This window comes from Callithrix jacchus, chromosome 1, assembly GCF_049354715.1.
Source record: "Callithrix jacchus isolate 240 chromosome 1, calJac240_pri, whole genome shotgun sequence".
NCBI classification, from domain to species: Eukaryota; Metazoa; Chordata; class Mammalia; order Primates; family Cebidae; genus Callithrix; species Callithrix jacchus.
Genome location: NC_133502.1, coordinates 184,289,840 through 184,520,000, shown reverse-complemented (window position 1 = coordinate 184,520,000; position 230,161 = coordinate 184,289,840). Strand labels below are relative to the sequence as shown.

General features: G+C 51.0%; 3 protein-coding genes and 2 long non-coding RNA genes across 27 annotated transcripts in view; 4 read left to right on the top strand and 1 right to left on the bottom strand.

The window, feature by feature from the left end:
* NACC2 (NACC family member 2) overlaps positions 1–17,481 on the top strand; it is an 84,929-nt gene extending 67,448 nt beyond the window's left edge. For all 5 annotated transcript variants that reach the window (XM_054238000.2, XM_002743460.7, XM_035262722.3 and 2 more), the window contains exons 3-6: positions 7,505–7,669; positions 10,288–10,393; positions 10,907–11,004; positions 12,245–17,481. In XM_054238000.2, coding sequence (XP_054093975.1) covers positions 7,505–7,669; positions 10,288–10,393; positions 10,907–11,004; positions 12,245–12,756 — 881 coding nt within the window. In that variant the 3' untranslated portion in view covers positions 12,757–17,481. The remainder of the gene's footprint in view (positions 1–7,504; positions 7,670–10,287; positions 10,394–10,906; positions 11,005–12,244) is intronic.
* A 9,876-nt stretch (positions 17,482–27,357) lies between these two features.
* LOC103795589 (uncharacterized) lies at positions 27,358–28,944 on the top strand. Its single transcript, XR_623180.5, has 3 exons — positions 27,358–27,564; positions 27,650–27,732; positions 28,807–28,944. It is a non-coding gene; the product is annotated as an uncharacterized LOC103795589 (long non-coding RNA).
* A 29,875-nt stretch (positions 28,945–58,819) lies between these two features.
* UBAC1 (UBA domain containing 1) lies at positions 58,820–90,095 on the top strand. Of its 6 annotated transcripts, none has more exons than XM_035262686.3 (11): positions 58,820–59,148; positions 63,763–63,883; positions 65,455–65,528; positions 66,314–66,394; positions 72,518–72,625; positions 73,995–74,097; positions 74,325–74,433; positions 75,199–75,430; positions 79,726–79,812; positions 85,629–85,767; positions 89,546–90,095. In XM_035262686.3, the coding sequence occupies exons 1-11, from the start codon at positions 59,011–59,013 to the stop codon at positions 89,659–89,661; spliced, it is 1,308 nt and encodes a 435-aa protein (XP_035118577.1). In that variant the 5' UTR covers positions 58,820–59,010; the 3' UTR covers positions 89,662–90,095. The 6 variants fall into 6 exon arrangements, with proteins under 6 accessions (XP_035118577.1, XP_035118569.1, XP_035118593.1 ...); XM_035262678.3 differs by having other exon boundaries at positions 74,325–74,502; XM_035262706.3 differs by lacking the exon at positions 58,820–59,148 and adding an exon at positions 60,249–60,327 and having other exon boundaries at positions 74,325–74,502.
* Positions 90,096–112,128: 22,033 nt separating this feature from the next.
* Positions 112,129–123,137, bottom strand: LOC108593579 (uncharacterized). Its single transcript, XR_001914161.4, has 2 exons — positions 123,076–123,137; positions 112,129–115,194 (listed from the first exon to the last, which is right to left on the bottom strand). It is a non-coding gene; the product is annotated as an uncharacterized LOC108593579 (long non-coding RNA).
* CAMSAP1 (calmodulin regulated spectrin associated protein 1) lies at positions 122,704–222,122 on the top strand. 14 transcript variants are annotated; one of them, XM_035262609.3, is made up of 19 exons: positions 122,704–122,967; positions 123,754–123,913; positions 149,604–149,866; positions 150,882–151,043; positions 170,635–170,715; positions 173,326–173,385; positions 174,549–174,690; positions 188,649–188,788; positions 188,876–188,972; positions 202,101–202,278; positions 204,731–204,822; positions 205,310–205,394; positions 206,072–208,493; positions 210,107–210,243; positions 210,625–210,833; positions 211,133–211,235; positions 213,453–213,568; positions 214,214–214,332; positions 219,050–222,122. In XM_035262609.3, the coding sequence occupies exons 2-19, from the start codon at positions 123,754–123,756 to the stop codon at positions 219,350–219,352; spliced, it is 4,869 nt and encodes a 1,622-aa protein (XP_035118500.3). In that variant the 5' UTR covers positions 122,704–122,967; the 3' UTR covers positions 219,353–222,122. The 14 variants fall into 14 exon arrangements, with proteins under 14 accessions (XP_035118500.3, XP_035118508.3, XP_078187494.1 ...); XM_035262617.3 differs by lacking the exon at positions 173,326–173,385 and adding an exon at positions 171,815–171,847; XM_035262575.3 differs by lacking the exon at positions 122,704–122,967 and adding an exon at positions 123,337–123,604.
* The last annotated feature ends 8,039 nt before the right edge of the window (positions 222,123–230,161 follow it).

Below are 230,161 nucleotides of genomic sequence, written 5' to 3'. Positions count from 1 at the left end.
TGTCTTGAGGACACCCTTGGGTGAGTCTGAGCAATGTGTGGATGGATGTGGAGCAGGAGTGTGATGCAGTCAGATCAGCTTTAGTAAACATAACCACTGGGACTCCTGTGGAGGCTTGGACGACGTGGGGACTTCTCGAGTCTCCAGGACCAGGCTTGGTGCTGGCAGGAACAGGTGCTGAGATTTGTAGGAGATAAGACAACAGTACCTGCCAGGCCTGGAGGGAGCCTCAGCTCTAGGGAGGGCACTGGCCAGGTGTGTGGGTGGAGCAGAGTAGGAGCCAGGTTTGACGGGACTGTTGAGCTGGTTGAGCAGAAGCCCAGATGGTCCCAGTCGCTCAGGGATCACATGTGCTCTGAGAGCTGCCCAGTGGGGCCAGCTGAGCAGGCCCAGGCGCCCTGGCTGGCTGCAGGATTATGCTGGCCCCCTGGGGGTGCCAGGGAGGATTTCATCTCTTACTGTCCCCCACATCTTCCCCTGCAGCTGTACCCATGAGCGTGGGCACAGGGACTCGAGAGACCAGTGAGTACCTTTCTCCCCAGGTTCCCAGGAGACCAGAGAGGCCAGGATGTGTGCGCGGCTCCTCCCTCCCTGACTTGAATGCCCCTCTCTGCCTTCATTTTTCTTCTTCCTGGCATTCCCGGTTGGGCTTTTGTGCATTTCCCATGTCTCAGCATCCATGAAATGGGCCGTGTCTTACAGGCATGTCATGGTTGAATTTGTGATGGTTTTGCCTTCCCAGCTGTGGCATGGTGTGGTTAAATTGGTGGCACCTTTGCTCTGTGGCACATGAGAAAATGGCATGCCTTACAATTGTGGCCTCTGTGCTTCCAGCAAGTACATCGTTGAAGTCATTTCCAGTCTTTCTGGAGGGTGGCAGAGGCACTGCCCCAGCCAGCGCTGGTAGTGATGGGTACTGTGTGTTAGGCCATGCTGGGTGCCAGGCCCTGGGGACACTGACCAGCAGGGTGAGCCCCCCTCTCTGCCAGAAGCGCTGGGCCCAATAGTGACCCTGTTAGGGCACAGAACAGGAGGCCGCCCACAAACGGACCCATGTGGCCTCGCTCGATCAATTTTTGACAAAGGTGCACCAGCTGTTCCACGGAGGAGATGGCAGCCTTCACAAATGGGCTGAGCAACTGGCTGTCTACACACACGGCACCAAAACTCCCTCTGCCTCAGCCCTGCAGCCTACACAAAATCTGATCAGGGAGATAAGTGGAAAACCAGCAGCGCGTCCTGTGGATGGTTCCGGTGCCTTTGTCCACAGGCCCATGGCAGGACCTGCGGGCTTTGTCTAGCCTGGGCCATTCGTGAATAGAGCAGAGATGAGCGTTCCTGTGCAGACTGTCTTTGTAGCTAAGTTCCCACCTATCTTGGGCAAATACCTAGAAGTATAATTGCTGAGTCATAAGTGTATGTTGAACTTGATAAGAAACCACCAAGCAGTTCTGCAGACTGGTGGCCATGCCACTCTGCCCTCTCCCTGGTGACGCCAGGACATCCCAGCTGCCCCTAGTCCTTGCCGGCACTCGGGGGTGTCAGCGTTTTTACGTTTTGCCACACTGGGAGGTAGGACCACGTCATGTCTTGATTTGCCTCTGTCGGATGGCTGAGGACACCGTGTGCCTTTTCATCTGCTTATTTCCACCTGTGAATCCCCTGGGGGGGGGGGGGTCTGTGCAAATCTTTTGCCCATTCTTGAAACTGGATTGTTTGTTTTTAACTGTTGAGTTTTGAGATTTCTTTATATTTTTTCGATGCAAGTCCTTTGTCAGGTATGTGATTTGCAAGTATTTCCCTCCAGAATGTAGCAAACTTGTCCTATAGTGAGTGAAGATAGTCACTCCCAGATCATAAGTTCTTCATTTTGATGAATTCCCACTCATCGGTCATTTCCGTTGTGGATTGTACTTTGGGGGTCATGTCTAAGGCTTCAGCTTAACCTAAGATCAGAAAGACCTTCTGCCTGCTGTTTTCTTCTAAAAGATTTGTGTTTTCCACTTAGCTCCCTGATCAGTTTTTGCGTGGGGTGCGGACCTGAGACGGAGGGTGTTTTGGTGCCATGCATGTGGACAGCCAGTTGCTCGGCCCCATTTGTGAAGGCCTCCACCTCCCCCGCAGAATGGCTGGTGCACCTTTGTCAAAAACCAACCGAGTGTGGCCGTGTGGGTCTGTGTGTGGGTCTATGGCATGTGCCTCTGCGTGTGGGTCTGTGTGTGGGTCTGGCGTGTGGGTCTGTGTGTGGTTCTGTGGCGTGTGGGTCTTTGTGGGTCTGTGGCATGTGCGTATGTGTGTGGGTCTGTGGCGTGTGGGTCTGTGTGTGGTTCTGTGGCATGTATGTCTGTGGGTCTGCATGTGGGTCTGTGGTGTGTGGGTCTGTGGCATGTGGGTGGGTGTGTGGGTCTGTGGCAATATGGGTCTGTGTGTGGGTCTGTGGCATGTGTGCATGTGGGTCTGTGTGGGTCTGTGGTGTGTGCATGTGTGTGGGTCTTGGCATGTGGGTCTGTGTGTGGGTCTGGCATGTGGGTCTGTGGCGTGTGGGTCTGGCATGTGCATCTGCGGTGTGTGCGTCTGCATGTGGTTCTGTGGCGTGTATGTCTGCGTGTGGGTCTGTGGAGTGTGGGTCTGTGTGTGATTCTGTGGTGTGTGCATCTGCGTGTGGGTCTGCGGCATGTGTGTGTGTGTGTGGGTCTGTGGCGTGTGGCTCTGTGGTGTGTGGGTCTGTGGCATGTGGGTCTGTATGTGGGTCTCGCGTGTGGGTCTGTGGCGTGTGGGTTTGTGTGTGCATCTGCATGTGGGTCTGCTTGTGGGTCTGGTGTGTGGGTCTGTGGCTTGTGCGTCTGCGTGTGGGTCTGTGGCATGTGTGTCTGCGTGTGGGTCTGTGGCATGTGGGTCTGTGTGTGGGTCTGTGGCGTGTGGGTCTGCATGTGGGTTTGTGGCTTGTGGGTCTGCGTGTGGGTCTGTGGCATGTGGGTCTACGTGTGGGTCTGCATGTGGGTCTGCGGCGTGTGGGTCTGTGGCATGTGGGTCTGCGTGTGGGTCTATGTATGGGTCTGTGGCGTGTGGGTCTGTGTGCGGGTCTGTGGCATGCGTGTCTGTGTGTGGGCCTCCTGTTCTGTGCCACTGACCTGTCTGTCCACTTCCCTGAACCGAGCTTAATGACTGGAGCGTCACAGGAGGTCTTCAAATCAGTGTGATTCAGCACTTTTTCTGTCAGTTTGGATTTAAGTTGTACGTTTCTACATCGTCAAGGACTGGGGGTTCCTTTTCTTGTTCTGCATTTTAACAAATGGCATATACTTTTAGGAGTGGGCCTCCCCTCTTCCTCCCCTCTTCCTCCCACCCCCGCCGAGGCTCCACCAGGTGACCCTGCCACTCACTGGCCGCCACCCATGTCTGCAGGAACTCCCTTGGTGGGGCTGCCGGTGGGATCTCTGAGGGTGTCACCTGGGTGAGTCCTCAATGACACACTCCAAATTGGGGATGGGAACGGGGCTCGCCACCCAGGATGTGGTGCTGTCCCATGGGCAGGGTTCTCACGTGTTCTGCCTGGGGAGGATGTGGAACCTTCAGACCCCATTCAGTGACTGGGAAGTTGAGAAGGGTCAGGGCGAGGCCAGCGAGACCTGGTTTCCCTCCGGACCGCATGACCCCTCCTCCTGATGTTCGTGCGTTCTTTCTGAGCATTGTGACTGTGTAAAGTGCACAGAAGTTTGACCATCGCAGTGGCTTTTACATGCACAGTTTCAAGGTGCTGAGCATGTCCCACTGTTGTGTGAGCATCACTGTCATCAGTCCAGAACTTCCCATCTTCCCCAGATGAACCTCCCATCCCCATGAAACGGTCCCTCCTGTTCTCCTACACGGCCCCAGCACCCACCCTCTGTTTCCCACCTCTGTGGATCTGACGACTCCAGGGGCTGCCTGCAAGTAGAGCCCCAGGACGTGTCCCTTTGTGTCTGGCTGCTCCCCGAGCATGGCATCCTCCAGGCTCAGCCGCCCTCTGCCAGGTCCTCCTAGTGTCTCCAGGCTGGGAGCAGCAGGGCCTGGAAGGCACGCTGGGGGCTCCTCCTGGATCCCTGAAGGCCCCACTCCCACATCCCAGGCAACATTTGTCCTTGTGTTTGCTTTGCCCTGTGTGGTTCAGGGAGGCTGCCCACCCACCCGCCCGCCCTCGGTGGCTGGGCCCTGCTCCCCGGGCAGCTGCTGCTATGGGCCTTCCGTTGTGAGCCTGGTGCACCCTCCCCTTGGGGAGGGGCTGCTCACCTCCATGCAGTCGGCTCATTGCTCTTTATGAGCTGTTCGCAGGTGTCAGTGCACCAAGAGGTTTGGAAGGCACCATCCTGGCACCTGAGTTTCTTCACAGGGCTCTCGAGCGTGAAGGCGGCAGTTTTGCTATGGTGGCCAATCCTGGGGTGACAGGAGGCCATGGGCTCCCCCAATACCTGAGACCCAGGCTCAGGAGGGACCTTGATGTGACCAGCGGGGGCCTCTTCCCTGCTCACATGCCCATCAAGGGGCCTCCTGCCACTCTGGGAACCCAGCACTGGCCCTGACTCATGGGGCCTCTGAATGGCCCATCCAGGGGCCACCAGGGATGAGCCGTCCTGTCTCTGTGTGAATGAGTCTCTCTCTGGGTTTTCTTTCAAAACCCAGTTGTAACTTGGACCTTGAAGCTCAGTTCCTGTGGAGGGCGAGGTAGGGGCCGGGAGGGGTGGCTGTGGGGAGACATCTGAGGCACCTTCGCAGATGAGCCTTAATGGGGCACGGGTATGTATAGCCCACGACAGCCAGTGCACGGCAAGGCAGAAATAGAAAGGGTTTTTTGGCCGTCCTGATGCTGACAGTCTCTGGCTCTTGGGGAGCTCGGCAGGGGCTGGGCGGGGGGGCGGGCATGCCAAGCGCAAACAACTTCTGCTGTTTAGAAAAACATCTCGAGACGAGGTGGTTGTGGATGGGGAATTATTTCTGTTGGTGAACTCTTTATGTAAATGCCGCGCACTGCGCTGCTCCTCTGCGTGTGTAATCACAGCAGGCTGCCGGGGGTGGGGGTGCGTAATTATGTTTTAAAATATCACCCAGATTGTTTTGCTGTGTTCCCTGAGTGCTCGGGTAATTCTGGGCTTGTTCTTCATGCTCTGCCCGCCAGGAAATGCTGCCCGACCCCTGTAGTGGCCAGGCAGGGGCTGTGCGGCTGGGCAGGGGCTATACACCCAGCTTCCAGGGCCCCTTTCTGGCCTCTGCTTGGGTGTCTGTGGGCCTTGGGAAGCTCCCCCTCCTCCCTCGAGGGATTGACAGGCGCAGCGTGCACCACGCTCGTCCTGGGCAAGTGGGTACCTGGGGAGGGAGTATCGGGGCGACTCCAGGGTAGGTGATTTCAGACCCCACGTGGTTCTCAGGAGTGGAATCCACACGGCCTTCAGTGGCGCTCTTGCTGTGGATTCAGGATGTGGGGTCCTCAGTAACCTAGATGTTGGCCCCCCAGGGCCCGGTGGCCCTGCCCCTCCCTGACAGGGGCTTGGTGCAAAGGTGACTTCTGGTGACTCTGGGACCCTCCCTGCCTCCCGCCCTCCTGAGGCTGCTCCACAGCAGTCCCCTTGGCAGCCCCCATGCCCCAAGGCTCAGCTACCCCTTTGGAGTTTTTCTGTGACTCTCCAAGGTGGGGGTCATGGTTTGGAGGGATGGGGAATAGGGACAGCATGGTCAGGAGCACCTGCCTCTGAGCATTCTGGCACGGCCGAGGGCAGGATCTGCATGGAGCTGCCTGCCCTGAGCCTGCTGGATGCACCGGTTCCACCCCGCCCCTCCCTCTGCACATCTAGGACCAGCAGATCCTGCAAGCTGCCCCCCACCCCAGGACTTCCCATCACACTGGGCCTGCCGAGGGAACTGTCCTGCCCATGGCAAGCAAAGCCCAGCCCTGGGTGGCCCAAGGGCCTTTCCCACCAGCAGGCTGCCCTCGTGTGTTTGGGCAGGTAGAGGCTGGACCGTGGGGCCTTCCCTGCAGGCCTTGAGGCTCAGCAGGGTGGGCAGGGGCCCGGCCCGGGGCAGGGGGGATTCCCTTGTGAAGGCAGCAGACCAGGTGGTCCTCTTGGGGCCTTGCCTTTTGTGCTGGGACACGGGAATGAGGGAGGCAGCCCTCTGCCCTCACCTGGGCAGCGTGGCCGTTCGGGCAGCCTGTCAGGCTCGGGTGTGAGGCGCGCTGGACTAGTGTCCATGGTGGCATGTGAGCGCTGGGGGCCCACTCACGGGAGGCGATCTTTACCCTGGAGCCCTGCCAGGCTGTGAGGACCCCCGTGTGAGGGTGGGGTCTGCAAGGCTTCCTGGGATTCAGGGCAGCGAAGTCATGGCGGGAAACAGGGAAGTGGGGGGACTGTGGGAGTATGGGATACCAGATATTGCCAGGCAGGATTTGGGGACAGGGCTGTGTTTCCTTGGCTCCATGCACCTGGTGCGTGCTGGGTGTCCAGCAGGTGGTCGTCAGATGAGGGGTCTGGGCCCTGGCCCTCCATGAACACTCTGGGGGGGGCTCCTTGACCCTGACAGCAGAGTCCTGCCCGAGGACCCTGTGTGGCACCACTGGCTGTGTGGCACAGGAGCCTCCAAGGGGCCTATTTCTGATGCACCATCCCATTGGTGTGGCGCTGCGCAGCTGCAGGTCCTGCGGGTGCAGGGTTCCTGGCTGCTGTCTGTCCGCCATCGGGGCGCACTGTGAGTCTGCAGGTCTTGTGGGTACAGGGTCCCTGGTAGTTATCTCCCCCAGCTGTGGTTTGTCAGGAACATTCCTGGGGGCGGGGTACGGGGAGGCTGCCCCTGGTGGCAGTGGTGCAGCTGACGGCCTGGCTCTCGGTGAGTGTTCAGGGAGCTGCTTCTCCTCAGGCCAGCACTGTCCCGGGGCTGAGTTCTTGCACACATTGAGTCCTCATGTTCTTGCCTGTGAGTTGGGCAACCGTGTCTCACTGCCCGTTGCTGGGAGCTGCTGGGAGAAGAGTTGGGGGCCACAGTACCTGCCAAGCCCGTCCAGCTCCCGCCTCGCCTCCACCAGGCGGTTTTTGTGGCCCCACAGGTGGCCGCCTTGCTGGCTCCCAGGCCGCCCTCCATCCTGTCTCACACTGTACTCTCCTTTGGGGGCCCAAGTGCTGAGCTGTCACTCCTGCACAGCTGGCAATCTCTGCATACACCTCCCGGGAGCCAGCCCTCAGCAGCTCATTCCCTGGACCTGGCCGGACAACCTTCCCCTCACGTCTTCTGCTTGCTCGTTCACAGGGGCTTCCCTGTGAGGGCAGGACCAAGTGGGCAGGAGGGCACCAAGTTGGGAGGGGGCAGGCTGATGCCAGTCTGACCCGGGCCAGTAGGAGAGTAGCACAGTATGGCCTCACCTGGGTCCAGGTGGGCAGAGTGGGTCTAACCCAGGGCCTGGGGAGCATGGAGGGCAGGTGGGTAGGCACAGAGCAGTCTGGCCCCTGGTGCCCACCTGACCAGGCTGGTTCTGGGCCCACAGTGCAAGAGAAGCCTGAGCCAGTACCCCTGGAGAGCCGCTCCTGTGTCCTCATCCGCCGCGACCTCGTGGCCCTGCCTGCCAGCCTCATCAGCCAGATCGGATACCGCTGCCACCCCAAGCTCTACTCGGAGGGGGACCCCGGCGAGAAGCTGGAGCTGGTGGCAGGTGAGGCCGCCTCCCACCCATCTATTGTATGCAAATGTCCTCACTCATTTATTTTATTTTTATTTATTTTTTTTTTTTGCAGAGCTCTGAACAATGTACTCATCACCAATCAGTCAAAAAAAAAAATCTTAAATTTCCTGTAATTTCCCTTTAGAAGAATGTGTCATTAAGAGGAGTTATTAAATTGAATTAATTTAGCATTTTAATTGAATCCCCTGGGCTGGTCATGCTCCTGACTGGCAGGGGCTGCAATCACAATGTGTTTTAATGTAGGTCACAGATAAAACCGTGTTTGGTGTGGGTGCCAGCGCCCCCGCCCCTGAGTGTCCACTTGCATGCAGCCTTTGAGGGTAACAGCCAGGTTCCGAGTAGTTGCTGTGGTCAAGGCAGGTTCTTCTGGTGGAATAAACATGGCTGAGTCCAGAAGCCCATGGGGCCGGGCCTCACTCAGGAATATTTACCTTTCCTGTTGGATTCTTCTTGTTTTTTTTTTGAGGCAGAGTTTCACTCTTGTCACCCAGGCTGGAGTGCAATGGCACAATCTCAGCTCACTGCAGCCTCTGCCTCCTGGGTTCAAGTGAGTCTCCTGCCTCAGCCTCCCGAGTAGCTGGGATTACGGGTGCCTGCCACCATGCCCAGCTAATTTTTATATTTTTAGTAGAGATGGGGTTTTACCCTGTTGGCCAGGCTGGTCTCAAACTCCTGACCTCAAGTGATCCGCCCACCTCGGCCTCCCAAAGTGATGGGGTTACAGTGAGCCACTGTGCCTGGCCCCTCATGTTGGAGTCCTTTGGCCTCATAGCTCCTCGTAGATTTTTACGGCTCTTCAAGGAAAAGATGGCAGTGGTGCCACGGGCATCCTCTCCAGTGACTGTTGAGCCATTTTTCAGTGATTTCTTCCCAGTTTGCCAAGAAGTCCCAGGCTTGGGCCCTCAGGCGCTTTTCTTGGCCACAGACTGAGCAGTGCTGCCCCAGTCCTGCCCAGTCCCTGTCCACCCCCAAAGGCCACACCTTGGGCAGCGTCTCGGGGTCCTCCCTCCTAGCAGAACGAGTGCCCCATGTGTGAGCCATCGCCTGAGGGTTGCCAGTGGCCTGGGCTGCCCTCCCCTTCCAGCTGCCAGGGACTTCAGTCCTCATGGGAGAGTGGCCTAGTGGGCTATACCTGGCCCTGGCAAGGAGGGGTGGGTAGGGGCCCACCTGGCTGTGCCCTGAGCCCCCACCTTGCCCTAGCACTGCTTCTGGATGGGGAGCGCAATGCTGGGCTGCCAGGGCTGGGTGGGCTCTGGGGTTTGGCTCTGGGGCGCAGGTGCCATGTTGACCCCAGTGCTTGCCACATAGGTATGGTCCTGTGGTCCCGGGAAGACGCTCTCAGCCACCCCAGCCTCCAGCAGCCATAGCCTGTGTTTGGGGTATGGGGCTGATGGAGTTGGAGATGTGCTTCACATTTATGAGCTCCCCAGGAGAGTTCTTCCAGCCGGACCCTGGCAGGAAGGGCGTGTAGTGGGGACGGGGGGCGGGGGGCGGCGCAGGAGACAGGGACTGTGGCAGGGAGAGGCCACAGGCACCCAGGGCTCCTGGAAACGGGCACACCTAGACATCAGTGTCTTTCAGGACATGGCATCTCCGTGGTCATTGAGCCTGGCTGTCCCCAGAACGCAGTCCCTTCCCATTGTTCCTGGTTGGGTCAGTCCTGCTGCTGGTCCCAGCCCTCGCTCACCCATATCCTGGTGGGACAACTGGGGTATGGCCAAGTTTTCTAGGGTAAATAGCACAGCATGGACCTCCCTGGCCACACCTCTGCCCCAGCTGGTTTTCCCCTTCACATGCACCCAGAGGAGGTTAGTGCTGGCTCTGAAAGCTGCAGCCACACCCTCCGGCCAGGCATTTGCATCTCCCTCATGGTTGCTGAGGCCCTTGGGTATCTGGGAAGGAGCAGAAAGGCAAGACCTGAGTGTTTCCCTGACCCAGGGCCAGGGTCAGCCCTTCAAAGTGTTCCCATCGGCCAGGTGCTGTGCCCTACACCTGGAATCCCAGCACTTTGAGAGGCCGAAGTGGGAAGGCTGCTTGAGGCCAGGAGTTTAAGACCAGCCTCGGCAACGTTAGGGAGACTTCATCTCTTAAAAAAAAAAAGCTGGGCACGGTGGTGGCACCTGTTGTCCCAGCAACTCAGGAGGTTGAGTGTGGAGGATCACTGGAGCCCAGGAGGTGGAGGCTACAGTGAGCCATGTCTGCACCACTGCTCTCCAGCCTGGGCAACAGAGCGAGACTCCATCTCTAGACAACAACAAAGTGTGTTCCCAGGGAGGTGGCTGAGGCTGAGGCTGAGGCCTCCGTGTAGCAGGAAGAGCTTGGAGTTTGGGGCTCGTTGGGGAGTGTGGGCGCCGTGGCTTTCCCCATCCCCCGCTTAATTCCATGTGTGACTTGGGACCTGCTGGAGCTGGCCTTGATCATGGCCTCCCCTGGTGACCAGCAGATGGGACCTCAAATTGCTTCTGCCCAAGAAAAAGTTCTAAAGGCCTCCAGCTTCTCCTCCCCCTCCCCCTTGCCCCTCTCTGTGCCTCTTCGGGCCCTAGTGTCCCGGGAAGGCCACAAGCCCCTTTTCTGTGTGGCGGCTGCAGGCTCTGGGGTCTACATCACACGTGGCCAGCTGATGAACTGCCACCTCTGCGCGGGGGTGAAGCACAAGGTCTTGCTGCGGAGACTTCTGGCCACATTCTTTGACAGGTAGGTGGGGGCAGGGGTGCTGGAGGGCACGGTGGGGCTGCAGAGTGTTCTGGCTCCTGTAGCTGTGAGCTGTGTGATCGTCCAGGGTTTGGGCACTGAAAGCCCCCTCCAGTGGCCTTTCTCAAAGGGTTTTATGGACACAACCCCCCAAAAAAGAGTAAAGAGGTGGAGCCGCCCTTACTCTGTTGTGTGGATGGGCCAAGAACCCTTCTCCGGGACACAACCGCTTCCTCAGACGCCCCCAAGTCCCTTCGGACAAGGCTCGGGACTCACCCGGTCACCCTGCAGCTCCACCACCCGGTCACCTCCTCTGCCCTGATGCTTTTCCTTTGTCCCGTCCATCCCTTAGAGGGTGGTTGGGCCAGCTCCAGCCACTGGACCCTGACCTGGGGCACAGAAACCAGCCAAGGGTGAGGCCAGGTGGCTTCCCAGCAGGGCATTTGCACGGGCGGTCACCTCCAGGCTCCCTCCCTATCATCCTCACTGTGCCTGCCTTTCCCGTCCCTCCACCAGGAACACGCTGGCCAACAGCTGCGGGACGGGCATCCGCTCGTCCACCAGTGACCCCAGCCGGAAGCCACTGGACAGCCGGGTCCTGAACGCTGTGAAACGTAAGAGCCTGGGGTCTCCCGGGTGGGGACTGGGGCTGGGCTCGGATCCCAGCTGGAGGAAGACAGGGTGGGCCCTGAGGGGAGGTGGTCCTGGCCACCTGCAGCTTCCGCCTGGGTTTTATGGACACAACCCCCCAAAAAAGAGGGTTGTGGGGAAGATTGAGGATCAAGAAAAGAGCAGCTCTCAGAAGCCAGGTCTCGAGGTGTTAACGTTCTTGGTAGGTTTCCAAGCGTGATGAATTCAGCTGTGAAACTATTTTAATATGTGAAATAGATCTAATTTTCCTTTTTGAACAAAACCCCTTATTTACATTTTGCGGTTATTTTGAGCCTTTGCCATCTGTTCGGCCGGCTTCTGCCTCCCGCTCCTGGGCGTGTGGGGGCGGAGCTCGGTCCATCTCCGGGGCAGACCGCCGCCCCCAGCCCACACCCCAGATGTGGAAGAGGCTGCCTGCTGCCTGGCTCGCACCAGGTGGCCAGGAGCACAGCCTCCCGAGGCCCTCAGCACAAGAAGCACTATCTTGTTTTTTTCCTAAAAAAAAGAAAGAAAAAACCAAAAAATAAAATCCTTGTGAGGCAAATTCTGTTTTAGAGCAAAAAGGGCCCTTTGCAGCCAGCAATTACAGTCCCAAAGCGTGGGGTGGCAGCCGGGGCTCTGGGAAGATTCTGGGAAGGACCGAGGCGGACATGGCCCCTGGGACCTGCCTCTGGGTTTGATGCCATTGTGAGAATGGCCCACACTGGCCTGGGCTCCTGGTGGAGATGGAGAAAGAGGCGAGTGTCCCTGAAGTGGTGAAGGTGACGCCTTCTGTCGCTCCCCTCCTCCAGGCTGGGACTGGGACAGGGAGGGGTCTCCACAAGCCACCTAGTCACTTCTCATTGCTCCGGAGACGGAGATCCTCTGACCAGTTCCTATTTAGCAGGTGGGGCTGGAGAAGCCCGGAGAGGTTAAAAACGGGCCTGAGCCTCACAGCTGGCAGGCGGCCAAGGCTTCAGGGCCTGACCAGGCCAGAGACCATTCCAGTAGAATGGGGTGGGGAGGCCTCCCAGGCTGAGCAGTGAGAAAGGTGACCTCGGGTCTTCTGGCTGAGCCTGGGAGCCCCCAGGTGGTCACATGGTCCCCATGGGCCTCAGGAGTGGCTGAGGAGGCTCATCCAGGGTGCCATGGTCCTGTGGCCTTGGGGAGGGGTGGGCCACTCGGTGGGCAGGTGGCTGAGCTCATGCCACCCTGTCCTCACAGTGTACTGTCAGAACTTCGCCCCCAGCTTCAAGGAGAGCGAGATGAATGTGATCGCCGCGGACATGTGTACCAACGCCCGCCGCGTTCGCAAGCGCTGGCTGCCCAAGATCAAGTCCATGCTGCCAGAGGGCGTGGAGATGTACCGCACAGTCATGGGCTCCTCGACCGCCGGCGCGCCCCTTGACCCTGAGTTCCCGCCCGCCACTGCGGCACAGGTGTTCGAGCAGCGCATCTATGCCGAGCGGCGGAGTGACGCCGCCACCATCGTGGCTCTGAGAACTGACGCCGTGAATGTTGACCTGAGCGCTGCGGCCAACCCCGCCTTCGACACCAGTGAGGAGGTGGACGGGGCCGGCTCGGTCATTCAGGAGGTGGCTGCCCCCGAGCCACTGCCCACTGGCGGCCAGAGTCCCCCGCAGCCCTTCGAGCAGGGCGGGGGCAGCCCCAGCAGGCCCCAGACGCCGGCGGCCGTGGCCCGGAGGCCAGAGGGCACCTATGCAGGGACTCTGTAAGCGGAGCTGGGTGGCTGCGCAAGGGACCGAGTACTAGAGCTGCTTGCATGCGACACTAATACAAACAAATGTGATCAAGCCACTTACCTACTGAACTGCTACTGTTGCCTGAGAAAAATGTGATTTTTATTCTGCTTGTATTTAAAATTGATGAAGGAAACAAATGCATTCATTATACTGTAAACAATTAGGCCACTGGCAGCCTCCTTCATGGAAGGGCCGGGGCTCCTTTTGATATTCACAAGGTCAGTCTCCAAGTGTAGCTTCCCTCCCCCTTCTTGGGGAAGGCTAGAGGCCGCCAGGCCCCTAGTGCCCAGCCCTGCCCCTTGTCCCCGCCCTTCCTGCTCCTTCTGCCGGGAAGATGAAGCAGGGGCCGGTGGTGGCCTGTGGTGTGGGGTCTGGGCTCTGCCTCACTGACCCTTGCTTTCTGACCCATGGAACCCCTCTGGGGCAGCAGGGCAGGGCTCAGGCCCCAGGGCCCTAACTCCTCATTTTTCTTTCCTTCTGAGACTCGGGGCCAGGCCCACGGGGCCCTCCACCTGTGTTGGGTATGTGCACAAGTTAGTGCAGGGGGCGTGGTGAGGCGGCGGTGATGGCTGTGGCCACCCCTCAGAGGGGGAGAAAAGGGTACTTCATTCTGCCCCCACACCCCATCCTTGTTCTGCCCAATCCCTCTTGGCTCTGCAGCCCCTCGGTCCCCGGACCCCCAGGGCACCACTGACCCTGCCTGGCCTCCCACAGTCCCGCCCATGGGACGTACACAGCTGATGTAGCCCACGCTGCCCTCTGCCGCCTCAGCCACTTTGGGATTATGCTTGTCTTGTTTTTTTAGGTTTTGTTGTAACCTAGATCTATTTCACATATGGTTTAGAAACTTTCAGACTCAGTAGAGCAAAAACTTTGGGTGGGATGGGTGTCACTGTCCCCAGCCACCATGGCTTGGGGCGGATCATCTGTGGCAGTCAGGGCTCATCTCCCTGCCCACTGCCTGGGGCCTGGGACCACTTATCTCCCACTGAGGGGAAAAGGGGGTCCTGGATGGGCTACTAGTATGTGTGGAGCTGAGTTCAGGGCCAGGCCTGGGGAGGGGGTTCCAGTCGGGCAAGAGGCGGCAGCCAGGGTTAGGCCAGGGTGCAAGTGGTCCTCCTGGTGCTGGGCACCCCATCTGCCTTTCGGGGTGTTTGCCAATGGACGGTGCCTGAGGCTGCAGGCGGGGGTGACCAGGACAGGCCTGGGCTGGGGCAGTTGCAGGTGTGGGCACTGGTAGGAGACAGAGGGTTGGGACTGCATGCTGGGGGGCCAGGGACAGTGGAGGAAGGGCCCATAGAAGATGGGGCTGGTTGGTGTGAGGCTGGAGTGCTTCCTTTGAAATTTAATTATTGTTTTTTAAGCGGTGGAGGTCACAGCGTGTGTGAAGTCCTGTGTGAAGTGTTGATGTGGCCACCTGCCAGGTGCCTCTCCCTTTTGTTTTGTGGGCCCTGCCCTTGTCAGGGGCAGCCTTCCTTTCCAGGTGCAACCAGAGGAACCCCCCTATCCCAAAACTTGAAAGGTCTGTCACTCACCTCTGTCCCTCCAGAACTCAGCTTCCCCATCTGCTCATGCAAAACCAGCGCAGCCCTGTGCCTGGCAGCACCCCCCACACAGGCTGGTGAGTGGCGGCTGAGCCGCGAACCCCACTTCCCCACTGCTGCAACCCGTAAAGTGGAGGCCGCCCCCCAGGGGAGGAACATGTGCTGTGCCCTGGCCTGGGGACCCTCAGCCCTCAGGATGATGGTGAAGCGCATTCCCACTTGGCGGCTCCTTTCTGCCACGAAGCCCACCCCTATGGCTTGCCCTGGGGGACCTCGGTGGGGCTGCCTCTACAGACTGCACTTGGCCTCCAGGCTTTCTCCAGCCAGGCCCAGCACATGCCTGCCCTCCAGAAACATATGTTGCTTTCCAGAAGGAGGTAGGGGACCATGGGCAGGCACTGTGGATGCCAACCTCGGCCCTGACACCTGTTCCTCAGGGCCCACATCCAGTGGCACCATGGCCTGCGTTCCTAGGACTGGAGGTGGCTCAGCAGTGCAGAGCACCCAGGCCTTCTGCTGAACTCAGAACCACCCAGCCTGGAGGGAGCCTCTCTCTGCCTCTTCCTCCCCTGTCTTGGGCCCAGGTGGGGTTGGAGCCCCCATGGGGCCCCCTGGGAACCTGGGCCAGGCTTTCCTCAGCGCTGGGAGGAGGCCACAGGATGGTGCAGGGGCGGGTAGGTGTGGGTGAGCTGCCTTGAGTTCCCTCTGGAGTTTCATCTGCCCCACACCTAAATTTGCACTTTAATTTGACCATCTTGGGGGCCTGGCGCTGCTGAGAGAAGGGCTATCTCTGCCCTCCACTCCAAAGTGGGTGCCCCGCCCCCCTTGGCCAGGACAGGGAGGGAGCCGCTGGCCCCCGCCGGAGGACGCCTGACCTCAGCTCAGGCCTGCACAAGGCCCGTGGCCCCTGCCTCGCTCCTTTGTAATCGCCGTCTGCTTTGTTTTCTGGGTAAGGAAGGCAAGAGCTATAGGTAAAACGTAAATAATAATGATTTAATGTGAATGGGTTCTGAGCTCTCCCTGTGCCCCAGGCGGGTCAGGCTGAGCATTTTGCACTAATGTGTCCCACGGTGGACATGAGTCGGGAGTGTCTGCGGACGTGTGTGGCTGCTGAGCGGACCTGCCGTGCACTCCCTCCTCGTCCTGAATGTACCGTGGGGCGGGGGGCGGCGGCCCGGGCTCGGAGGGGCCTTCCAGAGTGCCTTAGCATCCTTTGATCATTTTTCCCAAGGAAACCAATTAAGAAAGCCGGACCCTTCCCTTCTTTGTTTACAAGATGACTAATTCCAGAATCTGGGGTTGTCCCGTCCTGTGAGTGTAACCCTGACTCATCCAGACCCTGTAGAGAGACGAGCCATCAGTATTTATGAGATGTCCTCACCTTTATCCCCAAGCCTGACTATTAGCAATACGCATATCCTATAGAGAATCTATTACAGAGCTACGTTATCCCTGCGCCTTCTGAGGACAGAGGGGACTGGACCATGTTGGGGCTGCCGTGTGGCAGGTGGTGGGCCTGGGATCCAGAGCCTCTTCCGCCCTGCCCGGCTCTCCCCTCCTCTCCCCAAGGGGACAGGCCTAGGAGGCAGCTGGATCGCGTGCAGAGGTCCAGGAGGGACCAGAGGTGTGACAGATACTGTGAGCCTGGCAGGCCATGCCTGGCTGGGCGCCTCGGTACTTGAATTCTGTCTCGTTTTCAGCACTGTGTCTGCCCACCCGAGTTCTCTGTTGTCACTTAACTTTGCATTAGATTTGGTTGTCGTACTTTGCCCCTGAATGTGGACGAAGCTGTGGGTGAGAGGCTGGCAGGACCCGCTTGGGTGTCCTGGTGTTCGTGGGTCGGGGCTCCTAGCAGGGAGGAGCCAGCTGGCTGGCCTCCTGTCTCCTCCAGGAAGAGTCACTCTGTGGCATTCATGTTTGGAGCCAGGAGGAAGGCGGAAGGTAGGGATGGAGAGCTGGTCGGCCCTCGGGGCTGGCTCCTCGGAGGGGAGGACGCTAGTGTGCCTGACGCTGACCTGTCCTCATTAGACAGCCAGAGCTATAAGCCCATCCCCTGCCCCACCCAGCCATGTGTACTGCCTGGGTTCCCCTCAGAAGGGTGGTTTTTATGGAAACATCTTGGCTGCAAGTGGAAAAAGGTCTATGGCCCTTGAACCAACTGAAAACTCCAAGAAACCTCTGTTTGCCTCTGCCAGCAGCCAGTCCTAAACTCAGAACTGAGAGCGCATAGCTGTCCTCAGCTGTAACTACTGTTTCAGAATGTTGCTGCTGCATACATTTGTCATTATGTCAGCCAGCCGGCTCCGTGTGTGAGCGTGAGTGCGTGTGTGCGCGTGTGTGAGCGTGCGTGCGTCACTGCACCGGAGCTCTTAGGGGTTGGTACTAGATGTTTCTAAAATGGCAAAGGTTTTTTGTTTGTTTGTTTGTTTTGTTTCTTTGGAAGAAGAAAAGGAAAGGAAAGTTATGCAGAATCTAAAGCATTCAGATTGGACGACCTGCTTGTGTTCTGATCAGTCGCTTCCCTTGTTAGCGTTTTGCACATGATTGTGATTTTTATGTCAAAAGAAGCCAAAACTCGCAATACTATTTTTAGCAGACAAAAAAAAAAAAAAAAAGAACTAAGTATAAAATGTATAAATATTTTTGACTTGAACATTTGGATGGCATGGGGTGCGAGTAGAATATCCATCCTTCGGACGGAATGTTTGGGAAAAGACTTTTAAAAAGGAGATGGTTGTTGTAAAGAGTCTGCTTAGGGGTTAAAGTACTGTAACTCATGACTGTTAAAAATAAATTTTCCTGTGCTGTCAAGGAAGGTTTCACAGTACCACTGAGTTAGATTTCAGCCGCAGAAGATGCTTCGCTTTTTTTTGTCTTTTTTTGAGGAGGAAGCCTGTGTTTCATTTTCCTGAGCCCTCACTCTTTTTTGTGCTGTTACTTGGTAGAATCAAGACTGTTACTTTTTAGCCATGGCTGACATTGTATCAATAACTAAAACAGAAACATCCAAAAGCGAAACCGAGGGCTTCAAGTGTGCTCAGAGCCGTTTCAGACAGTGGAAGTCCATGACAGGCAAACAAAAGGACGCGATCATTAATTGTAAAGCGCTTTGTAAAATTCACATTTACAGAATAATAAAGTCAGTTCAAACCTACGTTTCCTAGACTTGGCATGGCCCAGTGGGGTTTGGGGGAAGACGCAGAAGCCGAGGTTGGGCTGCAGAAGGCAGGCAGGGTGGTCAGCAGTTCCCTAGGGGACAACCTCAGGACCCCCGCCCCTGATGGTGGCATCCCCAGGCCAGCTGTCCACACAAAAGGGTAAGGATCTGGCTGTGGGGTTCAAGGCCCCTGACCCATCTCTTGTTCTCCCCAGTGTTTTACGAGGAAGGAGGCAGGTAGGCAGGGTGTCCTGTGGGTATTAGTGTTAGAGGGGGGGCCCCCTGTTAGAGGGGGGCCCTGTCCAGACCCCCAGGTGACCTGGCCAGGATAGGGGGTTCTCCTTTTCGGGGCCTTGGTTTTATTGTCTGAGAAGTGGGGCAGCCCCTTCATCTGTCTCACCTGCCACCCAAAAGCAAGGTGCCTCCCTCTTTCCCTTCCCCTCCCCCACCTCCTCCTGGGCCACCTCTGCCCCCAGATGAACAGAGGGACAAGTGCAGGTGGGCAGAGCCAGGCCCAGGGGGTCACCCTTCTGTCAGCTCTGGGGCTGATGTCTTGGGGTTCAGGGTGCATGGCCAGCCCCACTCCCCTTTGCTTCTGTACTGTATCCACAGGGACAGTCTGAGTGCTCTGTAATCTGTATCCCCTAGACCTGCGGTCCTGCCGGGCCCTTGATGGGTGCCTCCAATGTCTGGAAACCCTTTCCTCTGGATGCCCCCACGGTGGGCTCCTCACTTCCTGCAATCCTGTGAGGGTTAGGGGCCATCCCTGGTCACCTTATGGGCACCCCTCCCTGGCCTCCATTCCCCTTCTGCAGGGCTTATGGCACTTGCTTTTCCTGTGGGAAGTGGTAGGTTTATTGGTCAGGGCTTCATGGCCACGTTCCCAGAAGAGGATCCCCTGGCACCAGCATGGGGCAGCCTCTGGCATCTTAAATGGATGGATGTGGTTTCCAAATGGGTCCCCTGGATGGTAGGGTCCTTGTGGCAATGGGGATGCGGGCTTGGGATCACCCTGAGCCATTGCCTTCTGCAGGAGCCACATCACCACACTGTCCCCACCAGGAATGCCCAAGGGGTCTGTTCCCCGGTGGAGGCCAGGGAGCATGGAGCATTCTCGTTCCCATCCCACTGCCAAGCCCAGCCCCAGGCCTCCAGGGTAAGTACATCGGACCCAGCTTGCCTGGAGGAGGAGCAGAGCTCCCAGCTGTAGACGGCCCACACTCTCCGGTGGAGAGACCTGGCTTCCTGCACATACAGCACAGACTCAAGTGCAGAGAATGCAGGGACCCAGGTGTACACGGCCTCATGCAGCAATGGCACACTGGCCATGTCCGGCATTTGTGGTCTGCAGGCCTCAGCTGTTGCTGGCTGCCCAGCCCCACTCCACCAGGCCGACCCTGCCCTAGACAAGTGGCACGTGCCCTCCACACCTGGTCTGTTCGTCCACCTACACTCGGTGGACTCAAGTGTCCAGGTACCTGCCTGGCTGGTGGGGAGCTTGGTGAGGACAGACAGCTTGGATGCACACCTTCGATCCCAAATACCCCACCCAGGTGGGTCCCAGGCCTCCCCAGTAGCCAGGACTGCTGAGGCCTGGGCAGCCCAGTGAGGGCAGGGAGGGTTGTGGAGAGTGCCCCAGCTCACTGCAGGAATCCCGCCACTCTGGGAAGTGCTGAGTTAGCCCTGGTTTTCCAAAGAGGAGGGGGAGTCAGGCACTGGCTGCCGATGCCATCCCCTGTCCCCCTTCCCCCATGCCACATCCTTTGGGCTGGCCGCCTTGCCCTTGCAGCCCTGACAAACCAGCTGAGGCATCAGAAGCTTTGCCTCTTCAGTTCTGAATCCTCGGCCTCCCTCTCCCAGCACCCCTTTGTCAGTTTGGACAGGAGGGCGCTGAGTCAGCAGGACCAATGGCTTTGTCCCCGCCCTATGTGGTGTTTCACAAAAGTGTCAGGAGCCCTTGGTGGGGGCGGGGCCAGGGAGGGAGCTGAGCCCGGAGCCCAGGGGCTGGGTTGGAGCCCTGTGATCACCCTCCTCCTGAGCCACTTTGGGTCACTCGTGCCTTCTGGCACCCGTGGGATGGACAGACCCCACTCTGAAGAGGAGATGGAGGCTCCCTCGCTGCCTGTGAGAGAGTAGCCCTGCCTTCACCCACCACCCGGCCTGATTCTGCTGTTACAGAGGGCAGAAGGGCTGGGGGGCATCCAGCCCTGGCCTCATCCACTGCGTGATCTGACTCTGCTGTTACAGAAGGCAGAGGGGAAGGGGCATCCAGCCCTGCCCTTACCCACCGCCCAGTCTGATCCTGCTGTTACAGAGGGACTAGGGGGCATTCAGCCCTGCCCTGTGCATGTCCCACCAGGTGGCCTGTGAGGGGTAGGCTGGCTGGACACACTGTTTGGCAGTGGACACAGCCCTCATGGAGGGGCCATGGCAGGGGTGGGGGAGTTTGGGTTGGGTGCAGGGACCCCTCAGTAGGCAAACAGCCAGGCGAACCAGCAAGGGAACTGGGTCTCTGCCAGGTGCCATTCCCACCTGCCCTTGTGGCCCAGGATGCAGGGATGTCCAGACTGGGCAGAGCGGGCATCCTGAGCTGGGGGCAGGGGCTCTAGATGGGACAGAGCTTCTCACATTTACTGGGCATCTTGTTAGCTCGCAGATCTGGCTCTGGGGGTCTGGCTTGGCCCTGGACTCTGCATTCAACATCCTGGCCACACAGAGTGAGGTCGTAAGGGCATCCCTCCTGCCCAGAGAGGATGGCCCACACTCTCTGGTGAAAAAACTTGGCTTTTTCCTCTTATAGCACAGACTCTCATGCAGAGAATGCATGCACCCAGCTGCAGACAGACCCAGGTATGCACAGACCCAGCTGTAGATGGCCCACACTCTCCGGTGGAGAGACCTGGCTTCCTGCACGTACAGCACAGACTCATGTGCAGAGAATGCAGGGACCCAGGTGTGCACGGCCTCACGCAGCAATGGCACACTGGCTACGTCTGGCATTTGTGGTCTGCAGGCCTCATCCAGATCGGGGTGCTCTGGGCTTTCCTCAGCTTCCCTTTGCTGGGCTCATGGGAGCGCAGGGATGGGGGCATCCTCACCGCCCACCTGAGAGGCATCCATAGTCCTCGAGGGAGATGTGCCCACATGCCGCCCCCTTACCAACACCCGGGTTTTCAAATGGTTTCCCTTTTTGCCAGATGGATCCGTGTTAAAAAAAAGCTTCCTCTGACCTGCGTGGTAGCAAATCCCAGTCAGCCGTTGCACTCCCACGCCCACAGCCATCCTGCGCCTGCCACAGCCACAGCATGCCAACTTAGCCCAGGCGCTGGCCAGAGGGCAGGAAGCTGATGGCAGCATCCCTCCTCCACTGTAACAGTGGCTGTGACAGAAAGGTCCCCAGGCCTGAGCACAGAGGGGCTGGTGCCTGTGCCTCCCTAGAGCGGCAGGGCTGGTGGCCTTGGTTCTTGACAGTGCCAGGGGAACCTGTGGAGCTTCCTCCTGCTCCTCCTGGTTCTCTGTGTGCCCACCCCACCCAGCTCCAGCTCCTTGCACCCAGGGGAGGAGGAATGGGGGTCGCCTCTCATCGGAGTCCCTGGCTTGGGAGCCACTATGGTCAGTAGGGAAGCTTTGAGGGGATATTGCATTGGCGTTAAAACTCAGGGCTCCCTCTAATGGGACAGAGGAGGAGACACTCGGAGACCCCCATCACCCCACCCACAGGTGTGGTCACCCATGAATGCCTGGATAGTCCCGGGGGTCCCCCAGCTACACAGGCACCCCCAAGTTGCTGCAGCTTCTGGGAGCACTACCTGAGCGTGCAGGTGGTGGTGCCAGGCCTAGAGCTGAATGGCAGGGGTCTTGGGGTCTTGGGCAGGCCACCCCTCTCCTCACCCACCTGAAGTAGGCTGAATGTGAATGTCCCTGCCAGCCCTGAGGGGCTTCTGGTCTGTCCCTCCACACAAGCTCCAGGAACCACGGGGCCCAAGGCGATCACAGCCTCAGGATCAGCACCCCCGCCCCTTCCTGTGCCCCCGAGGCAGTGGTCCAAGCAGACCCAGAAACAGCATACATGGAGCAGACTCTTGGGTTGGCCATGTGGAAACTCCAACAGCCTTCAGCCCCAGGCTGGAGCATGCAGTAGGAGGTGGCCAGCCAGCTCCATGCTGGGCAGTAGGAAGTGGCCAGCCAGCTCCATGCTGGGCCACAGCCGAGGGGAGCAGCAGGGACTGCAGGAATGAAGGCAATGGCCGGGGACAGGCAAGGCTCTGGTGGGACTCGATGGGAAGGAAATCCCATCACTCTGACCCTCTCTGAATACGTACCAAGCCCCCCTGTCAGATGCAGATGAGCCAGGAGCGTACGCCGCTCCCGAGTGGGAATGCATCAGTGAGTGATGAGGCCTGAGCGCTCAGGCCATTTAGCTGTCACTGGGCGGCAGAGAGGCCGGCGGTGCGCTCTGTATTGTTCGGTTTGATGGTGCATTCATACCGAGCTCCGTCTGCTAAAACAGCATTCCTGGAATGGAGCGGAAGGCGGGACTCATTGGAATGGAAATCAATTTGATTAGAGAGCAGTCAGTTACCGCTAGGACCGCAGCTGTGATCCGGGCAGAGAACCAGCTCCGCAAAAATACATAGGACTTTCCGGGGAAATGCTGCAGAGAGGAGCCAGAGGGGGCCAGGAGGCTGCACAGCCATGCCCAGGGCGGTGCTGGGCCAGGCCTTGGCTGGGAGGCGTGGGGGTCCCTGGGATACTTGCTTCTCATTTGGCCTTGGCGTGAAGCTCAGCTCCCCTCAGCCTCAGTGTTCACCTCTGTAAAATGGGATGACACTGGTGCCCACCAGCAAGGTATGGGGGCTCAAAGTGGCCATTTTTACAAAGCTCACAGTAGAACACCCCAGGAAACGCCTGGCCAGGTGGGCTCTGCTCAGGCCCGGTAGAGGCTCAGCTGCCTGACACACGCTCGGCCCCAGGAAGGATTTCACTGGGGGACTCTGTGCCAAAAACCGAGAAAGAGCTAGATCCAAACAGCATAATTACCCAAGACGGGCAGGTTGAGCGGAGAGGATTGTGAAGGGCAATGGGCCTGGGCGTACATCCCAGCCACCCTGGGCCTCTGTGTCCTTCTCTGTGAGGCAACGACCAGGTCCCCGGTTGGCTAGGGAGGACTGATCACAGAAACTTCCCTTCTGTTCCTCCTGTGCGGAGACCCAGAACATGGAGGGTGGGAGGCCACAGCCTTTGCCCCACACGGAGGCTGGTACCGTTCTGTGCCACCTTTTCCCTCATGGGCTCTGGTCAGGGATGCAGGCCTCTCCCTGTCCCCTACTCCTGTCTTGCAACAGAGTCAAATAGTGCCCCAGGTGGTGCTGTGGAGAGGGAGGGTGAACTGCAGCACCTCGTGGGCCCCGGACCTTCCTCGGCCATCACAACAAGGGGCGCCTGGGCAGAGGCAGCACCTGACGTATGATGGTAGGGGCGAAGAAAGGATGGGGGACTAGAGATTCGCCCCTTCCTCCCCTTCAGCTGACTGCCCTTGTGCAGTGAGCAACCTGCACACATGTGCATGGTGGCCTAGCAGTAGGGAGCCAGGTGGGCCTGAGACCAGGTCCCAGCTCCATCTCCTGTCCGGGAGATTTCAGAGTCACTTAACTTATCTAAGATTTTGTAAAATAGGGTAACAATTGCCAACCTACAGCTATGTCACAGAAATTAGAAACCACTCATCCGTTCAGTATTTATTGAGAAGCTACTGTGTGAACCGAACTCAGTGGCTGATACATTGCAGATGTCCCACAGAACCTGCAATTTTCATGATTTTCATGGGCTGAGCCAAGAATGAAGTATCCACCTGGAGCATCAGGTCAGACCAGCTGCTGCTGCAAAGTCAAGACAGGCGTGACGGCCCAGCATGGGCTCGAACAGCTCAGCAGAGCCCTGGGGCTGGAAGTGCCCTCAGCCGTCCATCAGAGTCCCTTTGGCCCTGCTCACTGGGTGCCAGCACATGCAGGCGGCAGAGCAGGCTTGTGGGTCACCACAGTGACAGAGCCGGGACATGCCCTTGGCAAAGTGAACCCCATCCCTCCCTTGTGCTTCCTCTCATGCTGCAGACCAGAACATGTGTCTTCCAGAGACTCAAAAGCTCATGGTCAGTGAAGATGGCAAATGGTACACTCAGACCCAGTGGAAACAGGGCTCAAGAAGTTAAACACAGGGCCAGGTGCAGTGACTCACGCCTGTAAGCCCAGCACTTTGGGAGGCTGAGGCGGGCGGATCACGAGGTCAGGAGATCAAGACCAGCCTGACCAACATGGTGAAACTCTGTCTCTACTAAAAATACAAAAATCAGCTGGGCATGGTGCTATGCGCCTGTAATCCCAGCTACTCAGGAGGCTGAGGCAGGAGAATTGCTTGAATAGGGAGGTAGAAGTTGTAGTGAGCCGAGATCACGCCATTGCACTCCAGCCTGGGCGACAGAGCAAGACTCTGTCAAAAAAAAAACAAAAACAAAAACCTCCGGGCTGTGCACCTGAGACAGCCCAGAGACAGCCGAGATCGGAGAGTAATCCCAGCGTGTGCACGCATGTTGACAGCCACAGCGGAGACGACCCTTGGAAACATGCGGCTAAGTGAGGGGAAACCTCACAGAAGACAGGGCTGACTCCACTGATACGAGGCCCCGAGCAGACAACTCGGCAGAGACAGACGCTGGACGGGGCGGCCAGGACCTGGGGGCCTCGGCCAGGGAGCTGCGGGGGTAGCTGGAAAACGGATAGTGGGGAGGGCTTGCCAGGAGCAGGCAGAGGGCAGCAGGGAGGTGTGGGGGTGGCTGCTGAATGGGGTCAGGCTTTCCTTTTGGGGAGGATTCTGGAACTAGATAGTGGTGTACGTTGTACAATAATATTATGAATGTACTGAATGCCACTGGATTATACAGTTTGCAATGGTTACAATGATAAAGTGTATTTTGTGTATTTTACCACAATTTTTAAAAAGCTAAAAACACGGCTGGGCATGGTGGCTCTCGCCTGTAATCCCAGCACTTTGGGAGGCCGAGGCGGGTGGATCACAAGGTCAAGAGATCCAGACCATCCTGGTCAACATGGTGAAACCCTGTCTCTACTAAAAATACAAAAATTAGCTGGGCATGGTGGCGCGTGCCTGTAATCCCAGCTACTCGGGAGGCTGAGGCAGGAGAATTGCCTGAACCCAGGAGGCAGAGGTTGCGGTGAGCCGAGATGGCACCATTGCACTCCAGCCTGGGTAACAAGAGCGAAACTCCAACTCAAAAGAAAAAAAAAGCTAAAAACACACCTCACGGCTAGTGACTGGCAGAGCTGAGATGGAAAATGAATCAGGCCGCTGCAGCTGTGCCCCTCCCCCCACCCCATCCTGTGTCGGGACCTGGTGCTGGGAGGCTCAGCTGGGCCGGGTGCCCTCAGCAGGGCTGGCTTTGAGTGGGATCTGGCATGCCTGGGCTTGCACATGGGCAGGTGGGCGGTGGCCCCAGCACAGGGATGAGCCGTGGCTCTGCCCCAGCTCCGTTTACCTCCATGGTGAAGAGGCTCAGGGGCACCACCTCCCAGATCTTCAAATTCATCCTGCAGAGGATGGCATGGTGAGGGGTTAGCCTGGACTGAGAGTCCAGCCCACGGGACGTTATTGGTCACAGGGGGAGCCAGGGTGACAGGAACGTTGTTGGTCACAGGGAGGAGCTGGGGTGTCAGGAGCTGGCCCAAGGCCAAGGGCTCCCTGGTAGAGGAGTGGCTGTCCCTGGGTACTCTGGGCCCAGGCAGGGCCGCCTGCCCTCCCTCCCAGGTCAGGGGTGGTCTCAGCCAGGAGGGGCCACAGATGGTGGGGTTGGCAGCCAGCCAGCAGGCAGGGAGGAGAGCCCGAAGACCCCTGCCCTTTCAAGCTATCAGACAAAGATGCTGGGCTGACCCCTCCTGGGCCCTTGCAGCCCCGTGGCCCCTTTACAGAGAAGGCAAGGGAGCTGTCCCAGGCCGCAATGATGCTTGGGGAAGCATTTTGAGTCAGAGCATTTCTCTAAGCACCCAGGGCTGGTAGCTCAGAGTCCAGGGTGCAGGGTGAGGGTCCCTGCCGAAGCAGCCATAGGTACCAGTGAGTTCACAGGGAAGGAACTCCGGGGGTCACCTCTCAGCCCTGGCTCCTGTCAGATCAGGGAGGAGGCAGAGGGCGGTGGTTAGGATGTCAGGGGAAGTCTTCACACTGGAGATGCCGAGGAGCAGGCTCTGCAGGGTGTCCAGGACTCAGGAGGGAAGGGCGGGCAGGCGGAGGCATGGCCTGAACCCAGGTGGGATGCTCAGAGCCCCGGCCTGCTGCAGCCCCACCGAGGGGAGGAGGGCCAGGCCGACACGGAGCTCCTGCAGCCTCGAGTGCTGGGTCAGGAGCAGACTCGTCTCCCACCTAGCTCTGCAGTGTCTGGGAGCTGCCGCCCATAGAGAGCAGCCAGGCAAGCCGGACCTGCAGCCGCAGGAGTGGCACGCGCTTCTCCGCTGCCGCCCTGAGTTATGTGCTGGCTGCTTTTGCATTTAGAGAGCGGAGCAGATGGTGGGCACAGTAACACTTTAAATTAAGGATTCCAAATACACATTAAATTTAGATTTAATAAGACAGTTATTGTTTGGAAATCAGGCCCACTGATTATTTTTGAATACTGGAGTCTGATCACCTATAGCACCGATGGTGGGATATCCACGGACAACGTGGTGGGGGAGGTGGCAGCTTCTCCAGCAAAGCCCCCAAGGCCCACACCCTCCTGCTCCAAGGCCTGCTCCTCCGCTCCTTCCTCAGGGCCCAGGAGGCCAGCGAGGAGGGGAGCATCACCATGGCTGCTCAGGGCTGAGCCCCCACGGCCTGGAGCTGTCCTTGGTGGCCTGGCAGATGCCCCAGAACCCATCGGAAGCCTCCGGTTTTGTCTATTTTGCAGGAAAGGAAAGCAAAGCTCAGAGGGGAGGAGCCATGTGGCCCAGTCTGCTCTTTTTTTTTAATGAGACTTTAATACTGTATTAATTACTTAATACACAGTATTACTTTTATAAATAATATTGATTTTTAAAAAAATTTATTTATTTTACTTTAGGCGCATACTATATCTGGCATTTCTCCCCATGTTATCCCTCCCCACCTTCCGCTCCCTCCCCATCTCCCATTGTCTCTCCCCTACCCCCCCAAACTGTGTGTGATGCTCCTCTCCCTGAGTCTATTGGACTGGCTGGGAGAGGGACCCGGTTCTTCGAGGTCACACCCATCTGTAGGGTGGAGCCTGGGCCTGGGAGCGGAGCCTGCTGCCACTGGACACCCCGGGCCTCAGGGACAAGCTTGAGGCCTAAATCCCCAGCCTCTCCCAGCAGGTCCAGGTTGGGGCTTCTTCCATGTCTCACAAGAGAAAAGCCTCCGGGCGAGGGCAGTGGGGAAAGGGGGCGGGGTACTTCACAGCCACAGCCCCTCCCCCAGCAGCAGCCTCCTGGTGCTCCTGGTGGGTGGGGCAGCTCGGGAAGCGGGGATTCCGGGAGCTGGCCAGCCCCCACTTCCCGAAGGCCAGCTCCATTTCCCAGAGCCCAGCCCATCTCAGCCCCCACCACCCCAACTTCCCCTCAAACCAGGGGCTGGAAGCTGCTAAGTGTTCAAACCCTCTCTTATGGCCGTGATAAATCTGGTCTTTTTGTTCCTCCAGAAAAAGAAGGGCGGGGGCCGTCAAGTCTCCAGACCGGACGAAGCCCTCGCCCTCGCAGCTGCCAGCAGAGCCACGCCCGCCCTCCTGGCCGGCCGCAGTTCCTGTAACCCGCTGCGTTGTTCGTAATCGCTGCTTGGCAGACATTTATCACCCGATCCTGGGAGTGGAGAAGCCTCAGTGTGGCTGGTGGCCTGCCCGAGGGCTGGGCTGCCCCAGGAGCCGCACGGCTTCTCTGTGCCTGGCCCAAGGCCCTGCAGGTGCCCAGCAAGGCAAGGACACCCTAGCCTGGGCCGGAGGCTGGGGTGCTAGATGTGTCTGGGGCCTGTGGAGCGCCTCGCCAGGAGCCACCTGCCACCTGCAGAGGCCAGAGACCCCTCAACCAGGTAAAGCCCTGCTTTCCTCCCGGAAGGGGCACTGGCCTGGGGCCAGGCTCAGCGCTTTCCTCTGAACCTCTTTGTCACCTCCAAGACAGGACCTTGGGATGAAGGAGCCAAGAGAGCCCAGAGGGAGGTGCTGCCCTCTGTGAGAACATCAGGACCCCCAGGGCAGGGGTGAGCCGTGATGGGGGGTCTCCCCTGTGACCAGTTGAGCTCCAAGGGTCTGTCCCTCAGCCCCTGGCTAGGGAAGCTAGGGGGAACATATAAAAATACTTAACACCTAATGAAATTCACATTTCATATTAACCACAAATCAATTTCTAGTATATGTCCCATCCAATTTGGGGATATATTTGTATTTTAAAAACTGTTTATTTGAAATCAAAACTTAGGTGGGTGTTCTGTGCTTTTCTGGTGAGCTTCCCTTACCCCATGGGGTCTCCCCACCAGCTCTGCTCCCCTCCAGAACCACCCCCCATCCTGCCTGGTCCTCCCCCTGGTCTCTGCCTTGCAGCCTTGGCCACCCTGGTCCCTCTCCTGAGAACACCTTCCCTTTTGTCCTGGCCGCCCCAGGAAGGAGTCTCTTCGTACAGGATGTTGCTGGTGACGCTTATTCATGTGACAATGCACTCCCAACTCCAAAGACGTCCTCGTTGACAGCCCCCGTCCTGTTTTCCAAGAACTCCTGTTTGTTTGTCCTTTATTTATACTTTCGGACAGGGTCTTACTCTGTCGCCCAGGCTGGTGCAGTGGCTCCATCTCCCAGCTCGCCCCAGCCTCCGCCTCTGGAACTCAAGCGATTCTCCCAACTTAGCCTCCCAAGTAGCTGAGACCACAGGTGTGCTCTACCACACCCAGCTAATTTTTACAAATTTATTTGGTAGAGATGGGGGTCTCACTATGTTACCTGGCCTGGTCCCAAACTCCTGAGCTCAAGCAATCTGCCCACCTCAGCCTCCCAAAGTGCTGGAATTACAGGGGTGAGCCACGGTGGCCTGGACTCGTGTTTTGAGATGGGTGTCTTCCACTTGCTTTGCACACAGGGGCTCAGGACTGTGCCTGCCCTGCCGTCCTCCTGGGTTGGGCATCAAGCTGCCCCTGCATCCCTGCCCATCACGGCCCAAGAGCTGGATGTCACTGGCTCCCGGAGCCTCCATTTCCTGGTTTATAAAGGGAGAGGGCAGTGCTGGCCTGAAAACTTGTCTTCCAGTGACAGTGGCAGATGACACCTCTCCCTGCTTTTCTCAGGGAATGGTGGCAGCGCGTGGAGTCACGGGGAACACAGGAGAAGGAGGCCCAGAATGCCCAGAACAGAGGGACCTGCATGTCCAGACCCTACCAGAATCACAGGCACAGGCCACCAAAGAGGCTGGACGAAAACCCTGGGAGGTGGCAGTGGCCTGCCTCCACCCCAGGCGGATCCCAGGGCTGAGGTCTGTGCCCTGACATGGGAGCTTGGGGAAGCGGTGGGGGGGCCCCTGCCACCAGGCAGAGGCGCACAGCAGAGAGGGCCCCCCATACAGGGGCGCCCCGAAACTGGCAGGACGAGGGAGGAGGACAGGCCTCTGTATGCGGCATCTCTGGGTTCTTGGGGAGATCAAACAGGACAGGGTGATGATGACTGACCTCAAGGCAGGGGAGAAGAGAGGAGAGAGGGAAGGGAGAGGAGGGCAGGGCAGGAGGGGAGGGGCCAAAGAGGGGTGTGGAGAGGGGAGGGTGTGGAGAGGGCAGGCTGGGGAGCTGCTGCACCTGCAGGGGCCAGAGACTGAGAGGGTGGCTCTGGTGCTGGCTCTCTGCTCCCCATGCCACCCTCCGAGGTGACCGGCAGTGCCATCTGCACCACAAAACAGCTCCGTGCATGCTTTGTGGGTGTGTTTCCTGAATTAAAAAACAGTCACAGTTGACAAGTGGCACCAGCACCACAGTACCTGCCCCGTCTTTGCCTGCAGGTGCTCCCACAGCTCCTGGGGAAGGAATTTACCCTAAATGGGTAGGGGGTGTTCTTTGGCCTACCCCCGCTCTGCAGCCCACCTGGGATAACAAAGAAGGGCTTCTCATGAGAGGGGTCTGAGGCCCCCTCCCACAGAGCCCCGCCCCCCACATTCTCCCCTGGTGTCCATCACCACTGCCCCAGAGTCCGGAGTCCAGGAGCCTGAGGGTGTGAGGTGCTGGCTTGGATCCAGGGCCAAGGCCTGGCCTAGAGCGGGTGGGCAGGCCTCGGGGGAGGACCCAGAAGGGCCCAGCAGCCCCGCAGCCCCTCTGCCGCCTCTCGCCCCTCCGGGACCCGCCTGCAGGCACTGCTCACTTCTGCGTATTCTAAGCAGGGAGGTTTCAGCCGGGAAGCTGTCGGCGGCAGTCTGCAAACATCCCCTTCCCGCCGCCGCCTGCCAAGTGCCGCCAGCACTGACAGCTTGCTGCGCAGTCGGTCGCACAAGCTGCCTGGCCTGGCACCGGGCTGCTTGCTGGCCTCCCACAGGAGCCAGCCGGAGTCTATCCCTGGGCTGCACTCAGCCTTGCAGCCTTCCCCAGGGCTCCAGGCCCTGTCGTGTTCCCATTCTGTCCAGGGCTGTGTCCCCCATGCTGCCCCCCGCAGCTGCCTCTGCAGCCCCCAGTCTCCATGGACCATGAGGAAATCCAGAACCCCTGTGGCTAGAGATGAAAGAATGTTGGGAGATGGGAAATTTGGGAGGAGTTGAGGAGCCCTGGAAAGGAGCACAAGTGTCACTGAGCCTTGCGGACAGGCCACCCTGTCACCTTTCAAGGTCAGCCCTGCACCGGTGCCCGAGCTTTGCACCTTGAGCCTCCATACAGAAGCTGGTGCCTGCGTGTCTGGATTGTGGCTCTTCAGGGACCTGGCATCTGCTCTGCGTTTGGGGTCCCTGCAGTTCCTCTGAGGTGCCCTGCCCAGCAGACAGTGACCACCAGCACCTACTCTGGCTAGGAGAGTGGTCATGGGCTTGGGTCCCAGCCAGGCACAGAGTAAAGGCCCCCCGCACACTGCTTTGGGAAGCGTTAGGTCACCCCCACGTGGGCCCACTGTGTCGGAATTGGCCCCAGTGGCTGTGAGGAGAGGCACAGACACACCCACATCAGCCCTAGAGCATGCTGGCAGAGCAGCCTCAGGGGGGTCCACAGCCCTGGCCCCATGCACACCCCATCAGCCCACTGGAGATAGCCTGTAGCCCAGACCACGCCAGGCTCTGCAGACCTGTCTCCCTAAGCCTCTGCTGGGAGAGGGGAGGGTCCGGGCCACCCAAGAGTCCCCCAGCCTCAGGGTCCTGTGCCCCCAACGTCCAGTGCACAGCTGAGTCTCCAAGCCCCAGCCAGCCCTCTGGCTCCCCTGAGCCCCTGGGATACCCCTCCAGGCTCAGCCTTCAGGACTGGGCTCCACAATTTAAAATTAATAATCGTGCTGTCTTGTGGCCTCATAATTAAGTGTCTGTTCATACCCATTATTGTCAGAGAGTGATTTGTTGTTCTCTGGGCACTGAGAATCAACCTGCTGAAGCGAGGGGCCTGCAAGCAGCCGGGACAGAGCTGCCCAGGGAACCTACCTCCTGGCGCAGGGAGGTGCACCTACCTCCCCCAGGGACCTGGAGGAAGGGGCCCAGCTCCCACGCCTCGTGCTGGGGACCCTCAGCCTCCACTTTCTTACCACACACTATGGACGTGGAGGTGGCTCTGGGGTTCTCCCACTGCCTTGGGGGCTGCCAAGCAGAGCTCCAGGAAGGGCAGCTGCTTGGCCCAACCCGGGGCTTGTTTTACAGCAAGCCTGGCCCAACTGCCTTGGGCAGAGACTGAGCAGATTTGGAAGACTCTCAGGTGCCATGTTCACTCTTGTACCCTAACACACCTGCACACACACACACAGGGATACATGAAGACTGAAGGCGTCTCCAGGCACCTCCTCTTAGGAGTCCCGCTTGTGCCTCGGCTTGTCTATCAGGAGCGGGTGATGATCCCCTGCCTTCCCCTACCTCTTAGAGGCGAGGTTCTGTTGAATGGGCTAGAACCAGCAGCCTGCTAGCCTGTCTCCAGGAGCCCCTGCCCAAGCGAGCCCCACCAGGCCATGCACTATGGGGACAGGAACACCTTGACGGCCTCTGCAACGCCTCCTGACTGTCTGGGCCCCTGCCTGTTCCCGGGAAGCAGTGCCCCGGAGGCACCTTCCTGGACACCTGGTTTGTGAGCTAGATCTCTGGGGAGCAGCCCCTGAGGCTCTGAGGGACTCTGTGAATTCCAAAGCTGGCCACAGGCTTCCAACCCAGGGAGACTCCCCACTCAGGGAGGGGTGTGCTCATCATCTGGGAAAAATCTATCAGATGCTCAGGTCCTGGATGCTCTCCCCGGTGCTTTAGCCCTGATTTTAAAAATGCCAGAAGGGGCTGGGCGAGGTGGTTCACACCTGTAATCCCAGCACTTTGGGAGGCTCAGGCAGGGGGATCATCTGAGGTCAGGAGTTCGTGATCGGTCTGACCAACACGGTGAAACCCGGTCTCTATTAAAAATACACAAAATTAGCCTGGCGTAGTGGCGGGCCTCTGTAATCCCAGCTACTTGGGAGGCTGAGGCAGGAGAATCTCTTGAATTTGGGAGACAGAGGTTGCAGTGGGCCGAGATGGCACTCCAGCCCGGGCATCAAGAGCGACACTGTTTCCAAAAAAAAAAAAAAAAAAAAATTGGTCAAACGTGACCTTCTAATAAGAATCGGCATTAAAATTATGGTTATTATCCATATTTCCTCTCAGGAGCAGTTAAAGACGCTTTTGAAGGTGAGACAATTAATTTTTGAGTTTGTATTATGCATTATCATAGAGTGGGCTGTTAGCACGTCGGTGACATTAACAGTGATATACTGGGCAGAGGCAGTGGTGGACGCTGGACAGGCGGGATCCCAGCTTGCTGGGCCTGGACAGAGGGGCTCCACTGCCAGGTCTCCAGACAGGGGAGGAGCGGGGGCCCAGCTCCACCGGGGATGGCAGTGGAGGGTGGGACCACCAGAGGCCCCAGCCAGGTTGTCCGAAAGGGTGGCCTGCTCGGATCCTCCTGTGACTGCATGGCCAACAGCTTGACAGAGGCCAGCAAAAGTCCAGTCAAATGCAGGGCTTCATGCAGGCTGGGGTCAGGGGTCAGAAGTCAGAGATGAGGCCTGGGCCTCCGTGAAGCCTGGGTTGGTGACCCGGGAGCTCTGGGGAGTCCCTGGCTGCCTGGGAGCCAGTGCTGAGGGCTGAAGGCTAATGACAGACCCGGCACGGGTCCTGGAGGGCTGGAGGTTGATGGAGGACCCCACATGGCACCCCTGCACTGCTCCAAGCCTGTCAGAGCCAACAGCAGGAGGTGCCACCTGGGGCACAGCCACCCACAGACGGGCTGGCCTCCATTCTGGGATGTAGCACCGGGCTTCCCCTCGGGGCACTGAGGGGAGCCCCCACACAAATACAGGGACCACCCCAGGGCACCCCATCTAGGACAACCACCTCATGGACCTCAAGTGCCAGAGCAGGCTCCCCAGGCTTGGTCAAGCTCTCCCAACCCCCTCCCCAGCTGCCTGACACAGGTGAGACCAGTCTAATACCATGTATGCTAGGGCAGGCCTAGGGGGCTTCCTGGAGGAGGTGGGGCTAGAGCTGCAGGGTGGGAAAAGAGAACATTCATTCATTCATTCATTCCCTCCTTCAACAGGGATGCTCCTGGGGCCCCGTGAGGCCAGGCCTGTTAAGGGGCATGGGCATCCTGCCTGAAGAGGTGGGTGCTGCCTGGACCAGGCCCTGTGGGGTCTCTGTGCTCAAGTCCTGTCTCTGGGCCTTGGGCCACTCACCTAACTGCTTGGGCCTCTTCTTTCTCCCCTGAAAAGGGGGACAATCATACCCACGGCTGGGGGTGGCCGGGTTGGTTTTGGCAAAGGTGCGTCAGCGGCTGGCTGGGCTGGGCTAGCTTGAGGGTAACGGGCAGCGGTCCTGTTATGCCCATGTCCCCATCCTGTGGCTGCAGCAAGAAAGCCCACAGCCTTCAGGGCTTAACGCAACAGACACTTGTCTTCTCATTCTAGAGGCTGGACGCCCAAAATCAGGACCAGCCAATCTCCCTCTGAGGGCCCAAGGGGAGCCCCCCCACCCTCCTGATGCTGCCCACCCTCGGGTCCTAGGGTCTGGGGCTACAGGTCTCCCGTCCCCACCCCGAGTGCCCGCATCTCTAACTCCCCTTCCTGTAAGGATGGTTTGTGGGGGCACATTGGATGAGGGCCCCCCACTCCAGGATGGCCTCTACTAAACCAATTGCCTCTGCAATGTCTCCATTCCCAAATAAGGTACCCCATGGAGGTTTTAGGGGTTGGGACTTGTACACTTCTTTTTTGGAGGCTGCAGGTCAACCCGTGGCAGGCACCACACACTCGGGTCTCACCTGTTCTTGTCTGGCATCCACGGCTGGAGGCAGGGGGTTACGGATTAGAATGTTTCCTGAAACTTCACACCTTTAGATGCTAAAACTGGCCGGGCGCTGTGGCTCACACCTGTAATCCCGGCACTTTGGGAGGCCAAGGCGAGCAGATCACATGAGGTCAGGTGTTCGAGACCAGCCTGGCCAACATGGTAAAACCCCATCTCTACTAAAAATACAAAAATTAGTTGGATGTGGTGGTGAGCACATGAAATCCCAGCTCCTCAGGAGGCTAAGGCAGAAGAATCGCTTGAACCCAGGAGGTGAAGGTTGTAAGTGAGCTGAGATCACGCCACTGCACTCCAGCCTGGGTGACAGAGCAAGACTCTGTCTCAAAAATAACAAATAAATGCTAAAGCCTATTAAGCTATTTTTTGTTGGAAAGTCTAAAACTCACCTCCCAGTGCCCTGCCTTCTCTGGAAGAGCATGGGAGCGTGGTGGAAGCTGTGGTGGACGACTTGGGGCATCACCTGGAGGGCCATCGTGGGCAGCTGTGCGAGGGGCCGGTCTAGCTGCTCCGTTCCCTTGTTCCCTCCAGCCCCTCTCTGCTTTTCGGCCTCTGCCAGGCATGGGGGAGGTGGGTGCTTGAGCCTGGAGGTGCTAACAACAGTGAGGAGGACGTGCAGGATATGGTCCGCTATGCCATCCCGTTGCGGGGCACTCCCTGCCCACCCTGGAGCCCAGCAGAGTCTCCTCCTGCAGGTCCTGCCTCCTAGCTGCTTCCCGGCCCCTCCTGCCCTTAGGGTCGGGTTGGGGTTAGGGGTGCATCACCAAGGACCTGACTTGGCTGTTTCCCCTCCCCTGTCCTCCTCCGAGGACAGGAGGGCTGGCTGCAGCTGAGCAGGGGTGCAGGGGGAGGGGGCCCCTCCGGGACCCCCACATCTCACGTGGGCCCCCTCCAATGAGACTCAGATGGACTGTGAAGTCTTGTACCTATAACTTTAAATTTAAAAAGCCATGTGCTGCTTATGGGCTCTCCTGGCAGCTCGGAGCGGCAGCCCCATAAAGATCATATCAGAGTACAAGCCATTATGCGGCGAGTTTACTATATATACATCCCTAAATGGTTCAGCGAACAGCAGCCTACTTACGGGCAGGGAAGGAGAACTGCTTCATTTGGAGTAACAAATGATCCTTGATTTGATTTTAAATGCAATGACAGCCGAATTTATTTCTTATTTAATCACTTCCCTGTGCAGTTGAGAACAGGGTGATATTAAACTCCACAGTGCAGAGCCGGCTCTGGAATCAGCTGAAAGAGGCACGCGAATAGATTATGTTTATAGGGCGGCGCGGGCTTTAGCGCAAAGCACAGAACCGGAATGGGTATTTTTGTCATTTCTACAGTAGCTTATATCATTATTTCTTCCTGCTTCCAATTTTTCAGTAATAAAAATATAGGCAATGTGATTCTCTTTGCATTACAGATAAACCATCTTGATTCTTTATTAAATATTTTTATTAATCTGAAGCACCACAAAGCATCTGAGCAGATAAATCAGGCCGGGCGCAGTCATTTTCCCTCTGCTCGTGCTCCATAAAGCAGCTTCATTTATGAGTGAGCAATACCAGAAAAGAAGGTTTCCATATTCATTACCGAGCTCCCGTATGGCTCTGCTTTGCAGCCATGTGGATTCGGCAGAAGTGATGCTAACGGGATATTCGTTCTTCAAAATCCAGTCGGTTTGGCTAATGGCTAGACAAGCCCCTATTTTGTGTTCTATTTAATTAGGAATTACTACTCAGGCACCGCTCTTGGGCACCAGCTGTGAAACACGGCCCCCTCGGCTGCTGGGTAAGGAGGGTCCCCTGGAGCGCGGGAGAGTGGAGGGCTGGGCAGGACCCAGTGTGTGCCTGGGGTCTCAGAGGCCACAGAGCAGCAAGAGGCCACCAGGTGTGATGTGGGGTCAGCCTACAGCAGGGGGGGAGGGTCAGCTGGGACGGAGTCGGGGACAGGGTGGCAGAATACACCTGCTGTCCTTGCTGAGGTTGGGACAGGTAGGTGAGAGGGACAGGCTGAGGTTCCACTTCTTGCTGGAACATTCTTTCCTGCCCCTGCCATACACCACCTCAGCAAGAGGTGGCAGGCAGCTGTGCCCCCCAAATGTCTTCCCCTTCCCTCCCCCAGCTGCTCTGGGTCTGAGATGACAGCACAATAGTGTGGACCCAGGACTGCTCCTCCTGGCTGGCAGCCATCTGTGCTGGTTGCCCTAGGACATCCCCGGGTGGCTGATCACTTGTCAATAGCAGGAATGATGTAGAAACTTGGTCTGAGACCTAATGAGGCCCTGGAGAAGCTGCCCCGTTATCTGTGGGTCCCGTTAACCTCCAATACCCTGGCTTACCCCTTCCTGGCCAGCTCAGGCCAAGCTACCACTGACTCTCACAGCCCTCCAGTCTTCCCAATGACAAGGCCCCACTGTCCCCTCACTTCAGGAGGGGACAGCCTGGGGAGAAGCCCTGTTCTCCTGCTCCCCAAATCCTCACAGAGGTGTGGAACAGCTGAACTTATGGTCAGGCCCAGGCCTGGAGACCTGGGTCAGATCCTGACTCTGCTGTCCTAGGTCTGGTGAACCTGGACAAGCTCTGCCCCTCGTCCAACACCCTTCTCTCCTCCAAAGAATGGGGTCTCAATGTCCGCCTTGCTAACCTCTGGGAGGGGGTGTTGTCCTCCTGGCTGGACGCCATGTGGCCATGACCTCAGTTCTAGAAGGCCGATCTAGGTCCATCTCGGCCAGGTGATGCTAGAGGCGAGACGTGGTGAGGCTTCGTGGCAGGGCTGTGCGGTGGAAGGCCCGTGTTTCTCAGAGGAACCTCGTGAGCTAAGGTTGGGGAAGGAATAGGTTTGGGGAGTTCTCAAGGGAGGGTCGTGCCTGCAGCTCCTGGGGACGTGCGATGAGAGGAGCACCATCGGGACACTTCCCAGCGCCCCGGGCACGGCCACATGTCCCATGACAACCTGCAAGCTAGGGGAGGGTCCTGTCCTGATTTTCCAGCCTGGGGTCAGTGGGGTCCAGGCCCAGCCCCTGTGGGGTCCTTGTCCCCTTACCCAGGGCAGTGGGGCTCCCCCATCACCTTCCTCTCCTGTGTTACTGTCCCGTAGGCTGGCAGGTGGCACCCTCAAACCCTGGACTGCGGACAGTGTGTGTCTGGGAGTGGGCGGAGCCTGAGACTCCACTGCCACTGCTGAAAGTGACTGAGCAGAGGAGGGCAGGGGCCAGGCAGTCTGGCCAGGCACCAAGAGAACGCTGTGTTCCCTCTGCCTCCTCATCAGGGACCAGATCTGAATGCAGCTCGTGTGTCCAGGCCCAGCCGTGGTGCCCAGGCTGCTGATGCCAGCCTGGCCACTGGGGGAGGGGAGAGGCCAGAGGAGGAATGGGAGTGAGGCACGAGGCCCAGGGACCACCCCCAACCTGAGCCCCAAAACCTTGCTGGGGGTCCCTGCACGTTGAAGTCAGCTGACTGAGGGGGCGCCTCTCAGACCCTGCACCTCCTGAAAATTCTGGTCTTGAGGGAGGGATTGGGGTAGGGGTAGGGGTGGGAGCAGGGAGCTGATTAATTTCCAGGAAGCACCAGTGCAGCTAGTCATCAGCCTTCTCTGTGCCTCAGTTTCCCCATCTCTTAGTAGTGGGAGTGATGACCACCTGGAGCTCGTGCTGCCAGCCAGAGGTGGGGTCTCAGGAGCCAGCACAGCCAGGTGGGCGGGTGCTGCAGCCACTGTGGGATCAAAGCCACCCGCAGCTCTAGGGACCCACCCAGCATGCTCCCAGAGTCTGCAGTCCACTCCCCGCTTCAGCCCTGGGCCCCCCTCTTCCCAGCCCTGCTCAGTTCCCCCATGTGCTGTCTAAGGGTGCGGGACCCAGGCACACGTCCTGCCTGCATGACATGGGAGCTTCGTGAGCAGGACAGTCCTCACCCACAAACTCGGATGGAAATGCCCACCCTGGCCAGGCGAGGTGGCTCACCCCTATAATCCCAGCACTTTGGGAGACTGGGCAGGCGGATCACTTGAGGCCAGGAGTTTGAGACTTGCCTGGCTAGTAGTGAAACCCCATCTCTACTAAAAATAAAAAAAAATTACCTGGGTTTGGTGGCGGGCACCTGTAATCCCAGCTACTCTGGAGGCTGAGGTGGGAGAATTGCTTGAACCCAGGAGGCAGAGGTTGCAGTGAGCCGAGATCGTGCCACTGCACTCCAGCCTGGAGACAGAGCAAGACTCTGTCTCTCAATCTCTCTCTCTTTTTTTTTTTTTTTTTGGTTTTCATTATCGAAGCAGTGGTATTGCAAAGACTCTGTCTCAAAAAAAACAAAAAACAAAGGAAACGTTCACCCTCCTGGGCCATGCCTGTGGGCCCTTAGCACAGTGGCCAGCCGTGAAGACGGAGATGGGGATGGACCCCGTCCCTAGCCAGACTTTGGGGCGGGAGGAGGAGGCAGTGGGTGCTTGGAAGCTCCGGCCACGCTGGCTCAGCCATGGGTGTTTCCTGGAGGAAGGGCAGGTATATCTATCCCTGCCTGCCCGAGGTGGTCTGTAGACCCAGGACTGCCATCCACATGGCCCCAGGTTGGGACAGGGCATGCCTGCAGCTGAGTCCCTGCCAGCCCCCAGGGTCTGGGTTCTCCCAGCTGCCCTAGCAGGAGGCTCATGCCACAGCTGGGGTGGGGCTGGACGCTGTGTGCCTGGACCCTGAAGCCAGATTGAAACCCAGTGTCCTCGTGGCTCGTGGTCCACACTCCTGTTTCCACCAATGAAGGGGTGTTCTGGTGCCAGGCCAGCCTTCTGGTGGGAGAGAAGAGGGGACGGGGCCCAGGGGAAGTCAGGGGAGGCTCTGGCAGGGTCTGGCTGAGGATGTCCACCCTCTCTTTTCCCTGCAGCTGAGTCCCCTGGGGCAGTGGGGTGAGGGCCGTGGGAGGGGCCATGCTTTCTATCCGGCTGCTGCCCCGCCTGGTCCTGTTTCCTGGGCCTGGCTGGCTGCCTCCCTGGCCATGCTGCTGTTGCTGGTTCCCGGCAGCAAGACTCTGCCCCCATGTCTGGGGACTCAGTTTCCATCCCTGATTTTCTGGCCTTCTAAGGGCTCTGGGGTGGTTCTGGTGTCCCCTGGTAGAATTCCGTGACATGTGGCAGGGCCCCAGCTGCCACACCCTTCCCCAGGCACCTCTGCTGTCTGAGCTGCTGGTCACCCCTGACCCAGAGCCACCCGGGCCTCTGCCCTCAGGCTTGGAGTTGTCTGTCTTGATGGCTGCCAGCCAGTGCCAGGCTGGAGCTGGAAGCTGCAAAGGGCTAGTCCTGGTTTGCAGATAGGAGATGGAGTCCAGGTGGAGACTGAAGTTTGCCCCTGGAGCCCAGTGAGTCGGGATGGGGAACTGACTCCTGTCCCCTGTCCTTGCAGAGGGGCTGGTACCTAGAGAAGCACAGAGAGTGCCATAGACACCTGGGAGGCCCAGCCCCCGTACTTGCCCCAGGCCCTTACCTGGGGTTGCTGCAGTCTGAGAGGAGAGCCCCTGGGGAGGTAGAGAAGCTAGGGCCCTAACAGGTGTCCAGGGCTGCTGAGGCAAGGATGGGGTTTGTCCCAGGGCTGCTGAGGGGGCTATGGGGGGCTGTCTCAGGGCTGCTGAGGGGGGGATGGGGGTATCCCAGGGCTGCTGAGAGGGGATGGGGGTGTCCAGGGCTGCTGAAGGGGGATGGGGGTACCCAGGGCTGCTGAGGGGTGCGGGGTGTCCAGGGCTACTGAGGGGGATGGAGGTGTCAAGGGCTGCTGAGGGTGCAGAGTGTCCAGGGCTGCTGAGGGTCCAGGGCAGCTGAGGGGTGTGGGGTGTCCAGGGCTGCTGAGGGGGATGGAGGTGTCAAGGGCTGCTGAGGGTGCAGGGTGTCCAGGGCTGCTGAGGGTCCAGGGCTGCTGAGGGTGTGGGGTGTCCAGGGCTGCTGAGGGGGATGGAGGTGTCAAGGGCTGCTGAGGGTGTGGGGTGTCCAGGGCTGCTGAGGGGGATGGAGGTGTCAAGGGCTGCTGAGGGTGCAGGGTGTCCAGGGCTGCTGAGGGTCCAGGGCTGCTGAGGGTGTGGGGTGTCCAGGGCTGCTGAGGGGGATGGAGGTGTCAAGGGCTGCTGAGGGTGTGGGGTGTCCAGGGCTGCTGAGGGGGATGGAGGTGTCAAGGGCTGCTGAGGGTGCAGGGTGTCCAGGGCTGCTGAGGGTGCAGGGCTGCTGAGGGTGTGGGGTGTCCAGGGCTGCTGAGGGTCCAGTGCTGCTGAGGGTGCGGGGTGTCGAAGGCTGCTGAGGGGTGTGGGGTGTCCAGGGCTGCTGAGGGTGCGGGGTGTCCAGGGCTGCTGAGGGTGCGGGGTGTCTAGGGCTGCTGAGGGGTGCGGGGTGTCCAGGGCTGCTGAGGGGGATGGAGGTGTCCAGGGCTGCTGAGGGTGTGGGGTGTCCAGGGCTGCTGAGGGGGATGGAGGTGTCAAGGGCTGCTGAGGGTGCGGGGTGTCTAGGGCTGCTGAGGGTGCAGGGTGTCCAGGGCTGCTGAGGGTGCAGGGTGTCCAGGCTGCTGAGGGTCCAGGGCTGCTGAGGGTGCAGGGTGTCTAGGGCTGCTGAGGGTGTGGGGTGTCTAGGGCTGCTGAGGGGGATGGAGGTGTCAAGGGCTGCTGAGGGTGCAGGGTGTCTAGCGCTGCTGAGGGGTGCGGGGTGTCCAGGGCTGCTGAGGGTGTGGGGTGTCCAGGGCTGCTGAGGGTCCAGGGCTGCTGAGGGGGATGGAGGTGTCAAAAGCTGCTGAGGGTGCGGGGTGTCCAGGGCTGCTGAGGGGTGCGGGGTGTCCAGGGCTGCTGAGGGGTGCGGGGTGTCCAGGGCTGCTGAGGGTGTGGGGTGTCTAGGGCTGCTGAGGGGGATGGAGGTGTCAAGGGCTGCTGAGGGTGCGGGGTGTCTAGGGCTGCTGAGGGGGATGGAGGTGTCAAGGGCTGCTGAGGGTGTGGGGTGTCTAGGGCTGCTGAGGGGGATGGAGGTGTCAAGGGCTGCTGAGGGTGCGGGGTGTCTAGGGCTGCTGAGGGGGATGGAGGTGTCAAGGGCTGCTGAGGGTGCGGGGTGTCCAGGGCTGCTGAGGGGGATGGAGGTGTCAAGGGCTTCTGAGGGGTGCGGGGTGTCCAGGGCTGCTGAGGGGTGCGGGGTGTCCAGGGCTGCTGAGGGGTGCGGGGTGTCCAGGGCTGCTGAGGGGGATGGAGGTGTCAAGGGCTTCTGAGGGGTGCGGGGTGTCCAGGGCTGCTGAGGGGTGCGGGGTGTCCAGGGCTGCTGAGGGGGATGGAGGTGTCCAGGGCTGCTGAGGGTGTGGGGTGTCCAGGGCTGCTGAGGGTCCAGGGCTGCTGAGGGGGATGGAGGTGTCAAAAGCTGCTGAGGGTGCAGGGTGTCTAGGGCTGCTGAGGGGGATGGAGGTGTCCAGGGCTGCTGAGGGTGCGGGGTGTCCAGGGCTGCTGAGGGTGCGGGGTGTCCAGGGCTGCTGAGGGGGATGGAGGTGTCCAGGGCTGCTGAGGGGGATGGAGGTGCCCAGGGCTGCTGAGGGTGTGGGGTGTCTAGGGCTGCTGAGGGGGATGGAGGTGTCAAGGGCTGCTGAGGGTGCGGGGTGTCCAGGGCTGCTGAGGGTGCAGGGTGTCTAGGGCTGCTGAGGGGTGTGAGGTGTCCAGGGCTGCTGAGGGGGATGGAGGTGTCCAGGGCTGCTGAGGGTGTGGGGTGTCCAGGGCTGCTGAGGGTCCAGGGCTGCTGAGGGGGATGGAGGTGTCAAAAGCTGCTGAGGGTGCGGGGTGTCCAGGGCTGCTGAGGGTGTGGGGTGTCCAGGGCTGCTGAGGGTCCAGGGCTGCTGAGGTTGCGGGTGTCCAGGGCTGCTGAGGGGGATGGAGGTGTCCAGGGCTGCTGAGGGTGTGGGGTGTCCAGGGCTGCTGAGGGTCCAGGGCTGCTGAGGGGGATGGAGGTGTCAAAAACTGCTGAGGGTGCGGGGTGTCCAGGGCTGCTGAGGGGTGTGGGGTGTCCAGGGCTGCTGAGGGGTGCGGGGTGGCCAGGGCTGCTGAGGGGTGCGGGGTGTGCAGGGCTGCTCTCAGGGAGTCAGCAAATACTTTCCTAGAAGGGCCAGTGGCACAGGGAGGCCCCTCCAGAAAGGCCATGCATTCCACAAAGGGATGAATTCTGTGTTCTTCAAGCCCAGTCTGCACTGCACGTGCCGGCTTTTCTAAGAGGGTCTGGATAGTTCCGGTTTTTGTGATTTTACAACTTGAGTTCTGGAATATTCCGAGGCTCTAAGGCACCATGGGGCCAGAAGCCCACCCCTGCAGAGTGAGAGGCCCCGAGGCTGGGATGGAGGCCCCAGAGCTTGTGACCTGGGCCCTGGCTGGGTGGTTTCCCCACCTCCATGCCCCACCTTTGCCCACCACCCACACCCTGCACCAGGGAGAAGGTGTGAGACCTCTCTGCGACCCCTCCTCATCTCGAGGCTCAGGTCCTCCCAGTTCTCAGTGACATTGTAATGAGCTGGCGACAGCTGTGTGTGGAGAAACACTCCAGCCAAGGAGGACCTTGCCCTCTCGGCCTAGCTGGCTGCCCAGGGGAGTGGGGGTTGGGCAGGAAGCCCCTGGGCCACCAACTGCTGCCCTTCACCTCTTGAGTGGTAACTTCCCAGGAACCAGCAGGCTCTGGGGTAGTCAACAAAAGGACTTCGGGGGTGTTTGAACACCGCCACACCCTGACACCAAATGTGTGGATGTTCCATGCCAAGTGATTCTCCAGCTCTCTGTAGACACCAACCTGGTGTTCAACAACTCAGTTCAATGCCGACACCAACTGCCCAGAGTTAGCACAGACCTGGGAGGCAGGCTCAGTCCCACAAGACTGCCCCCATCGAAGCTGCCAGCCCCTCCTCGGGGCCACCCCTTCTACAGACCCACTGGCTATAAATCGAGGGTTCCCACAAGCTCCTCCTCTTTTGCTAGAATGACTCACAACTCTCAGGAAAAGTTTTCTTACTGCTACCAGTTTATTACAAAGGATCAGCTCCAGAAAAGCCAGAGAGAAGAGATGCTAGGGTGAGGTGTGGAGTGGGCAGGGCCTTCAGGTCCTCTCTGGGCACACATTCTTCACACCTGGATGTGCTCATCAGTCCAGAAGCTCCCTGGACCCCGTCGTTTAGGGGCCTTTATAGAGGTTCCATTACATAGGCATGATGGATGAAACCAACCATCCAGGACTGACTCAAGCTCCAACCCCTTCCCCTCCCCAGAGTCAGGGGCTGGGGTTAAAGATTCCAACCTTTTAATCAGCAGTTGGCCTTTTGGGGCACCACCCCCACCCTGAAGCTGTCTAGGGGCTCCCAGTCACCAGCCATCTCATCAGCATCCCAACGGCAAGCTCAGGGATTCCAAGGGTTTTGGGAGCCTGTGCCAGGAATCCTGAACAGAGACAGAATCAATATTTCTTTTCTTTTCTTTTTTTTCTTTTTCTTTTTTTTTTTTTTGAGATGGAGTTTCGCTCTCATTGCCCAGGCTAGAGGGCAATGGCTAGATCTCGGCTCACCGCAACCTCCATCTCCTGGGTTCAAGTGATTCTCCTGCCTCAGTATCCCAAGTAGCTGGGATTACAGGCGTGAGCCACCACGCCTGGCTAATTTTGTATGGAATAGATATTTCTTATGATCACACTATTTAGGAATTCACTGGGGCATTCAGCCTTAAAAAGGTAGGAAATTCTGGTACATACTCCAGCCTGGATACTCCAAGGTCCATGGATGAGCCTACAAGACAGTGTGCTAAGGGAAATAAGCCTGGCAAAAGGACACATACTGTATTTGAGGTCCCTAGGGTCATTGAGTCCATAGTGACAGAAAGTAGGATGCTGAGTGCTAGGGGAATGCCGGGTGCCAGGGGAATGCCAGGTGCCAGGGGAATGCCAGGTAAGTTCCAACAGGAAGTGAGTGTTTAATGGGAAAAGCGTTTTCATTTTGCAAGGTGGGACTTACTGGAGATGGATGGTGAGGATGGTTCTGGAGATGGCCGCTGAAATGTGTGCCTGAAAACGCTGCAGATGGGCGGGGTGCAGTGGTTCACACCTGGAATCCCAATGCTTTGGGAGGCTGAAGTGGGAGGATTGTGGCCTCCCAGGAGTTCAAGGCTTCAGTGAGCTATGATAGCATCGCTGCACTCCAGTCTCGGTGATAGAGGGAAACCCCGTCTCTAAAAAGAAATTAGCTGGGAGCGGTGGCTTAAGCCTATAATCCCAGCACTTTGGGAGGCTGAGGCAGGCAGATCACCTAAGGTCGGGAGTTCGAGACCAGCCTGGCCAACATGGTGAAACCCTGTCTCTACTAAAAATACAAAATCAGCCCGGCATGGTGGTACTCGGTAGACTGAGGCAGGAGAATTGCTTGAACTGGGAGGCAGGCATTGCAGTGAGCTGAGATCAAGCCACTGCACTCCAGCCTGGGTGACAGAGAGAAAGAAGGAAAACATGGTAAATTTCATGTTATGTTTTACCACAATTAAAAATGTTAGAAATATGTTTTTAAAATTTCTTGGAGGGAAAATCAGATGGGGATAAGGCGACCCAGGGGCCAACCTGAAAGAGCTTCTGGTGCCATGGCTGGGACAACGTGAGCGGCAAAATAAATCACTTAGTCCTAGGTCACAACTCACAGTGTGACACGGGGACACATGAGTCCGTTCTGCTATGAATTAAAGATTAAATCATCAAGTAGTGTGAGATAACAGATGCGTCTCTCATGAAGAAATCCAAATAGTTTATGTAGCTAACCCCTGCCAAGGAGGTGGCTCTAAGTCTCCACCCCTTAAGTGTGGGCTGTGCTCAGTGGCATCTTCCAGAGAAGACAGTGTGTGTGTGTGGGTCATGACAGAGCAAATAGCAGCAAACACTACGCGGCCAGGTGACTGAGGTCAACATCGGTGCGCAGGCTGCGCTGGTGGCGTCTCCCCACGTGGTGTGCTGGGAGGTGTGTCACCTCCATGCTCTGCCTGCCAAACCCGTCAACCAGTCCAACCGTGAGGAACACGAAGACAGAGCCCAGCTGAGGGACACCTGACAAACACCTGAGCGGCAATTCTCAAAACCGTCAAGGTCGGCTGGGCATGGTGGCTCATACCTATAATACTAGCACTTTGGGAGGCCAAGGTAGGTGGATTGCGTAAGGTCAGGAGTTCGAGACCAGCCTGGCCAACAAAGTGAAATCCAGTCTCTACTAAAAATGCAAATATTAGACTGAGCACGGTGGCTCACACTTGTAATCCCAGCACTTTGGGAGGCTGGTCAGATCACTTGAGTTCAGGAGTTCGAGACCACCCTGGCCAACATGGTGAAACCCATCTCTGCTAAAAATACAAAAATTAGCCAGGCATGGTGGTGTGCGCTTGTAGTCCCAGATACTTGGGAGGCCGAGGCAGGAGAATTGCTTTAGCCTGGGAGGCAGAGGTTGCAGTGAGCCGCGATCGTGCCATTGCACTCCAGCCTGGGCCACAGAGTAAGACTCTGTCTCAACAAACAAACAAACAAACAAACAAACAAACAAACAAACAAACAAACACCCGTCAAGGCATGAGGTGTGCAAGTCATGGGCTTCAAAAGCTGAGATATCTAGACCAGGGCTTGGGAGGGTCCCTCCAGCCCCAGACCCCAGGCCACTTTGCAGCTGGCTGGTGTGGCAGGTCCCTGGCCTTGGCCCTCCCTGGTGTCACGGAGCTGTCGCAAGTGCCTCCATCCCCATGTTCGAGCCCCCACTGCATGCCGGTGCCTGCTGCATGCACAGTTAACACCTATTCCAGACAAGGGAGCCTCATTTAGGAGGAGGTGGGCCCCTAGGGAGACAGGGCCAACAGGGTGACTGCAGGGACTGGCGTCGGGGGATGGTGTTTTACAGTGAGAGTGGGTAGAATAACCACATTTTAACCCATCATCATGTGGACAGTTTTGTTATGAAAAACACCAGAAAGCCATTAATGTAAATCATGAAATATTCAGCAAGGAAGTCACTTAAATGTCTCGTGTTCCCAGAAACGGTGCCGAATGCTTCCTGCATTGGGGGCGCCCAAACATCAGCTATTTTGTGCATCTTCAGAGGCCATTATCATAGAACTGGAAGCATTAGATCATCACCGCAGACGGTGGCCTCCTGTGGCTTAGCTGACAGGCGGGCGAGGGAAAGAGGAGCCTCTGAAGGCAGCAGCCGCCGCCTCCCCTGAGTGAGCCAGGTGGGACAGTTACCTGCGTGCACAGCCCTCCGAATTAAAGTCCTCCCTTCAACACGAAGTCCTGCCTGGCACGATGGCAATGAAAACAGCTGCCCCAAGTTTCCTCCTGCTCCACACCCCATGTGCACTTCCTCCTCCCCTCTGAGAACGGTCTCAGGTCATGAGTGGCTGAGCAGTGAGGCCAGGCTTGGGTCCAGCTCTGTTTGGCTCCAAAACTGTGTTCTCCACCATCATCCTGCCTGCCTCTAGCAGCTCCCACTGCAAAAACACAAAGCAGGCCGGGCGAGGTGGCTCATACCTGTAATCCCAGTACTTTGGGAGGCTAAGGAGGGCAGATCACAAGGTCAGGAGATCAAGACTAACCTGCCCAACATGGTAAAACCCCATCTCTACTAAAAAATACAAAAATTAGCTGGGCATGGTGGTGTGTGCCTGTAATCCCAGCTACTCAGGAGGCTGAGGCAGGAGAATTGCTTGAACCCAGGAGGCGGAGGTTGCAGTGAGCCGAGATGGCACCACTGCACTCCAGCCTGGCACCTGGCAACAGAGCAAGACTCTGTCTCAAAAACAAACAAAAAACAAAGCGAAGCAAAACGCAGTCAGAAAAGAAGGCGATGATGCATCAGTTAAGACGGTGCGCCACCCAAACCAGAAGCAGCAAGCCTTGGTGAGGATGTGGAAGGACGGGAACTTTGTGCTCTGTTGGTGGGAGTGTGAACTGGTTGTAAACAGTGCATTCAGTGGGAAAGTGTGGAAAACAGTGATGGTAGTTCTTCAATAAATTGAAGAATTGAGCCCAGGAAGTCCAGGCTGCAGTGAGCTGTGATTATGCCACTGCACTCCAGCCTGGGTGACAGCGAGACCCTATCTCAAGAAAACAAATTAAAGACAGGGTTATGGTATGGCCCAGCAATTCCACTGCTGGGTCTGCACATAAAAGAAATTAAACAGGTACATGCAGAAATATGTGCACGCTCATGTTTATAGCAGCAGCCACAATAGCCAAGAGGTGGAAGCAACCCAGCTGTCCGTCAATGAAGCAGTGGCTAGACAAGTGAGGTCCATTCATACAATGGAATACTACTCAGTCTTAAAAAGGAAGGAAATTCTGACACAGGCTACAATGTGGATGAATCTTGAGGACATTGTGCTAAGTGACATGAACCAGTTGCAAAAGAACAAACACTCTATGCTTCCAATTATGTAAGTGTGGAAAGTAGAAAAGTTCCTTTTTAAAGTTTCCTTTCTTGTTAAAGAATAAATGTGCTGATAATTTTGTTAAGCCCTATCCTACGTAGCTGTGAGACGTGCCATGCTTACAGGCATATAGTACATTCTACGTCCTTGTACTTTAACCAAGATATCTGTGCTGGACGTGCTCACAGGCATGTCCCAGCTCTCCACTGCTTTTACCTGTTTAGAAAAATTTTAAGTTGTTAGCCGATCGGGTTTTAGTTTAGATTGTGAGGTCTGGCTCCCGCCAACAGAGATCAGACACAGCAGTAAGGATGACCCCATATACATAAGGGATAAATTTGTGTGTTTTCCTTTGTTCATTGTATTCTCGTGGCATGATGGCTAGCAAGGTACCCTTCCTGCAGCCCAGGAAGTAAAAGTTGCTTTGCTGAAAGCTCCTTTGTCTCAGTGCTGGTTTTTCTTTGCAGCACCGAGCATCTGTTTCCAACATGAAGATGGATGAACAACAGTGGGAGTGTGTGTAACCCCACAGAACTGCACATGTAAGGCTGGACTTGGTGGCTCACCCTGTAATCCCAGCACTTTGGGAGGCTGATGCAGGAGGATCGCTTGAAGCCAGGAGTTTCAGACCAGCCTGGGCAACATAGCAAGACCTTGTCTCCACTAAAGAAAAAAGAAAGCCAGGTCTGATGGTCCCAGCTACTCAGGAGGCTGAGGCAGGAGGATTGCATGAACTTGGGAGGTCAAGGCTGCAGTCAGTTATGATTGTGTCGCTGCCCTCCAGTCTGGGCAACAGAGCAAGACCTTGTCTCAAAAATAAGCAGGTAAATAGGCTGGGCACAGTGGCTCACCCCTGCAATCCCAGGATATTGGGAGGCCAAGATGGGTGAATCACCTGAGGTCAGGAGTTTGAGACCAGCCTGACCAACATCAGGATTTCATCATGGTGAAGTCCTGTCTCTATAAAAATACAAAAGCTAGCCAGGCAGGTGGTGCCTGTAGTCCCAGCTACTCGGGAGGCCGAGGCAAGAGAATTGCTTGAACCTGGGAGGTGGATGTTGCAGTGAGCTGAGATCACACCACTGCACTCCAGGTTGGGTAACAGAGCGAGACTCGTCTGAAAAAAATAAAAGAGAAAAAGTAGGTAAATAAATGAACGGCACACTTAAAAATGTTAACTTTTATGTTATGTGTATTTTTCCTAGAATTTTTTAAATAAAAAGATAAGGATGGCAAGGCATGTTGGTGAGGGGGCCTTGCGTGTCTGTGGAGTGTTGGTGAGACAGGAATTCACAGCGGCCTGTGGCTGAAAGGACGCCAGCCAGGAGGGTGGCCAGGCAGGGGCGATTCAGCACCTTGGAGAGAGACATGGCCACACCTGGATGGCCTGGGAGGAGCCTCTGGACCTGGGTGCAGGAGCAGGAGGCACCAGGAGCCTTTGTGGGCTCTCGGCCTGCTCTTTTCCTCTGGCTGAAGCATGGAGGGTGCTTGGGGAGACTCCCCAGGACCCTGTGCCTCCAGGTTGCACTCCCCTGGCCAGGCGGATGTTCCTCCCCAAGGCCTTGCACCTGAGGGATGCCCGAGCCCAGAAGAGAGGGAGGGATGTAGTGAAAGGCCCCAGCAGGCAACAGCACCCCAGAAGGGGCTTCGGAGGCTGGGGTCCCACCCTGCTCTGCACTGCCTACCCCCACGGCCTTGAGAAAGTTCCTGCCCCCTCTAGGCCTCTTAATCCCACCCCACAAGGGCTTCCTGGGGCCCAGGGTTTCCCAACCCAGCCAGAGCAGGAAAGGCCCAGGCGAGGCTGGCACAGGGAGGAGGGAAGCTCTGGTTTCTTTTCTTGAGAGCCTCTGGCCTGTGACCTCCTGGCACCAAATTCTCAGATCGGTGCTGTTGCCACCTTCCCACAGGAGTCTGTTGTTGTTCCTGTCACAGGGAGGCCAGGAGTCATGGTACTGGTGTTTAGTACCCCGGTACCAGGACGCCTAACATTACTCGTGTGAGACAGCCCTGTCCCCCAGCATCGTCCACCCACCAGGCCCCTGTGACAAACTGCTGCAAGTTCCATGAATGCCATTTCAGCCCAGAGCAGGCAGCCTTCCGGAAAGTAGGCCCGCTCAGACTCTGACGGGATCCCGGGGTGGTAAAGACATCCGGTTACAGTAAAACCGTGGTCTGGAGTCAACAGCGTTCACCCAAGGGTTGCTGAGCTTTACACACACTGTGCTGTCAGTCAACTGCACACTGGAGGTTTGCCCCAGCCCTGCAGCTCCGCGTGACAACACCCTGGTTGCTGGAAGTGGCCGTGTGGATCCCCATTGGTCAAAGTCACATTTCTTACCATTGTTCTGAAAAGCCGGTTGTGACAAAGGTTGTGCAAATGAAAACATAATTCACGGGGCCATTCTGTGAGCGGTTCACACTCTGTAAACGCGCATTGTCTTCAGGGCTGCATTGCTGGCCCTCTGGCAGGAGTTCATTCATTCACTCAGAGCAATCTGTTACTTGCCCCCAGGCCAGTGCAGTGTGGGAACTGGTAAGACCTGGACTTGTTCTGTTAAGGGCAAGAAGGGGCGGAGGGAAACAAGGGGGGCTGGGGGGGCTCAATGCCCTGATCCCAGAGGACCTGCATGTGGGGGAACACAACACGGGGGTCCTAACTGAAGCCTGGAGGGGCTTCCCACTGAGTAAGGGGACAAGGGGAGAGGGCCAGGCTGGAGGGTCCGGGCTATAGATGCCAGGGGGAAGCTTCGTGGGGGCAAAGGGTGTGGAAGTCCAGGGTGGCCTGGAGCCAGTCTTCTTGGGGGCCAGCTGGGGAGGTGATCCCATCCTGAGGGGCCGACATGGTGGGAGCCGTTGGGGTTTCTGGAGGAAAGCTCCCTCTGGCAATAGCTGGGGTGCAGGGAGGCCAGCAATGGCGTTGGTGCCAAGTCCCAGAGGAGGGACGGTGTGAGGAGGGCCCTTCCTGCTTGCCACCACCCATCTCTGGAAAGGGGGCATCAGGAGGAGCCCTTCCTCACATGGGCAGTTACGGAAAGGAGTTGAAAAATCGGATTTTCCACTTAAACACGTAGGCAGTGAGCTGCTGCGGTATTCCGGGCCCTGGGAAGCACCTGTAATCGCGTTAATAGAAACCACCTGGGAAGCTGCTCCAGCAAGGCTGTGGCCGTTCTGTTCCTCAGTCCAGCCTTCGGTGCCATCATTTCTGCCCCGTTAACATAGAAGATCTAAACCTCAGGCCAGTGGGGCCTGGTCCTGGGTTCCTCTAGATCTGAGGCGGCAGAGGGGCAAAGAAACACCAACCCTGGCACTGGGTGAGCCTGGGGTCCAATCCTGGTTTGCAATTCCATTGTATAGATGAGGACATCAAGGCCCAGAGAAGTTAAGTGATTTGCCTAAGATCACACAGCCAGCCGACAGCAGTGTCAGGATTTGAACTTGGCATCTGTCTGACTCCATAGCTACATTCCCCAACGTCAGTTCACCTACAGCGAGACTACTGTGGCCCAATGCACAGAGTGGCTGCAAAGACATAGGAACTGGAGAGGGACCAGCTTATAAACTGTTAAGTGCCAAGGAGAGAGCCACCCATTAACTGCTGTTTCTGTGGGCTGACTGTAGTTGGGAACTGGTGGCAGGGTGGCCTGGCTTCCCCTCTCTCCCACATGGTGGGGACCAGCCCCGTTGTGTCAGTGAGTTCCCGGCTCCTGGCTGACCAGAATGGTCACCAATATTTTATTATTTAGGGGCTGAAAAATTACTATTCATGACAGCAAACTTAAAAATGAAATAATAAGTCTGTCCTTTTAAAAAGCAAATTGCATCGCTGGAATATTCATGAGCTGTGACTTCATGGGAAATGGCAGAAGCAGGGAGATTATCATTCGGTTAAGTCAGCAGCCAAGGAATTTAGGGAAATGCACTTGGCAGTCTGAGGAAATGGGTGATTAATACTTTCCTGTTTGCAGGCCCCTTACCCTGCGCATTTTTAATGTAATAATTAATTAACCTTGGGATCACTCACATCTCACAGGCTCCCAACACCTTGGCTCCTGGAGGGGGGAGGTGCAGCCACCTTCCTGCCCCCCAATCCCATCCCATTCTGCCTGCCGGCACACTAGGAACTGACCCCCCCTCTGAGGTCATGAGATCTGAGACCTTGGCTGAGGACAGAGCCAGAGCTCGTAGGAGACTTGTCTGGTGAAGATGGGTCGGGCCTGCCCTGGGCAAGGACAGGGCAGGGCTGTTGAGTCTGGGCGGGGATGCCGGGGCCACGCCCTGCCCTCTCAAATGCCCATAACCTCTCCGTTAGTGCAGTGAGTTGAGTAGGGGGCCCCAAAACTCCTGTCCACCTGCAGCCTCTGAATGTGGCTTTATCGGGAAACAGGGTCTTTGCAAATGTCATTAGTTAAAAATCTCAAGATAAGATCATCCTGGAATTAGAGTGGACCCTGAATTCAATGGCTGGTGTCTGTATCAGAAGAGAAGACGACACAGAGACGAGAACACATAGGACAGAGGCAGGGATCAGAGTGACGTGACCACAGGCCGGGGAGTGCCAGGGAAGCTGGGACCGACCCCCGCTCCAGAGCCTCAAAAGGAGCCAGGCCAGCCAGCGCCCTAGCTTAGGACTTCCGGCCTCCAGGCCAGGGAGAACACGTCTCTCTTGTTTTAAGAACCCTGGTTTGCAGGGTCTTGTTCCGGCAGCCCCAGGACCCTCCTCCAGCAGCTGCCCCTTTCCGGGGCTGCTGGAGAGCAATGGAGGGAGGCCTCGTGGGCAGGGTGGGGGACCATGTCCCGAGAACACTGGGAGGCCCCAGGGACAGACAATGCAGGGCCTCGTGTTGGCTTTTGCAGTGAGCAGGACAAGTGACTCGATGCTCATCTGCTCCTCTCTCTGTGGCTGAGTGTTTCCCACTGCAGAGGGTTGAACCAGAGCTGTGCTTTTCAAGCTGGGTTCCCCAGCACACCCATAGGGGCCTGGAACCCTGAATGCCTCAGTGCCGCCCTCCAACCTCCTCCCTCCTGCTGCCTGCAGAACTCTTGGTCATCCTTTACAACCCATTTCCAGTGCCCCTTCTCTGGGGGTGCTGGCCTGAGCCATCTGGGTCCTCAGAGCTCTGTGCACCCCCCACCCCTGCAGGCCAGCTCCTGCTCCCAGCACAGGCTCTGGCATGGGACCCTGCAGGGTTTGTGGATTAGAAGTGGCAATACCAGGCCTCAAGGTCCTGAATCACTCACACACACGGGCACATATGTACCCATACATACATGCAAAGTGACACCCACACACCGACACATGTGAACACAAACACATACGCATACATGGCATACATGGTACACACACATGCATGCACAGACACATGCACACATATACACACATGGCACATATTCACAGTACACACATGCACATGCACACAACACGCCCACACACAGGCACCCACATGCACACCCCAGCACACGCCGGCACACCCCCCCCCATCACCTCGCCCCTCCAGGCAGACTGACAGCTCACGTGCACCCTCTAGTGGCTGGTATGAGGCACCACGGCCAGGCTGCCGCTTGTCGAGTTTTGGGTTGGGTCCAGGCCACCTGGGGGTGCAGAGGACGAAAGCAGCACACCCCACCTCAGTCACACTTAGAGCCCCCTTTGCCAGTGGACCCTGCTTGGCCTGCCCATCCAGGTGCTGACACCATACTGGGGTTGGGGCTCTGGCCATGTCTGCCCAGCCAGCTAAGTCGAGGCAGGGGTCGGGGAGACCATGGGCAGGATGGCTGGGTCCTTAGCTGCCACCACCCAGGGTAGCTGGGTCTCCTCCAAGGAACTCTCAGCATCATGACAGGAGCCAGGCTGGGCTGGGGTGGCCTCACTCCAGACCTCAAGCCAGGACTGGCTCTGCCCCTGCACATGCAGGAAATCTGTTACCTGGACCCTCACTGATTCCCTGCAGGGCCTTGGGCAGCTATGCCCAGACCAAACGAGGCAGGGGGGCTGGGAGGCAGCTCCAGGAGGATGCACCTGGCCTGCCCCTTCCTGAGACCTGCAAGGAGTCCCAAGGGCTGACACCGCCGCCACCCAGCCTACCCCTGGAGCTGTGGTTGGGGCTGGGGTAGGGTGCCTGGCGTGGCCATGGTGGTGCGCTCTCCTGGAGACCCCTCTGCAGCATGGCTTTGGGGCCCAGCCACAGAAGGTTCTGAGAGCGCTCCAGAAAGCCCTCCATGAATTCCTTTTCTGCCTGAACTGGTCAGAGCTGGGGTCTGTTGCTGCAACTACAAGCCTCCTGGAACCCATCTGGGACACCGAAGTGGCCCCTCCCCCACCCTGAGAGCTTGGGGCTCACTCTCCACCACATGGGGACCTCGTCTGCCTTCTTCCTGCTGCATCCTAGGCCTAAAGTGGCACCCAGCACACAGCAGGCACTCAATAAATACACAATGGAACAATGCACTGAGGGAGGCCTGCCTGACAGGTGCCCTAGAAGCAGAGGCTGGGATGGAGTTTGGAGTGCCTGCTGTGCCTTGGGGACTACACCTGCTGGACTGGGCCAGGGAGGCAGCGTTGGGCAGAGGGAGAGGCCGAACCCTGATGCGGACCTTGGCCAGCTGGGGGGGCGGGAGCTCGGGGAGGGCTCCCTACTGGTGGGGCTTTCCATCCCACTCAGCTCCGCTGTGCAGGGAGGCGACCTCAAAGGTGGCCTCTGAGGCTGAGGCTGAGAGCTGGGGGCAGCAGGTCTTCTTTCAGAGGGCACTCTGGGTGTTGTCTCCATGTCCACATCAAAGCCTAACCTTCATAGAAAGAGAAATGGAAGCTCAGAAAGCCACTGTGGCCAGGGACGGTGGCTCATGCCTGAAATCCCAGCACTTTGGGAGGCCAAGGCAGGCAGATTACTTGAGATCAGGAGTTTGAGACCAACCTTGCCAACATGGGGAAACCCCGTCTCTATTAAAAATACAAAAACTAGCTGGGTGTGGGGGTGGTGCCTGTAATCACAGGTACCCAGGAGGCTGAGGCATGAAACTCACTCGAACCCAGGAGAGGGGGACGGGGGAGGGGAGAGGAGGAGGGGGAGGGAGGAGCTGGGGCAGGCACCCCATGAGCACCGCTAGGATCGCTAGGATCGGCCCAGCCTGCCTAGTCAGCAGCGCCATGCAGTCAGCTGTGGACTTGTGGGAAGTGACAGAGAGTTGTCGTTTGTTTTAACCCCTGAGTTTCAGGGTGGTTTTGTTATGCAGCATCACTGCTGCCTGCAGACACCAGATCCACAGCCAGGCAGGCACCAGATCCACAGCCAGGCAAGCACCAGATCCACAGCCAGGCAGGCACCAGATCCACAGCCAGGCAGGCACCAGATCCACAGCCAGGCAGGCACCAGATCCACAGCCAGGCAGGCACCAGATCCACAACCAGGTAGATAACAGACCCTCAGCCAGGCAGATAACAGATCTGCAGCCAGGCAGAAACCAGATCCTCAGCCAGGCAGATACCAGATCCTCAGCCAGGCAGGCACCAGATCAGCAGCTAGGCAGGCACCAGATCTGCAGCCAGGCAGGCACCAGATCCACAGCCAGGTAGATAACAGACCCTCAGCCAGGCAGATAACAGATCTGCAGCCAGGCAGAAACCAGATCCTCAGCCAGGCAGATACCAGATCCTCAGCCAGGCAGGCACCAGATCAGCAGCTAGGCAGGCACCAGATCTGCAGCCAGGCAGGCACCAGATCCGCAGCCAGGTAGATAACAGACCCTCAGCCAGGCAGATAACAGATCTGCAGCCAGGCAGAAACCAGATCCTCAGCCAGGCAGATAACAGATCTGCAGCCAGGCAGGCACCAGATCCTCAGCCAGGCAGGCACCAGATCCGCAGCCAGGTAGATAACAGACCCTCAGCCAGGCAGATAACAGATCCGCAGCCAGGCAGAAACCAGATCCTCAGCCAGGCAGATACCAGATCCTCAGCCAGGCAGGCACCAGATCCTCAGCCAGGCAGATACCAGATCCTCAGCCAGGCAGGCACCAGATCCGCAGCCAGGCAGGCACCAGATCCTCAGCCAGGCAGGCACCAGATCCTCAGCCAGGCAGATACCAGATCCTCAGCCAGGCAGGCACCAGATCCGCAGCCAGGCAGGCACCAGATCCTCAGCCAGGCAGGCACCAGATCCTCAGCCAGGCAGGCATCAGATCCATAGCCAGGCAGGCACCAGATCCTCAGCCAGGCAGAAACCAGATCCTCAGCCAGGCAGAAACCAGATCCTCAGCCAGGCAGAAACCAGATCCTCAGCCAGGCAGGCACCAGATCCTCAGCCAGGCAGAAACCAGATCTGCAGCCAGGCAGATACCAGATCCTCAGCCAGGTAGATACCAGATCCTCAGCCAGGCAGGCACCAGATCCTCAGCCAGGCAGGCACCAGATCCTCAGCCAGGCAGAAACCAGATCCTCAGCCAGGCAGAAACCAGATCCTCAGCCAGGCAGGCACCAGATCCTCAGCCAGGCAGAAACCAGATCTGCAGCCAGGCAGATACCAGATCCTCAGCCAGGCAGGCACCAGATCCTCAGCCAGGCAGGCACCAGATCCTCAGCCAGGCAGGCACCAGATCCTCAGCCAGGCAGAAACCAGATCTGCAGCCAGGCAGATACCAGATCCTCAGCCAGGCAGAAACCAGATCCGCAGCCAGGCAGATACCAGATCCTCAGCCAGGCAGGCACCAGATCCTCAGCCAGGCAGGCACCAGATCCTCAGCCAGGCAGATACCAGATCCTCAGCCAGGCAGAAACCAGATCCTCAGCCAGGCAGATACCAGATCCTCAGCCAGGCAGGCACCAGATCCTCAGCCAGGCAGAAACCAGTTCCTCAGCCAGGCAGAAACCAGATCTGCAGCCAGGCAGATACCAGATCCTCAGCCAGGCAGAAACCAGATCCTCAGCCAGCAGGCTTGAACCCTAGCCCCTTTCCGGTCCCTGGAGACGCTCACTGAGATGACACGATAGTTCTGGGTCTTCTTCCATGGGCCTTATTTTCTCCTCGATATCTTACCCTGCTTGGGTTTGACAGCCACACTTTGGAACTATCCTAGTGCCATATTTTTCTGTTTTCTTCATGGGCTCCTCTGCATGTGAAGGGGGTTGGGCAGCCCCTTAGTTCCAGCTGCCACCGATGTGCTCATGACTGGCTAGTCTTTTTGTGTTTGTTTGCTTGTTTTGAGACAGGGTCTTGTTCTGCTGCCCAGGCAGGAGTGCAGTGGTGCCATCATGGCTCACTGCAGCCTGGACCTCCCGGGCTCAGGTGATCCTCCCACCTTGACCTTCTGAGTAGCTGGGACCACAGGTGTGTACTACCACACCCAGCTAATTTATTTTTTACTTTTTGTAGAGGGTCTTGCTATGTGGGCCAGGCTGACTGCCCCGTCTTTGTCTCTAACCCAGGCCTCTCTCCTGAACTTCAGTCCTGTAGGTCCAGCATGCCACCTCCACATGAATGCCTCTTCCGCATGAATGCCCCTGCCACATCCATCCCTGAGTCCAAAGCTTCTCAACACCTTCCTGGTCAGTGGCTCCTCCTCCTCCTGCCTCCTACTTCAAAGGGTGGCATTGCTCTGCCCTCTGCCACCCATGCTGGAAGTCTTTAAGTCATCCTTGATTTCACTCTTGTGTCCACACCCTCCAATTCTGCTGGCCTCCCCTCCCACAGGCCATTGGAAGCCCCTTGTCCTCTTCCCCTTGTTCCCCATCACTCCCCTGGAAGGACACCCTGCCCTCTTCCCTGTCCCCTCCACAATCACCACCATTCATTCTGCCACCTGGTCACCCCTTCTGTGGCTCTCACAGCAAAGTTCGAATGCTCTGACCTGGCTCCCCAAGCCCTCTGGCTTCCCCTACTCACCTCTCTCCACCTTGGTGTTTCTCCCCACCCACCACCAGCTTCCATGATACTACCACCACCTCCACCAGGGTCTCTGCTCCCTGTGTTAAAAATGCCCCATTCCAGGACTGTATCCTGGTCTCTGATCTTAATCACTACCATATTTTCACTGAGTAGCAGAGGCTCCCACTCATGGCAGGCAATTAGTAAGTGCTGAGCTGGACACATGGAATCTGGACAAGGCTGAAATTATCACAGGAGAAAAGTGAGGACATGTGTGCAGAATGGTGTGGAGAGCATAGAAGCCTGCAGTCAAGAGTCAGAGATGCCTCCGCAGTTAGACTGTTGACCTCTGAGAACGGGAAACGTGCCTTATTCGTCTCTGCGAAGTAAAGGTTTTATAAATGAATGGGGTGAATGAGTACAGATCAGTCAATGCTCGTCGTCTAACCTGAACTGAAAAATACATATTTAGAAACAGGGTAAGAAAGATATGCTATTCGGGACTGTTGAGACAGGTACTGAGATCATTGCCATGGGGGGTTGCAGGGGGGGCAGAGATCAGGCTCAACTCTGAATACCACAAGGGCAAGTGGAAATGTATAGCCAAGGAGCAGTGTGGGGTCAGTGAATGGAAGATTAATAGGAGAAAACAGCAGGGATGAGGGTGGTGCTGGCTAAACCGACCTGACAGGGTTCTTGCTGAGAGGCTGGAGTGATCAGACTCTGGAGTGATCACCCGGGAGATGGTGGAGGACGAGGAACCTGATCAGACATCGAGGTTCTTGCTAAACTCACTTATCAAGGGTCTTTGCTAAAACTGGATTTTACAAGCAAGTGCGCAGATGGTCTAGAAGGTTCTGCCTAAGTTTCGCCAAGCGAAGATTCTTTGTCACACTCCACAGAAAATGAGCCCTCCTGGCATCACCTGCACTACAGAGCGGCTTCCCTCCCCTCTGGGTGCTCCAAAAACCTAGGCTTCGCGGGAACAGTGGCTCTCTGACCTGCATGTGTATCAGAGAGACCTAGACTTGTTAAAGCCAAGTTCTTTGGAAGCCTCCGTTCTACAGCAGTGGAGTCCAAAAGAAACATCACAGCAGCCATGTAGGCAATTTAAAACTTTCTGTCTTAAATAGGTTAAAAGAAACAGGTGAAATTAATTTTAATGACTTTTTTTACTTAATAGATCCAAAATATTATTTCGACATGTAATCAATATGAAAAAATTACCGAGATATCTTACATTCTTTTTTACCTTTACTTCTTTGGGATCTAGGGTGTATTTTACCTTTAGAGTCCATGCGGTCCCACGTGGTTAGTGTTCCAGGTGGGAAGCTCCTGCAGGTGCGGGAGGAACCAAGCGGCCAGAGAACTACAACTCCCGGCATGTTCCGGGCGCGCCCCGTGACGCACTTCCTTTGCGGTGGCCACAGCGCGCCCCCAGGGGAGGGAGAGAGGCGCCTGCCAGAGAACCACATCTCCCGGCATGCGCCAGGCACGCGCCCGTGACGCACATCCGGTGCGGCGTCGGCGGCGACAGCGCGCCCCCGGCGGCTGCGGCGGCTGGAGCGAGGCGACCGCTGGGACCGAGGCGAGTGACTGCGTCCCGGCCGACGGGAGCCGGGGCGGGGCGGCGGCGGCCCAGCCAAGGAGCGCGCGGGCGGCCTGGCCCCGCCCCCGCCCCGCCCGCCCACCCGGTGACCTTCAGGGGCTCGGGCGGCGGCCGCAGGCCCCTGCGGTGGCGGCGCGATGTTCGTGCAGGAGGAGAAGATCTTCGCGGGCAAGGTGCTGCGGCTGCACATCTGCGCGGCCGACGGCGCCGAGTGGCAGGAGGAGGCCACCGAGGACACCTCGGTGGAGAAGCTTAAGGAGCGCTGCCTGAAGCACGTAAGGCCGCGCCCGGCCGGGGCCCTCCCCCGCCGCCAGCACTCGCTCCGGACCCCTCAGACTGCGGACCCCACCCCAGTCCCCGACCCGGGGTCCGACGCCCAGTCCGCAGCTCCCAGGCCCTCTTCCCCGGGTGTGGAGGCATCGCCTCCTGCCCGTTTGCCCAGCTCTCCCTCTTCCGGATCCCACACCTCTGGACGCTCGTCCCCGGGCCTGGCCGGCCGGCGGGCACCAGTCACTAAGCACTGGCCCGGTGCCAGCCGCCCGGCCGAGCCCTCTGCACGCCAGCCTCTCAGTTAACTCTGTAGCTCTGCAGGGAGGTAGGGACAGATTGGGAAACTGAGGCCTGGAGAGTGAAGTCGCCGACGGGAGCAGGGCTTCAGGATTTTCCAGCCGTTGTGCCTTTTTGCTGTTGGGTGTGAGTTTTTTTTCAGCAGCTCCTCTGAGAGCTGAGAAATAACGCAGGCCCCTTCATTAAGAGGCCCCTTCTCCTCTCCTCTTCCCCTTTCCCGCAGAGCCGGCTGCTTGGAGCGCTTTTCCTGGCTGGCGCAGCCGGCCTTGGCTGCGGCCACTGTGCCTCTTAGCTGGAGTCACTGAAATAGTGCCGCTGCGGGACAAGGCTCTGCGCCCTGCTTTTCTGCAGAGGTAAAATTGGTCAAGAGGGAAGGTCCAGGAAAAGGGTCTCCTCACTGAGACACTTCTTAGAGTTTATTCAGCTGAACTATCCTGTGTATTTAGTTCCTTACGTTGCTGATTTTGGGAACTAGTTCTCAAGTCTCTAAAGGACTGAGGTCAGCTAAGAAGCCTGTCCGTGTGTCAGACTGGCCTCCTGTCTCTATTTGACATGATCTGAGGGTTGGCAGAATTTAGGTTGAAGGAGGGGGCAGGTTTCTAGTGCTGGCTCCGTGCGATAAGTTACATATCTATGCGTTGACAGATTGGCTGCGTTAGACGTTAGCTAACTGTGGCCTCTCAGGATAAGCTTCACTTCTTACCATGGCAACCGCTCACATGGAGGACTTTCGCGTTGCTTTGGTGAGCGTGGCTCTGTGGGGTTCTGGAACTGTTGGAGGCAGGCTTGGCAAGCCCCCTTCTGGAACAGTGGCTGTGAGCAACTGAGAGGTGTTGGCCTCAGGGTTCACACCAAGGAGCGGCCGCGCCTCCCACGCTCAAGGGCAGGTATGTTTTGGCTGCTTTCTTGTTTTTCTTCCGGCCCAGTCTGTGTGGTTTTCCTTTGGGACAGCACTAAGCTCAAGCGCCGGGACCTCCATGGGCATCCAGGCGGTTGGACCAGGCGTTGTTGCTTGTCTAGCGCATGTGTTTTTAAAAATCTTCTCCAAGGTGCTGTGTCCTCCCTGAGCCAGTCCAGAAGCTCCTTGGGGGCTTGGTTGATATCCCCAAGTCCAGGACCAGGCTCAGAGTAGCCCCAAAACAAACTGTGGGTTAGTGGAATACACAAAAATGTCCACTGCGTGGACGTGGGATGTCACCTGCGTTGGTGCAGCATTCATCTGACTCACTCAGGGTACGATGTACATGGCCATCATGACATTCTTTTATGAAAGGGAATGGGAAATGACAACTGTTTGATCCACAGATACTCATGAATTCAGGAGCACTTGGGGCCAGTGAGGCAGCCAGTTCCGTTATGACGCTAACTGTTCTGTTCCTGGTACTTGTTACTGCATTTGGTGTTGAGATGTACCATTTGGGGTTTTTCGTCATGATCCTACTTTAAGTTGAGATTGTATTCCACTCTGCGGTGTCCACAGGCGTGGAGGGTTTTCACACCACAGGAGCCAACATAAATGACAGGACTCCAGAGCTGAGCATCAGAAAGGCTCCCCACCACCACATCCCAGCATGCACTGCAGGTGGGGCCGGAATGCATTAGTCAGAAAAGAGGATCCTCAAGTTGTGTCTTTGAATGTCTCTCTGGAAGCCGGTCCCTGGATGTCATCCTGCTGCAGGCAGGGAGGCCTGGTGTCTGTCTTAGCTGCATTCCTCCTCAGTTCGTGCCGATGCCCGCATGATTTTGTCCCTCCTCTCTCCTCTCTACCTGGAGGGGAATGGCGTCGGCTCCCGCCTCTGTGCTCCTGACTGTGCCTGCTGAAAGGAGGGTTTATGATCACAACTCTTGCTGTCACCTTTCCCTGTACTGTTTAGTGCAAATCGGGATCACTGTGATGGACTCTAGCTTCCATTGCCCTTGCGTGGAGAAGGGGGGCAGGATAACCCATCTTGTACAACAGGTGGCTAATGAGTAAGAAAATTAAACCTGTGGTGCAGTAGAGGTTTCGGTGTGTGTCATAAACATTCGTGAAATTCCAGCCTGGCCAAGATGGTGAAACCCCCGTCTCTACTAAAAATGCAAAAATTAGCTGGGTGTGCTGGCGGGCTCCTGTAATCCCAGCTACTTGGGAGGCTGAGGCACGAGAATCACTTGAACCTGCGAAGGGGAGGTTGCAATGAGCGGAGATTGCACCATTGCACTCCAGCCTGGGTGATAGTAAGACTCTGTCTCAAAAAACAAAAAATTTTTTTCATGAAATTGCCAAAATAGAATACAATACTTGCTAGTATGGCTGTTAAATTTTTGCTTTCCTAGATCACATGCAGACGGGTCTTCAAATGACAGATTGTGTTAGGTACAAGCAGAAATGAAGGCACCGTTCTTCCGGGAAGGAGCGGGATGTAGTGGGGTGGGGTGTGGGAGCCTCCTGCCCTAGCAGCCTGCGTTGGGGTTCTTTTGCCGCTGTACCCCAGCTTCTGCCAAGAACAAAGAAACAGAGTGACTTAGTCGTATTGCTGCTGGGGGCACGTAGCATACCGTATTTTCAGAAATCAGTATGAGAGTGATTTTGGAAAATTGCATTCTGTAGTCTGTATTCTGAACTGGACAGATGATCCAGCGAGCACCCCAGTATGTCAGGGAGCAGGACCATTGTCAAACTCAGAGGCAGTTGAGGGATTGTCCGCCCTGTTGTAAATGGCAGGAGCGGTCTTGCCAGTAGCTGGTCACCCTCATGTCCCCTTGGCCTTGCCAGCTTTGTGTGAAGGGATGATAGCCTCTGAATGATGCCATAATCCCTTTTGCAAAACTGTTTTCTGTCTTGAGAGTAACAGAAAATTCAGTTACTCCTAAAATGCCTGTGTTGAGAGGTGACGTGTGCGCTTAGATTTTCTTTTCCGGCAAGCAATTGTGTTGTGTGTGCTGGGTGTTTCTGAGCCCCTGTGGCAGCAGAGGGAGGTGGAAAGCCAGCTGCCAGCAGATCTGCCTGGCCACCTGAGACGTCCGAGGACGGCCTGTCCTGGGATGGTGCCCCGGCCCCTCTCCAGGCTGGGCCACGCTCCTGACCCATGGGCTGAGCCTGCTGCCAGGTTTAGAAAGTGCCCAGTGAGGGTTTCATCCTTTCCTGATCTTCAGGGAATTCTAGCATCTAGCCTCAGGGATCTGTAAGAGCAAGAAAATAGCCTTCCCTCTGCTCAGGCTCTGAGTTCTGAAGGGTTTTCAGGCCAGGCTATGGAAACTGGGTATTTTCTGAAACATAAAAGCGCAGCCCCACTCCTCCCACTCCAGGATTCCGGCTGCTGGGGAGGCGCCATAGTTGCGAGGGTGGGCACTGTTGTCTGGTGTGGTGTGGTGTGGCGTGGTGTGGTGTGGCGTGGTGTGGTGTGCCGTGTCAGGCCGTGCTGTGTCGGGCCGTGTGGTGCTGAGGCAGACAATAGGGTGGAGTTGTGGAGCTCTGGACTGACTTGGGCACAAACACGCAGGCACACGTGCTGACCTTGGTCTTCATTACACGGGACCAAGCAGTGCTTGCCTGGTCTTCACAAAATGGTGAGCAGACATGTGTAACCCATGTCCCAAGGAAAGCAGAACACCTGCAATGCAGTGCCATGTAGCTGAGGGGAGGAGCAGGGTCCACCCCTGCCAGCAGCTGTGAGGTCTTCGTAATGGCAGGGCTGGAGGGATCATGGCCGTCCGTTCCAGCTTCCTCCTGGAGTTTAGAGTCAGTGGCTGTCAAGTTGTCTTCCCAGGTCACCCATGAGTGCTGGTCAGAGATGGCTGTGGTGTGTGAGGAGGGGGGTCTCCTCACTGCTGCCTGGCTGTTGCAGGGTTTCCAGGGCCCAGGTGACTGTGTGCCCATCAGTCCCCTCCAGCTGCCCAGGCCACAGCATGGCTGTTGCTTAGTGAGCCGGAGCATGCTGAGAGCAGCCATGCTGAGCGCTCCTCTTACCCTGATTTCGTACTCTCTGTGAACCAGCCTTCTTTCTGGGCTGCCTTTCTGGCCCCTTTCATGTGTCTGTGGAAGAAAGAAGCGATTCTGGTGGCCACGAATTGTCAGTAGGGTGTGGTGTGTTGAGCTGTGAGCTTGCTTCAGGAGTACTCCATGGGCTGGGGATCAGCCCGCTGGCCCAGGGGATCTGGTGCCATGATGCTTCATTTGGCAATCTGCCGTTATCGGGAATTCTTGAATTTCATCCACGCTGTAATTTCTTAGCTCTTAAGAAAACCCAGTAAATTCCTGGTGTGGCTTAGGATGCCAGGTCTTTTGTTATCAGATTTCCGATTTACTTATTTTCTATCTTGAAATGTCTATTTTTCCCCAGTGTGCACATGGGAGCTTAGAAGATCCCAAAAGTGTAACCCATCATAAATTAATCCACGCTGCCTCAGAGAGGGTGCTGAGTGATGCCAGGACCATCCTGGAGGAGAACATCCAGGACCAAGGTAAGGCTGCAGTGGGTGGGTGGGTGTGGCGTCAGGCGCCAGGCCCTGGTGTGGGGACCAGAGCGGGGAGGGGGCACTGCACCCATGGGAGTCAGTATTCTGAGCCGGACAGGAGCACAAAACAAGAGCTACTGAAAGCTTTCTGTTCTTCCTTTATCAAAGAGTTCTGTTATTGACTGTTTGTGAAAAGCAGCAGAAATTGAAATTGAACAAGCAGCAGACATTTGAGAAGCCAAATGTGAATTTTGTTTTTGGTTCTGTTTCAAAGCAAAGCCGGAGTCTGGAGACTCCAGGGGCTCTGCAGGTGTTACTCTTGAATTGGACGTGGCTGCTGTGGTGATGGTCGCAGGCATCTTAGTGCAGTGTGCGGTGTTAGATGCACACCTCCGTGTAATCACTTACGGTTTTGTGTCTGCAGGCACTCGAAGAGCAAACCTCAGTTTTGTCTGTGTCATTCAAATAATGCCTTTAATTATGGAATTTCTTGAAGTAAGCTATTTTGAAAATCCTGAAGGTATTGCTAACAGATATCCACTGAGATGACCATCAAGCTCAAAGCCAGTATGGGACGGCCACCACCGTGGGCTGAGGATGAGCCTCGTCTCAGGTTTTGACTCATGAGGGTTAAGACAAACTCTCCAGCCTCACGGACTTTTTCAGAACTGAGGCGGTTAAAATGAGAGCCCTTTGTAGGACCGTGGCCAATTCTTTGCGCTATTACTGGGGCCGTGCACACCTTCCGGACTACGGGTCACCTGGGGTTCTTGCCAGGCCTGGGAGCTTGTACCTCAGTCAGGGCCATGCCAACACCATGAAAAAGTGAGGGAAGGCTGGTGTAGATGCTTGGTTTGGGGGGCCCAGAGGAATCCCTGCTCTTTTGAGACAGGGTCTCACTCTGTTGCCCAGGCTGGAGTGCAGAGGCATAGTCAGGCTTACTGCTGCCTTGACGTGGGCTCAAGCAGTCCTCCCACCTCAGTCTCCCAAGTAGGTGGGACGACAGGCACGTGCCACCATGTGCAACTATTTTGTGTACTTTCATAGAGACGGGGTCTTACCATGTTGTTCAGGCTGGCCTTGAACTCCTGGGCTCAAGTGATTTGCCTATCTCATCCCCTCAGAGTGCTGGGGTTGCAGGAGTGAGCCACTATACCCAGCTGAACTCCTGCTGCTCTTCTTTTTTTTTTTTTTTTTTAAGACAAAGTCTTGCTCTGTTGCCCAGGCTGGAGTGCAGTGGTGCAATCCCAGCTCACTGTAACGTCTGCCACCCAGGTTCAAGTGATTCTCCTGCCTCTGCCTCCTGAGTAGCTGGGCTTACAGGTGTGCGCCACCATGCCCAATTGATTTTAGTATTTTAGACGGGGTTTCACCATGTTGGCCAGGCTGGTCTTGAACTCATGACCTCAGATGATTTGCCCACCTCGGCCTCCTAAAGTGTGGGGATTACAGGCAGGAGCCGCTGCGCCTGGCCGAAACACGTGCTTTCTGTTCTCAGGGCATCCAGCACCCTTTATGCTATTCTGTGGCTATGAAACAGTAACCAGTGTGATGGATATGCATGTTATTTTTTCTAGATGTCCTATTATTGATAAAAAAGCGTGCTCCAGCACCACTTCCCAAGATGGCTGATGTCACAGCAGAAGAAAAGGTAAATTTCAAAGTTTGCAAAAGGGGAGCTTGATTGGTAGAAGTCTATGTTTAAGAATTATAAAGAAGTTCTCTATGCTCGTTGTTCACCAGCCCACACATTCGCCATTTACAGTAGATGTGGATATTGGGGTTTTCACTCCTGGCAGAGCCTGTTTAATCCACGTCAGTCCTTGTCCCTGCTCATGGGACCAGCACAGAAAACCTGCCTCTGAGTTTTCTGAGACAGAGAGGAGAGTGGGGGCATGTCCTGCATGACAGTTCTTTCCCTTGCTGCCGTCCGCCTTCACCTGTGTGTGCTCCTGTCCCTCCTGAAGCAGCCCAATCAATCCTGACAGAAGAACTAGGAAAGTTGGTAACCAACCACCATACAGAATAAGGGCTGCACGTGCAGAGAGCGGCGGGCAAGGGAGCGCTCTCACAAGCTTTGCCTGCACCACACAGGCTCAGCATCCCCATCCGAAAACCCAAATGCGGAAATGCACCACAGTCTGGAACTTTTTGAGTACCGAAATGACACTCAATGGAAATGCTTGTGTGTGCTTTTGGGTTTATTATTTGGAATGCAAATATTCCCAAATCTGAAAAAACCCGAATTCTGAAATAGTTCGGGTCCCCAGCATTTCAGATGGGGGATACTCAGCCTGTACTCATAATACTAAGAGATGCTGAGTTTTGCCTGTCTTCTCTGTTTCTTGCAAAACAACTGGATGTCCTTGGAGTTTACATTAACTCCCACATTACTGATTCACAGTCTGTGCCTTCCACGTATCGCATGTGCTTTAGGAAACCGTGAAGCGTGTTGCTTGCTGCCTGCCCAGAAGCCCATGCTTTGGAAAGCTCCCTGAGCAGAGGAAGACGTGTCCTGTAAGTGGCGTCTTCTATTCACCGGCAGGTGCCGAGCCCATGCCGAGCATGGAGCCTGCCATTTAGAAGGGCAGCCGCTTTCCTCTGCTGCCTTTTCATTACTCATCCCAAGGGTAGAGTTTCTTATTCGTGCTTTGAGAGGCTAAGGAGAGTGTTCACCCCAGTGAAAGAGTGGGCCAAACTCTTCTGGGCAGGGCCCAACCTGGTAGTGCATAAGCTATTTTCGGGTTTCATCTGGGCCATGGGTCCCCAGGAAGAGTGCCCCGGGCTTGGGTCCCCACCTTATCTTCAGCCACACCTGGCACATGTGAGTGACACACAAGCTGCCGCTCCACCCATCTGCATGGACAGATCTGGGCTGCCTCCGCCTGCTGTCCCGAGTCAGGCCTGTTTCTGGGAACTGCCGCAGGCAGCATTCACAGTTCTCAGATTACAGTTTGACGGTTGGTGTTCAGACTCCAGGCTCGTAACTCATAAACGGCAGGTCTGACCATCCAGCTGTTGCCCTGCAGCCTCCTGAATGGGTAGCTTGGAGCTAACTTGAGGAGCTTACCTTTTCAAATATTTGCAGGCTGAAACATTATAAGAGGTTAATTCATATTTTTTGAATTAATTTTTAATTTTGTTTTTGTTTTAGCGACAGGATCTCACTCTGTTGCCCAGGCTACAGTGCAGTGGTGCAGTCACGACTCATTGCAGCCTTGACCTCCTGGTCCAAGCAGTCCTACCTTAGCCTCCCGAGTAGCTGGGACCACAGGTGTGTGCCACCACACCCAGCTCATTTTTGTATTTATGAATTAATTTTTAAGTCAGAGTTACATGTCTTTAAAAGATCAAATAATCTTTTAATAAATCTTTCAATAAAAAGGTGGCCCACGCCTGTAGTCCCATCACTTTGGGAGGCTGAGGTGGGAGGATCATGTTGAGCCCAGGAATTTGAGACCAGCCTGGGAAGCATGATGAAACCCTGTCTCTACAAAAAATATAAAATATAAAAAATTAGCTGGGCATGGTGGCAAAGCCAGGCAGTGCAAACCAGACTGGAGTGCAGCAGTGTGATCTCACCTCACTTTAGCCTCTGCCTCCCGGCTTAAGCCATCCTTCTGCCTCAGCCCCAGGAGTAGAATAGCTGACACTATAAGTGTGCACCACCATGCCTGACTAATTTTTGTATTTATTCTAGACGTGGGGTCTTGCCATGTTGCCCAGGCTGGTCTTGAACTCCTGGGCTCAGATGATCTGCTCACCTTGGCATCCCAAAGTGTTGGGATTGCAGGCATGAGCCAGCATGCCTGGCCCAACCAATCATAACTCTTGTTATCTTTAACGGTTCTCAGCTGGACACCGTAGCTCACGCCTGTAATCCCAGCACCTTGGGAGGCTGAGGCAGGCAGATCATGAGGTCAGGAGATCGAGACCATCCTGGCCAACATGGCGAAACCCTGTCTCTACTAAACTACAAAAAATTAGCGAGCAGGGCATGGTGGTGCATGCCTTGTAGTTGCAGCTACTTGGGAGGCTGAGGTGGGGAATCACTTGAACCTGGGAGGCAGAGGTTGCAGTAAGCTGAGATCGCCCACTGCACTCCAGCCTGGCGACAGAGCAAGACTCCATATCAAAACAACAACAACAAAACCAATTCTCTTCCTGATTTGTAAATAGTATGTGTATATTGTCATTCCTTGAATCAACTTTAGTCTCTATTGACGTCTTAATGGAGAGGATACAGTGCCTACCTCCCTCCTCCCTTGAAGGTTAGATGGGAATTTTGGTTGAAGAGCTCAGGGTTTTCGTTACTATTATAACTGAAGTGTAGCTTTCAGCTGTGAGCAAAACATGTTGAGATTATCCATCCAGCTTACACAGCTCTGTTTGTCCTGGAATTCATACTTGCCTCATCTTTTCTCTTGCTTGTTGAATTTCTCATAGGCTTATTGCTGATTTTTTCATGCTCTTCCACAGAGCTGATAAAGCTTCTGGAAACATGGTCACAGATGTGAGGTTGCCGGGACGCTCCCTTTCTTGGGGCGCTGTCCCTCCCACAATCTGTCTGAGTCGCTGCCTTTCAGGCAGCCTGGCTTTCCTGCCTCTCTCCTAGGTTAGAATTTGCTGAGTCTATATAAGTTTTCTGTTGCCATCTAACAAATCGCCAGAAACCTATCTCCTTAAAACAGCACTTGTTGGCTGGGCACGGTGGCTCACTTTTGTAATCCCAGCAGTTTGGGAGGCTGAGGCGGGCGGATCATGTGGTCAGGAGTCAAAGACCAGACTGGCCAACATGGTGAAACCCCATCTCCACTAAAAAAATACAAAAATTAGCTGGGCGTGGTGGCTCATGCCTGTAATCCCAGCTACTTATGAGTCTGAGGTAGGAGAATTGCTTGAACCGTGACCTGGGAGGCAGAGGATGCAGTGAGCCAAGACGGCACCACGGCGTCCCAGCCTGGGATACAGAGCGAGGCCCCATCTCAAAAAACAACAACAACAACAACACAAAAGCAGCACTTGTTTTGTAGCCGGTGGTTCTGTAGGGCAGAAGTCTGCGGGGTGAGCTCAGCTGGTTTCTGTGCTTAGGGTGTTGAAGGGCTGCGTTCCTTTCCGAGACTCTGGGAAAGAGTCTGCTTCTGAGGTTTTCTGGCGGTCGGGAGAGTCCAGTTCCAACCCATTTTCTTCTCAGGGCCTGGGTGCAGCCCGCATTCCTTCCCACATGGCCTCCTCCTCCTTCAGAGCCAGCAACAGGATTTCTTAAGTGTTGAATTTCTTTCCAGAAAGAGACCCATCCCTTTTAAGGGCCTGCCTGATTAGGTGAGGCCCACTAAGCATCATGCTCTTTCCCCAAAGTCGACTGTGCTGTGTGACATAACCTGATCCCATGGTGGACCGTGTCCTGCTCACGCTTTGTGGTCATGTACGGGTGAGTGCCGGGCCTGCCATAGGACCAGGTGTCTTGTTCTCGACCTGTCCCTTGGTGTGGTGGAGCCTGACTCCCTCTAGTGCCCAGGAGAACCAGCTGGAGGCCTTGCATTCCAGTGCAGGAGCTGTGGAGGCAGTGCCAGGCATGTGCAGTACTTGAGGCTCTCTGAGCCGCTCCTCCCTACGCCAGCCGCCTCCCTTTCTCTGCTCCTTCTGGAACCTTGTGCCAGCTGTAAAGCTTGTGCCATGCTTTAGTGTTCTGGAATAGTCTATGGTGTCCTGCTGCAGGTCTTTTTCTCTTCGCTGTGCCCGGCACGTTGACTGGAGATTCAGATGTCTGAGTTCTGGCAAATTTTGTTCTGGAAAAGTTCTGAATTGATTTTTTCATCTCCTCGTTTTCTTTTCTCTTTCTGTAACTCTTATGGGTTGGCTGGTGGGCCTGCTTCTGAGGGATTCCTTGACTTTATCTTCCAAGCATTCTGTAGCCTTTTTGACCTGGCTGTAACGTATTTAAATTTCTCAGCAGCTTCTCCTCGGATCATGTCTTCTAGCGTTCAGGTGTGTTCCTCGTTGCCTGCGGCCATGTGTCCTGGCTCATAGACACTGTCCTCTTCCCTGCTGGCTCCTCCCTTTGTGCTCCTTTTTGTTCCTGATTTTTGTTTGTTTGTTTGAGAGTGGCACCCCCAGCACCATCGACAGCAGCAGGGGCATGGGGGCAGGAACAGGGAAACCCAGCAGCAGGGGTGCAGGGCACTCTGTCACTCACCCAGGCTTTAGTGCAGGCAGTGGCACCATCTCAGCTCACTACAACCTCCGCCTCCCAGGTTCAAGCGATTCTCCTGCCTCAGCCTCCCAGGTAACTGGTGGCCATCGTGGGGCTCCTCTCAGTACCTGGGCGCAGCCCGCATTCCTTCCCACATAGCCTCCTCCTTCTTCAGAGCCAGCAACAGGATTTCTTAACTGCTGAATCTCTCTCTCCAGAAAGAGACCCATCCCTTTTAAGGGATTACAGGTGTGCATTGCCACACCTGGCTTATTTTATATTTTTAGTAGAGATATGGTTTCACCATGTTGGCCAGGCTGGTCTGGAACTCTTGACCTCAAGTGATTCAGCCACCTTGGCCTCCCAAAGTGCTGGGATTACAGGCGTGTGCCATTGTGCCCAGCCTGTTCCTGTTCTTATTTGGGCTTTTGTCTTTCATGCTGGAAGCTTTCATTAAACATCTGGCTGACTGTCCATGGCTGAATGCCACCTTCCAGAGGAACTGGGTCTTGTTAGCGGCGCTCTGGAACTGGGCGCTGCCCTGGGGGTGCAGATCCTGCCATTTTGCCCCCTCCCACCTCATGACTGTGTCTGCCCTGTGCCCCTGCTGCTGGGCCTCCCTGTCCCTGCCCCTCACCCCTGCTGCTGGTCTCCCTGTCCCTCACCCCTGCTGCTGGGCCTCCCTGTCCCTGCCCCTCACCTCTGCTGTTGGTCTCCCTGTCCTTCACCCCTGCTGCTGGTCTCCCTGTCCCTCACCCCTGCTGCTGGGCCTCCCTGTCCCTGCCCCTCACCCCTGCTGCTGGTCTCCCTGTCCTTCACCTATGCTACTGGTTTCCCTGCCCCTAACCCCTGCTGCTGGTCTCCCTGTCCCTCACCCCTGCTGCTGGTCTCCCTGTCCCTCACCCTTGCTGCTGGTCTCTCTGTCCTTCACCCCTGCTGCTGGGCCTCCCTGTCCCTGCCCCTCACCCCTGCTGCTGGTCTCCCTGTCCCTCACCCCTGCTGCTGGTCTACCTGTCCCTCACCCCTGCTGCTGGGCCTCCCTGTCCCTGCCCCTCACCCCTGCTGCTGGTCTCCCTGTCCCTCACCCCTGCTGCTGGTCTCCCTGTCCTTCACCTATGCTACTGGTTTCCCTGCCCCTCACCCATGCTGCTGGTCTCCCTGTCCCTCACCCATGCTGCTGGTCTCCCTGCCCCTCACCCATGCTGCTGGTCTCCCTGTCCCTCACCCATGCTGCTGGTCTCCCTGTCCCTCACCCATGCTGCTGGGCCTCCCTGTCCCTCACCCATGCTGCTGGTCTCCCTGTCCCTCACCCATGCTGCTGGTCTCCCTGTCCCTCACCCATGCTGCTGGGCCTCCCTGTCCCTCACCCATGCTGCTGGTCTCCCTGTCCCTCACCCATGCTGCTGGTCTCCCTGTCCCTCACCCATGCTGCTGGTCTCCCTGTCCCTCACCCATGCTGCTGGTCTCCCTGTCCCTCACCCATGCTGCTGGTCTCCCTGTCCCTCACCCATGCTGCTGGTCTCCCTGTCCCTCACCCATGCTGCTGGTCTCCCTGTCCCTCACCCATGCTGCTGGGCCTCCCTGTCCCTCACCCATGCTGCTGGTCTCCCTGTCCCTTACCCATGCTGCTGGGCCTCCCTGTCCAAGCCCCTCACCCCTGCTGCTGTTCTCCCTGCCCCTCACCCATGCTGCTGGGCCTCCCTGTCCCTGTCCCATGCCCTGGCTGTTGTCGATGGTGCTGAGGGTGCCACTTTCCCTCTCATGAGCCTAGGGCTCTTGGCTTGGGGTCTCAAGCCCAGCTCTCTGGGAGTTGCCGGCAGGGCTGGGTGGCAGGGAATGGAGCACTAGCTCCTGAGGCTCGCTCCCTGTCCCTTGCCACCAATGCAGTTCTAGGAGGCTGGAACCGTCTTGTGTCCATGCCTTGCTCTTGACCTGAGCCTTTGCAGCTCTGCTGGTCCCTCCGTCCTTGGCCATCTTGTGAAAACGTGCTGTCACTCTGCCAGCTCTGTTCCTCTCCCATCGTTTTTGTTCTTGTGAGTTTCTGTCGCCATTACTGTGCATCAGGAGCTTCCAGAAGGAGCAGAGATGAGTTCACGGTTTTGGCCTCAACACTCAGTTGCAGGCCTGGTGGTTCTCTGGAGTTGCCTCCCTCGCTGCAGCCCCGTGTGACGGTTGTTCTTCGGCCTTTGCTCCCGCTCTGCCCCTCACCCACCGCTTCACTTTCATTTACCACAGAGCAGTTGCGTCCTTGGCATCGCAGCTCGCCTGCTCTCCCGGGGCCTTGCCCAGAACTCTCTGGGCTCCCCCAGCTCATCAAGGAGTTTACATCTCTGCTCCTAAAGGAGACGGAGTCTTTCCTGGGCAGAACTCTGCTGACTCAGTCTTCATCGTCTTGCCTTTTCTGCTTTTACATTTATCTCTGACTTTCCGGTTACTTTTTGATGTAGAAAAAACAAGACCAGAAAGCTCCAGATAAAGATGCCATCTTCCGGGCCACTGCCAACCTGCCCTCCCACAACATGGACCGAGCGGTGGTCCAGACCAACATGAGAGATGTGAGTGTCGGCCCAGAGCGGCATGGGGTCCCCACGGGGCAGGGCAGCAAGAGCCAATTCCCTAGCAGTCTTTGGGGAAGCCGGTGAGGGCTCTACAGGACTGTACTACTTTGCAGGTTTTCTGTAAACCAAAAGTGATTTCTAAGTAAGAAGTTGGAAAGCCGTCTGAAGGCAGGACCAAAAAGATAGATGCCCCTGGGAAAACCTCAGTCCGGCCCTGAGTTTGGCAAAACTCTTAGAAATCTGAACCCGTGAGTTATTTTGGATCAGAACATTCTAAGTTAAAAAAGTGTAGGCCGGGCGCGGTGGCTCAAGCCTGTAATCCCAGCACTTTGGGAGGCCGAGGCGGGTGGATCACGAGGTCAACAGATCGAGACCATCCTGGTCAACATGGTGAAACCCCGTCTCTACTAAAAATACAGAAAATTAGCTGGGCATGGTGGCGCGTGCCTGTAATCCCAGCTACTCCGGAGGCTGAGGCAGGAGAATTGCCTGAACCCAGGAGGCGGAGGTTGCGGTGAGCCGAGATTGCGCCATTGCACTCCGGCCTGGGTTACAAGAGCGAAACTCCGTCTCAAAAAAAAAAGAAAAGTGTTTGCAGTGCTCACATGGACGCCCCAGTAGGCAGGGCAGGCGCAAGCTGTGCCAGGGTGGGAGGACTACTGGCTTCTAACATCATCTGATGCCAGTCCAACCTAAGGGCACTGTCCTGAGCACTGGTTTGTTTAGGAGTGAACTTCTTGGGATCTCTTCCAGAGAGTTCCATGCTGACCAGGGCACTGGCCGGCGTGTGTTTCTCCCATCTTGTGTGTGTCCAGCTCAGAGGTATTTCTCTAGTGTGGTGTCCACACCAACGCTCACGCTTGTGTAAGAGAAGGGATGGCTGGCCCCCGACCTCTAGGCCCCATAGCCAGGAGCTGTCCTGGAGGGTGTCTGTGGTCCGTCCCAGTACTCCTTCTGCGGCGGGGAGGACAGTGGCTCTCCGCCGGGGGCTGGCAGACTCGTGGCTGTGGAGCCTCAGATGAGTCTGTGTTCTTCAGTGAAGCCGAGAAGGGGCTTGAGCTTGCCCTGCACCTGTGCCAGCTGGGCCGGTGGTTTCCTCACTGGCCCAGGCTGAGCATCAGGCCAGCGCTGAGTGACCATCACCAGGTGTTCCTGTCCCTTTCTGCTGGCTTCATTCCCACCTTCGGGGAGGCTCTTGGCCCTGCTGACTCCCCTCGTTGTCCTCAGCTGATCCTGCTGTCTTGCAGGAAGGCAGTGTCATCTCTGCTCTCAGAATCAGTTCCAGGGCAGGGGAGCAAGTCATGCATCCAATACATTCAAGCAGGTTTGCTGCACAGTTAGAGAATTGATGTTTTTTTCACCACAGTTCCAGACAGAACTCCGGAAGATACTGGTGTCCCTCATCGACGTGGCGCAGAAGCTGTTAGCGCTGAACCCGGATGCGGTGGAATTGTTTAAGAAGGCGAATGGTACGAGCCAACCCTGGTGACAGCAGGTGCTGCATTCTTGCCCTGTGGAGCCTCCGTGCTGATGAGGGCCTGGGGGCTGCCTCAGTCCTGTCTGTATGCCTGAGGGTGGGCGGGCAGGTGGAGCTCAGGTACTGGGAGGCCTCAGATAATTGCTGAAAATGTTTGTGCTCAGATAAGGCCCCTGAGCCCAAGACTGGAGCCCTCATGACCCTGTCATCTCCCCTCAGCGATGCTGGACGAGGATGAGGATGAGCGTGTGGATGAGGCCGCCCTGCGGCAGCTCACGGAGATGGGCTTTCCTGAGACCAGAGCCACCAAGGCCCTTCAACTGAACCAGTGCGTGGGAGTCACCCCTGCCCTTGCCGGAGACACATGGGGCCTGATCTTGTGGGGCTCCCCCTGCGGGTGACGTCCTCCCACCTTAAACTCTATTTGGCGAATCATTTCTAATATGTATGGGGTTTTGAAGACATTCCTTAAATGTGTGCCTCCAAAGCATTTTTGGGGTGCATGTGAGAGAACAGTCGTTCTGTGAATTCTCTTTGGGCCGTTGTATGAGAACTCCAGGTGAAGCCTCTAACAGTGAGTTACCTGCCCTGCCTCTGTGTTCAGATCTAAAATGAGTCATCTGTAAGCGTGGGGCAGCCATACCTAAGCTCTCAGCAGAGACCTCTGGGTCCGCTTGCCTCTCCTTAGAAATGGGCTTCTGTTTCTGCCCAGGGTCTCAAGGTAGTTTCAGGCAAGGACCCGAGCTTCAGCTGCACCTGTGTTCGTTCAGGTTCTCACTATAAGGTCAGCAGCTGATGCTGAAGAAGTCACTTCCATGGCAGAGGCTCTTCCTGGGAGCAGACGGGAGGCAGAGGCCCTGCTCGGCTGCAGAGGCGCTTCCTGGGAGCGGACGGGAGGCAGAGGCCCTGCTCCGCTGCAGAGGCTCTTCCTGGGAGTGGACGGGAGGCAAGGGCCTGCTCCGTTAGGCTGGGGGTGTTGGAAAGAAATCAGGCGGGGCAGGAGGCAAAGAAGGTCCTATCCACTTCCTGGGAGTGGACAGGAGGGGAAGGTCCATTAGGCTGGGGGTGTTGGAAAGAGTCTCTTGCCTTGCAGCATGTCAGTGCCTCAGGCCATGGAGTGGCTCATCGAACATGCAGAAGACCCGAGCATAGACATGCCTCTTCCAGGCCAAGCTCCCTCAGGGGCTGAGGGGGCCGCAGCAGCCGAAGCAGCCACCTCCGAGGCCACCGCAGGCGCCAGCAGCACCGACGAGGAGGCCAGAGATGAGCTCACAGAAATCTTCAAGAAGATCCGGAGGAAAAGGGAGTTTCGGGCTGACGCTCGGGTATGTGTTACTAGACCTGTCACCAGGCAGAGTCGCTGTGTCTTCCCTTGATGTCGCACCATGTAAAGGAGACTGGGGCTGCGAGGCTGATCTTGGGCTGAGCTGGCTCTTGTTGCAGGAGAGAGAGAAGCTGGGGAAGGCGTTTATAGGCAGGCCTGGGAAGAGGCGAGCCTGGGGTCTGTGGCCCGAGTTCCTCAGCATGCCTGTGTGTTATCCTTGCTTGAATCCAGGCGGCCCCGGTCCAGTGTCCTCTGCGTCGCCACATTTGTCACCTTTTGAAAACCTTGCCATTTTACAGTTCCTGTGGACCACAGGCTGCATCTATTCGGCAGCCTCTCTATCGGGGGAGGCCCTGCCCAGAGACCAGAGGCTCATTTGCCATGGGGTTGCCCGTGAGCGAGGGGCAGCTCAAGCTGGCCAGCCGCTTCTGTGGCGCCATCTGCAGAGGGCTGAAGGGTCCCTGCGCCCGTGGGTGTGGTCCTTCCTCGCTGGCACCTCGTGATTGATGTCACCGAGTCTCCCTGTTCTTCCTTCACTCTCCTGTTCTTTGATGCGAGTTTACTTCCTCCTTTGAGGTTCTGTCCCACGTGCTTAGGTAGATCTGCTCCCTAGGTGTTTCCATCTGTGTGCTCTCCTCATCTCACGTGTGGCCTCGATTGTTTCCTTTGGGTGTGTGACATTGCATTGTGGCCCCACCTTTGGTGCTCGTGTTTTCCATGGAGTTCCATGTGGCCAGGCTGTAGACATTTACCTGGGGTGATTCCAAGTTTGTTTCTGCTGGTTTTGAGTGGGGCCCCTTCCCACCATGCCCTGCAGTGTAACCCCTGGCTTCCCAGCTCAGGTCTTCCCTGCACAGGGTCCGTGGAGAAATGGTTTTCTCGCTTTCTTTTAAAATGTAATTTAATTTAAGTTCCGGGATACACAGGATGTGCAGGTTTGTTACACAGGTAAGCATGTGCCATGGTGGTTTGCTGCACCTGTCAACCCATCACCTAGGTATCAAGACCAGGATGCATTAGCTATTCACCCTGATCCCCTCCCTCCCCGACCGCTGACAGGCTCCACTGTGTGCTGTTCCCCTCCCTGCATTCTCATTTTTCAGCTCCACCTGAATACGTGAGGTGTTTGGTTTTCTGTTCCTCTGTTAGTTTGCTGAGGATGGCTCTTGTTCCTTTTTATGGCTGCATAGCGTTCCATGGTGTCTGTGTCCCACATTTTCTTGATCCTGTCTGTCTGGTTTCTTTCCTTATCCATGGGCACTTAGGTTGATTCCATGTCTTTGCTGTTGTGACTAGTGCTGCAGTGAACATACGTGTGCATGAATCTTTATAATAGAATGATTTTTATTCCTGTGGGTTTATACCCAGTAATGGACTTGCAGGGTCAAGTGGCATTTCTGTTTCTATGTCTCTGAGGAATCACCACATGCCACACTGTCTTCCATAGTGGTTGAACTAATTTGCATTCCCACCAACTGTGTAAAAGAGTGCCTGTTTCTCCACAGCCTCACCAGCATCTGTTGCTTCCTGACTTTTTAATCACCATTCTGACTGGCATGAGATGGTATCTCATTGTGGTTTTGATTTGCATTTCTCTGATGATCAGTGATGTTGAATTTTGCTCTGTCGCCCAGGCTGGAGTGCAGTGGCGCGGGCTCACTGCCACCTCCACCTCCCAGGTTCAGTTGATTCTCCTGCCTCAGCCTCCCAAGTACCTGGGACTACAGGCACATACCACCATGCCCAGCTAATTTTTGTGTTTTTAGTAGAGACATGGTTTCCCCATGTTGGCCAGGCTGCTCTCAAACTCCGGACCTCAAGTGATCTGCCTGCGTCCGTCTCCCAAAGTGCAGGGATTATAGGCGTAAGCCACTGTGCCCAGCAGGATGTCTTCTTTTGAGAAGTGTCTGAAATGTCCTTTGCCCACTTTTTATTGGGGTTGGTTGTTTCTTGTAAACGTGTTTATTCCATGTAGAATCTGGATATTAGCCCTTTGTCAGGTGGCTGGATTGCAGAAATGTTCTCCCATTCCGCAGGTTGTCTGCTAGTTTTTTCTGCTGTGCAGAAGCTCTTCAGTTCAGTTAGATCCCATTGAGACAAATGCTTTTCTAGTCCATCTTCTCATGTTTTCAGCGTCCTGGTTTTGAGTGAGGGTCTCAGATCCCACTCCCTAACTCCTATGGGCCCCAGGTGCACGTTCTGTGTGTGTGTGGACATCAGACCCTCCCCTCCCAGGGTAGCCCTGCTCACCCTCTCACGGGGCTAGCTTTCTGTCTGTTCCTTCTTGGTTTTTATTACTTGTGGACATCCCTTTCTTGTGAGTTTAGTTACACATTTAAAAGTTTCGTTTCATCTTTTTTTTCTTTTGAGATAGAGTTTCACTCTGTCACCCAGGCCAGAGTGCAGTGGCACAGTCATGGCTCACCGCAGCCGTGACCTCTTCAGCTCAAATGATCCTCATAGCTAGCTCAGTCTCCTGAGTAGCTCTCGCAGGTAGGCACCACCACACCAGGCTAATTTGTTAATTTTAAAAATTGTGTACTGATAGGGATCTCCCCGTGTTGCCCAGGCTGGTCCTGAACTCCTAGCCTCAAGTGGTCCTCCTGCCTCGGGCTCCCAAAGTGCTAGAATTCCAGGCATAAGCCCAGTGTGCCCTGCCTAAAAGCATTTTTGCTTTATTTTCATCTAGCATTTCTAGGTGTAGCAGAAAGTTTGTCTCGCTGTCCTTGACTCCCAGGGAGCCAAGTTCACATGTGATCTGGAAGCCTGTTCGGGTGGAGCAGCCGCCCTCCAGCTGGTCCTTCATGCTCTGAAGTTGGACTTGGCGTGCTCCTGTGTTGTGGTTATGCACGGGCTCTGAGAGGTTGTTACCCATATTCTTTCTTGGCATCTTAAGCCTTTTTGTTAAATATAGATGCTCATTCTTAACAATTTTAATGTGCTCATTTTCCCAAGATCCTCCCCATTGCCATTCCTTCTGGCCGTCTCTCTGTGTCAGAACGTTCCATAAAATGTCTTCTTTGATGACAGTCATTCAAGGTGGTCCGGGCTTGAGGGGCCAGCATGTCAGCCCTTCTACCCTTCAGCTTCTTTCCAAGTTGTGAGATCAGGCAGTGGTCTGGTAGGGATCGAGATACTAGCTTAGTTACTGGGAAAGGGTTGGAGAGCTCTGACTTGGGGCCAGACAGCCTTCCCGCTGGCACTCCCCTCCCAGTGGTGGACAGGGTGCGTACCTGTTGTCCAGGGGCAGAGCTGGCAGGGCCGGAGAGTGCAAGGCCCCTCTCCCAAAGCTGCCCAAGTCTTTGCCCCCATGTGCTGGGAGGCAGGGTAGGGCTGCCAGGGGTTGCCTCTGTAGTACTGGGGATCGTTTCCTGGGCTGAGGTAGAAACGAGGGCGAGTGCTTCCTGATTTTGAAGTCAGTAGATTCCAGGCTATTTTGTATGGCTTTGATATCAAAATATTATATGGCGGGTTCTTCTTTCAGAGTTCATTCATTGTTGTAGCTCCTGGACTTAGGATGTGGCTCAGGAAGGCAAGTGCGATGGGCCATAAATAGAAGATGCAGACTTCTTTTTTTGTGTGATGGAGTCTTGCTCTGTCGCCCAGGCAGCAGTGCAGTGGTGCTGTCTCAGCTCACTGCATCCTCCAACTGCTGGGTTCCAGCAGTTCTCCTGCCTCAGTCTCCCAAGTAGCTGGGATTACAGGTGTGTGCCACCACACCCAGCAAATTTTTGTATTTTCAGTAGAGATAGGGTTTCCCCACTTTGGCCAGGTAGGTCTCGAATTCCTGACCTCAAGTGATCCACTTGCCTCAGCCTCCCAAGGTGCTGGCATTGCACGCATGAGCCACTGCACCTGGCTGGGACTTTTTAACTGACCATGCACAAATTTATCTCCAGCCAGCATCCTTCCTGAGCTCTGCCCATAGCTGAAGTCTTGTTCTACCTGGTTCTCTTTAAAGCATCTGACAGTGCAGTTCAGACTGGCTGTGGACAAACCTGAAAGAGTCTGAGGTTGGCCTGACTGCCTCGTGTCCACATGAGCAATGCGTTTCTGCCCGCCACAGCCTGCGGCTCTGCTGACTACAGTCAGACCCGCACTTCCTGGGCTTTAGGATGCCTCAAACCAAGATGTGTTTCAGTAGAGCTGTGGGGGGAGAAACTGGACAGAGAACGTCTGCTGCTGTTTGGAGCCCCTCCACTAGGGTGCCATGGAGCAGGGCGGCCTCCCTGCATGTGGGCGCTGGTTCATCAGCCTCCTGTCATGTAGTGAGCTCATGGCTGTGCTGTCCTCTAGGCTGTCATTTCCCTGATGGAAATGGGGTTCGACGAGAAGGAGGTGATAGACGCCCTCAGAGTGAACAACAACCAGCAGAACGCTGCGGTGAGTGTCGGGCAGCAGCGAGTGAGTGCTGGGCTGGGTGAGTGAGTGCTGGGCTGGGTGAGTGAGTGCTGGGCTGTGGTGAGTGAGTCCTGGGCCATGTGAGTGAGTGCTGGGCCGTGGTGAGTGAGTGCTGGGCCGTGGTGAGTGAGTGCTGGGCCCTGTGAGTGAGTGCTGGGCTGTGGTGAGTGAGTGTTGGGCCGAGTGAGTGAGTGCTGGGCCGTGGTGAGTGAGTGCTGGGCCCTGTGAGTGAGTGCTGGGCTGTGGTGAGTGAGTGTTGGGCCGAGTGAGTGAGTACTGGGCCGTGGTGAGTGAGTGCTGGGCTGTGGTGAGTACTGGGCTCAGTGAATGCTGGGCTCTGGTGAGTGAGTGTTGGGCTGTGTTGAGTGAGTGCTCTGCTGGGTGAATGAGTGCTGGGCTGTGTTGAGTGAGTGCTGGGCTGTGGTGAGTGAGTGATGGGCTGTGGTGAGTGCTGGGCTGGGTGAGTGCTGGACTGTAGTGAGTGACTGCTGGGCTACAGTGAGTGAGTGCTACATGAGTGAGTGTTGGGCTGTGGTGAGTGAGTCCCTGGCTGGGTGAGTGAGTCCTGGGCTGGGTGAGTGTTGCGCTGTGGCGAGTCAGTGCTGGGCTGTGGAGAGTCTGTGCTGGGCTGTGGTGAGTGAGTGCTGGGCTGTGGTGAGTGAGTACTGGACTGGGTGAGTCAGTGCTGGGCTGGGTGAGTCAGTGTCGGGCTGGGGTGAGCCAGTGTCAGGCTGGGGTGAGCCAGTGTCAGGCTGTGCTGAGTGAGTGCTGGGCTGGGTGAGTGCTAGGCTGTGGTGAATGAGTGCTGGGCTGGGTGAGTGCTGTGCTGGGTGAGTGAGTGCTGGGCTGTGGTGAGTGAGTGCTGGGCAGGGTGAGTGCTGTGCTGGGTGAGTGAGTGCTGGGCTGTGGTGAGTGAGTGCTGGGCTGTGGTGAGTGAGTGCTTGGCTGGGTGAATGCTGGGCTCTGGTGAGTGAGTGTTAGGCTGTGTTGAGTGACTGCTGCACTGACTGAGTGAGTGCTGGGTTGTGGTGAGGGCTGGGCTGTGTTGAGTGAGTGCTGGGCTGTTGTGACTGAGTGCTGGGCTGGGTGAGTGAGTGTGTCAGGCAGCAGTGAGTTAGTGCTGGGCTGGGTGAGTGCTGAACTGTGGTGAGTGAGTGCTGGGCTGTGGTGAGTGAGTGCTAGGCTGGGTGAGTGCTGGGCTGTGGTGAGTGAGTGCTGGGCTGGTTGAATGCTGGGCTCTGCTGAGTGAGTGTCAGGCTGTGTTGAGTGAGTGCTGCACTGGATGAGTGAGTGCTGGGCTGCAGTGAGTGAGTGTTGGGCTGTGGTGAGTGAGTGCTGGGTTGAGTGAGTGTTGGGCTGTGGTGAGTGAGTGCTGGGCTGGGTAAGTGCTAGGCTGGGTCAGTGAGTGCTGAGTGAGCGAGTGCTGGGCTGTGGTAACTGAGTGCTAGGCTGTGGTGAGCAAGTGCTGGGCTGTGGTGAGTTGAGTGCTGGCTGTGTGACTGAGTGCTGGGGTGGGTGAGTCCTGGGCTGTGGTGACTGAGTGCTGGGCTGTGGTGAGTGAGTGTTGGGCTGGATGAGTCCTGGACTGTGGTGACTGAGTGCTAGGCTATGGTGAATGAGTGCTGGGCTGTGGTGAGTGAGTGCTGGGCTGGGTGGTAGGCTGTGGTGAGTGAGTGCTGGGCTGGATGAGTCCTGGTCTGGGTGAGTGCTGGACTGGGTGAGTGAGTCCTGGGCTGGCTGAATGCTGGGCTGGGTGAGTGAGTGCTGAGCTGAGTGAGTGAGTGTCAGGCTGTGGTGAGTGAGTGCTCGGCTGAGTGAGTGCTGGGTGAGAGAGTGAGTGCTGAGCTGAGTGAGTGAGTGTCGCTGTGGTGAGGGAGTGCTTGGCTGGGTGAGTGCTGGCTGAATGAGTGAGTGCTTGGCTGCAGTGAGTGAGTGCTGGGCTGTGGTGAGTGAGTGCTGGGCTGGGTGAGTGAGTGCTGGGCTATGGTTAGTGAGTGCTGGGTGAGTGAGTGCTGGGCAGCAGTTAGTGAGTGCTGGGTGAGCGAGTGCTGGGCTGTAGTGAGTGAGTGTTGGGCTGTGGTGAGTTAGCACTGGGCTGGGTGAGTGCTGGGCTGTGGTGAGTGAGTGCTGGGCTGTGGTGAGTGAGTGCTGGGCTGGAGTGAGTGAGTGCTGGGCTGTGGTGAGTGAGTGCTGGGCTGTGGTGAGTGAGTGCTGGGCTGGAGTGAGTGAGTGCTGGGCTGTGATGAGTGAGTGCTGGGCTGGTTGAGTGAGTGTCGGGCTGTGGTGAGTGAATACTGGGCTGGGTGAGTCCTGGGCTGTGGCGAGTAAGTGCTGTGCTGTGGAGAGTGCTGGGCTGGGTGAGTGAGTGCTGGTTTGGGTCCTGGGCTGTGGTGAATGAATGCTGGGCTGGGTGAGTGAGTGCTGGGCTGGGTGAGTGAGTGCTGGACTGTGGTGAGTGAGTGCTGGGCTGGAGTGAGTGAGTGCTGGGCTGTGGTGAGTGAGTGCTGGGCTGGTTGAGTGAGTGTCGGGCTGTGGTGAGTGAGTACTAGGCTGGGTGAGTCCTGGGCTGTGGTGAGTGAGTGCTGTGCTGTGGATAATGCTGGGCTGGGTGAGTGAGTGCTGGTCTGGGTCCTGGGCTGTGGTGAGTGAGTGCTGGGCTGCATGAATGAGTATCACGTGGTGAATGAATGCTGGGCTGGGTGAATGAGTGCTGGGCTGTGGTGAGTGAATGCTGGGCCGGGTGAGTGAGTCCTGGGCTGGATGAGTGCTGGACTGGGTGAATGAGTCCTGAGCTGGGTCAGTGCTGGGCTGAGTGAGTGAGTGCTGGGCTGGGTGAGTGAGTGTTGGGCTGTGGTGAGTGTGGGGCTGTGCTAGGTGAGTGCTGGGCTGGTGAGTGGGTGCTGGGCTGGGTGAGTGAGTGCTGGGCTGTGGTCAGTGCTGGGCTGTGGGGGGTGAGTGCTGGGCTGTGGTGAGTCAGGGCTGGGCTGTGGTGAGTGAATGCTGGATTGGGTGTGTGAATGCTGGGCTAGGTCAGTGAGTCCTGGGCTGGGTGAGTGCTGGACTGTGGTGAGTTGAGTGCTCGGCTGGGTGAGTCAGTGCTGGGCTGTGGTGAGTTCTGGGCTGTGGTGAGTGAGTGCTGGACTGTGGTGAGTGAGTGCTCATCTGGGTGAGTGAGTGCTGGGCTGGGTGAGTGATTCCTGGGCTGGCTGAGTGCTGGGCTGGGTGAATGAGTGAGTGCTGAGCTGTGGTGAGTGAGTCCCTGGCTGGGTGAGTGAGTGGTAGGCTGGGTGAGTGAGTCCTGGGCTGGGTGAGTGTTGGTCTGTGGTGAGTGAGTGCTGGACTGTGTGAATGAGTGCTCGGCTGGGTGAGTGAGTGCTGGGCTGGGTGAGTGAGTGCTAGGCTGGGTGAGTGAGTGCTGGGCTGTGGTGAGTGAGTGCTGGGCTGGGTAAGTGCTGGGCTCTGGTGAGTGAATGCTGGGCTGGGTGAGTGAATCCTGGGCTGGGTAAGTGCTGGGCTCCGTGAGTGAGTCCTGGGCTGGGTGAGTGCTGGGCTCCGTGAGTGAGTCCTGGGCTGGGTGAGTGCTGAGTGCTCAGCTGGGCAAGTAAGTCCTGGGCTGGGTGAGTGCTGGGCTGTGGTGAGTGATGGGCTGGGGTGAGTGAGTGCTGGGCTGGGATGAGTTCTGGGCTGTGATGAGTGAGTGCTGGGCTGGGTGAGTCAGTGCTGGGCTGTGGTGAGTGAATGCTGGGCTGGGTGAGTGAGTCCTGGGCTGGGTGAGTGCTGGACTGGATGAGTGAGTGCTAGGCTGGGTCAGTTAGTCCTGGGCTGGGTGAGTGCTAGGCTGGGTGAGTAAGTGCCAGGCTGTGGTGAGTGAGTGCCAGGCTGGTTGAGTGAGTGCCAGACTGGGTGAGTGAGTGCCGGGCTGTGGTGAGTGGGTCCCTGGCTGGGTGAGTGAGTGGTAGGCTGGGTGAGTGAGTCCTGGGCTGGGTGAGTGTTGGGCTGTGGTGAGTGAGTGCTGAGCTGTGTGAGTGCTGGGCTGTGGTGAGTGAGTGCTGGGCTATGGTGAGTGCTGGGCTATGGTGAGTGAGTGCTGGGCTGTGGTAAGTGAGTGCTGTACTGTGGTGAGTGCTGGGCTGTGGTGAGTGAGTGCTGGGTTATGGTGAGTGAGTGCTGGGCTGTGGTGAGTGTGTGCTGGGCTGGGTGAGTGAGTGCTGGGCTCAGTTAGTGTGTGCTGGGCTGGGTAAGTGAGTGCTGGGCTGTGGTGAGTGAGTATCTGGCTGTGGTGAGTCAGTACTGGGCTGTGGTGAGTTCTGGGCTGGGTGAGTGAGTTCTGGGCTGTGGTGAGCGAGTTCTGGGCTGTGGTGAGCGAGTTCTGGGCTGTGGTGAGTGAGTGCTGGGCTGGATGAGTGAGTGGTGGGCTGGGTGGGTGCTGGGAGCGTCACTCCTGACTGCCTGTTTGTTCACGGTGGAGGCTGTATGTTTGCTTGCTTTCACGTGCAGTGAAGTGTGTGGCTGTTTAAGTGAGATAATAGGGTAGCCGTCTCAAAGAATACAAAAATTTAAAAATACAAAATTCTAGTCTTTTTTTTTTTGAGATGGAGTCTTTCTCTTGTTGCCCAGGTTGGAGTACAGTGGCGTGATGTTGGCTCACCGCAACCTCTGCCTCTCGGGTTCAGGCAGTTCCCCTGTCTCAGCCTTCCAGGTAGCTGGGATTACAGTCATGCACCACCATGCCCAGCTAATTTTTTTGTATTTTTAGTAGACACGGGGTTTCACCATGTTGGTCAGGCTAGTATTGAACTCCTGACCTCGTGATCTGCCTGTCTCCCAAAGTGCTGGGATTACAGGCGTGTGCCACTGCGCCCGGCCTAGGCTTTGTCTTTCTAAAACAGTGCCTTGTGTGTACATACTCTATGGATAGGTAATTTGTACATTTATCTTTTTTTTTTTTAATTGATTTTGGAGTCAGGGTCTCACTCTGTCCCCCAGCCTGGAGTGCAGTTGTGTGATCATGCTCACTGCAGCCTCGACCTCCTGGGCCCAAGCGATCCTCCCGCCTCAGCCTCCTGAGTAGCTGGGACCACAGGCATGCACAACCACACTCAGCTAATTGATTTTAGTTTTTTAGAGATGAGATCTCCCTTTGTTGCTCAGGCTGGTCTTGAACTCCTGGCTTTAATTGATCCTCCTGCTTTGGTTTCTGAAGTGCTGGGATTACATGCATGAGCCACCACACCCAGCCCATTTATATTAAACTGACTCAGAATGATTCCCACCCTGTGCATGTGTGCCAGCTGGGCTAATGGAGCTCTGCCTGGCGAGGGCCCCGTGGTGGCTGACCCCACCCCCCACTAACCAGTGGAGCTGGCAGCTCACAACTCCGAGATGGAGATAAGGAGCCTGTATCCTAATGTCTCCAGCCCTACTAACTGCCCGTAACAGGACCACAGGCAAGCTGGGTGCTTGGTACATTTGTTAATTATCTTCCCAACACTCCTGGGTGGACCATGCTGGCCCAGGTAACTGGGGAAGCAGCAGCAGTCAGTGATCTCTTCAATGCCGGGGTCTGCAAAGAAAAGCAGACTGGCTCTTCCTTCTCTCTCTGGCCTGGTCTGACATGCACAGCAGTGAATCTGGGCTGGGTTTGTCTTCATGGTAGGGTCCCTTCCAGTGAGAGCAGCCTCGGGGCCTCAACAGGAACTCACAGCAGGGTGCCGGAGCAGCTGTAGTCCTTGCTGCTGGTGGTGTCTTGCAGAGGCACTGAAGGGCTAATGGTGGTATTGGTGCTCTTGGCTTTGCAGTGCGAGTGGCTGCTGGGGGACCGGAAGCCGTCCCCGGAGGAGCTGGACAAGGGCATCGACCCCGACAGTCCTCTCTTTCAGGCCATCCTGGATAACCCAGTGGTGCAGCTGGGCCTGACCAACCCAAAAACTTTGCTAGGTATGTACACCTTCTTCACACTCACTTGCTGTGGGGGAGGCTGACTGTTCCCTTGCAGGACACGCAGGTGCCATGGAGGCAACACAGAGGATCCCGTGCTGAGGGTTGCTGTGCCCTGGTGGCATGTCCTGCCATGCACCTTGGCATCCCACAGGTGTAGCTCTGCTGTGTCACTGTGGGGCCTGCAGGTCATGTTCTGATTGCATTGTGACTGTCTCCTGCACGATAACTCTGATACAGGCTTCAGAAAACTGGTGCCAGTGGCTTTCCAAGGGCCAGCAGGGTGGAGACTGCACCAGCAGCTTAGGAACTCACGTGAGGACAAGGCATGGTTTGGACTTTTGGTCTTACTCTTTGTCAGGGACTTCACTGGTAATTGTTTATTTTTATTGTGAGATACCTACATACAAAAGTATATACGATGCTATAACTTTAAGGAATAAAACTAACAGCCACATATCTATCATTCAGCTCCAGGCCTGGGGTGCCCCTTCCCCCCACACCTTATCCCTCCCTCCAGTGTGGTCATCACTGTTGCCACGGCTTACTTCTGCTTCCCTGTAGAGTTTTCTCGTATTTGTGTCTCCTCAAACAATCTCTCATTTGTTGCTGCCTTTGTGTAAGTAGAATCACGTTTCAAACAGGCCTCTGTGACTGACTGACTGCATTTTTTGTGGGAATTGTGGAGTAGTTCGTTGATGGAAGGCACCGGGGATCTCATGGTCCTTGGGTTGTCTGCATGTGGTGCTGCTCTTAGTGTTCCCATTGCCAGGGAGCTGGGATGAGGGTTTCTCTAGGCCAAATACCTAGGGCTAGGATCGCAGGGTTCCTGCGGACCCCAGGAGCCAAGGCCCTGGATGTTGGGAGGGCCTTTGCTACCTGAGTAGGCTGGAGGTGTCTCTGGTACTGTGACAGCCATGCCCTGATCTTGATTAAAGGCTGGCCTTCTTTCAGAAGCGTATTGGCCACCTGTAGGACCTCGGCCATGAGAGGGCTTCCACTCAGCATTTGGCCTGCTTTTCTCTTGGATTGTTTTCTTATTCATTCAGAAAGGTCCTCACCTCCTAGATCCTGACCCTTTCCCTATTAATTGTGCTGCAGATGCTGTTGTTTAGTTTCTGACTTATTTACTCATGCTGATGGGCAGAATTCTGTGTCTTAATGTCCTTAAATGTGTCTGTGTTTTCTTTTAGAATGTGAATCTTTAAAGAAAACCCTCCTATCCCAAAGTCAGAAATACATTTTCCTTTATTTTTTTCCCAAAAACGTTGAAGTTTCTCTCATTTAAGTCTATAATCTACCCAGAAGTATGTGTGTGGTGTGAGGTAGGGATCTTCTTTGTACCCAAATTCTAAAACCTGAGAATGGTCTTTTGTGAATTTATTTTTATTCTTAGTGATTCCTTTCACACTGAAAGCATATTCCTCCTAGCTCTCCTGCTGTTTGTATACCTTAGGATATTAGTGTGTGCTGCCTTGGGGTCTGTCAAAAAACCTTTTTCTTTTTCTAATAGAAACATGATCTTGCTCTGTCACCCAGGCTAGAGTGCAGTGATGGCGCCACTGCCCATGCAAAATCTGCCCCCAGCACACACACTCACCTACCTCCATATCATAGACAAGACCCCCATTGTTTTAATTTGTATTCCTTTTAGTTATTGGCAGTGTTGGATATTTTGTTAGCCATTGCATTTCTTCTTTTACGTATTGCCTGTCATCTGTTTTTTATCCTTTCCTTTTTTTGGAGACAGGGTATTGCCCCATCACCCAGGCTGGAGTGCAGTGGTACAGTCACAGCTCACTGCAGCCCTGACATCCTGGGCTCAAGTTGTCATCCTCCCGGGTAGTTGTGACTATAGGCACACACCACCATGCCCAGCCAATTTTGTTGTTGTTGAGATGGGATCTCATGTTTTTTGCTCAGGTTGGTCTTGATCTTCTGGCTTCAAGCGAGCCTCCCACCTCTGCCTGCCAGAGTGCTGGGATTATAGATGTAAGCCATTGCGCCTGGCCCATCTGTTTCTCAATTACAATATTAATCTTAGAGCTTTCTTAATAGCTTCTTGTATGTTAGGGACATCTACTTTTGTTGCCTTTTGTAAACTGTTTTTGCCCTCTAATTTTGTGTGGCATTCTCTGACATACAAAAGTTAAGATATACAAGATAAAGTCTTTCCTCAGGTTAGGCATTGTGGCTCCTGCCTGTAATTTAGCACTTTGGGAGGCTGAGGTGAGAGGATTGCTTGAGCTCAGGAGTTTAGGATCAGCCTGAGTAACATAGCAGGACCTTCTCTCTACTAAAAAAAAGCAAAAACAAAAAACAGGTCGGGCGCTGTGGCTCACACTTGTAATCCCAGCACTTTGGGAGACTGAGGCGGGCAGATCACAAGGTCAGGAGTTCGAGACCAACCTGGCCAATATAGTAAAATCCCATCTGTACTAAAAATACAAAAATTAGCTGGGCGTGGTGGTGTGCACCTGTAGTCCCAGCTACTCAGAAGGCTGAGGCAGGAGAATTACTTGAACCTGGGAGACAAAGGTTACAGTGATCCTAGATGGGCCACTACATTCCAGCCAGGGCGATAGAGCAAGACTCCATCTAAAAGAAAAGAAAAAGAAAAAACAATCAACCAGGCATGGTGGCATGCCTGCTACTCAGGAGACTGAGGCGGGGAGATCACTTGAGCCTGGGAGTTCAAGGCTGCAGTGAGCCATGATGACTCTATTGCACTCTAGCCTGGGCAACAAAGCAAGACTGTGTCTCAGAAAAAATTAGGAAAGTCCTTCCTCAGATAAATAATCATCTGTGTGGTTTTTCATATTTAACTCCCTTTCTTCGTCTTTTTGTTCATCTCTTTGATCCTTCCAGAATTCATTTTGCTGTTTGTTGAGAGGAGATTAAGTTCCCCGCCCTGTGTGGGGAACAGCTGCTTTGTACCTTATAGTTTGTTCTCAGAGACACCAGGTTGGCATTATCTTTCTTGGTCTCTTTCTGAGATTTGAAGTGGTTTTCAGGGACTTTTAATGGGAACACCAAGGGATTGTTTTAGGACCTGGGGGTTGTCCAGTCATGAACAGAGCCAAGTCAGGTTCACTCTGAGCTCTGCTCAGCCACTGGCTCCTGGGCCGTGAATGGCTGTGAATTCCTGTAGTGAGCACTTTGCCTGGAGCCTGTAAGTGCTCCCATGGGTGTCAGGTCAGAGTGGAGCCATCAATCAGGCAGAGGGGCCAGCAGCCAGCAGACCGTGTGCTCCTTCACAGTGTGGGGAACGGAGAGCTGTTTGCTAAAAGGCAGCTGCTCAGGGAAGCAGTTGTATAAAGCTGTTCAGAAGACCCACGTTTTCATTTGGAGGAAGTGCTGTGCTGCATTTTTAAAGTGCTGGTTTTTTAAAGAAGTCATTTTTCTAAGGCTGAGCATTATGGTTTTCCAATTTATTGTTAACTTTGCAACAGTGCCTTTGTATGTCCTTTCTGCATCTGCTGACCTTCTCGGGGTGGGATTGGAAGTTGAGTTGCTGAGGGAGATGATTTTTGAGCCCTGGCGGCTGCCCGCCAGAATTGAGTGCGTGATTGTGATCGGATCTCCTGATTTGATCGGTGCATCTGACGAAGCTGGGTGGGTTTCAGGCTGAGAGTGCACAGTTGGCAGGGCTCTGTGTGGCCTTTGCACTGGAGACACACCCTCTCCATTAGGAAGCTGTGGAAGAGGAAAGTCACGCTGGGGCCTGTGGGCTGAGTTGGGGGCGTGGGCACTCAGGCTGGCTCTTTTTCTCCTGCAGCATTTGAAGACATGCTGGAGAACCCGCTGAACAGCACCCAGTGGATGAACGATCCAGAAACGGGTCCTGTCATGCTGCAGATCTCTAGAATCTTCCAGACACTAAATCGCACGTAGGTGGCGCTGCTCCACTCGGCTGTCCAGCCACAGCAGCCCCCAGCGCAGCCCAGGGCAGAGCGGACATCGCCTGGAAACTCACTTCAGCTCCTCGGTCCTGGACTGTTGGTGGCGCCGCGGCTGCTCCTGCACTGTGATCTGATTGCTTATAAACTCTGGTGACGGTAGTGTGTAAGGCCGTATTTTTAGCATCTGACAGGTGTTTACAAAAAAGTGCTTGTGGCACTAGGAAGTGAAGTGACTGCTTCTTCCCGTGCTCCTCTGGGCTCTTGAGTTGCTGCTTGAACTGCCCCTAGACGTTTGCTTGGAGAGCCCACGTGTTATTTGTTATTTGACGGAGGCAGGTTTCAACCCAGAGTGTTAATGTCAGGCATGCTAATTTAACTAGTCACTCACAGATGACTTTTCTTTAATAAATAAAGTCCCTTTTCCTATTTCCTGTCTTGGTCTTGGTGCTGTGGAAGAAGCCCGTGCCTCCCTGGGAGGCTGCATCGTGTGACTCCGTGCTCTCTGCTCTGACCCGGGGCGGGCGCTGGGGCCACCGCAGCACGTGGGCGGTCTTGTGGCCATGTTTGGTTGGCAAAGCCTTGTGTTGTATTGGGTTTAAGGGACTGGAGCTGAACCCGTCTTCCCGGGACACAGGAGCTGGGCCTGAGCGCGGGAGCTCCTGCCTGCTCTGGCCTCCTCTTTTTTCCATTTCTTTTTTAAAAACATTACCTGTGTCTTAAAATGAGAAACTGAGTTTTGTGTTTTGTGAACTCTGCTCATGATTCTTGTTGGGGGCAGTCAGTTCCGAGCTGTTTGTTTTCAGCTCCTCTTCTGAAACGGCCCCCTCCCCTGCCCTGCCCTGCCCACCTGTGTGGGAACCTCAGCTGAGCTCTGGGTGCACAGTAGCTAAGAATGTTTTCGGAAAATGTTTCTTTTCACTCATCTAGGTCTTTTCATTGTTTTTGAAATTTAGATTTAAAACTAAATTTAGTTTAAACCATTTGAGCAGAAATATTAAAAATGATTTTTAAAAGTAGCAAATCTCACATCTTAGTCTATGTTAAGATAGGCTCACTATCTTAACATGTAGTCGCACTGAGGTGAGAGGCTCTCTAGAGCCCAGGAGCTTGAGGCTTCAGTGAGCTGTGATCGCACCACTGCTCTCTAGCCTGAGTGACAGAACAAGACCCTGTCTCTGAGAAGCAGTTATAGCCCTGCAGCAGCAGAAAGCATTTTCAGCATTTGTGCTACACTCTTTTACTATTATTTTGCCTGTGTTTCTTTTTTTTTTTTTTTTTTTTTTGAGACAGAATCTCACTCTGTTGCCCAGGCTGGAGTGTAGTAACTTGATCTCGGCTCACTGAAGCTGCCACCTCTCGGGTTCAAGTGATTTTTGAGCCTCAGCCTCCCAAGTAGCTGGGATTACAGGCACATGCCACAACACCTGGCTAGTTTTTTGTTTGTTTTTGAGATGGTGTCTCACTCTGTCACCCAGGCTGGAGTGAAGTGGTACAATCTGGGCTTACTGCAACCTCCATCCCTGGGTTCAAGCTATTCTCCTGCCTCAGCCTCCCCAGTAGCTGGGATTACAGGTGTCTGCCACCATGCCCGACTAATTTTTGTATTTTTACTAGAGACGGGGTTTTGCCTCGTTGGCCAGGCTGGTCTCAAACTCCTGACCTCAGGTGATCCACCTGCCTCGGCCTCCCAAAGTGTTAGGATTACAGGTGTGAGCCACCATGCCTGGCCAATTTTTATATGTTTAGTAGAGATGAGTTTCTCCATGTTGGTCAGGCTGATCTCGAACTCCCAACCTCAAGTGATCCAGCCGCCTTGGCCTCCCAAGGTGGTGGGGTTACAGGCGTGAGCCACTGCCCCAACTCTGTGTTTTGTTTTTTAAATGGCAACTAAATCTTTTATTCTGCGGGTTCAAAGTACATGGTTTGTGGGCCTCATACCTGTTTCCTTTCCTGTGCTGCTGGGTGTGAAATTGTCCTTCCTGAAGCTGTGGGCTGGGCCCTGTAGCCTTTCCGCGCACCTTCAGCTGAAAGTGCAGCCCTGGACAGGGCGCTCAGGGCTCTGTGTTTCCATTTTCATCCTCTAGGGAGAAGGAAAGTCCCCAGCTGAGAATGTTTCAGGGGGGCTGGGCTGATCCTGGTACATCCCAGCCCTGGGCAGGTGTGGGTGCAGGTAAGGGGGTCGCCCTGGTGGCAGGCCTCACATGAGCTCATGCGTCTTTCCTGTTAAGATGTCTCAGAAGGCTGGGCGCATGGTGGCTAACACCTAGAGTCCCAGCACTTTGGGAGGCCGAGGATCAATGGGAGGATCACTTGAGCCCAGGGGTTCGAGACTAGCCTGGGCAACAGTGAGACCCTGTTTCTATAAAAAAAAAATACAAAAATCAGCAGGGCAAGGTGGCATGCAGCTGTAGTCTCAGCTACTCGGGAGGCTGAGGCAGGGATCACTGGAGCCTAGGTGGTCAAGGCTGCAGTAAACCATGATCCAGGTGCTGCACTAAACCATGATCCAGGTGCTGCACTCCAGCCTGGGCGACAGAGCAAGACCCTGTCTCAGGAGATCCCTGAGAAAAGAAAAGCCTACTGGGGCCAGGTGTGGTGGTGCACACCTGTAATCCCAGAACTTTGGGAGACCAAGGTGGGTGGATTGCTTGAGCTCAGGAGTTTGAGACCAGGCTGGGCAACATAGTGAGACCTCTCTCTACAAAAAATACAAAAAATTAGTCCCATGTGGTGGTGCATGCCTGTAGTCTTAGCTACTCAGGAGGCTGAGATGGGTGGATTGCTCACGCCTGGGAGATCGAGGCTGCAGTGAGTTGAGATTGTGCCACTGCACTCCAGCCTGGGTGACAGAGCAAGACCCTATCTCAAAAAAAGAAAAGCCTCTTGGTACCTGTCAGCACAGCCATGTTCATTTTGGTTATGGTCCTGTGCCTTTGCCATGCCTGGAAAGGGGGCAGGAGTCGGTGGCCTCGAGGGCCTTCCTCCATGCCTGACCTGCTTCCTGTGTTGCTCTTGGGTTTGAGGGCAGGGACAGGATGGCCCCCACATGCTCAGCCATGTGGGGCTTCTGCTCCTGAGAGGTTGATTTCCTTGCCCGTCTGGGGACCCAAAGCTGTGACCGCCCCGGAGGGGGTTGGGGGTCTGCTGAGCGGGTGATAGCACAGCTGCCTGTCTGGTGATTAGGACCCGAGGTGAAGTTGGCTTCGTGGACCTCCCTCGGATTCGTCTGCGGTGCAGGTTCCCTGCTGTTGACAGCATTTGGCAGCTTCCAGTGCCCACCCTGTGGATCGCGGCCCCCCATCCACAGTGGCTTCTGCTGTGGGACCTCTGCTTCGTGGCAGCCTCACTCGGGTTCAGGTGGAGCTGGTGGTATCAAGAATGGCCCCAGTGACGCCTCAGGTGCTGGGGCCCGCGGTTCTGGAGTGTCTGGTGTGGGCGGCTCTTGTCCCAGGTAGAAGTGCATGTTGGGCTTCTGTTGCCAGGCTGCCCGCCCAGGGCGTTGCTGGTGCGGTGAGTCTGTGCAGCCATGCTGCACCGAGCCTGGCACAGGGCCTGGGTGGGGCCAGGCATTTCAGCCCTCTGTTTATAACAGAGCTCCTCTAAATCCTTCCTTTGCTTTCTTGCAATGAAATTTAGAGAAAATACAACCTGTATACGTGCCTAGCTTTAGAAACCCATTTACCGGCCAGGTGTAGTGGCTCACGCCTGTAATCCCAGCACTTTGAGAAGCCGATGTAGGCAGATCACCTGAGGTCAGGAGTTTGAGATCAGCCTGGCCAACGTGGTGAAACCCCGTCTCTACTAAAAATACAGAAATTATCTGGGCGTGGTGGCAGGTGCCTGTAATCCCAGCTACTTGGGAAGCTGAGGGAGGAGAATGGCTTGAACCTGGGAGGTGAAAGTTGCAGTGAGCCGAGATTGCCCACTGCGCTCCAGCGCTGAGTCTCTGGGTGACAGAGAGACTCCAGCTCAAAAAAAAAAAAAACCCTGCTTGTTTCAAGTCCCAGACAGGCCCATTCTTGGTCTCAGCTGTGGAGGGCTGGGCAGGCCCTGGGAAAGCTGGGCAGGATGAGGCCGTCCCATGCCAGCCGCTTGGGCCCAGCTTACCCCTTGGGGCAGAGCTAGGCTTGCTGAGGGTCCTGGTGACAGGAGAAACAAGAACGAGCAGGGCAGCAGCTCCGACGCATCCGCAGACCCTGCTCTGCGTACCCCTTGCCCTCGCGGGCGTGCACAGGCCAGGTGTGTGTGGCCTCATGGGGATTGTCAGGAGGCACAGTTGATGACAGGTGGTTACCCTGAATTTTCTGATTATGAGGCTGGGCAGTTACCTGTAGAAATGTACCCGGTGAAAAGCTTTTTCCCTTAAAGCTTCACATGTAACCCAGCTTGATGGGTGTTAGTTTCAACAAAATGAAGCCAGTGTGGAAACCCAGTGGTGTTTCCAACCAAACGCTGGTGGCCCAGTTTTCTCGGCATGTTTGGTGTCAGGGAGGCAGCAGAGGTGAGGAAGCACCTGGAGACCCTCATCCATGGTCAGCCCATCTGGTCGGCTCTGCCTGTCCTGGGTGCTGCTCTGGAGAAGTGAGCAGGGCTGCAGGCCTACGAGGCCTGGGCCTCCTGCACCAGGACCTGGGTCCAGGGATGCCTGTCCCCTACCCTGCTACCAGGTCCCCACGCCAGCAGGGTCTGGCCAGCCATAGTGCCCCCCTTGCCCACCGTCCTCTTTCAGCAAACTTGTGAGTCAGAAGAGAATGCTCTCCTCATTGAGGTTATCAAGGTTGGGAAATTCCTTCCAAGGAGCCTCCAGACAGGTGCATCCTCAGGACGGCTCCTGGTAACGTGGGCTGCGGAGCGCATTTTCCAGTTCACTGACTGCCCAGCTCATCTTGCTGTGGCCTGAGCACCCACAAGGTGGACAGGGCATCACACCCACACCCACCTGATGTGGCAGCCATGAGGAGGGAAGTGTGTGCCAGCCTTTCCTTGCAGATGATGAGTCTGCTCCCATCCCTTGTCCCTGCACACGCAGCTTCCCCAGCGCCTCCTCCACTGGCCCTGTGTTTTTCCACACCCACCTTTCAGCCCTGGGGTCAGAGGCCCTGGGCTTGGGGATTTGCGTTCTCACCAAGCCCTGTCCTCTGGTGAGATGGACCCACATTTTAACCTGGTTGTGTTTGCATGCAGTTGTGGAGTTCAGGGAAGAGCTACAGCGGGGTGGGGGGTAAATGCCAGGGGCCGTCAATGCCTTCGCAGGGGCTGTGGGCTGCGCAGGTGGGTTCCAGAAGGCGTGTCGCAGCTGCTCTGGTGAATGTGGTTTCCGCTCCTGCACTGCTGCAGGGGGCACACTGGGCCTGGTCACGGTCCTGCTGCTTCCCTGGGGCCAGGCCATCAGCGCACACATGGGTAAGGCACCGCGCCTGTGGACACAGCCTGTGTCAGGCATGCATATTTTAGGGCTTAGGTTGTATCTTAGAGAATGAGATGCAATGACCAGCAAACTCTAGAAATGCTTCCTTTACGTGGACTTCGGTTCCACCACCAGCAGTGCCACTCTCTGAGTGTGCCGTGGTGCCCCAGCCTGGCTCCGAGCGCAATTGTGTTCCAGCTGCTGAGGCCAAGTGGCTTTTCAGCCTGGCTCCGGGCCACTGCACTGGGGCGCATGGGGACTGGGCCAGGGACACTGGCTCTATACAGCTGTGCCAGTGCACATGGTTCTGTTGAGGTAAAGGCCGTCTGTGTCACTTTGAGCTTCTGCGAATTCAGGGGCCTGTGGAGCAGGACCCCTGAGCAGGCCCCTGGGCCCCGTGCAGGGCTCTAGACCAAGGTGTGTCGCTGAGGCAGGGTGCATGTGCGCCAGTGAAGGTGGAGGGAGTCAGAGCACTCACCCAGCCAGTGTTCCCTCCTGCTCAGGTGGCCGAGCTCAGCGATGACACAGGTGTTTCCTGGTAGAGTGGGATCACACTGAGGCTCCACAGCAGATTGGATCCACCCCCGGACGGGTGACTTTCCTTGACGGCCTGTGCTCAAGACATTGCCACACCCACTGTGGGTGCCATCCACCCAAGCAGGGGCATCCTCACCCTGGGCACAGAGAGAGGTAGCCGAGCCACTTGGGCCACTACAGCCAGGTGGCATGACAGCGGGAACCCGGATGAGTCTGAAGGTGGGGGTGGGGTTCACTGTCAGCTGGTGGGGACTAGGGGAGCTCCCCAGGAAGGACCAGATATTGGAGAGGCTGGGGGAGTCCACCAGCCCGCGGTCTTCTCAAGGTCAGGGCCCTGCTCTGTCCCCAGGTCCAGGGCTGGCTGGTCATGGAGGAACTTGGAAAATGCTTGATGGAGCAGGCAGGTGGGAGGTGGGGCCGGGATGGGGAGGGAGCATAGGAGCTGCAGATCACAGGAGCCCGACTCTCAGAGGAGTCCTGCTGGGGGTGTGGGGGCAGCACCATCAGAGGACAGTCCTGCTGGGGGCGTGGGGACAGCGCCATCAGAGGATAGTCCTGCTGGGGGCGTGGGGACAGTGCCATCAGAGGACAGTCCTGCTGGGGACATGGGGACAGCGCCATCAGATGACAATCCTGCTGGGGGATGTGGGGAAGTGCCATCAGAGGACAGTCCTGCTGGGGGAGGGGGGACAGCGCCATCTGGGGCCTCAGTGCATTCACGGAGCAGGTGGGGCCTGGCTGGGTCAGCCTCAGCCCAGCCGTGTGGTTCACTCCTGTGCCCTGCACTTTCCTTGGAGGTGTGCTTGGTCCCACGGGAAGGCAGGAGGATGATCTGACGTGTGTGAGGTGTTGGGTGGGCAGAGCATGCATGTGTTGGGCATAGCCTTAGCCAGAGCAGGGGCACGGTCAGTGTAGTGGGCCCAGTGCAGGCTAGTGAGAAGGAACTCCATGTGCAGAGCTGCAGTGAGCCTCCTAACCTTGAGAGCTTACTGCCCAGAGAAAGCGTGTGCCCGGCGGTGCCCCTGTCCACCCAGGGGCTCTTTCCTGGGGTTAGGGCCAGGGGTCAGGCGTGGCACCTGCAAGCAACTTTCTGTGCTCAGCGGAGGCTGGGGAGGTGCAGCTGCCTCCAGGTGAAGATGCCTGGTACCTGGCTGGGGACTGACTCCCAGCAAAGAACCCAGCCCTGTGGCTCTGGGGGACTAGGGCCTTTGGGTGCTGCAGACTGGGCAGGGCTAGGGCAGGGGTGCCTCCCAGTCCTCAGATGTCTGAGCCAGTGAGTGGCTCTTCCAGGGCTCTCAGAGCTTGTCCTGCTTTCCGGCCTCACCATCTCCACTTGCACAGTCACACTTGAGTGGGATCCGGCCTTGCCCCACTCCCAGGCGGGCTGGCTGGCCTGGCACACTGGGAGTCTGTGAGAGCCCCTGCAGGGTGGTGGGCAGTGGTACCTGCATTCTGGGCTCCCGAGAGCCGGCCCCTGCAGGGGAACCTGCCGGTGCACCCCCTGGCAATTTGCTGGGATCCAGTCTCTGCCAGCGGTGTCTCCTAGCTGGGTTCTCAAGGGCCTGCCAGCCTCATACCCTGCAGGGCATGTGGGCTCTGAGGTTTTGCCCAGTTGAGCCTAAGCCCAGGGCTGGTAGGGCCAGAGCCTGCAGGCGGGCTGCTCAGCACCCTGGTGGCAGTTGCCGGGGGAAATGGCTGAGTGCCCCGTCCCCTCCTGTCATCACTCACTACTGGGAGTGGGCCCAGGGCATTCTTTGGCCAGCAGTTGCCCCCGTTTCTTCTCCATGTTCCCAAGAGGGGGCTCTGTTTACCCACAACCTGTCCTTAGGGGCTCAAAATGAGCCCCAGCCTGTGTGGGGCCCCATGTGTGGTCCTCCCATGCCTCCCGAGGCAGCACTCAGGCTGTGGGCAGCTCTGGCATCAGTGGAGCATGAGCCTGGCTCTCCCGCAGCAGCAGGGTCTCCGTCCTGGCTTGTGTCATGCCCAGCCTCCCCCAGGTGACTGTGCTCTGCTTCCCAGCTACCAAGCCCTGATGGGCCATGTGGCCCCACCCCTGCCCTGCGGTTGGCCCTTCTGTGTGGTGGGCAGGGATGACAGTGGTGTCTGCCACCCTCTCAGTGCCGCCTCCTGGGCTCCTGAGAGCTGTGAGCCCCGTCTTGGCCCCTGCTTCACCCAGAGGCTGTGGACTACACAGCCCAGGCACGTCCCCAAGGGAACTCTAGGGACCTGGCTGGCCCCTTGTGGGCTCCTGAATGACAGGAGCCTGGATTCCCAGACTGGTGAGGATGGACCCCACCCACCCCCAAGAGCACACTCCTTCCCCGATGTGAGCCTCAGGCACCAGGGCCACGGCCAGGGGTCAGGGCCACTGCTGAGGGCTGTGGCGGAGCAGGCACTGGGCTGTGAGCCCTGTGGCCACAGCGGCTCGGCAATCTGGCAGAGTCCTGACGAAAGTGCTGGGATCTGTGCCCCTGTCCCTGACTGGAGATGGAGACAGGCAGCCTGGCGAGGTGCTAAGTGCCCCAGAGCCCGCGTCCTGACTCTGCCACCCCAGGCTCTGCTGTGGGGTCGGAGTGAGCCTGACTTCCAGGGCCCAGCCTCAGAGTCTAGAGAAATGATTTTACTTGGGCTGAGGGGTGGGGGGACACAGGTGCCACAGAGCAGGTGTGGTCAGACCGGGTGTGGTCAGCAGGAGGTATGGTCAGGTGGGTGTGGTCAGAAGGAGGTGTGGTCAGGTGGGTGTGGTCAGCAGGAGGTGTGGTCAGGTGGGGTGTGGTCAGCAGGAGGTGTGGTCAGGTGGGGTATGGTCAGCAGGAGGTGTGGGCCTTCCCGCCCACAGCACTGGCTCTGTTACTGGAAAGATCCTTCCTCCTTACTGTGGCTGAAGTGAGCTGGAAGCGGGCTTGGGTTGTGGGCTCTGGGGCTGTGGTGCACTCTGCTTGCAGCATCGCCTGTATGTGGTCTGTAAGATGTGTGCATGGTGTTGTGTGCATGTGTGCTGTGTGTTTATGCACAGGCATGTGTGTGTGCATGTGTGTGCACATGTGTTGTCCAGGGGAACATCACGGGGAGGCCAGGTATATGCCAGTTTCCCCTCCGGCTGCCCCATGACTCCCATGTGACGGAGCCTCTGGTGTGGAACGGCAGTTCTTGGACCCTGGTGTGGATGGAGTAGCTCCAGGGGGCCTGGAACTGGGCTGGCCCCACTGGCGCAGGCAGTAGGATGGGCGAGGCCCCTGGGGACAAGGACAGAAGCGAGGCTACAGACACCTCCAGGACAGACCAGGACAACTTCTTGGCTTCCACTCAGGCTTTCAGAGAAGCGCCACAATGCTGCCTCTGTTCCAGGCTTTGGAATGTCCTACAGGTGCTTCTCAGGTGGCCAGCCCTACATCCTACGCTGGAACCCGGAGAGGCAGGACATGTCCCCAAGGCCACATCGCCGTGGTCACAGTGCAGGTCAGGGCAGGTGGGGCATGGCTCTGGCTGGGTTTCTGTCCCTCCAGGGGAGCACTGGGGGAATCTCTGCCCGACTTGGCCGGGAGAGAAAGGGCTCTCCGTGTGGCCTGGTGCCAGTGTCCTGGAGGAGCCTGTGGCCGCAGGTTCTCAGATCTCCTTCTGTCAGATGAAGTCTCTGGCATCTCTGCCTCTGATTCACTGGCCACCAATGGTGTCAGCAGAGGGAGCGGGAGTCCCTGGCTTCCCCAGTAAGGCCCTGTGGTGCCTGCCCGGCTGCCCCAGCAAGGCCCTGTGGTGCCCGCCTGGCTCTTGGGGCCTCTCGTTTTTGTTGTCCTGAGTCAGCACCATACAGGAAGTTACATTGCCCTGGGGCAACTGCATTGCCAGGAAGCCCGGGCCACTTGGAGAGGCCACTCTGAGAGACCACATGGATGTACTCAAAGTGACAGCCAGAATCCACTGCCACATGTGGAAGTGAAGAAAACACTAAAGATCCCCACTGTGGTCAGGTCACCAGGCTCTTCTCTCCACGGCAAAGTGGAGGCCACCATTGCCATGGGGCCCGCCTGGCTTCCCTTCCTGCAGCCCTTGAGTGTGGCGTGATAAAGTTTGTGTAAAGTTGCCATACCCACTGTCACTGGTCACTTGGAGTCACCGCAGTACCGGCTGAAGGAGATAGGGTTTGGCTCACTGGATGGGAAGCCACTTCCCATCCAGCGGCTGGAGGCAACTTTGTTGGAGAGTTTTTCAGCCTGGGATGGATGCAGGGGATTGCGGAGACTGGTCCCAGCTGGGGTGAATCCAGGGCATGGGAGCTGCCAAGTCAGCACATCCCACGGTTCCTGGCACCCTCTGGCCACTGAATCCCTCTGAGGCTGGTCTAAGGAGGGGCCAGAAGGGCTCTCATTGCTTTTTCCCCCCAAGATGGAGTCTGGCTCTGTCACCCAGTCTGGAGTGCAATGGCACAATCTTGGCTCACTGCAACCTCTGCCTCCCAGGTTCAAGCAATTCTTATTTTCTCTGAGTAGCTGGGATTACAAGTGCTCACCACTGCACCCAGCTAATTTTTTTTGTATTTTAGTAGAGATGAGGTTTCACCATGTTGGTCAGGATGGTCTCAAACTCCTGACCTTGTGATCCACCTGCCTCAGCCTCCCAAAGTGCTAAGATTACAGGCTTGAGCCACCGCGCCTGACTGCTTTCTTTAGGTTCTATGTACTCACTTTAGAGACGAGGTCTCGCTCTGTCACCCAGGCTGGGGTGCAGTGGAGCCATCACAGCTCATTGTAGCCCAGAACTCCTGGGCTCAAGCCATCCTCCCGCCTCAGCCTCCAAGGTAGCTGGGACTTCAGGTGAGTGCCACTGTGCTCAGCTAGTTTCAAAATTTTCTCTGGAGACGGGACCTTGCTGTGTTGCCCAGGTTGGTCTTGAACTTCTGGCTTCAAGCAATCCTGCCTCAGGGTCTGGCCTCTTACTGCTTTTTGAGAATGAGCTGCTTTTTTCCTCCTACCAAAACCTGAACCTTAACGCTCCTGGAAACGCCCACACACTTGCATTCTGAGGCTGAATTAATCACCGCGTGATTTATTGAGACCTCCAGACTCAGTCCCAGGATAGAGGTGGTCAGACCATGTGCTTTCCTGGATCTCGCTGTGGGAGGGACTCTGACCCCACAGGCCCTGCCCAGGAGTGAGCCCAGGGCCAAGGGGACCCTTCCAGACAGCAGGACGCTCTTGCTGTCTCCTCCTATCCATGCTGGCCCTGCCACATCTACAATGCGCTGCCCTCACACCACTGCCAGCCCCAGGGCTGTCTGCTGTGGTCCCTGGCCCCTCAGAGTCTGGGGAGCAGGTGGTGTGTGGTGGGGAGGGGCTGCCACTGGTTTGCAGCCCCCAGGGGTAGGAAGGGGTTCAGGCTGGTGGGTTTGAGCAGGACCCTGTGAAGGTGGTGAGGACGGGGACAGGGCAGGGGCGCCTCAGTGTGTGCCACTTACGCCTGGGGATTTTCTTGAAAAATGTGCACAGAATAGAGAAAAAAGGATAAAAAGGAATGAGCAAAGTCTCCAAGAAATATGGGACTATGTGAAAAGACCTAATTTACGTTTGATAGGTGTACCCGAATACGACGAAGAGAACGAATCCAAGCTGGAAAATACTCTTCAGGATATTATTCAGGAAAACTTTCTGAATCTAGCAAAGCAGCACATTATTCAACCCCAGGTAATACAGAGAACACCACAAAGATATTCCTCAAGAAGAGCAACCCCAAGGCACATAATCGTTAGATTCACCAGGGTTGAAACGAAGGAGAAAATACTAAGGGCAGCCAGAGAGAAAGGTCAGGTTACTCACAAAGGGAAGCCTATTAGACTTACAGCAGGTCTCTCAGCAGAAACCCTACAAGCTAGAAGAGAGTGGGGGCCGATATTCAACATCCTTAAAGAACAGAACTTTCAGCCCAGAATTTCATATCCTGCCAAATTAAGCTTCACAACTGAAGGAAAAATAAAATCTTTTATGAACAAGCAAGTACTCAGAGATTTTATTACCACCAGGCCAGCTTTACAAGAGCTTCTGAAAGAAGCATTATACATAGAAAGGAACAACCAGTATTAGCCTTTCTAAAAATATATCAAAAAGTAAAGAGCATCGACATAAAGAAGAATTTACATCAACAAATGGATAAAATAGCCAGTTAACATCAAATGGCAGTAACTCTAAATTTAAATCGACTAAATCCCCCAATCAAAAGATACAGCCAAAACCTAACGGTATGCTGCATCCAGACCCATTTCACATCCAAAGTTACATAAAGACTTAAAAGAAAGGGATGGAGAAAGATTTACCAACCAAATGGAGAGCAAAAATAAATAAATAAATAAAAAGCAGGAGTTGCAATTCTTGCATCTGATAAAATAGATTTCAAAGCAACAAAGATATAGTGGTAAAAGGATCAATGCAACAATAAGAGCTAATGATCCTAACACCCAGATACATAAGACTCATAAAGAGATTTAGACTCAACGAGACAGAAAATTAATAAGGATATCCAGGACTTGAATTCAGATCCGGAACAAGTAAACTCAATAAATGTTTATAGAGCTCTCCATTTTAAATACACAAAATATACATTCTCCACCTTAAATACACAAAATATTGATCGGCCATTATTAATACCCATTTTTAGAGTAAAGCTACATTCCCGTTTTCTCTCCCTCTTTTTCTTCAAAAAAAAAAAAAAAAAAAAGTGTGCACAGCCCTGAGCTACAGGCGTGGGTGCTCCTGCTGGAGGCACTCACTGCAGAGGGGGTTAGTGCCACCCACCTGAAGGGATGACTGTGCTCTCCTCACCTGGCCTTTCTCCCCAGCCATCAGTGCAGACACTGGCTGTCCAGCCTGCGTCCTGTGATGCACTGCATAAGGGTGCCCCGGTGTAAACCCCATGAAAATGGCTCTCAGATTCCCACTCCACTCTACTCAGAGCAGAACTAAACCTCGCTGCCCCCAGCTCTTGGCTTCTTGAGATGCCCTCATGAGCACACTGCCTCCGCTTGCACTGGGTCATCGTGGGAAGGATGGCGCTGTCCTTTGTCAGAGTATCCACCTCCTGAAAGCATGCAATTATGTCCCCAGACACATGCACCCACACCCACACGCATGCACATGTATGCACACCTACATGCATGCTCACACACCACACACCTACATTCATGCACGTGTGCAGGCCTACATGCATATGCATGCATTCCTACACACATGCACACACATGCATACATGCATGCTCACACACCTACACTCATGCATGTGCATGCACACCTAGATAGCTGTGCACACACACACATGCACACACACCTACATATATTTACATGCACAAGCATGCACATTCACTCACACCTACATGCATGCACTCAGACATGCATGTATATGCACATGTACATGCGTGCACTTGCACTCATGCACTTGTACGTGTATACACACAGGTACACACAGTGCACACATACGAATTCCCTCTTTTTGCTCCAAGGCCCAGCAGTGCTGTCCAGTTGAAATTCCTCGTGGAGGGAAGCGCTCCACGGTGCCCTGCCCTGTACCATCATACAGGCTGCATAAGACTTCTGAGCACTGGAGGAGCTGAATTCTTACTTAAGTGGAATGGCTAGTGTGGCTGGTGGTGTCTGTAGTCTGTGGCTGGTGCGGGCCAGGATCTGGAATTTAGATTCGTGGTTTTTCCTGGCACCTGCATTCAGAACACTTGAGGTGCTGCTGGTTGGCACGTAAACAGAACCAAAGACCTGCGAAAGGCTCAGCCTGACACCCACCATCCCGGCAGGGCAGGGAGCTCAGCGGGCAGGAGTTGGTGGCACCACACAGTGGCTGTGGCCAGCACAGGGTAAAGGAAGCTCCAGGCACTGTGGCCATAACTGAGGACCACAGATTGGGTGCCCCACAGCAAGGAAGTGGGCTATCTCCCAGCTCTGGAGGACGCAAGTCTCAAGTTCAGGTGTTACAGGGCTGTGCTCCCTCGCAGCCTCTAGGGGAGGCTCCCTCCTGCCTCCTCCAGCTTCTGGTGGCTCCAGCTGCTCCTTGTCTCGTGGCCACGTGGCTCCAGCCTCTGCCTCCCAACTTCCCACGACCTCTCCTCTGTTCCCTGGGCATTTTTAAGAACACTTGTCATTGGATTTAAGGCCACCTGGATGACCCAGGGCAATCTCATTTCAAGATCCTTAACCACATCTGAAAGAGCTATTTCACAGGCATGAATGGGGGACATGAACTTAGAGGGCCACCATTTACCCAATTATGCACAGCCGAATCTCGGTAGAGCTCCCAGTAACCATGTGGACTTTTTTTTTGCCTAGGAATCGCCTGGGGGGTTGGTGGTCTCTGGTTGACAAGAGCTCCCCCACCCCCAGATCCAGCCAGTTCTTTTTCAAGGCACCAGCCTGGGCTGGGCGACAGGCCCAAGGCCACAGCCACCACTGGGTTTCTGGGCTTCTGACCGAGGGAGGGGTGGGGGCTGGAGCTTTGCTGCTTCAAGTGGGAGAGCATGTTCACTCCATGGTGGGCTCTCCTGCAAAGGCAAGGGGCTGTGCCAGGACCCCCATGCTTTTGTGCAGAGGTGCCTGGGGGTGTGAGCACATATTCTCAGCACTGCCCTCCTCTTTCAGAGAGGGCCACTTATTTACCTGCTAAGCCCCCAGAGAGCTGGTGGTCCCCGGAAGGGCTGTGGAACCCCACCCCTGAGGTCACCAGCTCTATTCAACACAGAGGGTGTGGTTCCAGCCTACCAGTTTCCCTCTGTGGATTCTCAGGTGCCCTTTGTGCTCACAGGGAGCCCAGCATGCCCCGCGAGCATGTAGCTTAACATTGTCTCCCGTGTGGGCACCAGGACTGACTGGAGGGCTCATTATCCCATCCTTTGTGTAAGAACAGCTTGATCAGGCTCAGTGGCTCATGCCTGTAATCCCAGCACTTTGGGAGGCTGAGGCGGGTGGATCACCTGAGGTCAGGAGTTCGAGGCCAGCTTGCCCAACATGGAGAAACCCCCTCTCTACTAAAAATATAAAAATTAGCTGGGCATGGGGGCACATGCCTGTAATCCTAGCTACTCAGAAGGCTTTGGCAAGAGAATCGCTTGAACCTGGGAGGTGGAGGTTGTGGTGAGCTGAGATGGTGCCATTGCACCCTGGACAACAAGATTGAAACTCTATCTCAAAAAAAAAAAAAAAAAAACCAACTCTACTGGGCTGTACCTGACATGCAACAAGCTGTGTGTTTGAAGTCTACAGGTTAGAGCTCCTGACACAAGTGTGCACCTGGGAGACCATCACAGTCAAGGCCCCCAGCATGGGGACCTGCAGCCGCCAGGTCACTGGGCTCACAACTCCTGACACTGCAGGTTTTTCACCCTCCGCAGACTCAACATGTCTTGGTGTTTCACACCTTGAAACTACAAGGGTGAATCTGAAAGTCAGTTTGAAAAGTCAAAGGGGTTCACAGCAGCCAAGAGGTGGAGAGGACATGAAGCCCACCAGTGGAGGAGTGGGCGGGCAGCATGTGGTCGCCCAGAGGATGGGATGTTCTGCACGCGAGGACACGAGTCCTGATGGCAGCGATGTGCCTGAACCTTGAAGGCATCACGCTGAGCAGGACACGCAGAGGTCCATGTGTTGCCTGATTCCATGTCTATGAAATGTCCACAACAGGCTGATCCACAGAGACACACAGATTGGGGGAGGGAGGAATGGGGAGTGAGTGCAGATCCGGGGAGGGCAGTTCCTTCGGGGGCCATGACTGCTCTGGAACTACATGCGAGTGGTGGTTGGGATGCATCAGAATAGATCAAATGCCACTGAACTGTCCACCTTAACGTGGCTGAGTTTATGTCATGTGAATTTCACCTCAATATGAAAAACTTTAACACTTGCTTCCAACTTTCTTTCTGCCTTGTAACTTTTGTTTTTCTTTTTGAGATGGGGTCTCACTCTGCCTGTATCCCAGGCTGGAGCGCAGTGGCGCAACCTCCGCCTCCTGGGTTCCAGTTCAAGCCATTCTCCTACCTCAGCCTCCCAAGTAGCTGGGATTACAGGCACGAGCCACCATGACCAGCTAATTTTTGTATTTTTTAGTAGAGACGGGGTTTTGCCACGTAGGCTTGTCTGGTCTTGAACTCCTGATCTCATGATCCGCCTGCCTCGGCCTCTCAAAGTGCTGGGATTTCAGGCGTGAACCACCACACCCTGCCTCCAGCTTGTAACTTTTATGATATTTAAGGCGTTGAACCCAAACCCTTTGTTTTACACCCTCTATGAACTACTAAATTTCATTTCCTAGAAAGTTAATGAAAAACCAGGACTCCAAGGAAGAAAAACTTGAGGCCCAAGCCCCTTGGAGGGGGCGTGACCAGAACACAGCATCTGGAGATCTCGCCTTGAAAACATCACGGCACCACCCAGATGTTTACACATGCTGCCAGCCCTGCGGTATCTGTCATGAGGAGTGGGTAGGAACCTGCGTCCGGAGCAGAGGACGCTGGACAGAGAGGGTCAGGGAGAGCCACATAGTTCAGGGCAGACAACTTCTCCCGTGGGAGGACAGAGTGGAGCTGCTCTTGGGGACAGAATGTGCATGAGGCTGAAACTTGGGCATTCACGAGGTCCTAGGTGGCACAGACATCTTAGCTATAGCAATGGTATGGCAATTCAAAGCTCACCCCTACCTGGCAAAATCGCATTCCTTAGTACTTAATTTCTCTCACAAGGGAGAAATTGAATTTCATTCATTTAATTAAGTTTAAATTAAATTAGCATTTCTTCCTAGGGAGAGTGATAATGGGGTAAGGCCAGGAAGCCCTGCTTTAAGTGCCTGGCTCAGCGCCACCTATGCCAGCCTGGAGTGACCTGGCTGGAGTGTTAGGAACTGTGGCATCAGGTGGGTGTCCAGGTCTGATGGGAGATGGTCCGACTCCCTTGCATGCTTGTAGACAGCAGCATTTTTGAGTGGAGGTATCCACAGGTTTCCTCCCCAGCAGTGGGTTAGCTGTGGGACAGGTGGTCTGTGAGCACCCCTGTGGAGTTCTCCCAGGGCTGGGCCCGCACCCAGCAGACAGTGCCAAGCCTGGTTCAGGCCACAGGAGAAGCAGCCCTGAGATTCACAGAGGCCGATGTCCCTGAGTCTCTGAGACTCAGTTTCCACATTTGCAGGAACATCCTAGGGCCTGGGTGCAGCTGCCAGTCCTAGGTCAGCACACAGCAAGTGCCCAGGAGCAGCTGGCGATCTCTGTGTGCCAGGATCTGAGCCAGCTCTGAGGGACTGGGGATGGTGTCCCCAGCCTCCAAGGCTCCCAGTGAAGTGGGGACCCATCCTTAGGGTCCATAGACATTGTGTGTGTCCAGAGAGAAATGCAGCAGTCACAGGGCCACCTCCCAGGTCCCTGGGATAGCTCAGCTTTCAGTGTTCATGGAGCACACCCCAACCCCGGCCCCCTCATTGTTCCTGCTCACAGTGCTCATTGCTGTGGCTTACAGGCTCTAAACTACCCCCTCCTGGCAGAACATTCCCGTGGGCCAAAGCAATCCTCCTGCCTCGGCCTCCTGGGTAGCTGGGACCACAGGCACATGCCACCACACCCGGCTTATTTTTTTTTTTAGAGGTGGGATCTTGCTAGGTTGCCCAGGCTGGTCTTGAGCTCCTAGGTTCAAGTGATCCTCCTGCCTTGGCCTCCCAAAGTGCTGGGATTACAGGGGTGTGCCATGGCCTTAGCTCCTGTTTTTATTTAACAGGTGGGGTTTTGCAGTGGCTCTGATAGAGGCCAGAAACCTGCCTCTGAGCTACCCTTCCCACGTCACTCCTGGACTGGGGGCTTCTGGGGTGCCTCTTGCAAATCAGCATGAGAGTCCTCCCTCCCGTGGAAGAGTCCACAGGGGCTCTGCTGACATCCTTCCTGCTCTCTCATCTTCTGCCAAGGGTGTTTTTTGGTAGGTTCAAGATGCCTGGTGAGCTGGGATTTCCTGGGTTCCAGCAGCTCCTGCCACCTCCCCAGGAGATGGGACTGCAGGTGTGCCCACTATATTAGCTCTATTTTTCTTGGGGAAGGAGGCGGGCAGAACCTGGGAAAGAAGGGCACAGACAGTGTAGGTGGAGCAAGGAAGGGCACATGGGGGAGAGAGGCGGGGAGGTGTGCATGGTATGGTGGGGAGCAGGTGCAGGGCCCTGGCCTGAGCTGAAGCTCCAACCCCCAGCAGATCTGATCCTGGCAACTTCAAGAGGCTGCTGTGCTGTGCATCCCAAGATGAGAGGGGCCTGGCACCATGGAGGTACCCACTAGAGGGCAGAGATTGACCATTGCAGGTGCACAGGTCAGTGGCACTAAGCACAGTCACAGCAATGCGGGACCATCATCTCCCTCCATCCACAGAGCTCTCCATCTGCCCGGATACTCTGTCCCAAAGAAATACACTTCCATCCCCTCCCCAGCATGGCATCCACCTTTCTACTTCCTGTCTCTATGAACCTGATGACTTTGGGGACCACCTATGAGTGGAACCACAGGATGTGCCCTTTTGTGACTGGCTCATTTCACTCTGCATAATGTTCTCAAGGCTCACCTGTATTGTAGGTTGGGTCAGAGTTTTCTTCTTTTTTGGGTTGAGTAGTAGTCTCTTGTGTGTGGCGAGGCCCCATTTTCCTTATCAATCATCTCCGCACAGACATGTTGGAAATAAGACCTCAGAGTCTCAAATAAAATGAGCACTGAAAGGATTTCACAGCAAGGCAAATTTACTTCTGCAGGAGGGTGCTGCTCACACTTCTGGCTGTTGTAAGAGCACACTGAACAAAGGAGGGAAGGGGCTTTATCCCTAATGCAGTCAGTCCTTGCTACTGTGTCTGGTCCCCTTTGGCTGGATTTAGGCTGCACAATCTAAGCTGATTGGCTACTTCAGTTGGAGCAGGGGTGGGGTCTACAGCAGCCAAATAGGAACAGATGTGGGTTACAGATTGGGAACAGATATGGGACTGGTGGGAAGGCTGATGACTGTAACTAGGGGCCAGGAGGAAAATAGAACCTTTGAAGTGGATCTTACTGTATCTAACAATTTCCCCCCTTGATTTTCATAATTTGTTCTCATCAAAATTTTTTAGCATGTCTTGACTCTGCTGTTTTGCTTGGTTTTCTAAAAGTAATAAGGCGGGGGAGAATTAAAGGGTTTGGTGAGAGCTGTTTCTAGGTGTCTGCACTCATCCACGAATACAGAGTATGATGCAGCATCCTACAAGAGTAAGTACACCTGGTACAATTGCAAGAGAAGTAAACATTGACGTCATTGGCCCTTTCTATTTACCAAACCACTTTTCCATGAGACTTGTAAAGGAGCCGTTTATTCCAGATAAAAGTACAACACTGGGTTCCAATCATGACATGAACTCCACGCTTTTCCTGCTAATATCATGTCTAATGCTATCCTATTCTCCCAGATTTAGGGCTAGTAGTCCCTAATTGCTCAGCTATAAGAGATGGCCAATTGAATCAGAGCACAAGTGCTGCTCCAGTTACTCAGCAGAGTATCCAGTAAGGGTCCACTACAATATCACCATGCCTTTGCTCGGGGATGTCTGGTTGGTAAGCTCTTGGAAGGGCTGAAGCTCGCTGCATCCTGTTAGGTCTCCAAAGAATGCCAAGTTTTCCCCCTGTCATGAGAAACATGAGGTAAAATTGGCATTGGGAGACAGAGGCTGTATGGCCCTCAGGGACTGATCCACAGATGTCAGACTTCAGAGAATAGCAGAGAGGGCTCGGCAGAGTTCATTACCCCATGATATGGGGTCTTGGAAAAGAGGCATCATACAGCTCATGCCTAGTCTTCTGGAAGACCATCTGAGTGGAAAGAGGACAACCTGGCCCTCTGGCCTACTATGCATACAAGCATAATAATCACTTTTGTTTAGGGTGTGGACAGAATATTTAATCAATTCCATCCAGGCATTTGCATCTTGGTATCCTGTCTGAATTGCTAGAGTCTGCTTTAAATCTTTTTACTTTTGACTGGCCACTTCGATTTTGTAAAGAACATTGGGTAAAGAACAGCTGTAGCAGGTGATAACAGGTTGAGGGAAACAGAGGAGCGGGTTGCTCCTGAGCCTACTAAAAAGGTTACAAACTCATATTTGGGTCCCACCTCTAAATTTACCAAGGGCTCTTGGTGGGACTTGATGTAAAAGAGACAGAGTCTCTGACCTCCCAATTCTTCTTCGAAGGCCATAAACGGGATGACTTCCTTCTCTTTTTCCCATTCAGGGCACTCCCTCTTAAAGTGACCTACTTTTCCACATTTGAAACATTTATTCCATCTTTTCTCCCTTCCTGTTCTGAGGTTCCTTGGCTTTGCCTCCCTTTGTTCCTTATATGGCTTGGCAAGCGAGGGCTTGGATCCTTTATAGGTTCTGGCCCCCTGAACACTTTGTCTAGGGGCCTTATCTTTTGGAACGCCCTACTGGAAGGTGAATAACATAATCTTTGCTTTTTGCTTTTGCTTTTCTTCATTGCTCCTTATGTATACTTTCTGAGCTTCTCTAAGGAGTTCATTCATGGGATGGTATTTCCCATTCTCTATCTTTTGTAATTCCTTTGAGATGTCTGGCCAACTATTAGTGACAAAATGAAGCTTTAGCATTCCCTGGCCAAGGGAATCTTTGAAATCTAGGCCTGCATATTTTCTCATTTGCCCTTTTAGTCTAAGAATTCCACAGGTCCTTCGTCTTTCCCTTGTTGCACGTCAAATGCTCGGGAAAGATTTTGGGTTTGGGGTACTGATTCCCGAATTCCTTTTATTATCATTTCCCTAAGGTCTTGCATATTTTCTGTGAGCTGTGTCTCACCAGGGGTCTTGGGCAGGGCATCTTCAGTCTGTGGTGGGAATGTTTTGACCAGGAGGATGTTCACATTCCCAAATTACCACAGTAGCCCTATAGATCATGTTCCTTTCTTCTCCTGATGCCCAGGATGGACATTAACTTGGCCCAAGTATATAACTGGGGTCCTAAAAATTGGTCAATTTGATCTGCCACTCCATAAGGGTCATCTAACAGTGGCTTGAGTTCTTTTTTCAAATTTCAAACTTCTGAGCTGATTAAGGGGAATTCATTAAGCCAATGGCTCCCTGCCCTAGGGACACCACTCTTAAGGGGAAGAGGGTTGGAGGTGATTCCTTAGAGGTAACGGGGAAAGGGAAGTTCTGAATATCCTTTTTAATTACATTGTTCTACCTCACATTTAAGTCTTTTTAGGGAATAGTACTTAGAGCGGGCTCTTGGGATGATAATTCCTAAAAGTCAGGGTGATAAGGATGAGGAGGATCAGCGGCATTAAATGGGGGAAGGTAGTCTAGGGGATCCCATATGCTGGCGGACTGTTTGGGGGTAAGGATCCTATTCTTCTCCAAGGACTTACTTTCTTTAGTTTTTAGGGGGTAAGGGAGGACAGGCCCCTGCCACCAAATCAGGGCATAATCTATTTCTTCCTGAGACTGGACTCATTATTAATATATTCTATTAAAAGATGACAAACCCAATCCTCATTTGACCCAAACTTTGGCCAGAAAACTGAGGGTTTGAGGACTGGTTCTTGAGTCCAAATGAAACAACAATATTTTATCATCTGTTTTTTGTGTGTGTGTTTAGTCCTCTCATTATCTTCCCAATATTTTAACATGAGACCTAAGGGCCTACCAGGAAGAATATTATTGTTATTAGCTTTATCTTTTTCATTTTTTTTTTGAGATGGAGTTTTGCTCTTGTTACCCAGGCTGGAGTGCAATGGCACGATCTCGGCTCACTGCAACCTCCGCCTCCTGGGTTCAGGCAATTCTCCTGCCTCAGACTCCTGAGTAGCTGGGACTACAGGTGCGCGCCACCATGCCCAGCTAATGTTTGTATTTTTAGTAGAGATGGGGTTTCACCATGTTGACCAGGATGGTCTCGATCTCTTGACCTCGTGATCCACCAGCCTCCGCCTCCCAAAGTGCTGGGATTACAGGCATGAGCCACTGCACCTGGCTATCCTTTTCATTTTCTATCTCACTTGGGGCATTTCCCATCCTGGAGATTTGACCTGAGGCTCAATTCCTTATCCTAGAGATTTCTTGCTTTTCTTTTCTCTAAAGGTTCAAACCTCCCCTGCCTTATTGGAGGTTTCTTGCCTTTCCTTTGTTTAGAGGCTCAGTTGTGCATCTCATTCATGCATTCTCAGCCTCCAAGGTATCCCGACCAACAACGAAATACTTTGTCGCCCCTGCAACATTTCTTACCTTGGTCTCTGCACAGACTTACCTGGTTGACACAGTGAGGACCCTTTCTGCCCACATTGCTGAGTGTCCAGGGTCATTTGTCATGCCATGTCATCCCTTTCCTGAGGCCACCACAAGGCAGTTGTGAGGGATGCATCTCCTCACAAGAGATGATTGGGGACCTCTCCCCAGGGGAGAAAGGAAATCCCAGACGGGCCCCCAGGTTGTTAGAAATAAAGAGGTTGGAGTCACAAAGAAAAAAAGCACTCAAAGGATTTCTCAGCAAGGTAAATTTACTTCTGCAGAAGGGTGCTGCTCACTTTTCTGGCCACTGTGAGAACACACTGAACAAAGGAGGAAAGGGGTTTTTAACCCTGCTGCAGTCAGTCCCTGCTACTGTGTCTGGTCCTCATTGGCTGAAGTCAAACCACACAATCTAAGCTGATCCTGATGGGCTACTTCAAATGGAACAGGGGTGGGGTCTATTGCAGCAAAATAAGAAACAGATGTGGGTTACAGGTTACAGATTGGGAACAGATGTGGGACTAGTGGGAAGGTTGTTAACTGTAACTAGGGGCAAAGAGGAAAATAGAACCTCCAAAGAGGAACTCACTGTATCTAACAGACACTTCAGCTGTTTCCACCCAAGTGGAATAAGCTGCCATGAACAGGGCATACAAACACCCCTTGGAGACCCTGCTTTCGATTATAGGGTCCCATGGTAATTCTGTTTAATTTTCTGAGGAACATCCATGCTGCTTTTCACAGTGGCTGCACCATTTCACATTCCCAGCAACAGTGCACAGAGCTGCTCGTTTTTCCACATCCTCCCCGGTACTTGCTATTTTCTAGTTTTACGGCAGCTGCCATTCTAGCGGCTGGTAGGTGGTCTCTTGTGGTTTTGGTTTGCATTTCCCTACAGACTAGTGATGCTGAGCATCTTTTCATGTGCTTCTTGGCCATCTGTGTGTCTTTTTTGGAAAAGTGTCTCTTCAAGTCTGTTGCTAATTTTTTAACCATGTTGTTTGGATTCCTATTGTTAAGTTTTAGGAGTTCTCCACATGTTTCCTGGATATTAATCCCTTTTCAGATACGTGATTCGCAAATATTTTCTCCTTTTGTGGGTTGCCTTGTTACGTTTTTTTTTTTTAAACAGTGTCAGGCTGTCACCCAGGCTGGAGTGCAGTGGCACAATCTCCATTCATGGCAACCTCTGCCTCCTGGGATCAAATGATCCTCTTGCCTCAGCCCCCACCCCCAAGCAGCTGGGACTACAGGAATGAGCCACCACGCCTGGCTAATCTTTTGTGTTTTTTGTAGAGACGAGGTTTCACCATGTTGCCGAGGTTGGTATCCAACTCCTGAGGTCAAGTGATCCACCAGCCTTGGCCTCCAAAAGTGCTAGGATTACAGGCATGAGCCACCATGTCCACCCCCTGCTGATAGTATCTTTTTGATTTTCATGATGTCAATTTATCTTTTCTTTTGTTGCCTGGGCCTCTGGTGTCATATCCAAGAAATGATTGCCAAATTCAATATTATGAAGCTTTTATCCTGTATTTTCTCTTTTTTCTTTTCTATAGGGTCTTTCTCTGTCACCCAGGCTGTAGTGAAGTGGCACAACCATGGCTCACTGCAGCCTCAAATTCCTGGGCTCATGATCCTCCCACCTCAGCCTCCTGAGTAGCTGGGATTACAGGCGTGCACCACCACACTTGGCTAATTTTTAAATTTATTGTAGAGACAGGGTCTCTCTCTGTTGCCCAGGTTGGTTTTGAACTCCTGGGCTCAAGGGGTCCTCCTTTCTCAGCCTCCCAAACTGCTGGCATTACAGGCATGAGCCACTGTGCCTGGCTTTGCCCTTTAATTTGTTCTTAGAGTTTTATAGTTTGGGATCTTACATTTAGGTCTTGGATCCATTCTGAGTCTTTCTATCTGGGTAAGCACCAAACTTTATTTTTCTGTGTGTGAATATCTAGTATTCCCAGCACCATTTGCTGAAAAGACTGTGCTTTCCCCACTGAATGGTCTTGGCACTCTTGTTAAAAACCATTTAGCCATGTATGAAGGGTTTGTTTCTGAGTTGCTATTCTATTCCACTGGTTTATATGTCTGTCTTTATGCCAGTGCCACACTGCTTACTGTAGCTGTGTAGAAAGTTTTGAAATCAGGAAGTGAAAGTCCTTCAACTTTGTTCTTTTTCAGACTGTTTTGGCTAGTCAGGGTCCCTTGAGATTCCATATGAATCTTAAGATGTTTTTCTATTTCTGCAAAAAATGTCATTGGGATTTTATAGGGATTACATTAAATCTGTAGATTCCTTTGGGTAGTACTGACATCTTAACCATATTAAGTCTTCCACCCATGAACACAAAGTATCTTTCCATTTATCTGTCTTCTTTAATTCCTTTCAGCAATGTTCTGTAGCTTTCATTGTACCAGTCCTTCACCTCCTTAATTCTTGTTTTATTCTTTTTATGCTATTGTATATGGAATTTTCATAATTTTCTTTTCCGATTGTTAACATACAGAAATGCAACTGATTTTTGCATGTTGACTTTGTATCCTACTGCTTTGCTCAATTCATTCATTAGTTCCAACAGGTCTTTTGTGGAATCTTCAGGATTTTCTTCATAAAGGATCATATAATCTGTAAACAGAGATAATTTTACTTCTCCCTTTTCCATTTGGATGTCTTTTATTTTTCTTGTCTAATTGCCGTGGCTAAATCGTAATAGAAAAGGCAAAAGTGGACATTTTTGCCTTATTCCTGATTTTAGAGGAAAAGCTTTCAGCCTTTCATCACTGAGCATAGTGTCAGATGTGGGCTTTGCATAAATGGCTTTTATTATGTTGAGGTAGTTCCCTTCCATTCCTAATCTGTTGAGTGGTTTTATTATGAAATGGTGTTTTGGCAAATGCTTTTTCTGCATCAGTTGGGATGACCATGTGGTTTTTTCCTTCATTGTGTTAGTATAGTGTATTACATTGATTTTTTTTTTTTAATATGCTGAGCCATCCTTGCGTTCCAGAAATAAATGCGCTTGGTCATAGTGTATAATCCTTTTAACATGCTGCTGACGTTTGTTTGCCAGTACTTTGTTGAGGTTTTTTGCATCAGTGTTCCTAAGGAATATTGGCCTGTCGTTTTCTTATGTGTGGCTTTAGAAACAGGGTAATACTGGCCTTACAGGATGAGTTAAGAAGTGTTCCCTTCTCTTCAGTCTTTTGGAAATGTTTGAGAAGGGCTGGTATTAGTTCTTCTTTACGTTTGGTAGAATTCACCAGGAAGCCATCAGATCTTGGACTTTTCTTTAAGATTCAGATAATGCTTTTAATGCCTATAAAGATTAAAAATGAAATTAAAATACTTTCATAAAAAATTTCGAATGGTGGCACAGTACTGCATATGCTGCTTTTTTTTTTAAGATGGGAGTTTTGCTCTTGTTGCCCAGGCTGGAGTGCAATGGCACGATCTCAGCTCACCACAACCTCTCCCTCCTGGGTTCAAGTGATTCTCTTGCCTCAACCTCCTGAGTAGCTGAGATTACAGGCATGTGCCACCACACCTGGCTAATTTTGTATTTTTAGTAGAGACAGCATTTCTCCATGTTAGGCAGGCTGGTCTTGAACTCCCAACCTCAGGTGATTTGCTTGCCTCAGCCTCCCAAAGTGTTGGGATTACAGGTGTGACCCGCCATATCTGTCTGCATGTGCTTATGAATGTGTTAAATAATGTAATTGAGCAGCTAGGCTAGTAGTTATGGTAATTTTGAAGCAATGATGAGCAGAATGGTATTCTGTGATATTGGCAGAAATGGTGATGTGAGACATCCATGACTTCTGTAGCAGGTGGAGTCCTGGACACTGCTGATGCCACTGCCACAGCTGGTTGTCTAGATTCATAATTCAGGAAAATGTTAAATTTTGATTAAAAGCCAGTGACGATAAAGATGGTATTTTTTCCTGTCCTGGTTCCCAGTATCAACCTTCTTGGCCTACTGGGTATGGTGACTATCCCAAACACCTCCATGGGCCCATGTCACACATGAACATCTTCTTTCACATCTTTCCAGAAAAGAAAAATGCTGAGAATCACCACACTAAGGGATGTTCTACTTTGAAACATTTGCTGGTGTACCCAGCCCTGACCAAGGGCCATGAAGAGGCCGGAGTGGGCAGGTGCAAGGAGTGGTACCCTGTGCAGGAGGGTGGCCTTGGCTCCTGGGGTGCACAGGTGTGGCCTCTCTGCAGGACCTGTGCTTCCACTAGGAGGCTGGGGTGGTTACATGCTCCTGAGTGTATCTGGGGAAGGAACTCTGTAATTAGTCACCATGTGTATGCATTTCCTGCAGCTGCTGTGGCAAATTACCACAAATTCAGTGGCCAAAACACAAGCATTTATTCTTCTACTGTTCTGAGGTCAGAGTCTACATTATCTCACTGTGGTAAAGTCAAGGTGTTGGCATGGCTGGTTCCTTCTGGAGGCTCTGTGGGGGAATCTGTCCCTGCCTCTTCCAGCTTTGAGGAAGCCAACCTTGGGCCAGTGTCACTGCAGGTTGCCGTCACTGCACTATTTCACTAGCGAGGAGTCCAGGGGCCTCATCCTGTTGCTTGTAGAATAAGCCACATTCCTTGGTTAGTGGCCCCTTCTTCTGCCCTCAAAGCCAGCAGGCTAAGACACCAGATAAGGTCACACATTCACAGGTTCCAGGAATTAAGATGTGGACATCTTTGGGAGGGGGCGGCTTTGCTGTCACTACACTATTTCACTATCGAGGAATCCAGGGGCCTAATCCTGTTGATTGTAGAATAAGCCAACTTCCTTGGCTTGTGGCCCCTTCCTCTGCCTTCAAAGCCAGCATCTTTTCTCCTCTAACCCTTGCTTCTGTGGTGACATCTCCTGTCCAACTCTGAAGCTTCTGCTTCCCTCCCATGATCGTGATTACATGGGACCTACCTGGATAATGCAGGATAGCCCCCATCTCAAGGACCTTCACTTAATCCCATCCACAAAGTCCCTTTTGCCAGGTATGATGATTTAAAAGATGTCATTCCCTCCAAAATTCATATGGAAACTGAAAGTTGTCAGGATCAAAACAGAGTGACCAATGTTAAGAAAACTCTAACAAATAGAGCTAGGGAAGGCCATGAAGAGAGGGTTTGCATGCCTGATAACAAAAACTATCACAAAAGACTGTAAAAACCACAGCCTTGTACAAAGGCCATTGAAACCTTATTTTTTTTATTTGAGACCGAGTCTCCCTCTGTTGCCCAGGCTGGATTGCAGTGGTGCAATCTCAGCTCACTGCAACCTCCGCCTCCTGGGTTCAAGTGATTCTCCTGCCTCAGCTTTCCAAGTAGCTGGGATTACAGGCATGCACCACTACACCCAGCTAATTTTTGTATTTTTAGTGAAGATGGAGTTTCACCACGTTGGCCTGGCTGGTCTTGCTCCTGATCTCAAGTGATTGGCCCACCTCAGCCTCCCAGAGTACTGGGATTACAGGTGTGACCCACCGTGTCTGACCAAGGCCATTGAAATGTTACACAAGAAAATTCTTCTGCAAGGACACCTGCCCAGCAGCTACCTTCCAACCTTGGGCCAGTATCACCCTTGATATTAATCTCTGTAGTCAATGGCAATCATTTCAAAATGATTATGTAATTCTTCTGCTTCTTTTCTTTAAAATCTTTGTCTTCCTTGAACATGCACATAGTTACTATAATATGTGTGCTCACATTGAAAGGCTCTATTCCTGAATAAATATCTTTTTAGAGTGCCTGTGTGTTATTTAGGTTGAATATTAACAAACTTGGTCCCCACTGTGGTGATAGAAGAGGTGGTGCCATTTAAAACTAGGTCACGAGGGCTCCTCTTATAAAAGTGGAGTTTGGCCTTTTCTTGCCCCTCTGCCTATCCTACCTTGTGAGGACACAGCATTCTTCCCTCTAGAGGAAACAGCAACAAAGTGCCCTTACCAGACATGGGACCTGCCAGCGCCTTGATCTTGGACTTCCCAGCCTCCAGAACCATGAGAAACAAATTTATATTGTTTATAAATTACCCAGTCTGTGGTATTTTGCTATAACGGCACAAATGAACCAAGACACCAGGTAAGGTCACACATTCACAGGTTCCAGGAATTAAGATGTGGACATATTTGGGTGGGGGGGGTGGTGGCTTTGCTGTCACTGCACTACTTCACTAGCGAGAAGTCCAGGGGCCTCACCCTGTAGAATAAGTCAACGTGCACTTAGTGGGACCCTCAGGATGTGTCTAGGAACAAGAGGGGGTCGGCAGAGCAAACAGGATGGGCTCTCCTCTTGTGCTCTCCATGGGCAGGCGGGAGCCCCTGAAGGAATGTGCCTGCCAACTCCTCCCCATAGGCTGGGCCCTGGTTACTGGAGCTGTGCCTGAGCAGCTTCTCTACTTGTAGCTTTCGGAGCACCTTCCCGCTACCTTCATTATGTCTAATGATACTGTAACCTAGTGTCAACATTAAAAAAGAAAAGAAGGTCAGCCTCTTTTGCCCTCGACAAAATAGTTTTTTCTTTTTCTGTTTTTTTGAGACAGGGGTCTTGCTTTGTTGCCCAGGCTGTAGTACAGTGGCACAATCTCAGCTCACTGCCGCCTTTACCTCCTGGGCTCTAGTGATCCTCCTACTTTAGTCTCCCGAGTACCTGGGAGCACAGGTGCACACTATTGCTTCCTGCATTTTTTCTTTTTTGAGTTTCGCTTGTTACCCAGGCTGGAGTGCAATGGTGCGATCTCGGCTCACCACAACCTCCGCCTCCTGGGTTCAGGCAATTCTCCTGCCTCAGCCTCCTGAGTAGCTGGGATTATAAGAATGCACCACCATGCCCAACTAATTTTTTGTATTTTTAGTAGAGATGGGGTTTCACCATGTTGACCAGGATGGTCTTGATCTCTTGACCTTGTGATCCACCCATCTCGGCCTCCCAAAGTGCTGGGATTACAGGCGTGAGCCACTGTACCCGGCTTCCTGCTATTTAAAAAAAAATTTTTGTAAAGGTGGGGTCTTACTTTGTTGCCCAGAATGGTCTTGAACTCCTGGGCTCAAGTGATCCTTCTGCCTTGGCCTCCCAAAGTGCTGGGATTACAGGTGTGAACCACTGTATTGGGACAGAATTAGATTTTTTTTTTTTTTGAGATGGACTCTCCTTCTGTCTCCCAGGCTAGAGTGCAGTGGCACAATCTCGGCTCACTGCAACCTCTGCCTCCCATGTTCAAGTAATTCTCCCGCCTCAGCCTCCTAAGTAGCCTGGGTGGCACATGCCACCACGCCCAGCTAATTTTTGTGTTTTGTCCCCACCCAAATCTCATCTTGAGTTCCCACATGTTGTGGGAGGTAACTGAATCATGGGGGCAGGTCTTTCCCATGCTGTTCTTGATAGCGAGTGAGTCTCGCTAGATGTGACAGTATTATATAAGGGGGAGTTTCCCTGCCCAAGCTCCCTCTTTGCCTGCTGCCATCCATATAAGATGTGACTTGCTCCTCCTTGCCTTCTGCCACGATTGTGAGGCCTCCCCAGCCATGTGGAACTGTTAAGTCATTAAAACTCTTTTGTAAATTGCCCAGTCTTGGGTATCTATCTCTTTATCAGTAGCGTGAAAACGGACTAATACACCACTGTTCCGCAAAATCCGCACTCGCCAAATCTGAGTCAGCCCCCAGGCCTTAAGAAGGCGACCCCTATTCTGGCCTCTCACCTCTCAGGTTGGCTCCTCCCAAGTGCTGCCCCCAGGCCCAAGCACCATGCCTCGACTTCCCCTCCACCTGAGCAATGGCTCCTTGGCCCCTCTTCTTGCCTCACAGCTCTAAAGGCTCTGTCTGTGGTGATACCTCCAAGCCTCCAACCTGGGCCATGCCGCTGAGTCACTCATCCAACTGCCCACCAGCGTTTCCATGAGGGGGCCCAGCAGGCATCTGAGATGCAACACATCCAAACTCTGACCCCTCCCACCACCCTGCCCTGGCCTTTTCCATCTTGGCTAGGGATACCTTTGTCCTTAAAATTGCTTACGCCCAAAACACTGGAACTTAGACAAAAACAGACAAATTCCTCTAAAGACACAAATAGACGATCTGAATAGACCTATAACAAGTAAAGAGATTGATCAAAATAAGTAATCAAGATCCCCAGACACAAATGGCTTCAATGATGAATCCCATCAAACACTTAAAGAATTAAAGCTGGGCCCAGTGGCTTGTGCCTGGGATCCCCCCTACTCAGGAGGCTTGAGGTGGGAAGATCAGTTGAGGGCAGGAATTGGAGACCAGCCTGGATGATACGGTGAACCCCTATCTTCAAGAAAAAAAAAAAAACCAATTATTCACAAACTCTTTCAAAAAATAAAAAAAAACATAGAAGAGGAAGGAATACTTCCAATTCATTTGATGAGGCCAGTAGGACCCTGATACCAAAACCAGACACAAACACCACAAAACTTTAGACTAGTATCTATGATGAATATGGATAAAAAAATCACTCAGCCAAATGGTATTAAACTGAATCCAGGAAGAGAGATACTCCATGAGTATTTATCTTCTGACTGCAGGGGATACATATCTTTTCAATATCTGAAAGTCAATTAATGCAATACACCACATTACCAGAACAAGGAAAAAAACCCCATGATCATCTCAATGGATGCAGAAAAATCATTTGACCAAATCCCACACCTTTTCATGATAAACACACTCAACAAAGTAGGAATAGAAGGGTACTTCCTCAGCCAGGCACAGTGGCTCATGCCTGCAATTCCAGCACTTTGGGAGGCCGAGGCAGGTGGATTACTAGAGTTCAGGAGTTCAAGACCAGCCTGACCAACACAGTAAAACCCTGTCTCTACTAAAAATACATAATTAGCTGGGCATGGTGGCGTGCACCTGCAATCCCAGCTACTTGGGAGGCTGAGGCAGGAGAATCGCTTGAATCTGAGAGGCAGAGGTTGCAGTAAGCCAAGATCATGCCACTGCACTCCAGCCTGGGCAAAAAGAGCAAAACTGTCTTTTTTTTTTTTTCTTTGAGACGGAGTTTCGCTCTTGTTACCCAGGCTGGAGTGCAATGGCATGATCTTGGCTCACCGCAACCTCCGCCTCCTGGGTTCAGGCAATTGTCTTGCCTCAGCCTCCTGAGTAGCTGGGATTACAGGCATGTGCCACCATGCCCAGCTAATTTTTTGTATTTTTAGTAGATACAGGGTTTCACCATGTTGACCAGGATGGTCTCCATCTCTTGACCTCGTGATCCACCCGCCTTGGCCTCCCAAAGTGCTGGGATTACAGGCGTGAGCCACTACACCCAGCCCGAGTAAAACTGTCTTAAAAAAAAAAAGGTACTTCCTCAATCTGATAAAACCTATTTTTTTTTTTTTTGAGACAGTGTCTCACTCTGTCACCCAGGCTGGAGTGCAGTGGCACAATCTTGGCTCACTACAACCTCTGCCTCATGAGTTCAAGTAATTCTCCTGTCTCAGCCTCTTGAGTAACTGGGATTACAGGCACCCACCACTATGCCTGGCTAATTCTTTGTATTTTTAGTAAAGATGGGGTTTCTCCATGTTGGCCAGGCTGATCTCCAACTCCTGACCTCAAGAGATCTGTCTGCCTCAGCCTCCCAAAGTGCTGGGATTACAGGTGTGAGCCACTGTGCCCAGCTTGATAAAACCTATTTTTGAAGCACCCACAGCTATTATACCCAATGGTGAAAGACTGGATGCCTTCTCCCTGATATCAGGAGCAAGACGAGGAGGTCCACTCTTGCTGCTTCTATTCAATATTTCACTGGAGGTTCTAGCCAGGGCAAGGAGGAGAAATAAAAGACATCCAGATTAGAAAGGAGGAGGTAAGATGATCTCTAATCACAGATGACATGCTTTTGTATAGAGAAAATCCCAAAGAATCCACTAAAAGACTAGAAGAACTGATAAATGTGTTTAGCAAGGTTGCAGGATACAAGATCAGTATACGAAAAGCCCTTGAAGTCACTCTTGACCCTTCTGGGTCACACTCCATATCCCATCTGTCACTGGATGGCCTTCTGCCTCCTTCCCCACACTTCCTAGTCTGTTCTTCACTCAGGAATCAGAATGATCCTTTTAAAGGTTCAGTCACATCCTTCCCTGTGCTCAAAGTCTTCCGATGGCCACCCATTTCCTGCAGAGAAGGGGCCCCAGTTCTAATTGTGTAGGACCTGCCGCATCCCTGCATGCCCCTACCTCCCATTTCCCACCAGTCCCTCCTGCTCCTGGGTTCTCGACTTAGGGGTCTTTGCCCTGTTTCTTACACACCAGGCTCTCGCCCCCTGCCCAAGATGCTACTTCTGCAGATATCCTCACCCTTGACGCTGACCTCCCACTGCCCTTTGCTTAAATAAGTGTCCTCTTCCAATGGCTTTGCTTGACCACCCTGCCTGCCCACTCCGTGTTCTTTTTAGATGGCAATCCCAAAAAGAGACAGACAATCAGAACAGACCTATAACAAGTAAATACAATTAGTAACCAAAAAACTACGCATCAAATCAGTCATCGAAAAAGCCCAGCCCCAAATGGCCTCAACGCTGAATTGAAGCCTGCACGTGAGCTGGTGTGTGAATGACTGCCTGGGTCCTCTGGGCCCCTGGCATTTCACACATGCTCCACCTCTGGCACAGGGTGGTTCGTCCAGGGACAGACAGGCTGGGAGCCCCGCGCCGGGCGCCTGCTCCCAGGAAGCTCGGCCTCTCCCGGCGGCACGTGGGCAGGCTCTCCTGGGGGCAGTTCTCTCCGGCGGTGAGGTTCTCAGACGAAATCCTCGGAATGCAAATTCTCACACGTTCCCGTCATTCTCAGCTCAGTGCGGAACCCCGACGCAGGCTCCAGGGAAACGCAGTCAGCGCCCCTTCCGGGGGCTGCACCTACTTGGGCCTCAGGGGTCCAAACGCCCACCTTCCCTGGACCGGGATGGGGCCTGGAGACAGTAGCAGGTCCACCTGGTGCCAGTCCGCCGGAATGTCGCCTGCCGAGGTCGCCGCCGGCCACACCCACGCGGTCCCCAGGGTGCTGGTGAGGAGACCTCTGTCGGCCAGGAGGCTCCGCTGTGGCTGAGGTGGGGACCAGCCAGGCCAGAAGAGGAGGCAAGGCGCGGACAGAGGGCTGCTGCGGGCTCTGCCGGGTCCCCGCCGCGAACCCACTCCGCCCACCCCGCCCCGCCTACCTCGTGCCCCGCGCGGAGGCCTCAGAGCCGCAGAGCAGGCAGACAGGGCCGGGTCCTACTGCGCCTGCGGAAGGGGGCGGGGCGGGGCTGGGCGACACTCACTGCGCCTGCGGAAAGGGGCGGGACGGGCACAGGCCGGCTGTTGCTACCTACTGCGCTTGCGGAAAGGGGCGGGTCTGGCGCGAGCTGGGAGCGGAGCTTGGGGCGGGGCCGAGGGCGGGGTGGCGGGCGGTGCCTATTGCGCCTGTGCGAGGCCCCGGCGGTAAGCGCGCTCCCGCTTCTTGGCCGCCGCCTCAGCTGCCGCTGTCGTCGCCACCGCTCACCCGGGGCTGCGCACGCGCCGCCGCCGCCCCCGGCCCGCGCCCGCCCCCGCCCCCGCCCCCGCCCCCGCCCCCGTCCTCGTCCGGGTCCTCTGCCCGCGCCCTCCTTTGGCCGCCTCGCTGGGCCGCGGGCTCCGCGCCTCCTCCGCCCGGGCTCGGCGCCCGCAGCATGCAGCCATCGCGGGGGCGGCGACGGCGGCGGCTGTGAGGTGAGGCGGGGGCAGCGCTCGGGCGCCCCTCCCAGCGGGCCGGCTGCGGGGCTGGGTGGGGGCTCGGGGCGCACCGGGCCCGGCGCAGCGAGGGGCGGCGGCGCCGCCTTTGTTGCGGCCGGGCCGCCGCCTCAGCCCTTTGTCTGCAGATGGTGGACGCGGGCGGCCGCGCCGCTGCCGAGGGCTGGAGGAAGATGGAGGCCCCGCCGGACGGCGCCGCCGACCTCGTGCCCCTGGACCGCTACGACGCGGCGCGCGCCAAGATCGCCGCCAACCTGCAGTGGATCTGCGCCAAGGCCTACGGCCGAGGTGGGCCGGGCGGAGGACGCGGGGCGGGGGCGGGGGCGGGGGCCGGGGCTGGGGCCGGGGACGCGGTCGGGGTCGGGGTCCGCGCGCCGCGCCTTTGTGCCGCGTCCGCGCACGGTAGGGGCTGGGCCGCCTCCGAGGTCCCGGCGGCGCCCGGGCAACGGGGAGCGTGGGGACGCGGTCACCTGGCGAGTGGGCGTCCCCGCGGCGGAGGGCGGCATGGGTCGTGGTTTCCGCTCCTGTTCGGGAGTGCCCCGAGCCTCCTGTTGGCGGTGGAGAGGAGCTGCCCGGTCCTGGGCGCAGGGAGGGACCGCGGGGACCCCGGGCCGCCGTCTGAGGCGCCGCTTCCCAGCGCGCCGGCACCGTCCAGTGCTGGACCTGTGATTCCAAGCCTTTTGCTTGTTATGAGTTTTGATACTTAAAGTCATCAGCTGTTGAATTCCCCAACTCGAAATTGGGTATTATTCCGCGGATAGTGCTTAATCATAATGATCCCCTTCGGTTAATTCCTGTTTGGAAGAACTAGGTAACCTTGTTACTGAGTCCAATTTGTTAGGCCCTAATGTGCTTAGTGGATTAAGACGCTCCTGTTTGGTGCCCTGGGAACAGGACAGACGTAGTGTTGCTCTTAAGTGGCTGACTCCTCTGCTAATTTCAGGTGCTTTGTTTCAGGTACAAAATTAAGGTAACCCTTGTGTAATCCTCTTTTCATTTGAAGCATTCTAAAAAAAATTGCCTTTATTCTGGTGAAAAATTACCGTTTTTAGAGTAAGACTAAAGGAGACAGAACCCTTCCAGAGAAGAGTTCAGGTGACCAGTTTGGAAAACGCTGAGCAGGCGTTGCCCTTTTTGACAGTGGCCTGTGCCTCAGCTAGACTCCAGTTAGTCATAAGGACAAACACGTTTTGTCAGTTTTAGGGATTAAATGCATAGCCTTATTTTGAGCTGGTGTTTGTACTGTGTAGGTAGTCACTGGGAAAGAGTTTTTCCTTTAACAGTTTTCAGTTTTACAGTGCTTGTTTGCTGGCTCAATGGAACCTTACTTTGTGTGTTGTGATGATGGAGAAACACTGCCACATCCGTGACTTCACATGATTTTTTGAGAACGGAATTGGTAAGATGTATATATAAAATTTGAGTCAGGTGTCAAGAATCGCCCGATCTCATGGTCGTTGCTGCCTGCCTGGGCTCACCTGCCTCACACCTCGTGTTGGTCACTGTTTTGCTTTTATTTGTATTTTGCCGTATGTGCTCACACCGCTAACTCTACTTTATTTACACCTTTAACAGTGATGTTTCTTTCTGAGACTGGCTTTTGTAATTCTGTTATTCCACGTTAGGTTCTTACGTTCTTCCCGACTTCATCTTCACTTCTCTGCATTCTTTTCCACTGCTGGGGAGCGTCTCACCGAGGCCTGTCCACCGCAGCTGCTCGTGGGTGCTGGCTGGGCTCCCGTAGTTGTTGGGGAGCCCAGTGCCTTCTTGGCCATGGCTCCTGGGGTCCATGCACAAGGTTTTACTCCTGCGTGTGTTTTTAAGATTTTCTATGTGGAGAGGGCTGAGGGCTCAGGTATTGGGTTGTTAAACTAATTGCTATAAAAAGAACTTTCATGGTTTGCTTTCCAATTTCTTTAGCAAGGTGCCTGCATTTTTATTTCCTTGCATTTAGCTTTGGCATTCGGCATGGGATTTGTCAGCTATCCAGAAATAAATATGTGTCCCTCTGTGGTAGTATTGGCTTCGTCTGGTTTCAGCTCCAGTACCAGATCACTTTTTAATACTTGTTGACTCATCAGATGAATTCAGAATCTGATACTAAAATGGGCTTTCAGGTTTTGGAATTATTAAAAAGCTGGGCCATTTAAAGAAAAACAGGAGCAGGAGCTGGAGAAGACTGGATACCATCTTAGGGTCTGAGACCGGAGTGCTCCTTACTGGTGGGCGACAGTGCCTTCGTACATCAGACCTCGATTTGAGGCGGTCTGGTTTCTACTTATTTTTGCCAGACAGAGGGCATTTACGTTCTATACCTTGCTTCACAAGGGAGCATATGTAATTACAAAAAAGAAGTTTTAAGCATGTGTGGTGGTTTATACTTGTTTTATTTTTTGAGATGGAGCCTTGCTCTGTTGCCCAGGCTGGAGTGCAGTGGCACTATCTTGGCTCACTGCAGCCTCTGTCTCCTGGGTTCCAGTGATTCTCCTGTCTCAGCCTCCTGAGTAGCTGGGATTACAGGTGCGTGCCACCACGCCAGGCTAATTTTTGTATTTTCAGTAGAGACAGGGTTTCACCGTGTTGGCCAGGCTGCTCTTGAACTCCTTACCTCAGGCGATCCATCCGCCTCGGCCTCCCAAAGTGTTGGGATTACAGGCGTGAGCCACTGCACCCAGCCGGTGGTTTATGCTTGTAATTCCAGTGACTTGGAGGCAAAGGTGGGAAGGTCACTTGAGTCCAGGAGGTTGAGATGGGGTCTGCCTATGTTTCTCAGGCTGATCTCCAACTCCTGGGCTCCAGTGATCCTCCTGCTTCAGCTTCCTGTGTAATTTTTCTTTTTACTTTTCTTTCTTTTTTTTTTTTTTAAGAGATGGAGACTCGCTGTGTCGCTCAGGCTGGAGTGCAGTGGCTCAGTCTCAGCTCACCACAGCCTTCCTTTTCTAGGTTCAAGTGATTCTCCTGTCTCAGCCTCCCAAGTAGCTGGGATTACAGGCATGCTCCACCATGCCCTGCTCATTTTTGTATTTTTAGTAGAGATGGGGTTTCAGCATGTTGGTTAGGCTGGTCTCGAACCATTGACCTTGTGATCCGCCCACCTCAGTGTCTCAGAGTGCTGGGATTATAGGTGTGAGCTACTGCACCCAGCTGTAATTTTCTTTTTTTGTGGGGGGCAGAGCTTCGCTCTGTTGGCCAGGCTGGAGTGCAGTGGTGTAACCTCAGCTCACTACAACCTCTGCTTCCCAGGCTTAAGTGATCTTCCTGCCTCACCATCCTGAGTAGTTGGGACTACAGGCATACCACCATTCCTGGCTAATTTTTGTATTTTTTTGTATAGATGGGATTTTTCTTTAAAAAATTTTTATTTTTGTAAAAATGGGGTCTTACTGTTTGCTCAGGCTAGTTTCGAACTCCTGGGCTCAGGTGGTCTGCTCGCCTTGGCCTACCAAAGTGCTTGGATTACAGGTGTGAGGCACCATGCTTGGCCTTCCTGTGTAAAACCGTAAAAATGGAGAATCTTAGATTTACAGATTTGAGAGATCCCAATTTAGATGACCAAAAGACTTGCTTCACCTCTGCTAAAGTGGTTTATGTTGTAAGGAGGCACAGCCTGGGTGTGAGATTCACTGCTACCTAGTGTGGTTGTGTCTTGTAAGAGACTGAGTGGGGGAGGGGTTTTGGTAGGATAGTGTGGGTGTCCCCCCACCACAGTTCTTCTAATCTAGGAGCATTTGTTTCTTTTGAATGTCTCCAAGTACTTCTCCAGCTTAGTTTTCAGTTAATCAGACATGGTTCTTTCAATATGGATGCTTTAATCGGAAATCACTTTTGGGGGTATGATGGTGAAAGTGGCTTAAATATTTAACTTGTTGTAGGATTGCTCATTAGATGCTAAATCAAGCCCATCTTCCATTTGTATAAAGATTGAAAGCATGCTGAAACTCCCAGGGCTGCCTGCTGTCTTGCTTTGCATTTGCCTTTGGAGATTCTTGGTGTCTCTGGAGCCAATAGGCTGCCATTGTAGTAAGTGGGTAGGCTCAGGAGAGCTTGCCCTTGGCGAGGCCTTGTGGCATATGGCTGTGCAGAAACACTTCCTCCAGTTTCATTCTTCTCTGGGGCCACAGCCAAGAATTGTGGGCTGTCTTGGGCTTTTATTTTTAGATCCCCCTGCCTTTCTTTTGGTAACTCTCTTGTTTCATTGACAGTGTTTTCATTATTATTTTAGGAATAATATATTGGACATGTTGAAAATTGTTCACTTAAAAATGTGTATAAGAAGGCACAGAACCTGCTTAGTCACTATGTTTTGTGGTGACGTTTGAGTGAAATTTGTAATAAATTGGTAAGAAAAGATTAGAGGGGTGGCTTAAGTTCCATTTATTTTACAATGTAGCATGCTGGTCTACAGAAGTGCAGTCCTGGCTTTGATCTTGTCCACTGTGCATTTTATATGTGCCCTTAGGAAACTCGGAGGTATCTAGGCCTTGGTTTCAGGGGACAGCGTGGAGAGCAAGCTTTTATTAGCTCTCATGGACATTGTTAAAAAACAACCCAGGGAAAGTACTAGCATACACTCAGCTATTTGCAAGGATGTTGCCATGTAGCTCATTGGACGCCAAGTTTTCTCTTTGTGCAGAGCTGAGCTGCCCTGAACTCTAGGGCACTGGATGGGAGCTCAGGGTTCAGGAGTTCATCCCGTGGCTTTACTGACAGCACATGGACACATGGCCTACCCAGAGGCACACTGTTGGGAGGAATGGTCAGGTCCCTCCTCCTTGTTCTTTCACTCTTGCTAGAGTAATTTAAACTATTGCTTTGGAAACCATGTTACGGAATAAGAAGTCAGTGTGAGGATGCTGTGGCCTGTGAAGCCTGGGTTTTAGTCCCCATCTCAGGGACCAGCTGTTTCATTATATACAGAACAGGAAGAGTTGCAGTTTGCTTACTTGATCATATGAGCAAAACCCTTTTATAATTAAGTCGAGAGGATCACCATATTGTTTAATTGTAGTGACTTTTGGTTAAAATGAAATCTGTGCTCAGAGCCCCTTTCCAGCTCCAGACTGGCTATGAAACCATGGTGTCTCTTCCTCCCTGAGGAGGGCAGCAGTGGCTGGAGTCTTGGTGTAAAGAGCCTGCTCTTGATGGCAGCACACTTGTAAGCACATTGCCACATTTCTGAAAGTGATGACTTGTTCAGATTATTGGTTTATGAGTTTAGATTGTATATTCATATCGTCTTTGGTTGTTCTTGACAAGGGATTTGGGTGTTTTTTAGTTGGGGGTTACAGAGTGTCTTCAAATGCGTCTGAGCACCTGCTAGGTGGTACTGGATATTGTGGGAGTTGCTGGTTGGTCCAGCTAGCATGACCTATCCTCTGCAGAGGTGTCCTGAGAACCACCTGCTGCCTAGTTATGTGTGTGTCTCTGTGAGGCCAGGGATTATGGTTGTCCCACTTACTGCTGTGTCCACAGTACAGAGTGCTCAAATACTTGTTGAATGGTTAGCCCCCAAGAGCAGAGGGAGGGCGGCTGGCTGCAGCCCTGTGCAGAGGAGAGGTGTCTTTGGGTATACTGAGTAGATTAACCTTGTTGAGGCAGAGGATTAGTGGACTGAAATAGTAAGTGATTAGTTTGGAAAATAGTCTGGGCCGGATTGTTTACAGTGCTCAGGTTGGCTGGGGATTTCTTTGATGATGTGTTCCTGGGAGGGTTTTTAAGTAGGGGGAGAGCAAGCCTGGGCAGATGTTTTTAGCAGGTCAGAGTGGGTAGAGGCCATAGACAGGTGTACTGTCTGAGAGCTGATGTCATTAAGCTTGAAATGCCGAAGACTTGCCTGTTCATCTTTTCATGTTTTTGAGACATGGTCTTGCTCTGTTGCCCAGGCTGAAGTGCAGTGACATGATCACAGCTTACCTGTAGCTTTAACCTCAAGTGATTATTCCACCTCAGCCTCCAAAGTAGCTAGGACCACAGCTAGGACCATAGGCCTGCATCTCCAGGTCCGGTTATTTAATTGTTAGTTTTTGTAGGGGTGGAGTTTCCCTGTGTTGCCCAGGCTGGTCTCAAACTCCTGGGCTCAAGCAATGCTCCCACCTTGACCTCCCAGAGTGAGTGAGTGAGTCAATTTACTATGCCCCATGGACTTGCCTGTCTGTCTGGAGATAGGAAGGGTAGATGGAGCCAACAGATGTAAAAGCTGAATCCATGGAGCTGGACTGGCTGACAGTGGGTGTGGGAAGTGGCCAAGGGTGAGTTATGATTAGCTGGACTGTCATGGGGAGCCCAGATATGGGAACAGTGGTGTCCTTGACAGAAATATTTACAGTCATTATATCGTAACATTTTTCTACTTTCATAACTTTGTTATCACTGTAGAAAAGATCTTTAATGAGCCGGGTGCGGTGGCTCACGCCTGTAATCCCAGCACTTTGGGAGGCCAAAGCGGGTGGATCATGAGGTCAGGAGATCAAGACCATCCTGGCCAACATAGCGAAACCCCGTCTCTACTAAATACAAAAAAAATTAGCCGGGCATGGTGGCACATGCCTGTAATCCCAGCTATTTGGGAGGCTGAGACAGGAGAATCGTTTGAACCCAGGAGGCGGAGGTTGCGGTGAGCCGAGAACGCGCCATTGCACTCCAGCCTGGGTAACAAGAGTGAAACTCCATCTCAAAAAAAAAAAAAAAAAGAAAAGATCTTTAATGCTGAGCACGATGGCTCACACCTGTAATCCCTGCACTTTGGGAGGCTGAGTGGGGTGGATCACCTGAGGTCAGGAGATTGAGACCAGCTTGGCCAACATATAGAGAAACCCTGTCTCTACTAAAAATACAAAAATTAGCTGGGCATGGTGGTGTGTGCTTGTAATTCCAGCTACTCAGGAGGCTGAGGTAGAAGAATCGCTTAAACCCGGGAGTGAGATTACACCACAGCAATTCAGTCTGGGCAACAAAGTGAGACCCTCTCTCTTGGGGGCTGAGTGTGGTGGCTCACACCTGAAATCTCAGCACTTCGGGAGTCTGAGGTGGGAGGATTGTTTGAGCCCAGGAGATTGAGACCAGCCTGGGCAACAGAGTGAGACTGTCTCTACAAAGAATGTAAAAATTAACTGGGCATGGTGGTGCATGCCTGTGGTCCCAGTTGCTTGGGAGGCTGAGGTGGGAGGATCACTTGAGTCCAGGAGATTGAGGCTACAGTGAGCCATAATTGTGACACTGCCCTTCAGCCTGGGTGACAGAGCAAGATCCTGTCTCAAAATTAAACTCACATGAGTTCAGTTGGGCATTACATTGTGAACTATGGTGCCCTTAGTATCCTCTTCAGGCCTCCTGTAGCGATGGAAGTGTCTGCATATACAGAGACCCATAATGACAGGCTGAGGAGCCTGGCACTGTAAAGGGCAGATGCTACTGGCAGAACAGGGGAGGGGTACAGTAAGGGATACTCCCCTGAGGGAACCTGGGTTGTTCCATTAGAGTGAAAACTGCCTGAGAACCAGATGGAGGTAAGGGAATGAATTAAGAGAAGCAAGGACAATAGGGGGAAGTGGAGGGGAGTGTGTGATGTTCACACGTTGTGGGAAAGGCTGGTGGCCTCATGGTGGTAGTGGCCGCAGAGTTGGAAGGTGAAATTAGACTGGAAAAAGTGCCGAGGCCAGAGCTTAGAATGCTTTAGGTGACTGACTGACTGGGGATTTGCTTTGTGGGAATTGAGGAACCACTGAAGGTTTCTGAGGAGGGGAGAGAGGTATGAAATCTGAGCTTTTCAGAGAAGTCCCTACTAGGGTACAATGGTTAATGCCCATTGTAAGGTATGAAGCAAAGACTTTTGTTTTAGACTCTTTTTTTTTTTTTTTTTTTAAATAGAGACAAGTTCTTCCAGGGCTGGTCTTGAATTCCTGGGCTCAAGATATCCTCCTGCCTTGGCCTCCCAAAGTGCTGGGTTACAGATGTGAGCCACCTTTGAGAGAACCATTTTTATCAAGGTGTGATTTGTATGTGGTAAAGCACACAGATTTTTAAGAGTTTTGTTTGAAGAATCTAAACCATTGTGACCACAACCACAATTAAGACAAAGAGCACTAATTTACACTCCCACCAACAGCGTAAAAGTGTTTCTGTTTCACCACATCCTCTCCAGCATCTGTTGTCTCCAGATTTTTTAATGATCGCCATTCTAACTGGTGTGAGATGGTATCTCAGTGTAGTTTTGATTTGCATTTTTCTAATGGCCAGTGATGAGCATTTTTCGTATGTTCGTTGGCCTCATGTATGTCTTCTTTTGTAAAATGTCTGCTGATATCCTTTGCCCACTTTTGAATGGACTTGTTTTTTTTTTTTTCTTGTATATCTGTTTTAGTTCTTTGTAGATTCTGGATGTTAATCCTTTATCAGATGGGTAGATTGCAAAAATTTTTTCCCATTCTCTTGGTTGCCAGTTCACTCTAGACTGGACAGGGAAAATGTGGCTCATAAAAACCATGGAATACTATGCAGCCATAAAAAACGATGAGTTCGTGTCCTTTGTAAGGACATGGATGAACCTGGAAACCATCATGGTCAGCAAACTGACACAAGAACAGAATATCAAAAACTGCATTTTCTCACTCATAGGTGGGTGTTGAACACTGAGAACATACGGACACAGGGAGGGGAGCAACACACACCAGGGTCTGTGGGGTGGGGGGAATAGGGGAGGGACAGTGGAGGGTGGGGAGTTGGGGGGAGAGAGCATGGGGAGAAATGCCAGATATAGGTGATGGGGAGGAAGGCAGCAAATCACCCTGCCATGTGTGTATGTATGCAGCAGTCTTGCATGTTCTTCACATGTAGCCCAAAACCTAAAGTGCAATTAAAAAAACAAGATAAAGAGCATTCTCATTACCTCCCGAGTTTCCCTCATGCCCCTCCCCAGTGGGACCCACCCAGTGCTTCACTGCCCTGCTCTGTTACTGCAGATGAGTTTCCTGTGTGCGTCTAATCTGACTTCTTTGACTTAGCATAGTATTTTTGAAATTTATTCATGTTCTGTAGATCTTTTTTGCTTAGTAGTAATATTCCATGGTATGGCTAGCTCACGTTTTATATCTCCGTTCATCTGTTAGTGATTATTTGGGGGCATTTCCAGCTTTTGGCTATTAGGAATAAAGCTTCTGTGAATATTATGTGGACAGATGTTTTCATTTATCTTAAACAGCTGTGCTTGGGATTACTGGGTAATAATAAGATACATATGTGTAACTTTCTAAGAAAGTGCCCAGTTGTTTTCCAAAGGGACTTATTTATTTTGGCCAGCAGTGTACGTGAGTTCCAGTTGCTTTAGGTCCTTGCCAACACTCGATGATGTCAGTCTTCTTGATTTTAGTTATTTAAGTGGGTGGGTTATATCTCACCATGGTTTTAGTATTCATTTCTCTGATGACTAATGATAAGCATTTTTATATGCTTATTGGCCATTTGAGTATCTTTTTCTATGAGGTATCTTAAAATCCTAGGCTAATTAAAAAAAATTTGGTTTTGAGATAATTGGTGTATATATCTTTTTTGTTTAAACAATTTTTAATTTTGTAGAAATGGGATCCACTAGCCTGTGGCCCAGGCTATTTTTGAACTCCTGGACTGAAGTGATTCTTCCACCTCAGCCTCCCAAGGTGTTAGGATGACAGGCAGGAGCCACCATGCCTGGCCAGTTGGAGACAATTGTATATTAGCATGCATTTTAAAGAAATGCTATACAGAGATCCTTGGTTCCCTTTACTCAGTTTCCCTGATGGCTACTTCTTCTAAAACTATAGCATAATATTACAGTACAATATTGACATTTATCTAATCCGGGTACAGATCATTCCATCCCACAAGGACCTCCTCTGTTGCCCTTTTCTAGCCATGCCTGCCTTGCTCCCTTCTGCTTCCTTTGGGTTTATTTTGCTCTTCTTTTTCTAGTTTCTTGAGCTGGGAACTCTTATTGGTTTAAGACCTTTCCTCTTTTCTATAAGCCTCTAGTGCTATAAATTTCCCACTTAGTAGTGCCATAGCTGCATCTCACATATATGTGGTATTTTCATTTTCATTCGGTTCTAGGTATTTTTTAAACAATTCCCTTTGATAACTACTTTGACTCAATGTCTTAGTCCATTTGGGCTGCTATAATAAAATTTAGTATTCTCCTCATACCAATAACCTTTTGTCAACTGTGGCCTGAATATGTTACATGGAAAATTCTGGAAATAATTCATGCGTTTTAAATCTCATGCTGTTCTGAGTAGCATGATGAAGTCTCATGCCATCTTGCCTGGTACCATGACTCATCCCTTTGTCCAGCGTGTCCACACTGTATATGCTGTGCTCATAAGTCATTGGTATCTTCTGTTCCAGACATCCCACCATGGACAGTGTCATGGCTTGATGATATAGGATCTTCCCAAGCAGATAGTCCTCTGTCTAACTGGTTGTCAGAAGGTTGGGAGTAGCCTAAGGCTAGGTCACCACTACACCTGTGTCCTCCACCTGCTTCATCTCATCATGTAGGCATTTTCTCATCTCACATCCTCATAAGAAGTGTGTTTTGAGGGCCAGACGTGGTGGCTCACACTTGTAATCCAGGCACTTGGGGAGGCTGAGGTGGGAGGATTGCATGAGTTTAGGAATTTGAGACCATCTGGGCAACACAGCAAGACCTAGTCTCTACATTAAGAATTGGCTGGGCGTGGTGGCTGTGTGCCTGTAGTCTCAGCTACTCAGGAGGCTGAGGTAGGAGGATCGTTTGAGAATTTGAGGTTACAGTGAGCTATAATTGTACCACTCTACTCTACTCCAGCCTGGGCAACAGAGTGAGACCTTGCCTCAAAAAAAATTTTGTGTTTTGAAAAGTATAGTACTCAGCCCTATATAAATATATTTTATTTCAGGAATCCACTGAGGGTCTTGCAGCTTATCCCTCGGGGATAAGAAGGGACTGCTGTACCTTTGAGTAATTTATAAATGACAAATTTATTGTTCACAGTTCTGGAGGCTAAGAATTCCAAGATTAAGGTGCTGACAGATTTAGTGTCTGGTGAGGGCCTGTTCCTCATAGATTGCACATTCTGGGTGTCCTCATATAGCAGAAGCGGGGGGGCTCCCCCAGCCTCCTTAGTCTCGTTCATGAGGGTGGAGCTCTCATGACCTAATCACCTCCAAAAGGCCCCATCTCTTAACACTACCACAATGGGGATTAGGTTTCAGCTTGAATTTTGGAGGGATACAAAGCATTCAGACCACAGCACTCCTCAGTGATTTCAAACTATAGTTTTCAAGTGTTCACAGAGATTTTCCCATTTTGTCTTATTTCCCGTATGATTTCATTAAGGTAAGCTAACATAGTTTGGTTTCTATTCTTTTTTTCCTTTTTGCCGTCTAAGATGCATGACACATGTATTACATGATTTCTTTTCTTTTATACTTGTTAAAATTTTTTTATGGCCTAGGATATGGTCTATTTTAGTGAATGCTTCATGGGCATTTGGAAAAAAATGAGTATTCCGCTGTTATTTGGTGGAGTGTTCTATCAGTTGCATTCTGCTGGTTGTGTTCTGATTTATGTCTTGGTTGATTTTATGTCTGGTGATTCTGTCTAGGGGGTGTTGTAGTCTCCAACTACACTTGTAGATTTGTCTGTCTCTTTTTAGCTATGTCAACATTTTTCATGTACTTTGAGGCTCTTACAGTTAGGTGCGTAAACTTAGCATTTTAAAGTCTTTCTGGTAGATTGATCCTTTTATCATTATATAATGTCCCTTTTTGCCTCTCATAATTTTTTTACTTTATTAATGTAGTTGTGCTTTATTTTTTAAAAAGTGTTGCTGGGCGGGGGTGGGGGGTGGGAATAAAAAAAGAAAAAAGTATGTTGGTGGGATATCTTTTTCCCTCCTTTTAGTTTTTGATCTTAAGTTGTTGAATTTGGAGTGTATTTCTGGTAAAGAGCATGTAATGATGTCATGTTTCTTAATCTACTCTATCCCAGTCTGTTTTGATTGGAGTAAAGTATTTACATTTATTAATAACATTATACTGTTAACAACTACCACTGGTATATTAGGAGTTGAGTCTGACATTTTATTGTTTTCTGTTTTCTCTGTTTCTTGCTCCTGTTTCTCTCTTCTTGACTTAACTGGCTACTTGACTATTTTAAAGGATCTTATCTAGATATATTTATATTGTTTTTGGGTATATCTCTTTGTATAATTTCTTAGTGATTGCTCTGGGTATCACAGTATACTTATGTGACTTAGAATAGTTTACTGATATTTGTTTTACTGTTTTGAGTGAGATGTAGAAATCTTTTTTCCATTTAGCTGCCCTTACTCTCCCCACTTTTAAATATCACTGTCTTGATTATCTGACGGTGTTACAATTTTTGTCATCATATATCATTTAAAAAACTCATAAGGAGGTAGTCATTACTTACATCTCTCCATTATTTTTTCTTCCTGATCCTCCAAGAGTCCTTCTTTTGTTATTTTCTTGCTGTTTGGACAGCTTCCTTTAGCTATTCTTTAAGGTTTGACAAATTTTATTTTCTTTCACCAGAGAATGTCTTGATTTTCCTCTTCATTTTTTTAAGGATAGTCTTACTGGATATGGAATTTATGGTTGAGTGACAGTTCTTTTCCTTCAGCACTTGAAAAATGTGTGCCACTTTCCTCTGGCCTCCATAGCTTCAGATGAGAAGACACTGTCATTGGAGTTGGTGTTCCCCTGTATGTATCATGCCATTCCCCTCTGGCTGCTTCAAAATATTTTGTCTTTAGTTTAAGAAGTTTAGTCATGATGTGTCCTGGTGTGGATTTCTTTAGGTTTAGCTTATTTGGAGTTCACTCAGTTTCTTAAAACATTTCATTCATTTGTATCATTCAGCATGTTTGGGAAGATTTTATCTCTTTCAGTTACTCTTTCTGCTCTTCCATCTGCTCCAGTGATAGAACCCTTGGATCTTTAGTTCCTCTTCTCCCATAGGTCTCAAAGGCCCTGTTCTTCTTTTCTCCTTTGTATTTTCTGCCTGTTGTTCAGATTGGGTAAATTCTGTTGCTCTGACCTCAAGTTCAATGATTCTGTCTTCCGTCACCTCAACTCTTGCTGAGCCCATTCAGTGAGTTTTAAAATGTCTGTAACTATATTTTTGAGTTCTTTATTTGGCTGTCTTTACTGAAATTTTCTAGTTTTGTTTCAGGAGAATTTGTGATTACTTGGGAGTGATTTCATGCTAGTTGCTTTAAAATCCTTCTCAGATAGTTCCAGCATTTGATTTATATTGGTGTTTGTGCTGATTCATTGTCTTCTGATTAAAGTAGTCGTTTCCGATGGCTTCCTGATCATTTTGGCTGTTTTGTTAGGAAACTCTGGATATTGTTTTATTTTAGCAGTAGTCACCCTGTTGAGGTGTAGCATTCAGGCCTGTCCTACTTCTGTGACTGTGGTTCTGGTGATAGTCTGACCTTCCTAGCCTCTGTGGTGCTATTTCAGTTGCTTGACTTACCTCCTCCCCTGGAGCTCCCATGGGTTCCTGCTGATGTTGCTCGAGAGCAGAAGGAGCTTCCCAGCCTGGGCAGCATGCTGCCTCTGGATGGACAGAAGAGTGTCTGTGCACAGGACCAAGAGCTTCCCAGGCTGGTTGGTTGGTTTGTCAGACTACCCCTGCCTCTGAGGGGTGGAACGTTTCACCTTCACTGCTGGGTGCATGGAGTATGGCTCCCTGTGCTGGTGTCCACCACTCCCCTCAGCTGCGTGGCTTCCCTCAGTGGGCAGAGGAGTCTTATGACAGTGGGGAAAGAGAGTTTGCTGGTGATGGTGGTCACACTGCAGGATTTCCTGGGTACAGGGTGTGTCTGGTCTGTGGGAGTGGCTGGTGTCTCAGGCCCACCCGTTGGGGAAGGAGTGCTTCTGGGCTGGGTGATCTCTTGCTGATGTCCCTACCTTGTTAGTGGGGCTTGGGCTGGCCTTGCAAAGTAGGTGGGACTCCTGCTCCATCCAGGACAGAATGAATGTACCTAGGTTGTGTCTGTTGCTAGGCAGGGAGTCAGGAAGCATTGGGCCTGAGTCACCTCCTGCTGGGTGGGTGGTCATAAGAATACCCTGTTGCTGTGTTGGTCCACCAGTCCTGGGGCCACAAGCCCCAGTTTACCTTCCTCTTCCATCTCTCAGAGTCCTCCTTTCCCTTTTGGGTTCTTTCCCGGGTTTATGGTTGTGTTTAGAGGAGAGGAGCAGGGAGAGACAAGTCTGTGCCATTTTCTCCTGGCCAGAAATTCCTTCTGGCTCCTTGAAAAATCTTCCCTTTGTCTTTGGATTTCATCAGTATTACTGTGAATTCTTTGGTCTGTGGATGTCTTTTTTTTTGAATCTTGCTGGCATTTTCTGGTGTTTCTTGAGATTATGGTTTCATGAATTTTACAAGTATTGCAAGATTCTCATCCATTACGTATTTAACTACTGTTTTTGCCCGTTTTTTTCTCTCCTTGGGCCTCCAGTTACATTTCAGTGGCACAGTGTCTATTATTTATCTTCTCTATTATAATTTCCATTCTTGTGTCTCATTGTTCTTCATTCAAGATGCTTTAATTCTCTCATCTGTATCTAATCTGTTGTTCTTTGGTCCATTGTATAAAGTTAAATTTAATATGTTTTTGTGTTCTGTAATCTTTGTTTCTTCAATTTTCCTTTTCTTTTTTCTCCCCTCCCCCTCTCCTTCTTTCCCCTTTCCCTGCTCTCCCCTGCCTTCCTCTCCTCCCCCCTCCTTTCCCCTCCCCTCCCTTTCTTCCCTTCACTCCTTTTCTCTCTTCCCCTCCCCCTTTTCTTCTTTCAACCATATCTCATTCTGTCTCCCAGGCTGAAGTGCAGTGGCAGAATCATGGCTCACTGTAGAACTCCTGGGCTCAAGTGATCCTCTAGCCTCGACTTCCTGAGGGGCAGGGACAATAGGCAGGTTCTACTTTGTCCACCTAATTTTTAAAACTTTTTTGTAGAGACAGGGTCTCACTGTGTTGCCTAGGCTGGTCTTAAACTCCTGAACTCAAAAGATCCTCCTACGCTGGCCTCTCAAAGTTTTGAGATTATAGATGTGAGCCACTGTGCCCAGCCTAGAATTTCTGATTTGTTCTTTTGAAAAATTTACTTATAGAAATTGGGTCTTGCTACATTGCCTGGTCTCCTGGGCTCAAATGGTCTGCCTACCTTAGCTTTCCAAAGTGCTGGGATTCAGGTGTGAGCCACCACACCCAGCCTATTTTGTTCTTTATCTATAATCTGTCAAATTCTTTTTTCTTCTTTTGATTTTTTGTAATTTCCACTTTTCTGCCAAAAATTTCAGTTGTTTGAAGCATGGTAACTTAAAGTCTATGGCTGGTACCTTAAGTTGTAGGGTCCTGTGGGCCTGTGTTGTGACATTTGGTTTTTAGCAGTTTCTTATGAAGTGTCTGCACATGGTTTTCTTTGAGTTTATTCTGTTTGGGGTTTTCTAGGCTTCCTGAGCCTGTAAATTGGTGTCTTCCACCAGATTTGGGTCATATTTATTCATACACTTTTTGGCACCAGTCTTTTCTCTACTGATACAAGTGTTGGAACTTTTGATGGTGTCTTATACTCCTGAACACTTGTCATTGTATCACATCAGTTTCTTCTCTCTGTTCTTCAGATTGGATTGTTTCTGTTGATCTACTTTCAGATTCACTGACTTCCTCTATCATCGCCATTCTTCTATTGAGCCCATCCAGTGAATTTTTTTTTGTAGTCAGCTATTTAATTAGGTTCTTAAGACATTTAGAACACCAATTCGTGAGGATAAATTCCATTTGTCAGGGCAAACACAAATGGCAGGTAGCCCTGGAGCTGAGGAATAGCTTTGATTTTTGGTAAGATTTGAGTCCACAGCTTTCTGATCAATCTTGCTCTGCTTTGTGAGCTTATATTTCTCTTTTCCTGTGTTGAAGATCTCACCTTCCTGGTGTCTGGGCTTCCGCAGCTGCGGCTGCTTGAAGTAAGCATCAGTAAGATGTTTCGGGATTTTTACATTGCTGATAATCAATTTTGGTTGAGGTGTCAATGACCGATTTCTGGTGTGTTCTTTGTAGAGGAATTTGATTGAGGACCAGAGGCGGAGTCACAAGTAACAACGCATTAGCCAGCTGCTTTAGGAAAACTGCCCTGTTGCCCCCGTGGAGTCCATTGAGGATGATCAGAGTGTCCCCGGGAGTAATGCTGGCTCGAAGTTTTCTCACGTGCTGACTGAAGGGTTTTTTGCCGTGGCTCAACAGCTTTTGAGGCACATCTTCAGTAGGATGATAGCTAGACATTTTGCGAAGTTTAACCACCCAGGGACTGCCGTTCCTGTCACCACCAACTGGTTTTGTCACAGTTGCAAGAACCTTCTCCTTTTTCTTTTCAACCTAGGATTTAGTGGCTGGGTACTTTTTCTTTTACATGGCCTTTCTGAAATACGTGGAATCGAGAATACTTGCCAATTCCTCTGACAAGGACAGGATTGCGGCTGCAATGGGCCTTCCCCTTCCTGGGCTTTTTAGCTTTGAGGTTACCCTTTGTCATCTTGCCACCAGCATCAGCCTTCTTGGCTTTGGGTTTCTTCTCTTTAGTATCGGGCTTCTTAGCTTCTTGACCTGCCATCTTGCAAGATGGGAAAGAGCCATCCAGTGAATTTTATGTTGTTGTTGTACTTTTTAGTTCTGAAATTTTCGTTCTAGTTTTTAATTTCTCTGCTGAGAACTTCTGTCTTCTCATGTATTTTAAGAGTGTGTAGCTTTACCTCATGGAACTTATAATAGCTGTTTTAAAGTCTTTGATAACTAACATCTGGGTCATTTGGGGGTTGGCCTCTGTTGGTTGTCTTTTCCTTTGAAAATTGGTCACATTTTCCTGGTTCTTTGTTGAATAATTATGGATTGGGCTCTGGACATTTTGAACATCATGCTGTGAGACTGGTTTCTGGGTCCTGTTAAAGTTCTTTGGATAATGTTGATTTTGTTTTGCAGCTGGGTTGCAATAAACCCCATTGGTTTCAGCCCAGGATGTCTGTTTTGCCGTCACGGGTGATGGCTACAGTGTTGATTTGGCTCTCACAGCCTTTGCCTATGGGCCCGGGCCTGCCCAAGGCACCCACAGCTCAGGAGTAGGCCTGGATCGTGCAGGCTCATGCTCGTCTCTGGAGATCCCTCTCCAAGTCTCCTTTTGTGGATTCCCTCCACACTTTCTGGCTCCCAGGAACCTTATTCCTCAGCCTCTGCCCAGAAAGATGGGGCTTCCCTGTTTCCACTGCTGTGCCATCACCACACGGCCCTGTGACTGTGGGAGCCTGGTCAGGCCAGGAGAGAGAAGTGGGAGCCCTCAGGATTTCCCCTCCAGCTTCGAGGAGCCCCTTCTCCTGGTCCTCTGGCCAGAGAAAGATGGTGTTTCTCTCAGAGCCTGGCTGTCTGTACCTGCTGCCCGGTTCTGTGACTGGGGCTGCCCTCAGGTCCAGCCAGGACAGCAAAGAGAAAACAAACCTGAGGAGTCCCCTGTTTAGGATTCCTCCTTCAGAATGTACCCTCCTCCCCAGTGTGCCTGCTGCAGCTGACTTTCCAGAGTCCTTAGGTAGGTTTGTTTTTTTTAAAATTGTTACAGGAAAGGTCCCAATCCAGACCCCAAGAGAGGGTTCTTGGAGCTCACGAAGGAAAGAATTCAGGGCGAGTCCATAAAGTGAAAGCAAGTTTTTTTTTTTAAATTGTATTTTAGGTTTTGGGGTTAGCTGTAGTCTGCAGGAGAGAGGGGCTGTCCTGGACTGACTTCATCTTCGTAGGCCTCGAAAGTCTGGGAGCCTGCTTCTGTTGTTTGTCGTTTCTGCTGGCTTTTGCTGATGATGTCTTGTCATTTTGCTTATCTGACCACTGTATGTGAAAGATTTTGGAAATAATCTGAGGCCTAAGATGTCATATCTTCCCACGGCAAGTGTCTGTTGGCTTTCAGCAGTCCCTTGGAGACAGGAACAGATGGGGTCACCCTACCTGAGGCCCTGGTGGAGGTGCTTCACACATGCAGTCCACACCTGTGGGAGGCCTCACACACCACAACTCACACATACAGAGGCGCCACACACACTCCACACCTGTGGGAGACTCCACACACACAACTCACATACACACAGGCTCCACACACAGCTCACATCTGCAGAATCTCACACACAGAGGCCATGTTTTAGTCTCCCTGAGGCTTGGCTGCTTCAAGTTAGCTCCTGTGCCTGGGGGCAGCCCTTCAGGTTTCCTACCCAGAGTGTATGGTAGGCACAGTTGGGCAGGCCCTGGAGTCCGGTTTTTGTTCTTAGAAAAGGTGTGGTGCCAGAAACTCAGCCTGCCATGGTTACCACCTCTTCTGACACAGACAGCTAGTCCCAGATGCCCTTGGGGAAAGTGCTGTCACGGGCGGGTTCTCTAGATTTCGTCTTCTCCCTGAACTTGCCCTGGTCCCTGAATTTGCCCTGGTGATTCTTCACCACCCGGTTGGCTGGCCAGAGCCTCCCACAGGTGTGGATTGTGTGTGCAGAGCCTCCGGGTGTGTGCTGTGTGTGTGGACCCTCTGTGGGTGTGAGTTGTATATGTGGAGCCTCTGTGGGTGTGAGGTGTGTGGAGCCTCTGTGTGTGTGAGTTGTGTGTGTGGAGTTTCCCGCAGGTGTGGATTGTGTGTGTGGAGCCTCTGTGGATGTGAGTTGTGTGTGTGGAGCCTCTGTGGGTGTGAGATGTGTGTGGAGCCTCTGTGTGTGTGAGTTGTGTGTGTGGAGCCTCTGAGGGTGTGCGCTGTGTGTGTGGAGCCTCTGTGGATGTGAGTTGTGTGTGTGGAGCCTCTGTGGGTGTGAGATGTGTGTGGAGCTTGTGTGTGTGTAGTCTCCTGCAGGTGTGGGTTGTGTGTGTGGAGCCTCGGGTGTGCGCTGTGTGTGTGTAGCCTCTGTGGATGTTAGTTGTGTGTGTGGAGCCTCCCGCAGGTCTGGAGTGTGTGCCGGGCTGCTGTGTGTGTGTACTGTGTGTGTGGTGCCTCTGTGTGTGTGCACTGTGTGTGTGGTGTCTCTGTGTGTGAGATGTGTGTGTGGAGCCTCCTGCAGGTATGGATTGTGTGTGTGGAGGCTCTGTAGGTATGAGCTGTGTGTGGTGTGTCTGTGTGTGTGAGTTGTCTGTGTGGAGCCTTCCTCAGGTATGGATCGTGTGTGTGGAGGCTCTGTGGGTGTGAGCTGTGTGTGGAGGGTCCTGCAGGTGTGAGTTGTGTGTGCAGAGCCTCCATGGTTGGGGGTTGTATGTGCAGAGCCTATGTGGGTGTGAGCTGTGTGCACTGCCCTGCTGTGTCTGCCATGGGGCTTGTTGGCCTAGGAGGGATCCACTGTGCCTGGAAGGAGGCTCCCTCCCACCTGGCCCCAGGGGCCTCCCTTCTCCTTTGCTCGCGTTTGCTTTGTGCTCCCTTTCCAGGCTCAGGCTGTGTGGTCTGTGTTTCGGTTGCAGTGGCTGTGCACTTTGGGGACCTTGAGATTTCTTCGTGAGCTCGGGGGAGTGAGCTGAGGGTGGGAGCTTATGGGGAGAAGGCCTGGTGCCAGTGCCCCTCCTGCTGGGTTTCTGAGGTGTGAATAAGGATGGCTGGGCGTTAGGTGCAGAGCCTCTGGCCTTATAGTTTGTGCTCTGCTCTTCCCATCCCTTGCCCTCCCATGGCCTCTCAGAAGGCTCAGGGGAAGGAGGAAGAGGGGGCTACGACTGTGACCCCTGCTGGCGCAGTGGGGTCACAGTCACTGTGCTCATGAGATGGTCCAGGGCGGCTGTGGGCAGGTGGGCTCTGTGGCCCCTACAGCCTTTCCTCACCAGCATGTGGCCTCTGCTCTGGGCTTGGCCTTTCTCCGCACTGGGGCTTGTCTTTCCTGGGAGTTCTCTGAGTTTCTGGGAGTGTTTTCCTTTCCTTCGGGCTTCTGTTTGTGCTTCTTGGAGCATTGTTCCATGGTTGCTTTGAATTCTTGTCTGCGGTCCCAACCTTGGGAGCGTCAGGTCGACATCTGTTGGTTGCCTTTTCTCCTGGGAATTGCAGGTTTTCCTGGGGGTCTTTCTTTTTTGTTAAGGAGCTTTGGGTTGTGTGTTGGGCATTTGGAATATTGTATTTGGAGGCCTTGGGTCCTGTTGGAAGCCTGGAGGATATTGATTTTGGTTCGTTCTACCAGGTAGTCCACCCAGTTACCTTGAGACCACAGGCCCTCGCCTGCCTTCTCGGGGTTGAGTTGCGTGTGTGTTTCGTTTTGGGTCTTTGTCCTGCTACCCTGGCAGGACTGTGGGCTGTGGTTCTCACAGTGCTTGCTGTGCCGTTCGTTGTAGTTGCTTCAGGAGCAGCTAGGATGTGACACAGGTTAATAGGGTCTCTGTCCAGCCCCAGTTTTGGAACCCTTTCCCCTCTTGAGGGTTCTCGAGGGTCTCCCTTCCTTGCCTTCTGGGTGGAAGCTGAATCTGCACCTGAGCCTGCCCTGGCATGGCCGGGCCAGCGCCCTGTGGAGTGCCCGCTTGTCTGTGTGCCTGGCGCTCTGCTGTTGAGGTGCAGTTTGTTTTCAGTGGTCCCTGGGTGGGGGTCAGGTGGATTTGGCCCTGCGGGAACCATCACATCAGCTTTTCTTACCCTTGTGTCTGGCCTCTCCAGGTTGGAGCTGGGGCATGGGATGTAGTGGTTTAGAATTGGGAGACCGCTAGCCACTTTTACCTCAAGTTGGAATTATTTCTGTTAGCTCCTTATGTCTGAACAGGAAGAGTATCCACATCTTCCAGGTGGAGACTTTCACAGCTGCGTTTGGGGCCTCTGCAGAGGTGACTCTCACTCAGTGTCAAATGCTGATAGCCAGGCCGCCTACAGGGACATTCTGGGTTAGTTGGGCTTAGCTCCAGGTGGCTCGGATGAGCAGTAGGGCAGAGAGTCACTGTCCTTTGCATCTCCGAGCTGGGCCTGGCACTGCAGTGGCTTGGTGTCTTTTTCTGGGACTAAGTTGGAGGCTGTGCAAGTAGCTGGCTTTAGGTTGGGCAGTGACCGCAGTTGTGGCACCTGCCAGAGGGGTCTCTGCCTTGTGCCACCATGGAAGAGCCGGTGGTTGGTGTGGATGCCTCCCCCCATCCCCCAGCCCTGCGCAGGTGCTGCGGGAGGGCTGCAGTTGACACATGGCTACTTCCTCACCAGCCCTTTCATCCTCCTCATAGTAATAGCAACAGAAGGAATAACTGCTGAAACTCCTGTGTGCATCCATGGAGCTTAGGCTCAGCAGGCACAGGGCAGGAGGTGGACCCTTCCATTGTTTGTAATGGACAGATAGCGGCCAAGGTTCAGAGACGCCCAGTAAGAGGCTGAGCTGGGACTCTGGGCCAGGTGGCTGTGCTGGGCCCTGCCCTTGGGAGACCCCAGTGCTCTGACTGCTGCTCACTGTCAGCTGCCACCCCTCTGAGTTCCTCCTGCACTTAATGTTGACCCCACTTCCACTGCAGACTGCTCAGAGTCTTCTGACTCCTTCCCAGGGCCTTTCTGTGCGGCCCCTGCTGAGGCCTGCAGCCACTGCACATGCGCTGCTCATGGCTCTTCCTTACTTCTGTGCCTGTGGCCATCTCTTAGTCAGTCCTCAGAATGCTCTTCCCAAGTCTGCCAGCTGAGTCTGGCAGGCTCTGTGGTCTTCGTGCATGCATCCTTCTCAGCCTTCCTTGGTGCTTGCTCCCTCTTTGAAACCTTCTCCTCCTCTGGCCTCGTTAGCACAATGTTCGTGCCCCGCCCTGCTCTCTGCTCACTTGTCTGTTTCCTTGGCTTCTTTCCCGGTATGTCCTGTGGGCTTGCTGTCCTCAGGGTGCCTTGATCAGCTTCTGCTCCCACCGCACCCGGCTTTCGCTGGATGACTGGTTCCCTGGGCATTGATGGCTGTGTATATGTAATGGGTTCCAAACCACGTCTCTAGCTGGTCCCTTTACTCTTGCGCCTCCAGTCTCTACACCTCCGCATTGGAAAGCTCCCCTTGGGTCCCACAGGCTCATCTCCTGTCCCCGACTGCCCTCCTTCTCCACGTTGCTGCTTTCCTGTATTGGGAAAAGGGACTATCCTGCACCAGACTGGCAGGAATTATAAGTTTGGTGTCTTTGCCGTATTGCATCAGGCACAGGCCTGCTGCTCACGCCTTCCGGGTGGTGGCGCCCCTTCCCAGGGCTGGCTGGCTGCCTGCCTCTGTCAGCTTCCATTGTCTCTCCTGGCAGTGACCACAGCAGCCTCCTGGGTTCAGGCTCATCCTCCACTCTTGCTTACAGGGAGCTCTAGTAGATAGAGTCTCTTTGTCCCTCGAGCTTCTCTGACTGCCTTACTTGACGTGGTCTCATTCCATTCCTTGTGTGCCCGCCTAAGCCTGTCTCGCTCCCCTGTGTCCAGTTCCTCAGAGTGCAGGCGTGCCTCAGGTGCATAAGAACCTGCTGAGCGAATGCATTACACATCCGTTTGCCTCTCCTATGCAGTTCTGAACTGCTGTCATTTGCCAACATTCCCTTAACAGGGTCATTTTCATGTTTTCCTCTCTCTGCCCTCCAACCACGGGCCCCACTGGCTGCTTTCTTCCCTTCAGAAACCTTTTCATCGTCATATCCCACTGCCCCACCCTCAGTGGGGTTCTCCTGAACCCCAATCCCCAGCTCTTACCCTGTGTGACACCCTCCACATTGTGTAGAAATTACTTGTTGACTTTTCAGTTGTCTTATGAGGCTTAATCTGAGAACAGTCTTTCTCTCTTCCTGTTTGACTCCCTGACATTTTTGCACATTTTTGGACTAACATGGGTACTTAATAATTGTTGAATGAATGTGTATTAATAAGTCTAACAGTCTTACTAGTTTGTAGAAAAAAATGAAAAAGAAAAACTAGAAATACATTGAAGGCATTACAAAGTTTTTTTTTTTTTTAAATAGCTATTGATTTTGATAGAACATTAGAGGTTTTAGGACTGTGCACATACAGCTCTTGCAGAAGTTGACTTCATTGACGCTGGCTACTCATGGACTGAGTTCAGTGTTCAGTGTCTGAGGGCAGCACTGCCATGGGACGGCCATGGAGGAGTGGCCCCTGTCACGCAGTGGGGGCTCTGGCCAGGGTCTTCCTTAGGTCAGATGGGAAGGAGTCACACAGTGATGAGTGCTTCACCACTGTCTCGTATCTTTAGTAAGTGCATCATTTTCCCTTAACTCTCCTTTTCCTTCATCTGAAACTTATGTGAATTAGTAGTGTTATTCATATTCACATATGATTCAAAAAGGTGATTACATAAATCACTTTATATTAATTTTTAAAATGGGCTACCCTATGAGAAACGTTTCTACTTGGTAGATTGCAAAAGAGAAACTTAAATCAGAGCCATGGTTGCTTTTCCTAGCCTGGCCAGGTTTCTGCGTATGTGGTGTGGGCTCCGCCATTCTTCCTGGGGCTTACCCTGCTTCCATCTAAGGCCAGCCCTCACCTTACGTACATGTCCCATCACTCCCTCTGCACAGAGCCATCACCCTGAGGGGTCCCCAGGGGCCTTTCTCCTCAGCTGTGACAGTTTCTGCCTCTAGGAGGACTGCAGTTGTCCCAATGAGAGGAGACAGTAGCTTGGGCCAGGTCGGTTAGGGTCAAGGTACCCCCAGACATCTACATGGAGATGTCAGATAGGCAGTTCAGGGAAGTGACCAGGGCCAGAAATGTACATTTGGAGATTACTGTGTGTCTGTGACATTTCCAGCCATGAGAGTGAATTAGGTCACCTGGGAGGAGTAAGATAGGAAGTGTCCATTCCAATATTTGGAGAAGTGAGGGGCAGCTGGCATAGGAGACGGAGCAGGCAGTGAGATGGGAGGACAGAGGCCAGGAGCCCTGACTTGGTGGGCTGCTGCTTTGGTCAGTTGAGTAAGAGGAAGGCTGAGAGTGACTGTCGCATCTTTCCCCTAGTGCCAGTGCGAACCTGGTCAGGTTATGGGATCCCTTGCTCAGTGCCCTCCCCTGACTTCCCTCCATGTCCATGGGTGCACAGTCTGTAGGTCCCCTGTCTGTCTCTGGCCACCTTGCTCTTGTTTCCTGGGATGTCTCAGTCTGGTGTATGTGGGGTGACTCTGTGCACACCTCGGCTTTCCTCGAGCAGTTCATGAGGAAAGCAGAAGTCTTCCCGCTGTGCTTGGTGTTGGGGCCTGTTCCTTGGGTTACTGCTGTGCTCTGTTGTATTTCAGAACTTCAGGTGATTTCAGAATAGAGTGCTACCCGATGTGGTCAGCAAGTATAGGATTTGAATCTGTTAATGTCTGCTAAGGCAGCCTTCCAGAGCTGGAGCCCTGGCCGCCCCTAGGTCGCCGTGGTGACCTAGTCATTGTGTACAGTGGGGCTTTTTTAAAACAAAAGTGCTGTGTGAATGATGGCTGCTGCCGTTTAGAAATAAACCAGTTGTGAGGTACTCAGATTGTGGGAAAATGACCAGACTCCACGGGGCCATAATGAAGTGACTCAGGGCTCAGGAAAATAGTGAGGGAAGCCAGAAGAGATGCCAACAGAGAGAGAGAAGGCTGCTGTGAGGAACTGTCGCCACAGCTGGTTCTTCCCCTGGGGTAGAGCTTAGGAGAGCTTGGGTCCGAGCACAAGGTTTGTTCGTGTCCCTGTGAGTATCTCCAGTGTTACCGGTTGTCTCAACGCTAGGTGTCGGTAGGGTTTCTTCATGAGCTGTTCTGTGGAGATGGTAGTCCTTTCTAAACTTTTCTGGAGATGGGAGTGCTCCTGTCTGCACCTCCTGGCAGAGCTTTGGGCATGGAGCGTGTTAAAGGCCTGGGAGGTCCGTGTTTCCCAAATGCATCTGACTGCCGAGATGCCTCTCATCCTCCGTCTTCGGTCGGAAAGCCGTTGACATTTTGAGACAGTGTGAGGAGCACAGTGGCAGGTCTAGCAAAGTGGGTGAGGCCAGCCGTGACACATTTAGTGTCCCATGTGTATGTTGCTCCTGGTGCTGTTTGTATGGGAGGCAGCGTGTATTGCAGCCGGAGGTATACAGTAGGCTCTCCAGATCAGATCGTGTGGGTTCAGGCTGGTCTCTGTCTCCTGTGGCCTTGGGCAGGTCACTTACTTTCTCTGTGCCTCAGTTTCTTGTTTGTAATATGGGGATGGTAGTCCTCATTTGAGAGAACTGCAGTGCAAGATTAGATAGCATGGTTCATGTCAAGAGTTTGATGCTGCCTGGTCCAAAAATGGATAAAGGCTGATTGCCACTGCTGTGTTGTTGTCATGGTTACAGTGGCACCACGCCTGCCTGACTCCCTCTTCAGTAAAGACCATGGGTGTTCAGCCTCTGTTGTCACCCCGTTTTCATGTCAGAAAGAGGACACTGGGCTCCCTCCCCAGGCTGATGCCGACCGTGCCCACATGCCCTCTCTGCTGGTGTCACCAGGCACTGCCCTCAGCCCCACTCAAACTCTCAGGTCTTCCATGCCTACCATCTTACTGCTGTTAGGACAGTCATCCTTTGAGGTCACAGTGGTGGATGTCACAAAATGATTTGAGTTGTCTTTGTTCACATAGTAGTAATCTGAGATGCTACATTTGCCTTTGTTAGTACAGAAGATGACAGAATTACTGAAGAACCCAGAGCCTTTTCATGTTGTTAGTTGCCCATTTAATCAATTAATTAATTAATTTTTTGAGACTTGGTCTCACTGTGATACCCAGGCTGGAGTACAGTGGCACAGTCGTAGTTCACTGCAGCCTTGAACTCTTGGTCTCAATCGATCCTCCTGCCTCAGCCTCCCAGAGTGGTGGGACTATAGTCATGCACCACTGTACCCAGCCATGTGCCTTTTATTGGTTGTGCCTTTTTTCTGAGGTTGCACTGGAAGGGGCTCCCACGTGCACCCCTGCCCTGGTGTTGCTCAGGACATGTTTGAGTCTCGTGTGTCACGCTCACCTGGTCCTCCCCTCCCTGTCTTAGATAACATCCCTGAGGACCTCAGAGACCCATTCTACGTGGACCAGTATGAACAGGAGCACATTAAACCGCCTGTTATCAAGCTTCTCCTGTCCAGCGAGCTGTACTGCCGTGTCTGCAGCCTCATCCTGAAAGGGGACCAGGTGGCCGCCTTACAGGGACACCAGTCTGTCATCCAGGCCCTGTCCCGGAAAGGGATCTATGTGATGGAGAGCGATGACACCCCCGTGACAGAGTCTGACCTCAGTCGCGCACCCATAAAGATGGTGAGTGGTCTGCGGTGGCTGCCCCCACGGGCCAGACTCTGGAGCCATGGGCTCTCGTGTGGCACACCTGGCATGGATGATGTGAACATGGTGTGCAGCGAGGTGGTGGAGACCCGGGCTGTTGCACACTGGCGATCCTTAGGAAACTGCGTCTCTTTTAAAGCACATGACTGTTGTGGAGAATGGGGAAAAGAGGGCTTCCATCGAGCTCTTTTTCTCATTGGGAATGTTCTCTGAATGCTGATTGGAGTGAGGCCTATTAATATTTGAGGCAGACTTTTTACAGATGATGAGAAATATAATTGTGCCCGTTCTGTTAGGTTGTTTCATGCATACTTTGTGCTAAAATAACTGTCTGCCTTTTCCTCCCTCAAGTATCCCACCCTCATCTTTCTCTAAAGGCTTGCTACTGATGTGCCTTTTCCAGAGAGTTCTGGGTCAGGGCCATTCTCAGTGCCTCCTGACTGCCTTTGTTTGGTGATTCCGATGGCGCTGCCGAGACTGCGGGTGCCATGTGGTGGGTGAAGAGAGTGTTACTTGTGTTGTCTGAGGAAGCTGCACTAAGGCACAGTGCAGCTGTAGCAGGCAGAGCTCTGGACGAGGAGCCATAGCCTTTTGGGTGGGTGGTTGGCCTGGGGCAGGTCTTCTGTCTCTGTCTTCCCACAGCCATGATGTAGGAGTAGTAGTACTGCCTTTCCTGGGAGTCCCACAGGGCTGTTGAGGAAATAAGAAATGACAATGTGAGACAGTGCACCACAGGCTGCAGGGCTGGCCTGCCTGCCTGAGAATGGACTCCTGGTTCCTGATGGGCTTGAGGTTCATTGGCCAGAAATGCCAGGCTTGAAATAGTGATGGTGAGGGGGAGGGCAGGTCTCAGATCTGAGTATCTCTTGAGACAGAAAGGATGAGGGGTGAAGAAATTAGGCCAGGATTCTGAGTATGAACAGGTTCCCTGTATCAGAACCTGGTAAGAGGGGTGGGTTTGAGGGGTTACAGCTGCTGCCTCTGCCCCTAGAGTGCCCACATGGCGATGGTGGATGCCCTGATGATGGCCTACACCGTGGAGATGATCAGCATTGAGAAAGTGGTGGCCAGTGTCAAGCGCTTCTCAACATTCAGTGCCTCGAAAGAACTTCCATATGACCTCGAGGATGCCATGGTGTTCTGGATCAACAAGGTGAGTGCCCTACCTAGACGTGGCATGTGACTCTGCCCCTGTGGCTGGTCCCCTTTTCGCTTGAGAACAGCACACTTTGTCTGTCATGCTGAGACCCAGCCCTTCATTTGGGATGAGTCATATTTTGTGTCCAGGAATGTGTTTGCTGTAGTTAAAAAGAAGCAGAGCCAACATGCATTGCTCCCACAGGCTGAGAGTAGAGAGTGATGAATTTATACTTGAAAACGCAGCACATATCGATGCTTTAAGTGCCTTTTTAAATTTTTTTTTTTTGAGACGGGGTTTCACTCTGTCCTCCAGGCTGGAGTGCAGTGGCACAGTCATGGCTCACTGCATCCTTGACCTCCCAGGCTCCAAGTAATCCTCCTGCTTTAGCTTCCTGAGTAGCTGGGATCACAGGCACATGCTACTATACTTGGCTAATTAAAAAAAAATTTTTTATTTTTCATAGAGACGAAGTCTCGCTATGTTGCCCAGGCTGGTCTTGAACTCCTGGGCTTAAGCAGTCCTCCCTCCTTGGGCTCCTGAAGTGCTGGGATTACAGGAATGAGCCACTACACCCAACCAGTGAATAATTTCTTTTTATTTTCATCGTATGCACACCTGTATGCTTAAAAAAAAAAGGAAAAAAATGGCATCTTCCCAAATGCTATTTTCTCCTTTTACATTTAGAAGCTCATAGTATAATTTTTAGTATAGTATATGTAAATAATGTTTATTTTTAGTAGTGTCTGCTTATTTATAGTGTTACCTTGCTAGAGCCTTTGGTTAGTAAGCATACTGATTTGCAAAAAGGTGTTTAAGTTTGTGCATTAATGCAGCAAAGGAACTAGGAGATTGTGTGACTCTGTGTGAGGCTGTATTGGTGGACCTGAATAAGAAGCTTACACAGGATAGCTCTTTGGAGTTATTGATGTTCTAGCTTGCACACTTAGAGTCAGGCTGGTGCTCCATCTGCTGGCTCCCTGGAAGGCCCCTCCATCACTGTGACAAGCGGGTCTTTGTCAGGAGTTGGCAGAGTTTTGTGCTTTGACTTTTTCTAAGACAGTTGCCCAGCTCTTTAGCTGTTTTCCTATCCAGGCTCGGGGTTGGGGAACTGGGCGGATGGGCAGACTCTGTATCTTTCCTTACCCTGCGTCCAGGTAGGGTCAGAAAGCCACAGGGTTTTCTAGGGCTCACTGGAGCCTCCGGGCCCTACTTCAGACTTGGGGTGCCAGCCAGTGCCATCTCTGCCCTACTCTACCTGTCCAGGAGGACACCTCCCTGTGGTGAGCGCCGTGTCTCACTCGCCCCTGGCTCTCATCTGACAGCACGCACGTGGGAACTGCTTGCAAGAATTCTGTGAAAAATGGTGTTCAGGACTAGTGCTTGTTTCCACAGGAGCCTGAGCATTCCTGTAATCCTAGCAGAAGCTTCCTGTGATCAGAAGTCAAATTTTAGCTTTTATTTAGTATCTTCTGTTGATTTTTCCTCAGTTACCCATCATCTCATCTGTGAAAATGGTTCATATTCTCTGATAGTTTTTCTTTATTCATATGTGTTAAATAGGCCTGCAACTTGTCAGCCACATTTCTGCTTGGTACGAGTTTCTGCCCAATGGTCAGATACTCGATGGCAGCTGTTCCCGTGACTGCCTGTGGCCCCTCTGGGGTCTCGGTGTTGTTGGAGGTCAGGTGGTCTCTCAGTCTATGCAGTGGCCTCTGTCCAGCTGCGATGATTCCCTTCAGACCACATCCCTGTGAGGGGAGGTTGTTCATAGTTAAGGACTTTTTTTTGTTTGCTTCTTTTCTTTTTTCGCCTAATCTGATTCTAAAGATTGTAATATTTTCCTTTCTATTAGTCTGTGTAGGTGTCTTTTCCCATGTCTTCCCTATCTTGGTCATTATTAAAAATTACTTGCCGATTTGAAAGGTGAAAATAGTGTCTTTTTCTATGGTAAAGACATAGAAAAACTTAATTCTTGGTAGAGTTGCAGTGTAGAAGATAGAGCATCTGTATGACTCTTTACCCTCTTTCTCTGGTGAATCATTGTTATCTTTGCCAGTATTTCTTTGGGCAGGAGGGTATGTTTTTTTTTCCCCTGCTTGAATCCACTTCTCATATTTGCTGTGCATTTATAAATGATTTCCCAAGCTGCTGTTGGCCTGTGTGTGTGTGGACTCGGCAGATAAATAGAAGGTGGCCTCCTTGTAGCCCAGAGGCATCATTTTGCTATTCTCGTTTCTACCTCCATATTTTAAATAAATACACTGTTTCTGGCTCCTGACTCGTTGGTTGTAGACACAATTTACTGACTTAGGATTGTGACAGATGGAGTTCCCATGGCCCTCTGCTCCCCATCCTCCTCATTTCCCCGTGGTTGCATGGACAGCTTTGGGCACATTCTTGATCAGACTTGATGCTCCTGTGGTCAGGCTTCCATTTTCACAGTTCACGTTCCTTTCTTTGTACCATGCTTTTGTTTTTCCTGGAGTTAATACTTGCATTAGTTTTCATGATCCTTTTTCTCCTGCGTTATTTGTATTTGTATTCAGTGTTTTCCATGTTTTACTGTTTTCCTGGCATTTCCGTATGAATTTAAGTTCCTTACGTTAGTGGTTTCTCCTTATGTGACCTTCTCCCGGAGTGAGTCCTTGATGCGGGATACGATGCCAACTGAATGCTTCCAAAGCACCTTTTGGTTGGTGTGAATGGTCGGATGTGTAGGAAGCTTGAGCTCCCTTAGCAGCCCCTCTCACCCGTGTTGCGTTTCTCAGCCCTCTCCAGTGTGGGTTTTCAGATGCTTCACTGGCTTTGAGCTGTGCCCCAAAGCTTTTGCTATACAGGTGAGTTTTCTCCCCACTGGAAATTAATAAGCTTTGGGCTCTTGGTATGATTTACATAAGGGTAAGTTTTTTTCTCCGGCATCAATTCTTTGATACATAAGGTCTGAATTCTCTTTGGGCATGCGTACCATGTTTCCAAGATGCCTGCTGTGCAGGTGCATTTGAGGGCAGATTTTAGCTTTTCACACCCGCATCTGGGTCCCTCCCTCCTTGGGTTTGGCTCTGTGTCGTCCCATGCAGCAGGTGTGTGGGGGAATGGCCACGTCCTGAGTTCCTCCTCCTCTGTGGCATCGTGCTGGGACTCTGGCCTGCCCCTGCCTGTATGGTTGCTGCCCCGGCCATCTGTGTGTCTGCCTCCTGGACTTTCTTCCCTTCACCTCTGCTCTAGGCCGCTCACCCGCCGCCTCTGTGTCTGAGGAAAGGCTGGCGCTGTGCATTTCCAAGACCATTTCTGAGACAACTTCTGCAGGAGCCTTCCTCCACCTTGCGTTGGTGATCGCGTAGCTAGATGGAAGCACTTTCCCCAGCCTAGAGGGGTTGCCTAGCTCTCTTCTCTCTTCCAGGCTGAAGAATCTGCTGGCATGCGGGTTCCCCATCCTGCGTGTGACCCAGATGATCTCACTCAGGTTCTCCTCCTTCCTGGGTCCTCTGAAGTTTCACCATGAACCACCTTGCTGGGGCTCTTTTTATTTTTTATTGATGCCCAGCCAGTGGTTGTTGTCTTTTTCTTTTGGAGACAGTCTCATTCTGTGGCCCAGACTGGAATGCAGTTGTGTCCTTGAGGCTCACTGCAGCCTGACCTCCCAGGCTCAAGCGATTCTCCCATGCCAGCCTTCTGAGTAGCTGGGACTACATGCATGCACCACCATGCCTAGTTGATTAAAAAAAATTTATTCGTAGAGATGGGATCTTGCCACATTTTCTAGACTAGTTTTGAACTACTGGGCTCAAGCCATTCTCCTGCCTTGGCCTCCCAGAATGGTGAGATTACAGGTGTGAGCCACCGCTCCTGGCATGTTTTTGTCTTTTCTACCGAGATATATTTTATATGAAGTCAGTGGATCTTTTTCCTTGAGTTTTGATAAGCAGTCATTTGTTTAGCATTTACCACAATCAAGGTAATGTTTCCATCTCCCTAAGAAAGGTCTTTCATGATCCTTTTCAGTTAATCTTCACTCATTGGCTTTCTTCAATGCGGATTAGTTTTGCTTTTTTTTTTTTTTCCAGGTTTTGATAAAAGTAAAGTTGTGTGGTATGTGCTCTTCCTCAGTTTGGCTTCTTCCAGTGAAGAGTGTTTTTGAGATTGACCCATGACATTGCATCTATCAGAAGTTCTGTTGGTGCTTGGTAGAGTTCCATTGTATGAATATAGCATTATTTGTTTCTCTCTCCATCTGTTGATGGACATTTGAGTTGTTTTCAGTTTTTGCCTATTTTGAATAAAGCTACTAGGGACATTTGTGTACAGATATATTTTTCTTTTCTTTTCTTTTTTTTTAAAGATAGTCTCACTGTGTCACTGAGAGGGTAGTGGTGTGGTCTCAACTCACTGCAGCCTTTGCTTCCGGGGTTCAAGCGATTCTCCTGCCTCAGCCTTCCGAGTAGCTGAGATTACAGATGCCGGCCACCATGCCTGGCTGATTTTTATATTTTTAGTAGAGAAGGGATTTCACCATGTTGGCCAGGGTAGTCTTGAACTCCTGACCTCAGATGATCCACCCATCTCAGCTTCCCAAAGTGCTGGGATTACAGGGGTGAGCTACCACACCTGGCCGTAGTTTTATTTCTTGTAAAATGTAGAAATAGAATGTAGAAGTTGAATTTCTTATAAAATGTAGAAGTAGAACTGCTGGGTCATGTGCTAAGTTTATATAACTTAATATAAGTCTGTGTAAGTTCAGTCTTTAGAATAAACTGCCAAAATGTTTTCCAATGAGTGTACCATTTAGAACTCCCACTAGCAAGATAGAATTCCAGTTGCTCTGTACTTTTGTCAACACTTGTTATAGTCCTTCTTTTTGCTTTAGCTATTTGAGTGGATGTGTAACTGTTTCTCATTGTTGTTTTAATGCGTGTTTTCCTAATGGGTAAAGATGCTTGTCTATATCCTTTTGTGAGGCTCTTTTTCAGATGTTTTGCCCAATTTTTAATTGTGTTGTCTTACCAAGTTACAAGAGTTTTTAGAAACAGATTTTGGAATCAAGTGCCTTGTCAGATGTGTATACGTGAAGATCTTCTCCCAGGTTGGCCACCTCTTTATTTTCTTAACAGTGTCTGTCAAAAAGCAAAGTTTGGCTGGGTGCAGTGGCTCATGCCTATAATCACAGCACTTTGGGAGGCCAAGGGCAGGCAGATCACCTGAGATCAGGAATTCAAGACCAGCCTGGCCAAAAGTGGTGAAACCCGTCTCTACTAAAAATACAAAAATCAGCCAGGCATGGTGGTAGGCGCCTGTAATCTCAGCTACTCAGGAGGCTGAGGCAGGAGAATCACTTGAACCTGGGAAGTGGAGGTTGCAGTGAGCTGAGATCACACCACTGCACTTCAGTCTGGGTGACAGCGGAAGACTATGTTTCAAAAAAAAGCAAAGGCTTTTAAAGTTTACTTTGTGGCTCCGTTTATCACTGTTTCCTTTTATGGTTTGTCCTTTTGTGTCTTAGGAAGAAATCTTGACCTACTCCGAGGTTGTGAGGAGTTTCTCCTGTGTTTTCTTCTGGAAGTTTTATTATTTTAGCTGTTATATTTGCCTCTGTGACCCACTTGGAGTTCATTTTTATGAATGATGTGAGGGAAGGGTGGCGGTTCATTTTTTTCTTCATATAGGTAGCAGTTCTGAAGCCATTTATGGAAGAGCCTTTCCTGATTGAATTACTTTGACAGCTTTGTTGAAAATCAGTATATGTGAGTCTGTTTCTGGATTCTGTTCTGTTCCACTGATTTTTGTGTCTGGTTTATAGGAATACTTGAAATTCGACAATGTTAAGTCTTCCAGCCATATCCTTTGTATTAAAAAATAATTGTTTTCTTCTGGGCGTGATGACTCATGCCTGTAATTCCAGCACTTTGGGAGGCCTAGGCAGGTGGGTCACTTGAGGTCAGGTGTTGGAGACCAGCCTGCCCAACATGGTGAAACCTCATCTCTACTTAAAATACAAAAAATTAGATAGGCGTGGTGGTGCATGCCTATGATCCCAGCTACTTGGGAGGCTGAGACAGGAGAATCACTTGAACCTGGGAAGCGGAGGTTGCAGTGAGCCGAGATCATGCCACTGTACTCCAGCCTGGGAGACAAGAGTGAAACTCCATTTTGGAAAAAATAAAGAAGTTTTCACTATTGTAGGTCCTTTGCATGCCTACTCTGAATTTTAGAATCGGTTTGTCAGTTTCTTTAAGAACACTTACTGGGATTTTGATTGGGAATGTATTGAAGCTAGATGAATTTAGGGAGAATTAATATTGCATATGCCAGCCCACAGACATGCTATATCTCTTTATTTTGTGTAGACTTAACAGCTTCACAGCTTTTCTCAGCCATGTTTTATAGTTTTTCGGGGTTAGGTTTTATATATAGTTTAACTTTATTCTGTATCTTTTATGTTTTGGATTCTATTTTAAATGATGTTCTTCTAATTTTGTTTTCCAATTACTAGTCTGTAGAAATGTAATTAATAATTTGTATATTGACTTTATATTTTGTGACCTTGCTAAACTTATTTATTCTGGTGGCATTTTGAGGAAATTCCTTAAGATTTTCTGTATAGAAGATCATGTTGTCTGTGTATAAAGTCATTTGTATTACTATTTAATATGTATGCTCTTTTTAAATTATAATTTTTTTGGGGGTTATTGCACTGTTAGGACCTCTGGTAGAATATTGAATAGAATTGGTGAAGGAAGGCATTTTTGCTTATACTTAATCTTAGGGAATACACATTTACTGTTTTAACCATTGAAATAATGAATGTTGGTTGTAAACTTTTTTCATAGATGCCCTTTATTAGGAGTTCTGTGCCCCTGTGCCCCACCCCCCTTTTTTGGAGACAGGGTCTCACCCTGTGGACCAGGCTGGAGCACAGTGTACCATCATTGCTCACTGTAGCTTAGTCCTCCTGGGCCCAAGCAATCCTCCTGCCTCTGCCTCCTGAGTAGCTAGGACTACAGGCACACACCACCATGCATAGCTAATTTTTTAAAAAAATTTTGTAATTTTTGTAGAGGGATTTTGCCATGTTGCCCAGGCTGGTCTTGAACTCCTGAGCTCGAAGGATCCACCTGCTTCAGCCTCTGTCACCTGGCCAGGAGTTCCCTTCTATTCTAAGTTTGCTTAGGGTATTTTTTTCATGAATACATATTGAATTTTGTCAGGTGCTTTTTCTGTATTTATTGAGATGATTATATGGCTTTCTTTTTTAGTCTGTTGATACAATGAATTAAGTTAATTGATTTTTCAAATGTTGAACCAGCCCTTCCATTCCCAGGACAAATAGAAGTTGGTTGTGTTTATTATTTGTTTTATATATTGATGGATTTGATTTGCTGATATATTGTTGATGATTTTTGTGTCAATGTTCTTGGCAGATATTGGTCAGTAGTTTTTTTTTTTCTTATAATGTATTTATGTTGTTTTGGTGTCATGGTAATGTTGGGCTCAAAAAGTGAGTTGGGAAGTATTAATAAGGTAAAAGGAAATTAATATTAAATTCTCTGATAAAGCAATACGGGACTGGAGTTTTCTTAGAAGATTTTAATTATGAATTTAATTTCTTTAATATACATATAATAAATTTTCCATTTAGCATTGTGTCAGCTTTGGTAATTTATGACTTTCAAGGGATTTGTCAATTTTAAGTAATTGAATGTATTGGCATAAGGTTTGTATTTCTTTATTTTCCTTTTAATATATCTCCTGTGATCTGTAGTGATAATGTCCTGTTTGTTTCCTGATGTTGGCAGTTTCTATTTTTCTTTCCCTTGATTAGTCTGATTTACCAACTTTATTTATCTTTTTTTTTTTTTTTTTTTGAAAGAAAGAAAGAGAAAGCAGGGGGGAGAGAACGAGTCTTGCTCTATTGCCCAGGTTGGAATGCAGTCTAAAAATAGATATTAAAAACCTCTTTTATGCCGATAATTGTGATTGACAGCGGAGACAGGTAGGAATAAGGGAAGAAAATAACAAATAAACAGCCAACCAATATTTCATTTAAGTCTGTGAAATGCTATGCAAATACTGAAGAGTGATTTACTTCCAATTATGTGGTCACTTTCAAAATAGGTGTAATGTGATAACTGAGAAAAATGTATGTTCTGTGGACCTGGGGTGAAGAATTCTATAATATTCACTGAGTTTACTTGTTCTAGGTCTGAGTTAAAATCATAGATGTCCCTGTTAATTTTCTATCTCGTTGATCCGTCAAATATCAACAATGTGGTGTCAAAGTCTTCCGCTATTATTGTGCGGGAGTTCAAATCTCTTTATAAGTTATTAAGAACTTGTCTTATGTATCTGGGTGTTCCTATATTGGGTGCATACATATTTATGATCATTGACTCCTGTTGTTGCATTGATCCTTTTACCATTATGTAATGTCTTTGTTTGTTTCTTTTTTTTTGTTGTTGTTGTATAGTTTTAGTCTCTTTTAATCTAGAACAGTCCTTGTTTTTATTACATTGATATTTTCGAACAGTTCAGGAGATTCTTCTTTTTTTATTTTTTTAGAGAGAAAAAGAAAAAGAAGGGGAAAAAAGAAAAAGAGGGAAAAAGGAATATTACTTCATTCCTAAAATGGGTTTCAATAATGGCCGATCAATATTTTGAGTGTTTAAAGTGGTTAATGCATATTTTATGTGTTTAAAATGGAGACCTCTATTGTGTTTATTTGTTCTGGCTCTGAGTTCAAGTCCTGGATATCGTTATCAATTTGTTGTCGCGTTGAATCTAAATCTCATTATGTGTCTTATGTATCTGGGTGTTAAGATCTCTTATTGTTACATTAATCCTTTTACCCTTGCATCCTTGTAGCTTTGAAATCTATTAAGTGTGAGAATTGCAACTCCTGCTTTTTATTTATTTATTTTTGCTCTCCATTTGGTTGGTGAGTTTTTTTCCTTCCCCTTGTTTTGAGTCTTTGTATATCTTCAGATATATCGTTAGATTTTGTGGATAATGTATATTTTGTGTGTTTAAAATGGAGAGCTCTATTGAGTTTATTTGTTCTGGATCTTAGTTCCAGTCCCGGGTATCGTTATCAATTTGTTGTCTCGTTGAATCTAAATCTCATTATGGGTCTTATGTATCTGGGTGTTAAGATCTCTTATTATTACATTATTCCTTTTACCCTTGTATCCTTGTAGCTTTGAAATCTATTTTGTCAAATGTGAAAATTGCAACTCCTGCTTCTTATTTATTTATTTTTGCTCTCCATTTGGTTGGTACGTTTTTTTTTTTTTTTTTTTTCCAACCCTTTATTTTGAGTCTATGTATATCTTTGGATATACCGTTAGATTTTGTCTGTATCTTTTGATTGGGAGATTTGGTCGATTTAAATTTAGGGTTGCTGCCATTTGTTATTAACTGGCTATTTTGTCCTTTCGTTGATAAAAATTCTTCTTTATGTTAATGCTCTTTACTTTTTGGTGTATTTTTAGAAAGGGTCATACTGGTTGTTCCTTTCTGTGTATAATGCTTCTTTTAGAAGTTCTTGTAAAGCAGGCCTGGTGGTAATAAAATCTCTGAGTACTTGCTTGTTCCTAAAAGATTTTATTTTTCCTTCAGATGTAAAGCTTAAATTGGCAGGATATGAAATTCTGGGCTGAAAGTTCTGTTGATTAAGTATATTGAATATTGGCCCCCACTCTCTTCTAGCTTGTAGGGTTTCCGTTGAGAGATCTGCTGTAAGCCTAATAGGCTTACCTTTATGGGTGACTTGATCTTTCTCTCTGGCTGCCCTTAATATTTTCTCCTTTGTTTCGATCTTGGTGAATCTAATGATTATGTGCCTTGGGGTTGGTCTTCTTGAGGAATATCTTCGTGGTGTTCTCTGTATTGCCTGGGGTTGAATAGTGCCCTGCTTTGCTAAATTAGGAAAATTTTCCTGGATAATGTCCTGGAGAGTATTTTCCAGCTTGACTTCATTCTCTCCGTCACATTCAGGTACACCAATCAAGCGTATATTAGGTCTTTTCACATAGTCCCATATTTCTTGGAGACTTTGCTCATTCCTTTTTATCCTTTTTTCTCTATTCTTGTCTTGTCGTTTTGTTTCATTAAGTTGGTCTTCTACCTCTGATACCCTTTCTTCTGCTTGATCCATTCGGCTGTTTAAGCTTGTACATATTTCACTAAGTTCTCGTGTTGTATTTTTCAACTCCATAAGTTCATTTGTATTCCTCTCTATATTGTCTATTCTTTTCAACATTTCATCTAACCTTTTTTCCAAGTTCTTAGTTTCTTTACATTGGGTTAGAACAAGTTCCTTTAACTCCCAGAAGTTTCTTATCATCCACCTTTTAAAGCCTACTTCAGATAATGGAACACAGTCCTTTTCCATCAGGGCTTGTTCCATTACTGATGAGTCCTCTTCCATCAGGGCTTGTTCGGTTGCTGATGAGTCCTTTTCCATCAGGGCTTGTTCGGTTGCTGATGGGTTCTGATTTTGAGTATACTCGGCCTTCTTAGGCTGTTTTTTTCCCTTCATTGTAGATGAACCGCCTTTCTAATTAGTTTTCTGAGTCGACGTCCGACTTACTGATTCCCAGTGCTGGGATCCGAGCAACCCACTGTGGCAGCCTAAATAGCGATAAGACTGATGGTGCTCTTCTGCCCGGGAATCTCTGGTCTGGCTTCCCTCTTGAGTCCGCAACAAGCGGCTCTGACTTCCTGGAGCTCCAAACTCCGGTCAGTAGGGGAAGCAGTCCCGTTGGCTCTGCAGGAAGAGCTGCTGTGCCGAGACGCCGGCAAAACCGCTGCGGCGGCCACAAGAGTCGCGCTGGCGACCCGTGGGGCTCCTCCACTGGGAATCGGCTGATCGGTGAGTGATGAAAATTCGTCTAATGATGTGGTGTCGTCTCGTTCTCTGAGCTTTCACTGGGAGCTACAATCCTGAGCTGTTAGTGGTCGGCCATCTTGGATTGATCTCTGTATCTTTTAGTCTTTGTTACTATTAAAGTCTATTTTGTCAGAGATGAGAAAGTTACAACTCCCGTTTTTTTTTTTTCCCTCTCCATTTGATTGATAAGTAGTCTTCCACCAACCCTTTGTTTTGAGTCTTTGTGTGTCTTTGCTTATAAGATGGATCTGGATACAGCATACTGATGGGTTTTGACTTTTTATTCAATTTGCCTGTCTGTGTCTTTGATTGGGGCATTTAATCCATTTAAATTTAGGATTAATATTGATATTTGTGAGTTTAATATTGTTGTTTAATGCTGGCTAGCTATTGTGCCCATTAGTTGATATAGATTCTTCATTATGGAGATGCTCTTTACCTTTTGGTAAGTTTTTGGGATGACTGATACTGGTTGTTCCTTTCTGTGTATAGTGCTTCTTTCAGAAGCTCCTGCAAAGCAGGCCTGGTGGTGATGAAATCTCTTACTGCTTGTTTGTGAAAAATTTCATTTTTCCTTCATTTATGAAGCTTAGTTAGGCTGGATATGAGATTCTGGGTTGAAAATTCTTTTCTTTGAGGATATTGAATATTGACCCCCACTCTCTTCTAGTTTGTAGGGTCTCTGCTGAGAGATCTGCTGTGAGTCTGATAGGCTTCCCTTTATGGATAAACAGACCTTTCTCTCTAGCTGCTCTTAGAATTTTCTCCTTCATGTTAACCCTGGTGAATCTAACGTTTATGTGTCTTGGGGTTGCTCTACTTGAGGAATATCTCTGTGGTGTTCTCTGTATTACCTGGGTTGAGTATTGTCCTGCCTTACTAGGTTAGGAAAGTTTTCCTGAATAATATCCTGAAGAATATTTTCCAGCTTGGATTCATTCTCTCCATGACATTCAGGTACACCTATCAAATGTAAATTAGGTCTTTTCACATAGTCCCATGTTTCTTGGAGACTTTGCTCATTTCTTGTTACTCTTTCTTCTCTAATCTTGTCTTCTTGTTTCATGTCATTAAGTTGGTCTTCGACCTCTGATATCCTTTCTTCTGCTTGATCAATTCGACTGTTAAAACCTGTGCATACTTTGCGGCGTTCTCGTACTGTATTCTTCAGATCCATTAATTTGCTTATATTCCTCTCTAAATTGTCTATTCTCATTAGGATTTCGTCAAACCCTTTTTCAAGGCTCTTAGTTTCTTTATGTTGGGCTAGAACATGTTCTTTTAACTCATAGAAGTTTCTTATTATCCACTTTCTGAAGCCTAATTCTGTTAATGGAACACACTCATTCTCCGTCAGGCCTTGTTCCCTTGTTGATGAGGAACTGTGATCCCCTGTAGAGGGAGAGGCTTTCTGATTTTGGGTATTCTCAGCCTTTTTACGCTGGTTTCTTCCCATCATTGTAAATTTATCCACCTGCCATCTTTGTAATTACCGACTTTCAAATTAGGTCTCTGAGTGGACGTCCAACTTGTTGATTCCCAGCGCCGGAATCTGTGCAACCCACTGTGCCAGCTAAAACAGTTGCATTAAGATTCATGGTGCTTTTCTGCCCAGGAATCTCTGGTCTGACTTCCTTCTTGAGTCCCTTTTTCAATAAGCTGAATAGGTGACTCTGCCTTCCCGGAGCTCCAAATGACCAAAAGGGGACCCAGTCCCGTTTACTCTGCACCAAGAACCGCCGGGCTGGCCAGAAGAGTCGCGCTGGCTACCCGTGGGACTCTTCCGCTGAGAATCTCCTGGTCCGTGAGGAACAAAAATTCGTCTGAAAGTGTGGCATCCTCTCATTCTTTGTGCTTTCACTGGGAGCTACAATCCTGAGCTGCTAGTCATCAGCCATCTTGGATCTCTCTCCCAACTTTATTAACCTTCTAAAAAATCTGCTTTTAGTTTTTATTTTCTCTATTACTTAATTTCCTTTTACCTTTATTATTATTTCATATTTATTTTGGGCTTAATTTGTTCTCCTTATCTAGTTTTTTAAGGGGGGGAGTTAGTAATTGAAGCCTTTTTTCATTTTTAACACAGGCATTTAAAGCTGTGGATTTCTCGCTAAGCAACACTTTAGCTGTGTGTTATATGTTTTTGTAGGCATGTTTTTAATGATTCGCTTTAAAATATTTTGTTTCCCCTGGGGATTCTTGTTTTATCACTTTGTTATCTAGAAGTCAGATGTTTAATTTCTAAATACTTAAAGAGAGGTTCTAGATAGCTTTTTGTGTTGTGATTTCTGGTTTAATTCTGTTGCCAGGGAATATACTCTGTGTGATTTTCATCCTTCTAAGTTCATTGGGACTTAGGGTCTGCCATGTACCTTACATTGCAGAATGTTTAATATACATTTGAAAAGAATATGTATTCTGGCCAGGCATGATGGCTCATGCCTGTAATCCCAGCACTTTGGGAGGCTGAGGCAGGTAGATCACAAGGTCAGAAGTTCAAGACCAGCCTGGCCAAGATGGTGAAACTCTGTCTCTACTAAAAATACAAAAAAAATTAGCCAGGCATGGTGGCAATCACTTGTAATCCCAGCTATCTGGTAGGCTAAGGCAGAGAATTGCTTGAACTTGGGAGGCAGAGGTTGTAGTGAACCGAGATTGCACCACTGCACTCCAGCCTGGGCAACAGAGCTAGACTCTGTCTCAAAAAAAAAAGAATGTGTATTCTGCTGTTTGAAGGCAGAGTGTTTTCAGTGTTGGTTCAGATTGATTGGTGGTGGTGTTTGTGTCTCCTTCCTTCAATGTTTTCCTGTCTTTGGTCCTATTAGTAGGTTGATCTGAAAAGAGGGTGGAAGTCCTGAGCTGTATGCTTGTAACCCACCTTTGGGTTCTGTCAGTTTTTGCTCTGTGTATTTTCAGTCTGTTATGTTTACACATATCCAGGTTTTGGATATTAATTGATGAATTAACCCTCCTATCATTATGAGATGTTTTTCTCTCTTTATCGCTAGTGATAGTCCTTGCCCCAAAAGTCTACTTCCTTTAATGTGGATATGTCTGTTCACGACTGCTTGTGGATAGTGGCTGCATGGTGAATCTGTTTCATTCCTTTCACTTTTAACCTCTTGTTGTCTTTCTCTTTAAAGTGAATTTCTTGTAGATGCCCTATAGTTGCTCTTGCTTTTTTATTCGTCTGACAGTCTCTGCCTGATTGTTGGAGTATTTAGACCAATTACATTTAATGTGATTATCCCTAAGGCTTGGTTTTACCATCTAGTTTGTTTCTGTTTATCTCTTTTCTTTTTTTTTTTCCTCTTTTAAGGTTTATTTTGGATATTTTCTAGTACTCCCTTTTACTCTCCGGCATTTTATAGGGGGTTGCTTTAGGGTTACTGTCTGCATCTTTAAACCGTCACAGGCTGCCTGCAAGTCAGAGTGATGCACAGATAGCAGAAGACACACCTTTTCCTGACTGACCTTTGTGTCACTGTTGTCATTCATTTTACTGCAACCCCAGCTGTGCTGTTTTGGCTTTCCTTTATCATTTAGAGTATTTAAAAATTGGGGAGAAATGCCAGATATAGGTGATGGGGAAGAAGGCAGCAAACCACGTTGCCATGTGTGTACCTATGCAGCAATCTTGCATGTTCTTCACATGTACCCCAAAACCTAAAATGCAATTTTATATATATATATTTATATTTAAAAATTGCGAACAAAAGTCATTAATATTTTTCCACATAATTTTTATTTTTGTTCTGAATTCCTTTGCATACATCAAGAGTTTTACACATTTTGGTGTCAGGACCTCTTTGTACTCTTAAAAATTGCTGTGGACCTCAGATGACTTACCTTTTTTTTTTGGTAGAGATGGGGTCTTGCTGTGTTGGCTAGGCTGTTCTTCTCAAACACCTGGCCTTAAGCAAGCTTTTTGCCTTGGCCTCCCAAAGTGCTGGGATTGCAGGTGTGAGCCAGTGCATCCTGCCGAACTTCTGAGGAAAATTTTAATCTATCAACGTTTGCAATAAACTTCACTATTGTTAAAGTGTACTAGTCAGTGAATTTTTTTTTTTTTTTTTTAAGAGACAGACTCTGGTCCTAACACCTAGGCTGGAGTGCAGTGGCACGACCTTGGCTTACTGCCACCTCTGCCTCCTGGGTTCAGTTCAAAGGATTCTCCTGCCGTAGCCTCCCGAGTAACTGGGATTACAAGTGTGTGCTACTGTGCCTGGGTAGTTTTAAATTTTTTTGTAGAGACTGGGTTTTGCCATGTTGACCAGGCTTGTCTTGGTACTTGGCCTCAAATAATCCACCTGCCTCAGCCTCCCAAAGTACTGGTATTACAGATGTGAGCCACTGTGTCTAGCCTAGTCAGTGGTTTTTAATATATCCATCAGGATGTTGTATTAGTCTGTTTTCACACTGCTTAACAAACTGCCCAAGACTGGGTAATCTATAAAGAAAAGAGGTTGAATTGACTCAGTTCTACATGACTGGGTATTCCTCAGGAAACTTACAATCATGATGGAAGGGGAAGAGGCACATCTTACATGGCGGCAGGCATGAGAGAGCGAGCAGGAAAAGGGAAAACTGCCTTATAAACCGTCAGATCTCATGAGTCCTCACTCACTATCACGAGAACAACATGGGGAAAACTTCCCCATGGTCTAGTCAACTCGCATCTCATTCCTCCCTCAACATGTGGGTATTATGGGGATTACAGTTTGAGATAAGATTTGAATGGGGACACAGCCAAACCATATCAGCTTAATAGTCATCATAGTCATCATCACTGGCTAATTCCAGAACTTTTTTTTTTTTTTTTTTTTTGAGATGGAGTCTCGCTCTGTTGCCCAGGCTGAAGTACAGTGGTACAGTCTTGGCTCACTGAAGCCTCTGCCTCCCAGGTTCAAGCAGTTCTCCTGCCTCAGCCTCCCAAGTAGCTAGGATTACAGGTGCCTGCTACCATGCCTGGCTAATTATTGTATTTTTAGTAGAGACAGGGTTTCACCATATTGGCCAGGCTGGTCTCGAACACCTGACCTTGTGATCTGCCTTTGGCCTCCCAACAGAACATTTTTATCACTCCAAAAAAACTCTATGTACCTATTAGCAACTGGCCCTAATTCCCTCCTCAGCCCCTGGCAACCACCATCTGCTCTGTATCTGTGTGTTTGCTCAGTCTGGACAGTTTTGATGAATGGTATTATACAGTATGTGATTTTTAGTGCCTGGCGACTTTCATGGAGCATGTTTCCAGGGTTCGTCCATGTTGTAGCAGTGCCAGCGTTTCGTTCCTCTTTATCTCTGAGTAACGTTCCACTGTGTGCTTACACCTCATTTTGTTTGCTCGTGCATTAATTCATGGGCATTTGTGGTGTTTCTGCATCTTGGCTATTGTGGATAATGTTGCTATTCGTGCACAAGTTTCCTGTGTGAACATATGTTTTCATTTTTCTTGGGTGTGTACGTGGGGTAGAATTCCTGGGTCATGTGTTAATTCTGTGTTAGCTTTTTGAGGAACTTCCAGACTGTCCTCCATAGCAGCTGTGCCATTTTACATTCCCTTTAGCTGCATCTGAGGGTTCTAGTTTTCCCCATCCTTGCTAACCATCCTTACTAACATTTGTTATTTTCTGACTTTTTTTTTTGGAGACGGACTCTTGCTCTGTCGTCCAGGCTGGAGTGCAATGGGGCGATCTTGGCTCACTGCAACCTCTGCTTCCTGGGTTCAAGCGATTCTCCTGCCTCGGCCTCTCAAGTAGCTGGAATTACAGGCGACCACCACGCCTGGCTAATTTTTGTAGTTTTAGTAGATATGGAGTTTCACCATGTTTGCCTGACTGGTCTCAAACTCCTGACTTAAAGAAATCCACCTGCCTTGGCCTTCTGAAGTGCTGAGATTACAGGCGTGAGCCACCACACCTGGCCGCCCCCCCTTTTTTTAAAATAGCTATCCAAGAGGATATGAAGTGGCATCTCATTGTGGTTTTGATTTGCATTTCCCTAATGAGCTTCTTTTTATGTGCTCATGGACCATTTATGTGTGTGTGTGTGTGTGTGTGTGTAAATATATATGTATGTGTGTGTGTGTAAATATATATGTATGTGTGTGTGTGTGTGTATATATATATATATTTTTTTTTTGAGACACAGTCTTATTCTGTCACCCAGGCTGGAGTCAGTGGTATGGACAGGCTCACTACAGCCTTGACCTCCTGGGCTCAAGTGATTCTCCTGCCTCAGCCACCCAAGGAGCTGGGACTGCAGGCATTTGCCACCATGCCTGGCTAATTTTTGTATTTTTTTGTAGAGATGAGACTTCATCATGTTGCCCAGGCTGGTCTTGAACTCCTGAGCTCAAGTGATCCACTTGCTTTGACCTCCCAAAGTGCTGGGATTACAAGTGTGAGCCACCGTGCCTGGCTGTATATCTTTGGAGGAATATTTATTCATACCCTTTGCCCATTTAAAAATTGGATTGTCTTTTTTTTGTTCTTTTATAGATTCTGGGTACTAGATCAGTGAGCTTTCATGGACCTTTTACCCACGCAGGGTTTTGCAACTTCATACTTTGGTCATTTGGAGAATTGTTTCACTGAGATATGTTGATCTTCCAAATGTTGTCACATTTCATGATACAGCATCAAAAGTTATATTCATTAATATCACCAATCTCATCAGAAAAACCTTTACATATTAGGAAGTTATCCAGCTTTTGGTGGCAGAAACAAGTTGTCCAAAATTTAAATTTTTTCTGAAATTCAAATTTTACCACTGGAAACAAGTGGGTTATCCTTAAGTGACAGGCATTCATTTAAAAAGACACATCAACACTTCTTTGGTTTTGAGATGATGTCTTAATATGTTTGAAAATGTGAATGACTGGTTTGTTAGTGGTTCAGCTTGTAACTCAGCTGCACAGGTACATGTGCCAAGGTCACTGCTGTCATTTGGTCCACAAGAAAGGTGCTCTGTGCCTGCTGACCTTGTGGTCACAGAACACAAAAGAAGTTGTACTATAGAGTAGAGATTTGATAAAATTATTTTCCATCTGTATTGTTTCCTTCAGCCTAAACAACTTCTTTTAGCATTTTTTACAGGCAATTCTGCTGAAGTCTCTCAGCTTTTGCTTTTCTGAAAAAGACATTATTTTGCTTTCATTTTCCAAAGATATGGCTAGATATAAAATTCTAGATTGACAGAATTTTCTTTCAGATGGAAATACGGCTCCATTCTGTTGTGCTGCTGGGGTGCCTCTGTGGGGTGAGGTGGGACTGGGCTGACAGTTCTTGCTCCAGCTTTTTTAGACACTGACTTTGAGCCGTTGTCTTGCCTGCAGCCTTGTCTCTCTGCTCTGAGGCTGGGAGGCGTCTTGGGGTGTTTGCAGGCCCTGCCTGGCATCTCTTCCCCAGCACTGGAGCTGCACTGGCTCTGTTCTGTGCAGCTTTCCCTTGCCTTGTCCTGTGCATTTTCAGCTTTTAAATTCTGTTTTCCGTGTAATTTTCATAGGGATCAGAGTCACAAGCAGATGTTTGATTTACCATGTTTAGTCTTCTTGATTTTTTTTTGGTAATTTGTAATTATATATTTTTTTGAAATATTTGTTTTATTAAAAATATCAAATTAATTTATATTTTAAGAAGAATGTGTTTTTACACAGTGCTTTTTTAGTGGTTTTGACTTTCCTCCAAAAATATGACTATTTGTTTGATGTTATGTATTGTATTATCATTCATCTTCTTGGTTAGATTTTCCAAAGAACTTTTTTTTTTTAAGAGACAGGGTCTTGCTGTGTTGCCCAGGCTGGTCGCCAGTTTTTGGGCTCAAGTGATCCTCATGCCTCAGCCTTGCAAGTAGCTGGGATTATAGGTATGAGCTGCCACACTCGTCCTTTGCAAAGGACTCTTAATCATGCATACAAAACTTGGTTGTGGATTAAATATCCTTTTTTTCTACCTTCTCACTGATTGAATTTGACATTATCTGTATTGATTTTTTTTTCTTCATCTATTTTTTAGTTTAAAAACACTTTTTTGTTCTACTGATTTGATACGCATGATGGACTCTGCGGTCTGTATCTTTTGATGACGAAGCGTTCAGCTCCGTTCCTTTTCGTTTGGTGGCTTCTACCAGATCCCCTGAAGCACTGCTGTGTGTTTTTCTCCATGAGATTTTATAATTGCAGTTTTGATATTGAGTTAATAATTATAGAAGAGAATACTTCAATTTCTAAGAAGTTGTATTTTTAAGGGGTGTATAGTTAAACTTTTATAATTAAATTTTATTTGGTCTGATTTTGTATGGTCAGGGATTTTTTTTTGTGACCTATTCTGTCACAAGTTAGGCTCTTTAGTGAGGTGTCTCAACCAGACTGTTTTGTAAGTGGCATTTGCTGTTGGTGTTGGAGAAACTTATCTGTTTAACAGTAGTTTGGTGAGTCACCACTACCAAGATGTAGTGACTCCGTCCCGCAGTGGTAGGTGGTGGGGGCACTGCACTGGCATTGGGGTGGGTGTGGGGGTGGCGGCATGTGCTTTCCTGGTGGTGGCAGGCGGACCTTGTGGATCATGTGGAATCCATGTAACTGGCTTAAACAATACCTATGTCTAGGAGTCAGAGGCAAATCAGGTGAAGTGGGGGTCTCTTGGTGATAATTGTGGAGATACGGAGGCCTGTGCAGGACAGCGATTACCTTTTTAATGCCTTTCTCTTCTACTTTAGGTAAATCTTAAAATGAGAGAGATAACAGAGAAAGAAGTTAAATTAAAACAACAATTATTGGAAAGTCCAGCTCATCAAAAGGTAAAGGGTAAATTTAATTCTTCCAGAATGCAATAAGTTAATGTTGGTCCAATTCTAAAGAATTCTGTTCCTACTGTTTGCTTATTCTCTTTTTTTTTACTTACCAAAGAAGCAGCTAGTCTCTTGGATTCACCTGGTAGGCTGATTCTCCACACCTCAGTGAGAGATGACCACGGCAGCCTGTCTCCCATCTCTCCCTGGGAAGGGGTGTTTTGTATTGCACTTTATGGTGGGTGAGGGCATTTTGGGGGAATTAGGAATCTCAGGAATCTCAGGGAATTAGTACATAGGTTCCACCTGGGTGCTAGCTTCCACAAGTCAACAAACAAGGGGAAAGTTGCCTATTGCTAAAGATGTCCTTGAAAAGTCCTTAAATGGCCCATGAGGTGCAGTGTAGCTGGTGGTGTATCTATGTCCCTGTGCCGTGATTCTGGTGGACGGACCCTACATGTCTACTGAAGTGGCATGATGGCTGTGCTGCACCTTCCAGCCATGAGTCATTTTCTTCCTCTGACATTATTTTCTTTTTTGTAAGCACATGTGTGACTGAATTCACTCAGTTCAGTGCACGCAAGATGCAGTCCGACCATCTCTAAGGTCTTACCATTGGAGGGCAGTGTGCCGCCTTCCCCTGATCTGTCTTCTCCCTCCAGCGGCACTGGCCCCTGGCCATGCATTTGTTAGCTGGGTGGGCGGTGAGTCAGGCCACCTGCTATGGCTCCCTCATCTGGATCTTAAGCATTGAGCTTCCTCCCTGTTCCTCAGATGGTCACGTTTAACACATGGATACAGACTAAGCACTGGGCTTCCCTGTGTCGGAGCTGACTTTTGCCTTTGGTACCCAGCCCATACCAAGTTTTCCAAGCATTCTTTGCTACTGCAAAGAATAGTGTTGTGGAGGTGACTCGTGATCTTCCACTTTAATCATCTGCTAATGCACCATGCCTATGGTCACATACACTTGGAAGACTTTGCTTACCAGAGGCTCTCCCACCTCTGCCATGTAAACGCCGTGGGGAAGTGTGTGTTACCTCGTCCACACGTGGACCTGCTCTGCTGATGCTCCTCTCCTGCCTTCCTTTTCTCGCTTCCTGAGCAGTCTCCCTCCAAGTGGTATTGGAAGTTAGTGCCTGTAAGTGAACCTCCAGCCTCCAGCTGCCATCTACAGAGCCATTCTGTCACAGTCACTTGCTTCCATTAAAAATTGCTCGCACCCAAAACTGTTTTTTTGTTTGTTTGTTTAAATGTCCACCTTGGGATTATTTATATAGTACAAGCGTTGGCCGGATTCTGAGCCAAATAGGCCGTATAATATGGCACTTTGGAACTCTACGTTACATTTTGCCCAGTTTCCTAGTTACTTTAAGTGATCAACATGCACATAATGAGAGAGGGCGTTCTCTTTTGTGGCGGATCCAGAGAGACTGAAAAGTGGTCTAGTTGCCCAAGTTACTCTGTATATTTTGTTCCTTCTGATGTTGCCTTGCCTGACTGTGGTATTTAACATGACATCTGTTAGGAGCCATCAGCTGAGTGGTCCAGGTATGCGGATGATACACCTGGTGGGCCGGGGCTGGAGGGCTGCGGAGAGGGGCTCTTACCAATGTTTCAGATTCATCTCTTCTCCTCGGGTGTTGGAGCCACTCCTGCTGCCTTGGCCTGCACGGAGGGGGAAGGGGCATTTTCTTATTCCGAGGCAATGGTCTGAGTTAGATCAGCCTGGCCACAGGCTTTCTGGAGTGAAATGGGAATTTTCACATAGAAAGGTGAAACAGTATTTCGTTTTCCAGACCTAGTTGTGCCCCACCTGGTGGCCCATTCTGGAAGCAGAGCCAGTTTGTTAGCTGGCCCCGGGGGAGAGTTTGTGGCACCAGCGGTGCCTTTCTCCAGAACTTTTAGACACAGAACTTGCAGACGGCTTTATGCATACTTTACTACCTGCCTGCGTCCTTCAGTGTCCTTATTGGGCCCTGATTTTCCTTTGAAGTCTGTCCTTGAGATGATAGCAGTGGGAGTAAGCTGGGAGGCAGGGCTTGTTTGAACAGTGGTAGATTCTGCTGCGGAGCTCACAGGTCATTTTGCTTCTCTTGAAATATATTAATAAGAAAGAAGAAGAAAGCATTTTAAATCAATATAGAGCTTTTAACTTTTTGAATCCTGAAGATTGAAGAGCTCAATATTAAATGAGCACTTACGTGATTTAGTCAAGGGCTCCCAGACTTCAGCTGTCCTATAGGAAGTGAGGTTTCACATGAGAATTTTATAAAAACAGAAACATGTTACCAAGAGTGGTGGGTCCCTTAATGTTTTTTGTTAGATAGTTCATAACCCTAACTGTCTGACCACAGTATTGAGTAAATAGGCCAGTGAGGAGAAGTGTGGAAAAGCCTGGTAAAGACGGACAGGTTTAGAGGTTTTACCTCAGCCATTTACAGCCTAGAGGTTCAAAACACCTGATTTGCAAGGCAACTATACAAGTTCCCTGGACTCTTGTAGTTCAGGAATGTTTCACCTGCCCATAAGCCCACCCCATCCATCTTTAATCAAGAAACCATGTGCTTTCCCGCATGCCTGTGGCCACCCCTCACGTGTCTGCTGTCTGTGTGGAAGCCTGGCCTGGCGCATGCTGTGGTGCACTGCATGCTGGAACCCGTGGAGTTTGCACGCGTGGTACAGTATGAGGCGGGTCACGTTTTATAGAGTGTGCCGTGGGCTCCGAGAAACAAGTTAAAGTGTGTGCTGAAACATATTTCATCGACATAAAATAAGCCTTATTGCTAAATTTAAGAGACTGTGTTACAAATGGTTTTTGCTAAGCATCAGTATTGATTATTCTACACGATGTACTTACTGACATACCAACTTGAAATTCTTGATTTTAGACAATTTTTCCTCAAGTTGATTCAGCTGCATGACTCTCAGAAATCAGTCATTTTTGTCGATTGCTGGTTTTCTTCCTCTAGTTTGTATCGTATATTTTCCTCCTGTGGAGAAAATGTGGTTGGCAAGAAATGCCATATTTTAAAGCTGTAATGTGGGTGTTAATGCAGAAAACACTAGTGTACTGCAGGCTGTTTGGCAGTGGGGCTGGGGCTGACCGTCCTGCCCTCGGCGGCCTGTGTGTCTGTGCTCTTGTCAGCTGACTCGCAGTTACGGGGGTAGACCTGAGGGTTTGGTGGAGCGCAGAATGCCACACACGTGGCTTCCTCTAAATGCAGAAGCATGGAAGCCTTGAGCAGATACTTGTCTTCTGGAGCACCTTGCATGGATTTAGTCTCCTGATGCTTCATTGCAGTTAATAGAATGTGGTGGTTGTGCTGTGTTGGCTTCTGAAATTTCTCAGACTAAATATTAAAGCTGTTTTGTACTTTTCATCATGGCTGAGGCTAGTGATGATATTGCTTAGGAAAGTCATAGTAACTTGGGACTTCCAAGCATCAGGATGGTCACCATTTAACTTGTTTCTCGCTAGTGTCTAGTGCTTTCGGTAGCGTAGGTGTGTGTTCTGTCTCCTTTCCTGTGTGTGCCTGCACTAGCAGCAGCCTCTGCCTTCAGGTCAGTTTAGGGGAGACTGGCCCTGGTATTGCTAGCAAGTAGCTGCTGTTACCCAGTGTAGCTGGATAACTACAAGCCCAGCTCCCTGGATCTTGACATATATGTTCCAGGCAAAGTGCATAATCCATATGTTTTTAACTTTTTCTAGATGGTTGCAATTGTTCTCCATGTTGTCTAGTAGGCCTTATGTTAATTCCTGATCTAACAGTGTGCCTGTAACATATATGGTAGTGAAGAGACATCACATGCAGAGACCGTTTTCCTTTTATCAACTACAGGTCCGCTATCGACGAGAGCACCTTTCTGCTAGGCAGTCACCCTACTTCCCGTTGTTGGAGGATTTGATGAGAGACGGCAGTGATGGTGCTGCTCTCTTAGCTGTGATTCACTATTATTGCCCAGAGCAGATGAAACTGGATGGTGAGTGGAGAATGCTTCCCCTAAACAGACCCAAAAAGCTTGAAAGAAGTGTAGTGTACATTGATTCACATAAAAAAAAAAGAACACTGAATCCCTAATATTAATTGGGATATTAGCCTGTAGATGAAAAAATTGGGGGACGATGTGTTCATACTTAACCTGCATTTTATCTGATGATGAAACTGCCCTTTGAAATTAGGTGGGTGTGGTGGTGCACGCCTGTGGTCCCAGCTACTTGGGAGGCTAAGGTGGGAGGATCACTTGAGCCCAGGGTGGGGACAGAGGGAGAGAGAAATTGTACTTGAAAGTATTTGGGTCATGTGTGAAAGTTTTTGTGACTTTACCTATGTTTCAGAATGGGTAGCTTTTGTAAACCCTTCCTCAATTGATTTAAATCATCTAGAACTTAGTTCGAGGATGGGAAAATTAATGCAAAATTGAGTCTGTTTATGAACCATTTATGAACAGCTGCCACATGCTTGGTGCTGGGGATGTTCCGATGACAGCGAATCTTCCTCCAGGTGTTCACAGCCTAACAATGAGGAAAGAGAAAGTGAATGACTGTCACCAGCATGGCAGTGGGTATCTGGACAGGGACGGGGGCGGGGAAGCATGAATTCTGGTTCAGGTTTTGCTAAGCAGCAAAACCTGAACCAGAATTGGCCTCGTATTCTGAAGTAGGCAGATACGAGGCCAAGAGGTGCCCCCAAACTAATATCCCACGTGGGAAACATTTGTGTCAGGCTCTGGGTGGATTGAGCTGACATCGATCTTGTTCCTACTGAGCATAAAAGTGCTAGATAATACGGTTTTTGTAGACAAAACAGTTTCACAAATAGCTGCACTTGAAGAGGCTGGGCAGGATGACTCATGCCTGTAATCCTAGCATTTTGGAAGGCTGAGTTGGGTGCATCACCTGAGGTCAGGAGTTTGAGACCAGCCTGACCAACATGGCGAAACCCTGTCTCTACTTAAAATATAAAAATTAGCCAGGTGTGGTGGCCTGTGCCTATAATCCCAGCTACCTGCGCTCAACTGAGGAGGCTGAGATAAGAGAATTGCTTGAACCCGGGAGACAGACATTGCAGTGAGCCAAGATTGCACCACTGCACTCCAGCCTGGGCAACAGAGCAAGACTCGATCTCCAAAAAAAAAAAAGAAGAGAAAAGAAAGGGAGAGCTTCAGGTACCAGGAGATAGTTTCTGTCATTGAGTGAAAACCATGAGTGGACAGGTAGGTGCCCTGGGGCCTTTTGGGCCTGAGTTTCCATGTTCATTTGGCCCTGGGCCTGTGTGCTGTCAGCAGCTGTGACTGGCACCTTTGGGAAACAGGACTAGGAAACTCCACCTACTGCCCAGGAGCTAACGGAGGAGGCTTGACAGATGCCTTTGGCTCTGGGGATGTGGAGGGGAAGCTCTTTAAGGAGACAGTGCAGCTGTTGGGTACACTATGGGTCGGAGGGAGGTTGAGATGTGTGTTACCCGTACGGCGTGGGAATGCCGGTCGAAAGTCAGTGCAACAAGTAGTCTAGAGGTAGTGAAGCTCACGGAGCCTGGCAGGGCTAAAGCACAACTTGGCTGTGCAGGAATGTTTCCATGAGCCAGAGCATGCTGGCTGCCTGCTGAGGAGAAGAGCCCTTGCTGGAGGACAAACTTGAAAAATCAGAAACCACGCAAGGAAAGCAGGGCACTGCAGCTGATTTGGCACCAAGACATGGGTGAAAGATAATAGGGTGTCTAAAATGATCAAGTACACAAAAAGAGAACTAGACACCTTGAAGAAGGCGGGGGATGGAGTCTTCAGCTGTGCTGCGACTTTCTTCATCCTCCAGGTCTTGTCTTGGCACTGTTTTTGTTTGTTTGAGACAGAGTCTTGCTCTGTTGCCCAGGCTGAAATGCAATGGCGTGATCTTGGCTCACTGCAACCTCCGCCTCCCAGGTTCACGTGATTTTCCCACCTCAGCCTCCTGAGTAGCTGGGATTACAAGTGTGTGCCACCACACCTGGCTAAGTTTTTCGTATTTTTAGTAGAGACAGGGTTTCACCTTGTTGGCCAGGCTGATCTTGAACTCCTGACCTCAGGTGATCCAACTGCTTTGGCCTCCCAGCGTGCTGGGATAACAGGAGTGCCATTGCACCCAGCCATGGCACCTCGTTTTGTGTGTTCATCTCTTCTGTTCTCCGTGCTGAGTTCTGGATGTTTTTTCTTTGTTTTTTGAGACAGAGTCTCACTCACTCTGTCACCCAGGCTGGAGTGTAATGGTGTGATCATGGCTTACTACAGCCTGGACTTCTCAGGCTCAGTTGATTATACCACCTCAGCCTCCTGATTAGCTGGGACTACAAGCACGTACCACCATGCCTGGCTCACTTGTTGTAATTTTTTTGTGTATGTATGTGGAGATGGAGTTTTGCCATGTTGCCCGGGCTGGTCTTGAACTCCTGGGCTCAAGTGATTGGCTTGTTTGGCCTCCCAAAGTGCTGGGATTACATATGTGAGCCACTGCACTTGGCCCTGGGTCTTTCTGACGTCTACTTTCTGGTTCATAAATTTGACTTTTCCTTCATTGTATGTAGCCTGCCCTGTATGTCTGTTGGGGATCTTAAGACAGCGAATTGCTAAGGATAGAGAGTCGTTACCAATTATGATCACATGAACAGCTTACAGGAAGGTGTGACTGTACTGAAGCTCATTGTACCTAAGAGCAGAACATCAAAATGGATTTTAAAAAATGCAGAGTTACAGAGAGAAGTGCACAGAGCCACACTGCTGACTTACATAACAGAAACTGATTGATAAAGCAGATAATTTAGTAAGGCCATAGAGGACTTGAACACAGAATTAACAGGCTTCATCCAGTGTACCAGCCCCTATGGAATGTGCTCACTTAAAGACAGTAAAGACAAGCATAGAAGTTTTTATAAAACGTGTAGTCTATGAAGGCCACAGGTGAAATCGCAACAGATCAATTCTTCACAGTACGGTAAAGTGACAATTCACCTACTAGAAGATGCAGCCTCTTTCCCTGCCTGTGAATTAATGATGGTTAATTTTAGGTGTGAGTTTGACGGGATTGAGAGATGCCTAGGTGACTGGTGAAGCATTATTTCTGGGTCTGTCTGTGAGGGTGTTTCCAAGGGAGATGGGTGTTCGCCAGTGGCTTGAGAAAGAAAGACCTGCCCTCAGCGTGGACGGAAGAGGGGGATTCTCCCTTTCTCCTCTCCCTCCCTTCCTGAGTGGGGCACTTTCTCTCCTCCTGTCCTTGGACATCAGACTTTAGGGTTTTTGGCTTTTAGACTCTGGGACTTGTACCATGGCCTCCTGGGGGGTTTTAGGCCTTTGGCCTTGGCCAAGGGGCTGCACCATCAGCGTTGCTGACTCTGAGGCTTTCAGACTTTGAGCCACGCTGCCACCTTCTCTGATTCTCCAGCTTGCAGACAGCCTGTCTTGAGATTTCTCTTTGTGATCATATGAGCAAATTTCTTTGATTAAATTCCCTCTCGTATGTCCTACTGGTTCTCTCTGTCTGGAGAACACTGACAAATGCACAGTTCCTCTAAAATCTTAAAGATTAAATGCCCGGAAGCCAAAGAAGGTATTTAAATATTTCATGGATCATAGGGGAAAGAATAGTGGGACTTGCTAGTGTGAGTTCAGCAGGGGAGCAGGGGCAGGGATACTGATGCATCCCAGTTACCTGAAGTAGTGTCTGGGACCAGTTGGTGTTGAGTAGGTGTTTGTTATTAGAAAAAGAACATAGAAGTAAACCCAAAGAAAGTTGAAGGAAGGAGAAATGAAGGGCAGTTTTCTGTCCATTTCTGTTAGTCAGAAGACACTCCCAAACAAGGAGAATAAGGAACTGAATTGCAGATGCCATTTTGGATGAAGCTAGGATATATCTGGACTCTGAGCAAGTCCACTAATGGAGAAGTAATAAAAAAAAAAAAGAGCAAAGTGGAGGACAGGTGGCTGTCAAGCTGGGGAAGCAAAGAGGCTCATCCTATAGGCACATTGGTGCCTGGGGGTGGGGGTGGATTCCTTGAAAGTTGGTCTCCAGTGGTGAGAGTGCAGGTTTGTCTTGCTTCTGATGCCTTTTACCTCATGTCCTCAGTACATGGGGAACACTCTGAGGGAAACTGAGCCAGATAGGCTCTAGCCTTAGACTCCAGGTGCAGGAAGAGATGAGGTGACACTGAAATCAGGGCTTTCGTGTAAAATTTTTTATACCCAAAGGTGAGGCCAGTTCTCCTCCCTTTGCATCCTGCCCCAGAAGTCTCCATCTCTCTTGCTTCACTCCACGATGCCAGTCTGTCCCACATGCAACACAGGGAATGATTCTTCTCTGCAGAAATTGGCCTCAGGAAGAAGCCCCACAGTGGCTCACTTTTTACTAGGAGCGGCAGCCAAAGATTGCTGACGTATGAGGAAAGCCACTGACCTGAATGAAAACCTAAATCAACAGACGGTGCAGATGAGCAGGAGAAAGTGTCAGAGGTGAACCAACAAAAGGGCTCCGGGAAACGCTGCCTGCAAGATAGTGGCACCTAAGTATGTACAGAATCATCAGGCTTAGATCAACTCTTGGAGTGCTACAGCTTATTTAGAATTTGTCTAGCAAATTCTGAAGAGGTGACAAAAACCAGTTCTTGGGAAGGAAAGGTTTTTTTTTTTTGCTAAGGTGGGAGATTCACTGAAGTGCTGGAGGACAGAGTTGAAGAAATCTGCCAGAAAGTAGAACCAGAAAGGCAAAGAGATGGGAAATAAGGGGAAAAAGTTAGAAAAATCAGAATCAGTCTAAGAAGAAAGAGAACAGAAAATAGGAGAAAATAACTTAGTCAACACGAAATATAGGAAAATGTCCCAAGTGCATGAGTGGTAAGTAGGAAGGACCCACTGGGTGGCCAGCAGGGTTCCTGAAGAAGGTCCATGGCAAAGCGTACTGTGATGAGCTCCGGAATACCTGGGAAAGAGAAGATCCCCAGACAGGCAGCCCCGATGACACCGGATTCCTCAGCCACAGTCCTGAAAGGAAGATGACTGGACAGGCCTTCCCAGTGCAGGGGAGCGTGTGCAAGCCATCCTGAAGGAGGAGGTGGAGGGAGGCTCAGGCCAAAATGCACAGTGCCAGCCTTTCCACGAATGGGCCAGGAACTTGGGACAAAGGCATAGACCAGGAGGGGGCAGTTGGCCTGCCCGGCTCAGAGGCATGCATGAAATACTGAGCCAAGTATTAAATCCAGGAAGAACAAAGAGTTGTGCAGAGTGTAAGTAGAGATACTGTGTAGCCCATCTGTGGACGATGGTTACATAGTTATAGTGTACAAAGACTCAGTCCATATCCTGCTGTGTGGCCTCTGGGGAGAGAGGCTGGAGAGGCACTCGGAGGACCACCTGCACTGTGGTTGTCTGCTGTGACAGTTGGCTGTAGCCTCTCAGTGATAGGGCAGGGGATGGGGCTGTGTGTTCTCTTACCAAGGCCACAGACGGAAGGAGTGGAATGGGCAGTGATATGGTTTGGCTCTGTGTCCCCACCTAAATCTCTTCTTGAACTATACTCCCATAATTCCCATGTTTTGTGGGAAGGACCCAGTGGGAGATAATTGAATCACGGGGGCAATTTCCCTCATACTGTTGTCATGGTGGTGAATATGTCTCATGAGATTGGATGCCTTGGTAAAGGGAAACCTGTTTCGCTTGGCACTCATTCTCTCTCTTGCTGCTGCCATGTGAGACGTGCCTTTCATCTTCCATCATGATGGGGAGGCCTCCCCACCCATGTGGAACTGTAAGTCCAACCAACCTCTTTTCTTTTGCAAATTTCCCAGTCTCGGTTATGACTTTATACAGCGTGAAAACAGGAAAAATATGGTACATTGGTACTAGTGGAGTGGAGAATTGCTGAAAAGATACCCAGAAATATGGAAGAGACTTTGGAACTGGGTAACAGGCAGAGGTCGGAACAGTTGTGTGGGACTCAGAAGAAGACAGAAGAATGTGGGAAAGTTCGGAACTTGTAGAGACTTTTGAATGGCTTTGCCCAAAATGCTGATAGCGATATGGACAATAAAGTCCAGCCTGAGGTGGTCTCAGATGGAGGCGAGAAACTTGTTGGGAACTGAAGCAAAGGTGACTCTTGTTATGTTTTAACAAAGAGACTGGTGGCATTTTGTTCCTGCCCTAGAGATATGTGGATCTTTTAATTTGAGAGAGATGATTTAGGGTATCTGGCAGAAGAAATTTCTAAGCAGCAAAGCATTTAAGAGGTGACTTGGGTGCTGTTAAAGGCATTCAGTTTTATAAGGGAAACAGAGCATAAAAGTTTGGAAAATTTATAGCCTGATAATGTGATAGAAAAGAAAAACCTGGCTGTGTGTGGTATCTCACGCCTGTACCCCAGCATTTTGGGAGACCGAGGTGGGTGGATCACATGAGGTCAGGAGTTTGAGACCAGCTTGGCCAACATGTTGAAACCCCGTCTCTAATAAAAACAGAAAAATTAGCTGGACGTGGTGATAGGCGCCTTGTAATCTCAGCTACTCTGGAGGCTGAGGCAGAAGAATCACTTGAAACAAGAGACGGAAGTTGCAGTGAGCTGAGATTGCACCATTGTACTCCTTCAGCCTGGGCGACAGGAGCGAAACTCTGCCTAAAAAAAAAAAAAAAAAAAGGAAAAAAGAAAAGAAAAGAAAAGAAAAACTCATTTTCTGAGGAGAAATTCAAGCTGGCTGCATAAATTTGCGTAAGTAAGGAGGAGAGGAATGTTACTTTTCCTCAGGACAATGGGGGAAAATGTCTCCAGGGCATGTCAGAAGATGTTTCCAGGGCACCATCATACACCTGAAGGCCTAGGAGAAAATGGTTTCCTGGGCTGGGGCCCTGTGTCTCTGTCCTGTGTGCAGCCTAGGGACTTGGTGCACTGTGTCCCAGCTCCTCTAGTTGTGACTGAAAGGGGCCAATGTAGAACTCAGGCTGTGGCTTCAGAGGGTGCAAGGCCCAAGCCTTGATAGCTTCCGTGTCATGTTGATTCAGTGAGTGTACAGGAGTCAAGAATTGGGGTTTGGGTAGGCTGGGCACGGTGGCTCACTGTAATCCTAGTACTTTGGAAATCCGAGGCAGGTGGACCATGAGGTCAGGAGATTGCGACCACCCTGGCCAACATGGTGAAACCCTGTCTCTACTAAAAATATGAAAAATTAGCTGGGTGTGGTGGTGTGTGCCTATAGTCTCACCTACTTGGGAGATTGAAATGGGAATCTCTTGAACCTAGGAGGTGGAGGTTGTGGTGAGCCGAGGTTGCACCGTTGCACTCCAGCCTGGGCAACAAGAGTGAAACTCTGTCTCAAAAAAAAAAAAGAATTGGGGTTTGGGAACCTCCACCTAGATTTCAGAAGATGTATGGAAACGCCTGGATGCCCGGGCAGAAGTTTACTGCAGGGGTGGGGCACTCATGGAGAACCTCTGCTAGGGCACTGTGGAAGGGAAATGTGGAGTGGGAGCTCCCACACAGAGTCCATATTGGGGCACTGTCTAGTAGTGGAGCTGTGAGAAGAGGGTCACTGTCCTCCAGACCCCAGAATGGTAGATCCACTGACAGCTTGCGCCGTGTGCATGGAAAAGCCACAGGCACTCAATGCCAGCCTATGAAGCAGCCAGGAGGGAGGCTTTACCCTTCAAAGCTATAGGGGCGGAGCTGCCCAAGACCATGGGAACTCACTTCTTGCAACAGCGTGACCTGGATGTGAGACAAGGAGTCAAAGGAGATTTGGAGCTTTAAGATTTGACTGCCCTGTTGGATTTCAGACTTGCCTGGGGCCTGTAGCCTCTTTGTTTTGGCCAATTTCTCCCATTTGGAATGGCTGTATTTCCCAATTACCTGTACCCCCATTATATCTAGGAAGTAACTAACTTGCTTTTGGTTTTACAGGCTCATAGGCAGAAGGGACTTGCCTTGTCTCAGCTGAGACTTTGGACTGTGGACTTTTGAGTTAATGCTGAAATGAGTTAAGACTTCGGGGAACTGTTGGGAAGGCATAATTTTGAAATGTGAGGCCATGAGATTTGGGAGGGGTCAGAGGCAGAATGATGTGGTTTGACTCTGTGTTCCCACCCAAATCTCCTTTTGAATTGTACTTTCATAATTCCCAGGTGCTGTGGGAGGGACTCAGTTGGAGATAATTGAATCATGGGGGTGGTTTTCCCCATATTGTTTTTATGGTAGTGAGTCTCACAAGATCTGATGGTTTGATAAGGGGAAACCCATTTTGCTTGATTTGTGCTCTTTCCTTTTGCCACTGCCATGTGAGACCTGCCTTTCATCTTCCTCCATGATTCTGAGGTCTCAGCCATGTGGAACTGTAAGTCTATTAAACCTCTTTCTTTTGTAATTGCCCAGTCTCAGGTATGTCTTTATCAGCAGTGTGAAAATTGACTAATATAGGCAGAGATCTGTTTCTCTTAAGCTTTTTAAAACAAATACACTTTGGCTTCTTTAAAAAACATTTTTTTTTTTTAATTATCGAGAGGAAGTCTTCCTCTGTTGCCCAGGCTGGAGTGCAGTGGTGTGATCTTGGCTCACTGCAACCTCCGCCACCTGGGTTCAAGAGATTCTTGTGTCTCAGCCTCCCAAGTAGCTGGGACTACAGGTGTGCACCACCACACCCGGCCAATTTTTTAATATTTTTAATAGAGACAGGATTTCACCATGTTGGGCAGGCTGTTCTCGAACTCCTGACCTCAGGTGATCCACCTGTCTCAGCCTCCCGAAGTGCTTGGATTAGAGGCATGAGCCTGACTGGCTTCTTAAAGTCTTTATATGCTTTGTTAAAATAAAAACTTAAAAATTTTGGCATGTAGCCATCAAAAAGAACATGATCATGTATTTTGCAGGAATGTGGATGGAGCTGGAAGCTTTTATCCTTAGCGAATTAACACAGGAACAGAAAACCAAATACTGGGTGTTCTCACTTAATAAGTGGGAGCTAAGGCCAGGCGCAGTGGCTCACACCTGTAATCCTAGCACTGTGGGAGGCCGAGGCAGGAGGATCATCAGAGGTCAGGAGTTCGAGACCAGCCTGGCCAATATCGTGAAACCCCATCTCTACTAAAAACACAAAAATTAGCCAGGTGTGGTGGTGGGGGCCTGTATTCCTAGCTACTCAGGAGGCTGAGGCAGGAGAATTGCTTGAATCTGAGAAGCGGAGGTTGCAGTGAGCTGAGATCACCTCACTGTACTCCAGCCTGGGTGACAGAGTGAGTCTCTGTCTCAAAAGAAAAAAAAAAGTGGGAGCTAAATGATAAGAATTTAAGAACACAAAGGAGACACAAACACCAGGTTCTCCTTGAGGGTGGGGGTGTGGGAGGAGCAGAAAAGATAATTCTTGGGTACTAGACTTAATTCCTGGGTGATGAAATAATCTGTACAACAAACCCTTATGACATGAGGTTACCTATGTAACAAGCCTTCACTTGTACCTCCCAAACCTAAAATAAAAGTTTAAAAAATTTGGCAAATTTGCTGCATACAGTAGCTCATGCTTGTACTTGTACCTCTTTGGGAGGCTGAGGTGGGAGAATCATTTGAGCCCAGAGTTGGAGCCCACTGACAGCTTGACCAGCCTGAACAACATAATGAGACTCCAAGCTAGGAATTGTGATGTGCAACTTTAGTCCCACCTACTTAGGAGGCTGAGGCCATAGCGAGCTGTGATTGTGTCACTGTACTCCAGATGACAGAGTGAGACCTGCTCTCAAAAAAGAGAAAAAGAATTTTGGCAAATTTAACAGTAAAAAATGAATAGATAGAAAAAAATTCGAAGTTTGAGAGAATATGTAAAACTAAAAGCTTATTTATTTTTGGATGGAGTCTCACTCTGTCGCCAGGCTGGAGTGCAGTGGCGCAATCTTGGCTTGCTGCATCCTCTGCCTCCCGGCTTCGAGCAGTTCACTTGCCTCAGCCTCCTGAGTAGCTGGGACTACAGCGTGCCACCAAGCCTGGCTAATTTTTTGTATTTTAGTAGAGACAGGGTTTCACCATGTTGGCCAGGATGATCTCGATCTCCTGACCTTGTGATCCACCTGCCTTGGCATCTCAAAGTTCTGGGATTACAGGCATGAGCCACTGCACCTGGCCAAAAAGCTTATTCTTTTAAGAAATTAATAAAATAGATAATATGAAAAGATTAAGAATGTAGGTATAGCAGCTACTAAAATAAAAATACTGAGAATATTTATGTGCCATATGTGTTTGAAATGTTAAAATGGGCAGTCTTCTTCGAAGCCAAAAGAGGCAGGCAATCTAAGTAGACTCGTAACTACAAAGGAAACTGACTCGGGAGTCAGCAGACCACACCCACCCACAGGGACTGACTTATGTCTGGGGTATTTCACCAGACTCTCAAGGAATTGTCAGCTCCTGTGTTATGTTAAGGGTCCCAGAGAATAGGAAAGGATGGAGTGGCCCTGAAAAGGGAATTGTTTTCTGACACTGAGTAGAGTATGAGAGGAAAATTCTAGGCTGGCTTTCCATGTTAAACGTAGATTGAAAATTGTATGTAAAGTATTAGAAAGCAGAACTTGAACAGATTGTCTATGATCATCTCAGTAGGGGCAGAGAATTATTTGTGGACAGTCACTGCCTGCTTCTGATGGTGGCTCTGGGCCTCATAGGGACTTGATTGGACCTTGAGGCTGTTGACCCCACCTGTGGCAGGCGCAGTTCCCAGTGAAGACCCAGGAGCAGTGGCGCCTTTGTGTCTTGATGGAGCAGGTTCTCAGCCTGGCAGGAGGAAGGAAGCAGGAGCCATAGCCAGGGCTGCCCGTGCCCTTGCCCTGCGCTACAGTGCCCACTCCCTGTGAGCATCCTCATGTCATGTGAGAACTGGGAGGCACTTGGGAGTAAGTACAGCAGAAAAGAGGTGAGGAAAAACCATACACTTTTCTTTTTCTCTTGGGAGACAACTTAAACAGTGTTCTTAGATGCCCAGTCAGTAATGCCCAAACTTGTGATTTCTCCAGATTGTTCTGAATTTTGTTGCCAGTCCAGTAAATACTTTTGTCTTTAGTTATTGACAAGGCAATGCAGAAATTCTCCTGGATTGTGTTATTCTCTCTCTCTCTCAACCATTTGAGAATAACACAGCAAAAGTTGGGAAAGCTAACATCGGCACACAGATCCCTGGCCTGGTCCATCCCCACTCAGCTACCCAGGAGCACCTGCCTGGCCCAGCGTCCCCTTGTAGTTTCCTTTCATCTGGAGTCGTTTCCCAGCTCTTTACCTCCCCTGACCCTTGACGTTTTTGAAGAGTAAGGTCGTGAGTAGTGGCCCTTGATGGGTTTGTCTGGAGTTTCCTTGCGGTGTGTCCTCCAAGCGTGTCACCTTGGGCATGGTACTGGGACATCTCAGTGTTGGTGACTCCAGCTTCGCCCTTGGTGCAGGTGGCATGGGCTAGCCTTCTCCACTTCTAAGCTTGCTGTTTTTGCTTTAGAATGCATTAGTATTTTGTGGGGAGAGGCTTTGGACTGTGAATACCACATTTCTCATGAGACTTTCACCTACGGGTGTCTACACCCACAAGGGCTTCCAGCCTCAGTGCATCTTCCCGTCTCCCCAGCGTTTGCCCCACTTCTTCATTCATGTGTTTGTTTATATCTGGATGGGCTCATGGATCTTGTTTTGTTTAATAGGTCATAATTTATTACTTTCTTTATTTTGTTGCTTAAATTGCCCCAGATTTTAGCTGAGTAGTTTTGAAAAATAAGAAGGTGTGGGGTATGTGCCCTACAAATACCAAGTCTTACTTAACTTTGCATGACCAAAAATAGTGTTTTGGTTCAGGGACAGTCACATGGATCAGATGAATGAACCACATGTAGAACCAAGAAAAGAGATGCTTTGCAGGGAACCTGGCACCTTTGAGGTGGCCTCACTGCCCAGTGGGGAGCCGTGCTGGCAGATAAGAACATGGCGGCATTGACATCTCTTTGGGAAAGTGCTGTAAAACGCCACCCCACCTGAACCAGAAACACCCCTGCCTTGGAGTAAAGATGTGGACCTGAAAAGCAAAATTGAAGAATTTTGAGGAGAATATGTAGGAAAATATTTTTATGGTATTTGTGTAGAGATGGATTGCCAAAATTATAAAAAGCACAAATAATAGAAAAGATGGTTAAATGTAACCATATTAAAATGTAAAACTTTTCTGTGACAAAAGCACATCATAAACAAAACCAAATGATAAACTAGCCATTGAAAATATTTGCAGCACACATGACCTGATGAAGGACTGTCATCCAGTCCTTTTGTAACCACAATACAGAAATAATTCTAGAATCAGTTAGAAAAAGATGCACAGCCCAAGGCAGACGTGAACAGGGTCCACAGGAGAGGACCCTTTATGGCCAGTAACCACGAAAAAAATGAAACCACATCAGTCATCAGAGGCGGGCTCTTTCAGAAGGAGGTGTTCACACCCTTCCACCTGGCAGACAGGGACAGGTCATAATGCTCAGGTACAGGTGGGAAGGAACAAGCTCTGGAGGTGATGTGGGAGGGTGCGTGTAGCTCATGGCCCAGCAAGGTCCCCTTTCGGAGGATGCCTGGGCAACACTGTCTGTGCACGCACAGAGAGAGAGCATGTGCAAACTTTGTGATGGGAGCATTTGTCATAATTATGAGAAACCACATAATGGTCAAGATGAGTGACAGAAATCTCTCCTTATCAACATACATCTATTTGGGAACATCATACTGAGTCTTGGGTGGGGGGAACTGCTGTTAAAATAAGATATCGCTTGATACCATTAATGTAAGTTTCGCAAGGCTAAGACAACACTGTTTGTGTTACTTGTGGATGCAGACAGTGTGTAAAATAGGAAGAGTTGGGGGGATTCCCTTTGGAGACGGAGATGACTTGGGCTGTTTTATTTCTAAAAGAAAACAAGATGTGAAACCCATTAGACATTAATATTTCATAGCCAGAACTGTACGGTCGTTAACATCGTTAGCAGTGTAAATGTGTGCAGTTCCTCAGCTTTAACAGGCTTCTTTTGTGAATGAATGCTGCTGAGGTGACTGAGGAGGACAGAATTCATTAACAACTTTGGATGCTGTGGGTCCAGTTTGTACATGCTTCTAAACCCTTGAAAATTGGTTTTTCTGTAGAAATAAAATTTATATAAGAAGTTATTTCTGAAATTACTTTGTTTCACTAGGTATATATTTACAGGCAGAATAAAGTCACTTCTCTCAGAGCTCGTGTCTGAGGACTGCCCCACTCCACACCAGGGTGTCCAGACTTGGGAGTGGCATGCTCTTTGGTCTGTGACTTGTTGCCCATACTGGCGCTTACTCTGTTGAGGGTCCGCAAAGTCATGTGACATGGAAGGTTGCCCTGCTGCAGATGCTCCTAGCCACCAGTCTCCCAGCTCTTCATGGAAGACTTGGGCTCTGCATTGTTACTTGGTCTTTGTGATTAGTCACATTCCTGTGTTATTACTGAGTGGGTGTGGATGAGCCTGATGCTTTACATTTTATTCATTTTCCTCCCCTCTGCCCTTCACACATACGGAAACAACCTTGTGCAGAGGGTTTCCAATGGGCCAAATAAACTTGGCTCCACCTTGACTTGCTACATGCAGCAGGCTCTGCTGGAAGTTGAAGGGTGATGGTTGCTGTTCGTTCTGGAAGCCTACTCTTAAGATCTGAGCGGTTTCTATTATGGTTTCTCGATGTTCACCGTCAATTCAGACTTGAGAGATTTCCTGCAGTTTTTTTCTTGTTTTCTTTTTATACTTAGTGTTACTCATGATGCATCCTATACTTGTTAAATCTCTCAATGTGTCATTTACCTTCATTACTACCTTTATATAAAATGGTTTCCAGTTCAGAATGCTATACACACACACACTCTTAGAAGCAAAATACCTTTATAATAATTTGTAATTTTCTTTTTGTCTATTAGATATATGCTTAAAGGAGGTAACATCGATGGCTGACAGTCTGTATAATATTCGGCTTCTGAGAGAATTCTCCAATGAATATCTTAATAAATGTTTTTATCTCACCTTGGAAGATATGCTGTATGCGCCCTTAGTGTTGAAGGTAATAATGAATTATTAGCATGCACTTTTAAAGCCATGCATGAATAAAGTACTTATCATACTTCGGCTTTTTGTTTTTGTCTTTTAGCCAAATGTTATGGTTTTTATTGCGGAGCTTTTTTGGTGGTTTGAGAATGTCAAGCCAGATTTCGTTCAGCCCAGGGATGTTCAGGAGCTGAAAGACGGTGAGTAATAGATGTTCCCCAGGTTGGCCACGGTTTCCTTGAGAGCCCAGGTACAGTATCAGAAAATACCCCAGTGCTTCTGTGCTTCCCACACAGCAGGGTTCCTGGGAGAGCTCCGTCCAGCCGCACAGCCCTAGGCTCTGCCTTGCCCTTTGGAGTCAGACTCCCGGGATGGGCCTGAGTGTTGGGGTTAGGCTTTCTAAGTGATTCTGATGAACTATTCAATTATGAAGCATAGCTCTAAAATTGCACAACTCTAAAAGTTCTAGGATGGCTGTTCTGATCTCCAGAATGTGAACAAACTGAAGGAAAATCTGTTTACCACAGATTAAAATAATCTGCCAGGCTTGACAATCTAGAAAGTTTTAAGGAGATAATATAGAAGAATAGCTTTATAACCTTGGGTTAAGAAAGGATTTCTTACAAATAATATAAAAAATATTAGCCACAAAGTTTTGAAAAAGATTGCAAAATCAGCCACGTTAAAATTTATACCTTCTTTTCCTTGAAAGATGAACAGAATTAAAAAAAAAAACCATTAATAATTATAGAAGGGGAAAAGGTACTTGCGATGTATGTAGTAGATAATTAGTATCCAGGATATATAAATAGCACATTTACAGCAATAAGAAAGAAGAAAAACCAAAAAAAAAAAAAAAAAAAAAGCGAAAGAACATATGCTTGATGGGACCCCACATGCCTAATTGATTTATGAAAAGCTGCTCAGCCTCAATCATCAAGGAATGCAAATTAAAGATGATACTCAGATGGCCTGCAGCTTACAATGCGCATTCAGTGGAAATCCTGCTTCCTGTGCCCTACAACCATTTTGTTTTCCACTGCCAGGACAGCAGTCACTAAATTGCACGAATGTTCAGTGCTGTATTCTATTTGAAAACAGGCCGTGTGTTAGATTTTGCCCAGCTGTAGGCTAACGTAAGTGATCTGAAGCACGTAAGGCAGCCCAGGCTAAGCTGTGTTATTTGCTAGGTTAAGTGTATTCAGTGCATTTTCTACTTACTGCTATTTTCAGTTTACGATGGGTTTGTTGGGACGTGACCCCATTGTAAGATGAGGGGCATCTGTGCGTATATATACCCTCCAGATTGGTTTGTGGCAAGATGGTCGAATAGGACCAGGTGTGGGGCAGTGTCTGAGAGTGCACGTTTCAGCACTGCTGGCAAGAGTGTTACTTGGAACAGCCTCTGAAGCTGTTGAGTGTTACCCAGTGGGTTGCCTGCCCTTTAGTTCAGCAAGCCCATTCCTGTTGTGTATCTGCAGGGAAACTTGGTACTTACGCATCAGGAGACAGAGAAGGGATGCTCAGAGGGGCTCTGCTTGTAATAGCTAAAAAGAAACTCCCAGTCAGAGGGGTGTGTTGTGCTATGTCCATGCCACGAGATGCTGTGCAAAACTGGGCATGTGTGAGCCGCAACCACAAGCAGCTACAAGGAGGATTCTCCTGACCATGAAGGCACAGAATCACATGCACAGGCTGGGGAGCGGCAGAGCTCCACTGTGTTTTCCAGGTGTGCGTGTGTCAAAATGCAGTGGTTCATTGGGCATGTTGGGTGTTCCTGACAGACTGGTGACTTTCTGTTCTGAACCCAAGTGGTGGTTACCTGGATTTTGCTTTATAATTATTCGTTAAGCTCTATGTGTGTTTTATGCAATTTCTGTGTGTGTGTGTGTGTGTGTTCGGGCACGCACTATTTTACAGTAAGAATAACAAAAGCCTAGAACCGGGTTACCTTGCTGTTAGAATATTCTTCAGTCGCCTCACTTCCTCATGGGTGACCTTTAACTAATTTTTCATCCCTGGACTTATTTTCCTTCCCAACTCTTCTTCTGCGGTGACTGTTCTATCCTAGAGCCAGCAACACTGGAGTGCTATTAACCTTGCTTCCTTCATTTTAGTGAGGTTAGCCTGAAGTCAAGGCCATTGCTGACTCCTGTTTTTAAAAATTCGTTTTTTCCTTGTTTCATGTCTTCATGATTGCAGCTCCTTCTATGCTGTTCCATCCTCTCTGACTTCTCCATTCCCTCTGGCTACTCCCACCTTCCTCCTGCCTTTCTTCACCCTTGGCGTGATACTGTCCAGCTCAAGGAAGAAGTCTTGTGTTTCCTGCTGCTTACAAGGCAGTTTCACCTGTCCTGTCTGGTGGTAAAGGCCTCTTCCCATTGGGCACCATCCGTGACTCGTGGCTGGAGCCCCCTTCTTCCTGTGGGGCTCCTCCTCTTGCCTGCTGGCCCTTGGGGACTCAGAGTCAGAAATGCTAGGAGGCAGCTGTAGCTTAAGCTCACTCTGGGATGAGACGTAGCCGGGGAGGGGGCCTCAAAGCCATGGGCCTGCTGTGCACCCCCGAGGCTGGGGGTGTCTCTAGTCTGATAAAGTACACGTGGGGTCCTGTGCAGTGGGTCCTGCTGCTAGCTGTTGGGTAGTGGTGCCTGCTGAAGCCCTGTGGCCAGGAGAGGCCAACCCTCAGATGCACAATGCAGGTCTGCTCTTGGAAGAGTGAATTGCTGGACCTTCCAGGCCAAAAGGGGTCCAGTGTAGTTACTTTGCTGCCAGGTGATTGACTGGTCTTCCCAAGGATGGTGCCATATTGGGGACAGCACTGGTCTTGGCAGCCTTGGCAGGTGATAGTTTGTGCTCTTAATCTCCATACCTGCCTACCTCTGGCTGCTTCATGCCTGTGCCTGTCGTCCTGGCCTGAGAATGGCTGATGGCAGAGTTTGTCTATGTTTCCAGTTGATCCACTGTTAACCATACCCAGGCTTCCCCCTTTTCCATCTGTGGTCGGCAGGGGCCCTCATGTGGCTGTAGAGAGGAGCTCGGTGGGCTGCTGGTGCCCTGGTGGCAGCTTGCAAGGGTCTGGGCCCTGTGTGCCTATGGCTCGTGCCCCTGCAGGCTCAGTCCCAAGGCACCATGCCCGTCTTATGGGTGCATTTGGCCTTATGCCCTGGAGTGAGTGGGTGGCAGAACCCAGCATGTGAGGGGCAGTTCTGGACACACTGTCAGCAGGTGTGCAGTGCCCTGTGCACACCAGGGGCTGTTGTTAATGGCGTGTGATTCTCTGTGGCTCTGAAGTCCCAAGATCCTGTGTTGTCCTCTCCCACCTGACTTGCCAGACACTCCCATGGCATGTTCTCCCTCCACTGATACCTGTAAGGCCATGGGGTCTGATGCCCCCTTCCTTTCCCAGTACACACTCACCTGGGAATGTAGCTGGTGGTCCCTCTGGGAATGACAGGGGAATCATTGCCATGCATGCTCGCCTTAGTGTTGCTGGTCCCAGAGACTGGGTATTGTTGGGGGGAAATATGGACACAAAGAGATTCACAGCTATTTATATATGGCAGGAACAGAAGCAGGCTTGCTCAATAACTAGAAATAGGGGCTCATACACCCTGTGTTCCCAGGGAGAGGCCGGGGAGAAGAAGCTTGTATGGGAAGGACGAATCAGTTTCCTCAGGAAAGGCAGATAGGTTCATAGGGGAGCAGAACCAAGGGGAGCAGAACTGAGTAGAAAGCTCATGGTGATGTGTGTCTGCAGAATGAGTAGAAAGCATGTGGCGGGCTGGGCGCAGTGGTTCACGCCTGTAATCCCAGCACTTTGGGAGGCAAAATCACCTGAGGTCCGGAGTTCAAGACCAGCCTGGCCAACATAGTTAAACCTTGTCACTACTAAAAATACAAAAATTAGCCAGGCGTGATAGTGGGTGCCTGTAATCCCAGCTACTGGGGAGGCTGAGACAGGAGAATCGCTTGAACCTGGGAGGTGGAGGTTGCAGTGAGCCAAGATTGCACCACTGCACTCCAGCCTGGGTGACAAGAGCGAGACTCATCTCAAAAAAAAAAAAAAATGCATGGTGACGTGTTTCTGCAAAACAGGGTAGAAAGTGCGTGGCAGTGTGTGTCTGCAGAATGAGTAGAAAGTACGTGGTGATGTGTCTGTAGAACTGGGTAGAGAGCACATGGCGACGTATGGCTGCAGAATGGCTGGGAAGCGCGTGGTGACGTGTAGATGCACATGGGCTTCTCTGGTTGCTTTGAGGCAGGAGGGCTCCCCTAGAGGGGACTTTGGCACCCTTTTCTCCGAAGTTTCTGCCCCTGGTCACAAAAGGAAAGCTCTGGAAAAGCTGTTTTTTGAGCCTGTTGGATAGCAAATGTCAAAGTAAAAAAAAATTTTTTTTTAGAGGGGAGACAGGGTCTTGCTCTGTCGCCCAGTCTGGAGTACAGTGGCATGATCTCAGCTCACTTCAATTTCCACCTCCTGGGTTCAAGTGATTCTCCTGCCTCAGCCTCCCGAATAGCTGAGATTATAGGTGGGTGCCACCATGCCCAGCTAATTTTTGCATTTTTTAATTAGACACAAGGTTTTGTCATGTTGGCCAGGCTGGTCTTGAACCCCTGACCGTAGGTGATCCGCCCACCTCAGCCTCCTAAAGTGCTGGGATTACAGGTGTGAGCCACCATGCCCGGCCATCAAAATAATTTTTTTTTTTTTTTGAAGATGGAGTCTCGCTCTGTCGCCCAGGCTAGAGTGCAGTGGTGCCATCTCAGCTCACTGCAGCCTCCGCCTCCCAGGTTCAACCAATTGTCTGCCTCAGCATCCTGAGTAGCTGGGGTTACAGGCACCCACCACCATGCCTGGCTAATTTTTTTTTGTAATTTTAGTAGAGATGGGATTTCACTCTGTTGGCCAGGCTGGTTTTGAACCCCTGACCTCATGATCTACCTGCTTCGGCCTCCCAAAGTGCTGGGGTTACAGGCACCTGCCCTTAAAATAATTTTTATACCACTAGGTTATAATTTAGATCCATCCCGAATGGCATACTGAATTCCAGGGGGCGCAGCTGCCCTTAGCATCCACTCATCCTTTATTTATTGGTTTCTTCTCGTGGGATAAGCTCATCAGTGCCCTTGTTGGCTCTGTATTTTGTGCCTCGGGAAGCAGGGCCCTGTTCTCACTTCTGTGACTGCTGACCAGGCCCCACGGCCACTCCTCCAGCCTCGCCATTTGCCATAGTGACTGCGGCCACCTGGTTTCTGATACCTCCACAAAGCCTCTCACTTTGGAACTGTCTCCCTTTTGCCACAGTGTTTGCTTCCCCGCCAATCACTGCTTCATACAACCCTGGTGTACTGAAGTGGGTGACTTGAAGGGGGCTGCCTGGTGCTTCTGTGGGTACCCTCTGACCGGCACACTCCCCATGCTCCTGCTGTGTGTGTGTGTTGGGCGGGGAGGTGTCCTAGTCCTTCCTCTGCACTCCCATGGCAGTCACAATACTTCTCGCTTACTTAGTAAGGGCATGCTATTAGTACATGTGCATCATCACTCAGTTCCTGCCAGATCCAGTGCTTGGGTTCTGCCAAATAGACACATTCTTCCTCAGCCAGCTCCCTTGACAAAGGCCCTCAGATTCCAGCACCTCACAGCCTCCCCTGGCTGCTGAAACCAGCTGGCTACACCCTGCATCTCCATGGGGTGGGTGGGTGTGTGGCCCTTTTCTTCCAGGCAAGGGCTTTGTTGGATGTCACCCTGGTGATAGGCCTGGTAACTGGGAGGGAAGATGGGGGCAGGTCCTGTTGAAGATTGGAAGTATATATATTTAAGGTGTACAGCATGATGTTTTGATACACATATACGTAGTGTACTGGTTACCACGGTCAAGGTAATTAATATCCATCTCCTCACATAGTTACCTTTGTATGTGGTGAGAACACTTAGAATCTCTCAGCAGATTTCAAGTGTACAACAGTTTGGGTAACTACAGTCCCACGCTGCACCTTACCTTTAAGTGGAAACTTGCTCTCCCTGTTCCCCTTACCCTCCAGCCCCTGGCAAACACTTCCCTGCTCAAGTTCTATTTTTTAGATTCCACATACACGTGATCAAGTAGTATTTTTCTTTCTGTGTCTGGCTTATTGACTGTACATAGTTACTTCCAGGTCCATCTGTGTTGTCACAAATGACAGATTTTCTTCTTTTTTGAGTTTGAGTAATATTCCATTGAATGTCTGTATGTATCACAATTTCTATATTCCTTCATCTCACTTCATTCATCTGTTGACAAACTGATTCTGTATCTGGGCAATTATGAATTGTGCTGCAGTCAACATGGGAGTGCAGATAACTCTTAGCAATCTCATTTCATTTCCCTTGGATATATAACCAGGAGAAGGATTGCTGGATCTATTTGCAGTTTTTTGAGTGACCTCCATATTTTTCAGAATGGCTGTACCAATTTATGTTCCCACCAACAGTATACAAAGGTTTACCTTTTCTCCATGTCATCATCAATACTCATGTCTTGTCTTTTTGATAATAGCCATCCTGACAGGTGTGATTCAGACCTTATTGTGGTTTTGATTTGCAGATGCCTGTTGGCCAGCCGTATGTCTTCTTTGGAAAAAATGTCTCTTTAAGACCTTAGTCCACTTTTTCTTTGGGATTTTTATGTTTTTGCTGTTGAGTTGTTTGACTTGCATCTGTACTTCGGACGTTAATCCCTTATTGGCAATATAGTTTGTAAATAGTTTCTCATTCTGTAGGCTGCCATTTTGTTTTGTTTCCTTTGCTTTGCACAGCCTTTTTCATTTGGTATAGTTCCTCTGGTTTATTTTTGTTTTTGTTACTTGTGCTTTTGGTGTGATAACCAAATCAATGCCAAATGTCAAGGAGATAATTTCCCTAGAGTTTTACACGTTCAGGTTATCTTAGTTTAAGTCTTCAGTCCATTTTGAGTTCATTTTTGTATATGGTGTGAAATAAGGGTCCAGTTTTGTTCTTCTACATGTGGTTATCCAGTTTTCCCAACAACATTTATTTGAAGGTACTGTCTTTTCGCCATTGTATATTTTTGGCACCTTTGTCAAAGATTAGTTGACCATATATCTCAATTCTGTTCCATTGGCTTGTGTCTTTTTATGCCAGTATTATACTATTTTACTATACCTTTGTAGTATAATTTGAAATCAGGAAGTGTGATGTTTTTACCTTTGTTTTTCTTCCTCAAGATTACTGTGGCTATTTTGGGTCTTTTGTGGTTCCGTACAGATTTTAGGTTTGTTTTTCTATTTTGGTGGAAAATGCCATTGGGATTTTGATAGTGATTGCAGTGAATTTCTAGGTCATTTTTGACCTGCAAAATGACCTAGTATGGACATTTTGACAGTATTACTTCATCCATGAGTATGGAATATCTTTACATTAATTTTGTTGTCTTTAATTTCTTTCATCAGTGTTTTATAGTTTTCAGTGTATAGATCTTTTACTAATTGGTTAAATTTATTCCTAAGTATTTGTCCTTTTTGATGCTATCATAAATTAGATTGTTTTCTTGATTAGATAATTATTAGCATGTAGAAATGCTATGATTTTTGTATGTTGATTTTGTGTCCTGAATCTTTACTGAATTCATTAATTAGTTCTAACACTTATTTTACGGAGCCTTTAGGGTTTTCTATATATAGGACCTTGCATCTGCAAAGAGACATTTTATTTCTTCCTTTCCAATTTGGATCCCTCCCTCCCTCCCTCCCTCCCCGTCCCCATCTTCTCTTATCACTGATTGGTCTGACTAGAATTTCCAGTACTGTGTTGAATAGAAGAGGTGAGAGTGTCTCGTTCCAGATCTTAGAGGAAAAACTTTCCTTGCTTGGTTCTAGATCTTAGAGGAAAAGCTTTCAGTCCTCCCCCACCCATTAATTATGTGATTGGTTGTGGGCTTTTCATAAATGGTCTTTGTTGTGAAGAGGTAAACCCCTTCTATAACTGGTTTGTGTAGAGTTTTTTTTTTTTTAATCATGAATGGATGTTGAACTTTGTCAGATGCTTTTTCTGCATACTATTGAGATGATCTTTTTTTTTTTTTTTTTTTTGAGAGGGGACTCTTGCTCTGTTGCCCAGGCCAGAAGGCAGTGGCATGATCTTGGCTTACTGCAACCTCCACCTCCCAGGTTCAAGCAATTCTCTTGCCTCAGATTCCTGAGTAGATGGGATCATAGGCGTGCGCCACTATGCCCAGCTAATTTTTGTATTTTTAGTAGAGACGAAGTTTCACCATGTTGGCCAGGCTGGCGTTAACTCCTGACCTCGTAATCTGTTTGCCTCAGCCTCCCAAAGTACGGGGATTCTGGAATTACAGGTGTGAGCTGCTGCGTCTGGCCAATCCTGTGGTTCTGCATTGATTTGCCTTTGTTGAACCAACCTTGCATTCTGGGTAGGAATTTCACTTAGTCATGGTGTATAATCTTTTTAATGGACTGTTGAATTTGGTTTGTGAGTGTTTCATGGAGGAGTTTTACATCTGTGCAAATCAGAGATACTGGCCTGTAGTTTTCTTTCCTTCTGGTGTCTTTGTCCGCCTTTGGTGTCAGGTAATGCTGTCTCCGTACAGTGGGTTGGAAAGTGTTTCCTCTTCTGTTTTTTTGGAAGGGTTTAAGAAGAATTGGTAGAGTTCAGAGTGAAGCCATCTGGTCCTGGGCTTTTTTTTTCCTTGGGATGTTTGTGATTACTGCTTCAATCTCTCTGTTATTACCGTCTGTTTCAGCTTTTGATATCTTCTTTGTTCAGTCTTCACAGATTGTGTCTTTCTAGAGATTTATTCATTTCCTCTGCATTATTCAGTTTGTTGGTATAAGTGTAACAGGCCCTTGTGATCATTTTTATTTCTAAGGCATCAATTATAATATCTCCTCTTTTTTTTTTTGAGATAGAGTTGTCTAGGCTGGAGTGCAGTGCAGTGGCACAATCTTGGCTCACTGCAACCTCTGCCTTCTGGGTTCAGGTGATTCTCCTGCCTCAGTGTCCAAATAGCTGGGATTACAGACACACACCACCATGCCCAGCTAATTTTTGTGTTTTTAGTAGAGATGGGGTTTCACCATGTTGGCCAGGCTGGTCTTGAACTCTTGACCTCAGGTGACCCACTTGCCCTGGCCTCCCAAAGTGCTGGGATGACAGGCGTGAGCTGCTGCGCCCGGCCATATCTCCTCTTTTATTTCTGATTTTATTTGAGTCTTCTCTGTTTTTCTTCATTAGTTTGTCGGTTTTGTCTTCTCAAAGCCAACTTAGTTTTGTTGAATTTTTTCTATTGTTTTTCTCTATTTTGGCTCTGATCTTTATATTATTTTCTTCCTTCTGCTAACTTTGAGCTTAGTTTCTTCTTCCTTTCCTAGTCCTTGAGGTATGAAGTTAGGTTGTTGCTTTAAAGTCTTGCTTCTTTGATAATGTAGGTGTTGATTGCTACAGACCACCTTTTGTTTTTTAAAGAGATGGAGTCTTGCTATATTGGCCAGATTTGTCCTGAACTCCTGGCCTCAAGTGATCCTCCCACCTCAGGTTCCTAAAGTGCTGGGGTTACAGGCCTGAGTCACCACACCTGGCCCCAGACTTCCTTGTTAACACCACATCATGCAAATTTTGGTGTGTTGTGTTTTCATTTCATTCACCTTGAGATACTTTTGAAATTCTCTTTTGATTTTCTTTTTTACTCAATGGTAGTTTAAGAATATGTTGTTTAGTTTCCACATATTTGTGAGTCTTCCTGTTTTCTTGGTGTTATTTTTTTATTACTTTTTTTGAGACAGAGTCTTGCTCTGTCACCCAAGCTAGAATGATCTTGACTCTCTGTAACCTCTGCCTCCCAGGTTCAAGTGATTCTCCTGCCTCAGCCTCCTAAGTAGCTGGGATTACAGGTGCCTGCCATCATGCCTAGCTAATTTTTAGTATTTTTAGTATTGGAGGGGTTGAACTCCTGACCTCAGATGATCTGTCTTCCTGGGCTTCCTGAAGTGCTGGGATTACAGGTATGAACCACTGCGCCTGGCCTTCTTGCTGTTATTAGTTCATTCCATTGTGTTTGGAAAAGATACATGGCATTATTTTGATATTCTTAAGTTTTTTAAGACTTGTTTTGTTACCTAACATATGATTAGTCCTGGAGAATGGGTCTTGTGTGCTTGAGAAAAATAGGTGTTCTGCTGCTGTTGGGTGAAAAGTGTGTGTGTGTCTGTGAGGTCATTTAGTCTGGAGTGTTGCGTAAGCCTGCTGTTCTTTGTTATTTTATTGTTAAATTTCTTGTCTGGATGTTCTGCCCATTATTTAAAGTGGAGTAGTGAAGCCTTCTGCTATTACTGTATTTCTGTTTCTCCTTTGAGATCTGTCAATACTGCTTTATATATTGAGGTCTGATGTGGATACATATATGTTTACAGTTGTTACAGCTTCTTGTTGAATTGACCCTTTTGTTATTACATAATGACTTCTTTGTTTTGTCTGAGATGCGCATAGCCATTCCTGCTTGCTTTTGGTTACCATTTGCATGGAATATCTTTTTTCATCCCTTCATTTTCAGCCTGTATGTGCTCTTCAGTCAAAAATAGTTTCTCGTAGGCACTATACTGTTGATTCTTGGTTTTTAGTTTATTTAGCTGTGCTCTATCTTTTGATTAGTGAGTTGAATGCATTTTTATTCAAGTAATTATTGATAGGAAAGGATTTTCTTTTTCCATTTTGTTAACTGTTTTGTTTAACAGTTTTGCTTGTCTTTGTCTCTTGCTGTCTTCATTTATGTTTTGTTGTTGTTTTTGTGTTCATGGTCTTTGTTTTCTCTTCTCTTTTTCTTTTGTGTAACTTTGTAGTTGCTACCTGGGGCTTACATGAGATACAGTTGTCTGTTATGAGATGATGACAACTCACCTTCACTTACAATATAACTCTCAGCTTTTACCTCCCCCACTCTACACTGTGTGCAGTTAATGCCACCATTCATAACTATGTATTTTCCAGGAGTGTGTAGAGAAAAAACAAACAAAGAAAACTATATGTAATCATTAACATAATGTATTGTTACTTATTTGTTTATTTAATTTGGGATGGAGTCTTGCTTTGTCACCCAGGCTAGAGTGCAGTGGTGCGATCTCAGCTCACTGCAACCTTTGCTTCCCGGGTTCAAGCAATTCTCCTGCCTCAGTCTCCTGAGTAGCTGGGACTACAGGTATCTGCCACCACACTTGGCTAATTTTTAGTAGACATGGGGTTTCACCATATGGCCAGACTGGTCTTGAATCCCAGCCTCAGGTGATCCACCTGCCTCAGCCTCCCAAAGTGCTGGGATTACAGGTGGCAGCCACCACGCCTTGCCAATTTATTGTTATTTTAAATGTTTTTGTTTTTTAACTTTTTTTCTTCTTTGAGACAAGGTCTTGCTGTGTTGCATAAACTGGACTGAAGTGCAGTGGGTTGATCATTGCTCACTGCAATGGGCTCTCACTCCTGGGACCAACAGTTCTCCTCCCTCAGACTCCCAGGTAGCTGGGACTTACAGGCTTGCACCACCATGCCCACCTACTTTTTTTTTTTTTTTTTTTAAGGAGAGATGAGGTCTTGCTGAGCTCACGTGGTCCTCCCACCTCAGCTTCCACAGTGTTGGGATTACAGGCATGGACCACTGTGCCTGGCCTCTCTAAACTTTTATAATGGAATTAAAAGTGATGTATCTACTACTGTTAATGGTAATACAGTATTATGTTTGTGTCTGTATATTTGCCTTTACCAGTAAGTTTCATAGTTTCTTACGTTTTTGTGTTGTTATTTAGTGTTCCCTTGTTTCAGCATGAAGAATTCCTTTTAGCCTTTCTTGGAAGGCAGGTGCAGTGGTGATGAACTCTCTCAACTTTTGTCTGGGAATGTTTTTATTTCCTCTGTGTTTCTGAAACACTGCTTTGCCAGATACAGTGTTCTTGGTTGGGGTCTTTCCCCTTCCTTTCAGCGTTTTGAATATATCATTCCATTTCTTTCTGGCCTGCAGATTTCTACTGAGAAACCAACCTACTGATAGTCTCTTGGGGGTTCCCGTGTATGTGATGAGTCACTTTTCTCTTGCTGATTTCAAAATTCCTTTTGTCTTTGCCAATTTGATTATAATGTGCCTGGGGGAAGCACATGTCATCTTGAGAGAGCGGTCTCTGTATCATCTCTAAGCATGGGGCCAGCAGGGATGCTACTGCAACAATGCTGACGCAAGGATACTGTTCCTTCACAGGGAGGGGAGCCCTCTTCTCTAGGCCCAAAGAATTTCAGGTAATCTGACAATTTGAGGTTCTGTAGGCCTAGAAGTTTGTATCCCATGAGTCATAGTCTCTTTCCTTCCCATCTAGGGCCTCCCCTTGGCATTGCAGCCTTCTTGGGTTGGGGTTTAGCTTCCTGACCAGCCGTTCATTTCTGGTTCTGGCCCCTGGCTGTAGGAGAGCACAGCTTAGTGTCCTTGACTTTTGGTCTCGTGTTGCTATCTCTCAGCCTGCTTTATCTTTTACCCAGACCACCTGCAGACCTCAGTGCAGCCATCACCCCCTTGTACTTACTCTTCCCTCCTCCGTGTTCACAACACATCACCTAGTGGGTCCCCACCATAAGGCCCCACCTCTTGCCTTTTTGAGCTGCTCCTGGCACCATCTCCCATAGGTTAGTTCTCTAGGAAGCAGCCTCAGAGACAGAGTCACTGTTGGGGGCTGAGCCTTTGGGGGAGAGGTGGGTGAGCAGGAGTGGGCCAAGAAAGGGAGTGGCATACAACCCAGGCCTAGCACCTCACCTGATCCCCAGGGGCTGGAGCCGAAGGGACCCACCAGAGCAGCCTCCCACATGCTGGGCCTAGATGAGTGCCCTAATGACCCTGCCTCAGCCCCTCACTGGCTGGGCTGAGCGAGGTGGCTCTTGGCAGCTGAGGCACGAACTTTCTCTCAGGAGCCTTGGTGGTGGGCATCTTGTGTAGCACCAGGCTTGGTGAATGTGGCACATGGTTTTGGAAGCAGCCCACCAGCGGAGGGCTTTTGTATGGGTGCTGGATGGTGACCAGGACAGAGCCCATCAGCTGGGCTTATGTTTCCTCTCAGTTTTTCTTGTGCTCATCTGTGTTGTGTCTTTTAATTTTAGTATTTATTTTATTACAATATCTGTAGTACTTGTTATTACAAAATATATTTGTTAAACTTGAAACCAGCTTTTTAGGCAGAAGTTTGGTTTCAAGAAAAAGTTGAGTTGGTGCTTATAAAAGCTGCAGGTTTTTTCTGTGCTTCTAGTTAGTATTGTAAGTAACAATGCAAAAATGCTATTTCTGCAGCTAAAACAGTGTTACACCAGAAAAGCAGCCGGCCTCCAGTACCTATCTCCAACGCGACCAAACGCAGTTTCCTAGGCAGCCCTGCCTCAGGGACCCCGGCTGATCTGCAGCCCCCGACGCAGCCGCTGGCGGAAGGCTGTCACAGGCACTACCTGCACCCCGAGGAGCCCGAATACCTGTAAGTCTGTCTCTTCGCTTTCCAGTCAGTTCACCATCTTGTGCCCCTTTCTGTGTTTGTTTAAAATTTTAATTGAAGTTACCTTTTTAAAAATAAGCAGTTTGTATTAGCTTATGAAAAATTTTCCTTCTGCCCCTGCCCCTCTGGCCTCTCTGTCCTCTCTCCAGAGGAGGGGAATGATACTAGCTGGAAATTCCTCAAGGATGTGTACCTAATTGTAACATTGTTTATGAAACAGGTGTTTTTTTTTTTTTTTTTTTTTTAAACTATGTGTTACACTGTTAAAGAAATGATCTAAAGATTAGGAAGTTGAATTCACAGTTTAGATGTGCTGTTTATGGTCTCATGGACATAAAGAATGAAATCCTCTTGCATTTCAAGTATTGTGAATTCTTCAAAGAAAAGTACTTGCTTCATTAACTTCAGGGAGGAATTAATTTGATTCTAGTGAAAGTGCATAGAGCTGTTTAAAGGCTAAACAACTCTAGAAATAGAGTTGTTTAAAATGTGTTTTTTCAAAAATGAATTTTCACCGTAAAGACCTAATTTGGATAAACATATCTGGTGCAGACTGTGGGAGGATTGGGAGAGGGGGTGAAGGAAGCTCCCCTTGGAGTCAGAGTGAGCTTTGTGCTTCATGAGGCAGCAGGCCCACAGCGCTTCTGGCCTGGAGCCGATCAGCACACCTGAGGTAGAGAAACACGTTTAAAATGTGGCCATTGAAGGTGGGGTTTAAGGTGAAGACAGCGTTCAGAGTGATTTTTAAATCATTCACATAAACGAATGGTTCAGTGAGCCACATGGCTTAGAGTGGACTCAGTTGTTTCAGGTTGTTTGAGAGGAGCTAGACCGATGGTCATGCTGAGGGATGGGATGTGGGGCTGCCAGAACCAGGAGAAAGGACTTGTTGACAGGCCATTGTGATGCAGGCAGTGAGGGCAGTGCACACCCAGGGGTGGGGCAGAGCTGAGGGAGGAGTTTGCCTGTGTTCTGTGGGGGGTCTTTGAGACTGGGGTGTCTGTCCCCAGAGCTGAGAGCAGAGGTGGGGCAGTAACTCCATGCCTGTGAGCACAGGTGGGGTCACTGAGTGGGAGAATGCCTCGAGCTGAGCCGTCCCTCACATGGGGACAGCGTGGACACTCAACGTCCTCCATCTGGTCATTGCATGTCTGTTGTTGAGCCCGGTGTGTGCGAGAGCACAGGAATCTGGTGCTGGCTACACACTGCCCTTTGACCTGCTGTTTTCACCCAGCACCCTGTGGTGAGAATTTTCCCACTTTTGGTGAATCCTCCTTACAACACTTTCAACAGCTACCCAGTCTTTCACATCACGGGCGTGCTGTGAGTCTATTGCTGTTCCCACAGCATCCAGGCTGCATGGTTTGCATTGTGGCCCTGACACAGGGCCCTGTGCCATTCCTGCTCTTCCTGGCTTCCCCGACTCCCTGCTCTGAGCCCCTCTCTCCGTAGCTCTTTCAGAGAGTCTGTGTTCTGGCTCTGGTATCCTCTGCCCATCTTTGTCTCTTTAGGCCTAGGCATGCTAACTCGGGCCCAGGGTGCTGAGCTGTCCCCTGGGATCTCACCAGGCTGCCAGCACCTGGCAAATTGTCCTTTTACCAAATTCTACCCAAAGTGAGACAACTAAGATAGCTGCCCTGTAGGGTGAGGGCGCTTGTTTTCCGGGAAGCTCGTACCTGTGGAGTGGCAGGGGCTGCTGGGTGCCAGTCTCAGGGATATTGCTTTGTCAGAAGGGTACGAGCTGTACACGTGTGACCTCTGCCTTTCCCGCATGTGCTGTTCTTCCTGGGAGTGTGGCCCTCACACTCTGTGTGCACCTCTTACTGTTCTTTCTCTTAAGCTATAATCCAAGGAGTGGAAAAGTGTGAGTAATTTTGAGGTTTTTATGGATATTGCCATAATGTCCTCTAAAAATGTACATTTTTATCCTCCTACCAGCAGTGTGGGAATGTTCATGCTGCTCTCTGATGGGTTTAAGTTACTCATCAATATTTTCACAGCTGTGGTTTAGTACAGCGGGCATCGACTTTGTGGTCTGTTTTATCTCTGAAGTTCTTTTTTTATTGAAGCAGTAATGTGCATATTTGAAAACTGTTACTTGTCAAAGGATCACGTTTTCTTTTTACTTTTGCTTATCTCAAAAGTTCACTCTAATGGCAGGCTCAGGTTTTGCTTTTCCCATGGGAAGCTGGTTGTGTTGTAGACACATCCGGGAGTCAGTGTGCCCCTGTTTCCAGTGTGTGGATGTTTATCCCAAGCTTGAAGTTCCTGGTGCTCTTTTTCCTCATTTTTAGCATCATTAATTTTTCCCTAACAGTCTGAGTTTCTTATAGCTTGGTATGAATTCAGGATGGTCCTGTACACTTGCGCATTTGTTGTTGAATTTGAAGGTTGATAAAGGTGTGATTTTCCCCTTAATTCTTTTTGCATTTAGAGGGAAAGGAACTGCTGCCTTCAGCCCATCCCATCCTTTGTTGCCACTGCGACAGAAACAGCAAAAATCCATGCAGGGAGAGGACACCCCTGGTAAGAATGTTGTTTATTCCTTATCATCTTTTTTCCTTAATTTGTCCTTACTGTAGATTAGTAAAAATCATACTTCTCAAAACTAAATCATCTTATTCTGATGTAGTGCTTTTAGTTAAGACAGTAGCCAAATACATTTTAACTTGTGTTGATGTGTCTCAGAATGTATCGCCTTGCAGTGAAAGTATCTTTGAGAGCGATTATGTTCTGTGTAGTAGATACAGAGTGACTGAGGCTTCAGCAGGGGCTCACTTGTGCTCCAGTTCTCTCTCAGTTCTGGTGACTTCACTGGACCAGTTGCTCTTGAACCATGTGTTGCCATCAGAATGAGTGAACATTGTATGGTTTTGCTTCTCAGCTTTCCGTGGGGCCCTTCTGGTGTATTGACTTGGGAGGCATTTTTCCGGAGAAATGATGGTCAAATTGAAGGAATTTCTAGGGATAGAAAATTGGTTACTTAACACTGTCTGTTTCCTCTGAACTGCAGATCAGCGGCATCAATCGAATTCTTTGACCCGAGTCGATGGTCAGCCTCGAGGAGCAGCAATAGCATGGCCAGAAAAAAAAACCAGGTGAGTCTCTCCGTTTCAGATGTTTCTGTTTGGAATGTTTTTTACATTAAACAGCAGTTCCTCAAGATGTAGTCCCAACCCCCTGAGGATCACCGAGACCCTTTTAGGGAGTCCCTGAGGTCAGAATTACTTTTATAACAACACCAGGGAGTGACTGCCTCTCTGCGGCCTCACTCTTCGTGAGTGTGCTATGGGATTTTTCAGAGGCTGCTGGTGTGGAGGCAGGAGGAGTCAGGTACGAGGGTCCAGCCAGATCCCAGAGCTGTACAGGTGTCAGGTAGTGCCTGCCCTTAAACTGGAAACTTGTCTTCTGGAGAATATAGTCATTTGTCATGGAATGGGCTTATTACTCTAATTTTAATCAGTGTTTAGAAAACATCTGAGCTTTAATTTCTAGGACGATAAATAGAGAGTAATACTGATAAATAGAAACAAAAGCTCTTTGGGGTACTTAGTAATTTTTAAGGGCGTCAAGAGGTCCTGGGACTACAGTGTTTGAGAATCACTAAGCTGAAATAATCTCTGGTTTTCTTCTGCCCCGGGGAAGAGTGAGTTTAAGTCTCCTGCATGTGAGAGGCATGTTCTTGTTCTGTGGCCGGCATTCGTACCTCCCAGTCTGTGTTGGGGGTCTCTGGTGTATACAGCAGCACACCCAGTGGGCCTTCCCTGTGTTTCAGGCCCGCGTCCCAGCCGACGCCTTTTGCTTTGCATCACACTACGAGTTGTGAAGTGGATCCCAGCTCTGGCGACAGCGTCAGCTTGGCCCGCTCCATCAGCAAAGACAGTTTGGCATCCAATATTGTTAATCTGACCCCACAGAACCAGCCACACCCCACGGCCACGAAGACCCATGGGAAGAGCCTCCTGAACAATGTCAGTATTGAGGATGAGGAAGAGGAGCTCGTGGCTATTGTTAGAGCAGACGTGGCTCCCCAGCGTGCTGACCCAGAGTTCCCCAGGGCCTCACCCCGGGCCTCAGGCCTTACAGCAAGTGCCCAGTCTCCCCAGGGACAGCTGGACACCTTGGAAAGTAAGCCTGACAGTTTTTTCTTGGAGCCTTTGATGCCGGCAGTGCTTAAGCCAGCGAAAGAGAAGCAGGTGATCACCAAGGATGACGAACGGGGAGAAGGGAGACCCAGGAGCATTGCGTCCAGGAGGCCCAGCGAGGGCCCCCAGCCTTTGGTACGAAGGAAGGCGACTGGCAGTCGTGACTTGAATAGGACTTTTACCCCGATTCCTTGCTCAGAATTTCCCATGGGCATTGACCCCACTGAGACAGGACTGCAGTCATTGGAAACTGCAGGAGAGGTGTGTGGTGGGCCTCTGGCCCTCGGCAGATTCAATCAGTTCCCCCAGGGACCATCCACAGATGGCTTCTTCCTTCACGTAGGCAGGGCCGATGAGGACTCTGAGGGAAGGTTATGTGTTAGTTGTTCAAAAAGCCCCAACTCCCACGATTCAGAGCCATGGACTCTCCTCAGGCAGGATTCTGACTCGGATGTGGTGGACCTAGAGGAGGCTGAGCACGATTTCATGGGTGAGGCCCATCCTGTGGTTCTCAGCAAATACATCGGGGAGGAAGAGTCGGCCAAACTGCAGGAGGACATGAAGGTGAAGGAACACGAAGACAAAGATGACGCCAGTGGCCGCTCGAGCCCCTGCCTGAGCACAGCCTCTCAGATGAGCAGTGTCTCTGTGGCAAGTGGGAGCGTGAAGATGACCAGCTTTGCAGAGAGGAAGCTCCAGAGACTCAACAGCTGTGAAACCAAGTCTAGCACCAGCAGCTCCCAGAAAACCACACCAGACGCATCCGAGAGCTGCCCCGCTCCTCTGACGACGTGGAGGCAGAAGAGGGAACAGAGCCCTAGCCGGCATGGCAGGGACCCCGCCAGCCTCCTGGCGTCCGAACTAGTGCAGCTGCACATGCAGTTGGAGGAGAAGCGCAGGGCCATCGAGGCCCAGAAGAAGAAGATGGAGGCGCTGTCAGCGAGGCAGCGCTTGAAGCTCGGCAAGGCTGCGTTCCTGCATGTGGTGAAGAAGGGCAAGGCTGAGGCCGCCCCACCCCTCAGGCCGGATCACTTTACAAAGGAGTACTCACAGCACAACGGGGAGGAGTGTGAGGACGGCCTTTCCAAAACCGAAGACTTTCTTGTGAAGGAGGAGCAGAGAGAGGAGCTCCTTCATGAGACTCAGGATGTGGACAAAGAGAGCCTGGCCTTTGCTCAACAGCATAAAGCAAAAGACCCTGTGGCTCTGCACGAGCTGGAGAGAAATAAGGTGATCTCCGCCGCCCTCCTGGAGGACACTGTTGGGGAGGTTGTCGACGTGAACGAATGTGACCTTTCCATTGAGAAGCTCAACGAAACCATCAGTACGCTGCAGCAGGCCATCCTAAAAATTTCTCAGCAGCAGGAGCAGCTTCTCATGAAGTCCCCCACGGTCCCAGTGCCGGGCTCTAAGAATAACTCGCAGGACCACAAAGTGAAGGCGCCGGTCCACTTTGTGGAGCCACTCTCTCCCACAGGCGTGGCTGGCCACCGCAAAGCGCCCCGACTGGGTCAGGGCCGGAATTCCCGTTCTGGAAGGCCGGCAGAGCTTAAGGTCCCGAAAGACAGGCCACAGGGCTCCTCCCGAAGTAAAACCCCAACGCCCAGTGTAGAGACGCTCCCACATTTGAGACCCTTCCCTGCCAGCAGCCACCCTCGGACCCCCACAGATTCCAGCCTGGAAGGTGCCCCAGAGCCCAGCAGTGACCCTCATGGGAAGTGTCTCTTCGACAGTTACAGACTCCACGATGAAAACAACCAGCGGACACTTACTCTGTCTTCTTCCAAAGACGCCAACATTCTGTCGGAGCAGATGAGCCTCAAAGAAGTTCTGGATGCAAGTGTGAAGGAGACAGGGCCTGGCTCCTCAGACATCTCAGGAAAAGAGAGCATCCCTGTGGAGGAGCCCCTGAGGAGCAGGGCCAGCCTCATTGAAGTGGACCTCTCTGACCTGAAGGCCCCTGACGAGGACGGGGAGCTGGCAAGCCTCGATGGTTCGGCGGACCTCACCAGCGAAGGCGACCAGAAGCCAGGGGTCGGCTTCTTCTTCAAGGTAAGGGATCGGTAGCGTCTGTTTCAGGTGCTCATGAGATGTCGCCACCCCATCCCATGTGCAGGCTGGCCAGCCACTTCCATAAGAGGCCCGGGGACATGTGTGTTTGACTTTGTGGGCCACAGAGTCTCTGTCCTGAGGACTCTACTTGGCCAGAAGCAGCCCTGGGCAGTACGCAAGCAAGTGAGTGTGGTGTGGGTCAAGACAGCTTGTTCTGAGCCCTGAAACGAAATTTCACATGATTTCAACATAGTTTTCTTTTGGTGATTTTCTAGTCGAAACCCTGTTGCCTCGTCCCGCCTGAAAGCGTAAAAAGCGTTCATCGCTACATTGCTCTGGCAGGGGCCAGGCCTGGCCTGTGGGCTGAAGTTTGCCAGCCTCTGATAATAGCAACTTCAAAAAATATTTTGTCTATGTCCTTCTCGTAATGTTTTGCCTTAGAGATGAAGGGAAGCGTCAACTGTGAGAACTGTTTCCTTAGCCAGCTACTGTGCCACGTGATGTTCCCTTCAGGGATGTTCATCGTCTCCTAAGATTATAAGACTGTGTTTTTTGTTGTAGCTTTTCAGTGTTTAGATATATTTTGATACAGTTACTTACAATATCAGGTACAGTCAGGTGCTGTACAGGTCTGTAGCCTAGGAGCAGTGGCTGATAGAGCTTAGGCATGTGGGGGCTCTGTCACCCAGGAGTACGCAGGTTCCGTGATGCTCACGCATCAGCGAAGTCACCTAAGGACAACCTGATTCTCGGAAGGTTTCCCCTGGGCAAGCCACTCGAAACTGTTTTCTGCTTTGCCTCCAGGCAGTTGTAAATTTGAGTGAGAGGATACCAAATAATCAGGCATTTCTTAGCAAAAGAGGCAAGCTTTATTTGGTGGCTGCACTTCTGAAATGTAAACAAAACTTCAATATTCGCTCTTTTTTTTGGACAGAGTCTCACTCTGTTGCCCAGGTTGGAGTACAATAGCATGATCTCTGCTCACTGCAACCTCTGCCTCCTGGGTTCAAATGATTCTCCTGCCTTAGCCTCCCAAGTAGCTGGGATTACAGGCTTGTGTCACCGTGTCGGGCTAATTTTTTTTTTTTTTAAGTGAAGACAGGGTTTCACCCTGTTAGCCAGGCTGATCTTGAACTTCTGACCTCAGGTAATCCACCCTTGTTGGCCTCCCAAAGCGCTAGGATTATACACGGGAACTGCTGTGCCTGGCCAATTTTTGTATTTTTAGTAGGGAAAAGGTTTTGCCATGTTGGGTAGGCTGGTCTCAAACTCATGACCTCAATGATCCACCCTTCTTGGCCTCCCAAAACGCTGGGATTACAGGCATGAGTCACCATGTCCAGCCTTGCTTTTATTTTGGAAATCTACATGTACTTTTTAAGGCAAGCTGGATCTCGTGTGAGACGTCTGGAAAGTTGGGTGATGCCTGGTGCCTTGAAATGCCCTTTGTTTTCCATTCATATTTTAGAGTCTATAACGGTTAAAGAAAAGCGTAGAAGTCTTTATGCGTTAAACTTTTAAAAGTGTAGTGAAAGTCTGCTGCTGGGTTGTGTATGGCTGCATTGGGCATCTGAGGGGGTTCCTGTCATGCTCTGTGTGGCTCTGTTGTGCAGGATGAACAGAAAGCAGAAGACGAGCTTGCCAAGAAGCGGGCGGCCTTCCTCCTGAAGCAGCAGCGCAAGGCCGAGGAGGCCCGCGTGCGCAAGCAGCAGCTGGAAGCGGAGGTGGAGCTCAAGCGCGACGAAGCCCGGTGAGCCTCCTGTCGCGGGGGAAGGCAGACCAAGCAGGAGCCTGGCGGGTCCCCTGCATCCCCTCTTCCCTTCCTGGCATTGGTGACGGACCACAGCAGCAAGTGCCTGTGAGGGTCTCCCTTCTCCCACAGACGACCTCCCTGAACTTTCACCGCCCCTGCTGATGGGAGTCAGGACCTGTGTGTCTGGTGGCTGGTGTGGCGGTGTGGCATCTCCAGGGCTGCCCTCGCAGCCTCTGTGTTCCACTTGTGGAGGCTGGCCACCCTTGGTCCCAGTGGCCGAGGGGAAGCTGAGAAATGCACCCGGACAGAGTGCTGTGGCACAGGCGTCATGGCAGAGGCCCTATGACCGAGCAGTGTCTGGGCATGTGTTTCTCTCAGGCGCAAAGCTGAGGAAGACCGGGTCCGGAAGGAGGAGGAGAAGGCGCGGCGTGAGCTCATCAAGCAGGAGTACCTGCGGAGGAAGCAGCAGCAGATCTTAGAGGAGCAGGGGCTCGGCAAGCCCAAGTCAAAGCCCAAGAAGCCGCGGCCGAAGTCGGTGCACCGGGAAGAGTCCTGCAGCGACTCGGGCACCAAGTGCTCCTCCACCCGTAAGCAGTCCCTGCATGGGCAGCGCTTCCTGCTGCCGGTGGCAGCCTCATGGGCTTCATCTGATTTCCGTTTTTTCAAGAGCAGTGTGACGGGGAAGGGTGGAGATGGCTCTCCCTGTTTCACACCTGAGAATGCACATCCAGGTGCAGCCCGGCTCCCTGGGGCGGGATGGGGATGTGGCCTCTGTGGCCATGCTCTGTAGGGCGAGGTGAGGGGAACAGGTATAGGGGACAGATACGTGTCTGTCGGAAATGTCGGAAGCTGTTCATGCACCACCATCAGTTTCTGTCTCTGGCAGCTGATAACTTGAGCCGGACTCAGTCAGGCTCCAGCCTGTCATTGGCCTCGGCGGCGACGACGGAACCCGAGAGCGTTCATTCCGGGGGCACGCCCTCTCAGCGGTAAGGGGCCTGAGACGCTGCTGCCGGATGGGCTGGAGGATGTTGGGAGGGGAGGGTGGGACTTCCTGATTAAAAACTCTGAGAGGGGGTTTTGTAACTTTTAATTTTGATATCATTTCACATTTACAGAACAGTTGCAGTAGTGTCACCAGGAATCCCAGTGCCCTTCACACGGGCTCCCCAGCTGGTTAAACTTGGCGGCCTCTGCTTTACTGCTCTCCCTGCCACCCTCCCCACACTTGCACATGTGCTTTTTCATCATCATGAGTCAATTGGAGACCAAGCATGGTGGCTCACTCCTGTGAATCCAGCACTTTGGGAGGCTGAGGCAGGAAGATTACTTGGGCCCAGGAGTTCAAGATCAGCCTGGGCAACAGATTGCGACCCCCATTTCTACAAAAAGTACAAAAAAAGAGTTAGCTGGGTGTGGTGGCACCCACTTATAGTCCCAGTTACTTGGGAGGCTGGGGTGGTAGTATTGCTTGAGCCCAGGAAGTTGAGGCTGCAGTGAGCTCTGCTCATGCTACTGCACTCCAGACTGGGATGCTGCCAAACCCCGCAAAACCAAATATAAACAGAAAAAACCACTCAGCTGGAGATGTCTGGCCTTTTACAGTATGTATTTCCTAGAACAAGATGTTTTCTCGTGTGATCAGTTACCAAGCCAGCATGTTCATCCGATTCACAGTCCCCATTCAGTTCTCCCAAGAGTGTCCCTGACAACTGTGTTGTCCCCTAGTCCAGGATCTATTTGGGGCTACAGATGGCCTTGAAATGCCATGGTCCTTCAGTCTCCTTCAGTCCAGAGCAGTTCCTTAGCCTTTCTGTGCCTTTCTTGACCTTGACTTTTGGTAAGCACAGGTCAGTTATCCTGGCTGCCTCTCAGTTTTGGTTTCCTGTGATGGGACTGCGGCCTCGTGCTTCTGATTGAGCGGCCCAGAAGTGAGCTTGCATCTTTCTCAGCACAGCTTCTCAGGTGGGCCCCAGGACTGCTCATGTCATGAGGAAGTGACTTTGGGGAAGAGGTTGGGGACTGGTCTGGACCTCACGGAATTGCCTTGCAAGGACTTTAGTGACCACTTTGCAGCTCCTGCTCACTGCTTCCTCCATGCATGTTGTCCCCTCCGTGGGAGCAAGGGTCTTCCCCCGCCCATGTGTTCCTTTCTCTTTTGAGATGGACTTTTGTTCTTTGTTGCCCAGGTTGGAGTGTACTGGCCCGATCTCAGCTCACAGCAACCTCCGCCTTCTGGGTTCAAGGAATTCTTGTGCCTCAGCCTCCCAAGTAGCTGGGACTACAGGCACGCACCACCATGCCCAGCTAATTTTTGCATATTTAGTAGAGATGCAGTTTTACCATGTTGTCCAAGCTGTTCTTGAACTCCTGTCCTCATGATCTGCCCACCTCAGCCTCCCAAAGTGCTGAGATTCCAGGCGTGAGCCACCGTGCCAGGCCGTGTCGCTTTATGTTTATGAGTACACCATGTGGCCCCTGCTCCGTCTGCACCCGTGGGCCGTGTTTTCTTGTCTCTTCCCCATCTCATGGCTCCTTGTTGTCCCTGGGCTTTGTGGCGGATTCCTCCAAGGAACTGCAGATTCTGTGTGGGTTTTTATTCTGGCCGTCAATTACCCTGGGGGATTCAAACTCCAGTGGTGTCTGCCTCCCTTGTGAGAGCAGCAGCTGACATCTCTGAGCAGCTGTGTCCAGACTTTTGGCATCTGTTGTGCTCAGTGGAGACTTCCCTGCAGGGTGGAGCTCAGGTCTTCCAGGGATCAGAGTCACTGGGGCCCAGGTTTTTAGACTTGGCCTGCTGTGGCCCCTCCTTCCCTAGGTCTCATCCCTGGCTGGGCAACACAAGCAGCCCAGGCTTCGTCCTGTGGCCTCCTGAGCCAGCAGCCCTGTGGCTCAGTGCTGTGCCTGTGCTCTGCTCGAGGGGGCGGTGCCTTGAGCAAAGGCTGTGTGGAGGGGAACCCCCTTGGTGAAGGGCTGACTCCTCTCTGTCTGTCTTCATCCCCTTAGTGCCTGGAGTGTTTGCTTTTGTATTTTGCTCAGAGCGTCTGTACTATGTGGGGTATGTGGCGACTTGAGCCCCACCATCACTGGAAGCCTTCTCCCCTGCTGATGTGCTCCTGTTCTGGCTGCAGGCCAGCCCTTTGCCAGTGGTAGTGAAAGGAAGCCAGCGCTTTACCTGCCTGTCTATTGTCTCTTTCTGCCTGCAGAGTGGAATCCATGGAAGCCTTGCCCATACTGAGCCGGAACCCGAGCCGGAGCACAGACCGAGACTGGGAGACTGCGTCGGCAGCGTCATCCCTGGCCTCCGTGGCTGAGTACACAGGTGACGGCCTTCCCTCCTTAGAGGTTATCATGTACACGGCTGCAGGCCTTTGTGTGGCTATTGCGTTAACTGTTCTCTATTTTGGTCTAAAAAGTATTTTTCTAACAAAGATGTTTTATTTAGTGAAAGAGGGCTATTTTTAGCTCTTCGGTGCTGAAATGGGCATGTAGTTTAGTAGAAGCTCTTAGTCCTGCCTTGCCCTCCTGGTGGTCCACCCTGCTGTCTGCCATGCGGGTTCGGCAGAGCTGGGGAGTGCTGGGGTTTCTTGGCTCTCACCAGCTGCCCTCTGAGCCAGGCGTGGGCTCAGGACAAGGTGAACTGGAGGGGCTGCTGTGGCTGAGGAGTATATCCTGGGGCCTCTGAGCTTTAGTCTTTTTACAAGTTATTTTCCTGGTTGTGTCTTTATAGCTAAGTCGCTGAATTTAGAAAGGAGATAAAGTATTGATTACCTTTGTCTTTGGTTGTTTAAAAATTTATAACTTAAAATTCTTTTGAATAGACTTTAAGTAGCTTTTACTTCCCATTTTAAATAGTCATAAATATCTGTAGTTCAGCCTACCCATTGCTTGCATCCGAGACATTGTTGGTTTTCTTTGTATGTGTTCATGCCTTAAAATGCTGGTTTTGCCTGGCCTTGTTTCTTAGGCCCCAAGCTCTTCAAGGAGCCCAGCAGCAAATCAAACAAGCCGATTATTCACAATGCCATATCCCATTGCTGCCTGGCCGGAAAAGTGAATGAACCCCACAAGAATTCCATACTGGAGGCAAGTGTCATGTTTCAACACTCGGTTTTTATGTGGAATAAAAAGCGTTTATAAATTAAGGGTTCTTTTTAAAAGAAAACTTCCCAATCCTTGATGCATGAGTGTTACTGCTATGCGGTAGTGACTGGCCCTTTCCCCGGCAATTGCCAGGCGCGGGCACCCACGGCACTCTCCTTAAGCTCTGTGTGAAGTTGCCAAGGCTATGGGAGTTGGAGTGGCCTCAGTGGAGAGCAGAATTCTCACTAGAGGTAGGGCCTAGACAAGTGGGGATGGTCTCTGTGGGCAGAGCTAGGGTCTTGAGGTGGGGGCCTTCTGGGCAGGTGAGAAGACTCCTGTGTTCAGGGTGGGTGAGACTGGGGGCGGAGGTGATGGGAGGGGCGTTGGGTCCCTCTGGGTTGGGGTAGGGTGTGAAATGAGGAAGGAAAACTCAGCTTAAATTTTTTTGTGGTGATGGAGTCTCACTCTGTTCCTAGGCTGGAGTGCAGTGGTGCAATTTCGGCTCACTGCAATGTCCGCCTCCTGGGTTCAAGCAATTCTGACTACAGGCATGCACCACCACGTCCAACTAATTTTTGTCTATTTAGTAGAGATGAGGTTTCACCAGGTTGGCCAGATGGTCTCAATCTCTTGACGTCATGATGCGCCCACCTTGCCCTACCAAAGTTCTGGGATTACAGGCGTCAGCCACCATGCCTGGCCTAAGTGGAGAAAAATAGTGGAGCCAGAGGGGGTCGTGTGGCTAGAGACGCAGGAGGCTGGCAGCAGGGCGGTGTTCACGGGGAAGGCCATGTGCTGGGAGTGGGGCAGAGCCGGGGCCATGTCAGGAGCAGCTCCACCTTTGAGTCTGGGTTTGCCAGAGAATGGGAAGCTTGTCTCAGGAAGATGCTACTCACTTTGGTTTTGTTGACTGTCACCTCCCTGGGGCAGCACTGCCCATGTTTGCTGCTGGAGTGAGGTCCAGCTTCTGTCGCTCTAAAGGTGAGGCAACGATCTCACTGGGTGGGACGATCCAGTGGAGCTGGAGATGGAGGGAGGGTGAGGGTCAGACTCGTGCCCTGCACAGTCTGAAGCTTCACATACACAGGTGAGGGAGGAGGGGAGGGCCCTCAGTCATTTCATAAGTGGTCATGGTCTGCCTGCCCTGTTCGGATGCTAAACACACCCACAGCCTGGGCCCCGATGCTAACAGAGAAGCTGAGCGCACGGTCCTCTGGTGGAGGGACGAGCCTGCAGGGCCAGGCCGGAAATGCCTGCAGCTCTGTGGGCCACGAGGGCCTGTTGGTGCAGCGTAGATGGTGCACGGGCGAGGGCCGTGGCTGGCCCCATGACCTCCATTCATAGAGGAGGGCTGGACATGTCTGGGCTGTGAGCTAGAAGTTTGGGCCGGCTGCAGCGCCCAATGGGAGCGTTGGTCACTGTAGGTCTTAATGAGAAGGTGGTAACATTTGAGCACAGACTTGGAGGGAGGGTGCGGATTTTGGGGAAGGCCGTTCCAGGCAGGTGGGAATGAGGCGTCCCAGGGTCCATGGGCCGTAGGGGACCTGTGCTGGAGGAACACCCAGGAGGGCGGGGCAGGGTTTAGAGGCTGTATCCCCACGTGGGGCCTCTGTGGGCTGAAGAAGGACTCAACTTTACTCGGAGTGAGATCGTGGGCAAAGGGGTGGGCAGAGGAGGGCCAGGAACCCACCTCCCTTTCCCAGTAGATCAGAGCAGTCATCAAGGTAGCCTGGAGATGAGTGAGGAGGGGCCAGGGCTGGAGTGGCGGGGTGGGGAGGAAGGAGTGAGGAGGGCAGGAGAAGGCCTGCATCTGCTGAGTGCGTGGACTACGGAGCACCTAGTGTGCATGCCTGGGAAGGGGCTGGGAAGCAGCAATCTGAGGATCCTGTGCAGGTTCTAGGCTGGCCCCTGAGGGGCTGGAGTGGGATTCCAGGGGAGAGGAGGCAGAGCCACTGGACCCCGCCCCAGTTTGAGGCACATGTGCGGTAGGCTGTAAGTTGCTGGCCTTGGGATTCAACGGCTTGTGAATGAGTGAATGAAAATTATGTGACAGTTTGTCATCCACCAAAAATTCTGCTTTTTAATAATTAAGACCAATCTCTGGTCCTTGGTTGGTTGTTTTAGTCGTGAAAGTGAAAGTGGCCTAATGGAATTTGTGACCCACTTTAAAACGGACTTGTTCTTTTCTTGATAGTGCAGATCATGTAGACTAAGAATGGCCCTCGACCCAGGCAGGTCTCTCATGGGACTGGGGACAGAAGTGACCGTGGTCATGCTCTTCCTGCTTAGATTTCCACATGGAGAGGTGGTTGGCTCTTTGTATCTGTGGCCCTCAGGGTCACCCTCATGCGGAGATGCCCTGGAAGGATGCGTGGGCCTCAGTGTGGAGTTGACCCACAGCTTAGATTTATTCCAGCAATGTGGAGGGAGCCAAAGCCACTGGGTGCAGAGGGAGAAGACGCGGGCGAGAGCCAGGCTCTGTGCAGCCCCCTCTGCTCTGATTCCTCCTGCAGCCGAGCCACAGCAGCCTATGGACCGTGGAAAGCCTTTTTGAAACTGGATGCCCTGAGCTTTCCCTGGGGGCTGGTCATGAGGTACACCCTTTGGCTAGGACGCCTGGGAGGATACCAGGGTCAGCATGCAGACCAGCAGCTCAGGCTCAGGGAACCCCTCCTGTCGGCCTGTGAGTGACTGGGAACTCCACAGACAGCATGATCCCAGGTGCCCTCTGAGGGCCGCCCTGCAGGCCGGCCTTTCTAGGACAGCAGCCCTCTTGGCTGTGCCTGGCTTTCTGGAGGTGACAACAAATTAGATGAGCCCCACTTCCTCATAGTGCCACTGTCCCTACAAATTATTCTTATTAGCATCTAATTCTTGAAATCAGTATTATATATACAGTTTTGGATTCTTTTAAAAATATGTATATTTATTTAAAATAAGCCCATTGTATGCTGATACATTATATATTTATGAAAAATAACTTTTCTGAAGCCAATAAATAGAAAAATGGCATTGACATAAGAGGGCTGGCAGCTCAGCTGCTTGTGCCTCCGTCCATTATAGCCACACGGCCCAGGGCCTTGGGAAGGTTCCGCCACACACTTGAGAGAAGCGAGTGAGAGGCAGTGAGGCTGTAGCCTCTCAAAGTCAAGGGCTTGACCTTGTGATTCCTGGGAGGGCCTCAGGCTTCCTGGGCTGCATGTGGAGAACTGCTGGGATGGACTCACGTGCTCAGATTCCCAGGCATGTGGAGGATCTGTTTTTAAAAGTTACCAAAACACTTGAAGATATGTTTTAAACTTTAGAATATGATCTACAAACGCTGTGATAGGCATCAGCAGTTTGTCATATTTACTTCAGGTTATTATTATTATTATTATTGTTACTATTTTTATTGAGACAGAGCTTTGCTCTGTCTGGAGTACAGTGGCATGATCTTGGCTCACTGCACCTTCTGCCTCCCAGGCTCGAGCAGTTCTCCCAGTAGCTGGGACTATAGGCACATGCCACCACACCCTGCTAATTTTTGTATCTTTAGTAGAGATGGGGTTTTACCATACCGGCCAGGCTGGTCTTGAACTCATGACCTTAAGTGATCCGCCCACCTTGGTCTCCCAGAATGCTGAGATTGCCCCGGCCAGATTCTGTTTTTGATAACAGCTTTTTGAGATATCATTCACATACTGTCAGATTCACTCTTTTAAACTATACCATTCAGTGGTTTTTAATACATTCATAGAATCCACAACCATAGCCACTGCCTAATTCCAGATGTGTTGATCCCCCGGAAAGAAACTCTACACCCTCGAACACTCACTCACTAGCCTGCCCTGCCCTAGCTCTTGGCAGTTGCCAGTCTACCGTCTGTCTCCATGGATTTGCCTTTTCTGGACGTTTTTATAATGGAATCATAGTTTCTATGACCTTTTGGGTTGGGCTGCTTTCACTTAGCACGGTGCTGTGAGCTTAATTGGTGTAGAGTGTAGCAGGACTCCATCCTTTTGGTGGCTGCATGGTACCCATGCCTGCTCAACCCTGTGCTGTGGATCTGTTCATCTGCTGATGCACACTTGGGTTGATTCTACAGAAAACATTTGTTATTGTTACAGAACAGATGTACATGTTTTGGGGGGGTCCATGTGATATTTTTGTTTCAACTTTTTGCCTGTTAGGGATAGTGCTGTTATTTATATGCAGTGTTTTATGTGGACGTGTGTTTTCATTTCCCTCGAGTATATACATGAGAGAGGAATTGCTGGATCCCACGGTAACTGCCTGGCGGTTTGGAGAACGGCCAAGTTGTTTCTCATAGTGGCTGCTGCGCTCTGCATCTCCCTGGCAGTGAAGGAGCCCCGCTGCTCGCCAGCACTGATTACTGCCCCTCTCCTGGGTGCCAGCCATCCTCATGGGCATGACGCAGCGTCTCACAGTGGTTCTGACTGGTGTTTCTCTGGTGGCTGTTGAGCATCTTTTCCTTTGCTTTTCCACTTAATCTTAAAAGCATTTTCCCCCCTTGCTTGCCTAGATTTCTTAAGTCTCCTTGGCATAGAATGCTCCAGGACAGGGGTCCACAGTAATTGTTTAAAATAGGCAGGCTGTAGCTGACATGTGGGAGAGCTTGTCAGGGAGCCATTCCTATTGAGGCACTGTGGGAACCCACCCCGTGGTGGTTGGAGTGGCTCTGAACTGTTTGACTCTTCCCCTTTCTCTCTCCACACAGGAGCTGGAGAAGTGTGATGCCAATCACTACATCATACTGTTTCGTGATGCTGGCTGCCAGTTCAGGGCGCTTTACTGCTACTATCCTGATACTGAGGAAATCTACAAACTCACTGGCACCGGGCCAAAGAACATCACCAAGAAAATGATTGACAAACTGTATAAATATAGCTCAGACCGAAAACAGTTTAACTTGATCCCAGCTAAAACGATGTCTGTCAGTGTGGACGCACTCACAATTCACAACCACCTGTGGCAGCCCAAGCGGCCTGCAGTGCCAAAGAAGGCCCAGACTCGTAAATGACCCTGATGTGGCCGGCGTCAAAAGGATGACCCAGACTTGGAAATGACACCCTTGTGGCCGGCATCCAGAGGGTGCCACGGGGTCCTTTATTTATTGTTTTCATCTATTTGGGTACGAAGTATGCAAAGTCATAGACCTTTTGCAAAGAGGTTTCTAGACAACAGAAGAAAACCCCTCTCTCAGCGCTCATCTCACTCAGAGGATGCCAGGCAGGGTGAGGATGGAGGAGCAGATGCCACCTCTGCAGTGGCTCATGCTGCTGTGGCCACCACTGACCACTGAGGCTCCCAGAGGAGGGTGTTCCTGGGTGAGATCCCAGGCTGTGGAGCCCCGTTACTTGAAGTTCTCCTTCAGCATAAACTAGACGTGATCCACTTTGCTTTCTCGCTTCTCACCTTGCCCCTTGCACAATGCCCGGCGCCCTCGTGTTGGCCAGCTGTAATCTCATGTGACTGTAGGACTGAGGCTCGATCTTGGCTTGGGGTGTTTGAATGTCTTTAGAAAAGAAATACATAATGGGAAATCTTTCATTTGAGAAGTTGTATGATATTTATTGATTGTGTCTACTGCCAACATTTATATCCAATTCTAAGATTTCTGAAAAAGATTCTTATTCCTTGCTGCTCAGCAGAAGTTTACTGAAAATACCAGTTCACTAAAAGCACTGAAATCTGCAAAGTATGTCTTCTGCTAAAATAACGTTTACAAATGTGAAGATGATGATTTCTGGCACGCAGTCATGAGGACCCGGAATGGTACTAGGCGCTGGTGTCTGCCTCATTTAAAGTAGGCAAGCTGAGCCAACTGCAGCCATCATTAATTCAGTTTCGGATAGTGCGCTGATTTGTTCACTTTAATAAAGACAGATTTTGGTAAAGTAGAATATTTCCACTCTGAGCATGTTTGTCCTGAAAGGTGCACTTCAGCTGACAGTCCCTTTAGTGGTTTCGTTAGGTCACAGCCTGTCCTGTCTGGGTTCTGCATCTGGAAGCGCTGCGTGCTCTCAGAGGAGCGTGCCGCTCTCCAGGTAGACGGATACCTTTGTTTTGTTGCATATTTAAAAACAAGTGGTTGTTTGCAGTTCTTTCAGAGCTCCAAGTAAGTGGATGGCTTTGGGTTCTTTCTGCCTTGGTCCCAGCAGTGTTGATGCTTCTGCGGAGCGGACATTCCCAGGAGCAGGTGCGTGCCAGCCTCGGCTGCCAGGCACTGCTGCCACTGACCAGCTGCCAGAAGATTCTGGAGCCACTTATATTAGTTTTGCACATATTTTCTTGGGAGTGTTACTTGAATCTATCTTGAACTGCAGAAGAAATTAAAGATCAATAGGGAGAAAAAGAGACAAGTGTAACTGTTACATAATTCTAGATGGAAAAGGTGAGTCATGTGCATAAGGAGGGAAATGGTACAGAACGACAGAAGGAATTATAGGTCTTATCCCCTTCCTCAGTCCTTTGAAGAAAAGTACAGTCTGTTGCGATTTTGTATATATAGTGTTAGCCACAGCCACACTCTGTCCTGTAAATAGGGAACTCAAGGCTGTATGATTCCTCACGTGCTGAGTGTCACACAGTCCCAAGTGAACTTCCTGTTACCATGCTTTCACACATGTGCTTTATTCCTCACTGTATGTTTGATATTACCGTATTTATTTTAAGAACGCACTAAAATGTAATAAAGTAATGAACTAATTTGCTTTACATTGAACTGTATGTGTGAGGTTGCTGTGGCTCATTCTGCTGACCAGGCATCACCAACCCCCTTGCTTTATAGAGTTTCACATTGTTCTTTACCATGGCTCTGTTGAAGTCAGTGGAATTGGATTTTTTTAATGAAGAGCTAGAAAATGTCTGGCATAGAGCTGGAAAACTGCATTCCCATGGAACTTCTGAGCAAATTCTGGATTTTCTCCATGGAATTAGCCGGTGTGTGGGGCATGCTGAAACGTGTCCTTCAGCCTGTAGGATTGTTCGCTGTTGGGTGCCAGTAAGCACTAAGGTGGTGTGGACGTTCCTGATGTCCTGATGTCCTGAGTCCCAGGCCAGTGGTCGCCTCACAGTTGACAGACGTGTCCCCGTGTTCTTCATGCCTGGACACTGCAACCATTTTAATTTGTCATGAAAAGTTTCAGACACAGGATTCATTTTTGTGGTGGTGCTTTTAGGCCTTTCTGGCTTGGGTGGTGGTAAATCATGACTTTGCAGTTCATGACACTGAGCTGTAGCTCTGTTTACAAATGTCTCCTGTTTTCAAAGCCCCTGCAATGGTCTTGGTGTCTCGTTGCAGATTTTCAGCAGAAAGCTCGCACATCTTCCGTTGCCTCTCAGAATTCTAACCTTGTTATTTAAGGCAAGCTGCTCTACCCTTCACAAAGTTATATCCTGTAAAGAAAGTGTAAACCAGTGATTCAATGTATGATGAAGTTTATGCGTAAATCCTTGGTAATGCTAGAATTCTGGGAGCCCTGAGGGGTTGAAAGAGAGATGAAACTTTAGTGAGTCTCATTGTTTTACACGTGTATGTGCAGATACGTTATCTTCTACCCACGTCAGAGATGGACTGCTTTGTGGGTGTGCTTTTGACTTTCTACACATGTCGCTGCATTGCAGTCTCTTATCAGACTTGAGGCCCAAACTGACTCTTCACTCAGGCAAAACTGAAAAGTGGAAGAATTCTAAATTACTTCTAGGTTATACTTTCACCTCCCTGAAATTGTACTTGTCGCTTGGAGGGCAAAATATTTATTGAAATAAAATTTTCTCTTAAAAATTCATCAACTTGGAGAACGTTTTACAATCGGTTGTGATTTATTTTGTGAAATGGGTTTGACTTGTGAGGAGTGCGAATGAGCATCTCTAAAGTAGTTGCATTTCCCCTTTTTTGTGAATGTTTTTGAGGACAGTAGCTGTATCTCTGCATCACTGTTCTGGTCAAATCCATCCACGTTACTGGGAAGCGGACACACCCAGCATTGCAGCTCTGACGCTCATACCTGCCTTCTCTTACAGGACTGGGGCAGGTGCCTTGCCGTGGCCTAGAGTTTTTTGTGGCATTGAAGGCGAAGGTTGGAGGTCTGTTTTTAAGGGCAGTCCAGTGGATTCAGACATCACCAGAGGTGCCACGTAGGATACTCTGTGGTGAGCAGACTACCTGAGGTCAGAAGTTCAAGACCAGCCTGGCCAACATGGTGAAACCCCATCTCCATTAAAAATACAAAAATTAGCCAGATGCGGTGGTGGGCACTTGTGGTCCCAGCTATTCAGGAGGCTGGGGCAGGAGAAGCGCTTGAACCCAGGAGGCGGAGGTTGTAGTGAGCCGAGACTGCCACTGCATTCCAGCCTCGGTGACAGCGAGACTCCGTCTTCAAAAAAAAAAAAGATCCTAGGTTTTTAAAAAATGGATTTTTTTAGTTGAACTGATAAATCTCTCTAATTCCCATATTTTCCAAGAGACTGCTTTTTTTCCTTTTACTCCAGGTGGTAAATTTTTGTTTTCATTACAGTGCAGTCCTTATTCTTTTAAAATTTAAAGTAGAACATATTTATAGAAAGCAGATTCTAAGCATCCAGCCCAATAAACTTTTTACAAAGTGCTTGTTCTGGTTTTAAAATCAGTGGCTCCCAATATTTGTCACCAGAGTTTCCCCCATAATGTTTTGCTCCTAAATTATATTTATTGATACCTATTTTTGCCCAATTTTAGTAGACATTTAACTGCCAGTACAAGTCAGCTAGCTGGTCAGCCCCTGTGGCCCCTCGGGTGGGTGCTGCGAAGGCAGAGCATTGGCCGTAGGGTGGGCACGTGGGTTTCTCTTCCATGATTTCCATGTATGTTTCTCCAAGTCAGACTCTTGTTCAGCTCGCAGAGTCCCGCGTTGTTTCCTGGGTAAGGCGGTGTTTCCTCATCCCAGGAAAACACCTTGTTGGGGCACAGATGTTGTCATTACCAGGGAGGGCGTTCACGCTTGCTGACTGACTTCGGACTCCTGGAGGTGGACTGCTGGCTGCAGGCCTGAGCATCTGCTGTTTGTTTTCCTTGAGGATGACTTTGGCTGTCGTTTTTGCATTACAGTCTTCAAGTGGCAGAGGTGGACAGAGTAGCCCTGGGTGGGGTGCAGCCAGGGGAGGGGACATGGGGATCCACGCGGATCCGCAGGTGACACAGCGGGTTCCTTCTCCTTGGTGGGCTGTGGTTGGCTCTCAGACCAGAGTGGCAGCACCAGGCAGTGTTGGGAAATGGTGAAACCTCCCATTGGGGTGAGGTCAGCGATGCTGCCCTTGCTCCTCCAACAGAGGAAGCATGTGTTGTGTACATCAGTGTCCCGTGCGGCCCAGCGGATGCGGTGGGTAGTGGCTGTGGAAGGCGAAGGGGAGGGTGTGACCACTCTGAGCTCTGCAGTGCGGGTCAGAGAGCAGCAGTGAGCCAGTGGGCGGAGGCTGGGCCATCTTCCCTGCGGATGCTGAGTGAGTGCCAGTGGCCGGCACAGGGACAGCCAGTGCAAGGTGGGATGCCACCCTGCACCCGGGTCCTTGGTGGAAGCTCTGCCTGGAAGCCTGCTTGCTGTAAGAGTACCACCATGCTTACAAAGGAAGAGGGGAGCATTTTTCAGGGAGGAATAGTAGCTACGGAGTAGTCAGGTAAAATTAGCTTTGTAGGAACTGTGGGCCCATCTGTTAGGGAAAGAGAAATGAAATCACCACTTACGTGTGACTATTTTGGTTACAAATAGGGTTTTTAAACTAAGCTGCAAGACTTCAAGTCATTTGGTACAAAGGCTGTGTTTAAACAGTGCAGGCCGTGGAGTACCCGGCCTAAGCCCTGCCTGCCGGGAGCAGCGAGGGCCCATGGGCTTCACATGTGCCCAGTGCCCAGGGGCTTAGGAGTGCTCTCTGGAGGGCTCTGGTGCACACACCAGGGCGGACATGGGGTGAGGCTGTGGCGCCCTGACCCTTGTGATTAAGAGTGCCAGCCCTGGGCTGGGCACACTGGAGAGGCCTGCTCCAGTCAGCCTCCCACTAACTTCCTCAGGAGGAGGTTTGGTGTGAGGGGCGTGGCAGGCACAGGAGCTGTGTCGAGCAAGGAACGGGTCAAGCCCGACGGTAACCACATCACTAGGACTGTTCAGAGGGTGGCAGCCACGTACACAGGGCAGAGCCCACAGGCGTGCTAGGCTTGCAGTTTGTGGAGAGCAGCCATGTCACGAGCAGTGCCTGTGAACACACTCGTGGGTCTGGCACCTCGTCAGAGCAGTCTTGTGAGTGTGCAGACTTCGACCTGGTGCTGGGAGGTGGGTGACAGCAGATGATTGGCAGCTAGCCTGAGGGTCACCTCCCCACACTCTGTCCCTTAGAGACAGCACCAGCCATGCTGTCCCTGCAGAGCACTGGGTCGAGATGTGGAGGCCTGGCAGCCTCTCTGGTGGTGTCTGCCTGTGCGACCCAGCTGGAAGGTGGGTGTGCTGAAGGGTTTGTTTCTTATTTTGAAGATGAATCTGCCTTTTATTTTTTTTTTCTTTTTGAGATGTACTGTCACACCATCGCCCAGGCTGGAATGCAGTGATGCATTCTCAGCTCACTGCAACCTCTGCCTCTCAAGTTGAAGTGATTCTCCTGCCTCAGCCTCATGAGTAGCTGGGATTACAGGCATGTGCCACCATGACCTGCTAGTTTTTGTATTTTTAATAGAGACGGGGTTTCACCACGTTGGTCAGGCTGGTCTGGAACTCCTGACCTCAGGTGATCCGCCTGCCTTGGCCTCCCAAAGGGTTGGGATCACACATGAGCCACCAAGCCTGGGCTGAATCTTCTTTTTGTGTCTGAGAATTCAGAAGCAAATGGGTTTTTCTCCATTTACAAAGAAGCTGCAGGCCTGACTTCTATGCTTTTAAATAAAAACTGGTAATGTAGATCTTGTTTATAGAAGCTCTGCAGAGGCAGCATTACAGCCTCGGAGGATTAGGGTACAAAGGAAAGGCCTCATTCTGAAGTGTGACGCAACAGGCCGGGAGGGTTTCCCACAAGCCTGGCTGGGGCTGTGGTGGGAGCCAGTGCCACCTTCCTCCCAGAGCACACCCTGGTGCCCTGCAGGAAGCTCTGGACCATACTCTCTCCTTTGGAGTTAATTTACTTGCCCTGCACCAGAAGTGAATTGATTGCAAAAACAGCCTTTGCCCTTTCCGTCCGTTCATCCATTCATCCATTCATCCATCCATGTTCTCCTTGAAAGTATCATCTGTGCAAACAGTTCAGAAGTGCATGGGAGAGAACAGAACAGAAAGCTGCCTGCCCAGCTTTGCTCCTTCCCCACAGCACATGGCCATTGGTGTCCCCAGACTCCCCGAGTGGTTACACCCACCTCCACAACCCGCACCGGAGGTGCCGCATGAACAGGTGCACACTGCGCAGCGCTCAGCTGACAGTTCATCTCTGCCCTCCTGGAGCTCACGGGCCAGCCAGCGCACAGGCAGATGAGGATAGTGGTGTCCAGGGACAACTTCCCGTTTCACTGAATTTAAGATGTCCTTCATTTTAAGATGCACCATGGTTTTGTGCCACCAAGAAAGAAATACTGCCCATTAAACTCTGCCACCCTGTTGATCTTAAGATGCTGTGATTTCAGAGATGTTGAAGTGTGCATGGCACTGGTGGGAGTGTACATCTCAGCCTCAGTGGAGCTCGTGGGGGTGGGGTGGTGATAGGAGAGGAGCTGTCTGCCCAGCTGGGGTGGAGTCCAGGGCCTGAGGATGACTCAGGGTTCTCCCCACATGGCTCATGAAGCAAGCCTGGATGCACTCGGTTCTCAGCAGCCGGGGGAGGATCTGCCCAGACCATGCCCTGTCCCAGGCCCCTCCTGGCACCGCCACTGCCCTGTTAAGCCTGTCTCCAGCTCCCCAGCTCTGGGGCCAGGTCCTGGGAGCGCTGGCCAGGGGCTGGCATGTGCTGCGCTCCTGTGGGATTGTCGGGGCCTAGGTGTGGATGTTTTCTGGACAGGTGGGTGTGACGTGGATTGTCAGTGCTTTCTCTCTCCCTTTCCTGGGCATTCGGAGGTTGACTTGTTTTTTCAAATGGGACAGACCTGATATGCTGCTGCGGCTAGGAGATTTCTGTTCACTTCCTTGGCCCACTTTTAATGAGGTTGCTTTAATTGGGTGGGATTTTTTCCTGTTGATTCATAGAACTTCTTTAAGTGGCCAAGTTGACAGGGCACTTCTTTTGTGAGCCGCAGACATGCTAAGCAGGGGCTCCTCTGTGTGCATTGGCATCTGACACAGCACACGCTGCCCAGTGCTGTTGATTGGCAGTTTCTTGATGGCAGCAGAAGTTGAGCCTGTTTACATCTTTTTTGGTCATGGAGTTTCCTCTTGTGAAATGTCCTATTTTTTCCTGAGTTGTCTTTTCTAATTAATTTACAGAAGATAAATTTTTGAAAGACAAAATAGAAGGTAGAAACATCCATTCTGTGGCTTTTCACTTTGTTGTTTGTGATTAAACAGAAGTTATTAAGATTATGTGGTCAGACTGTTAATGTTTTTATTAGAGTTTAAGAAATCGTTTTCTACCTTGAAGTCATGAAAGTATTTTTGAAACTACTTTCTAATCTTCTTTTTTTATTTTTGGCTTTTGTGTTTCAGCCTATAATGCACCCGGACTTGGCTTTTATGGCTTGTGGGTGAGGTGGAAGTCCATGTCATTTTTTTCTATAAGGATATCTAGTGATCCCAGAGCCATTTCTCAGATATGCCATCCCTCCCCTGCTGTTCAGCCGTGCCAGCTCTGCTGCGGTTTTCTGTTTTTACTTCTAGTCCTCTGGTCTCTGGTGGGCAGAGCAGTGCCTACCCTGCACCCTCAGAGATGTCCATATTCTGATCTCTGGGTGTTGTGTTACATGATGAAGGGGAATCGAGGTTGAAGATTAAATTTGTCTTGCTAATCAGAAGACCTTGAGATGGGACACCAGCCTAGACTATTAGGGGAGCCCCATGTCATCACAAGGGGCTCTCAAGTGTGGGAGGGGTGCAGAGGACAGAGGAAGACTGCTGATGGAAGGAAGCATAGAGCTGCAGACTGCTGGTTTTGCAGATGGAGGGAGGGGCCGTGAGCCAAGGAATGCAGATACCCTTTAGAAACTGGAAAGGCTCCTAGATTCTCTGGAGCCTTTCTGGATTCTCTGGAGTGTCTCCAGGAAGCTGGGAGCTCTGCTGATAAGCTTGATCTCAACTCAGTGAGATCTTTGTTGGGCTTCTGGTCTACAGAGCTGTTAATAAGTTCATGGTATTTGAAGTCTCAAAGTTTGTTACAGTAGCAATGAGAATCGAATCCAGTCCACTTGTCTATTTCTCCAGTACACAGGCAGGGTTCTGATTCCTGCCACTTGGTTATGAGACTTGCTATCTGGTAAACCAGCTGCTTCTGCTAAGAGTGTTGTGGATATCCTTGGCCTTTTGCATGTCAGATTTTACCCAGCCTCCCCTCTCTGACCCCTAATAATCAAGATTTAGTTTAGGATTGCCTTGAATTTGGAGAGATTTGACATTTTTATGATACTGGGTCCTCGATCCATGAACTTGGCATGGCTTCAGTTATTTCACTCTTAAGCTTGCAAATCATTTGATAATTTTGCCTGTAGAGGTCTAATGCTTTTTTTAATTTTTTGAGACGAAGTCTTGCTCTGTCACCCAGGCTGGAGTGCAGTGGTGCAATCTCAGCTCACTGCAACCTCTGCCTCCAAGGTTCAAGCCATTCTCTTCTCTCAGCCTCCCAAGTAGCTGGGATTACAGGCATGCACCACCACACCCAGCTAATTTGTATGTTTTTAGTACAGATGGGGTTTCCCTATATTGGCCAGGCTGGTCTTGAACTCCTGTCCTCAAGAGATCTGCCTGCCTCAGCCTCCCAAAGTGCTGGGATTACAGCCGTGACCTACTACACCCAGCGGGGGTCCACTACTTCTAATGTTAGAGTTATGGCTAGGTAGTGTGTGTTTTTTAAGATCACTGTAAATAATACTTTAATTTCACATTCTGATTGTTTGCTGCTGGTATGTAGAATATAAATGAGTTTCGTCAAGTTTGTATGCGGCCATCTTGCTAAACTCTTACTACTTCTGAGTATTGATGTGTAGACGGGCTTGGACTGAGCCTTCTGTGGAAGGCGACGATTGTATTCCTTGCTTTGTAGTCATCAGTCCGTTTGCTTTTTGTCTTGCCTGGATGTGTGGGCGAGGTCTCCAGTCCCGCCAAGACAGCTGAACAGAGGGCCTCCTCTCCTTCCCACACCCGGGGGATGCTCTCAGCATTTTACCCTGAAATGTGATGTCTGCTCTGCAAATGCTCCCTCAAATGAGGGAGATTCCTGTCTTGTCTTGGTGTCTTGAAAGTGATGTTGAGTGTTATCAAATTCCGTGTGTGTTTGTTGGAACAGTTTCCCCCTTTACTCTCTTATGATGGTGCATTTGTTGCTTTTCTGGTGTTGCACTCATCTGTGCTCCTGGAATGAACCCAGCCTGGCGTGACGCGGGTCCTTTGTGGATACTGTTGGATTTGGTGTGCTCGTGTTTTACTAGTATGCATATCATGAGCTAGATGGCCTTGTAATTTTTTCTCATATGGGTCTTTTCAGGCTTGCGGTTGAAGTTATGCTGTCAGCACATGGGAATCTGGAGAGTATCCCTTCTTTTGCTGTCTCTAGACAAGCTCGTGGTGGTTCAGAATTATTTGTTTCTGAGTGTCTGCTCGCATTCACTAGGGCTGCTGTGTGAGTTTACTGGGTCTGCCATAACAGCACCACAGGCTGGGTGGCAAGAGCGACAGAAAGGGGTTTCTCACTGTCCCAGAGGCTCCTAGTGCGAGGCCCAGGTGTGGATCGGCAGGCCGGTGTCTCCCAAGGCCTTCCTCCCTGGCTTACAGGCGGCGGTCTTCTCCCTGTGTTCCCACCGGGTCCCCTGTGGGTCTGGGCCCTAATTTCCTCTCCTTATATGGATACCAGTCAGACTGGATTAGGGCCTGCCCCGGTGACCCCTTTCTGACTTATTCCTTCCTTAAAGGCCCTGTCTCCAAAGACAATCACATTCTGGCGTCCTCAGGGACAAGATGTCAACCTGTGGATTTGGGGGTCCTCGGGGACAGGATGTCAACCTGTGGATTTGGGGGTCCTCGGGGACAGGATGTCAACCTGTGGATTTGGGGGTCCTCAGGGATAGGATGTCAACCTGTGGATTTGGGGGGTCTCAGGGACAAGATGTCAACCTGTGGATTTGGGGGTTCTCGGGGACAGGATGTCAACCTGTGGATTTGGGGGTCCTCGGGGACAAGATGTCAACCTGTGGATTTGGGGGTCCTCAGGGACAAGACATCAACCTGTGGATTTGGGGGTCCTCGGGGACAGGATGTCAACCTGTGAATTTGGGGGTCCTCGGGGATAAGACGTCAACCTGTGGATTTGGGGTCCTCAGGGACAAGACGTCAACCTGTGGATTTGGGGGTCCTCAGGGACAGGATCTGGGGGACGCGGTTCAGCCCATCACAGAGGTCATGTGTGTGAAGCGCTTCCTCTACTTGGAGAGCTGACATTTCCAAAGGTAGGTTGACCTCAGAGGATTTCCTTCTATTTTTGTATTATAAACTATTCAACCTATAATCCCAGCACTTTGAAGGTCTGAAGTGGGAGGATTGCTTGAGCCCAGGAATGGGAGATCATTCTGGGTGACGTGGCGGAAACCCATCTCTACAAAAAATACAGAAGTTAGCCCGGCTTGGTGACACTGAACCTGTAGGGCTGGCTATGTGGGAAGTTGAGGTGGGAGGATCATTCGGGC

Excerpts from the sequence above, each read along its gene's own strand:
- UBAC1 (XM_035262678.3), top strand. The coding sequence starts at position 59,011 with ATGTTCGTGCAGGAGGAGAAGATCTTCGCGGGCAAGGTGCTGCGGCTG. Across the intron at positions 63,884-65,454 it reads GGAGAACATCCAGGACCAAG|ATGTCCTATTATTGATAAAA; the intron begins GTAAGGCTGCAG and ends TATTTTTTCTAG. Across the intron at positions 65,529-66,313 it reads ATGTCACAGCAGAAGAAAAG|GAAACCGTGAAGCGTGTTGC; the intron begins GTAAATTTCAAA and ends CATGTGCTTTAG.
- CAMSAP1 (XM_035262609.3), top strand. The coding sequence starts at position 123,754 with ATGGTGGACGCGGGCGGCCGCGCCGCTGCCGAGGGCTGGAGGAAGATG. Across the intron at positions 174,691-188,648 it reads AGAGCAGATGAAACTGGATG|ATATATGCTTAAAGGAGGTA; the intron begins GTGAGTGGAGAA and ends TTTGTCTATTAG. Across the intron at positions 205,395-206,071 it reads TGGCCAGAAAAAAAAACCAG|GCCCGCGTCCCAGCCGACGC; the intron begins GTGAGTCTCTCC and ends CCTGTGTTTCAG.